The sequence below is a fragment of the Electrona antarctica genome (genome assembly GCF_951216825.1).
Source record: "Electrona antarctica genome assembly, chromosome: 3".
Classification (NCBI taxonomy): Eukaryota; Metazoa; Chordata; class Actinopteri; order Myctophiformes; family Myctophidae; genus Electrona; species Electrona antarctica.
In genome coordinates, this window is record NC_136808.1 from 30,155,180 (window position 1) to 30,443,537 (window position 288,358).

Sequence of the window (288,358 nt, forward strand, 5' to 3'; positions counted from 1 at the left end):
TGTTTCATGGGTTCAGTGCCCTTTCCCTGGCTCACAGTGTGTACTGTTACCCTGCTGGGGCTTATATAAGACACTAATAAATAAAATAGAAACATAATACTCTGGACTCACCACAGGGTATGCGCACGCACGCACGCACGCACGCACACACGCACGCACGCACGCACGCACACACACACACACACACACACACACACACACACACACACACACACACACACACACACACACACACACACACTTTTATCGAAAGTCCATGATGAAGATGTTTACAACATTGTTTTCCTTGCTGTATGCATCCATGTGTGCATGTAAAGACATAGGGCAGTATTATGTGTGTCTTAAGTACCAGGTCTTATTACTTAACTTAAGACCTGGAGGCGTGATCAATGCCATTTGGCTATTCTGAGTGGCCAAACAGCATTGACCACGCCTCCAGGTCTTAAGTTAAGTAATAAGACCTGGTACTTAAGACACGCATAATACTGCCCATACTCTTTTAAGAAAATGCACGCACGCACGCACGCACGCACGCACGCACGCACGCACGCACGCACGCACGCACGCACGCACGCACGCACGCACGCACAAACACACAAACACACACACACACACACACACACACACACACACACACACACACACACACACACACACTTAACTTTTGTTCACTTAGGAGGAGTGGGACATCAAAGGCCAGGGTAGGGATGTAGATGTTGAGTGGTGCAGCCACTCCAAGAAACAATGTCTGTCCCTATATGTCTGTATGTATGTCCCTATGTTTAGGATACCAACAGGTGCCAAAGTGGCGCTGTTGAGCTAGAATCAGAGATTGAGAGAGTGTTGCACTGTTGCCTGCTATTACAATGTGAGCGAGAGAGCAAGAGGGAGGGAGAGCGAACACAGTTCTTACAGTTGGGTGCCACCGATATTGTCCCTTATCATTTGACCCATTTAGGCCTGACCTCAACATTTTAAAAAATCCTTCTAAATCCTCCAGTTTTCTGAAATAAATATTTTCACGATTTAAAAAAAATAGCAGACCTACAAGCTCGTAGCGCGCCACTCGGTGGCGCGCTATGAGCTTGTAGATCTGCTATTTTTCAATAGCTAAATTATAACAATGTTTAAAACACCAAAAGGGGTTCCCGCCCAAAATGGGTTAACTGTCCTTTTGCGCAGATCACGCAAACCTCAGCAAAAAGAAAAGGACAATATCGATGGCCTCCAACTGTACTTGTGTGAGAGAGAGTGTTGTCTGCTAATTCCCCCACACGGTAAGTCATTTCTCAGTTCATGCAGTTTCCAGGGCAAAAGCACATTCACAATGCAGTATATGAGTAACATCACAATTTGCAAATGCAATTGAATTCATGCATATCATAGATTGTAATACGTACGTCAATGTGCAATAGCTATAGGGCCCCGGAGGTGATGGTTAAATTAAGGGCCATTTCACAGCTGGGAGAAACTGCAGTCACTCAATGTTAATAGTATTTGTAGTAGAAAAGTAGATAACAGTATAGCACAATTTGAAATTTGCACTCTATTGCCAGAAAAATGTTGTCTAATTTCAGTAGTTTGTCTAGGGTTTGACTGGATTGTTGAATTCCTATATGGCCATAATGCTTTGGTGCACTTGCGGTTTGGAGACATCTCATGTGGGCTGTCTTACTGAGGCAACATGTAGTCCAGGAAGGAAGTGAGACCACATTTTCATGACACATTTTGGTCATGAACATGGTATCATGACTAAAATATCTAAAAACACATTACGCACATATAAACCCCAGGAATCTTTTTCTTGTGTCCTAATCATCATTAAAATAAGATCTGGTTGCAAAAGGGGAGAAGTGGCCTTTTAACTTCGCTCATGTTATGCGCCTGCCTATCTGTCCATCACGCAACTGTCCTTCTGGATGCTTCATACAACTTTGATGCCACGTATGCTGTCCTGTCCTGTCCTGCAGGTATTTCCCTGCGTTGTTATCGGATCTGACATTGAAAACCTCCCAGAAGGAAGGGAAACAATGAATACACATTTCGGTCAAAATTCCTGGAACTTTGAAACATAGGTGCCACTCTTTAACTTCAGTTCCTGTTCCTGCAGTTCCTGTTAGTGTTAGTGTTTTTGACATGGGAAGACAGAAACTCTAAAATCCAGAATGTAACTCTCATAGTCTAAAGCACTGTTTCCCAAACAGTGGGTCACGGACTAATTTGTATGGGTCATGACTCAAGTAACTTTTCTTTTCCAACATTTAATTAAATAAATAAATAATTGTATACATTTTACGACAAAAAAGTTCCATTTATACAAATTATAATAATTAAGAAGTTCTGAAAATAGATGATCTACACGAAGCTTCAAGCAACACATGTGCGCTTGTAGATCTGCTATTTTCACTAGTTTGGGTCCCGGGCAAACGTCTAATCTCTCTTTTCGACCTGAAAGGTTTGGGAACCACTGAAGAAAGGTCCCAGATAAGATAAAAGGGTTGTCAGTTGTCGGAGATAAAGGGTATTTTACAAGTTATGTAAACGGACACTTCAGATGTTGTTGTGCAGGTAGCTGGGAAGTAGGGCAAAATGCCAAGGAGTGGAGAAGAGGGGCAGAGTATAGGGCCTGGCAGTGGGGGGAGAGGTGCTGGGGTCAGTGGGAACTCACCCAGTCTCCCTGGATTGTGGTATTTCAGAACCTGCTGTGAACATTTCAGGCCAGAAAGAGAGAACACACTGCGCAACGCCACTGACCTTCAGTTACCTAACTGCTCAGGCAGTGCCAAGCAAAACAAAACTCATCCATGCTCCTATCCTATCCATACCCCCCACTACTACTTGGAAGCTCGATAAGCGTTTCTCGGCCCACCCATCTGACTACTTAGAGATCTTAGTGTTTTGCCAATTATTTGGGGGCCCACAAGCAATATCCCCACGGCCCACCAGATGGGCCCTGGCCCATAGGTTGGAAATCGCTGGGTAGATCATTCAAAGCGAAATGAGCAGGGAAATACATTACTGCCGCCTTACCATTTACACAGATTTGGTTAAATGATTAGATCAGTTACAGACGGCCTGTTAACAAACAACAGTCTGGTGTCTTATTCACATAATGAGGTCTAAGTGTGTGACATTACTGCACTGTGCGGAGCTTCCTGACGTAACAGTTCTTTCACTTCTCTTTTTATAGATACTCTTTGGGGTGATGTAATAATAATAATAATAATAATAATACATCAGATTTAGCACTTTTCTTAGTACCCAAAGTCGCTTTATATTACAACAAAACAAAATAAACAATTTTATTAGGAGAGAAATAGTTAAAAGGCTAATGTTTTGACCAAAGTAAAAGATGTAATAGAACTGATCTAACTGGTAACTGCAACAGTGAAGCAAAGGCATCCGAAATAAACACACTTCCATACAAGGTTGGACATTACTGGGGAAACATAATGTAATGGGAAATTACATGCATAGCTTTGACACGACAAACAAATCTTGTGTAACACATTTGCAGCGACCGTCATCAATATCATTGCTCTGTCACTGGTGTATAAAATAATTCTAAATCTGCAAAGTAACAAAGTTTCACTAAGTTTGCCTATATTATGATATGGCCAGAATAGGGACGCTAGTTTTCATGTGGTTAAAGTAGCACTCAGGACTTTGCTACGTGTTCCTCGTCTCTGTGACGCACATGCATCTTTACTTGTCCCACCTTTCTCTCCCTCACGCTGTGGTGCTGTGACCTGTATTCAGCCTTCATAAAGAACCATGCCCAGCTGCTGCATGCAAACACAATCCCTTGTCTCAGGGCTGGGGTTGTTTGTTTTAATTCTGAGTGTGTGCAAATGATGTGTCCGGGTCCATTTGTTATGGTTGTACACATCAGTTATATTTATGTACTCTCAGAGGATCTTACAGTAGTAGTGTGATAGGCTGCTGGTAAAAGTAGACATGTCCTCAAGTCCCCAAGCCGTGTTCTATGCCTGCAACTCATTATCACCATGGATACATGCACAGATAGAGCATGCTGAATGATTGAGAACACCACTGCGATGTCTTACGCGCACAAACACACACACACACACACGCACGCACGCACGCACGCACGCACGCACGCACGCACGCACGCACGCACGCACACACACACACACATGCACGCACGCATGCACACTTGTTACATACTGTGCTTGAGGGGAGGGGATGGTTGGCCTAAACTGCTGGACAGCCTCTTTCCTTTCACATGCTGAATCTGACCTAGTTTGGCAGTTTCTTTCAAACTGTGACACAGCAGATGAGAGCAGAGTGGTGGAGGAAAATAACTTCTGAGAACACAAAGGGGAACATTTGCCTGCGGTTGCCATTACACAACAAGAGCAGGAGTCATATGTGACTAAATTTGACTGAGGGACTGCCATTGGATTTTTTTGAATTTTCGTTTTTTCATGTCATATGAAAGCAGGGAATCATAGCTTAAAATTGACATATTGGTTGTTCAGTTTGACCCACCAGTTTTGGAGATATGGCTTATAGAGTCATGTCTTGCAGAAAACAGCAAGTTGAGAAAACGGGCTTGAAAGGTTCACTTCTGTGGTCCCTAACATTAAACCTAGCTACATGTTTGGGCATTTATTTCATATTTACATGTCGATTTCAGCTCTGACACTTATTTCAGACATGCTCTAGTATGTGTAGAGTCTGCCTGTGCTATTAACTCATTACAAAAAAAAAAAAAAAAAAGTTTTTCTCCTCTGGTGAAAAGCTGTAATTTGCGCGATGGCAGTCTCTCAGTCAAATCTGGTCACATATGTGTGTCAAATTGTCAATATGCCATATATTCCAGTGTGTGTGACTTGTTTGTTGTCTTTTTTTCCCTAGAAAGGCAGCTGTCTATTAAGTCCTCCCCTCTAGGTCAACAGGCTGATCAACCCTAATAATTAAGGCCAGAGGGGGAAATGTGTTGCTGATAAGCTGGAGCATTTTTTTGGGGCCTGATGTTTGTGTAACATCATAATGGTGTTTCATAATCTCAGGCAGGCAACTGACCTGACCTGTGGGTGGATGGGGAGGCAGAGGGGGAGCCCTCTGTTTAAAGCCTTAATCAGGTAAGAGGATTGATCTGGAGGGGTCTGGAGGGGGTACATACCTCCACTGAGGGATTTGCTCTTTCAACATCACAATAACATCACAACTCAGCACTTTAACACACGCACGCACACACACACACACACGCACGCACACACACACACACACACACACACACACACACACACACACACACACACACACACACACACACACACACACACACACACACACACACACACACACACGTCACACGCATTCTTGGGTGACTATGCACATCTACAGCTCTCAGTCTGAAGTGACAGCTCCCCAGGATACAGATTCTCTTGAGGCCTCAAATTCCTCCTCCATGGCTGAAGACTCCACTGTCACCACATGCCTCTCTTCTTACATCTCTCTAATCTTTTTTTGGTAAGACGCGCACACACACACACACACACACACACACACACACACACACACACACACACACACACACACACACACACACACACACACACACACACACACACACACACACACGTAACAGTGATTACTGGCCGCTTAATTTCGCTGCTTTTTTCCCTTTTGTGGGGGGGGGGGGGGGGGGGGAGGGGGGGGGGAAACCTATACAAATTGTATACAACAAATCTCCAACAATGGTACACTAACAATGACTGGGTGCAAGAAATTGTGCACAGAGCAGTGAGAGCACATATACAATGTACATTTTAAAACAGAAAAAAATATATATATGGGCCTATGCAAAGGCACATCCGAACATGTGCAGGTGTTGGACTGTACATTTAAGATGATCCTTTTGAAACTTCAAAGGAACTCAAAGGAACTTTCAAGACCAATTTTAGTCTGAGCTGCAGGTCATTCCACGACCAGGGGCCAAAGAAAGCAAGACACTTTTTACCCCCCTCAGTTTTGAAGGCTGGCACTACACACCGTAGCCAGGCATTTGATCTGAGATTTAGACATTTCTTACCAAATTAAATTTGGAGGAAATGTAAGGGGGAAGATCACCAAGAATATGGCTTAAATGAAAATATACCAATGATGCAGCCTGCGAGATGTCAATGAGAACCAACCAACTGCAGCATACAACGAACAATGATGAGTTCTGAAAGGTGAGTTAATTATGAATATCAATGCAGCATGGCACAGGGGATCCAGTTTGGCCAAGGTGGAAGAGCATGCAAACCTAAATGGTATCCCCATAATCCAACTGGGACAGAAAGAGACCAGTGACCATTTTTTTGCGAGCTGAACTGGCAAAACAAGCCTTCAATCTGTAGAACAGTATGTTGGATTCAGTTAGAGCACTCCTGACTCAGCGCCTGTTACCAGATTAATCAGTTTGGCAACATTCTTGGTGGTCATGACACCATGACGATTATAAAATGATTACACATTCCTCATGCAATTCCCTGAAATCCTCTCATTAGTTTCATTGAGCCACTCTTTTCTGCTCTTTCTATTGCGTCAGTCTGTCGGATGGTCAGTCAATCACTCAAACTCGATTTCGCTGCAGTTCTTCAAATTCCTATTCCCAAGCTAGTCATGTAGGCTAAATGCAAATTAAACTTAATGCACTCACCAAGAGGAGCCCTATTGATTTTGGGACCTCCATAAGCCTTTCCTCTAGCGCCACCATTAGGCCAAACTGACAAAGTAATTCTTGATTCTGATTTTTGATTCTTGACCTTCCATATTCAGTTCAAGAGGGTTAGTTGAATTGCTCCACACAACTGCGCTGAATAGTTCAGGATTAAACACATGCACACGGGCACCAACACATAGCAGAGAGCCAGTTTGCCACATGATCCGAATGCCATTTTGTCTTCAGTGAACTGCTTGAATGAGAGGAGTGGTCTGGTGACTGGCAGTGAGGATCTGAATTTAGATCTGAGTTCAATTATTACTATTACTCAGTGGTGGAAAAAGTACTCATATTTAAGTAAACATATTAATACTTCAATGTAGAAATACTCTGTTACAAGTAAAAGTCTGGAATTCTACATTTACTTGAGTAAAATAGCCTACACAAGTATTCGTATCAAAATGTACTTAAAGTACCAAAAGTAGAAAGTACTCATTAGGCAGATGTCCCGTTTCACAAGGTATCGTATAAAATGTATTACTCTTTTGAAAATAGCTGATCTACAAGCTCTCTCTCTTGGTCGTCCTCAGACGAGCCCTCCATCGTCGCCTCCAGTCATCCCGGTTCTCCATACATCCGGCCAGCTCGACAAGCTGCGAAATTGTAGATCTGCTATTTGCAAATGGCCGAAATGTATGGCTGAAGTGGTTAATGTATGTTTTGTAATAACAATCAAAATCTACAAATTAACTAGTAACTAAAGTTTTCAAATATTGTATTGGAGTAAAAGTACAATATTTGCCTCTGATGTAGTGGAGTAGAAGTAAAACTACTGAAAATTGGGAATACTCACAGTAAAAACTGTGTGAACTCTTATCATTCATATCATCATTATTATCACTCTTATCATCATACATCATCACATTCCGGCCAATCACAATATTGGCGTCCTCACTTTTCTGTCTTCACTTTTTATCCTCAATACGTACATTGCTCAGCCAATCAAATCAATGCTATGGGGTGCTCAGCCAAATCAAATCATTGCTGGGGTACATGCAAACACACTAAGCTGGGCAAAAATAAAATACCTCAAATACCATTGTACTTAAGTACAGCACTTCCGACTTGGTTACTTACTTTACAACTCAAGCTTTTTTTTAGACAGCTCTTACCATGTAGAATCCTGAGGTAAGACAAGATAGAGTCAGGATGTTCTGTTACCATTTGGCTAGCACTACATACAGTACCAACCTTTTTGCTGAGACCTAACATTTGTAGTCAGATTCATGCATGCCCAACATAGGCCCAATATACAATCCCAGGCTGACATTCTTACAGTTTTTTATCATCCTTAAACATTCAGAGTGAGGATATGAAGTATCTACAGATTGTTGAAAATAAAATCACTGAAGAAGCTTTTGGTGTCTGTCTGAATGAATGAGAACAGATTTCTTTTTTCTTTTTGTCTTTTAATTTTATTTATTTTTTACAGATGCTTGTGCTTGTCCAGAATCCATTTCACATTTGTTTGGTAACAAAGTAACCAGCTCAGTGACCTTGTGGTTAGAGAGTTTGCCCTGAGACTGGAAAAGTCGGGGTTGGATCCCCGGCCGGGTCTTACCAAAGACTCTGAAAAATGGGACACAGTGCCTCCTTGCACTCAGCAGCAAAGGTTGGATTTGGGTAAGTACCCCCGACATACTAGTATCATGTCCAGGGGGTGTACTTTATCATGTCAAGGGGGTGTACTTGTACATCAAGCTGCCTCACGCTACACAGAAACAGGAGATATGCTCCTGCCCCTATGGGCCTCATAGCTCTGCAAGGCTTACCTTGGGAAGGAAAGGTGGTTTTGTTTCTCTTCTACTATACTAATATAGACACAAAATACCTCACAGTGATGTGGAGCCTAGCTCTACGTCAGCGTTTAACCCGGTGAGATGTTGACTTTGCTGATTTGGTTTCATTGCGTAATTGTTCATCACTTGGGGATTTGGCAAGGCAGCTTGTACTGTAGACATAATCTGGGTGTGTGTGTGTGTGTGTGTGTGTGTGTGTGTGTGTGTGTGTGTGTGTGTGTGTGTGTGTGTGTGTGTGTGTGTGTGTGTGTGTGTGTGCAGCATGAGCGCTATGCATGTTCCTCTCCTGTGTGTGTGTCTACCTGTAAAGCCCCCCCAACATGGGTCTCACAGCAGCAGGCTAATCAAACCACCTGGCGGCCCAGAGGAGCACGGTTTGTCTGAGCCAACACAGAACTAGAACGAGTAAACAGCAGCTGTCAGCAGCACTGCTCTAAACCCCGCAGTACCATGAGAGTCTCTGCTGAGAGACTGTTGTCTCCCCTCAGTTAGGATCCCACAAAGGATGGTGTTGTGTACACAACTACACACGCACACAGGCATGCACGCACATACACGCACGCAGGGTGCAGGAATATAATTACCGTGCTATAGTATAGATAGGGAATGTTTACAGTTGTTTCTCAAATGTTGTGACTAAGTTCTTTAAGTACATAATAATTGATAGAAATGAAAACAGATGGATCGCCACACTAGCCTGGCTAATAAACCAGACTAATATCACACAACACTGTCGCGGTATATTATCGCCACACAACCAGAAACAAAGCCCTTGTATTTTCTGTTGTAGGGATGTAAATATATTTTATGTTGCTAAAGTTACTGTACTGTAAAACACACCTGTATAGTTGTAGCACAGTGAATGTGCCAATTACATAATATAATGCCAAATTCCAGTTTTTTCTTTTGACTTATTTATTGCTGAGTGGCCTTTAGCACCATGCTCAACACACAATGTCCTTATGAACATGAACATCTAATCAAGATAATACACTTTTATTGATGGCAACATAGGAACTCATGAAAGAAATCACGATCAATCAGAAAGTTATGTGGAAACATTGCTCCATCATAGATTACTCTGGTATATTAATCATTATTCAACTTTGTTTATTTGTTATGAAGATTGATAAGGTAGCTGTTTTTTGGGGGGAGGGGGGCGAATTAGTCACTTAAATCCACAATGTTAGATGGTGAACAATATAGAAAAGGCTGATGCACACCTCAACGGGCTGGCGATGGTGAACAAAAGAAAAGTGGGTGCAGAATACAGAATAATCACAATTTGTATCTCTAGCATTACTTGTGTTTATCCTCCCTCCCTCTTTATTTTTTTGTCTCACTCTCATTCCTCCTTTGCCTGCATTGCTTTCCTTCTCTTTTCAAAATGTTTCTTTGTTAATTCTGTGCCTGGTTTCTCTTCACCTACTTGACAATGCCAGTCACCTGTCCCCAGGTCTCAGAGTGTGTCCTTTGTGATGATAGTGGTCGTCGTTATGTTGTGAGTGACGTCACGTAATGTTTGCTCGTGGGCGGTTTGTGTACAGGACAGTACATGGGAGCAGACGGACGTATTGACAAAGCCTGAGGCCAATTCACTGAGCGTGCTGAGGCAGGGGGGATTGGCGGGGGGGTGGGTGAGTGAGTGAGTGAGTGAGTGAGAGAGTGAGAGAGTGTGTGTGTGTGTGTGTGTGTGTGTGCACGTGTGTGTGTGTGTGTGTGTGTGTGTGTGTGTGTGTGTGTGTGTGTGTGTGTGTGTGTGTGTGTGTGGTGTGTGGTGTGTGTGTGTGTGTGTGTGTGTGTGTGTGTGTGTGTGTGTGTGTGTGTGTGTGTGTGTGTGTGTGTGTGTGTGTGTGTGTGTGTGTGTGTGTGTGTGTGTGTGTGAGTGTGTGTGTGTGTGTGTGTGTGTGTGTGCGTATGCGTGTGCGTGTGCGTGTGTGTAACGACCACCATTCATGAGTTGGTCTTTCCTCCTGTCTGAGCTTGCTGTACAGTAGAATTGCTTTTCTCTGCAGGGACGGTGCACGATGTTATATGACTATTATTGTGGCCATGTGTGTTTTATATATCAAATCTTTATATAATCATATATCAGAGATCAGATCATTCCAGCCAACATACATGTATGTTGGGTGGAATGTTGTACTTGAATAAGAATATATAAAATACATATCATAGTATATCAATAGTATAGACATTATTTCAATATAACATTTAATATACTATCGGTTCCTTTATTTTAGTGATACTGACATAAACAAATACCTCACATAGCTCAAATGCTACATACATACATGATACTGTAAATAGATGCAATTAAGATGACAATGTGTGGCATGAAATTTAAAATAGCTCGCCACCCTGCCCTCTTTTTGTTACTGGCTTCATCTGATGATCCAGGGTCAGCCATTCATTACTATGGTAGGTAAATAGAGCACACACATCCAATACACCTACCCACTGCCCAAATAAAGCATGTCCTCTTCATGTCCGCTTCATCTGATGATCCAGGGTCAGCCATTCATTACTATAGTAGGTAAATAGAGCACACACATCCAATACACCTTCATCTGATGATCCAGGGTCAGCCATTCATTACTATAGTAGGTAAATAGAGCACACACATCCAATACACCTACCCACTGCCCAAATAAAGCATGTCCTCTTCATTGATTTGCGTCATTATTACAGGAAGGATGTCTGTGACGTACATGGGGATAGAACAAGCTAATCTTATGCAATCACCAAGCATTGGTATGGTTGCTCTCCCCCACAAATGTGTCTCATTAGTGTGAATGTTCCACCGCTTCATTCATGGTCCGCATTAACACTCTAGACAGGCGTGCTTCTCCATAGCATAGTTAGGAAATCAGCATTTTGGCTCTGGAATGGAGACTAACAAAGATATGTCTGCATGAACTATATTGACCCAGACCTATCAACACACACTGAGGTGCACTGGAGTACAGCTGGGTAAACACACACACACACACACACACACACACACACACACACACACACACACACACACACACACACACACACACACACACACACACACACACAGTGTAGCAGAGTGTACACACCACCACTGTAGCATTCCAAACAGGAGTTCAGTGTCCTCTGATGGAAGCAGGAGGATGCAGTGAATCATGCAGCCAGGCTTTTTCCACTCAGCCTCCATTCACCCTGTCTGTCTCACAGTAGTAAATGATTGATAAAGTTAGTCTCACACTGACCAGTCATTCAATAGCTTATCATGGACCTTCCTGGAAAAATCCCATTCAAAGCTGCACTGTGTGTGTGGTGGGTAGAAAGGTAATTATATTGACTTTCTCAAATTGTGAACGGTTGGTTTGAGATATGCAAGATCCCCAACACAACCTCACAGCGGGTGGCTGGCTGGTTGAGCGACCCTCAGACGTCTGCAGCTATAACCAGCACCAGTCCTTTTATGCAATGATTTCTGTGCAAGAGTTAGAGGCGGTATATTTGATCAGAGTCACTATCAGACTGATACCGGTTAGACAGGCTCCCCATTAGGCCTTGCCACTCTCTGTGAACGGAGTTGAACACTGTGTGCTTTTCCTCTGTTCTAGTGCTGCATTGATCCGCAACGCCAGAGACACAAGGGGATGGGGAGGAAGGAGGGGAAGGGAGGGCAGGAGTGGCACTAGGAAGCTGCAGTGCTATATTTGCTGATTTCTGCCACATCTAAATGACAAGCTCCACAGTGGCAACCTGTCTCAATGCTTATTCAGAGTGGCTTTTGATGTCGAGGCATGAACAAAAGCATTAGACCTTACACAGCACTACACCAAGAAAGGCTTGCAACACTGAAAAAACATGACATGTTTTCAGCTGAGAATTTGTGAACGGTATAGCTGTTCCACCTAGCCTAGCCTATACAGAATGCATCTCAACCTAGCCTGTTCAACCTAGCCTATACAGAATGCATCTCAGCGAAACAACACCGCTGGTGTGAATTCAGCAACAGCCATGCGTGACATTGCGAGGCAGTCTGTGATTAATGAGGATCGAGTGCCGCTGCTCAGCCCATGACATGACTCCTCGGAGGAGGGGCCAATCAATCTCAGATGTGCCGATGTACATCGGCAAAGTATTAATAACACGATATAGAAGTACAAGTAGTCCTGTATTAAAAATGTACTTGAGTAAAAGTAAGTAGCCTACAAAAGTACTCATTATGCAGAATGTCGAATTTCACAGGTTTTCAAAAATATCAGATCTACAAGCTCACAACACGTCGCATTGCCAAAGTAAATATAGGGCTGAAGTGGTTAATGTATGTTTTTAATAATAATCAAAATCAAAAAGGTAACTAGTAACTACAATTTTCAATGTAGAGGAGAAAAGTACAAGATTTGCCTCTGAGACGTATAGTGGAGTAGAAGTATAAACTATTGGAAAGTAAATACCCTAAAAAGTACAGTACTTTATTATATATCTGATAGGAATGCATATACAGTGTAGCGCATCAACAACATTGCGCTAAACAAGCACAGCTGGTGCCAAAATAAAGTACTGATGAACTATTTTCAGACAACAAATCTGAGGCCTCGTGATCCCCTTACATAAAGATGTCCTTGATCTCACAGTATTTGAAACCCAAATATTATGATAAGTTTGCTGGAAATAACATAACTTGTAGATAGTCAAAAGAAGGTCAGCGGTCAATGATTGTTGTACGAGAGATCTAACTATTAGATATTGTGTATATATATATATATATATATGTAGCTCTCTCTCTCAATTCAATTCAATGGGGATTTGGTATCATAAAAACACATACATTTACGTTGCCAAAGAAAGTGTGAAATGAAACAAACTTAACTTAAGTATGTATACAGTAGGTGATATTGCCCTACTACAGTGGTTCCCAAACTGTGGTGCGTGCACCCCTTGTGGTGCGCGAGAACCTTCTAGGGGGTGCGTGACATGAAAGGCTAATGGTGGTGCTATGGTTTCATTTTAAATATATTAACATATTATATATAAGTATATGCAGAATATAGCCTATGCTGCATATATAAGCCATATTCAGGTTCATATATGTGCATATATGTGGATAAATAGGAAATGTATGTCCCTATATAGCTTATGCAATTTATATTTCCATGTGGGGGGGTGCGTCAGCTAGGTCAGGAGGTAACAGGGGGTGCATGGCCAAAAAGGTTTGGGAACCGCTGCCCTACTCACCCTGGGCAAGACCTAAACTGAAAAGACTATCAGCGGAAGTGGCGGAAGTGTTGCGTGTAAGATAACTACGTCACGCGGTGCGGCTGTGTTTACTAGTCCCCACCCAATGATCATTTCAGCGGGAATACATTTTCGGGAACACAACGCGGCGATTGGTCAAAAAACGTTAACTTCCGGGGGGGGGGGGGGGTTACACGGCGGAAGTCCTGCCTTAGATAGCTTATTTGTCCTAGGTTGTGACCAGGCTCTTCTTTTTCGCAGTTAAGTGAGCCTGGGACCGAGGCTATGCCCTACTAGAATAAGGAAATATCATGTAAACACAGAGTACAGAGGTGTAGCATTATAACTGTATTCCCTGATCCAGCAGGGTGCCTGTGTGTCTTTTAGGGCGTAAATGGTACATTTATATATAGCGCTTTTATCCAAAGCGCTTTACATAGATTGTGCATTGGGGGTGTGGGATCCCTGATCAAAGCTAAAGTGCAGTAACTGCGAAACATAAATGGGTGTAAAAGTGTTTTCAACTGGTCAGTCACCCGCTAGCCAAATGAGATATTGGCATATAAGTGATATTACACCAATTGTATATGTGTTCTTGAGATACTTGTTTTGGTTATCACCCAAAATCACAAAGGGGTACAGAAATAAGCCAGTTTGTCCAAAGTCACTGCACTTTTGCTGCATAGGGCAGTATAGTAGACTTAAATCATTTTAAAGCAGTAGAGGGTATCGTCCTAATTCTTCTCTGCATGCATTATTTGTTTTATGTTGCATGATCTCTCTCTCCCTCTCTCTCTCACACACACCCGCACACACCCGCACGCACGCACGCACGCACACACACACACACACACACACACACACACACACACACACACACACACACACACACACACACACACACACACACACACACACACACACACACACACACACACACACACACACACAATTTAAAGGGGCTTTATTGGCACGGGAAACATATGTTTACATGCAGTGCCATCTCTCTCTCAGCCCGCCAGCAGGCTGTGGACAGTGTGTTCTTGCTCTGGTTATCAGAGCTTTATTGGCCTGTTTACGTCTCTGACCCCATCACCATTCTGGGAGGAATCACAGGCCTCTAGCTAACCGCCTCTAACTTTGACCCTGTTTTATCTTTATGGTCCTCGTTGCTGCGGTGTGGCTGCCACAGTGCGATGCGTCATCCAGGTGTTGGGAAACAATTCCGGTCTCTAATGGCACAGAAAGTTGTGTTTTATTATTATTCTGACCTAGACATTCAAGGATACACCAACATGAGGTATTTTATTGATCCCTTCTATGTGGGGAAAATTCCACTCACCAACAAGTGGCCCATTGTAAATAGTATTCCCATACTGCTTGTGTGGCTTGTTTATCAAGTGTGTAATAATCAGTCACTAATAAGGGACACAGGCCATTCTCCAAGCAATTACATAATGAAAAGAATGGTGGGTTTTGTAAAACAGTGACATAAGTTTTCCAACCCCAATCTTCTAAATTGTAGTACATGCTGGCCTATTTGAGACAGATCTGGCCAAAGGTCTTAAATTAGAACAGATTAAGTCTGAGTTAAACCACCGAAAACAAATTTAGTGTGAATGAATCGTTTAGTTTTTTTAGTTTTTTTTATGTTTATCTCCAAACTGTCATTGAGATCCCTAACTTGACATTTACATTTTTTACCCAGGTTTACAACGCAATGGTACTATCGCACTATAAAACTATTGTGTTGTTCAGTATCAGGACCTACTCGAGGTGAATAGGATTACACATACAAATACTGTACACAAACAGCTAATGGATGAAAGGTTTTCCTGAACTCAAAGTGTGTGCTCTTACATCACTACAACGCAACCCTATCACTGACCCAAAACAAACACATTCAATCAAATCATACCGCACGCACGCAAGCGTGCACACGCGCACACACACACACACACACACACACACACACACACACACACACACGCACACACATGCACACATACACGCACACGCACACACACGACAGAGAAATACTGAAATAAGCCTCAAGGAGACAAGGAGCATGCAACACAGGTTACATCACAAGGGCTAGATACCCCCCAGACAAGCACACATGCAAAAGCGAACCTGTGTGTGTGTGTGCACGCGCAAACACACACACACACACACATACACACACACACACACGCGCACGCACACGCACATGCACGCATACACACACACACACACACACACACACATGCGCGCGCGCTTTTTATTTGCTAAATGGACAATAGTATGCAGCAACATCATTTTCTATAGGCCATTAACACGAGAAGTTGTGAGTCAACAGGAAAATATAATATTCGGAAGGGAATGAAACAGCAGGTCTTAATTTAATCAAAAGGTGAATGTGCTCTCTCGTGTTCCAAGAATACAAATTTAGATTATGTGATTTCACTTGGTGATTTATGTGTGCAGCCCTCAGTGCCCTGAAGAAGTGTCCAAGCTTGAATTGGAGAAGGTTGCAGTCGCTCTCACATCTGCTTAGTGCATTAGCATGTAGGAAATAGGAATGATGAGTCTGTTTATGCTCCTCCATGTCCACCCCTACAGGTATCCTGCAGGCGCTTCAAACACCGTCCCTTATCACAGATCAGAGACTAGCACTTGCTACATCATCCAGTGTCAGATAAAGGCCATGGTGGCGTTGATGAATGTTAATGCTGTCCCACAACACCTACTCCTGAGTCTGTCGGTATGGGGGGGGGGGGGGGCATCACATCTGTACTAGATACTGGGAAATTCTGGGAATTCTGTGTGTGTGTGTGTGTGTGTGTGTGTGTGTGTGTGTGTGTGTGTGCGTGTGCGTGTGCGTGTGCGTGCGTGCGCGCGTGCGCGCGTGCGTGCGTGCGTGCGTGCGTGCGTGCGTGCGTGCGTGCGTGCGTGTGTGCGTGCGTGCGTGCGTGCGTGCGTGCCATGCGAGAGCAAGGCCAGGGCACTGAACTGACGTTAAGGATAGAGGTTGTTTCTGCATTGAACGGAAACCAGTGAAATGAAACAGCAAACTCACACGCATGGCGGACTGTTAGTTCACATGCGTAGCACACATTCGTATAGTACTACTCTTGACTTGTATAAATAAAATAACTAAGGGTGACCGGGCCTTTGCGGTGGCTGCCCCCAGGCTCTGGAATAGTTTGCCCTTAAATATCAGAGCCGCCCAGTCGATACCTATTTTCAAATGGGGAGGCAGTTGCTCAGGAGGTAGAGCGGCTACATGGGAATCGGAAGGTTCCTGGTTCGATCCCTGGCACTGCAGGCCTGCGTTATTAGTGTCGAAGTGTCCTTATCCTTAAGCAGGACACTGAACAGGTTGGTGCCTTGCATGGTTTCCTCTGCTTTCGTTGTGTGAATCTGGAAATGTAATGCATATTATGTTTAAAGTGTTATATTATGTTAAAGTGCTTTGGATAAAGGGCGCTATGTAAATGCACCATACCATTTACAAGGAGGTTAAATATCTAGCACTTTCTATTATTACAGAAGACAATGTGCCACTGAGCACTTTCTCTCTACCCACATGACTGTGAAATACCAGAGTAGTGTGCCATCTCCAAGAAGGGCTGGCGTTTGGAAGCCATGGCTCGGGTGAAGTTCAAATGTGGCTCCCGAAACCAACACTGGTGCGATAATAGCCCATGCTCGTCTAGTCTTTACTCTTCATTTATTCTGCACAGCTTCCTCATGTCCAGTGGGACAGAATGTTACATAATGCCTCCATGTCATCTTCACAGAACTGCTTATGTTAACTTATGTTAGTTATTTGGATTCCCTACTGCTGCCCCCATTAAGGTTAGTGCCACACTCACTCATAGAAAGGGCAATAATCCGCGTCATCAGTGCCCATACCCGAGGTGGGGTTGGCGAAAGGGCCTTTCTGTGTGGAGTTTGCATGTTCTCCTATAGGGTAGGTACCCTCACAAAAAACATGCAGAAATCCTGGTCTCTAAACTGCCTCCCCCTGGCCAGCCGGGGCGCCTGATGGAGGGGAAAGGAACTGGTTGGAATAACGTGTTCCTTCCACGTGTTACGTCCAACCGGGGAAACTCCTCCCTGTCAGGTGTTATGGAGCGACTTGGACACTCATGCATGAAGGAAGCATGAGTTCAAGTCTGTTGCTCTCCCCAGGTTGGCGGAGGGTGTGTAGAGCCCAGGATCACATTAGATAATTGACACAGGGGTGAAAAATGGGTTACAAAATCGTGGGATAATTTATTTATTTTTTAAGAAAGGGCAATAATGTATAACTAAGGGCTGGGAGATATTAGCCTGGACACCAGACGAATCTGCTGCAGGAAATAAATCCCTGGGCAGATATTGGTCTGGTATTCCTCAGTTTGAATTAGAATTAGAATTGTTTTACTTGTAACAGAGTATTTCTAAATTGCAGTATTGCTGCTTTTAGCCTACTTAAGTAAAACATATGTGAGTACTTTTTCCACTACTGCTACTGCAGACAAATACAAACATATTTTGTAAACAAGCGGTTCAAAAGGCCAACACCATTATGGAATACCTTGACCACACCATTACACTGTCATGTCCATCTGGGTGTTTATTATAGAACCAGAAATTCCTCCATCCCCAGCACGTGTAAGGCCACAAGCAAACATATTTCTTTTGATTGTTATCTGATGATGTTCCGATGACTTTATCTCGTGTTTGTTATGGTTGTCATCTTAAGTGTTTTCTGTGCATGTTTACATTTAATGAACATAAACATATATATATCTACAAAGGGACAATAAGAGTATATCGAATTAAATTGAAAAGATCAAAAGCACACAATCTCATATAGCACACAAATGCACACTCACACTCTCACACAACTGGCCTCAGAACAATACATGATGTAAATTAAAAAAACAGCTAAAATGTCTGTCCATCCCGGAAGAGGGTGTCCTCTTTGGTGATCCTTGCTGAGGTTTCTTTTCTTTTCCGATCAAAGAAAGTTTTATCTTGTGTGTTTATAATTACTCAATTCAGGGCTACAAACACTAAACCTTCAATTGACTTAAAACACACAAGGGCACCATAAGTAGAGTTAAGAGAGGAACTGACTACCATGCATTGGGGCCCACAACACACTTATGTAACATTTTTTATTTTACATAAGTGAAAGTAAGTAAGCCCTACACAACCTACTTTGCATAAGAGAAGAACAAAAAAAAAATATGATAGCATTGGTGAATCCCGAAAATAAGTGGCCAATAATAAAATGAATCATGGATAATAACAAAAATAAGCGGAAATGTGTTCTTTCATCGCTTCATTGTTCCTGTATGAGGCCCAATAACATATGTGCAAGATATACTCAAGGCTGAGTATTGGCTACACTGCTGAAAACATCACATGCAGGAGCTCAAGTTTAGTGTACAAGCATGTAAGTTGAACTCGCAAAATCTCATACACAAAAGCATACATAATGGACCCATGAACAACATACACGCGCATATTTATCCAAGTCAGAGCTGACGCCATAATTGACCATAATATCATAAACTATCTCTGAGCAAACCAAAGTCACATGGATGCAGAATAATAACATTTTAAAGAGGGAGAGTGGGAGAATGAGGGGGGGGGGGGGGGGGGGGTGTGTGAACAGACATAGAGAAGGAGAGGTGTTGACAGTGGACTGCAATGGTCTGACACACTGCAGGCACAGGCAGGCCAGGCCATACACAGAACTGTCTCCTCCCATCTCTGACTGCGCCTATATCAACTCTCCATGGAGCTCCACCTCACAACCAGAGGCACGTGGAGTAGGATAACACATCACTAAGGCTCTGAGAATACACACACACACACTCAGTTTCACATAACACATATACATACTCTTCATGCACATAGAGTAGGATACTATTCTGTACAAGAATACGACTACCTCTCATACTGGACTGTACTGGTGAGCCACATTAAACCGCCTCTCTCCCCTGGTTGTGGGGTTAGCAGTTTTGGATGTATATTCATTCACTTTATGGACTAACAACTGCTGTACAATGTTGTTCTGCATGCATCTGGAGGATTCCAACCATGGTAAGAAATCCCAAGAAGTTAACTTTGCTGGCCTTACATAATTGCATAACTACATAATATAACTGCATTACTAATTTTCTGCAGAGTGAATAAGGGTTCTGACTGTGTATGGAAGTATCAAGAGGCAAAGATCTATTGAATTGAAAAGGAAACCACTTGCATCTCAGGATCAGAATCATCTTTACTGTCAAATCAAACAATTACAGGTGTAAGAGTGGATGGATTTGTTTTGTTGCGATACTTTAATAATGTAGCTCTGTGACAAGACATGTGTGTGTGTGTGTGTGTGTGTGTGTGTGTGTGTGTGTGTGTGTGTGTGTGTGTGTGTGTGTGTGTGTGTGTGTGTGTGTGTGCGTGCGTGTGCGTGTGCGTGTGCGTGTGTGTGCGCGTGCGTGTGTGTGTGTGCGCGCTCTTGGGTGATTGCATGTGTTGTATATGATTCATCAGCAGACAGACAGGTAAACATAGTACAGTACTCACCACACTTCAGGCTTTTAAGGAACATAGATGTCTCACTACATAAGACACTGATACACGAGTCATCTTATAGGTTTTCCAGTAAAAGCAGATACCGGTATTTGATTTCAGTTTAGTTATAGAGTCAAGAGTTATTTTGCTGCCTTAGAAAGTTCTCGCCTAAAGAAGACAGCAAAGTTGTTAACATGACATAATTATAACGTTTGAATCAGTAAGTGTAAAACTAGACTATTGAGTGTATTCCACGTAAATAATAGAATATTTTACCCTGTTAGAGGAGCAAAGTGCTTAATTAAGTCTACTGAGACCAAATTACTAATATTTATAGTGAACGGGATATACTGTAGATATGACCTTTCATCTTTCTTCTCCAATTTGTCAAAATGTCACACTCAGAAGATAAGATAGCCTAAATCAAGTATCATACTGTAAAGTAGACAACTTGATTAAATTGTTCTAAAGCCGATATAGTTCGGCAGCCGAGGTGGACGGGTGGGAAATTTGGTATATAGTCTTTTTTATTGGCCTAAAATATTGTCTATATACATACATTCATGAATCCACTTGCTGACCGGCTGAACGTATTGGGCAATTCTTTTATAGGGGTTTCTTGTGACCCTACCATTAACATCCTATGGCAGGCAAAAATATCAAACTTTCCTTTTGCTTTAAGTAGCATGTGACATGTCAAACTAGGGGGTTTTCATGATTCTGAATCCATTAGTTTTGCACAAAATACACTCCTTTGGCTAAAAACGGCCATAGACATCATGACAAATGTGATGAGGTCAGCGCATTTTGGGCACATTTGGGCAAGTGGCTATGGCTGCTTTTAGCCCAGGAGTGTATTTTGTGCAAAACTAATGCTTGGAATGGATTCAGAATCATGAAAAAACCCTAGTTTGACATTTTTGCCAGCCATAGGATGTTAATGGTATAGGGTCACAAGAAACCCCTATAAAAAAACGATTGCCCAATACTAACAGCCGGTCAGCAAGTGAATTTGTGAATGCATGTATATAGACAATATTTTAGGCCAATAAAAAAGACTATATACCAAATTTCACACTTTAAACAAAAGAAAGTCGGCTGCCGGACTAATATGACGAGAAGTATTAGCAAATTGTATAAACAACCTCTATTCTGTGATTATTTTTGTGACATGTACAACAAAGTTACAGTAGTACACTTCTGCCAACACTGGCATATCATTCTCTGACTGAAGCCACAACTACAACAGTGACACGCTGCACCTAGCCTGACACTTAGGTAAGCATGACAGCCAGACAGACACTATTTTGTCAGCAGTGGGCCATTCTCACACACAATATCTTTGTGAGATATATGGTTACCGCATTTGACCCATATACTTCCATGCACATAAGCTATAGGACAAAGAGTTGTTATGAGGTTAGGATGTCATCCAAACAAACATATTCAAATGCAAATGTAACCCTTTTTTAATAGGCCAAAAGTATCAGCTGACACTTTGTAGATTATGTTCCACGAGTCACCCTGTTGGATCTCAGCCAGCCAAATATAATAATCATAATAATCGATCAGGCCGCTTTAACAAGGACATTTAACCCGTTTTTATCAATGGGGTGATATTATAGGAAGAATAGACAAACTTGCATATGGTTTAATGAAGGCTGATTCACTGGCAATAGCACACATCTTTCTTTAGCTTAAAAGATTGGACCACTGAAGTAGCAGAGTCAGAGTAGCAATGTCAATGTCACTCTACCGAGTCGAGACAGTCAGTCGTGGAGGTGTAGCGTGCAGTGCAGTCCTCATCCTATCAGAGGACCCGGCCAGTACCAATCATGTACTACTGCATTCTCGGGCACATGGGCGCTCACATGGTCTGCGGATGCTGATGTGAGACTAGGGCTACTGCGTGCCTACTGCGGCTGCTTCTAAAAACACCATTCATTCACAGCATCATCCATCCACTGGGAGGACGGTAAACAGAGCAAGGCAGAGCCTTTGATCGAGATAGATGATAAACGCTGTTTTGCAGGATTATAGCTATTTAATTGAGGGAAAACGTCCAGTCGTGCACCATTTAATGATAAATAAAATAAATGAAAGAGGAAAAACTGCGCATCTCGACTCGAATCCACAGATGATCTTTCCAAAATCCGCAAACGCACGAAGGACCTATCAGAGGGATTTTTTCCTCAAACGATATAGGCTAGGCTACAACAAAACATGCTAAATTGAGAAATGCGAGTCTTAACTGTGAAGAGATTAAAAATTGCCGTTTGATGTTCTAAAATTGACTAGACACCTTGTGTGTGTGCCGTCATGGGGCTATATCAGCCAGTGGAACAGTTTATTCAAACACTGACTGCGACATTTAGAATGTTTAGGTTGTCTATGAAACGGTAAACATCCGAAAATAGGGAAGAAGCAAAAAAAAAAACCGATATCATATATCTATCCATCATGAAGGTAAGACCAATTTATAATAGCAACACCTGCAGAAGAAAATATATATTTTGCTCTTTGCATGCATGCCTTCCAAATTCCTAGAAAAGGCCTATTTCTAGTTATTATTCAGCCTAATTTCGTATCTATTTTTTAATGCGTGCGGCGGGGGGGGGGGGACTTGGGTGTTGGGTCCACATTTATTTCTGGTAGGCCTACTACTGTAGTTTCGTTGTAGCTGCGTTGTTATTATTAGAGTATTTTTCATAAGAGGGCGTATAACTATTTTTGAATCGCCTCCCGCCTGTCTCCTTTTTGAATCGATTTGACCGTCTTCTTGCGTAAAGAAACTGCAGATCAACCGATCTGCAAGCTCACAACGCATCGCAGATGCGACGCGTTGTGAACTTGTAGATCTTGTAGATCTGGGGCTTCTTGGCGTTGACGCAAACACTGCAAGTGCCCCCTCCCCTCCTATCGCGTTCTGTCGCGAGAGTTGCTCAGATGCAGTGTTGCCATGTCCGCTTATTATAAGAGAAGTTGCTTCATGTCAAGGAGGATGTTTACAAAACAAGGCGTTAAGATAATTCCACTCCCTACCAACAGCTGTTAAGAAATGTGAATCCCTCGACTCCTTCAAAACCGTTCTCAAAAAGTGCAGTTATGGGCGGCTCAGCGGCTGCAATTCGAAACTGGCCCCTGTAAAAAAAAAGTACTGTAGGCTACACATTCTCCTTTTTTCTAATTATTATGATTATTTTCTCTTGCACAGAAGTGTAGGCTATATTTGTATGTCTTGAAATGTTTTAATGAATTGAAAATGGAGGACCCATATGTTAGTGCTTTTCCTGGTTTTATCCATGGTTTTTACTTTCCTTGAACTGTAACCATTCTGCAAACTGTTAATACAATTTTCAATCAATCAATCAATCAGTCAATCAATAATTATTATTTGAATACTTTTTCACAATGTGGTTTATTTTTTGTATTTGTATTTTATTTTTTAGCTGATGAATATTGGATTTAAATTGTAGTGGCTTCATTGGAGCTTGTTTCCATATACCTAGTTACTTGTTTCTCTCGCAAAACCTGGCAACGCTGTCTGAGACTCAGATGTAGACACTGAGAGCTCCCTGCCCCGAATGGCGACCGCACACATCTCCTGGGCAGACGGAGCGAGGCGCACTGTGAAAACCGCATTCTTTGGTTCGATGAAACCGTTTTGATGCGTAGGGCAAGAACCGTGAGTTGTCCCTTTATCCCTTTGATTCGACAAGGTATTAATTGCGCTATGGCTGTATTATTTTAATGTAATGTGTGGTTTTGGTTTGGACTGGATTTGGAAGAAGCGGTAGGCTTTGTGCTCGGCACGGCAGAACGACCACGTAGTCACCGCGCTGGTCCGTTAGCACAACGGCTCCTTTGTTCCTGATCTCACGGGGTTTCCTTATGCTCGTTCTCTGGATGTTCTTCTGATAATCTCTCTCTATATATGTACTAATATATATATATATATACAAACGCTAGTTTATTGCGAGTTACATACATATTACATACATACCTTAATGTGTCCATATTTATATGGCTGGATGTTAAAGCTATTGGGGGTTGTAGACGGGTTGTGTGTGCCTCCATTTCAAGGCAAACGAGCCCTCTTCACCAACAAGAGAGGGAGGATTGCAAATCCCCTTTCATTAGGTTTGTAAACGTTGTTGTTGTTACTACTACATACAGACGGTATAAGGAATTGATAATCATAGACATAACAATACAGTTGATGGAGGGATTCAAGGTAATCTACCAGCACTGTAGTGCAAGAAACGAGAAGCCTGGTTAGACGCCAAATGGCGTTTAGATAAATCGTATGTTACAGAGTCACCGATAAATGTTTGCGGGAAAATAATGGTAACATGTTTTCCCCTAATTTCTTATGTGACCAGGGTGTACTGTAATATGCGACTATCAACGCGGTGTAGGCGACACTTCCATTTACGATAATGATGACGAAACGATTCACCTTTCATTACGTTGCAGCCAACTTGTGTTGTAACCAGTCTTTGGAAAACCGAGTCAATATGCATTGCTCATCATGTGTGTGATGACTAGAGAGTGAGTAATGTCTTGAATGAGAGTCTCAGTCTCTCAGAGAGACTTTTGGTTACACTTCACTACCCTAGCTCGATTGAAACCGTTTTTTCCCTTTTGATTGATTGTTTTGCAACAGTTTGCAAACATGGTACAGCGGTAGGATTTGATAATGATGCTAAAAGGAAAACACACACACAGCCGGGGCTTGTGTCCATTGTTGTTCTGTGTATTCGTTGAAAAGAGTATGAAATCGCGTCAGAAACCTAATTTGTCATTGTCTTTGTGTCTTCCAGGTTATGCCCAATTAAAATGGAGGATAGTTTTGATTGCGACTGTGGCGAGCTTGAGCCACCTGATCATTGAGGGAGAGGAAACTAATTGATGACTCAAGGCCAGACTCATTTCAGATCTTAAGATAAGGTGGATAGAAAAATAAGATATATAAAATAAGGAGGAAGAATCAATTGGAACAGGAATATGAAGTTACTCAGGACCAGTCATACACTGAATGTATCTGCACTGTAAGGATGCAACTAGATGCTTTTTATAGTAAGACAAATTCAGTGCATTTTAATTGGCCACAAAGTCCATTCCATTGCTGTCTATTTTAAACACTAATCACATAAGGACGTAAAATTATTAAATAAGTCCACATCAAGGATTTGAGAAGTAATTTAACTTTAAAAACTGTATTCCCTTAAAATGGCAAGGCACATTGACTCCAAATTACTTTACTGCATTTGACAGTGAGGGCTAGACAAGGGGAAATCAGTAGTCTTCAGTGCAGGGGTTGGTTAAGTTAGGCTTTCAAAAAAATAACGTGGGAGAATCACATCAGTGTTAAATATTGGATTTGACCACAGGCCCGAGCCAACATAAGAGAAAACAGCCTGGAAACATTTGGACCACAGGAGCTCAGTATAAAAGACTCAACATGGCAGAAAAGTTTGAGTCATTGATGAACATCCATGGCTTTGACCTGGGCCCTCGCTACATGGACATGAAACCTCTGGGATACGGAGGGAATGGAATGGTGTTCTCGGCAGTTGACACGGACTGTGACAAGCATGTTGCCGTGAAGAAGATTGTCCTAACAGACCCCCAGAGTGTCAAACATGCCCTCCGAGAAATCAAGATCATCAGGCGCCTTGACAACGACAACATTGTCAGGGTAAGATATACATCTCACAGCCTGGTCTCACGTTCAGTTGTAACTGTAATTACTGGGCGATACACATGTGTTCTAAATTCTAATTTACCCCACGTTTCTTGTTTACATGTGTTACTATGGTGTGTATTGACCTGGATATGTATTAATGCGAAATAATATAACTTTAGTAGTATCTGAAGAGACATGGCGGAGCACTCAGAGTTGGGGATGTGGTTCTGTCATTGGGTGGTTTTCTGTGAATGTAAAGCTGTATGCGTGTGGCCGAGGAACAAAAGATGCCATTGCCTGGCCCTGTATCGTCAATGGTTAATGGTATATCAGAAAAATGTAGATTTTTATGTTGGACTTTGAGGGAAATTAAGATTTGTTTTTTACAAAAACACAGCTTATCAACTAACCGGTTAATCGATCGTTCAGCTTGTCAAAACATCAATTAATGCATTCATCGATAATTCCCATTAAAGGAAAAAAAGTATATGTGTAACGCATGTCATGTTTTTGCTTGTTATGTAGTAAACTGCAACAGGTCTTTTGATGCTGTGGGCTATGTGTCTTGTCCTCCAGGTGTTTGAGACATTGGGCCCCAGCGGCCGCAGGCTAATGGAGGACATGGTGTCCCTGACAGAGGTCAACTCGGTCTACATTGTGCAGGAATACATGGACACAGATCTCTGCCGGCTGCTAGAGAGAAGCCTCTTGTCCGATGGCCATGCAAGGCTCTTTATGTATCAGCTTCTCAGAGGCCTCAAGTACATCCACTCTGCAAACGTGCTGCACCGTGACCTCAAGCCTGCCAACCTGTTTGTCAACACAGAGGACCTGGTGCTGAAGATCGGGGACTTTGGGCTGGCTCGCATTATGGACCCACACTATTCTCACAAGGTAAGAACAATGTTCCGTCAAGTCAACTACTCCAGCACCACATGGTGCATTTATTTGCACTTAAAATTATAACTTCTATTTATTAGATGTTATTTGCTGTTGGTGATATATACGGTTATTGCCCAATGCCCAGTAACGGGGTCCTCCCCTGAGTGATGCCATTTCATAGCAGGAAGTAAACAAGGGGGAAGTGGTTCCTCGAAGTCATGCCTCGGTTTCCTTTCCCAGCAGAAAAATAACTGTTAAGTCAACCATGTTTCCATTTACAGGAGGATACCTTCATCCTGTTAAGTACTTGGGGCCCTTATGTCTAGACCTTCTAGGCATTGCTTTTTATTTAAAAAAACATTTTAAAATCGTGAAAATAGCTGATCTACAGGCCAACGTGTCGATGTAGAATATTGTTTTTTTTCCACTATTTTAAAATGTTTTTCAAAATGGTAAAAAATACTTAAAGTGTAGGCATAAGGTGCTGTGCAAGTTAGGCCCTTACTTCATGCTTCAGATAATGGAGTTTTTTATTTGAGAAGCTTTGGCTGCTTGTAGGCTTGGCCTGGTCAAACCCAGATGTCATGACATAGACCTAAATTTGAACCAAATATAGACTTCAATCTAGGTCGAATCTGTTTAATTTGTACCCAATTCAGCCAATTGTTCCCCTTTTTATGGCCTTATATCTACCCCTTTACAAGATGGGTATGCTAAAGGGATATGATGATTCCATTCAAAGGCCATATGGTGTGATGTCTGTGAATCGTCACTGGAAAGGCTTTTTTTCCTCTCCAGCTGCTTGTACTGAAGCAGTCACCCAGTCAGATGCCTTCACGTGTCTCAGATTAGTCATCGCTAGTTCGGCTGTGAGCTCACGTGATGGAGTCATCCAGACTGGCACAGCCTCATGCATTGCAGCTAGAGTCTGTCACAAGTTCACAACTCCCTATTCACACACTTGAGTTCACTGGAATTCTTATTTTATAGCAGCTCAGCCTACCACAAATACTTTTCAAATCTGGTCACATTTCAAGTACTGACTTGATGTTCCAGTGACTCATAGCCTAGGCCTAGAAAAACATACTGACTTCTATATGAAGAGCAACAGTTGAGCTTTGTTGAGAAATAAATGGCTGTACTGTACAGTAAAGTGTTTAACTCTGAAAGTGTAAAACTGTCAAGTACTCTGTTGCTGTACTCATCCCTATTGGGATGACACTGTGCAACTCCTGTACCCTATTGCGAGTCTTGACATGTGTAGGTCTTCACTTTTTCCTGTTATATAAGCAGTTTTTGAGAAGCGATAGCCCCCCCCCCCCCCCCCCCCCCCTGTGTGTGTGTGTGTGGCTGGCTGGCTGGCTGGCTGGCTGGCTGAGCACGGTATGTGAAGATGTATCACATTAGAGCGCCTCTCACTTCACACAAGTGTGATTTTTGTAATGATAAGTGGGTAATGAAAATGGGGGGGGGGGGGGGGGGGGGGGGGGGGGGGGTCTGTTTCCCTGGATGTGCAGGGTGGAATGTGGTGCCAAATGGGGCTGCTGCTGAGTGACCTGTGCACACAATCACTTAAAAATCACACCTGTGTGAACGGAGTGGTGCAACTCTCTTCTCCCCCTGCCTCTCGCTCTCTGTGTAATTAGCAGGCAACAGTGCAACACTATCTCGCTCTCTCTGTTTCTGGCACAACAGCGCCACTTTTGCCCCTACTGCTACTCATAGTCACATAGGTGAGGACGGATGGACATTGCTGTTCCTTGGAGTGGTTGCACCACTCAAAAAAAAACACACATTCATAGAGTACAATGTCCACTCGATTCTTGTGCTGGCTCGGCACATGAGTAACTGGGGACAGGACACCTTTCACAAACGGTCTCCTCCAGTTCTTGAAGAGTGTGAGAGCAGCTGGGTGCGTGGTATTTGAAAAGCATAGTGTCTATATAAAGAAGGACCCTTTGCCAACTAGCCTTGGCATTGGTTCAGTAACGTGTGCTGCAACTACTGGTATACGGATCATGAAGCATGTGCATGACTGTGTTCCTTTTTTATGTTGTCTGGGTCATTGTAAATATAGTTGCGGACAAGTCACCTTTTTAGGCTATACAGTAATATCCTGACTGAGTGTTAATTTAACTCGGGAGTGTATACTCTCAGAGTTGCAAATGAATAAATGAGCACTGCTGAGGATATAACTGTACTTCTTCCTGCTTGGCTTCATCCTGTGTTTATGAAGGTCGATGTGATTCTGAGCTGTTTTCTGTGGGTTAACTCTCACGGCAGGTTTTTTCTTTGTGGCACAGGGTCAAGAACGACAGGAATTCACATGCAGTGGTCCAGCTTTTTTCTTCCTTCTGTCTTTTCCCAGACAGCTTTTTGTACTGCCGTGGGAGCCTTCCTTTAGTGCTTGTTGGAGAATGATGGAAAGCCTTGAATTACTTACTGTAGGATTAGCTGCACTTGGAAACATATTAGGGTGAAACTGAAAAGTATGCTAGCTTTAGCAATAGCTATGTAGGCTAGAGCAGGGGTGGGCAACTTTGATGATTCAGAGGGCCACTATATTTCCACACTCAAGATGGCACGTGCACATTGCATATACTGTCAGGCAGAAACCTCTTATCTCTCTATTTGAACTTTCTTTCCCTTTAATTTATGCCCTACTTTGTCATTCTATGACACGAAAGTAGCAGCCCATGCATGGGTTAGCGGGTAGCTTTGCATGAGCATTTCTTCTGGTTTTAATGAGGCCTGACCAAATCTCTATTTTGAATGAAAAATGTATTGTAGTTTTCACTAGTTGGATTAATTTCCGTGTTGGAAGGAATCAAACTAATGTACTGGATTAGAGCCTTCTTTGAAGTAACAGGTTGTATGTACAGTTGTACACGGTGGAATGCATTTGAGCACCATTCAGAGAATCGCCCCATTTGGAAGTTACAGTGAATTTAAGCAGATTAAATGTAAACATGGCAAAGATGTTTGGTTTGGGATATTGGTCCTGCTTTTTGCTAAGTATAATAAACAGTGGCTCGGGTAGAAATGGCAGCCTGTGGAAATTTAATGGAATGTTAAGGAGGTGGGGGTAGGGTTGGCGAACCGAGTCACCTCAGTCACCACACGTGCATTCTGCTCACACAATACCACCCTCCAAATGACATATGCTCGCATGACACAATTATCCATACCACTGGCCTGGCTGACATTCAAGTTCAAAAGACCTTCAAGAAAAAAAAAGGATTAAAGCTTCATCCGTGTCAGACAGAAGCTTGTATTCCTTACTAGTACTACTTTCCATTCCTGGCATCAGGGTCAGCATTCTCTGGAACTGGCATTTGTTTTATTTTTATCTCTCCCTATATAGTGTCATGCCTGGTGCGTGTAGGTGGATTAAAGCTTTTTATAAATAAGCCCACTTGGTTTCTGTGGGGAAATTAAGCATCTAGTAGCTAGCTAGACCCAACTATTTGACCAGTTTACTAGGTGATTTAGCTTGGATGATTAAAGTGACTGTTGCTGATATCTTTATGTGGGGATCTTGTCTCAGCGTGGAGAGAATGGGATCCACTTGTAAGTGGAAGCCTTGCTAGAGTTTTCACTTGATGAAAATGAATCCCTCAGTAGTTACTAGGTGGTCTTAATCTCTTTAAAGTCTCATTCTCACAGCAAGAGTCAGACGTGGTATTCCGGGAAGTTGTATAAAAAAATCACACCCGTGTGAACTGAGTGGTGCAAGGTCTTATATAGCCTGATCAGCTGTGGTCTGACGTGATGTCAGTGACGTCACACACTAACCATAGCAACCATGCTCCTTTTTTGAGTGGACAGGTACACGAACATACAGACAAAGCTGGTTATTGGAGTGGTTTGCACCACTCAATAACCCAATTGCTACATTTCTGTGCAATGCTGCACTTCGCTGCTTCCTTTTATTTCTTCATAGGCCATATAATGTAACTGCATTGAATGACTTATGTCTTACTATTCGCTGACTGTTACTTAGAAGGGTTGTGCAGAGCCTGTCTAAGCAGCTTCAGTCAGCATGTTTAAACTGCTTACGTATGTTGCTTAGAATACATTTTATGTTATTGCTCTGGGTTCTTTTTCTCTGCTTCTTGGTGCGGCCTACCAAACTGGCTATACTGTATATGTCATGTCCTCTAGTCTAGGGTTAAGGAACACAACATCAAATGGCAAAGGACAACTGAATCTAAAATGGAACATACGTATATACATACATATGGCCAGTGGTATGGATAATTGTGTCATGCGAGCATATGTCATTTGGAGGGTGGTATTGTGTGAGCAGAATGCACGTGTGGTGAGGTGACTCGGTTCGCCAACCCTACCCCCACCTCCTTAACATTCCATACATACATACATATATATTTATTACAGACAAAATACAAAGGACCTAATTTATGGAACATAGTCTCTCAAAGACAAACAAAAGTTTTGAATGTTGAAACGATTTTGATACTTGATAATGGATCAACCATTTACAGGGTTCGCCCCAGAAGTGCAACGTGGAGCAAACGGTGACGCATTCAATTGATTTGAGAACCGGTATAGACTGACATCAAAGTATTGCTGACTAAATTAGGGCTGAAACTGGAGCTGTCTGTGACCAAAATGGTTGCCTTTACAGCTCTTAAAACTCCACTGTGGACGAGCAGCAGGAGAGTGAGGCCAAAGTGTCATTTGACAATCCCCCCCCCCCCCCCCCCCCCCCCACACACACAGGTCATTCTTCTTTGTGTTGTGTGTCGCTGTAGTCCCTGAAAGTAGTCAGACAGGCTACGTATTGTTGCTGACTGTGGAGTGGCCTAGAAGTGCAGATTGGTGTCACTGATTCGTGTGTATGTATGTGTGAGAGAGGGGGATTATCCTGCCCTCTCAGTCTGCTGACGGGGCCTGCACGTGTCTGATCTCTCTCTTTCATATCACTCACCCACTGTTTCGATCTCTCTCTCTCTGGGCTTTTGTCTCTTGGTTGGTCTGTGTACGTGACCATGACCAACACAGACAAATCAATGCTGTCGAAGGAGATGGCCTGGGTTTTTAGAGTTGAACACTTGGCAGGGACCGAAACGGGAAGATCCATATAACAATGTGACTGAACTGATACTGACCCATGGATATTGACCCATCATTGAGCAAGGCGTAGCTTTTGAGGTTTTACGGTTTAATATGGTTTTATGAAATCTTGATGGTCTCGTCGACCAACCCGTGTCACGGGTGCGCTGGGTGCACTATATTATTGTTTACGGAAGCAGTAGACAGAATGGCTGGAGACTGGTCTAAAACCAAGTAATGCGACACCCCAAATATATGGGAGCACTTTGGATTTCTACTAAGGTTGGGTGATATGCCAAAATATTCCTATCAGCCACTGTCAACCGCAAACTCGGCGATCACGCTAGAAAATGAAATAATGTGAGAACAGCTTCGCTCCCCAACTGGACTTATACCTCGCCGTACACGGAACGTGTGTAGAAAATAGCAGATCTACAAGCTTCCATGCTTCGTGCCCGTGACATGTTGTAAGCTTGTAGATTTGCTATTTTCAGCGCACGGCCCGTCCTACATCAACGTATACGTTTGCCTGTAACACACGTGTAGTGCCAGGTTGACTGTGACTGCCCCGGGGCGAGTCATAAAATGAACAGAGATGAGATGACTCGAGTCGTTCTGCTGCCATGCTCTTGTCTCACGTGTTGTCTCACGGGGGACATAAACCGTGGTCTAAAAATTTGGAAACTGCCCAACTTTGAGCTTCAAGCTTCTTTTCTCATTTAGCAAGTACGTCTACTGATAGAACCAGTCTCTATGAAGGATATGCACGAACTGGCTTTGTAATAAAAGTATTATATGTAAACACTTATGGGGGTTTAGTAAGTCCTATGTTTTTTTTCTTTTGGAAGTAAAGATCTTCCTTGAATGTCTTGGGTCACATTGTGAACAACTCGGGTCTGTATTGTGTATTCACAGGGCCACCTCTCCGAGGGTTTGGTTACCAAATGGTACAGATCTCCTCGCTTGCTGCTGTCTCCCAACAACTACACCAAAGCCATCGACATGTGGGCGGCTGGATGCATCTTTTCTGAGATGCTCACGGGGAAGACCCTTTTTGCAGGTTGGTAGTTTGTACTAGCTCAACTCTGCCACTCACTCACTCAGACAGACACACAGACACACAGACAGACCCACAGACACAACAAGAGAAAATAAGTGCATCGGGTGACTTAACAACACAGGTGACTGAATATAGGGCTGTGATGAGGGTGATGCATCACCCTTTCCGTCCTAAGAACAACTTGTTAGCAAAGGCATAGGCGTTAACAAAAGCAGCCCATCTGGTCTTGTTTTGAAACGGCCTAGAGGTGCACACAAGGCAAAGAGCAGACTCGCTACTTTATCCTCCCATGATCTACACTCATGTTTATTCAAATGAAAGTATCAGTTAGAAATGTATTTTGTTTTCTTGCAGGGGCACATGAGTTGGAGCAGATGGGGATGATATTGGAGTCCATTCCTGTGCTGCGAGAGGAGGACAGACAGGAGTTGCACAATGTCATACCAGTGTTCATTCGCAACGACATGAGCCAGCCGCACACACCTCTGGCCAAGCTGCTACCTGACATTAGTCCCCAGGGTAGGTGGCTACATCACACACTCAAGTCTGAGTTATACGTATTTGCATGTGGGTGTATAAATGTATCGGGCATAAAACATAAGGGGAATTGCAGCCTCATTAAAACTGCAAATGCATTACCAATTATAATTGCTGAAGTATTCCCACATGAAGTTGCATTTCCATGTCCTCTCCTGTCTCCTCTCACCGAAAGACTAATTTATAATTTGTCACATGGCGATGTTGCACGATTTTCGAGCTATGTGCCGCTTTCTTGTGACCAAGTATAAGTTAGGCTTCAGGCATACCCGCAGTCATTGACATTGTTCCCTCTCTGCTTTTTCTTTCCAGCCCTGGATTTCTTGGAGAAGATCCTGACTTTTAACCCCATGGACCGTCTGACTGCAGAAGAGGCCCTTGCACACCCCTACATGGCTGACTACTCGTTCCCCCTGGATGAGCCCATCGCTCTGCACCCTTTCCACATTGAGGATGAGGTGGATGACATCCTGCTCATGGACAACGGCCACAGCCACAACTGTGACAGGTAAGCATGTGTGCACACTCGCTGACACACATTATATAATATATCAGAATCTACCTTTGCACTGGGAGTGAGCCAAACAACAGTAGAACCAGTTCCTGCGTTTTGAGTTTTATGGTTTGTTAGCATAGTTGAGATCATGTACTGGAGGAAAGGTTTGTGGAGTAAATATAAATGTCCTTCTGTTTCAGGTATCATGATAGCCAGCTGTCAGAGGCTGACTGGAACCTGCACAGCTTTCACGATCCAGAGGAGGGCCAGGTCGACCCGCGGGCTCTCTCAGATGTTACAGATGAAGAGGAGGTCCAGGTATGTGTTTTAACCACCCAGAAGCTACGTTTGGCACAAGCCTGTATATTAGCTTGGACGGAGAGGATTCTCTTGTCGTGTATACGATATCTCATTATTTTTAAAGGCTAAAGGTTGTTGCATCTCCCTACAGGTGGATCCCCGCAAGTACGCTGACGGCGAGCGGGAAAAGTTCTTGGACGAGCCATCCTTTGAGTATTCCCATCGCTTCCCGCTGGAGCAGTCCTGGCAGGAGGACCACCACGAGAACAAGTATTGTGATCTGGAGTGCAGCCACACGTGCAACTACAAGGCAGTGTCACCCTCCTACCTGGACAACCTCATCTGGGGAGACAGCGAGGTCAACCACTACTACGAACCCAAGCTCATCATCGACCTCTCCAACTGGAAAGAGCAACAGAGCAAAGAGAAGGCTGACCGCAAGGCGAAGAGCAAGTGTGAGAAGAACGGCCTGGTGAAGGCTCAGATTGCCTTGCAGGAAGCTGAGAAGACTCAGGGGCTAATGGTGAAGGACATGGAACAGGAGAAACATCTGACGCAGCCCCAGAGCCAACAGACGCACGCTTTTGACTTTGATTCTTTCATCGCCGGCACCATCAAACTCAGCCTGCAAACTGAGCACTGCCCGGAGGTGGGCCTCCTGGGTGAGGTGGGCATCCTTGGTGAGGTGGGCCTCCTGGGTGAGGTGGGCCTCCTCAATGAGCTCAACTCCTCCGTGTCCCATCTGGAGGCCCCTCGCTCAAGCTCAAAGTCTATAAGTCAGGAGAAGGAGACGAAATGCCTGGTGAACCTGGCCCAGCTGGGCGGAGGGGTGGTAGGAAGTGACGGGGTCCAGCCCACTCACCTGTGGGAGAGCTTCTGCGGCGGGGAGAGAGTCACAGAGAGTGTCGGCGAGAGCGACTGCTTGATAGATGAAGTGTGCTGGGACACCGGCAAAGAGGACCAGCTCCTGAAAGAGAGCAATTACACCAGCTACCTGGACCGTCTGTTCAGCCGGCAGGAGGAAGTCGTGTCTGAGACGGCGGCCACGCCAGAAGCAGAGCCCTCGGAAGGGGGGAGAGAGAGAGAGGTGGACGAGGGCTTCCTCAGCAGGGACGGAGAGATCATGTTCAACATGCAGCTGGACTCTCTGGCCCTGCCTGGCTTCGACAGTCCGGAGGATTTACCCTTGAAATCCTTCCAGGCGTCCCTCAACCCCTCCGCTGTCAAATGTTCCCCGCAGATCCCCCACAAAACGTACAGCAGCATCTTCAAGCATCTGAATTAAAACAAAAACAACTCGCAGTGCAAGATACAGGCTGTTCAGTTTTTACTTTTTTGTTTTTATAATGGTATATTGTTTTACTTGAATCATTTCATACCTTTTTATTTACATTACCTTTTAATGATTTATTATTTGTATTGTTTTTGTATACCAACTTAAAGGGGTGATGACAGTGTTTGGTCATCATCACTTTGAGCCTTGTTCACCGGGCCGTTATGAGTTTGTGTCTGCACCCCACATCGCTAAACTGACATGTCATTCACACAATTATGTACTGTAGACAAATTGAGAAGGAGGCAGTAGAAAGGTAGCTATAAAGATGGTTTGATCGATGGACGGATGGACAGATGGGACAGGTGGCTTGGCTTTACTGGATAGGGTGAAGACACCGAGCTGTGATCTAGGAGTGATTTAGGAGGCATTGTCACTGATATCATTGCTGTAGGCTGTGTAATTGCTTTGAAACCGGCAGCCTTTCCTGGGATGGGACACACAGGCAAACCTTTTTTTTTATATATATATATATATATATTATATAAAAAGTCTGTCTTATTTATGTTAGTTCCATCAAAGAAGGCTTCCTAAATTACCCTTTTCATACTGTACATTTATTTGACACATGATGCCAGCAACCATTTATTGTAGACCTTTGTAAATGTGTTATCTACCTCAAGGTAACAGCCGCGAGAGACACTCAAAGCCGCACTAGTGCTTTACACGCACACACACACACACACACACACACACACACATGCACGCATGCACACAACCATCCTCATATCATGAAGTGACATGGTCACATAATTTAATCTGTCTGACTTTGGAATTTAACATAGTGAGGTGTTTCAATAATCATTATTTATTTCCAGAACATGAGATATTTATTTTAACAAGATGTGTTATTTCAATGTGATTATTGGAAATAGGGGTTGGACAGATTTCCATTTTCATTTTGGCACTATGTTGGGAGTGTCGGGAGTGTGTAAGTGTTAATTTGTTTATGGTAGGGTGCAAAATTAATTGTTTTAACGGTCTAGAAGAAGTTGAAGCTTTCTATTTTCCATAAATGTCCGAACGGTCATCATTCTTTTTTTATTTTTTTATTTATAGGTGCATTTTCTTTTCTTTTAAGTGGAAAAACTGCTTTATGGTTATAAGAAGCACCTGAAAGTCTTAATTATAAAATCACATGCATGGAGGCAAGAGAAGGTACAGTTAAAACAAAGTTAATGGTGAAGTATATTGTATGTCATTAATTTTATTTTAATTGTATGTTTTTATTAAATTCATATATACTTTTTTTTTTTTTTTCAAGCAAGCATGATACATTAGGTTAAGGTATAGCATGTAGAACATTTATGGACATTTGTTTTTGCCTTGAATTTGGCTCTCCATTTTTATTTTTTGGGTAATCATTTTCTTCCCCTGTTCTACAGAATATCTCAAATAAAATTACAGGCAAAGGGTTAAGTATGCTCGGCTCCTTTCTTGGATCATTGTGCACTTCATGACCCAGACACATTCAAATGGCCTTTGGATAAACCTGCTGCCTCACCCCAGGAGGTGTTCTGTTTGTTTAGTTTAGTGCGTATGGGGAGGTCATTTTAGTATTGCACAGTGACAGCCATAATATCCCTCTCCTTAGGTGGAATGTGATGACTGCAGTCCTGTAACCTCCAGCCCAGTTTTAATGTCTAACTGGACAGGCTAAATTACATGTGCGTGCTGAGGAACAGGGACACAATCCCTGAATCACCAGCTAAATGTAGCTCTCTTCATCTGGCCACAGTATATCAGGCCTGTCTACTTGCAACACCCAAGTAGCTGCTGCGCAAGTGCTGTATAGACCACAGTATATACACTGCTGCAATAGGATTGATTTTTATGTCATGCTTCTAAAGAAGCCCAGCCCATATGTACTTACAGGACATTTTACATAATGACAATAATCCATCACAGTTGGCAAACAATGATCAATTGAATGAATAACCAACTAAAAACACCCAAGCTTCCTACGTGGCAGATTACATCATTATAATTATACAACATATACATTACGTATATATACGGTGTATATACACCATTGGGCCTGTAACAGGAGACCTGACATGGACCTACTTGAAGAGCTGAAATTGTCTTCTGTGTCTGCAATAATGCAGACACTGCTACATTGACCACCTAATGGAGAAGATGTAAAGATGACTGCATCTTCATTTTGACCAACTTCGTTGCCCAGAACCCCTCCAGCATTTCTCAATGTCCTCTAAATTTGTGTTGCAGATATTTTGATGTTTTTTTTAGGAAATCCTAAAAAGCCATGTGTTCATTTTATATAAATGACACATTTTCATCTCAAGATTAGGATTTTTGTCCACAAATGTATTTGCAAAAACAGTACTTTAGAGCAGGTCAGCTCACATTATTGGGTAACACTTTACAATAATGACCTGTTATAAAGCATTTATAAACATTTATAAGCAGTTTGTAGATGAGTAATAATAATCATAATAATCATGAACAGACATCCGTTAATGTTTACCTAAACATTTATAACTATGTGAATAGTTTACTACTTACTAATACCTTACTAATAACGTATAAATGATGTTTAAACATAGTTATAAATGTTTAGGTAAACATTTACGGATGTCAACCATGATTGTTCATGATTATTACTCATCTACAAACTGCTTATAAATGTCTATAAATGCTTTATAACAGGTCGTTATTGTAAAGTGTTACCCACATTGCTTTCACAGGATGCATTAATGGTCTAATAAATAATTGCATGGTGCCAGACGCGTGCCAATGGGCAAAGATGTTTGAAAACAAATTTATTGCCAGCCTGTTGGTGCATTGAATGGCTTATCCTACTACTACAATAGACAGCCCACTCCATGGAGCTTTGAAACACTTTGAAGGTCATATTCTCAATATCATTTAATTTACTACTATTCAGCCTTCCTTACATTTCTTTACAGATTGCTACAAACACTCCGATTACAATGAGACAGCCTTTTAATGTCTTGACAGGATAAGTATCATTTTGTAATGCATTTATTTTGGGATCAAAAGTTCATACAAACACCCGTCTGCATGTACACCCTACTCTCCATGTGCATCAACCACACAGTCCACACTCATTACCAACACCTTCCTTATTCACTACAATTAGCAGTGCAACATCGCACAGGTGACAACGTTGCAAGGGAGCCAATGACACGTGGAACTACAGTAGAATCGAGACCGGCCGAAGGCCGAAGTCTATTCAATGCGTCTCATCCTCACAGCTTAGGGGAAGTGTCAAGTTGTAGAACAGAGGTCAGACTTGATTAGCTATGTCACATAATAAACAATAGTTTTTGGTTCCCACTGCTCAGAGAAATAAGGTCAGCTATTATGTGCTGTTGTCTGTTGATAAATTCCTGATTAAGCCCTGCATGCTGGCATGTTCAGCTGGAAGCAACAAAAGCTGTGTACTGTAAACATTTACAAGTGCTATGATAGGCTGAGAGAACTGGCTGGACTAAATATAGGCCAAACTGTCACTTTATCAGGGTCTGAATATCATGCACACCTTTCACTGGGTCATGCCTACACTATGAGTGGCTTGTCGCCTTACCACTATCTAATCCCATTGCGTACCTCTTCATCTGCTCTTCCTGGACTACCTCACATATTACTTGCCTTCACTTTCCTCTGTTCTTTCTGTGACAGGGACGGACAGGGGGGGCTTTAGCCCCCTCTGGTGGAGGCTTAGCCTCTAAGCCCCCCTCTCCCCACAAACCCAATTGTGGGGAATTATGTAAACCAAAATTCATTAGCCCCCCTCTCTAAATAGCCCATATACCCCCCCCAGTCACAAGCCCATAGTCCCCCCCAATCACTGCTTTTCAGCTAAGCAGCTTAACAGTAAATACAAACAGTGAGTGACTAACTAATCTGTCATTTAGGTTTTAAAATGTTAAAGCCACATACAGTACACAGTTCTTCAGCATTCCGCTCCCCAAAACATACGCATGCCATGCACACATAACACCTCTCTGTCCCAGTTCTGCTTCCACTTTCCCATAGCTCAAAATCACATTGGCAAACTGATCATTAAACTGCAATCTGAATCACAGCAACCCCTCCCGTATGTCTTCCATTCTCTCCACCTCATTCCGGCACACATGTCCATTATTGTCTCCACCTGGCCGTAGGCCGGACTCCGCCAGAGACTATGTTTTCGCCCCTGTCCATCTGTCTGTGCTAAAAGTTGGACCGATTGGTGTGAGACTTTGTTTGCATGCATACTCCCTGGTGAAAAAGGAAGAACCTTTGACCCCAAATGTTCACATTGGCCTATTATAGCATCACCAGGAGTTGTTTTGTATAAAATAAATTCAGGAATGTACAGTAATTATACAGCATCAACTGAAGATCCAGAATAAACTAAAGCTGTATCAAAGACAAAGCAAATTAGGTTATGAAGCTGTACGAAATTATGGCAAGCCTTGAAAGTCTCTGATAGTATTTAGTCCAGTAAATAAAGTAAAAAACTCCTCTCAGGTTGGACAAAATTTGATTATTTTGATTCTGATTCTGACAGGACATTCAGAGGGCTCCATCTTGCGCCACCCCATACACCTTATCCCTAAACATTTAAAAATAGTTCAACTAGCCAATCTACATCGACACGTTGTTAGCTTGTAGATCGGCTATTCGTACTATTTTAAAATGTTTTAAAATAGTAAAAAATGGCAAATAAGTTTAGGGATAAGGGCTAAGGGGTGGCGCAAGATCTAGGGCTAGGTCTACTAGCCAGGATAAAAGATCTACCCTAATCTGCTCACTGCTAATACCCTACATTTGCTTTAATCCAAGATGGCCCTATTGATAACCTATTATAAGGCAATATTTTCTAAATTTCATTATGCTTTAAGTATCATGTGACGTGTCAAACTAGGGGGTTTTCATGATTTTGAATCCATTCCAAGCATTAGTTTTGCATGAAAAACACTCCTTGGACTAAATGTGTCCATAGCCACTACCCAAATGTCCCCAAAATGTGCTGACCTCATCACATTTGTTTTGTTATGATTCAAATTGTTATTGCTTTTTCAGTTTAGTCACAAGGGAATAACTGGGAATGTACATAAAATAATCATACAAACAATTAAGACAACAAATGAAACAAAACTAGACAAGAAAAGAATAAATACATTACACTACGAAACCTTTACAGAAAAGATAATACAATACAGACAATACAATACAATACCATACAATAAAAATAAATTAAAAAAGGGGAAAAAAAACGGGGGAAAAAGGAAAAAGAAATTAAGACAATGCCATTGAACCTGGGTAATATTAATTGACACTGTATCCAAAGAAAAATAAAAGAGAAAGGGATGTTGCGCTCACACCACAATGGGATCTCTGACAGCAATATGCATTATGTATCCTCCCCATTTCCGGATATATTTATCCAGTCTGTCGGACCTCCTATGCCATTTCTTCGTATGCTGCAACCTTGCCTATCTCCACAAACCAGTCATGAAACGAGGGACTCCCTGATGCTTTCCAAACCTCATCACATTTGTGATGACGGCTATGGCCGTTTTTAGCCCAAGGAGTGTTTTTTGTGCAAAACTAATGCTTGGAATGGATTCAGAATCATGAAAAAACCCTAGTTTGACATGTCACATGATACTTAAAGCATAGTGAAATTTAGAAAATATTGCCTTATAATAGGTTATCAATAGGGCCATCTAGGATTAAGGCAAATTTTGGGTTTTATAAGCAGTGAGCAGATTAGGGTAAATTTTTTATCAGGTGAGAAACAAAATAATCCAATTTTGTACAACCTCTGCCATTTAATTATTGGACTAATTGGCCAAGCTATTGGAGAGTTTGCAAACAAAAATCTAACTGGTTATGACTCAACAACTGTGGTATTTACAATTCAACTTCTTGGTAAATTGGGTAATTTTTATGATCCGATTGAGTCAGTCGTTGAGGGGGGGAGTGAATGAAGAGTGCCTTTCACTCTACACTCTACATTAATTAATTCACGCTGAGGAAGGCCTGTGGGCCGAAACGCCCATCATATGATCTGCTGTTGGGGTTGAAATGAAATAAACAAGAAATCTTAAATGGATCAAAGTGAGTGCTGGTATTCCTTTCTAAGAGACTATTTTTGCCAGAACCGTGCACCCGATACACACTGTGAACTACTCGTCTAATGAGTGCTCGCTGTTCCAGTGCACTGATGTGGCAAGTGGGACAGTCTTCCAGCAACTAGAGACAGCTACTCTCTGCCTTTGCTAAGCTAAGGACCAGGAACTATACTGGAACATTAACATTTACATTACGTTTTTACAGCTCTTATTACAACCTGCTGCTAGAGTACACCCTGGTCATCATTACAAACTCATGAATAGTAAGTGCCGACCAGTGCCCCAACAGTTCACACCTCATCGCTCTTGAGATGAGAGTAGCAGTGATGACCAGAGGAGTGAGTGTGGAGCAATAAAGGATTCATATGAGAAGTGGTGGTGCATTATTTAAATAGCTAATCGTAAGGTTCAAGGATGCACATTCATTTTGCAATAAACTCATTCATAAATCCATTCAGAAATGTGTTGGGTGTCCAGTAAATTGCGACCATGGAGAGTTTCCTTCTCATCAAAGACAAGTGTTGACCTTTTTGACCTGTGTGATTACCTCTGTGTACTTATTTGTAGTTTTACTGTGCAATGTGTGCATAGTAAATCACACTCATGTGAGACGCCAAAGGGGTTTAATAACAAAATGATAGGCAATATTAGGCCTATGGTCGAATATGACATCAAGGCATTTAATAGCAATTAAAGTAATATGTTGCTAACCCCGTCCCGTCCCACTTGTCCCACACAAGTGATACTTCTTTTTTTTAACTTGTTTATTGCCATTATAAAATCATTTACAGGCAATTTGTTTCATATTACAACACATTTCTCTCAGTTTTCTCTCTCTCAGTTCATTTTTCAAGTGTAAAAGCAAAACAAATGACATTACATTCTAAAGAAGCATACATGCACACACAAATACATACTGTACATTTGTATACATATACACAATTACACATACATCTTCAGAAATAACGAGGACAAGAAAATAAAATAAAAAATAAAAATAAATAGAAAAGTAATAATATTATTTGCCTTGCGAGTGAACTTGACCTTTTCACTGTCATATGGGAGATTTTAAGTTAGAGTATCTGAGTGGCAGCTCTACCCATTTGTAGATTCTGCTTCCAGATATTCCGCCACTGACGCCCATCTCTTTTTGAAATTAGGAAGCTTTATGTGTAGCTGGGCTGTCATATATTCCATCTTATACAGTATATCTGTTGAACTTTTTGTAGCCACTGATCAATAGTATAGGGGGGTTGGGTTTCATCCAATTAAGTGTCACAATCTTTCTTGCAACTGTCAACAGAATATGCATTATATAGCACTGGTCGGGACTTGGTCACCCCGGATGGGTCGTCTGAGTGAGGGATATGATGTTCGAGAGACCCGAAACCCCGATGACCTTGGGATACATCACTGAGGATACGTCCCAGGTGCATCCATGCGATGTTTTTTGTTATAGTTCTTCTATTTATAGTGACTCATAGGAATAGACTATGTGACAACCAGGTATAGTCTGGTGACCACTGGAGAGACGGGTGACAGCCGGAATGTAGACGGCACCCGGGTGAGCAGTATGGGTTAGCGCCCCAGCCTGTGTCCTCCGTGAGGAGGAAGCCCAACAAACCCTCGGTGAGGCCTTTAGGAGGGCTATTCAGGCAGCAAGCGGAGCCCGCAGCACCACCTTCTCTCTCGGGTGGAGTCTGCGGAACCATTGCCCATCACAACTGAATGAAGTGTCTGGTGCTGGGACTCTGGTGCAACGCACAGGTCCTGGGCCTGGTGAGAGCAGGAGTGGACCTGGTGAGACGTAGGAGAGGCCCGGACAGGAGTAAACCCACAGAGCCTAGTCCTTCCATGCACCAGAAGTGTACCTCCCAGCCCTGGCAGAGTAGTTCTGGAGTATAGTTCCAACGGATTGTGTGGCCCTGGTTGTTCCCTAATGGGACTGATTGAGGGTAGCTACTGGGACGTAAGTTGGGACTTGATCACCCCGGCTGGGTCGCCTGAGTGAGGGGTATGATGTTCGAGAGACCCGAAACCCTGATGACCTTGGGATACATCACTGAGGATACGTCCCAGGTGCATCCATGCAATGTTTTTTGTTATAGTCATTCATGAACACTTGTTCATATAATAAAGATGACCTTGAGTTCAGGGGAATATCTCTTCTAAAGATTTTGTCTAATTCTGTTTTTACATTTTTCCAATAGATCCATATTTTAGGGCAGTCCCAAAATATATGAGTATGGTCACCAATCATATCACAGTTTCTCCAACATTTATTAGTGGAGTTGGGCTTAAATGGACTGGCTTTCAAAGGGGTCCTAAATAACCTCATTTTAGCTTTCCAGTCAACTTCTTTCCTTCATCTGATATTCCTTGTATTAAAGGAAGAAGTGATACTTCTGTCCCCCAAATGAACGGTTTGGATCTGGTCACCCTAAACATGAATGCAGTCTGTTTTATTGTGTAAAACAAAACCAGTCACAAGATGTAATTTATATTGTTGGACCTTAATCAAACAATAAAAGTCCATAGATTTGGCTGCCACTCTGTTTGTTAAAAGTGTTCTAAACAAACATTAAAAGTCCATAGACTTGGCTGCCTTGTGACATAATTTGAAAAGCCATATGTTGGAGACCTGGAGACAACAGTGTTGGCTGACATGAAAGCACTCTGTATCGACCATGAGGTGGCCATGGACCGTTCCCGGGGGAAGAAAGCCATATCAAGAATTCAGTCCAAACCAGCGGTGCCTGGAAAGCAGACTTTAAACCCCTCAGAAATTGATTTCACATTTTACAATAGGTAAAATCAACAAAACAACATAAATGATGAATTTCTCTACCGAAAAAAGTCCCATAACATAGCCTACTGAGCAGCACGGTAGACCAAACCATTGAAAAGATCATTACCAACATAATTGACAGTAGCCGTATTGGATTCAGATCTCTCACAGATTTAGCCCACATTTTCACAAGGGACATGGTGGCTAAATTTGTTGTTTAACATTCATAGAAGACAAATTCACTGAGAAACGAACCTCCGTGCTGGAGATGACTCAAGTAGTAGCCTAGGCTAATATGGCTATATAAGGTCCTATACTAGTTCTTCCATTAGCACTGCAGTGCAGATAGTGAAATAAACTCTGCAAGTGTGATAATCTAAATCTGGTGCATACAGTCAGTGGGATTCTTTAATTTGGAAATAAAGCACAAACTTTCCATTCATATATGGATGCGGTACCCTGAGGATACTCATTACATACACTTCACTTCACTTCACTTTCACTTTCACTTTCAATGTTTTATTTTGGTCTTCAGTTCATGTACAGAATGAAACAGTATATAAATAAGATACATTGCTTTGACCAAAACATGTGTAGGCTGAAGCTAATTAGCTTATTTACCCTTACCAACTACAATTATACATGACAAACAGAGAAAACTAAAACAAAGTAATAAGTCTCTGTAGGTAAACAGGAAAAAAACAAAAAAACAAAGAGAAAAAAACAGAACCCTTTTTATTTTTTTCTTCATCTTAATATTGTGATAACAGTGGTTATCAGATCATAATACATGTTAATACATGTATTGTTGTACATGTATATAACATGATAATGATATATAGATGTATGTATATACATATCATAATATATTTATAATAGTAAAAATATCAAATACAAGATCATAAGACGTGTCTATACTTATTTATCATCTTGTTTTTAAACACATGGATTGAACTACTGTACATGTCCTCAGTTCCTTGTCACAGCATTTCCACAGACTTACCCCTTTCACAGATACACAGTGTTGCTTTGTATTTGTTCTTGCAAAAGTTGTATCAAACATGCCAGCATTTCTAAATTCATATTTGGTTTCTTTTGTCTTGAACAGCTTTTGAAGACTTAGTGCCAGCTAGAGTGCGTCATATAATCTGCTCGTGCCAGTGCTTTGGAGAATAGAAGCTATGGCACAAAGTTGCAACAACTAGTGCCTTAACATACAGAGTGTCCTGGGTGATAACATTAGACCAGTGTGGCATATGTCTACTATTTTGATTAATGAACAATGTCGTTTTTACTGTGATTGTTGCTCACTGACTGAGCTATAATGCATGTCTTGTCAACAGGTGCATGTAATGCACACACATCTTCTTATCTCATATCATAGAAAAAATGTTAATGTCAGTTTACAGCCTTTTACACCTACTGCATTTCCAGTAAAGTCAGACTTTTGTCTGTAGTGTAGTCTGTAATATCTTTATTACCGTTGCCAAGAATGTCATGTTTTCGTCCACATCTATCTGTCAGCAGGATATCACCAATTTGAACAAAACTCTTATGGAAGGTATAAAAGGTAAAGGTTGGTCATGGGCCAAAGGAGAAACTGGTTAACTTTACAAGCGGATTGGACAAAGAACATGTGAGTGGCCTCTCACAAAAATACACATAACTTATGAACAGATTAACACAACACCACAATACAAAAAGTATATCATCAGCCAACGAAGAACTGATACTAACTGGTGGTCACATGCATCATTCAATTATATTGACAAAGTCCCCAAAAATAACTGTTAAACGTGGTCACCTGCAACATAACGTTATAGCCTATTGGCAAAAAGGGGGATGTAGTGGCAGAAGCACAACAACACCTTATAGTATAGATAAACCGCCATCCTGGCTCGTTGCTCATGTGGCCTACTTACAGATGTAGAAACAAAATGGTGAACCTGTTTGGAAATTCCTTCTAAATGCATAGCATAATGGAAGCTATACTGGCACTGTGCTGTGTGCTGTTCTGAAACAGGTTTTATATATTTGTATACGTTTATTTCTAGTGTTTCAAAGCACTGTGCCTTTGATAAGGGTGTTAGTAAGTAGATCTGTGACTGACCTAACAGCATTCCCATTCCCATCCTATTCAAAAGCCACCCTGGTATCAATCTAAACCCTGATTTTAAAATGTGGTGTGAACATTTACATGACAATGTGTCTTTTCTGTTGGTAGCTAGAGGACACATGGAACTCGTGCAGTTCCAGGTGAGCTGGAGCTCTTACCCCCTATACACAGCCTACTTGTAGTTTATCCAACAGATCAGGTCATTGCAGATGGATGATAATTCATTAACATTGTCGTGTAGTCTAATCTAATGTATGCAGGCTCAGCTAAACCACACTTGAGATAGGGGGGGGGGGGAGATTAGACCTAGTAGCCTAGTTATTTTCCGCATTTTGGGTTGGGTTTCCGAGCACCGATAACATTAAGCCTGAATACTCTTCCACTGTAATAACAATTACTGTGTGTTGCAAACTCTTTTTCAGGCTGTGACATTTCCATTGTGCAGGTGGGTCCACACAAAGCCTGCACCAATGTCTAAAAATGAGTTTTATTATAGTTTTTTATTTTTGTCAGTGACAGACAAATATGGCTTCTGAAAATGCACACATGTATTGGAGAGTTGCTAACTACAAACTGCAACAAAAATGCAAACTATATAAAACTAATATATCAAACTACGGTATATAAAAAAAATAACACTTGCCGAAGCGGTTAAAAGAGTGGAGAGGAATAACAGCAATGGGAGGGAACTACAGCAAGAGACAGAGAGAAAAGGCAATGTAACTGATACAAACATTTGCATGGACAAGAAACAATTCTTGGCTTTCATTTGCAAAGGTAATTGTGCAGTGGATTACAAAAATCAGAAAGGATCAAGATGGTGCTGGAAGTGGCTAAGAGATTCATGGATGTATAGTCACTGGGGAAGATTTTGACAGTACTTTAAAGGACCACTTCACCACTTTTCAACTTCTCTTCCTATAATTGGTCCTCACTAATGTTCATGATAAAATGCCACCATTTTTTCCTACTCAGTCTGTGTCTCATAGGAAGGCTGTGGGCAGTTCAGAAACCTGTCCACCAGTGACATCATCGATGGTGAATCCAAGCTAATAGAAACGTCAGGCTTTCTTTTCCTGAAAAGTTGCAATGCAAAAGTTGAAGCCATCGTTCTCACGATAATAAAAATCTAAATATATTTTAAAACAAATCTTGTTTAAAAAAAATATGCCTAATGATGATGTCACTGGTGGACGGGTGTCCGAACTGCCCAAAGCCCTCCTATGAGACACAGACCGAGTAGGAAAAAATGGTGGTGTTTTATCATGAACATTAGTGAGGACCAATTATATGAAGAGATGTTGAAAAGTGGTGTAGTGGTCCTTTAAGGGCAATTCTATTCCTTCAGGCCTCAGGGTCTGAGATGGAATGGACAGAATGGAAGGGAATAGAATACTTCATACAGTAGGTGGCGGTATGCACTTGTATTGTTAGTAACCCGCCATTTAAGCCGAGAGAAGAAGAAGAAGGCAGGATGATGACATCATTGACCCGTCCTTGCCTTTTTTGTTCCAGGAAGTCTTGGAAGAATCAGAAGTCAGCTGTCCAAAAAAAGTAGGTAAACAAGTGTAAGGATGTAATCAGTTTAATTCAGGTTAACTAGCGAAACAGCTAGTCAATCTTGATTTTTATAAACTATTTGCGTTGTATGTGTTATTTGACATTGTGACAGAAGCTACATATGATGTAACAACAACAAAAAAAGCTAATTTAGCTTATAGCAGGATAGCAAAAGCATGGAGCCTAACTGACCGTAACCAACTAAACGCAGCGACTATTTGGTGGCTCATGCTGGCTAACGTTAAACTGATGTCTGGGTTGACGACAACAACGTGTGCATTGATCGTTATTGTGAGTCGACATTGCACGATAGTAGTAGCTACCGAGATTATGACAACAATGTTGACATAATCTCGGTAGCCTTCCTACTAGCCAGTGTTAGCAAAACGCGTTAGCATAGCATGCTAACGGCAATAATCCAGTTATTTACAATAACGAGAGGCGACAAGTTATGATTTCAAGTCAGTGTTAGAGTTGTCTAGGATAATATAGTCCGAAATTCAAATTAGATTTCTACGGAAACAAACGTCGCACGTTAGCTGTCTGTGTGTGTCCAGTTCGGGTTTTATTATGTACCATGTCTGAGTATAAACAAGATGACATGCATGTTTTCAACAGTCAGGGACTCAGGTTGGTTTATGTTTTGGTTTGATTGATTTAAGTATTTATTAACAGTTTGCAAAATCACAGTACATAATTTCAAGCACAACTCTATACAAAAAACTTAACTGTGAGTGGACGACCAATAAAACACTAGACTTGTTTACAAGAGGGTCCACCTTGTTACCACCATAACATTTAGAGACAAATATACACTTCTATATAGCGAAAAAACAGGAAATCATCATCATCATAAAGGAGGTTAAAAGGGAAAAGAACCTATACCGTGAGGGGGAAAAAGGGATGGGTGAGGGATTCAGATTTTACGGGGCCAGTTTCGAATTGCAGCCATCCGTAGGTGCCCTTTGACTCTTTGAGAGCGGGTTTGAAGGAGTCAAGGGATTTCAGAGATTAAAATATGGTGCATTTTGCATCACAAAATGCAGTTTATAGTTAAGGGACGCAATAAAACAACGACCTCTGCATCCACGGGATGTACTACTGTACTGTTTTTTATTCTAGTTTATTTTGCTAGCTTTAGTTATAATAATCAATTCTTCTGTTTTCTACATAACCACATTATAACCATATGAAATGGAAGTTAAATGCTGTCATTTGTAAAAATGGCAAAATATGACTCCTAACGTCGTTGGATCTAAATGACCATCCCAGGACTCATTACATTGAAAACCTATTTACATCACTGGGATTTGCATGTCTTAATGGTTACTGTGGTTTTCAGAGATGGTAAGAGCATGTGAACAGCATCAGAGTACCTCCTGCCTGTGAGCTTTGCCTGAACACAACTCGTGAAGATGCCTGCAGTATCGACTGGGGCCAAAGAGCTGTACTTGTCTAGTTCTCTGGGAGAACTCAACAAAAAGGCTGAAGTCAAGCCAGACAAGATCAATACCAGAAGGTATGATTATTCTTATGCAGGCTGTTTGCTTTACATACACAAAACTTGTGTTTCACTTGAGTGAAAAAATAATATGCCACCTAAATTAAATAATGTGTGATAATGGCCTCTTATTGTTTGCTATGTCACAGCTATGTCCAGAGTGCCTGCAAAATCTTTAAGGCGGCGGAGGAGTGTCGATTGGACAGAGACGAGGAGAGGGCGTATGTTCTGTACATGAAATATCTAACTGTATATGATCTCATCCATAAGAGACCAGATTTCAAGCAACAACAGGTATTGTGGTCATTCATAAACATGAAAATGTATCCCTTACTTAACAACATTATCAATTTAAATAAAACCTTTAATTAACTTATTCGCCATATTTATTTGTATTGTGTTTTATCTAAACGTGACGTCATGTAGCCTGTAGGAGTGTGTTTGGTATGCCATGTTTTAGTGATGAATATATTTCTGATTTATCTGTTTTTCAATGGAAAAGGAGTATTTCATGTCTATGCTGGGTCCAACCAGCTTTAAGAAAGCCATCGAGGAGGCTGAGAAACTCTCAGAAAGCCTTAAACTCAGGTTAGAAGCTCTGGTTTTACAACTATGAATATTATACACATTACAAATCCAGAACATACTGTAGGTCTGGTATATATACTGCATCCATAATTAATTGCTATATAGTCTGATAGTTTTAGGATTGACAACTGATCTGTCCTTTTCTACCCGATTGGGGAAAGGTATGAGGAGGTGGAGGTTAGAAAAAAGCTAGAGGAGAGGGAGAGACAGGAGGAAAGGAAGAAAAAGGAAGAAAAGACGGAGAAAGATCACGGGCGAGCATCTCCCAAAGCCTCACCAAACAAAAAGGACAACAAGGTACAGAGGCGCAATAATAAATCTCTTGATCGTGATTGTATCCGAGTATGAATTTATGAAGACATGATAGAATGCACTGGACGTTCTGCAGTGTATGTCTATGGAACAACATGTATGTAGGGCTTTTGGGCATAGCTGAATATTAACATGAAGTCTAAAGGTCATTACACACTGGCGAATTAGCGACGCGAATTATTCGTGCGAATAATTCGCCTTTTTTTAAAACCAATTGAAGTCAATGCAAGCTTCCACATCAGTGGCGAATGTGCGAATGTGCGAAAATGCGACCGTTTTCGCTCTTTATTTGTTCGCTCCGGTGTTCGCTCCGGTGTCGAATTTTTAATTCGCGTCGCTAATTCGCCAGTGTGTAATGACCTTTACCGATAAGTAAGATTAGATTTTTTTTATCAAACTCAGCAAAACATCTCTCCACTGATCTTTGTGATGTTAAATGTGTCCTGTCCACTTCCGGCTATTAAAATGTAATTGATGCTTAAGTTTTGCTTGCTTCTGACTGGTTAATTGTTGGCTTGGAATTAATCGTATGTCAAATTAAACTTGGAAAGTAAAGATCTTAAAACACCCAATTCTTTATGAAGAAGCAATGGTCATGGATTACGGTTTATTATACCATCCTGCAGTAATGGCGTGAAGAAGAGCCATCATTAAAGCTACCTCTGTGTTTGCTTTTTCATAGCATGCTGGCATTGCGGAATCAGAGGTGTGCACAACTGTCAGCGGCTAGTGTTACACTTGCACTATGCTATTTGATACTGTTTGACAGCTGCTGATGGTAGATTTTGTACATGTAACTATAGCCTATGCAAAATACAGATACAATATGGACTGACGACTTAGCAGACCTCAGTCACAGAAGCCATGTGACATAAAGGCTGTTTCTATAGAGCATGCTGTTTGAGTTGTATAAAGTTACACTGTCACTGCAGTACACCATCTTCCATCTCTACTATCTTTGACATATCACAACTCTTTTACTCTATGGCTCTGGATCGACGGTGGTATTATTATTATTCGCAAAAATGTTCGGGTGTTCTGATCTGATAGCCGCCTCCCCTCCCCTCACGTCAAAACAGTTCTCAATGTTTACATCTTACTTGATATGTGGACATATCCTTACGGAACCAGGGAGAGGGGGAAAAACACAACGAGAGTGACGAGTGACCAGTCAAACGTGTTCTCTCCGCAGTAAATAAATAATCTGTCTGTATGCGATCTGAGTCTGACCATGATTATTTTGATTACACTGTCATGCTCGTTTGAGGACAGGTAGAGAGCAGAGCATACATGTGTTTGGGAATGTTGCTGAAGGTTATGTTATTTTGTCAGCTGACACCCAAATCAAAGAAACCATACAGCGTGTATTTAATTATTTGATATCGCCGACAGTCAACACACTGCAAGGCTACAATGGAAGCATAATTCTGACGGCCAGCGGTGGAATGATAGATAGATAGATAGATAGAATACTTTATTGGCAGTTTAAGAAAATTACAGAAAAGGACATTTTAAAAAACGCCAAATGGACTTAAACACAAAAAAAGCCTTCGCTTGTTTCCATTGTGGTCCACTTTGTAACATGAAACTATGCACAAACATACTGTACAAACAAAACAACCATAAAACAAATGACAAATAATCCTTATATAAAAGGCTTAGGAGCTATATACATAGGACAAGAGGTACCCTGAGAGAACAGTCCAGAGCATGGGAGATGGGCTATCCAGGGTCGGAAGCTAACTATGACCAGTTAGTGTGCAGATGGAGCCATGCTTTGAGCTAACTATGACAAGTTGGAGTATAAAAACGGACAGGGCAGACCCATTACTGTTGTGGATCAAGGTTATGTTATTTTGTCATCTGACACCCAAACCATAGTGTTTATTTAATTTTATATCTACATACAATGGTTAATGTCTCCACAGTGAGGCTGGAAAATATAGCCTAGCACTGCAGCCTACTACTATAGCCTACTGGTAGGCAGAAAAATGGCAACCAGAATAACCCGTTCTGAGTGAAACTCCTCCCTATGCACTGGCCCTATACATTTATTTAACAAAATTCAGACTCCAAGGATTTATGTTTATTTTAACTAGGCCTATTAATTTAGGCCTAGTTAAAGGCCTAAATTAATTTCAAAATGGATTTATATCTACTCTTTTTACCACTGTAAGGCCAGAGCGCACCAATACAACTACTTTACTTGCAACCATAATCCCCAACTCTTTTGTTGCCACTCGAATAGTTGCTTTGGTGCGGTCTGCTGGCCTTATCCCTATACCTTGCTGGCTTTTGAACACTAACAGACATTTCCGACTGAAAGGTGTCATCATGAAAATGAATAGTGTGAATTTAAACTTCAATGTGAATGAAATCACAGATCTACAGTTGTAAAAAGTTGGTGAAATTATTTTTTGTACAAGCTCCCATCATTTGCAGTATTGTACAAAAGGGAAAAGGCATGATTTTAATTTCTCATTGAAAACTAATGCATTTTATATTAAATGTTTATGTAGGTAAAAGGAGAGCTGAAGGAGATGAAGATTGCACCTTCTAAAGGTAACCATTGCCATAGTAAAAAATACAAAGCCAATTGTTCTTAAGCATCCACTTTCAGCACATTAATGGTTACATACGATCCATACATAATACGTACAGTATCTGATATTATATATTGATGTGATCATTCCAATCCTCTATTGCCAGGGCCTGCAGGAGAGATTACAGCTGAAAACCTCTTCCACATGATGAAGGACCAGACTATTACAGTTATTGTCATGGATGCCCGTAGCATTAATGACTTTGAGGAATCCCACATTCAGATCCCAGCCCAGACCTGCATCAGCGTACCTGAAGAGGCCATCAGTCCAGGGTAAGAGTAGACTACTTTTCATAGAACAGTTCGTTGATTTGATTTTTGTAGCGTGAAATGTTTGGCCTCCTGTAGATGACGCCACTTCAATTTTGTTATTTTTAAATGAACTCTAAACTCATGCGATAACGATGTAAATATGTTGGAACACATTTGGATTACTTAACATTTACCACTATAGACATGAACTCCTCTGGTTTAAGTGCATGTTAAAATTGTATGGTAATTCATTTGTTTGTCAGAATTACTGTGAACCAGATTGAGGCCAAGCTTCCAGAAGTATCCAAAGAGACGTGGAGGAGACGAGGCTTTGTGGACTACATTGTCCTGCTGGACTGGTTCAGCTCTGTCTCTGATCTGAGACTTGGAACCACCTTACAGAGCCTCAAAGATGCCCTTTATAAGGTAACTTGCCAGGGAGAAACATAATAACTTTTGTGTTATAAGTGTTTGTGTCACTGTGACTGCCTGGCTTTTTACCTGCATGTGAATGTGTTAGTGCTTAAAGATCTAGATCAAAAAAGGGAACAGGATCTTTGAAGAAAATCAAGAAACCCCCTCTTGAATAGTTTTTCCTCTGAGCTAACTTGTTTGCCTACTCGCCTCAGTGGGACAGCATCACCATCATTCGCAGTGAGCCCATGGTACTTGAGGGAGGATATGAGAACTGGCTGCTGTTCTACCCTATGTACTCCACCAACTCTAAAGTCCGCCCTCCTAGACAGAGCGTGATCAGCACACTCCCTCAGTGTGAGTACCACAGCCATCATTGCAGCACGCAGCAGTAGCTTGTATTTACAGGTCTTTCTGACTTCTGCCTTAACGGCTGTCTATAGATTTAGCAGTGGTAGAGGTTTTGATGTTCGAGAAAGTTTCTGGTGTTCAGAAACTGACATGGCTTCGCTGTTCTTTTTAATACACTTGAAATAAGAAATTAAATGGGTTCATTTGTTGTTACACTGAAGTAAACTATGACAAGAATTTCAAAAGATAGAAATTGTCTTTCTGCGATGCAAATGATTAGACTGAGTGTTAACCACTATTTCCTCTTTTTATGGAGCAGTAAACTTCAGTTACCCATCCCTTGAGGAACCGAAGCCTCAGATCGTACTACAGCCAGAGCCTGAACCTGAGCCTCAGGCCCCTCCAGCTCCACTGCAGGTGAATGGAGTTGCTGCAACAGAACAGCCGTTCCTTGAAACAGCCACGGGAACAGACAGTCTACCAGACACCATTGATTCTCCCACAGCAATTGCTGCAAACTCCCGACCAGACCCGTCTGTCAAGGTTTCTGCAAATGGTACACCCAGCTTGTCAGTCATCACAGCCAAGGCCATCCCACAGGTAACTATGCCTGATGATCTGTACACCAGTTGACACACACTTTTAGTAGGAAGTTCTTGTAAGTCCGTTGCCGTTTCCTGCCCATGTCATCTTATTGGTATCCACTCCTCTTCTCAGATTGACCGTACAAAGAAGCCCTCAGTGCGGGTGTTGGATGACACTAAACCAAGCCAAAATGGCTCGGTCAAGGACCAACACCCAGCCATACCTGACCGTTCGGTCAAACCGCCGTTTAACTCCTCCCCCTCCCTGACCGAGGAGCAGCAGAGTCAGATCCATGCTGAGGCCGCTGGTGTGATGGAGAAGGCCAGGCAGGAGCAGGAGAAACGGACACAGGAGCACCATGCTGAAGAGGAGAGAAGAGAGAAGGAGAGCCAGGAGAAGGATGCAAAGGAACGGCTCCAGAAGGAGGAGTCGAAAAGCAATAAGGCAAAGAAGGAAGAGGAAGACCAGAAGCACCTCGAGAGGAAGAGGCTAGAGCGGCAGAAGGGCGAGGAGGAAGAGGAGAAGGAGAACCGGTTCGAAGAGAAGGAAAGAAGAGTGAAAGAGCAGAAATCGGATACACCTATCAAAAGTGCATCACTGGACTCGCCTACTCCCAACAACATTGTCAGTGAAATTAAGGTCAGTGGCACATCAGCTACTTATCACCGTTTCAATACAGGTTTCACTTCACCATTGCTTTCATTGACCATATTCAGTTGCTCACCCAGCGCATGAGGCGTTCTTCCGGGTTGGAACAGAGTGCATTCTGGGATTGGTATTGGGCCATATGTGAACGTGCTGGGCCGTTCATAGCATAGCGCGCATTCAAGTATGGAACATAGCGTTCACGTATGGAGCATAGCGCGTGTTCACGTATGCCATAGTCACCATAGTGCAATACCACTTTCGGCCACCATGTCCATTTCGCTTCAATGTTTCCTCTCGGTGGTCGAGTTGATTTTTTTCTCTTGTTATGTTATACTCGTCATAATGTAAAGGTAAAATGGCCGCCACGTGAATATGCTAAATTTGTAAGCTTGTGTGAATTTTCTGAGAGATGTGGTGTCTCAGTCACAGTACATAAGCATCTTATCCTAACTAAAGAAATTTGCATGAACCCACATCTGGGATCAGATATCTTCCTGTGTGAAATTGATGTGGCTTATGGAAAGTGAAATATGTAGTTCTAGATGTGGGGCATCAACTGGCCTATTGTGAAAATGTTCAACATTAATACAATTACAAGCCAAACAAAACCATGTCACACTGCGTTTTTCGTCCATTCCATGTCTGTGACGATTCATTTGACAAATCTTTTTAAAAATCGAAATGGTTTTAAGCTGTGTTTTGTCCCTGACCTCAGGCTCCCATGAAGCCTGATAGTGAAGTAAAGAGCGGAACCCAAAAGGCAAGGATTTTAAAAGATAGAGCACCAGATGGCTATGAGAGACCCAAGGTATATCAACACTCAACCGATAGTGTTGATGAAGGCATGCCGCCCAATGCTTTATAGGCATGCCCCCCAATGCTTTATATTAGCCAATTTCATATTCTCCTTGAGATAAAGCATGCTGATGAAGTGGAAATGATTGAGCCCAAAGTGGCAATGCCTAAGTTTAGCAAGGAACAAAGAAACAAGCCTATTGCCTTTTGCAGTGTTTGACCGAATGTCGGATGAGTGATATGGTTGCAATGCATATGAACCTAAAGTGCATGTATCTTGTATCATGTAATCATTGCTTTCATGCAATATAAATACCACATAGATTAAAGTATTCTCTGTTTTACAGTGAAGTAAGTATTGAGCTTGTATAAGTTTTTTATAAAGCTTGGCCCATATTATAGTTGACAATGTAACTTAAGTGTGTCCATGTGTGTTCTACAGAGAGAACCCTTAACCAGAGCCCGGAGTGAAGAAATGGGAAGAAGTGTTCCAGGTCTGCCTGATGGTTGGATGAAGGTATGAGATAAACCTGAAAAACATTTCATCATGTGTTGTAATCAACTCATGATCTCAAAACTTTTCAAGTCACTGACTTTTCTTTAATAGCAGATGTACAACCTTGTAGATCTGCCATTTTTTTAATAGCCAACATATAAATGGATAAAGTGGTTAAAATGATTGGACCGCCCCAAGGACCCCTGGGGGTCCCCGGACCTCACTTTGAGAACCAATGACATAATGTAATGTCGTATTATATGGTTTTAAAGGATTAAAAATGATACAAAAATGGAGACATTGAGAAACATTTAAGCATTTGATCGTTCTTAACCGACACTTTCCTTCCATCCGCTGTCGTCCTCCAACCTGCCGATGCCAGTTCTTGGACACGGTGACAGGGACATACCGCTACTACCACTCCCCCACCAACCGCGTCCATCTCTACCCTCCTGAGGTCAGTGTTCCCCAGACACCCCCCTCCACGCCACCCACAGCCAAGCAAAAGCAGCCACGGCCGACTGAGTTGGAGACCAACCACGAGCAGTCCAAACTGAAACGGTCCTACTCGTCCCCCGATATCAGCCAAGATCTGAGGGACGAGGCACTGAAGAAGGCAACAATCCCCACCACAGCTACCATACCTACCATCAACCGAGAAACCAAGTAAGGCAGTAAAGGCCTTGTTAACATGTTAGGGTTGGGCAATTAAACGAAAATCCATCCAAACAGACATTTTGGACCGATAAATGACTTAATTTGACTCATGTTAATTGATGAATCAAAAAGCAGTTTTTTTGTAATAATTGTTTTATATCTATTATATATATCAACACGAAACAATTCTAAAAGAGCGTTTAGAATTGATTAGTCTAATAATTAACCCAGGGCTTAAAGTTCTGTCCTGGGGACGGATTTCAGTCCTGAGGCTTTCATAGGGGTCATTAATGAGATCAGTACAGATTTTTTTGGCTTTAAGCCATGTTAACCACTTAAGTCCTGTATTATACAGTACTTTGTTGTACAATGGTGGTGTGCAAAACATGAGCTTGTAAGATCTGCCATTTTTACAATTTATTTTAAACCATATTAAAGGAAAAATCTTGAAACAATTGTGATATTGATTAAAGTCATATCGCCCAGCCCTATTATTTTGATTGTCGTTCAATTCCAGTACCTTGTATTTATGCAGAAAATGAATCGGTTATTTTTATATTTTTCCTCATATTTTATTACCAGACCTGCCATCGTTAAAGTACCCCCTAAATTGGAGATCGCCCGGCCATCGGCAGCCAAAATCCGCAACCTAAACCCTATATTTGGAGGTATGGGTGCATCAATGACAGGGCTACGGAATCTGGGCAACACATGCTACATGAACTCCATTCTGCAGTGTCTGTGCAGCACTGGTTCCATGGCTGACTATTTCAACCAGAACTTCTACCAGGAGGACATCAACAGGTCAGTGAGACGCATCACCACCAGTAGCAAGGACAAATGACAGTCGCACACTAAGGGCTCCAATGCGGTGGATGCTTTATTGCACCACAAAGAAGCTGTTGATGTTTCAAGCTCAAAGCTCTTCCTCAGACTGATCACCAGTAGACCTGTAACAATTATATTTCCACTATCCTTGTATGTTCCAAATAATGTTGAATGCCAAAAACACAATTAAATCGTTAATCGCAATAATTTGTGTGACAGTTAATCGTCAAGTAGACTTTTCTGACGTTGACAGCTGTTATCAACAGTGGCCTTGGTGGTCATATTTCAGGGCAGGGTGATGAGGCCACTGAATAACCAGTCACAACTCTTTCCCTCCGTTTGCCAGAGCCAATATCTTGGGCCATAAGGGGGAGGTGGCAGAAGAGTTTGGCGTGCTCATGAAGGCCCTGTGGTCGGGTCTATATAAGTGCATCAGCCCTCGGGACTTCAAGATCACCATAGGCAAGATAAACGACCAGTTCTCAGGCTACGAGCAGCAGGACTCGCAGGAGCTGCTGCTCTTCCTGATGGATGGCCTCCATGAAGACCTCAACAAGGTGAGGTGCCCACTAGGCTTTTTTCACACTGCACACAAATCTGATTTATTCCTCCGTCTGATCTTTAGGACTAACTGACTGTCCACACTGTTGTGTATTCAGTCAGCCTATTTGCTTTGGTTGCTGTGTGTATTTTTAAGTATAAATCATGCTTCAGTGTTAAGTGTCTTTCTTTAGAAATCACATTTGAATCACATTTCAAGCAAACTACAAATTGGTTCAAATCTGATTAGCAAAAGTCTGTCATGTTTTTATTTTTGCGTTTACGCAAATTTACATCCCTGAGCAGGAAGATGTTAAAGAATGAAATGCTGATAATACAAAAAACAATGCATAAAGTTAAAAACAATATAGTTGATTTACGATTTGTCTTGAGCCATGATTCAAGTGTTTTAAAATATTGAAACTTGTTTAAATGCTGCTCTGACTGACAATGCATGTCCAATAATCTGATCACATATTATAGGGTATAGTACAGGCTACTTTAGAAAGAACTGGGAGGATACTGATATCATACTGCGTTTGAAGGACTTCCTTAACTGTTAAGACTTGATAAAAGAAAACCAGTACACTTCAGTACAGTATAGTACATGGCTTCAAGTGGTTAAACTAACCTATTATATTGGATCTCAAATAGCATTAGATAACATTAGAGAGTAAGTAGATAGTTGTGTCGTGTGCCTCTTCCAGCATTGTGTATAGTATGTGGCGTGTTTTATTTTGTCTGTCCAGCCTGATGCTCTGTCTAAACCATTGTGCATGTTGACACAAAACATTTCTTTACTGATTTCTCTTCTCCTGTACTGGCTTCATGCTAATTTGGAAGTGGTTGATTTAAAATGGAACCAAATGTGGATGTCAAACTTATTCATACTTTTCTCTTTCTTTGTTGTTAATTACCAGCTATTACATGCCCTCCTTGGCAGCAAAAGCTCTGGTATTGCCTGATAAGTGACCGTTTTCATTCGTTATATTTTGTCATAACAGTAGTACTTTATACTCGCGTGAGAGGTGACTGTACACAAGACTAACTTTAATCCATCGAAAGAACCGAGGATAACGGAACTTTTTCTCATTATTCTTTGTCTCTCTCTCTCAATCAATCATTATCACACAGACACAGGGATGCAGGGGTTAACTGGTGGAGCTGTCAGATCTGTTTCTGGCCTAAAATCTCAAGACATCTGAATGTCAACTTAATCATAAATTTTTAAATGGCCTCTTATTGCCTGGCCTAGTTCCCTGTTCATCTGTTTTTTCCAAGTCTGGACTAATTAATAGGAAGTGAAATGGATGTGATTGAATTGCATGTGAACAAAGCTAAAAATAATAAATAAAAAGACTAAAGAAAAGCTGTCATATTAAGCACTGAACAAAGGAACATTTCTACTGCTCATAACAGCCCTGGCAGTTTCACCACCCAGACCGGAAATAATTAAACATAGATAACCTTTTCTATAGACATTGACTGAGTGGTTTTATTTTTATGAATTTAGCCTTGCATATTAACATTACATTGAGATCGTTTTGTGAATTAAATTATATAATAATAATGGAAAACGAGGCAGGCCTTGAGGCTTGTGAGGCGCGAGTGCGCGAGCAAAGCAGGTGATGGCCAACTCTGACAGGCCTGCTGTCAGAGTTGGGAAACCGTACACATTGAGTGTAACAAAACGAGCACACCCTCGGTCTGCTGGCTCATATTTTGTCAGCAGGGTAGTGAAACTGTCTGGGCTATAGATTTGCCTTTGCAGATGCCCCCTTCTCAACCAAATGTCTTTTTCCAAGAGATTTGCTAAGCTGCGGTGCGGTTTGTGTGTACCAATACTGATGATGTCCCTATCTGGTGTCAGGCTGACAACAGGAAACGGTACAAGGAGGAGGACAATGACCATCTGGATGACCAAAAGGCTGCAGACCTGGCCTGGAGCAAACACAAGCTGCTTAATGAGTCAATCATTGTAGCACTGTTCCAGGGTCAGTTTAAGTCCACTGTGCAGTGTCTGACCTGCCACCGCAAGTCCCGCACCTTTGAGACCTTCATGTACCTGTCACTGCCCCTGGCCTCCACCAGCAAGTGCACACTGCAGGTCTGTTTGATATGGCAGCCATATTATTTCTTTTACAAAGTGGCAGAAAAAGTTAAAGACCCACGATGACAGTAATAATGCATATACCGGTACTTTACTACAGGAGCATCTGGGTAGGTCCAAGTGATTTATGAAGCTCATACTGCATGCATGCTGCTGCTGTCATTTTGCAGGACTGTCTGAAACTTTTCTCCAAGGAAGAGAAGCTGACTGACAACAACAAAGTGTTCTGCAGACACTGCAAGGCCCACCGAGACTCTACCAAGAAACTGGAGATCTGGAAGGTCCCTCCTATTGTCCTGGTGCACCTGAAACGGTCCGTATTAGCCTCTATGTGCTTAAATAGGCCAGGGGTTCTCAACCCGTGGGTCGCGACCCCTCGAGGGGTCGCCAAATTATTTTGGGGGGTCCCCAAATTATTTTCACCCCCCCCCCCCCCCCCCTTTTTTTTTCTTTTTTTTTTGCAACTGAATGGCTGTGGAAGTGGAAATGAAGAGTTTACATATAGTACACATAGTACATGCATACACCTTCCCTAATGATTATGGTTTCAGTATTTATTTATGGTGTATTGTCTATTATTAAGGTTATTGTAGCAGTCAATTTATATTGGGGGGCGGGAGGGGGCGGGGGTCCCGAGACGTTGCCAAAGCATTTTCGGGGGTCCCCGGCCAAAAAGGTTGAGAACCCCTGAAATAGGCAGCAATGCCACATGACGTTTGTCAGTGGATAAGTAGGAATGTTGACAAGTCTCTTAAAGTTGTGTATGTGAGACTCAAAACGGGGACCCTCATAGGGTCCATTATTACTCTCGCAGAGAGTAAAGTAAAATGAACAGTGAGAATTTGTTTTGCTTGTGCAGCTTCTCCTACGAAGGCCGGTGGAAGCAGAAGCTGCAGACCTCAGTTGACTTCCCTCTGGACAGTCTGGACCTGTCTCAGTACGTCATTGGACCCAAGCAGATCCTCAAACGATACAGTCTATATGGAGTGTCTGTAAGTAACACATTTGTTGCCATTAGTCGAGGAAAACAAATCTCGACACGTACAATATTTTTTATTTTGTAGTATTAAATCCTACGTATACTACTTCTTTAAATTTAGAAAGAAATTTGATTAAATCAGTTAAAATCATTTCAACTGGAATAGGTGTGTATATGATAGAAAACGTATTCATGAGTGGTCCATATTACTGTGTCGTGTGAGGCTGACGACTGCAGTAAGACAGTAAGTACATACCCTCCTCTCTCCACCACCAGAACCATTACGGGGGATTGGACGGCGGCCACTACACTGCATACTGTAAGAACGGTATCACAAAGCGCTGGTTCAAGTTTGACGACCACGAGGTTTCAGACATTTCCACCTCCACCGTCAAGTCCTCGGCTGCCTACATTTTGTTCTACAGCGCTCTCTGATGGATGGAGGACACACCAGCTACACCAGTGCAGCCGTGCTGAAGGCTATAGGCTGTTTTTAGCAGAGTTCTGGCTACCTGTTACAAATGATTACAGGGGCAGACAAAGTTTGTATGCGTGCACAGGCGTGTGTGCGAGTGGCTGTGAGATCCAGTGCGTGTCGCGGGAGAATGGTGCAAGCACTGTGCAATGCTTCAGCTACTAGAGGACTCCATAGCTGTTAAAAACATGCCATCTATTCCTATTACTGCCCATGTAGAAACCTGCTACTGAGACTAACAGATCCTCCTATTTCTCTTAGATACCTTGATGGTTGTGTTGTAGGACTGAACAATTTGACCAGATGCTCTTTACTATGTTTGTTTCACTCTGTGTGGATGGCCTTCTTTTGCAGAATCTGCCCTGAACTGTGACTACACCAGGGTTTAAAGGTTAAATGGTATGTATGTACGTACATACATACCAATAACTGATAATGCACATTCAAAAATGTACATATTGGAGGGCAAGGTGTTTTATTTGTAAAGTGACCAAATTCTTATTTCTTTTTTCTTCTTAATTTGTTTGTGTAGCATTCATCATGGATTTATGATGGGGAAGCATCTGATTTATGAGTAATCCTTTTCGCCGCCTTCTCACATTGTTTTAACGTGCTCTTACAGAGAGATGAGGCTACTTGGGGTTTGAGCAGGTTTGTACGTTCTCACTAGTGGAGGGTAACATTTTAGCTCTTACACACAAATATCCAACAGAATGGTTGGCGTTAACATTGATGTTGTTAGCGAGAACTTTTAAATTCTGCTTAATCTATGCTGCAATTGAACTTGCTTGTGCTAAGTTTTGACAACACTACCACCCTGCTCCTTAAATATCGGTAGTTCAGTTTTATCTGTGCTAAATACAATTTGAGTAAGTGCATTATATACAGTATATCCAATGATGATGTCAGAGAAAAGAGAAATTTAACAAACATTAGCCAAATTCAGATTGAAAAGAGATTGTTCCTATTATCAATGTTGCTGCAGGATTTTCCATGCCACTAGTTTGACACTTTCTACAGTATATAATATTGATTTTTAATCTGCTGTTAAATGACACTTAACCATCAGTATTGACCTGAGAGAAAGGGATGCCACCAGAAATAGACTGTATTCACTAATGTGACTTGTTACAACTATACCTTTTGAGACTGTACTGACTGGTTGTTCCTGATGAGAGATGAGAGCAAGCACAAAACTTACAGATATCATACCCTGATGAACATGAGGATATAAACCCTCTTGAATGTTGAGGGATGAGATATGACTGTCTTGAGTACAATATTTCTTTATCTAGCATGGATCATAATGCATTTATTTTCTTGCATATGTTGATTTTATTCCTTAAAGCGCTAAAGATTTTGTTTCATATATATAACAACTATATTAATCTGAAACAACTCTGACTACACCTATTTATTAAAACTGCTTAAAATTAAACCCACGTCTTATTTTGCACATTGTTTGCACAAACATTGAGACATTCTCTGAATGATGATGAGGTTGTTGTAATTTCCAAACCTTGCATTTTCTAAGACAGTATGAATCAGGCTTAATACTACATCAAGGTTGGTGCTGCTAGTACACATCAAGTTTATTTACAGAGGACGGAAATACCATTACATCATGTCCCATTTGTTTTGGATGTCTTGTCTCACGATTGCAGAGTGAATGACGTCATATGCTCTCCGGCAACAATATTCCCAAAAATGTTAACTTTCAAAAAGATTGAAAACTAGACAAAGTGCCCTTCTGGGCACAGGTCTCCACCAGGAGGATAGGACTGTGTGAGATGTTTGGCAAAATGTTTAGGAGTAATATAAATAAGTAATATTTTTGCCTTTGATGGCAATTGGATGATTTGAGGCATTTTGTTCCAAAAATGTGTTGTGCAAAAATCAAGCTGTTGGTGGCGCTATCACAGGCCAATGTGAAAAGGGTGGGATATATTCCTCAGCCTAGTAAGAAAATGTGTGAAAGATTTGACGTAAATTGCATGCTGCGTTCATGATTTGAGGCTTTTGTTCAAAACGGGGCAATCTTGCAAACTGTGAAAGCCAATTATAGCCAATTAGGATGGAATATGAAATATCGGACAGATACGACTTGAGCACATGACCATAGAGATACTGTGGAACGATTTTTGAGATTTTTGGACAGAATCTGGAGGAGTAATATCCAAAAATGTGTTTTACAAAAGTCGGCCTCCTGGTGGCGCTATAAAAGGCAGATGCGGAAAATGCAGGTCAAAGGTTTGTCCTTGGCCTCTAGGGAGTCTGCATGCAACGTTTCACGCAGATCGGTGCAGTTTTAGGTAAACAATGTGAAAAGCTGCCTCATGGTGGCGCTATAACAGGCCCTTCTGGAAAATGTGGGGCAGAGGTTCATCGTTGGCATCCAGGGAGTGTGTGTGCAAAGTTTGGCATCGACCGGGTTAACGGTGCCGGAGATTAGCTGGTAACGGACGGACGGACGGAAGGAAGGACGGACGGACGGACACACACACACACACACGGAGTGCAAAACATACTCTCTCCCCATGCCTTCGGCCTGGTGGAGACAATAAACCGGCATTGCAAATAAAGCTCAGAATGCACTGCAACACATTTTGCACTTTTGAAGGAAGCATGACAGTTGTGCGACCAAGTATAAAATGGGACTTAGCTTGTTAAAGGATTCATTGATAAAAATAATCGATAGTTGCAGCCCTACATCAGAGTCGGAGAGATATTTACATTCACATTTACGTAAGTATGGCACTAGGCAGAAGTCGACACATATTCCTTCCCTTGCTTGAGGTATGGCTACTGAGTTCAGAGCCCACAAATCTTGGGCTTTTTGAAGGGTTTGCGACTATAGAGACACATGTAGGCATTCTGAGACTGAACAGGGTTGTCCTGGACCTCTGTTACTGTGGAGTCATCAAAGCAATGCCAGCTGTGTGTTAGAGGATTGTGACACAGAGCTGTGTAGTGGCCCATGTCCAGCTGTCCTGTGTGGTTCTGGGGACAGAAGATTTGAATTAGGACAATAGCCAGAAAGCTTTAGGCTTGACAAAGATGATGCCTATTACTGTATGTAACACCTGAGTTGCAACTGAACATAAAACTACTCATCTTTTAGTTCTACTGGATCTCTTCTCCACTACTCCCTCCTTAATATTTTAGTCTAGTTTTTATTTGTTGACAAAATTGTCAATATTGTATATTTAGTCTTAGTTTTAGTCATAACTTAGTTTTTATTATTTTATTTATTTAGTTAGTTTTTGTCAGTGAAAAAGAGGTAGTATTTTCTGCATTACATATTTTCTGTTTTTTGTTTTAGTCGGCCAAATCAACACTGGTTGGCAGTTGTAATAAGTTACACTAGTTACTAGACAGTGGGGAAAGTAAAAATATTACAGTAATTAGTTACTTAGTAACTAATTATTTCCCAACACTGGTGTCTGTCTCAAATCTTTACAGTAGACTATTCCTTTTTTTTTTTTTTACTTAATTTTGATCCCACAATTTTGTAACCCATTTTTCACCCGTGTCAATTTTCTAATGTAATCCTGGGCTCTACACTCCCTCCACCAACCTGGGGAGAGCAACGGACTGAATTCATGCTTACTTCTATGCATGAGCGTTCAAGCCGCTTCTTTTCACCTGACAGGGAGGAGTTTCCCTGGTTGGACGTGGAAGGAACACGTTATTCCAACCAGTTCCTTTCCCGTCCATCAGGTGCCCTGGCCTCTACTTGATCCCCTGCCTTTCACAAGGTAATGAAAACTGTCATTCAAATGGAAGTTTTCCTCAGAGAAACAACCTACTGACGTTTCTTTCACAATGAAGTGACCCTCAAGTAAGCTTTATTCTATGCTATAGATTATTGCCAAACAAGTATTCCTCGACATGTTTGTACATGTGCAATGCTGGTGGTAATGCATTATGTCACACATTACATAAAATATTAAATGAGTAACTTGGGTGATGTTATTAGATAATACGTCATAATATGATAATATTAAGACGTATTATCTAATAACATGATAATATGTAAAGTAATGCATTACTTTCAGTGTTTGCCAATGCCCCCATATACACTTTTATTAGATTTGACAAAATATATACTCTAGTCTGCACAGATAGATCATGCTGCAGTTTTATGTTTCATTGTGGCACTAAAATGCAGTATGCTAAAATAGCATTTTAATAACCAATAGCATTTCACTGATTAATAAGTCCTTATGCCTAGTCCCTTTGCAGCCGTTTTGCAGGTGTTTTGTGAACGCAATGCAAAAGTAGGCTACAGAAAGTAGTATTGTCACATACATTTTTACTTTTAATTTAAAGTAGTAATTAGTAATATATAAACTATTACATTTCGTGCGTGCGCCTATCCTTACCACTACAGCATAGAGAGAGTAGGTGGTGTGCTGTTCTGAGGGTCTGGATAGGAATGGTCTCAGGTCAAGTGTCTCCACTGAGAACAAAACATTTCTCACCTTCACCTTCTTCTTCCCCCGGTAAGAAGAACTGCTTGAGACATTGAGTTGATTAGTTGAATCAATTGTTTAGTAATCCTTTTAAAAGCGGCATGTGATATTCTGCTAATACCAAGGCTAGTGAATAATGTGCTCTGTGTTTTCAGTGAGACTGTAACTGTTTTGCAGACTTTAATCTTTCTAGCATGTCGTCAAAAGGCTAATTCTAAAAAGCATACAAGGGTGTCGCTTGCCAATCAGAACTGAGCTATTAACGCACCATGTCAGCAGTTATTTTAGGCAAGGTTTGAGCACCACTAGAACTAAAAAAACATTGCATGGATGCACCTGGAACGTATCCTCAGTGATGTATCCCAAGGTCATCTGGGTTTCGGGTCTGTCGAACATCATACCCCTCACTCAGGCGACCCAGCCGGGATTGATCAAGTCCCGACTTGCGTCCCAGTATAGCTACCCTTGATCAGTCCCATTACGGCAAGACCAGGGCCACAAAATCCGTTGGAACTACTCCAGAACTACTCCGCCGGGACTGGGAGGTGCGTTTCTGGTGCGTGGAAGGACTAGGCTCTGTGGTTTTACTCCTGTCCAGGCCCCTCCTACGTCTCACCTGATATAGCAACATGTTTTTCAAAATGTAGTCTTGTAAGGGAATTTTGATTTACAGCCTGCATTTAAAGCATAATAATATTAGTCCAGGCAAACTAGCGTTTCACAAAAAAGTAATTGTAACAACAAGTAACAACAACAAGTAATATATAGGTAGAACTAAGTACAACAAATCACAACATAGACCACATGATATTGACTCGTGTGACAAATAAGACTCAATCAAACAAGCCCAAACAATAAGCCCATTTTATGTCAGTAGGAATTTTAGTGCCACAAAGGCATTATAGTGGTGCCAAAGGCTTCATAACTCCTCAGGTATTCATTCTTCAGCTTAATTTCTTATTGGGATAAATTAGTCCCCTGCTGTCTTGGCTGTGAATTGTGGCACATTGTATTGATGCTGGTTCAAAGTTCCTAGGGGTGTGTGCAGGGCAATATTGTGAATTGCATGGGTATGAATCCATCCATCCATACCCATGCTAATTGATACGTTGTAGTTAGGTTTGGGAGAACTTGATTGTATGATAGATTCCTGCGTATCGCACAATGGGGCTTTTCAAAAGATTTTTGAATTGCTACCCACCGCTTGAGGTGCAGTATGAGGATTTCTGGAGGTGTGTCCAAAGATGCAAGGACAGATGTGTCTCTCTTGACGCCACACTCCGAACACAACTTCTGGTCTGCCTTAGTTAGGGTACTCTGCTGAAAGAAGAGAGACAGGCAGTCCTGCACAAGGACAGATGGTAAGAGGGGTCCATAGACAAATGTTTGGATCGCTGTATCTAAAATAGGTGTATGCACACGTACATGGACACACACACACACACACACACACACACACACACACACACACACACACACACACACACACACACACACACACACACACACACACACACACAGGCTTCCTTCAATGTCATGTCAAGTACCTGAAGGGAGCACTTGGTGATGTCTGTTGGAATGGGCAGGGATAGCATATTGAAGACCTGCTTGCTGTGTGCCTGATGACCACATCGCATACATAGCGTCACATAGCTCAGCTGGCCCTCAAAGAGATGAGAGATTATAGTGGACCCACCCACTGCACTGGAAGGACTTCTATTTTGATTCTCTCTGGTTGAGAAGTTCATCTGACCTCTTTCACCCTTCTACGCACGCACGCACACGCACACACAGTCAAAGGTCAAATTCAAAATCACACATAACGTGGCCCCTCCCTTCACATGCATGTCTATAATAAGCACACACGTGAGCTACTGTATTGGACCATGCAGACACAGTACCTTTTTGAGGTCGTCGTGTATTGTGTTGAAGAGGAAGAGCAGGAGTTCCTGGGCGTCCTGCTGTGAGCAGTTGTTGAACTGCTGGTGAAGGGAGGCCACCGTGGATCTCACCTCCACCGGGGCGCAAATGGACCTGCTGCCGAGCCACATGTCCTCCAGCAGATGAACCAAGACCTCAGCCATCCTGCACCCATACCTGGGGAAAGGAATATGGAAGTGAAGATGATGCTAACTTTAAAATACAGTGGGATCTTTTGAATAACTTCTTCTGGCTTGTTTGTGTGCTTGTATTCCCAAAATGAGTACAACATAGATTATGACCTTAAACCTAATTTATACTTTGTTGATTAAGTTAAAAATCACACCCGTGTGAAGAACTCCGTGTGGGGGTCCCTGGGGGGTCCCCGGAAGTTCCAGACCTACAGGACCACGGCCAGGGTGCCGGTCCGGTTCCGGCAAGCCGCCCCACGTCCGAAACGGTAGAGAAATGAGAGTTACCATGTGGGGGTCCCCGGGGAATCCTCAGGGGGGTCCCCGGAACATCCAGACCCCCCCAGGAACACGCCCAGGGGGCCAGGCCGAATCTAACGAGCCGCCCCACGTCCGAAACGGTTGAGAAATGACAGAGTTACTGTGTGGGGGTCCCTGTACTGTACTGTACTGTACTGTACTGTGCTGTACTGGCACACCCAAAATCATCATATACTGTATACAGATAATATGTGTGTGTGTGTGTTAGGTTGCGTTAGGTGGTGAAAAACAGCCATGCTGTTTTCGTGCTCATACCTACCCAGCCACCCAGCCAGCCACCCACATAGCTCCGTAAGTAAGGGAGTGGTTGCACCACTCAAAAAAATAAGTGTTCATTTGAAATCAGCTTTTTGTCGAGCAACAAAGTACAAGTCAGCCTGAATTTCAACTAGGCTGGATCTCTGCCATTCACCTTCCATTGCCCCTGCTTTACTGCTCTGGCAAATTAAGAAAATAACAAATGTAGCTACACACACACACACACAAACACAGAGTATATATTTAAGTGACATGGTGGACATACGTTACTAACTCTTTACGTGTGCTCTCACTAAGGAGATATTCCACAAGCGGTACAGTGCAGCAGAGACACTGCAGCACAGCGTTTAAGTAGCAAGAATTGCCAGAGTTGACCAGACCGCACACTCCTGGTTGCCTGCTTCGCTTCAGCCTTGGGCCACAGCTACTGCTTATCCTGCAGACAAATAGATAGCATTGATAACACTTTTTTTTTTACAACCAACTCGAACTATGCAACCCTTTAAACACAATGTTATATAATCATGTTACTAATATTAAATCAAATGCCAAGCAAATAACGATTGTGCTCCTGTGACACTTTATCAAAGCAAGAAAACCTTGATCTAAAATTGGTACGTAATAAACGCTGGTATAAACCTTTGATCTGAAATATCTGTTACATAAGTCTCTTGATATGGCATTACAGGCACAGACGCACAGTAGTCCATTGCTAGCAGAGAGGCGAGAGATCTGGTGAAGTCATTCAGACTAATCTGTTTGCCTGAGCCCAGGCTCTGCAGAGAGTGGAGAACAAATGTGTTAATGCAGGCTATGTGTAGTGTTGCCCAGAGCCCAGGCTGAAACACATCCACCATTGGGCGTCTCAGCTCTGACTGAAGAACCGGAGCAGGCCCCGTCCATCCCTGGAGATGGGCCACTAGCTGCGGGGATGGGGCCTCCTGTATGCCCGGCGCCCATTGGTGCTGGCGTGATACGGGTGGTGGGGACAAAAGAGATGCCTCCTGCATGGCTGGCCCCTCAACAGAGGGAATGAAATGGATATTGAACCCCAAGTTGGAGAAGACGTCTGTGAGCCTGCCCTCCATCCAAGCTGAGTTGTCCAATTGGACCAGGTGTCCACGGCTGTAATAGGGTCTCAGGAGCTGGCAAACTACTTGCTCAACTACAGGTGTCCTGCTGTGCCTCTGGAGCTGTCCTGGGCAGTATGGGTACACATTGCAGATATAGCCTGAACTGACGTCACAGAGCAGGGCCAGGTGGAGAGCGCAGGGAGTGTGCTGATATGAAAGGGAACATTTCTTCACAGCGAGATGTTGACCAGGTGTGTATAAGGTCTGACAGCGCCTGGTTAGGTGGCTGTAGAAAGCAGAAAGAGCCTCCATCTTGTCATCATCCTGCAGTCTGGACAAAGACAGAAGGCTGCTCTGGAAGCTGCTTCTCTTTAAGATTCCCTGCCATCTGTCCAGCATTGGGGCCAGGTCTCTCCCCGAGCCACAGTCCTCCCGTGAAGACAGACCACATTGTAGAACGATGGAAAACCATGTTAAGGCCTCAGTGTACTGCTCCTCTGAGAGATCTGTGGCCTGCGCTCTGCCATGGCAGGAACGGTTAGCTCTTGCTTTCATAGCACCAGCCCTTTTGGTTAGCTCCTGGACAGCTTCTCTGTTCAGCAGCTCCAGTAAAAGTGCCTGGGCTGTGTAGTGCTCCTTGTAAGTGGGCCCTGTCCGCGTCCTGGTGAAAGGCCTCACTCTTTTGGATCTGAATAGGTTTGGCAGACATAGGCTATCCACCTGCGAGGCAGTGTTTGTGCTATCATCCACTACATGGCACTCCTCTGAAGTCCAGGCACACTCCTTCACTGACAAAACTTGGGCTTTCATTTCAGCCCCTCGCCTCAGCAAAGACTACGTCAAGTCAGGATCGTCTCTCCTCACAAGAAGGTTTCCGCTGTTGTGAAACCTCGTCCAAGTTGGCAACAGATATGTCCTGATACTTGTCCTGAATTTCTTCTGATACCTTATTTGCTTTAACTAAGTGGAGAGGGCACAGTGAAGAGCTATATGTATGTGCTCTATGTTGTGCTCTAACTACAGAAGTGCAGGGTTTATGAACTTCCCTCAGGTGAAATACATTCTCTGACACCCACATGGGTATAGCTACAGTGGCAGCTGATCACTTGGGATTGACTGAAAGAATGGTGCAAGACAACCGTGTCTTAGCAACCTGTAAACAACTTTATCATCCACAGTGTAGCTCTCTGGTGTCATGTATTTGTCTGCATTGTGTGACTTAGGGCTTTGGTTTGGTCTTATCTACCCATAGTAAAACACCACTCACTCAAAGACACTTTGTGCTCATGGTTTGTCATGCGGTAGCCTATACTAGTCTTGTGGTTGTCAGTATTTGTGAAAGTGTTTGTCTCCTGGATCATAATTGTCCACAACAAAGAAACTCTAAGAAAATCTAAGAGAATAAGAGTAAAACATATTTTTGTTTGGTTTTCTTCAGACAATGCAGCAGAATAATAACAGAAACTATATAAATGATTAAACCGTGAAAACATTAAAAAAGAAAAAGAATCACACCCGTGTGAAGTGAGTGGTGCAACTCCATGTAGGGGTCCCCGGGAGGTCCCCGGAAGTTCCAGACCTACAGGAACGCACCCAGGGGCCGAGCCGATTCCGGCGAACCGCCCCACGTCCAAAACGGTTGAGAAATGACAGTTACCGTGTGGGGGTCCCTGTACTGTACTGTACTGTACTGTACTGTACTGTACTGGCACACCCGAAATCATCATATATACAGTTAATATGTGTGTTAGGTTGTGCACAGGTGGTGAAAAACAACCATGCTATTTTCGTGCTCAGACCCAGGCACCCAGGCACCCAGGCACCCAGGCAGCCAGCCACACACAGCTCCGTAAGGGAGTGGTTGCACCACTCAAAAATAAGAGAGAGAGAGAGTGTGCAAAAAAAGAAGAGATAATCAGCGTATGTGCATATAATCTTGATATATTCCACTGTGCCCTGACCGTCTGGTGCGTTGTCCTAGAAACTTTCTACATTAAAGAATTGTGCAGGTTAAGGTAAACCCATATTTGTGTCAAACTGCCAAGCCTATTCCCACAGCAGTTACTGCCTGGATAAACATTGATGATGGTCCCTCATTTTCAGCTGGTGAAACAAGGTCATGTGAATGACTTTGATGGAAAACATACACAACAGAGACTGGTAGCAGTAACACTGTATATACCGTAACCTTACCAACAACCACTTTATTTCTTTGTATACACAAATAATTTATATTTTCTCTAAACACTTTTACATTCTGCATGTCATCATACAGTATCATGTCTATGACACACTGCCTTCAGCACACTTTCTTTCATCAAGGAAGAAAATGTATAGTCCTTTTAGAATGAGGATGTTTATACTAACTAATTAACTAGAAAAGGGCGCTTCCTAGGGCACAGTTCTTCGCCAGGCTGGGTGGCCTACTCAGATCTGTCAGTCCCGGCCACAGACTGTAACTTTAAAGCCAATCATAGGCAAACAGTAATATCAAAACTCTGTCATTGTCACATGACTCACAAGACCATTTGTACAACAAACTGTAACATTATTATTTTTATTATTTTCATCTCATGGGTAATTTAGGGAAGAGAGCAGTGGAGACTTTAAAAAACTGGAGAGACGAATAAGAACCCCTTGTTGGGCAAATAGTCTTAAAATAATGGTTACTTGAACGGTTCCCATGTCTTGTGGGGGAAATAATATCTCTAATAAGTCTCTTGTGAATTCAGTGGAAAAACACATTATGTTCATCTTATGTCATAATACAACTAGAAGTGGCAGTGCCTGCAAAAACGGCATGGTCTAGACTCTAGCTGAAAACACATGTAAAGAATCCATCCATCCATCCATCTTCAACCGCTTATCCGTAGTCGGGTCGCGGGGGCAACAGCTCCACCAGAGTGCTCCAGACTTCCCTCTCCAGAGCAACATTAGTGACTTCCTCCTGGGGGATTCCGAGACGTTCCAAGGCCAGTGAGTCGATGTGTTTCCTCCAACTGCGCCTTGGTCTGCCCCGGGGTCTCCTCCCAGTGGGACGTGCTATTCAATAGAAAAAGTATTTAAATCCATAATTTGTAACTTTTCAAGTGACTTAGGGACTTAATTGTTTTAGTTTTACATTAACCACTTGAACACTATAGCATCCCTATTCTGGGGGCTTCATTAGCCAAACAATCCAGATCTACAAGCTCACAACGCGCTCACAAAGCACCTGCAACGCATTGTGAGCTGGTAGATCGGATATTTTCGGTACTAGAGTAGTATTAGAGCAGACCAAGTGTACTAGAGCAGACCAAGTGTACTAGAGCAGTACTAGAGCAGACCAAGTGTACTAGAGCAGTACTAGAGCAGACCAAGTGTACTAGAGCAGACCAAGTGTACTAGAGCAGTACTAGAGCAGACCAAGTGTACTAGAGCAGACCAAGTGCCGAGCCAAAGGTCAAGTTTCGCAAATAGTATGTTGTTTTTCATGGTTTTGGACGATAAAAAAATCATGCTTATATTCAGGTAGTTGCACTAAAATAATGAAGTCATAAGTTGTGTGGAGGTAGTGATCGGAACTTCCTATCACTACCTCCACACAACTTATGACTGAATATAGTACCATATATGTCATTAGGAACCACATGCAGCTGCTGTTTGGTCCCCATCTAGTGTCCATCAGCAGACACTACATGTGTCTGAAGATATGATGGATTCTATTAATAATAACAACAGTTCATATTGGTTTTCATTGATTGATTGAAAACTTTAGAGCTAGATTACTGATATTATAGATGAGAATTTATTTTGTAAAAGTTTGGCCCTTCCCACACATTTTGGAAGCAACTTAAGCCCAGTTTCCACTACCATGGCCTCACACCACTTCACCCCTACTTGTACCTCCATTTCCACTACAAGGAATTGTGCCACTGGCCTACTTGGAACGATGCAAGTTGGAAATGCATGCCCCACCCAGATATTATGTCTGTGTCCCTTTTATGCCCATATATGGAGTTCTTTGTCAGGCATGCCCAAATATGGAGTCTATGCATACGTCAGAACAGAATAGTGATGTCATAACAGACCAGCTCTATATATGGCGATCTAGGGGTGAACAGGTGTGATCAATTGGCTAATTTGGGCCCTGTCCAGAGCCTGGGCAGGGGCCCTGTCCAGAGCCTCTAGAGCGGTGCCCGTTGGGCACTGGCCTACTTGGAACGATGCAAGTTGGAAATGAATGCCCCACCCAGTTATTACTTGCGCGAGCAGAGCGGTGCAAGTACTGTTTTCGGCTGCGTATGTCGGTGACACCCTTGGCCAATCAGGGATTGTGCGTTTTTGGTCACACCCTCGGCCAATCAGGAACCACCGTTTTTACATAAACAATTAAACATACTAATACATAGTTACGTCATCAGCCAATCCCTGATTGGCCGAGGGGCATATGTCGGTGTTGTCCCTCGGCCAATCAGGAACCACCCTTTTTACATAAACATACATAGTTACGTCATCAGCCAATCCCTGATTGGCAGAGGGGGCCACCAAAAATACACAATATGTATGGATGACGTAACCAATTTGAGACACTTAAAACATTTAGAACCCGTTGTAGTGGATATCTGGAACGGGATTTATATAGACATATAACTCAGATGTGTGCGAAGCGTAAGTTGGCAGCTCGTCAGAGTGCATTTCTAGATATATATATATTTTTAAGTCAAATTTTATTCTCTTTGGTGGAAAAAACAACAAATATTGTACGGATACTTGTAAAATCACTATTAATGATACTGACATATCTCAAGTTTCCTCTATAAACTTCTTAGGAGTTTTAGTAGATGAGAAACTCAGCAAGAACACATCAATCTAGTTTCCAACAAAGTTTCTAGATCACTTGGTGTCATCAGAAAAATTTACTTAAGAGTGATCAAGTCTTTATCAAAAAGACTCGATCACTCTTATCAAATTTGAATTTTTATTTACAAGCTTAAACATACCCCCAATCCCATCCCTGCGGGCCTTTTAGTAATTACTTTCAAACTCTCAAGTCCACAAATATAACACTAGACAGGCTATACTCATCTCCACCCCCCCCTTTATCGTACTAGTGGTCAGTTGGTCAGTTTTCTATTAGATACAGAGGTAGCCTACTACACAAATATTCTACTGGTTTACAACTTTCTTCTCTGAACTTGTTTAAGAACAAACTGAAAGTTGTTCTGATTGACCAAATCACTTAATTTCCACAGTTTTGTATTCTCTTCTCGTCTCTAATCATGTCTTAGATTATCAAGTATGTTTGATTATAGTTATAAGGGTCCATTTGGTTCTTGCCAATAGCTAGCTCCTCTCCTGTGCACTCATCTTACATTGTTAGGCAAGAATTCTGACCCCAAGAAGGGGAGGGGAGAGGGGTACTGCGGGGGGGCACTTTATTTGAATGGAAACGGTAGATATTTTGATGCGGTGTGGTGTGTGGTGCTAAAGCTGTAGTCAAAATCGTGCTTTATATTCTTATAAAAATCCCACCCGTGTGAAGTGAGGGGTGCTCATCATCATCATACATCATTGTACATCATCATCAAGAATCGTGGTCCCTTATTGGCCAAGCGTTCCCACCGACATCTGATTGGTTAGCCGATTTGCTCGTCTACATATATGACGTATATGTCAATGGCGTTACATGTTTTGATGTTTAATTAATGTCATATTTGGCGGAAATCTGACCTAATTTCCCCTTTCATTGTCAATGGCAAATATTGAGACATGTGAGGACAAAAGCTGTATATAGGAGGGGCTAGCGCCCCTCAAAAATCACACCCATGTGAAGTGAGGGGCGCTCTTATGATGTACGGGCGCCGTACATCATCATGTCTATGATGAATACATGTCTATTTGCTCAGACACTATGATGTAAAATTGTCTTTGTGACTGAAGTTCCTGCCATCTGTGCCCCAATAATAATGGAATGAATCAATGGCATTCATAGTGTATGCGGTAAGAGCAATGTTACATCAATGAGACAAAGCACAATGTGGCTATTGTACTCCTATGTCCCTGTTTTGGTAGGAAACAATATCTGATGAAAGCAGTTTTTAAGGTAATTGTGAAATTACCTCTCTAATGGAAGCTCAAGCATAGGTTTGTGATATCAAAGCCTATCTATTTCATTGCTGATCCAGAACCGCTTGTATATTCAAATAAGATTGCTTCACCCGTCAGAATTGAATGTTGTACCTCACATATCTGACTCCAATGAAAGTGTTAATTAGCTCTTGACATTGATTAAGTCTATATTATCTTAGAATTTTAGGTTAGGTTTAACCGTTTAAGCATTATTTACTTAGGTTACTTTAGGAATACCAGGCCACACAGTTCCGCCGGCTGTACGCCAGGGGCGAGTTGGTAAAGGGGCGACTCGTCTGGTATTCAATATACAGTAGGCTACAGTGTAGTAGACTATTGTTAACTTTTCATGTAGCAGCCGCTAAATTTTCAATAATCAATCAAATAATATATGCTTCATTATGGTCACTAGCAAAGCAGCTATTTAGTGGTTAAGAAGAGACTGAAGAGTAATGTCTGGTGACCAGGCTAGTATAAAGTATAGGACATAGGTGCGTTCAGAATGAACGTGACAAACTTAATGTGTTGTTTACTTGCAGGAACCGTATCAACCACCAAAGTTATTAGACTAGTGTTTATTGACAAAACAGGCAAGAGTGGTGAAAAAAGCCTTCTAGGTGTTTAAATAAGGTAAAATGGCAGCTCTGGATTTCGCTCTGATATTCGGGTCTGAAAACGCAGCAGTGTGCAGGGACCTTTACACCCCGCCCATCCCTATATGCAAACTGAAACGGTAATTTCCGATTCCCAAAAATAAATATTGACAATATCCAAGACAATACAAAAACACATTGAGTCATTGAGTAGATGTAGCTAACTGTGGGTAGAACCCTAGTGGAGGACTGGAATTGGAAAATGAGAGGCTGTAGTTGTCATGCATTTATAGAATCAACAGAGCATGAGAGACTTTATACAGCGTTGCCTCAGTGTGTCATCGACACTATACAGGTTGAAAGAGCCTAGTCGGCTATATGGGGAATGACGCGTATTGGGAAATGGTGTTACCAGACCACAGGCCTTTGAAAGGCTCAATAAGAGTCATTCTGTCATTTTCTACCCGTTGGACAGAGGTAGAGTCTTCTCCACTGTTAAGGTGTATATGGCGGCTATCTCAGCCTGCTACATATGTGTGGGGAGCAACCCTGTTTGGCCAGCACCCGTTGGTGCGCCGGTTCTTGGAAGTCTTTGTCCCTTTGTGGGACCTGGATGGTGTCGGACTCCCTATCTCGAGCACCGTTTGAGCAACTGAGGGTGGTTGTTGTAAAGCTTCTATGGCTTAAAACAGCACGGTTGCTGGCTTTGGTGACCGCTAATTGTGTCACAGTGTCAGTGATTTCCATGCACTTTCAGTAGGCGTCGACTTGACGCTGAGGGCGATACGAGGGTGGTTATCAAGACCAATCCGGCGTATGTGCCCAAGAATCACCTTGCCACGTGTGAGCGAGTGGCATTCTGTCCGCCCCTTTGCTTTTAGTAGGACAGGAGGAGGCACAACCTTTGCCCAGTGAGGGCCCTGAGGGTGTATGGACAGGACTGTGGCAACAAGGGAGACGAACCAATTGTTTCTCTTGGGATCCACAGTCCGTGGGTAAACGTAAACCAATATTGAAGGAGAGGTAAAGCGGTAAAGAGGTAAAGCGGCCTCTACTAGGCGGATGTCATCATCCTGGGCCCTCTGCAAGGGGGCCTCAATCCAGGATGTGTATATCGAGGCGAGCTGGTCGTCTTATTCGACGTTTGCCAACTTCTACGGACTGTTGCACCCTACGACCCCGTAGGCTTTAACACACTTGGGCCATAAGGCAGATTCCCTTGTCTGTCAGACTTCTTGGCTTTGGTCAGACCCAGGTCTGTCAGGTCACTACACAGGATACAATTGTTTCAAGGGGCAGCGTGCAGTCCTTAAACTTACAGGCAGAGGTTTGGACCCTTTTGGGTCCGGACTTCGTAATAATAATAATGATGTCTCCCATAGCGAGCTGGCTAAATGGATTAATTATTTCTGTGCCGCTAGCTGTTAGCATAAATGTAGTTAACCTGTGCCACCATCAGTGTTTACTTTAAGAGCAGTTGTTTCCACCTCCCGCCAGCCCCATACACACACTTTGCTATCCTTAGCATTAGCGCACATTGTTTACTAGGGCTTTAAGCAACTAGTCGACTATTCAACTAGTCGATTAGTAAATCCACTAGTTGAGTCCACTAGGATAGAGACACGGGGTTTCCCGGTCATGAATCCACGGGTCCGCCTGTAGTCCCTCCTCTTACCACAAGTAAGACGCGCAAACACGGGAGGCGAACGCAGCTCGTAAATTGCAATAACAACAATTAGAATAAATTACGTATTTTTTTAAGGTTTTTTTTAAGTTCTCTTTTTTTATTATTATTTTATTTTTTAAGTGTTTTTTTAAGATTTTTTTTTAAGTTAAGTTTTTTTTTAAAGATTTTTTTGTGTGTGTATGTGTGGTGTGGTTTATGTGTACTGCGTGTGTGTGTGTTTTTTTAAAGTTTTTTTTGTAAGTTTTTTCTTTTTAAGTTTAAGTTTTTTAAGTTAAGTTAAGTTTTGTGTGTGTGTGTGTGTGTGTGTGTGTGTGTGTGTGTGTTGTGTGTGATACAGCTGCGCCCTCTGGTGGCAGGCGGGTGGTGTTACAGCGTGACACACAGACAGACACACACACACACACACACACAGACAGACATGTTCTGCTAGGTCTCATAGTTAGTGCTCACTGCGTTCGCAACTAGGGCCCAGTTCTTCAACGTTGGCGGGCCTCACTGGCCCCTTGGTCGTGCCCGAACCTTCAGTCTGGAACTTCCTTTCCCTCAAACCGATTTTTCGCAATAAAAGCCACAGGCTACAAGAAAACGAGTCACGCTTTTATTGTTATTCTTCCGGTTTGAGGGAAAGGAAGTTCCAGATTGATGGTTCTGGCCTGATGAGTCTGACTACAAAACACTGACTACAACATGATATCATTTTTCGACAATTTTGTAACACAGACAGAGGTGGGCCAGTAGTGGTCACTTTGAGTGGCAGCATGCCGTGCCTCCACCATATTGAGCTACGATACACATGCCCCAGAGCCGGAGGAGGTATCTACCTTTTTATGTCTATGATACCTAACACCATACCAAAAATCATAAACTTGTCACCTAAAGCCAAATCTTTACAAGTTCCTCCCCAGCTATAAGTGATCCACATTGGAGCCACGCTGTCTATTCTGAGATCCACTTGAGTTTATCAGATAGTAATATGGATACCTAGGGTTTTAATATGACATGTGACACTATTCCAATTAATTCTATGAATATTGGCATTATTGGAATATTGGCACACAAACATTATGCAAAACATAATTCAGATGTTATAATCATTTGAAATAATTGTCTTTCAAACTGACTACTAGTACCTACTACTACCTATATAGCCTCTTTGGTATGACATTGCTGTGTGCTTAGTGCGTTTGTATTATCACTGGATTTACATTCGACCAAAGGGTTTCCCATAGAGAACAAGACGAGAAGCAGGACAATACACAGTAAATACCAAAGAGTGTGAACAGTCCAGGTGCTACCTGAGCTTTTGTTGGAGGTTAAAAGGCACCGATAAGCAATGACATAGATGGCCTTGCCCACATCATCATATTACCTTTTATTCATCATTCATTTTATAATATTCCCTTTCATAGCCTACCATTTATTTGTTTAGAACTAACATCCAATGCAAACATAAAGGATAGCCTATAGCAAAGCCATGCTGTGTAAAACATTCAGCCAACTTGATTATGGGAAAACCAGTGACTGTTAAATCAATGCATTGAATTATGTGGACAGTGTCATTGCTTTGTCTGCAAGCTCATATTGCAGAGGTTTTTTTAAAGGTTTATTTCTCTGGGTATCAAAATGTAAAGGAGTCTGACAGAAGCCTAAAAATAACCATAGATTAAAGCAAAGAGTTGTATCTTTAAAGATGGCAAGATACAAGGGAATGCAGAACCAGCTCACAATGCAGTTGCAGAAAGAATGCCGTCCGAAACCTAAAACCTCCCATCTTTACACCCCTATGGTTTTCAGATCTCCTTCCTCCCATGTCATCCTAATTATCAAATAAGCCGAAAAGTTCAGACAGCTTCCCTGTTTGTGTGCCTTCCAGGTTTGTGTGCCATTATTCCAATAATGGCAATATTCATAAAATTAATTGGAATAGTGTCACATGTCATATTAAACAAACAAACAAATCAAATTTGACCTGGGGACCCCCGAAAATAATCATATTTGACCTCCACAGATAAACAGGCGTTGTGAGCTTGCAGATGGGCTATTTTTTTTTGTGCATCTTTCTTATATTATTTGACAATTTGGCCAATGTTTGACCAGTTATTATGGTATAGTTTGTTGATTACTTTTGATGCAGTAATGTTAATTTCATTTCACTTCACTGTCATCTGGGGACCCCCAACAATCATGTGGAGGACCCCCCTGGCTGTGGGTCCCGACCCACATGTTGAGAACTACTGTGCTATAGGTGACTAGGTCCTGTCCTCTTTTCACTCTAAACAAATATCTTTGCTGATAATATCAGATCAACAGCTTGTAGGTCTGCTATTTTTGCCGAATGTTCGCCCCCAAGAATATGGATGGAGGCTATGGATTCGTTAACTTGTCACCACCAGTGCTCCAGGAGAGTAAATATTTAGCAAACATTTAATGTGGCTTGGTTTGGCCCATGGCACTGGACAGATGGAAGGACCACATGGATGTACTGTATTTGTTCAGTGGTCCATATGCGTCACTGGTTTAGGGCGTGTTCATCATAGTAGGGTGATAGGTCTATATAGCTCTGTGATCTCTCCCATGCACCAAACACAACAGCACTCTAGCCACTTGTCACGCAGCCACTTGTCAGCACCTCTCTGTGGACAGTGCTTCCTTGCCTTAACAATGCAAGCTGAGGAATACAATCGAAGAGGTGAAATTGGGTTATATTTCATATATTTTGATACCTTTATATTGAATCGGTCATGAATTTAAAGTTCAAATGAAGTTTATACTGTGTCTGTGTCGTCGTTACTGCAGCCAAAGAATTGGTGGACTACATCACAGAGTACCTCAGCTCCATTAGAGAGAGGAGGGTGATTCCAGATGTGAAGCCGGGTTACATGAGGGAGCTGATCCCTGACTGCGCCCCAACAGAACCGGAGGAGTGGGAAAAGGTTTTCCAGGACATTGAGAAAGTCATCATGCCTGGGGTAAGTTTCTGACTGTGTCAACTCTAAATGCAGCAGAGCTTTGATTCGATCGACAAAAAGTATTTTCAGTTGTCAGTGTCACTCCCTCACTCACTCAGTTGGTTTCTGTTACTGGTAGCTTTATTAATGATATGGGCATAACGCCATATGGGAAATGCACATCCGGAAAACAAACCTTTACCAAAATAAGATTACTGAACATGGAAAATAAATATAACAAAATATAATGACAATTACGGCAGCCAAATCAGTAGTTCACCCAAGTGATTGTAAAAAAAACAACTTTTTACTACAGTGGGAGAGAATTTTGTAATCCGTTGTTTCTCAAAGTAGGGTCTGGGGACTCCCAGGGGTCCTTGAGGGGGTTCATCTTGGTCTTAATCAATATGCTTTTGGCTATTCAGCAATTAAAAATCACACCCATGTGAAGTGAGGGGCGCTAATATATTAAAGTCTAACTCATGTTGATTAGGTGATGTAATGGTGATTACATCACCTAAACAAATGTAATGTTTAATGGCCATTCATTTTCAATGGCATTCAATGTTTGTGTTGGGACAAACACTCAAAACTGGCCATTATTCATTGTCAATGGCATTCGATGTTTGTGTTAGGACAATGTTTGTGTTTGCACACACCCTCAAAGCTGGACATATAGGAGGGGCTTGCGCCCCTAAAGAAAATCACACTTGTGTGAAATGAGGGCCGCATCACTTTGTTCACTCTGTTTGTAACAAACATTAAAAATCCATAGACATGGCTGTACTCTGTTTGTTTAGAGTGCTCTATAGCACCCCTCAAAAATAAATAAAATACAAATTGTGTGTTTGTGTGTGTGTCTATTGACCATGCTGAATAATGATGACAGGGCTGTTAGGGAGCTGGCTATAGATCTTCCCTGTTCCTTAATTTGATGAGACGCAAGGTCCTTTTAGCCAGGGAGTCAGAGCCCCACTTCCTTGGGTTCAGAAGGAAACCCAGTGGGAAACTGGACACTTAATTTCTCCCCGGGCTTTGCTGTTTCATCGGATTGGCCGGACTTGAACAATCTCTGTGTCCAGGCTGGTGTGTCCCTGGAGTGGGTGTGGTCTGACTCTGAGACTGTGAAGGTCTCTGAGGACATAATAACTGACCCCCTCACCTGTTAGAGCAGCAGTGACCTACAGTGGACACTCATCTTGACACCTTCAGGTGCCCGGGGGACCCTGTTGGATCTGTTTCAACATCAGCAACAACAACAACACTGGACTGGACTTAAACTCCAGAGGAAACGTGCTTGTCTCCCCTCTGCTGATCACTCTGTTTCCAATTTATTTCTAAGGAACACTGCTCTCAATGAGGACATTATCACTTTTACAGTAAAAGTCAGGTTACAGATCCTTCCCACCAGACTCAACCTTTCCCTCCACCCATGTACCTCATTGTTTGCATCACACCACAGGGCTTGCTTGTTACAGAAACCATGTCACACATTCTGAATCGATGCTATGCCTATAAAGGGCTTTACACACCACAACAGAATAGTTAATCTCATAACAAAGGACATACAGTATCTAAACATTTTACACTGGCTGTGAGAATGTACAAACCTTCCTTCATCACTTCACATGCACATATCTCTGCTACACTAGATGTTGAAACAGATCAGTTTCCATTCTTGAAGTGGCCTACACCTTTGATTCTAGCTTAGAAGAAGCCTTTATGACCAAAGTAAATACCAGATGCTCCTCCAGACCATCACAGAGCTAGGTTATAGGAGCCTTTGGTTTAGTGGTTAAGATGTTGGCTTTCACACAGTACGCACACACGCACGCACGCACGCACACACGCGCACACACACACACACACACACACACACACACACACACACACACACACACACACACACACACACACACACACACACACACACACACACACACACACACACACACACACACACACACACACACACACACACACATCCATTCCATATCCGTAGACAAACTGTTCTAATGCTGCTCTGCAGGTGGTTCACTGGCAGAGTCCTCACATGCATGCCTTTTACCCCGCCCTGACGTCGTGGCCCTCCATGCTGGGAGACATGCTGGCAGATGCTATCAACTGCATTGGATTCACCTGGGTAAGGGGAGAACCATTTGTGATAGTAATATTAACACTGTGTACCCAATGTGGTGCATAAAACCAAATGCTGTTGTTAAAATATCAGTTTACATACACTGTATAAGTGACGAAGACAAATGAATGATGGTTTTGGTCAGGCTTCCAGTCCAGCATGCACAGAGTTGGAGATGAATGTGATGGACTGGCTGTGTAAAGCACTGGGCCTTCCTTCTTTCTTCCTGCATCACCACCCTGGCGGCACAGGAGGAGGCATACTGCAGGTACAGACGGTGGTGGGAAAAGTACTAATTTATATAGTAGCATCAATACCACAATGTAGAAATACTCCATTACAAGTAAAAGCCTGGAATTCAAAATTTAAAGTACAAATAACATGCATTTTAAATCTGTTTTTAATATTTATTATCATATTGTCTATGTCCCTCAAAGTTATTTCTAATGGTTTGAGCCTCAATCACCACTCTGATATAACCAGTCCTTGTCATTTCTTTCTGGACTTTGAAAGCAGTTTTAGCTGCAGTACCACAATGTCCTGAGGTGGTGGTGGTGCTGATATGCGGATTATTTAATATTTGAGTCATTATAATACTGATGCTAGATAAAACCAGGCTTGTTTCCATTCCATGCCAGCTTGGAAAATCAACAATGGTGGACAATGTAAACAAAGTGGAAATGCAAATGTGGAACTGAAGACTGAAGAAGAGGAGGAATTATACAAAGTAGGGGGACGTTGATGACATCACGATGAGAATCAGTTGAGCTGTTCCTGAGAGCAATTTCCATTAAAGCACCAATATGATATTATATAGCCTGATTGTTCAAAATTGGTTGGTGATAGAAAACACAGGAACATAGGAACCCCAAAAACACAAAAGAAAGTTGAATTTTATGTTATAGGTCCTTTAAAGCAGGGGTTCTCAACGTTTTTGGCCGGGGACCCCCGGAAATGCTTTGGCAATGTCTCGGGACCCCCGCCCCGCCCCCTCCTGACCCCCAATATAAATTGACTGCTACAATAACCTTAAACCATTTTGGGCGGGAACCTCTTTTGGTGTTTTAAGCATTGTTATAATTTAGCTATTGAAAAATAGCAGATCTACAAGCTCATAGCGCGCCACCAAGTGGCGCGCTACGAGCTTGTAGGTCTGCTATTTTTGAAAAATCGTGAAAATAAAATTTAATTCTTTTTTTTTTTTTTTTTAAATAATTTGGGGACCCCCTAAAATAATTTGGCGACCCCCCGAGGGGTCGCGACCCACGGGTTGAGAACCCCTGCTTTAAAGGACCTATAACATAAAATTCAACTTTTTCAATTTCTTTTGTGTTTTTGGGGCTCCCATATGTGTTTTCTATCCCCACAAATAACCAATTTTGAACAATCAGGCTTTCATATCATATTGGTGTTTTAATGGAAATTGCTCTCAAGAACAGCTCAACTGATTTTGGCCTCATCGTGATGTCATCAATGTCACCCTACTTTGTATAATTCCTCCTCTTCTTCAGTCTTCAGTTCCAAATTTGCATTTCCACTTTGTTTACAATGTCCACCATTGTTGATTTTACAAGCTGGCATGGAATGGAAACAAGCCTGGTTTTATCTAGCATCAGTATTATAATGACTCAAATATTAAATAATCTGCACATCAGCACCCCCACCAACTCAGGACATTGTGGTACTGCAGCTAAAACTGCTTTGAAAGTCCAGAAAGAAATGACAAGGCCTGGTTATATCAGAGTGGTGATTGAGGCTCAAACCATTAGAAATAACTTTGAGGGACATAGACAATATGATATTAAATATTAAAAGCAGTTTTAAAATGCATGTTATTTGCGCTTTAAGTAGTAAAAGTAAGTAAAATAGTAAAAGTAGTAAAAGGTATTAGTATCAGACAAATGTCTACATAAAATGCTATTTACACAAGTTACATTTAGTCACCAATGCAGTGACAGCAGTCATACAAAAGTTAAAAAAGGACAAATAATGAGAAAACTGCAACAATAATGCACTTCAAAGATAAAAATCTATACTTTAGGGCAGATTAATTTTCTTTCTTTTACTACATTGCTTCTAATGCTTTTAGGCATCATCTACCCCAAAACAGGTTTGCAGGTTGCAGGTTTTTTTTTAAATAATAAGTGTTATTTCCAATAATCTGATGATTTTTTAACAAAAAAGTAGTTATTCGAGGATCATTTTTAGTTGCGTTCTCTCTCCTGGTAGAGCACGGTGAGTGAGAGCACCCTGGTAGCGCTGCTGGCAGCCAGGAAGGACATGATCCTTCAGCTGAAGAAAGAACTCAACCAGGACGTCGATGACGGCATCCTCAACTCCAGACTGGTGGCCTACGCTTCAGACCAGGTCAGGGAGGGTCACTCATTCTGACGCATGCTTAAAGAGCTCCATTCTCATTAAGAAAGTACACTTGGTACTATATGCTTTCGCTTTCACTTACGTATGGTAAGTTATTACAGTGTGGTTATAAGTAGTGCATGCGTTACGTATTCAAAACGTGTAAATGTTTGATATACATTCTCATTTGTTAGTGTTACTCATTTTATAGCTATACCACTGCAATCTCAGGATTAAACGTTGAGTTGTAGTTTTAATATGAATAACAAATCAGATTCAGAACATTTTGTGATTGACATTGTTCGACTACGTAATATATGTACTAATTAGTGTAATGTAAAAGTAACTACGTTTGAACTGGGGACCTACAACCCTGACAAGTACTTGTATTGGTTGAGGCCTTACATTTAGTTTGACTCGGTTCCACACATACTGTGAAAATAATACTCACTTGTAGATCTGCCAATGTTTGATCGGTTTTCATAGTTTGTTGATTACTTTGACCACCCAGGCCCACTCCTCTGTGGAGAAAGCAGGACTGATCTCACTGGTGAAGATCAGGTTTCTGCCTACTGACGAACACTGTTCCCTGAGAGGGGAAACTCTGAAACAAGCCATTGAGGAGGACAGGAGCAAGGGCCTGGTTCCTTTTATGGTAGGCACATGTTGCTAGAAGTAGAACAGGAACTCAGACATGCCTTTTGTTGATTTACATTTAAATACTCGGGACAGTACAAGATTCTGATCGGATTTAAGTGTTGTTGGAAGTGTTGTTTTTGTGTATCTGTTGTACAGCTGTGTGCCACTTTGGGAACTACAGGAGTATGTGCCTTTGATAAGCTACCTGAACTGGGGCCAGTGTGTAAGTCAATTTGTGAACTCGTTTATATATTTACCAGTTAACCATCTTCATTAACATTGCTACAAATATTTCAATGTCAACTCAATTTAACTTAATTTGTGTATTGATCATTTTAGAGTTTTAATTCTTTGTGTATTGTATTTGACAGGTGCACAGGAGGGGCTGTGGCTCCATGTTGATGCTGCGTATGCTGGCTCCGCATACTTCTGCCCCGAGCTGCGCTGGTCGCTGGAAGGCATCGAATTTGCACATTCCTTCGTCTTCAATCCGTCCAAGTGGATGATGGTCCACTTCGACTGCACTGCCTTCTGGTGAGCATTACCTCTTACTTATGTAGGCCTACTTAAAACTAAATATGCGTAGTAATGGTAAAATCCTGACATTTAACACGCAGTAATCCTGGTCTCTATAATGCCTCCCACTGGTCAGCAGGTGCGCCTGATGGAGGGGAAAGGAACCGGTTGGAATAACATGTTCTTTCTGTACGTTACGTCCAACCGGGGAAAATTCCCCCTGTCAGGGGATAAGAAGCAACCTGCTCACTCCTCATGCATTGAAGGAAGCATGAGCTTAGTTCGGGGCTCTCCCCAGCTTAGCAGAGGGAGAGTAGCCTATTATTTATTTAATTATTACATTTCCTGTGTAGTGGACACAATCTTAAAGAACCAAGTCCTAAAAGTATAGTCTTTATTCAATTATGGCTTAGTTTGAAAAGCCATTATTGATGATTAGAAGACATGTATTTTTCTTGTTGCTACAGGGTCAAGGACAAATATAAACTCCAGCAGACCTTTAGTGTTGACCCCGTCTACCTCAGACATGACAACTCACAGGCAGCCACTGACTTCATGGTACCCTTTTAACTTGTTTTTCCTAATACAATGTTTTTATTTTTTTGTCCTGTAAAGCGACTTTGAATACCTAGAAAAGCGCTACAGTAGCCTATATAAATCGGATGCATACATAAATCATGTGTTTATGTGTATGTATGTATATATTATGGTATACGACAGTACATCCATTTGAGGATTCAGCCATCTCAGTGTGTCAGTTTTTGTAATGTAATCATCTGACACCTTATTGTTCTTTTGTCCAGCACTGGCAGATTCCCCTTAGTCGCCGTTTCCGTTCTCTCAAGCTGTGGTTTATGATGCGCTCCTTTGGTCTGACAAACATCCAGGGTCACATCAGACATGCAAGTGGCATTCCATTCTTTGTACATTTTCTGTTGGGTCTGGTGCAAATAAATATATATAGAAATATATAGAAATTACTGCAGGGCTGTGTTTATGGTATAGAGTCTATAGACCATAATGTTATGACTGTGTATCCAAAGATAACCAAACAACATACAGTTGTTTTGTTTTTCATTAATATTTTAAAACATTTTCTCCATCCAATTAGGGAATTGAGATGGCAAAGCTCCTAGAATCCCACATTAGGAAAGATCCTAATTTTGAGATTCCTGCAGAAAGACACCTGGGCCTTGTGGTCTTTTGCCTTAAGGTATTTACTATTTAGCACTCACCCTGCAGACTGCATGCATCTTTTCCTTATAACTCCCCAAATTTATATTTGGTTGTAAAATAATGCCATGTTTGGGTCAATTATTATCTTTGTAAAGATAAGGTTTTATTATGTGCCAATAATAGCTAATGATTGTTGAAGTAAGTTGTTACCTAACCTACACCTAATGGTTCAAAGGTGAGAAGCTAGAGTTTTTTTTTTGCTAGGTTAAATAGAGAAAAAAGATCAGAGAACTGATGATAGACTTAAATGACAACTTAAGTATTTTTGACTTGGCATGCAACTTGGCACATTAATATATAAAGTAATAATTCTCTGCAGGGGGGAAATGACTTGACCCAAGAGTTATTGAGGAGACTGACACGGTCTGGCACCATGTACCTCATCCCTGCAGAACTTCGCACTAAACGCATCATTCGATTTACGGTGACATCACAGTTCACCACAAGTGATGACATCCTCAGGGACTGGGACATCATCTCCAAAACAGCTACCAATCTTCTGGCAGAGATGGAACCTCTCCCTGACGCAGAGCAACCAACGATAGGGGAAAGTGAGGGAACAAGAGAGCTTTCAAGATCTGACACTGACAACACAGCCAAAGATAGCCCAAAATCAGAGAGAGAGTGTCCTGGCTCCAAGCTCGACAAGGTCGAAGTGGAGCTGTGGATTGACAAGGCTTGGTCGAAGAGACCGAGCTCGAGGAGACCGATGCGTTCACTTAGCTGCAACAGTGAACCTTTGGCTTACAACAATATCGGGCCCCTGTCTGGCTATGATTTTGATCCTGCACTTATCCAATCTTTGGGGAATGCCAAGGCAAGGCCTTTACATTCACTTGCAGGGGCAGGCCCCCTATTTAAGATTCCAGAGGTGCCCTCAAATGTTCTGGGTAAGCAGGTCCGAAAAAAGCTTACAAAGTTCCACAGTGCACCCCTGTTCTGCAACCAGTTGGTGCAGTGTGGTAGATGCCAGCTGTGTTGTCCAGTGAGGGCTTCACAGATAGCTACAAAACACTCCTCCAGCAACAGAAGGCTTAGCTTTATGTCTTCTACAGTGGAGGCTCCACTGGAAGCCTCCACTGTACCAGAGTTTCTGGAGTGATTTCTTTCACAATTATACCTAAAGCAATGCTGTAGTTTAGTTTTTTTCAGAGGGTATACCATAATTATTCCCTCGTGCATTGGAACATGCACGCGCTGCATGCGCACTTGCGCTTTTAGCCTTAGAGTGTTGGCACAGTGGTGGTTGAGACAGTGGTGTCTCAATCGGTGAAGAGGCTGAAGACAGCGGCCGTCTAGGAGACAGATCAGACGGCGTAGTCGGCAGCTTACAATTCACCCTTTGTCAAGTCCCGCCCATGGTTGTGCCCCTCTTCGCACCTATTGGTTGCCGTTTCGTGGTTGGACAAAAAAACCTCTCTCTCACCTTTCGCACAAATAAGGTGGTTTTCAGTTTCTTCGTATGGATACAGTAAAGCACATTGGTCTAAAAGGATAGCACCGAAAAAAGACCTTACGGTCTTGTTTCCATGGGACCCGAATGGAGGTCTTTTTTGGTGCTATTCTTTTAGGCCAATGTGCTTTAACTGTACCCTGTACTGTTTGCATTTTCTATTGTCTAATAAAAAAATCAAATAATAATTCTGTGCATTCAATTCATTTTTATTTTTTTTATTTCTTCAAAGACGTCCACAGACGTCTTGGGCTCTGCCTGTGCGGTAATACCAAAGACGTCCACAGACGTCTTGGGCAATTGATATGAAGGGCAGAAGAATTTACACTGGGAGAGGAAGTACGCCAGAAGTCGTCACACTGCCACTCAAGTGATTACTGACCAATCACATCTTTTCCGGGATTTTTTAGACCCGAACATGCGCTCTGTGACGCACGCTCATGCTTCCTCGGTGCTTCGAAAGGAAGCATGAGAAACAGAAATTATCTTGTTTTCTTTCAGTAGACACCCCCTATTTTGTCATTTTTTTCATGTCCCCAATGGCCTTCGATGAAAGTGGACTTGAGATATCACTATAAAAAATGTACAAAAATCCAAAAATGATGCCATTCACATAAAAATCTATCGGTGCTTTATTGCTGGTCATGTTTAGTTTTTGAATAAATAGATGATTAATCATTAAAATAGCATTATATAGCTCTGTCCCCCAATCGCACTCAACCCCGTTACACAAGCCATTCTCCCCTCCATAACAATAATTAACTGGCCCTTTAGTGACACCACGAACAGGAAGTGGCATTCTAAGTCTTCTGAATAACATGCTACAGAAAGAGGCAATCGCACACCTTATTTTACAATGTTTTAGAGTAATTTATACTCTCACATGTGGTCGTAAAGCATAACAGCTCAATGATTGAGCCATTGCAACATCAGGGGAAACGGTATTTCATGTTCTTTATGTATGCAAGTACATGGGAAAACGACAAATAAAGTGATTCTGATTCTGGTGTGTTGCGGTTAGGCGCAAACTTGGCTCAGGGAGGACGCCCCTACCATGCAGAGTCTAAGGCACTTTGGATAATAGCATCATATCCTGTGTTTGTAAAACCTAGAAATAAAGGGATAAATATGCCTATCACCAGCATGTTATGCTTCAAAAATTGTTATTGTTTATTAGACTAAAGATTATCTACAAGGGCTCCATTTTGAACAGACTTGTGGTTGTGGAATAAACTTCCACTGGAAATTAGACACGCTACTTCAGTAGCCTTATTATTATACAACCTTTTACCTAGAAAGAATGGACAGCTAGTTTTTGCTAGCACAATATAACACAAATAATGTTTTACTCAACCATGACAACCATGTGATTATGAAAGTTACATTGCTCAACAAAACTTAACCACATGGGACCGTTTTTTATAACTCTAATAAATAACTATAAATCTAAAAGAATTTATTTGATACCTAATACCCATCTATGGCAAATATATGGTACATCATACATCATACATTTCATATAGCTTGAAATACAGCATGCCTTGCGAGCAAAAAGTATTATAATTATGATTAAAAATCTATGGAAATCAGAAGTGCAGCAAGATGTCACAGGAGCATAGCTGGCTTACCAATGGTGCCTGAAGTGTAGATATACAGTGCAGCACTCTTCACACCAACATTTAACCTGAGCTGAGGGGATATTTCTATGCCCTCCGTATCACAATCCTCAGTGAGAATAAAGACACAGACACCCTGCTCCTGTAAGGTGGGCAACACCTCCTCCACAGCACCCCACAACTCTGAAAGTTTATAAAGAGGGGGAAGTTTAGATTTGGGTAGCCCTAGCCTCGGTCCCAGGCTTACTCATCTGCAAAGAGAAAAGACTGGTCACAACCAGCCTTATATCCGGGGGGTCGCATGCAACTCCGTGCAACTGCAACATGCAACTACTTGCAACTACTTGTACTTGAATTCACAGAAGTACAATTTGCATTCATAAAATTGCTGTCTCTAAATGTCGATTTCCTCAAAAGTATACTTTGTGTGTGTCCATCCTGACCATGACGTTAAACTGCTCCGTTGTAACTACCACCGTTAATGTAGTGGGTGCAGATTTAAGATGCATTTGCAATCTCTGTGGACGGTATGCTTCAACACGATCGCAAGCTTGCATACTACAAGACACTGCTCACCGATGGAGTATACAGACAGTCAGTGCTGCTTGGTGGCTCTTCCCATTAGCAGCTACCGGGAAGAGAGGTGTTGGACCTGGCCTCCGACAGTGGGTGGATTTTGGGCCCATGGGGGTCAGCCACACTATGAAGAACGACATGACACCGGGTGGCAATGCAGGAGTGGACTGGGAAATTGTTTCCTCTGGTGGTCCAGCCTGGGACATACCCACGGACTGGTTGTTGGAGCGGGTTTCGAACTTAGGATGCCTATACACTACTTGTGCCCATGCAATGCTAGGTGACATGACATGCTTGTTGTATTGTGACTGACATTATGCCTTGATTACCGGTATGTTGATGTAACTTTGCTGCACCTGAACTATTTATGTCCTTGTATGCAATTTCCTGTGTGGACAGAAATAAATTGTTAAAATGTGTGTGTCAATGTAAAGACTGTGCTTCTAAGCCAGCTATATTTGACGTTCTTTCTGAAATAGCCACATACATGTTGCTGTCATACTCCTTGCCACATAGGCTACAACATACCATATACTGATAGTAAAATACTGTACCTTCAACACACTGTTGCTTAGGCAAAACAAGTTTATTCGTATGGAACATTTAACCAACAAGGCAATTCAAATTACTTTTCACATCCAAAAGAAACACATTATAAAGTAAGAGGACATTTGAATACAATTTTTTTTTAAAAATGTAATGAACTGAAATGAAACAAAGTTACATTGCAGCACTAGATGCAATGCAATGTGATGTGATGATGCGGACTAGCCGACACACACTCAGGACTTCTGGATCGCTGCCCTAGCTCCACTCCTTCCTATCCAGCGTCAGGGTCTGATTCTAGCTGCAGTGTTTCTAGCTCTGTTGTCACGCTGCAGTGATTCTACGTAGGTACTTCCCCTTAGCTGTGCCTTTCGTTGGCCTCTAGAGTGTCAGTTTGTTCGGGTACAGGCTTTAGTTCCGACACCATTATTGGTCCGACAGTCATTAGACCGACAACCTACCTCAAACCCTAACCTAACCATAAACGCAAGCAAATTTCTTATGCGGTCCTCCCATGTTACATCAAGGCCATTTGTAGCATTCTACTGGGGCAACTACTTGGGCATCAGCTTGAGCTCACTGGTCGCCAAGATTGGCTAAGCTAAGCGTCGGCAAAGTGTTTCCGGTTTTCTGGCCGACACGGCAAGTTGCAGCCGCTCGCAAGCTTAATTTTCCATCCACCAGCTGTTTAAAAACTCAGAAGTGACTCTGCAATCTGCATCTTGCATCTTTGTGACTCGACTGTCTGGCAGTAGCCATTAATTGCTAACCAGATGATTCTCAACTACCCCACATGCGTTTTAGACCCTGCACTGACAACCTCGCCAAATGGCTTCTGCCCTGAGTGTACAATAGTTGGGTAGATAGATAGTGGCTCTGAGGATGATACTGGAAAGCGTCAGGGAGCAGAACCTTTATTGTCTTAAAATGGTCACAGTACACAGGTCTATAGACGGAATATTAATTATTCCACTACAAGATGAAAAATAAATCCCAATTATACAATAATCATGTGATTTGTGCAATTCATTTTGTATTTCACTCTTTAATTTCAGTTTGAACTGTAATTAAACTATGAACCAAAACTGTGCCACTAGAGACATTTACAGCCGGATCTTTCCCTCTGTGATAGAGTTGAATATCTCTTCAGTCATAGGGACATAACCCTTATTGTCTTCTAAGTAGAACAACAGATCCTTAACAACAGTTGGGTTGAAGCCCTCTTCACTTAGCTTTACTTTCATGTGTTTATACGTCCCAGTCACTTCCACTGAATCCTGAAACAAAACAAAAAAAACAATGTATGATCTTTGACTGAAATGCATGATATAAGAATAATATGATACTTTTGAACCTAGTTTCTGCAGTACTAACCTGTATGCGAATAAAGAAGGGCCTTGCATAACTGGGAAGGTAAGTTTTGACATAGTGGTACGTAGCTGTGCTGTCAAACTCCATGCCCTCTTTCATCTTGAGTGCTGCCATTCCTATTCTGCCCTCATGTCCTAACAGTTTGAAGTTAAAGCACAGAGAGCATAGAACACAGGTTGTAAAGATATCCAGCTTTTTTGATCCATTCAAACTTGTAATTACCGGTAATCAAATAATAAATGTACTACCTGGCACCATCACACCATAGACGTTGGCCTCATCAATGCAATCCACCGCGATCAGGTGATCAGCGACCTCTGTTGTTGCCACATTCTCCCCTTTCCACCTGCGCTAACAGTAGACAGAGGATATATCTGTGCTTATAAGTTTATCATTTAACAATGAGAACATTGTGCAATCAGGAATAAAAATGTTGGGCCGTCCACACCAAGCATTGTAACTATATGTATTATGTAACGATAACTGTATAAAGATGTAGTTTTAAAAATCATTCTAACTCTAGTGCAAGGGTTTTCAACTGATTTCAACCTGGGGACCACTGTTGTTGGGTAGGGATATGGGCTAAGATTAGTGCTTTTGTAACACTCGCTATGCCTCCCATGTGTATATACAGTACATCCCACGGTTTCTTGACCTCCAACTTGTCAGTAAATTGCTACATGGACAGTCATCATAGGTCACCAGGTCATTCAGTTCACGGTTTCTCAACTAATGGAAAGAAAAATTAAAAAAATCACACCGTGTGAAGTGAGGGGTGCTCTTATCATCATACATCATCTCATACTCAACCAATGGCGCATCTCCCACCCAATCATGCCGGCCAATCACAATTAGTGTCCTCACTTTTGTCTTCAATGTTTGTGTTACGCAAACACTCAAAGCTGGGCATAGGACGGGCTAGCGCGCCTCAAAAATCAACAAATCCTACATTACTAAATCAATGGTCAGTGGTCGACGGACCACCTATTGAAAACCCCTCCTCTATAGTGCATGGCAGAGTTCACACTATAACTATAAATAATGATATATTTATCGTTATAGTGCTTGCCCGGTGTGGATAGCCCATTACCCAGAATTCAAACCTGGGTCCCTAGAGGGCTGCCTAGATCAGATCTTTAAGAAACAGGTGCTTAACAAAGCCCTGTGTATCCGATCTGATGCTGCTCACCCTCTACATGGAGAGCACATCCTTCTCCCATCTGGCCTTCGCTTGCGAGCCCCTTGTGCCACAAAAAATCACACCTGTGTGAACTGAGTGGTGTAAGGTTTTATATAGCATGATCAGCTGTGGTCTGACGTAATGTCTGACGTAATGAAATCACACCCGGATGTGATTTCACAACTGGCTTTTTTTGTGCAGAAAAAATGAGCATGGTTGCTACAGTCATCCAGTTCACCCGGGTGTGATTTAATTACGTCAGAAATTATTTTGAACATAGCAACCATGCTCATTTTTTTTCTGCACACAAAAGCCAGTTGTAGGAGTGGTTTACACCACTCAAAAACAGGCACAAACATTCCTTTGTCCCTGTCTCTATCTGCACACTAAATGCTGCTGTGGGTAGATCTAGGAGATAACTTATGATAAGCACTTTTACGTACTTACCTTCATACTTTTTACTTACTTTATTTGTCTCGTGCCTAATACCTATGCACTCACACTTTTATGACTATGGCATAGCACTTTAACGCCTGCACTTTATTGGTTATGTGCACCTTTGTACTTTGGTATGATCTGCTATGTGAACTGTTGTTTATGTGTACTTGTCTCATTGTTTAATGAACGTCTATGCTGCAACCCAATTTGCCCTTCGGGGACACTAAATAAACTTGAACCTTGAACCTTGGTAGAAGTTGTAACTGTTGCGCTATAATGAAAAGACTATTAAGGAAGGAGAGTTGTTTGTTTCCATTTGACTTTCATGCAATAAGTCTTGTCAACCAGTAGTGGATCTAAATGTCTCAATGGAAGAGCAGAGAGACCAACTACAACCACTGCATTCATCCTTGATGAATTGAGTACAAGTGTTATAATATAATTTGTGACGCAAAGTGATAGTAGTACCATACAACCATACATTGAAGTATAATTTTGCCTATAATCCACTGACCGGAAGGTGTCTCCAATGCGGTCTTGGAAGTAGACAAATCCCTCATGGTCTATCTTCAAGAGGTCTCCACTGTTAAAGTAGAGGTCTCCTTTGGTGAAGACATCCTTTAGCTTCTTCTTCTCTGTCTGGTTCTTGTTTTTAGCATAACCGCTGAAGGGTGAGCTTCTTCCAATCTTACAAACCATTAAACCAGTATCTCCTTTGAATAAGAAAAAATATATACGGTAATAATCAAAACAAGCTGCAAACATATTGCACCAATCTTGAAACATAATTTACACAGTAAAATCCTCAGTGTTCATTTATAAATTTGGGAGAGTGTACAAATTAACCATTTGGTTATGTGTACACTCTCAGAGTTAAATTAATACATAGGATTTTACAGTGTAGGAAGTTATCTCACCTCTGGGGACTTTTATACAGAAACCTCTGGAGTCCCTGACGGGTTCCTCTCTCTCTGTGTCATACCTTATAAGGGCATATGGAACCGCAGCCTGAAACATAAATAACTAATTACATGGACAACGCCCTTCCGGCCCATTCGGTTCCGGGCCTTCCGGCCTATTAGGGACCATGCATGTAGTGAATATTGGTCATCATACATGTTATGATGACCAGTCCTCTGTTACTTCCCATACTGTACCTTCTGTTCTCACCCACTTTTTTTTATTTTGATAAAGATGCTTTCCTTCTCATCCTCCATCCCAACATTACTGCCATTCTTCTATCACATTCTATCACGGGACCTTCTAGCCGTGCCCCTGCTTTTGCCCACTTTCGGTTGCAGTCCATACACTGTCACTTACACTGGCTAACGCGCAGCTCGGCCAATCAGTTAAGCCGACAGTTCGGGTTGGGCAATCAGGGAAGCCGATGCATACAATCTCCCAAACACAAGGAAGAGGAAGATGTCTGTATTCTCAGAGTTAATTAACACTGAGGACTTTACTGTATATTTGAAGTTGAACAAAATAATTGACAACAGATGAATATGTGATTCTTCTCACTTACTTTGTGGAGGAAATGCTCCTTGCCAATAGCACCGACTTTTCCAATGTAGTTGACAAAGCCGGCGTTTCCTTCCGTCGCTCCATAACATTCACAGACACGAATGTTCCCAAAACGCTGCAGAAACTCTTCCCAGGTATCAGCTCTTAGCCCATTACCTAAAGCCAGCCTCACTTTATGATCTCTGTCATTATCTTTCTGAACACAGTCCAACAGGAAGCATAGAGAACAAAAGAAGAAAATCAACTTTAACTGTAAAACATTTCTATAATATCCACTACAGATACTACATATACTCTAGTATAGTACTATATAGTACAGTACTATATGGTGCTGTCTCTCCATAGCATTTTTATATACATAAAATGTTTTAGAACACATTATGGCTAACTAAACACTATTCATGAATATGTGTCAGTTTATTGAAGGCAAAGAAGTAGTTTACCGTTGGTGTATTGCAGAGGTAGCGCATAATCTCTCCTATGTACTGGATCACAGTCACATTGTACTTCCTACAGTCATCCCAGAATTGGGAGGCAGAGAATTTACGTCTCAAAACAATAGTGGTTCCTAGAAATAAAGGGATAAATGAGCCTATTTCACCAGTATATTATGCTTTAAAACTGTAGGTAAATACTGCCTGCACTCATTTCACTAATAACAGTAAGAGTTTAGAATAAGTTTTTAACTTTTTAATTAAAAGAAAAACACGCCCTTTAATTAAAAGAAAAAAACGCCCTTTATTGAACCCAAAATGATGTACTCAATCTCAACAATGGCATGTGATTGCGAAACCATCAAAACTTTACCATGTGGGTAGAATGAATGGATTCATAAATGTGAGATACATTCTACATTTTATATATTATGGGCTCCATCTTGCGACAGGGGCCCTTTTTCCTTAATTTGGGGATTTAGTATTGTGTGAGAGGTGTGGCCCCGTAAAATGTGTTATCTTGTGCCACAGCCTAAGTCCCTAAAACACCTCTATTACCCATTACATTATGCATAGGTGTGGTTTGGGCGTTACAATGATTAAACCAATCACCGTGCCACCTGCCATTGCCTTTAAGAGATCCATTATCCATTTAACATTATGCCCAGTGATTTACACTATGGCCCATGGCCATGGAAGAGTGACACACGTTGCTGCCTTGAAATATAGCTTATTTATATTTGATACAGAGGCCGGGTTGTTGTGTGTCCAGTAGCTCCAACACAGCCTCACTCGTCTAAATCTAATAACTTCTTTGACTAGACAATTAAGACACTGTTGATTATAGTAATTTGTGGATTTGTGGAGAATTAAGACAGAACGAGACCTCTGAGCTGTGAATGTTGTGCAACATGACTCAAGCCGAGGCAGCTCCAACTCAGGTCTCACCGTCTCAGAGTCAGGAGCGCATTATTTTATCAAACAGAATTCGCATTATGGGTGGTTTGAAGAGGCACTTTCCATTGTCCTAAACCTGTGTGCATAAGATAGCAAATATAGGGAAAGCGCATCAACACGCCTACAGACACACCTCCACCCGCAACTATAGGAGTCGGCAAAATGAATAGTGGGTTGTGTGGCCGTAAGATAACGTTTACGCATAGTGGAAGCTCCTAAATGCGTAATTCACGGAAAATGTTTATTACTTATGGACCTATGGATGCCATCCACTGTATGTGTTCTAGATGCTGTACCTTGTTGTATGGCTCCGCAGAGCCCCATGAGAAAGCCAGAGCTGTGGTAGAGGGGCAGATACACATATATGGTATCATCTGAACGGACTCCAGCAATCTCTTGGAGAAAGGTTGCCAACCATATCCTCTCATAGTTAATTACGGCAGCCTTGGGGAGACCTACAAGACAGATAAAACATTATTGAACCTGAGGGCACCACAGTAAAGGTGAAGCATATACAGGTATGGGTGAAGGTATAAGTACGGCAGAATACAGTTAACGCTAATGAGTTGTCACCGATACAGGTATACTGTACAAAAGCTCATTACCATTCAAATCTATGGAAATCAGAAGTGCAGCAAGATGTCACAGGAGGAGCATGGCTGGCTTACCAGTGGTGCCTGAAGTGTAGATATACAGTGCAGCACTTTTCATGCCAACATTTGACCTGAGCTGAGGGGATAAAGGCTGGTCAGAGGCCTGCTGGATCTTGTCAGACAGACTCTCTATGCCCTCCGTATCACAATCCTCAGTGAGAATAAAGACACAGACACCCTGCTCCTGTAAGGTGGGCAACACCTCCTCCACTGCACCCCGCAGCTCTGAAAGTTAAAGAGAGGGGGAACGTTTAGGTTTGGGTAGCCCAGGTCATATATGTTGATATGTTGTTTTATATGTTTCTTTGTTTTGACATGTTCTATTGCTATTCCTTCCTTTTTGCTTTTCTATGTCTTCTTATCCTCTTCTCTTTTTTGCCTCTATGTATATTTTGCTCTGTGATATGAAGCACTTTGGTTCGACCTTGGTCGTTAGAAATGTACAAATAAAGTTTGATTTGATTAGACTATCTAGATTACCTTTTTATGAGATTGAGGTAGGGTTGCACCAACATTGATTCAATGAATCCTGGTTAAGGTTTGTAAACTTTGTAAATAATAAGTTGAACTGGTTTATAATTAATGTGATGTGTTGCACAACTTAATTTGAACCCTGGATTCTTTTTTCATCTAGTTTAAACTGTGAGAAGAAAAATGTTTTTCTTTTGTTTGAAAGTTTCAGTCTGCCTTGATGAATTCATTGTAATTGTAAAATAGGCTACTTTAAAATATATATCTCATGAACAAAATAAAAGCCAACACTGCTGTTAGTATTCTGTAATACCTTGAGACCAACTATAACACCACTATTGCCACCAGACGGGCAACACAAGGTCGGTTTCACTTACCAAGGCAAAGCCAAATTATTTGAAGAGCACAGTAGAATACAGATCAATTCATACATGGAATTCTTTGCCACTGACAATAAAAAAAAACAAGTGTGATGTGACTGTATAGTTGTTTAAACCAGGCTTTATTTAGTCAAATGGGTATATGGCTATATTGACTACTTTTTTCTGAGGACCCCCTGGCCCCTAGCTGGAACCCTCTCAACAGGTTTAGAAAAACAAAAAGCAAGTGACCAGTCTCCTCTTGTTTTACACTGTGTGTGTAGCATAACATAATTAAAGTGTATATTTTCAGGTCCAACCATATTGACTGAATATTAATTGCTTACTGTTGTAGCTCTGGAGTCACACCTGCTAAATGCCTACATTGTAAATTGTAGGCCAGTTTTTCCTCTTTATTTTACTTTCATGATTATTATAACAGTTTTTCATAGAAGTGTATATATATTTGTAGTCTTTAATGTTCTGATGAATTGAAAATGGAGGTCTTAGTAGTACTTATTGTATTGGCTTGTGCTTTCGTTTGAAATGTACCCATTCTAAATTTCTACACTATATAGGCCTACAGTGAAATAACATTTTCAATCAATGGTTCTACAGATTTTGGAAAATATATTGACCATCATTATCAGCTTACCCGCACCAGTGACCAGCACCTTTGCATCACAGCAGGAAAAACAGTGCAACAACGATTTGGATCTGATGTTGTGGTTTAGGAGAGCCGCTGTGCATCCCAACTTGGCCAGGGCAAGCCAGATCCATACATACATCGGTTCATTGCCCAGGAAGAGAGCGACAGTGTCACCTTGCTTCACGTTGGCGTGCTCGGACAGAGCCCTGGCAACTTTGTTGCTTTGTTGGTCAGCTTCTCTGTACGTATAGCTACTCTTCTCAAAAACAATGAAAGGTTTAGCGGGATGCCTCGCCACTTCATCAAGGAAACAATCCAAAATGCTGTAGAATGGCTTGCTTCTCGCGTAGCGGGCCACTCGTATAGCGATGTGAAGTGCAGTCACAGCGTAGCGCAGGTCTTTAAAAAAATAAGGATTCCTTATGTAAAAAAATAATGGCAAAATTGCCAAACCGGCAAGTATGGTATATAGAATAAACATGCTGGTGGTATTCCAACATGAACGTGGACAGCAGATCGAACCTTAACCGGAGCACTCAGTCACAGTGCACGGTAGTTACTAACTAACTAGTAGTACCTGTCCAAACGCTGTGCGACCTTTGTGCATGCTACGCAAGAACAATAACAGGCTCAGCCAATGCCTGGTCCGTTCGGAAGACCCACCACAACACAGACGAGGCACATAGGTAATGATTAAAGTTTGGATTTCATTAAAAACAGTTCTATTCACCAAGTGAAGTAGGTAGCAGTGTTCCATCAGCAGAGAATTATCCATCAAGTGGTGTCGACAGTCGAATAACTTCCCGTTTGGTGGATTTCAAAATAAGGTCGACGAAGAGTGAAATAAATACAAAATAATTATAGCAGTGTTGTGTTGATCCCACAAGGAACGTGTATATTTTTGTAGCTGGCATACTCCTTGCCACATTTCCATAGGCTACAAACATACCACACTAGGAAAATACCTTGGCTTCAAAACACTAAAGTTTATTGTCAAAGCAAGTTTATTCGGCAACTCAAATGACTTTACCCAAAACATTAAGAGACATAAGACAACATGCATGTCAGGATGCCTTTTTGACAAATCCAGCAAAGTGTAATAGGGCTTTCTATTCTACAATATACCAATATACAGAAGTGGTGTCATCTTATAAGCATTAGTGGACCAATTAGGCTACCATATACTGTATGAAGATCAGTTGAAAATGGTGGTCCTTTACATTGTCAAAACATGTTTTGTTAAATGTTTTGCAGTTTTGTTTTGTTGCCAGTCCCCCCCTAACCTGACTCCGCCAGATGGGGCAGCACTAGAGTACACTGGGTTCCCCCCTCGTACTCTCTGCTGCCCCATCTGGCGGAGTCAGGTTAGTCCCGTCCCGTCCCCCTCTCCCAAATGAAACCAATTCCATGATTTCCCCACACACTCTTGTCACTGCTGACCCCTATTGGCTGGGAATGGGAATGTATCAAATCATTGAAACACACATGGACTCGCTGCAGTGAGGAGCTTCACCATATACAAGCTCAGACACTATTTTGGAAAAATCCTAAAAGGACCACTTCACCACTTTTCAAACTATCTTCATATAATAGGTCCTCACCTCACTAATAATAAAATGGCACAATTGTCTTCTACTCAGTCTGTCTCATAGGAGGGCTGTGGGCAGTTCAGAAACCCGTCCACCATCATAGTTAGGCAGATTTTTTTTTACAAAAAACGTTTGATTTTTATTATTATGAGAACGATGGCTTCCATTTTCACATTGCAACTTTTCAGGACTAGAAACTAAGCCTGCAGTTTCTATGGCCGGGTTTCTGAACTACCCACAGCCCTCCTATGAGACACGGACAGAGTAGAAACAAATGGTGCCATTTTATCATGATTATTAGTGAGGACCTAGTATATGAAGATGGGTTGAAAAGTGGTGCTTTAAGTTTGAAAAATGTAGAATAATTTAGCATTTTTTTAAACATTTTCAGATGGGGAGGTACGCAGCCATATGTATCATTGGAGGCCAAAAGTTAGACTGATTTAGAAGGCATTTTTAGAATCGGCCTCAGGTCTTAATGGGTTTCTACAGAATTCCCCAGGCTTTTAAACAATGCTCGGTCTTGTCATAAATCAACAAAAGTAGATGTTATAATTAACAGAAGACTGAGACAGTGTTGACTGCTACTCCTGGTGGTCCTTTACATTGTCAAAACATGTTTTGTTAAATGTTTTGCAGTTTTGTTTTGTTGCCAGTCCCCCCCCTAACCTGACTCCGCCAGATGGGGCAGCACTAGAGTACACTGGGTTCCCCCCTCGTACTCTCTGCTGCCCCATCTGGCGGAGTCAGGTTAGTCCCCCTCTCCCAAATGAAACCAATTCCATGATTTCCCCACACACTCTTGTCACTGCTGACCCCTATTGGCTGGTGTTGACTGCTACTCCTCAGTGTTAATTTCATTGTGTTATGAATTACAAAAGTAAGGGTCCATTTTGCTACATTTGTACAGTTAATTTATACAGTCACAGGGTTCATATCTAACATTGTGTATTGCATGTGCAGTATCAACAGAATACAATAATGTAACATGACTGCGTATTAACATGATTGTTTTCTATTACAAAAAAATGCACGTCAGGATTACCATGAAAAATAAATTCAATCCCTGAGTTGGATGTCCTACATGTATCTGTACACTATTTGACGAGTGTCAATTGCAAGCATTCGTCTTGTCAGTTTACTCATAATTTCATGCCACCTGATATGATGGAACTGTAGACCTGGTCTGTCATTGGCACGTATCTCTTCTCCAGATAATCAATAATGTACAGACGGTCTTGAATGCAGTCCGGGTTAAACCCCTCCTCCACTAACTTGACTTTCAATTGTTTGAATGTTCCCGTCACTTCCACTGCATTCTAAGAGGGAAGGAAGGAAAACATTCGGGTAAAGTCTAATGGTTATGCACAGAAAACATGCAGAGGAAGGTATGTTATTGAATATATATATTTTTTTTTGTTTACCTGTATTCTTATGAAACGAGGCTGGGCATATGAAGGTAGGTAGCTGGCCACATGACTGTATACTTTGACTCCGTCAAACTGGACATCTTCTTTCATCATGACAGCAGCCATTCCTATCCTCCCTTCATGGCCTGGACAGATAAAGACATGATAAAACCCAAGGCAAAACAAACCTTCAAGACATAATTTAAATCAAAAGTACCTCTATATACAAACATAGTCTATTACCTGGTACTTGTACACCATAGACATTGGCCTCTTTGACACCATCAGCAATGGTAAGGATGTCAGCCACTTCAGTCGTGGCAACATTCTCACCTTTCCACCTATGGGATTAAAATATTGACTAACTCACGGTATTATTCATTCAATCACATGCACGTTACTCATTAATTAGCTCACTCACCCATCAAGTCAAAGGTCAGAATCAAGGCCAACGTATGTCTGTTAGCCAAATTACTTGAGAATAAATTGGCAGGGAATGATCGAGCGAATGGCCAGTAGGCTACCCAAAAGAGGTTTTGGTTGGAAAAAGCCTTAGGGGTTATGTATTTCACAATTAAATGATAATCTGTGGTGGGAATGGCACATCTTGACAATTGCATAGTGATGGTTGGGGGTTATGCACTCAACTAAGTGCAATCTTTCTAGTTCTAGAACTGCATGCAGCTAAGTACAGTATAGACCTATACCATATTTTATGACTGTATAGCTATAGCACAATGGGATTTAGCTGCAAACAAGGGTTATGTACCTAAAGGTGTCCCCTACACGGTCCTGGAAGTAAAGAAAGCCTTCTTTGTCAATCCTCAGCAAGTCTCCACTGTTGAAGTACACATCTCCTTTCTTGAGTACATTTTGCAGTCTTTTCTTCTCCGTTTGCTTTTCGTTGTTAGCATAGCCAACAAAAGGAGCGATGTGTGTGATCTTCACCACAAACAGGCCTGTCTCACCTTCAGGAAAAAGCCCAATAGAGATGTTTGATAAATTAACTTATTTCTATACATATTCGAGAGGATTATGAGAAGATCACAGAAGAGGAAGTTTCTCTCACCTTTTGGTGACTCTATACAAAGACCATTTACGTCTCTAATCGGTTCATCTCTTTCGGTGTCATATTCAATCAGAGTGTAGGGAAACAGCCTCTATGTAAGATAAAATAGGATATCATCAATACATCTTTATGTATTCAATACCACTTTACCTGAACAAGAGAATGAAGCCCGTTTTTCACATTTTGTTCATAGGCTACAGTTCAATTTGTCTGATTTATACAAAATTGTCCAGTTAAATAAACAAAATATCTGTCAATGCTGCAAATAGGTATTTCTATTAAATGGTCATGTTTGGTTTGAATTAACGCATCCTGTAAGGAAAAAAAAGAAAACAGAAAAAAAGCTTTGAACTGCTATTATAGCAAATCACGTTTCAACTTTTTAAAGTTCATAATAAACGCATAAACGTTTGGCAAGATTAATCTTACCTTGAATATAAAGTTGTCACGTCCAATAGCTCCAATTTTCCCTGTGTAATTGACAAATGCCAGGTTTCCCTCGGTGGACCCATAAAACTCTCGGATCTCAATTTTTCCAAAGCGTCTGAGAAACTCTCTCCATATCTCTGCTCTCAGACCATTGCCAACAGCAAGTCTTACTTTATGGTCCTTGTCATTTTCTCTCTGTATTGACATGTTCCGTTTAAAAAAAAAAGGAAAATATTCAGTTAAAAAAATATTAAGTGAATTATTATTATCATTGCATTTCTGAGTAATTTAAATATAATGTTAACGTTACATTACACATTACATTAACTGTATTACATCAAAGTATTACATTAACTGTACATCAAAGAAGTGGAGAATTGAAATATAGAATGTTAAAAGCAAGGACAGGGTAACCCTAACCCTTTTATTGTCATGGGGCTAAAAGAAAATCTGTAATAGCTTTCAAGTGGCTGGCTGGAAAGTGTGATGAAAAGAGTGCAGTAGTAGGCTAGTACTTTGAACACACACGGTTCTGTACAAGATTATTGGCATCACTGTACTGTATATAAAATATAAGATCGCAGGAGTTGCCTGTAAATAATCACACCGGTGACTATCCAGTGGTACTACTGGTACATGCACTTCACAAGTCACTTCTTATGTCAGATGCCATGTAAAGGCCAGAATCTATTCCTAGAGAATACAAACTGCCTCCGACTGGTAAGAGTCATGCGGTGTGCCAAGACGTAACTCCGCCTGATGGAGTCAGATAGTGTTTCAATGGCCATAGACAGAATATTTACACTACTGTTAACCACGCCTTGGCTGTCACAGCCTGTCAGTCATCATGATGCAAAAGTCAAATCTTTAACGATTTCCATTTCTGTCACACAACTACGATATGCTGAGGAGATGTACACAGTAAAATTATCTGTGCCAACGCAGATAGCGTACAAATGGACCCCCTCTGGTCCATTTCCTTAGACTCATGGAGTTACCGGTAATTAGCACTGAGGTTTGTGCAGTGCACTCGCTCACTACTGCTGTACTGTACTTGTGCTTCAGTAACTGTCATGTAACTCAAGATGACACCATCTTTGGTAAGCGCGCAGTGGCCATGTTTCTGTGCAGTGGCTATGTTTCTGCTTAGATAAAGGTTTACAAATCAAAGCATATCCATACAGATATCCATCATTTTGACTGTCACATAAAAGCAGGGAAATGAGGGAATGCTCTGTGCAGCTTTGTATGCCTAAGGCTGGCTAATTGCAGGTTATAATCATTGGAATAAAAGGGGAAAGTCAACGCTTTAAGGCAGGAGAGGTGGTCCGTGGACCACTGGTGGTCCGTGAAGGTATTGTATGTAGTAATGTAGGATTTGTCGTTTAATTTTCTTTCCACTAGTTGAGAAACTGAAGTGAATGACCTGGTGACCTATGTTGACCATCCATGTGGTCATTTACAAGTCAAGAGGTAAAAGAAAAAACAGAAAAAGGGAGTTAGAAACTCAAGAGGGGGAAAGTGCACCAGATTGTCTGGTTGAGTCATTATTATTTGGACATTATTAGTAGTCATATGGACCATTTGTTGAGAAACAGTGTGATGCATACACATGGGATGCATAGCAAGTGTTACAAAAGCACTAATCTTAGCCCATATCCCCAACCCAACAGTGGTCCCCAGGTTGATTCTAAGTTAGGGTGGTGGTCCCTCGTTCACAATCCGTTAAACCCTGCTTTAAGGACTGTGGCTGTTTCCTTCTTTAGAAACAGCCACTTACTCTAGACTAGACTTTAGAGTAAGTGGATAACTGCACACTGAAACTTCAACAGGAAAAAGTCTTTGCCAGAGTTTTGCAAAGATATAGTTTGATTAGTTTTGAACTAGAGTTGTTCCGATACTGGTATCGGTTACTCGGGCCGATACCACCCTCAAGTACTCTTACTCGGAACCAGCCCCGATACTTTGACCCGAGTACCAAAACATCTTTATTCTGATAAAATGATGGTGAGAAGCCTACTTGTTGTATTTCACACAACAGTAGGCTACTCAAGTAGGCTTAATAAATCCAATTTTGGCGAACTGAAAGAGCTCTAGCACTGTGCACTAAACACTCAAACACCAACTTTATACACATCTAATATGTAGGGCTTGTAGGCCATCACAATGGCGCCGGTAGGCGTGACAGCCTACCATGACGTCAGCCTTGCATTCCCTATTGACACTAGGCTGAACGAATGCAACAGGAGCAAGTCTGACCCATCACTGCAGCAAATCGCTAAAAACAGCCGATCTACAAGCATAAATGACAACTGACAAATGTAGATCGGAGATCCATCTGAATCTATGAGAAAAAGGGGGTAAAATAAGTTTATAACAAAGATAAAGTACTCATATGTACTTGGTATCGGCAAGTACTAAAGATTAAGTACTAAAAATGTGCAATAAGAGTGCACATTGCTATTGTCACTGAAGACACTGCCAGATGTTTTGCAAAACTGTATTGTGTCAAAGTGTTTATGTTGAAGTTGCAACAGGAAAAATGTAACTTTGATCTTGATAGTTTCTATGCACCTGGCGCTGTAAGGCACAACAGCTGTCTGAATTGTATTGTAGGTAATTAACGTGACAAATATACACAATCCAGCCTGTTTGCTACAAGTTGGTTTTCCTGGCTTACTAAAAGAAAAACTGTCGTTTACCTTAGTTGTATTGCACAAGTAACGTAGCACCTCTCCAATATATTGAATAACAGTCACATTGTGTTTCCTGCAGTCATCCCAAAATTGTGAGGCAGAGAACTTCCTCTTCAGAAGGATAGTTGAGCCTTTATTGTTGGAGAGAAACAAATGAAGAAATGTGGCTGTATTATTGTACCAATATACATTATGTAATTTCTCTTTTATAAATTATTAATGCCAAGCTATTTAGAAAAGATTGTAGCTAAAAGGAAGATAAGCCTATTTACATGGTTTTCTTTTGTTAAAATAAGTGTCTATTTTCTGATAGCAATCAATGCTATAGTATTTGTTCAATAACAGGGGTCTCCCTGTCTCTCTAGCTCTTCAGTAAACAGAACATCTTCAATTCAGGAACATTTTCAAGTCAGGATACCAATCTTATCCTATCGGGATATAAGTGAAATTGGAAGTGATGACACAAAAACAAAATAGCAGACAACATTGAAACTGGAACACTGGAGAGACATAGATACCCCCAGGTATTGAACAAACACTTTTTACTAGTTGACTAGTTGTTTAACTACCCATTATCTAAAAAAAAAAACCATAGCAACCATAGCAACCATGCTCACCATGCGTGGGGCCACACATACATAGATACTTACATACAGACAAAGCTGGTTGTTGGAGTGGTTTGCACCACTCAAAAATATATATGGCGATCCCTTACGTCATTAGCATATGAGCACCGCATACCCTATTTTTTTCCTTCAGCTTCAATACATTTTCTACTAAACATCATATATATTAGAGACCAGCGGGTCACGGATTTAGCCGCGGTTGCCGTGGGTAACCGCAGTTCATTAAAATATATTATAAATTAATATTGGATAAACCACGGGTGAAATAAAGCTGGAAATAAGTTAATAAGCTTATTGTAGCTTTTAAAACGGAAATAAAAATAGCAATCTATAGGCTTATTATAGTTTTTAAAACACACAAAATCTCGGCGTGCGTGCGTTAGTAGTATTTTAATATTTTCCATCAGGCACAAATTAGACACCTATATTGGCTAAGGAAGGACCACAACAACAGCAGTCTGCTAGCTGCTAGGCTAACAGGCAGCTGAGAGTATGAAAGAAAATTAAAACTAACTAAAATAGTCGGGACTTGATCGCCCCGGCTGGGTCACCCGAGTGAGGGGTATGATGTTCGCGAGACCCGAAACCCTGATGACCTTGGGATACATCACTGAGGATACGTCCCAGTTGCATCCATGCGATGTATTTTCGTTCTGAGGTATTCTATTTATAGTGACTCATAGGAATAGACTATGTGACAACCAGGTATAGTCTGGTGACCACCGGAGAGACGGGTGACAGCCGGAATGTAGACGGCAGTATGGGTTAGCACCCCAGCCTGTATCCTTCGTGAGGAGGAAGCCCAAAAACCTTCGGTGAGGCCTTTAGGAGGGCCATTCGAGCCGCAAGTGGAGCCTGCAGTGCTACCGTTGCCCAGCGGTGGAGCCTGCAGAACCATCGCGGCTCAAGAATCCACCACTCCTGAATGAAGTGTCTGGTACAACGCACAGGTCCTAGCTGTACTCCTGGTGAGAGCAGGAGTGGACCTGGTGAGACGTAGGAGGCGCCCGGACAGGAGTCAACCCACAGAGCCTAGTCCCACCACATGCCAGAATAGTACCTCTCAGTCCCGGTATAGTAGTTCCGGAGTGGTTCCAACGGATTGTGTGGCCCTGGTCTTTCCCTAGTGGGTCTGATCGAGGGTAGCTACTGGGACGTAAGTCGGGACTTGATCACCCCGGCTGGGTCACCCGAATGAGGGGTATGATGTTCGCGAGACCCAAAACCCTGATGACCTTGGCATACATCACTGAGGATACGTCCCAGTTGCATCCATGCAATGTATTTTCGTTCTGAAGGGAGGAATAAGAGTTTGGCATGGGAGTCGGTGGGACTGCATGGGAGTGAGGGCTGGATATGCCACATGAAAAGACGTTCATGGGGCACGGTGGCACAGTTGGTGAGTGAGTGCTGTCGCCTCACAGCTAGAAGGTCCTGGGTTCGATTCCCGCTCGGGACGCTGTGGGTGCTGGCGTGTCTCCTCCTCCGCGTCATCAGTGCCCATACCCGAGGCGGGGTTGGCGAAAGGGCCTTTCTGTGTGGAGTTTGCATGTTCTCCCCGTGTCCCCTAGGGTAGGTACTCTCACAAAAAACATGCAGTAATCCTGGTCTCTAAACTACGTCCCCCTGGCCAGCCGGGGCGCCTGACTGAGGGGAAAGGAACTGGTTGGAATAACGTGTTCCTTCCACGCGCTACGTCCAACCAGGGAAACTCCCGTCAGGTGTAAAGGAGCAACTTGGACACTCAGGCATGAAGGAAGCATGAGTTCAAGTCCGTTGCTCTCCCCATGTCCCCCATATATGGGGACTAGGTTGGCGGAGGGTGTGTAGATAATTGACACGTGAAAAATGGGTTACAAAATCATGGGATAAAAATTAAATAAAGAAAAGACGTTCGTTGTGATGTGAGAACGTGTCGGCAGTGGTGAGTGACACAACTTATAAATAGCCGATCTACAAGCTCACGACGCGTCGCAGCGAGCCAGCGACACGTTGTGAGCTTGTAGATTGGCTATACACTGTGCTTCCCTGCAGTGGATTGCGGGTGGTTGCGGATATATAAATTGGATTAATTAATGCGGTCGGATAATAAATATGCACACTCTGATTCGTTTTTTTTAAAATATATATATATATATATTTTTTTTAAGTTATCATTTGTCACTTATTTTATTTACTCTCGTACAAAAACAATCAAAATATAGGGTTAGTGATCCTGCCGTACGTGTGTTAATCCTTACTAGCAAATAACCATACCAGCCATATCAAACTTGTGAAGTGATCAAAATTATGAGCCTGCTATAGCCAAAGATTACTTGGAAAAGGCGAGCAAGGCTGTTATAGAATAAAGCAGTGGTTCACATAAAAAAGTCAAATGGTGTTTCCCTGGGACCGAAATGGCCAAAACGTATGAATTCATCACTGAAGCGCCATTTAATAGTGACATTAGCAGTTGACAAGTTCACAATGAGTCGCATCGTGATTTTCTCTTGTGGGAAGGGTCTGTCTGTAGAATGCTTTGATTTACCAGTTAGAATTGAGTATTCAACAAATCTGTATATTAATCAATAAGTGAGAAGAGAGCTTGCTTATGCAACACAGCCACAGACTCAAGTGGTGTGAACTTTAGCCCACTTACGTCAGACTTTGTAAAGTAGTGTTGTTTGGTCTTGGTAGCCTGGCTCTGCTCAGATTACTGGTCAAAAGTGACAAAGGGTTCTTTCATTTGGCTTTCCATGGGAACATGGAGGGCATCACTTTTGTGTGATGTACGTACACAAAATGGGTTCAAGTCTGTTTATAAGTTTGCACCAATCCCTCCTCACGGAGAGAGTAGTGTGGGAGAACAAGGTTATAAACCTGTAACATTTTTGACATGGCTTTGTGTGTCTATGCCCCGATCCCCCCATGACGTCATGTGGGTCAATACATCATCATCATGATAAAAGGCAAGGCACCACTCGAATTTCAATTAATTTGAGATGTGATTTTTAATAAATCTAGACATTCCACAACAAAGTCTGTGATGCATTAATTAACCTGACAACTCATCCCTAACTAGAAAAGCAATTCCTGCAGAAACTGCGTGGGCTCACTAAAAACCCACAATGTATATGATGTTTAGTAGAAAATGTATTAAAGCTGGAGGAAAAAAAAGGGGTATGCGCATACTAATGACATAAGGGATCTCCATATATGGGCACAAAAGGGACACAGACAGGTATTTAGGTGTTAGGACAAACACACTAACTCAGACATATTGGTCGGATAGGTGGAGCAAGGTGTGAAAAATACAAGCATAAATAAAGCTGAACATGTTGAAGTTTGAACTAGATTTCTAGCACAGTGTATGGAAGTAGTTATATGCAGAAAAAAAGTGGCAGAATTTAGAGAAGAATAAAGAAATAAAAATCACACCTGTGTGAAGTGAGGGGCGCCAATATATTAAAGTCTAACTCATATTGCTATGATTAGGTGATGTAAAACAAACGGTGACAAAACAAACATTAAATTATCTTTATTGTTAATGGCATTTAATGTTGGTGTTAGGGACAAGATGACGTACATTTTCCCTTCATTGTCAATGGCGTTTTTAAAACGATCATTGAACCAAAAACAAACATTAAACCTGTATATAGGAGCACCCCTCAATAAACTGTAGAGAACTAGTGTGTGCTCGCTGGAGCGAGCCCACAATTAATCTGACAACCCTTTTGTTCCAGACACACCTAATGTTGAAACACTATTTTGCTGTAACTACCTCAACTATAGTTTTCTTGGGTTATATTACCTGTATCAATGGAGCCAATAAAGCCTACGAAGAACCCAGCTGTGTGGTAGAGAGGCAGGTTGAGGTAGATGACATCATCACGGGTGACACCAGTAGAAGACAGGACCACCAGAGATGTGGTTAGACGGCTTTGGTTGATTACAGCCGCCTTAGGAAGACCTGTAGGACAATGAGAACACAAACACTTGAAATGAGAAGGCATGGGCCTATATTCCTTTAAGAAAGCCACACAAAAAGCTGTTGGTTATTAAATAAAATATTTCTCTTCACTTTCAGTGTATCTCCTTCTGTAATTTCATAATCATAACCCCATACTCTTGCTGTATTAATAGGATCCGCTTAACCCATGGGGCTATCTTGTGCCCTCATCTTAGCTTCATCTGTGCTAGCTCCGATCGGAACCTCTCCCTCCACCATCAACTCGGCGCTATCGTGGAGGATGAGGTTCCAAACGGGGCTACATCTGTGAATAAAAAGGTAAATGGGCAGGAATGCAGTTCAGCCTACGTAAAGGTATAATTCCAGAGCAATGTCACAAGAATGTCGAATTTCACAAGAATAAATGTCTTAAAAAAAAAGCTTTAAGGGGGGGGGGGGGGGGGGGGTTCAGTGTTTCAACCTTTAGGGGCACTATTTCTAAGGATTGACCTCATTTAGCCATATTAAAATAGGCCTACCTGTAGTTCCAGAGGTGTAAATGTAGGCAGCAGGGCTTTTAGGTGTGATATGTGACAAGAGAGCTCTTGAGGGTTGGGAATCTGAGGCCTGTTCAACTTGGTCACAGAGGCTCTCCATTCCAGGTGTGTTGCAGTTCTTATCCATCAAAAAGATGTGCACACCCTGCTCTCTCAAGGATGGAAGCACATCTTCTACAGCTTCCTTGAGCTCTGCAAACACACAGACAGTGGTAGTCAACAGAGACAATAGGTAAATTCTCACAAGTGAACTGGTGCACCCGGTAAACTTATCGGCCATAAATAGGCCTACAAACATGATACATCTAAATATCACAATTTTACCAGCCTCATGAGCATCATTGTTAAAGTAGAACAGAACATTATGTCAAAACAAAGGAAACAAGGAGGAGCTTCCTGCATTTAAACATTCAATGGCTAAATTAAATGGCTAAATGAAATGTCTATAGTACACTTCACCTTGAGAGATTACTTCTTAAAAAACAAAGAGACAATTTGATGCGGTTTGGCTTGTCCGTTACTTGAGTAAAAGCACCTATAATGGACAGGATACCACTGATGTGGTTGAGTGTCTATCATCATTTCAAGTGTTTTTGAGGGGCTATATACAGGTCTAATGTTTGTTTTTAGTTCAATGTTTGTTTTAAAAACGCAATTGACACTGAAGGGAACATTTTATTTTACATCATCTTGTCCCCAACAAACATTAAAATAATGCCATTAACAATAAAGAGAATTTAATGTTTGTGCAGTGTTTTACACCTTTACATCACCTAATCAACAACATGAGTTTGACATATATGCGCCCCTCACTTAACACCGGGTGTGATTTTTATTTCTATGGGTGGGAGGGATTGAGTTGTTTTTTATTACAGAAAAAAGATATACTGACATACTGTACCAATTGTAGGCCTATAAAAAAACGACATTTGACAAAAAGAAAAAGAAAAGAGAGAAATTATATATCCCCACCTTGAGCTGCAATCAGCACTTTGGCGTTCGAGCAGTTGATACAGTGCAGGAGTGATTTTGATCGGTTGTTGTAGTTGAGAAATGCCACGGGGGATCCTAACTTTGCCAAGGCCAGCCAGGTAAACAAAAACGCGGGTTCGTTCCCCATAAAAAGTGCAACTGTATCCCCTGCTTTAAACAGTGGATGAGACTCTAAAGCATTGGCTATTTTATTGCTCCTTCTGTCGGTGTCCCGGTAGGAAAAGAGTTCATTTTCAAAAACAATGAAAGTCCTATCTGGTTGTGCAGCTGTCTGTTCCAAGAAACGATCCAGAACCAAAAATGTACGTTTCCCCCGACACCGAACTGCAACGGGCACAAAATATCTGAATAGGGTTACTATATAGAGTATATCCGGCCAAAAATAAGGGAAAAATACGCGTAGTACAAGTAACGCGCCGACCAAAGTTGCCAAAAAGACAGAGATGACATTGTACATATTTTATCTCACTCTACTCGTCTTGCTCATGCAGAAGAGGAAAGGCTTTGAAGAATGTGAAATGCTTAAATCGATCAAAATAAAATACAGCCTTCCTTCCTTAGCTACTCCCGAGGACCGCCGAACAGGGACATGTCATGAAGGCAAAGACGCATTGCTTCTTAAAAATGGGGGAAAAAAGAAAAAAGGGGGTTGATTGCTTATTGAGGTCTGCCCTCATCCCAAAAGTAGCCTGCCCGCTGCCCTACACTGCAGCAGAGGGAGTAGCCTAGAAATGTTGCTGGTGGCAATTTAAAGGCCTATAAAATTAAAATGTTCTTGGTCTGAAGATCAGGAATTTAGCCCAAACAAATCCTGGCTTTAGTGGCTTAGTTTAGGCTACATGGCTTAAAAGAAGCTATAGGCCTACCGGTAGACTTTTTCTTCTTTTTTTTTCTTAAAAGGAATAGGCCTACTTCTAGTTTCAACCTTCATATAATTTCTCTTCCTGGAAAGTTAGCACACTGAAATAGAAGCCACTGTTTGAAAACGTTTGGAAACTGATTACATCAGTGTGGTTGCAACCATACTATTGTAATTGTAACACTTGTAACACATTTTACTGCCATTAGGACACTCCCATTAGGCCAAGGAAGAACCACCACCCCAAATTCTTCAAATCGGCCTCATGGTGGCACTATAACAGTACAATAGTACATTATTACCCTGATTCTTTGGACCATGACACACCCATTTACATCTGACATTTCTTCAAAATAATAATTGCTACTATTTGCTATAGGCTATTTGTCCAAAACTCTCACAAATCTGTACACATTATGTCGGGACTCGGTAGTCATGTGATCAAGATGTATCAGTTAGACTTTTCAGATTTCATACCTTTTTGTTTTTGATTCTTTGTTTTATTGTGCTCCCCGGCCCTGCCGACCCCCTCAGCTCTCTCTCTTATCATTGTCTTTCTGGAAACAACAAAAGATGATGGAACTTGCACAAAAAATTATTTCAACCACTATTTTATACCTGTAAACCTGTGATGTGACAAAAAAGATGATTATGATTATCCTTCTCAGCAGGTGATTCTCAGCAAGTGACTGCCTCTGACCAAAAATAATCACTCTTGAGACATAATCTTTATTTCAGACAGGAGTCCATATAACATGACATCAACGTACAAAAAAACCAAAAAGACAAACAACATGGGAAAAGGAAAAAAGCGAGCAATTAATACAAATTGCTTGCGCAGCCTGGACGTGACCCGGTAACAACATAGGCTTTGTTAGTGCCACTATGATACTGTTACTAGACACCTCCAGGCGTTGCATAAAGTTATACATCAGTTGTCTTAACAAAGCATCACATGTGGGCACACCAACAAAGGTAAACAACTGACTGGCACTGTACCACCTAGGAACACGGAGAAGTAACCTCATGGCATCGTTATATGCCACTCTGAGCCGTTGCATGCTTTTTACTCTGTATACATGGGTGGCATAAGATCTGAACAGTGCACATTTTACATCTACTGAGCACATAGAACATTTTCTTAAAAGCATATTGGCCTGAGCATATATTTTGCGACACTGTCACTGGATGTCACTGTCACAGACATCAAGCTTGAGACAGACTTTGTGATCCACTTCTTTCCTATGGTCAATATTTACAAAACAACTGGCAACATACCAGTGCCACGTATCAGTGTCATGAGAGCAACATGTCTTGTATGCCAAAAATTCCATGTATGGTGTTGGTGATTCTACATGTAGATTTGTGAAACAGTAGGCCATCCGTCACACAGCCAGAAGCCACCTATAGTACTGCCACTATTGCCACACTATTGATATGGATACAGGATGCCGTGCAGAATGATCAAACAAACATGTCACAGAGTTGAGATTGATTGCTGTACTTCCTCTTCCCTGTTTTACACGGAAGCAGTGTTGCTAGGAAATGTTAATGTTATACTTTTGGAGCTTAACTAACTAACTGAGTAAAATTGTAGAGTAACTGACTACAATTTGAAATGAAACTATGCTATACTATTAATGTAAAGGATCCTTAAGTTGAAAGTGGTGCATGCCCACCACAATTGCCCTGTGAGAGAAATTACAGAGAAACATGAAAAGTTCTAAGCAAACTAAAATAATGTGATATCATTGCATATAGTCTCAACTGGATGTTTCAGATTTCTTAAGAGAACCCAATGAACAGGCTGTGACAACTTTGTCCATGGGAATTAAATGCTGTGATGCAAAACAACTATTGGAGATGTATTTCATATAAATATATAGCCTGCCCTATATGGCGTCTCTTATCAGTTATCAGCAGGCTGATGAGCATCATCATTTTCAAAACATGTATATGTCTGGCTGGCATGGCTGCCTGAGTTGTCCTCTTAAAGCTATTTTCATTCTATTCATGAAGTCTATTCTTTGAACTCTGATCATTGGACAGGAGATATCACGGCCGGGTCAATGGGGTTTTTCTCTTGTGAAACTGTGAGCACACAGTCCAGTGAAGCAATGTGATGAATGATACAGCTAACTTGGTGATTTTGTCAAGTCTTTTTTGTCATGATCCATATATACCTGTATATAATAAATAAATATAATAATATAATAAATATCTACAACTGTTTATCCAATGTTATAGTTCACACATCAAGTTCTCTCAGACAGAGGCACCCACATCAAGCTTAAAACAATGCTTGCATGGCTTAAAATAATTCCTCATTATAGCTTACACTGTAGTTAAGCAGTGGCATAGGCTATTGAGTTTTTACGAAATGTAAAGTATGCAAAATAGCTTGAGTTGAATAATGAATTGCCTAGCACTAATCCGTTCTAAAGTATGTTAGTTCAAGAATATCAGCTGTCCATAAAGACATTTGAAGGGGAAAAAAATATAGGTATAGAATATTTAAGGCAGCAGCTAAGATAAGAATTTGCTGCGTAAGGGATAGTGTTTCATGGAAGGTCACGTTGCCCAACAAGTAACAACTTAAGGTGACCAATGGTATTAAAGGAAAGGTTCTGGCATCTGCTCCTAGGTTATAAAGTTGAGTGAACCCAGGCGTCTTCATTCATTCTCAAAGAGATAGGTGGATAGGATTCTGTGCTGCCACGAAGCTGCCGCTTGACTTCATTGCATAATCTTTCCCAAATTATTATTGGACAATGCTGCGTGTCAGATGTCTCAGAGGAGGTAGCAGAGGGGCTGAAGCGGCTCACCTGATCGGAGCCATGGTAATGCTTTTTCCAAATTTCAAAATGCAAAGACAAATTCTGATGGAAAAAAACTCAATGCGTTTGAAGCAGCCTACATCTGAGGTGCAGAAATAGAATAAAATTGAGATGGTTAGCTGATGTAGGCCAGGAACTACCATTCTTTTCATTTTTGAAAAATAAAAATAAATAACAAAAAAGAAGGAAAAACTAACTGTATGCTAGGTTAAGCATCTTGAATAGAAACAGTAACTTTGATATAGACATTGCATGGCTAGACTATGATCGATTTAGCCCACAGTATTTCTGAAATAGTTTCACTTGGTTCACTGTATTTTTTTCCTGTGGATGACTGACTGAACTGAACAGCTGCTTGGCGCAGCTGCGCTCCTAAAGTCACTGACCACAGAGATGATCTTGTACCAGTGCCAGCCAGCCTATCTCAGTAGCAGCTCATCAGAAGTTGGCTCCAAAACAATAAACCTGTTGACCTGTATATTTCTAATCAGTAATCACAATCGTGTTACTTTTACTGTACTGTATTTACTTATATGATCATTTGATTGGCTCCATAGGCTAGCTTTATTTCACGAATTCCGCAGCCAAGCCAATCAAAACATAAACATAGTCTACAAAAAGCGGGGAAAAAATAAGTAAAAGTAGCACAGCTTAGTTTAAATGAATGATAGAGGAATGGAAATATCTTTCAGGGGTTTTATTGGCATATGTGGAAATTTACTTTTTTGTTAACAAAACGTAAATGCCCAAAACGTTGTGGAATAGAGACATATGGATAGGTTTGAAATCTAACATGTTAATAATGTCTGCTAAGTTGTGCTAACAATGTCAAGAATAAAGAAAAACAGAAAATCTATACTGAAAATGTAAACTTTTCATTGTTTAGTTTGGGTGCTTCTGTCAAGTCCAATGTGCCACCATTCTATACAGATCCAATGTGGTGACCCAGGATTTGAAGAAGGGCCATGCAATTCTTTTTTTAAACACGGTTTTTAGTAGGAATGTATACATCTCAGTTCAACATGAAGAAGAGGGGGTCTGTTGACAACAAAAATCAAAGTCACATGCAGCATTTCTCTTTCCTCCTAGTTTGGACGGGCTGTGACTGGCTGGGTGCAGCATGCATTCCAGAGCACCTCCAGTGCTGCAGCAGCTGCACAGGCCTGTCCCGCCATCAGCGAGGAGGAACACGTTACAGAGCCTGCACAGCAGGAGTGTCCTGTCTGTGCTTACAACGAATGGGACCCACTAGAGGAGGTGATCGTTGGCCGTGCGGAAAATGCCCGCGTGCCTCCTTTCACCGTGGAGGTCAAAGTAAGAAATGACAACAGAACTTGTTTGAAACATGCATTGATTATATTTCTATGCAAGTCAGATCACTCTCTACAAAGTAAAATCCTTAGTTTGACTTCTTATGGTACCATGTGCAGCGACTTCTCACAAAAGCTTAAAATAAATGTACATGATTACCATTGCCCTATTTGTGAGATTCTTGTTTTACTGTTGAATTATTGACAGGCTAACACATATGAAAAGTGGTGGCCCTTCTATCAGAAGTATGGGGGCCAATGTTTTCCTGCGGACCACTTAAAGAAGGCTGTTGCTGAGATTGAGGAAATGTGCAATATTCTACGTCTGGAGGGGGTTACGGTTCAAAGGCCAGAGCCCATTGACTGGTCATTTGAATACAAAACTCCAGACTTCACGTCACCAGGTACAGATAGGATTAGAATCATTAGATCATCAGCTGATGGATGCAAGAACTTGTAAAGCACTTAGGTGTTGTTGTCAATCATTATACTGACTGGCATTTCAAACCTTTGTTTTTATGCTTTCAGTGTCTATTGTCTATACTGTATATGAAGCCAAATGGCTAAACTATTATGAGCAAATTGTTTGTGTAGACTTGTGTATGATTCCATTATCTCTTTACCACTACACTACCACTTACTAAGCAATCAATCGATCCAAGATTGACAAATTCTGAGCATTATTTAACTGAGAATGTATAAATCAACCCATATGTTTTTTTCTGTATAAGGTGTTTTAGATAGACTTGACATGATGTGTATCTTTGACCATACCCAGGCATGTATGCTGCCATGCCCAGAGACATCCTCATGGTTGTGGGCAATGAGATTATCGAAGCTCCCATGGCTTGGAGGGCTCGTTTCTTTGAATACCGTGCATACAGGCCTCTGATCAAAGAATACTTCAGAAGAGGTGCTAAATGGACCACTGCTCCCAAACCTACTATGGCTGATGAGCTATATGATCAGGTGAGGCCTTTTAGTAAAATATTTTGTCACTATCGGGCAGAAACCGGCTTGAAAACACAGATAACATTGTGCAAATGTAGCAAAATTAGCGCACAATGCGTCTCAACGCAACCCGTTTCTGTGTCCTGGAAAGTTTTGGACATACAAGGTTTCCACCTGACAGCGCCAATTAATTCCTGGTTTGTGGTAGGCTACCTTCATTGCCTCCTCTGTGTAAATGAACGGTGACGCAGTCGGTAGCGCTGTCCCCTCACAGCTAGAAGGGTTCGATTCTCACGCTGAGGGCTTGTTTTGTTCTCTCATCCGCGTCATCAGTGCCCATACTCTAGGGTGGGGTTGGGCGAAAGGGCCTTTCTGTGTCCCCTTGTTCCCTAGAGCAGTGGTTCCCAAAGTGGGGTCCTTGAGGGAGTTCCAGGGGGTCCCCAGCTAAATGATAGTTTGGAACCAAATGGACCCTTATGGGTCTGTAACTCTGAAAGTGTACAAATGGAACCAAATGGACCCTGACGGGTGCATTTGGTTCCATTTGTAGACTCAGAGTTAAATTAACATTGATTTTACAATATAAATAGGGGTCCCACTCCCAGAGATAGAAATGCCATTAAATGGGGGTCGGTAGACTAATATGCATGTCAAACTGGGGGTCCTTGAAATTAAACGGGTTGAGAATCACTGCTAGAGCCGTAAAAATCTTCTCTTATGGTGGTCCCTGGCATATCTTTAAAAAAAATGGGGGTCCACAGGCTAATTCGTGTCAATTTGGGGGTCCTTGACATGAAACAGTTTGGGAACCACTGCCCTATACTGGGTACCCTCGCAAAAACATGCAGTAATCCTGGTCTCTATACTGCCTCTCCTTGGTCGGCAATTGGAATTACGTGTTCCTTCCATTCCATGCTATGTCCTACCGGGTAAACTCCCCCTGTCAGGTGATAAGAAGCGGCCTGCTCACTCCAAGGAAGCTTAATGAAGGAAAGGAAATGGTCACGTGACTCGGCTGCGCCATGACACTTTCATAGACACTTTCATGGGAGCTATGTCCTTTCCTTCTCAAAGCTTCCTTGGCTTCCTTGGCTCACTCATGCATTGAAGGAAGCATGAGGTCAATTTGGGGCTCTCCTCAGCCCTTTTTGAAACTAGCTCCTCGCCACTCGCCCTACACACTTCCACTCGGTTTGAGCATAGATATATAAATAATAGAGACGGCACCGGGATTCCCCTCCCATCCAGTGCCGTCTCTATTATTTATATATCTATGCTCAAACCAAGTAGAAGTGTGTAGGGCGAGTGGCGAGGAGCTTGTTTCAAAAAGCGGGATAAGGTTGGCAGAGGGAGAGTAGTGCCCAGGATTACAACCTAGGCAATTGGCACTGGGTGAAAAATGGGTTACAAAAAGATTCAATATTTTCCACAGCAGGAGTAGTTTGAGAAATCAAAGGTGCTGTGTTGGATGTCGCCTTAACATTATAGGGACCGCTGTAAATTGGCAAGAGAGAAGAGTCTACACTACAGTAACGTAACCGCCCTGGAGATAATCGTCTTGACGTCTTCACAATGTCTCCTGCAGGACTACCCCATCCGCTCAGTGGAGGACAGACACAAGCTGGCTGCCCAGGGGAAGTTTGTCACCACAGAGCATGAGCCCTGCTTTGATGCTGCCGATTTCATCAGAGCTGGAAGGGATCTGTTCGTCCAAAGGAGTCAGGTATAAAAGTCTTGATAGGGAGAACATTTTCCATGATGTCATACTATCTCAATAGAAAAGATTAACACACGTCACGTACACACAAAACTCACCTATTTACAATAAAACCACTTGTATGCCAAATCCGTATGAAGTTGACCTACGCGTCTCCAAACATCAAAATTTGTATTTAATAATTTGTTTATTAGTGTGATATATTTTAAAATCATGAGGAAAAAAGGACTAAAATCAGAGCAGTTCCCCCCCCAACCCACCTGTAAAATCACCACTGCCAATAACTACAGGGCAAATTCCTCAATGTTATCAGACAGATACTATGGGCTGGGGCTCAAATGACAGTGGCAACAGTTAACCACAATCTGAGGGAGGGAAAAAAGATTAGATAAAGTACAATTAGCTAATGAATGAAGAAGAGGTAGATTATCTAACAGGTCACAGACCTGATATTTCTCTTAGTGTCCTGTACAATTGTCCCACTGTTCTCTTTGTGTGCTCCATGGCCCCTCATATTGCAAATATTATTTTGAAAGGATAGTAGAAAGACAGTAAACTGAGGTCAGGCATGGGTATTATACACAGGTCTCCAGACGGAATTGATTTGGGGAAGTTGCGAATATATACTATACGGTCAGACAGGAGCATTGCATCCACCTGTATGCTTTGACACATATTCCATTGCTTCCTCTGCAGGTTACAAACTACATGGGAATTGAGTGGATGCGTCGTCATCTTGCCCCAGATTACAACGTCCACATAATCTCCTTCAAGGATCCCAACCCTATGCACATCGATGCCACTTTTAACATTATTGGGCCGGGACTGGTGTTGTCCAACCCTGATCGCCCTTGTCGTCAGGTAAGATCAGAGGGGCTGAGAGAGAGAGAGAGAGAGAGAGAGAGAGAGAGAGAGAGAGAGACTGAGAAACACCACGAGAGAGAGTATGTTAGAGATGGATATTTCTCTTAGTGTCCAGAGCTAACCTCTTGTGAGATAATAGGTTTTCATTTTGTCATCTCCATTGTGTCTTGGGTTTTCATTTTGTCATCTCCATTGTGTCTTGGGTTTTCATTTTGTCATCTCCATTGTGTCTTGGGTTTTCATTTTGTCATCTCCATTGTGTCTTGTGTTTCTCAGATTGACATGTTTAAGAAAGCTGGCTGGACAGTCATCAAACCCCCAGTGCCCTTGATTCCTGATGGTGAGTTTTGAAACTACTGACTGAAGTGCTTTACATAAATCATTAAGCATTAAGAGTAAGACATTAATACACAAAGCACTAATAAGAGAAAACCCATGTCAACATCCTATTTGCTGTTTAAACCACTAGAAATTTTAAAAGAATAATATAACATTGTGAATACAACATGTTATGGAGATCCTTTGCTGGCTAGCAATTTAGCAACTTAACAGCTGTTTCTTTGATAGTTTGTCATTTCTCAGGATAGGAGTTACTGCATACAGCCTTAAATGAGCCATGAGCTTAATATTTGGAGTTTGTGAAAGTGCCTCCATCTTATCTCCTGTTTAGACCATCCACTGTGGATGTCCTCCAAGTGGCTGTCCATGAATGTATTAATGTTGGATGAGAAGCGTGTAATGGTTGATGCCAATGAAACCACCATACAGAAAATGTTTGAGAACCTTGGTGAGTTGACATAATGCTTTTTTAATCCGTTCATTTAACTGATTTGTTCTGTTAGTCTATTCATGACACGAACGGTATGTTTTTCATGTCATGTGTAAAGTGAAGCCTGATTTATGCTTAGTCTTGCAAGTTAACAGAGTCTCACACTGAAAATAGCAGATTGAGTCCATAATGTGTGTGTCGTGGTGCAACACATTGTGAGCTTGTAGATCAGCATTTTTGGGTGCCACACACCATTGTATGGTAGAGTTTAAATTACAGTAGGTAGGTATAAGGATAACTTATAAGTGAAATCTTTTTTCCCCAGGTATCAAGTCCATAAAGGTGAACATTCGCCATGCCAACTCCCTCGGTGGTGGTTTCCACTGCTGGACAACTGATGTCCGCCGCCGTGGTACCCTGCAGTCCTACTTCCACTAGCCTCGCCAGACAGGCAGTTTTTATTGAGAGCTTGTAAGATTATATGCTTTCCAATCCTATACCATGACTCCAAATTCAGCCGAATTTCACTCCAATAACTGCAATTAATGCAAAAATAAACGTATTATTACTATTCATTACATACATTACAATGTAATCTCGTGTTTAGCTGCCGCTGTTTCCTCATTTTAAGATCACAGGGAAATATAGTTGAGAGTGAAATAAATAAATATTTGACTCCAATTCTGGATGGGGCATTAAGTCTTCAAGTTTTTAATTAATGTATGATTTGTGTTAATTGGAGAGTGTTGTGCATGTTGTTGCCTTTGCAAACAGCTTAGTTCAGAATTTTCTTCACAGCAACAAATTAAGAAATAAGAATTAAGACCTTAAAAATCTCAATAATAACTGCATTTCTGGCCTGGCTATTGGAAAAATAAACATCAATGGCTTGTAGTCATTGATTATGAGGACAGGGTACAATTTGGTATGCCACCGTTATCAGACTTGGGCACAGGGGGTAAGGATCTACCTCCTTGAATAGTCCAATCCTCACCATTGAGTTGCTATGCGGTGAGTTGCAACTTGCAAAGTAACCAAGTTGCAACAGAATTCCAAAACTGCACTGACCTGCAATGGGGCAATTCAGGCCGCTGCGATTTATCTCTGCAATGTATTGCAATGGTTTTGTTGCATTGCAAATGATTGGTGTGGGCTGGGCTCAAAAGCTCAACACACAACAATTCTATTCTCTAGTATAGAATTCTTTCCTACGTTTTCTTTTTTCTACTAAAAGAATGTATAAACGTTATGTAGGTCATTAAACAATAATTTCATATTTCAGGTATGTTATTTTGTAAAGAATGGTACTGATTTAATACATTTATATTTATATTTATATTTTTCCCCAACAATTAGTGTTTTTATATTTTTCTTAAAAAATGTACAAGGTCCATATCAGATATTGTATACCTTGCCTCTGCTATTTTCTATTATTGCAAATCTGGGCCAGTCGCTTATGCTACAAATACTTTTCACTGAATTGCTTGGCTGCTGTTGTTTCATGCTGGAAAATGTGACGATGACGTTTTTTTTGTTCAGATATGTTGCATGAATTCCTTGGTGCACATACAGCAATGTAATGTAATGTTGGAGGTTTATAAGCCTTGAATGCTGTCATGATATACATCATTATATTCAAAGTTTAAGGATGGTTGATGGTTTGTATCGTGCAACAATATTAAATGTTGAAATTAAAGTGTCTCACTGTCATTATTGTGCAGAAGTCAGCATCATTTATTTTATTTATTCTGTTAGTGCTATATGAAGCAACATTATCTCATATAAACCATCTCATCTTCTGGTACAGTACATCACACAATAATGTAAATTACAGTTTCATGATATTATGAAAAGATTTGTAAAAACATGTATTTTTTATTTGTATTGAATGGGGGGGGGGGGGTTCTTGCAGTAGGCTTCTATAGTGGCAACCTGAGTTAGTGTCATTAAGTAAGTAAGTAAGCCTTGCCGAGCCATGAGGCCGAATACTGGACAACTCACCCCGGTGCTTGCCCGTTTTTCCTGCCAGAATTATCCCCAGTGAGGGGGATAACTTTGTAATATGCTATTGGCTGTTTGTATTATTTTTGGAAAATATATAAAAAGATACTCCTATGGAAAGGCTATATTATTTTACTTATATTGATCCTATAAACAATTTAGTATAATTTAGTATATGTAAGGTTTTGCCCACTCAAATGGTACCTCGTCAGATAATCTCAACATAGCCTACAACAACTTCTGTGAACTGACTTCACTGTAGTAGCTTTTCATAAATTATATTTGTACTTGGGCTGTCATGCTGTCATAAAAGTTTATAGTTAGAGAAATCCAAAGTCCAGCCGTCTACTGTCCAGCCTCTCCCACCCCACTGGGGAAAATTCCGGGAGGAAACGGAAAAGGGGTGAGTTGTCCTGTTACCATGAGGCCCAAAGGGCAGGAGCCTATCTCCTGTTTCTGTAGCGTGTACACGATGTACACCCCCTGGACATGATGTACAACTACAAGTACACCCCTGGACATTCTACTATGTCGCAGGGACTTATCCCAATCCAAACCATGATGCTGAGTGCCAAGCAGGGTGGCATTGGGTCACATTTTTCAGCCTTTGGTCGAGGATCAAAGTCCCAGCCTCAGTGCAGACACTCAAACCACAAGGCCACTGAGCTGGTGTGTCATTAAATGCAACTGATCAAGACACTGAACCCCCAACTGCTCCGTCCTGATGAGCAGGTTGGTGCCTTCACTGCCTTGCATGATTTCCTCTGCCTTGTTGGTGAATGTGATAGTGGGGCCTGGGGGGATATGGTCCCGGATGCACACTCGGGACCGCTTGCGTTTATGGTAGTGTGAATGCTGCGTACCGTTCCAGATTGAAGTGTACTCGGATATGGATCGCTGCAATGTGAAAGCATTGAATACAGTTGAATGAACTGTACTCGGTTGCGGAAGAATCAAGGCCAATGTGAATCATGGCCAGCGGGGACCAGGCAACCGTATTCGGGAACAGTTCAAATCAATCAGACTCAGTGTGAATCCCCTAGCTGCTCAATCATTGTAAAGCACTATGGACACTCATGCTATAAAAGACAGCCAGGACTCTGCACCATATGCAGCATGGCCGGCAGTGGTAAACCATCTCCACTGACAATGTTGCAGCTGCACGCATTGTTATTCTAATATATTATATCCCTCTGGACTATGTCAACCAGGGAATATAATCCAGGTATAGTCTGGTGATCACCGGAGAGACGGGTGACAGCCGTAATGTAAACGGAACCCGGGAGCAGTAGGCGCCCCAAAAAACAATCGGTGAGGCCTTTAGGAGGGCCATTCAAGCCGCAAGCGGAGCCTGCAGCACCACCGTTGCCCAGGTGGAGCCTGCAGAACCATTGCGGCTCAAGAATCCTCACCTGAGTGAGGGGTATGATTAGCCTGGCGTGACCAGACTCATAGCGAGGATTCACTGACGTTTCCTCCTGCGGGGAGGAACGTATGATGTTCGCAAGACCCGAAAGCCGAAACCCTGATGACCTTGGGATACATCACTGAGGATACGTCCCAGGTGCATCCATGCGATGTATTTTCATTCTAACTGAATGGTATCTGCAGGTTGTAGTTAATTAATGTGCCAACATAATTTAACACATAATATATGTCTGTGAAATATTAACATGACTGATGTGTTATGTAATGGGAAACATATTGTGTCATGTGATGTCCTACTGCACTCCACCAAGCAAGAGTTTTCAAAAACATCTCATTTATGATTTTAAAAAGATAAATGTATGGTTTTGTTAACATTTATATAGTTTTGATTATTTCAAAAATATACTTTATGGCTCAAAAGAACATTGAAGATGTGAAGAAAAATGAAAAAAATGGAAATGTATAAATGATCCTTTATATGTTATAATAACTAGGTCATGTTGTCATTACAAAGATGAACTTACAGTTAATTGTCCTAAACTGAAAAGAAGTGGCACAGACTGCTGCTACAAGTTACAGTGAGCTCTGCTGCCATCCACTGGCAGAGAAAACCAATAACACTGAAGTATATTTTATGACGGAAACTACTACACTTTCTAACCACTTGCTCAGTGCGGCAGACGGCAGTGCCCATTACCAAGACATCAGAGACACATACTTCCCTAGTCAGAATACACACGTGACACACCCAAAGTGAGTTTGAGAACATGACCTACAACAAAAAACTTCCATACCTTGGGAGAAATACAACAAAGTTCAAACACAGCAGCAGGATTTGTGAACTGTTGTTTAAAAGAAGGTTAGGCAATGGAACACAACCACCCTAAGGACTACTAAAAAACAAGGCTCCAGACATCCCAAAAGAAACTGGTCGGGCTATTGTTTGGCCTTACATCTACAAATCATTTAACCCCAGCTCACTTTGCTAGGGTGGGATGTCTCAGGGTAGAGGACAGAGTACAGCAACTTGCAATGGGCCTGTTTTACACCACAGAGTGGAATGACAGAGTTGCAAATAACATAGGCCATAGTTTAACCTGCCGGAATCACTGCCGGGAAAAAATGTTATGGCATACCACACCATAGACAACCTAAAGACAACATTTTCCAAATTTCATTATGCTTTAAGTAGCACTAGCATGTGACATGTCAAACTAGGGGGTTTTCATGATTCTGAATCCATTCCAAGCATTAGTTTTACACGAAAAACACTTCTTGGCCAGCCTAAATTCGGCCATAGCCACTTGCCCAAAAAGTGCCCAAATGTGCTGACCTCGTCACATTTGTGATTGATTGATGTTGATTGAAGTATTTATTAACAGTTTGCAGAATTACAGACAAAAAACTGTTAACTGTGAGTGGACGACCAATAAAACACTATAGTTTACAAGAGGGGCCGTTTTAGCCCAAGGAGTGTTTTTCATGCAAAACTAATGCATGGAATGGATTCAGAATCATGAAAAACCCCTAGTTTGACATGTCACGTGAATGTTGCCTTATATGTGTGGTATACAAAAATGGCCATGACTTTTTTTTCGCTATGTTTCCGGCAAAGCAGGCCTCTTATTCTGTGGACCCTAATGACCAAATTAATAGAAAAAACACAAATAAAAAGTACGGCATGACATCACAGTTCCTCTCAAATGCATGCACTTGGGGTAGGCCAGTGCCCAACAGGCACCACTGTAGTAGGCCCCACGGGCACCGCAGGGGGTGCAGTGACCGGTGTCGAGACTATCGGACCAAGTAGGCCTTCCCCACGGGCACCGCTCTAGTATACTTAATATTTTAAACCATGCATCCCTTCTGTGACTCTACCTCAAGCAACACAGTAGGCCTACTATACACAGTATACTTAAGCACTATTGGCATTAATGTTACTGACCAGTTGTAGTGTAATTACACCGTCCTGTTATAGGCTACTAAATGTGAGTCCTAATCTGACTGTGCGAGTACATAAGAATGTTGCTTATGTACGTACGTCTTTGCACTTGTCATGTTATCAAAGCAAATTCCTGTACAGTGACTTGGCAAATAAAGCAGGTGAACAGAAAGTATGAGGTCAGACCGTCAGATTAAAATAATCATGTGCCCCGGCTGGAAGCACTTGGCGCAGTAGCGTTGGGAAACTTGGGACGTCTAGCTGTTAGACTCTGTCTGTCTGTCTGTCTGTCTGTCTGTCTGTCTGTCTGTCTGTCTGTTCGTTCCAAACTCTGTAAAAATAAATGGTTATTTATTCCTCTCCTCCCCTCCCTGTCTCACTGGCCACCTTCAAACTCTTCTAAAGATTCACTTCTAAGAATGGCTTTTGAGGACTCTGTTTTGTTATTTTTCCTTTTTTTTGTGCCTATTATTATTATTATTATTATTATTATCCATATTTGACTACTCTGATAAATAAACAAACAAACAAACAAACAAACAACATGGGAACCAGACCCTCTAGTGGACATTGTATGTTCTTCATTTAGAGTATAGATCATGAACCTGGGAGAGAACATCCAAATATGTAGGCTATCTAACATAAAATCTAACATATACTGGTAATCTAACATATAATTAGTAATTAAAGAAATTCTGAATGTCTGTCTTTCTGAACGAATGAATAAATGTCTGAAACATTGTCGTTGCTTCTCACTCGCTGCACCAAACGCTCTGAAGCCTCTGACAAACTGACACCAGACTGATTACACCTCAAAATACATACATACATACATACATACACACACACACACACACACACACACACACACACACACACACACACACACACACACACACACACACACACACACACACACACACACACACACACACACACACACACACACACACACACACACACACACACACACACACTTAATTCAAAATATTAATTTAGTTATATCAGTTCCTGCCAGAAACGCACAGAATGTGAAAGCCACAATGAAGATTATGGTTGTTATCGTTATACAATATAACCTACGGCTAAATCCTGGAATTTAACCTTTTGAAATAGCCTAATTCTAAGTGATGACAGGCCTAAATGTAGCCTATACTTGCCAACTTTTTTCTCAGTTTAGAAGAACAATTTATATAGTCTAATGTAAATCGCCATCAAATAATCAAGGTTATAGGTTAGGGGTAGGCCTAGATTGCTTGTTTTTTGACAGACCCTCAACCTCACCAGTTTATTTCCTCGGTCTGCATCAGGGGTCATCAATTTGTCTACTCTATACACAGACAAATGTGTCTGTGGCAAAGTTGGTCATCATGCCATTAATGTTCTCAATTAATATTTTGATCATAAGCCCTATAATTACTGAATGAGTCTATAGGTTTTCAGATTATTTATGACACTTATTACTGTAACTAGGGCGGCTACTAGTGGTTCTCACATGTTTTATTTGCAAGGACCCCCATAACTCTGAGAGTGTACAAAACTACAAATGTAACCAAATGGACCTGTATTCCTGTAAGGGTCCATTTGGTTCTATTTGTACACTCAGAGTTAGGCTACAGACCTGTAACGGTCTGATCTAATCAGGCCAGGGCTAGCTCTTTATAGCCTGGCTAATAAGCCAGACCGAATCAGCCGTTGGCAAAAAGTCTGGCTTATTAGCCAGGCTAAGCTCTTTATGTGTTTCTGGTAATATTATTATGCACTCATTTTGTATGTCCGTTGCAAAAATGTCCACCACAAGCCAGCATGGAGATGACCCCTGAGCGGCATTCGCACAAAGTCCAAGACCCGAGCAGCTTTCCATCCGCCTTGAATCCTTTCAAAGTTCCCACGGAAAGCGGGGACCACCCAGCTGCGCCAGGGACGGCGCTGATTAGCTGAACGGAGCTCATTTGCATTAACGTCAGTAAAGGCTGTAGGTCAATCCTTGCGGGTGCTTTTATTGGATGTGCTGCTGTCAAGCAGTGCTGAAGAACTGGAAGGGCAAACGCTACAAAGACAAGAGAAAAGACAAACAGAATTCATCATTATGTAGCGAATTTCTGCCGTTGCGCGTATATACAGTCAGCATTTGCCTTCCGTTTTGCATTGTCTATCCGAAACTTGGAGACGCGGAGCGGTCTTGGAATCTTTTTTCCCTTTTTTTCTCTCAAGCGATTACATTCTCCAGAGGTGGTACCTCCACACGTTACAATCTGACAGCCTCTACATCTTTTCTTTTCCACAATGAGAGCAAATCGTGGGCCTGATACATTGTAGCCAATTGCACACCGGGGTTTCGTATCTCCCCCGGTGGATCATCTTCAACACGGGCAGCGGATGTCTGAATGGAAGCTATCCCAAGATTTCTGCGATTCTTAATTGGTAAATTCGGGCTGATAAATGGAGCGTTTAGCCGGACTACATGGCACAATGTTTCATAGGGGAGTCTTGACATCGGACCGACTGACAAGAATACTCTGCAGTGTGAATATGTTAGCCTGTTGATGATGAACGGTTCAGAACTGGCACAAACTGTCGTGAGAACCGGTTTGTGGCCGATGCCTTGAATTGAAGTGGGCAACCCAGATTGTTAAACGGACTCCCCAATACAACTGGATGGTTTGGGCGGGGAGGACGCACGGCATCACTATAGAATTATTGGACAAAATGGATAAAACTGTTGTATGACTGAGCCAAGGAGGATCTGGCGTCTAGGCCTACTTGATAACAGTAAAGTTGAAATGAGAAAATGATGATGTGGTACGAAGGGCGAGCACAGGAGCCAGAGTGAGGGATACGTCGCTCATGGAAATTAAACAGCCCAAGTGAAGAATAACGGGACTCGTGTTTTGGAGGATAACTCAGTGCTTTTGATAAAATAAAATAAAACCCCTCTTCAATTAACTTCATGTGAAAAACGGAGAGAGGAAATAGGCTTCCTGGTCGGGTGGTGGGATAGGGAGGGGGAAAGAGATTATTCATGCTCTGTGTTAAGGAAATAAGACAAACTACTGTAGAAAACTACTGTAGAAAATAATTAATTCAGGGGACCTCAACATATAAGGGGAGGGCACGAATGACAGTAGGGCAGCCTAAGTAAAGCACTTGCGCAAAAGAAAAAGGCTGAAGTGGGTTGAAGCATGGGCTGTGCTTCAAGTATTCATATCTCTGATAGGGTGGTCTACCACAGTGGAAAAGAGTCGGAGGATTCCCACTCACCCCAGCAGACAAATACCACTCAGCATCAAGGAAATCCTGCCTCGGGACTACCGATTAAACCCGCGAGTTGCAAGGTGAGGGAGCTACATTCTCCATATTCAGAGTGTGTGTGTGTGTGTGTGTGTGTGTGTGTGTGTGTGTGTGAATACCATTGCATTCAGGCAGTTGCAAGAAGAGGCCTGTGATTTTTCACTCAAATCAAATTATGAAAATTCCATACTTTACTCAAAACATTACTGCTTTGTTTGCTATTGCAGGCCATGGTCTCACAATGCTATAGTATAGGCTATGATATAGGCTCCTTACACACCCAGTGGTCTGGCTATTCCAGGCTAACCCAGTGGTAGGTCGCAGGTTCAACATCTGTAGCCTACACATAATAACCTCAGGTGAATTCTCTCCACAGGGTTTTTTAGGCAGTGTGAATGGACGTACATTAAGATATTATTCATACATGTAACTTAAATGAAGAAGCACAGCATGAAGTCTTCATTTATTTCTACTGAGTACTAATGCATATTATCAGTTAAACTATGGGGACTAACTCATTTCTTAAATTAAAATGGCAACAAGGCTGCACATTTACTTTTTCCATAGATCTAGTTGAGCCCACACCAGTCAAACTCAAGTTCAATCCACCACTCTCCCAATTTAGCCCAACTTGTTTTTGATAGGATGCCCTGGCTTTCATGCAGTAGGACGTAGGTCCTCCTATCGTTTCGGCTTTGATTCAAAAGTTAGGCATTGTAGTCTAGTGACTAGACACATGGTGCATCATCAAACATGAATAGTTGAAAAGGACTATGGCATGCTTATTATGGGTAAATGGTGCGTTCATATAGCGCTGTTATCCAAAGCGCTTTACATTGTTACATAAACCCATTCACACACACATTCATGCACCGAAGGTGGAGGAAACCATGCAAGGCACCAACCTGCACTTCGGGAGCAATTTACCTTATGCAGACCGCGGCCATCTTGCCAGCAAGGTGCTAACTAGATGCAATTTCCCATTGACAGCCCATTCATCCAAACAGAAAGGTCCTATCACCAACATTGCAGCTGTACGAAAAGCTTGAATTATCCTCTTTCTATCTGCAGTTTGTTTGTTTCATAAAAAATCCCAACTGTAGATTTATGAGCTACTTCCTGTCAAGAAAGTATTGGAGTTTGGAAGCACTCGTTTTTAGTAAGTAGTTTAGTCCTGCTGCGTCATGCATTATGTGCAAATTCAAAACAGGTGGTATGCAGGGCTGTTGAGTGATATCCAACAAGCACTCCCAAACTCTGACAGACTGACACTTAGAAAAAAAAGAACCTGCACAGAATTCCTTGACAGGAAGTAGCTCATGTCTACGGTAGATTTCTATGAAACAAATACTTTACAGATTGAAAGGATTGAGGATAATTCAAGCTTTCCTTACAGCTGCAATGTTGGTGAGTTTGACATTGTTTAAAGGTATATTCAGTGATTTCACTTAATTCAAATATCACTTACTTTTTCTTATTTTTTGGATAATCCTCCCTACTATAAAGTGTGCTGACCATATAAGGAGTTCCTCCCTGTCCCCAGTGAGCCCCTGGGGTCAAAAAACCCTAGTTTCGGTTTGGGCTTTGGGTGGCAAAGCCTTCATCCAATCAGGATGTGAGGGACCTTCCTCCAATCATTATCGAGTGGGGCGGGCCTTGGTGCATGTGCGGTTGGTCTGTTGTACTTCCCCCACTGTAGAGCGTGTGCATGTGCACAACTTGTTACCGGGGCGGACCAGGGTTTTTTCCAAATCACCCAAATCACTGAATGCTCCTTTAATACGATTAGATAGGATTTTTCTGTTTGGATGAATGGGCTGTCAATGGGAAGTTGCACCGAGTTAGCACCTTGCTGGCAAGATGGCAGCGGTGTGCATAAGGTCAATGAGGGGTTCAGTGCAAGCCCCCAGTAAGGCTATCCAACGTTGAAGCTGCCACTACCTACTGGCAAAAAGTGGAACTGCAGCACATTCATGGAGGTGGGCGGACGTTCATGACGTCATGTGCATCATCCCAGGACCGGTTCGGTCTCTATCCTTTTGTTTTACTCTATGGCTCAGTGTCTTACTCAAGGACACTTTGACACTAACTCTGGGAGCCCAGGATCGAATTGGGAACCTCACGTTTCACCATTCGGCCACAATACCCCTGAGCCCTACCCCTGCTTCTCACTGCCGCATAGTTTCTTACTAGCTTATTTAGTCAAAGCTCAAACCCTTTATACTTTGTGAATTAAAAAATAATCATAAACCATAACCAAAAGAAAAGTGTCTAAAAAAAAGAATATTTTCTGGCATTATTGACATATTAAAATTATTCTACCACATAATTGCACTAGATGACTAGATAGACAACCACAGACATTTCTTGGTAAAGCTGGATTTTATCATAGCATTTGAGACTTATTTTATAACCTACTGGTGCACCTTGACTACATTTATATTAGTCAATAATACTGTTAATTTACTGTTTGATATACTGTTAATGCGCTTTGAAATGTATATCTATGTGTGCTAGCTGGCTGAGCTATCATAGATTCTAAAGTTCTGTATAAACCCCTGGTTTGAGGTACTTTGAACTAATTTCCTCCATGGGATCAATTAAGGCCCGTCTACCCATCTACGTCTTGCATGGAACTACCAAGTCAAGCTAATGCATGTTCTCTGAAATCAGCATCGTGCACAAGTGATATTTTATTTAAATGGAAGTTGACCAGGAGAATCGGTGCTCATACAGCAGCACACCAGAAGAGATCAATATTGGCATTTGATTGCTTTGGAAAGGATCCACTGTCCATGTCATTGTCTTATTAGTAAGCAGTAGATTGCTTCACCATGTGCTGACTGCACAGTTGAACCACTATAGAGAAGATACAAAAAGTAAAATCATCAGTGTCAATTTAACTCTAAGAGTATACAAATGTAACCATTCGGCCATTTTGTACACTGAAAGAGTTACAACTGCATTTTCCCACTGAAACAAAATGTGAAAGCAGGGATACATCATGACTGCATGGAGTGGTTTTTGACAAGATGGAGGAGTTTTCTATGTTAATATAATTTATATTTAATATTGCTGTCTCACAAACCACCTCATTTTTGAAGAGTTGGTCTTCAAATCCATGTATTTTCAGATTATCTCCGGAGGTTTAACCCATTTTGACCTAAGGCCAATTCTCTCTCTGTGTGTGTGTGTGTGTGTGTGTGTGTGTGTGTGTGTGTGTGTGTGTGTGTGTGTGTGTGTGTGTGTGTGTGTGTGTGTGTGTGTGTGTGTGTGTGTGTGTGTGTGTGTGTGTGTGTGTGTGTGTGTGTGTGTGTGTGTGTGTGTGTGTGTGTGTGTGTGTGTGTGTGTGTGTGTGTGTGTGTGTGTGTGTGTGTGTGTGTGTGACACAATGCAATTCCATTATTGCAGTGGGTTTGAGAAGTGGCCTTTACTTTTGTGTGTGTGTGTTCGTTTATTTGACACACCGCAGGCTATTTGAGGACCTCTGTCGATCAAAAGTTTGTGGCCAAATGTCACCACAGGATCCAGTGAGAGGGCGATGTGACAAATGCCCCCACCTAAACACGCCCACTGTGCTTCTGATTGAATGAGTGCCCTGATTGAGTTAGACTAATGGCATGTAAATCTCCTTCAACTGGAGATGGTTAAACCCTGTTGTGTAAGGTGTCAGCATCAACATTTTCTTTGTCATTCCAAATGGACAGCTATGCTCAGCCATGCCTATTACACGTCACTCTCCACATTAGCAGAATTAGATTTCGCCACTTACTGATCACCCCCATTGAATCTTGCATTTTGCCAACATCCTTCACTGTGGTCCCACCTCTTTCTGGTGTGCGTTTTCACAGTAATATACAGTTACTGCTTATATGAGATTAGTATTGATTGTTTAGGCTTCCTTCATTTTTTTTTTACCCCTTTTGTCGTCATCCCCATGTCCTCACACACATCATCCCCAGTCCTCACACACAGTTCTGTATATTATCACTGCTGTTATATACGACTGACTCACGTGCTGGTGATGAGCCCCCACCGGGAGGACGTAGTAGAGCCTTCGGCCAACTCCTCCTGCCCAACAATCCCTGCCGTCCCAGCCCGTAGGATGACGTGCAGTGACAAATCCCTCCCTCCCCGCCCGGCTTCTGACGTCCAAACACAGGCCAATTGTGTTCGTATAGTCGCTCAACACTGCACTGCGGTGGATTCGAACCCCGTAGACTCCTACTTTAGCAGTACGCCACCTGAGTGCCAATTTATTTTCAAAAAGTATAATTTTTTCATTGCATCTCAATAATTAGGCATTGATTCAGGGCTGGGCAATATATCAATACTATAATAATATATCAAAATTGTGATATGAGGATAGACAATTGTTTGGGATTTTGGAAATTGTGTTATGGTGTAAGCACTAAGCACTGAACTTTCCAGGATTTAAAGTTACACTTCAGTGAAGACATGTCATTTTCTGACCTTACCTGACCTTACAATTACCCACTAACTTACACTGCCATTGCTATTTTCTATATAGCAACCATTGTAACCTCAAGACGGGAACAGATTGGCCTTCCGACGCACCGCCATTTCGAGTATGTGGCTTACGTGTGTGGTTAGGGACAGGGTTCGAGTAATGAGTGCGTCAGAATATTGGGCTTCGGAATGCCGGTGTGTAACCTCAAGTTAGATAGTTCACAACACATTTTAAATGAACTATCTAACTTGATAATCCTGCTTTGTGAAATACTTCAAAGACGGTGATTAAATGGTTGTGCAGTTGACAGGTGTTTCAGTTCAATCTGTCATCAGGCTTTAACGTAAAATACTGTCCCTTCCCAGCTCAGCCGCAAAATACTTGAGCATAGCGGCCCCCTCAACTCATCCCTCTCCTCCTGGCGATAATTATTTATAAAAAGAAATGTCTCATTGTATGAATATTTTGTGAAAGCGCCAATGGTCATCCCCACAACATTGCCACAATATCAATATTGAGGTATTTGGTCAAAAATATGATAATTAATTGTGACCTCAGCCCTGCATTTAATGCTTTGATAGAGTTCATATTCAGACTTTTGTGCAGTGAGGACAATCATAGAGTGGTACCACCTGGAAAAACTGTCACTACAAAGTAAGCAAAACCCGGATCTCTATCTAGTACTATGTGTTTATTTGTGTCGCTGTGAATACAAACATCCAGCCTGTGTTCCTAAGCTTGTGTCAGGAGGTTTTGTCAACACACATGGGGGATACACACACGGGCGACACTAAAAGTTGAGCAAACCACTACTAAGTTTACTCTACCAAGAAATGCCTGTATTGCTTTTTAAATGTGAAATAGTTAATGTGTCTTATAGTTTTTACATCTATACAGATGTTTTTGTGTGCTTGTGAAACCAGCATGTGCCTTGGAGTGTCGGTGGGAGAGTTTGGGAGTGTGATGTTAGCCTTTGTCAAGGGTATGTTACCATCTGGGCCGCTCTAGCTATGATTAGGCTCAAGGACAAGGTCTTATGACAGCTGTGTACAGCCCAATGTATACTCTGTTGTACGGGGGTGTCGTCCACCAAAAATAACCAAGTTTTCAAGCAAAAATCCATATAATTCCTTAAAATTCCTTAGAACTCCTTAGAACTTAGAATTCTGTTGGAATTGGAGTTTGGAGTTTTGTCTCTTTGTGTGTTGAGATGTGGGGTAAAATCATCTCTCAGCCTGAGACTTTTCCCATTAAACTTCTCCACGCCAAAGGTGAGAAGGTTGACAAGATGTCTTGGTGTGAACTAATGCTCTGTCTGGGAAACACTTAGCTACATGTGGTTGCCAGCATGAAAGTTGATAGAGGTCTTTGAACAAATGACAAACATAACATTTGTATATTTACAAATTATCCATTGTATTTTTATGATGGGAGAAGATATAATCTGATTGGGACCTGGTCAAGTTCTGTCCTGTTGTCAGTTTTCTATACCTCTCCTTTTGGTGTGTGCTCCTTTGAGCCTTCTCTGGTCACTAGAGTAGAGATTGTGTGTGTTTAGTCTAAGTTGAGAGCCATTGGGTAATTTATTCCAGAGGAAGGCAAAGGCTTCGTGTGGTGATGAATTAATCTACTGTGCTTTTTTCTGTTGGCTGAGAGGAGGGGGACTGATATTGGCGCTCTTTCTCTCTCCTCTCTCTCTATCTCTCTTTAGCGTTTGCTCTCATCACACTTTTCCTCTGTTCCCTCCACTCCTCTGGTACCCCTTGTGTTGTTTTTGTTTCATAACAAGGGGCTTTTCCCCTAAGCTATTACCAATTCACTGTACAACGTGAATGCTTTCCCCCCTCTCTCATTGGTACAGTCTCCACTATCTCCTGTACAATTAATTGTATAACAATCTCATTCAGTACAACCATTGAAAGGATAACTTTCAATTGACCTCAATGGCCCTGTATTGTCTTTGTGGTAACAGCTGGGGGCAGGATCTACTGTATTGATGAACTGTGCTTGGTGTCTATTAGTATGTTGTATTTTTGTACCATGTACAAATTATATTAGTGGCTATTATATATTGCTTATCGAAGGCAAAAGAAAGTGTATTGTCACATTACTAATGATCACCTAATTCATACTGCATCGTGTTGAAAATCAGTTACTTTTTCCAAGCAACTTGGTCGTTTTGACATGGTATAACTTAACCCTGAGGTCAACATGGCCCTGATTTTGATTTGATAGTTTTGGTTATACATACAGTCATACACAGATAAATGACTAGAACCCATATGGACATTGGACAAATATCTGTTCCAACGTTGCAGTACATTCTGTGTTTAATTTCAACAAAGTGTCAGCAGACATGTGACCATGTGCGTCCCTTCCTGTCAGGGTTATCTCTAGTAGCACTGACAGGGTACTTTTTTGCCATTTCACAATTAGCTCTTCATCTGTGCTGGCAAATGAGATAAAGGCTGGGAGGAGAGGAAGCACAATGTGTACCCTAGGGCAGTCGGGACGCAGACTTGGGTTGTGGGACATATCTATTGAGTCACATAATTAGAATGGCAACCTCTGCATTAGCCAAGTAATGAAAAACATATTTTCTTTAGGTAAATGTTCACTTTTAAACATTACAGCATTGAATAATTTAAACTCTATTTGCTGATCAATCATAATGATTACTGTTATAAAAAATGTGTGCTTTGCCTCTTAAATTTGGCTTTTATGAGTGCACAAATGCTTTGTTCTTAATTTCTTTCTGCTCTTGTGTAAGACTAGCAGTCAAACAATTAGTTTGAGCCACATGAACCCTAGTGTCCATATTCTGTGGGGGGGGGAAGGGGGCATTCAGCTAAAATAACGCAATATGACACCTAGTATAGGCTCTTGGGCAACTCCAATCAACGGCGTACATATGGTTTAATATCACAACTAATTATTACATTGGTAACTCCAGCATGAATTCATATTTCTGGGTCTTCGCTGAAAAGCAAAGACTGTTAATTGCCATTGTTAGAGCTACTTAATCTTTTATTTTTCACAGACCTTTGTAAATACAGTAGCCAAGATTTGGTATGTGATATACAGTATACACTATACAGTCACTGTGTTAGAATAGTATGTGAATGCTCAAGGGTAATAGTATGTGAATGTTCAAGGAAAACGATAACGAATACAAGACCGCTCGCCCCAGGTCAAATCCGGCGACCTCAGAACGGTTGGCACAGGTATTCCTAAACATAACTTCAGTAAAACTATGCCTAAACCTAATCTTATTCCTAAACTTAACCCCAGTAAAACTATCCCTAAACGTATTACTGTACCTTAACCTCAGTAAAATAAATACATAAATACGAGCAGCCCGTGGAAAAAATTGGAGCTAGTGGGTTTTTGGGCGAGCATTCCGGTTACCACTTACCACAATAACTACTACATATTCAAATAGTCTGTGCCATGATTATATAGTTGGTAATTACACATACTTGAGTACCAAGTATTGATTCTAACATTTGTAATGATGAAAACCTGTTATTTCATTCTACTATTCTATATTATTCTATAGCAAATGTTTTGTGTTGCATATTGTGCTGTTGGAAGACACATTTTGGACATCAAACAATAAATCAATAAATAATTTATCCAATCATGGATAAATCATCCATCAATGAATAAAAAAAGTGAAACATTGTTACATCTCTGTGTAAAATCTTTTGCTTTCACTTGATTTTCAGTTGGTGGACATTTTATTTGTTCATTTATTTTTGCTGCCGTCCTTGAGAGCAATGAAATGAATTCACTATTGGATGGAACATTATGTTAGTGAAAGTAAAGTATTTTTAATTGTAGTCTGGTCTATTGACCAATGGAGATACAATTTAGAAATGGAAAATTGTGCATCATGTCTGAATGCTCAGAGGGCCCTTCTACTATGTTCACGTATTAGGTGTCAGATAAGGTTAATGCACTTTTAGAACAGAACCACTCATTGTTTTTGAAGTACAGTAGTCTTAACAAATATGGCTACATTGAAAGCTTGTTCTATTCCCCCTAAAGGTGAAGAACTTGGTATCATAATGTCAGCATGTGATAGCCAGCCTCACAAGATTGTGGAAATGGTATTCTTCTTACAAAACAAGACACCGCAAGTGTTTACTTTATAGCCATTCTCTCTGTTCAGTTTCAGAAGCTTGCAGGAATGTGAATAAGCCCAGGTCTACTGATGGCCTTAAGCTCGTCCACAGTTGCATAATTTCCATTTGCTGGGCTCGTGTCTGGGTGTCTTTTCTGGATGTGACAGTTTGCTACCAGTGGATGCGTTCTGAATGGGGCTTCAAGCTCTGTGCATCTAGATTTGTTGAGCCCAGAATAGAGCAGTGGTTCTCAAATGGCGTGCATGGCACGAGACCGGTCCAGGTGTGCCATGGGATTTTGTGACATCGACACACAACTTTTTAGATTTATGAATTATGAACTTTTAATTTACTGTTTAGTACATTGTGTGCACTTGTTCCCAATGCAGAGGAAAATCTTATACCTATTTTAAATGTTTACATTTGTATGTTTTCACAAATTGGCAAAAATAGATTTGCAATGCATGGCGAACAATGCAGTGCATTGTGGGTTTTCATTGGCTATTTTCACATAACACAAAAGCTTTGCAAACCACTGGAATATAATTGACCATGATATGAGAATGTGGTTGAGTTGCATACTGCGTATTGTTATATATATATTTTTTTATCTGACTGATGAATTATACCTTCTTCACAATACTAAACTTCAGAGGGCCACATTTCACAACTTAAATAGTATACACTTCATTAACCAGGAACTCCTGGGGGATCCTGGTCAATGAAGTGTACACTATTTAAGTATACTATGGTCCCCTCCCTTTTCCCTCTACACCAAATCTCTTGGTCGAAAATAGCAGATCTACAAGCTCACAAAGTGTGTCAAAGGGATGCATTGTGATCTTGTAGATCTATTTTCACTGAATGTTCATCTATTTTGGTCCAATGTTCGCCTATCATGCCCCAGAACAAGGATGGTAGGGATCATGTGGTTAAAGTGGGTTTGAAGCTTACACCATGTTCAGACCACATCATCAAAACTGAGTTCATTTGAAATTCACCCTCCTCTTGCATAATATCATACTGTTGAAGTATCCATAGGCATATTTTATTCTCCCCTGTGAGAGAGAGCCTAATGTGGTGATTGAGGCCTGCTGTAACTATGCGTGACGCACCATTTTAACCCTTTGCAACAGCCTCTGGTTACTGGAGAACTTTGGCCGGTGTCATGCTTCGTGACACTGTTCAGCACGCAATGGGATAATTGATGTGTGTATACAGTATGCACTACTTGCAAGATTTGGGAGCAAGACTTGGGAGCAAGAGGAAAAGTCAGAATAGTTTGACTTAAAGTCAATTCTGAAACAAAAGGCTCTTTTTCACTTCTAATTTTAAATAAATGGATTACGGGGGATTTTGGCAATACATGTGCTCCTGAGATCTTGGACTAAAATTTGACCTGCCGCCCGTCGTGTTCATTTCACTGAAGTGAGTTGACCTGTAGGGCTGTTGAACATAAAAATAACATTTATGTTTGGCTTTTAGGCTTCATAAACAAATATTGCACAGGACAGATATGACAAATAACTTGACTACAAAATAAGATATATTTAATAACTATGGTCTTGTACATCTGCTATTTCTGCTATTATTCTTATTCTTAATGTTTTAGCAATTCTGATGATTCAGACCTATAATTGACATTCATCTTAATGATGGTAGTAGGCAGAAGATGGGCTCACTGGTCTGCTGTAGGGCTAGCAAATTTTGATTTAGTTTGTCAGTCTTTAGAATAAAATTACTACTAAAGCTGCAGTTGATTAGTCGACTAAAATGTATCTTGGCGGGCCTTAATGGACGTCAAAATGCCTGAGTCTTTTTATGCATTCCTGCAATATGGTTTGATTAAGAAAAGTGTGTGTGTGTGTGTGTGTGTGTGTGTGTGTGTGTGTGTGTGTGTGTGTGTGTGTGTGTGTGTGTGTGTGTGTGTGTGTGTGTGTGTGTGTGTGTGTGTGTGTGTGTGTGTGTGTGTGTGTGTGTGTGTGTGTGTGTGTGTGTGTGTGTGTGTGTGTGTGTGTGTGTGTGTGTGTGTGTGTGTGTGTGTGTGTGTGTGTGTGTGTCCCAGCGATGTCGCTACATATACGCACTGTGAGTAGGGCAACACACCAAGGGGGGGGCAACAAAAAGTGCCAAGCCGACCCTCATAATAACAATTTTCTCTGCGGCTCTGCCGTGAAATAACGCATGCCCATGTGTGTGTCCTCACAAACGCCGAAAGTAGCCAATCTGCATGATATAACGCAGTGCTGTCGTTGGGAGGGGGGCAGTGCTGTCGTTGGGAGGGGGGCAGCACACATAATATGCGAGCAGGGCAAGCAAATCGTCAGCGACGTCCCTGCCCTGCCCTTATTTGAGTTAATGGCTATTTTAAGGTGAGATCGTTGTGGTGTGTGTGTGACTGAAGGCCTTACTGTGTACTATAGAACAAGAATACAGTGAATCTGATTTACAACAACATGTAGTGTTATATATTTGATTACACAATATATATATATCTCTGCAGCTTCTGTATGTGTGCCATTTGTGTCAAACTCTATTGGAGTGCTTGGGCTCGTGTCACTCACTGATCCGTCATGCGATGGTGACATCAGAGCTCCACTTTTAGCAGGTGAAGAAGAGGGGAAGTCCAGGGATTATTTAATGCTTCACCTCACAGCCAGGAGCACACCGGATAGTGTAAATATATACAGCATGTAATTATAATATAATCACGTGTGTGTGTCTTATATCAGTTATATGTGTGTGTGTGTGTGTGTATGTGTATGTATGTACACACACACACACACACACATACTGTATGTATATATATAATTATATATATATATTATTTATATATATATATATATTATATATATATTATATTATATTTGTATATATTATATATATATTATATTATATTTGTATATATTATATTATATATATATATATATATATATATATATATATATATATATATATAAAATAATGTACTGTATGTGTGTTCCTTTTATAAGCTATTCAGGTCAGGACAGGTTGGTGCCACCTAGGTGGAGCCACGCTGGAGATGGGGCTGGCTGGGTTAACAATTGCTAATACTAATCCCCTATCTAGGCTAGAAGGCTGGTGCATGTTATTGCAACTGTCCACACTTGGGCCTGGGTCTAGTACTTGATGTACACAAAGGCAACAAAGGACTAGTATACTGAGGACAGGACAGCCTTCATGTGTAGTTACTCGTCCTTCCTTGTCGCGATGAATACTTTGGCAGAGATGGAGGAGGGGCCGGTCGCCATGGAAGGTATTCCGGTAAGCTCATTCTGTGGTGTCACTGGACCAGGTGCAGTAGCGTCTCAGTTTGACGTAGCTAATTCCCTTTGCGTGTCTTCCTTGCCTCTGACCTTACCTAGAAGGAACCAGGACAGCAAGGGGAGACTGCTTCGTGGTTTATGACCGATGAACTGCAGGGTGTTTGAAGTAAAAGTTACGAGTGACTCAGTGACGGGGGACCAGATGGAGACGGGCAAAGTGGAGGGTTTTAGTGGAATAGAATAGTGAATAGAATGAGGAAGGCACCTTGTAAAGGAGTGTTCATTTATGCTCATCATTCAACTTTTTCATAATTTCAAATTGTATTTCAATTATAGTTTGATTCTCCGTGTTTTTATTTCACAGTATTAATTTTATACGTCATGTTCTTTTTCTATTGTTTATATTTCAGCATTGTAACATAGTTGCTGATTTGAGGAATTCCTAGATGTACGTACTGTGTGTGTATGCAAGGATGTAATGGAGATTTGGTTGTCAGCTGCGAATGTCAGTGACTGAAGGAGTCCAGCACATGGGACTGAACACACGGTACAAATCATCAGTGTTTAATTACCAATTTCTAACTCTTGAGTGCGTACAAATGTGGTCCATTTGGTTTTGGCATGCTCTCAGAGTTAAATGAACAGGATTTGACTGACTGTGGCTGTGCAGGCTGTAGATGACTGGAGAGACTGAGAGAAATGCTTTAGATGGGAGTAGACCAGTGGTTCTCAACCTTTTCAGGCTGTGACCCCCCCAAAATAAGAGAGCTGAGCATTACATTTTGTTTGACTCGGTTCCACAGATTAAAGAATATATGAAAATAGCAGATCAACACCTCGCTTTGGAAGGTGTTGTGAGCTTGTAGATCCGCTATTTTCACAAAGTTTTCACAATATTATTTTATAATTTGGCCAATGTCTGACCAGTTTTTTAAATTATAGTTTGTTGACTACTTTTGATGCAGTAATGGTCTCTTTTTATTTATATACACTGTATATATTTTTTTCAAGGTCTTAAGAGTCCCTAAATTGCCACTTCACTGTCACCCCCCCCCCCCCCCCCCCAAAAAAAAACAAACAAACAGAAGACAAATCATGTTTGGACCCCCCTGGGGACTAGTAGAGAGGACTTGAGTGGAGAGACTGAGAGAAAGCGCTGCCCCCCAGAGTCCTGGATGGCTTATGCTTATACTTCATAATTCATGGCACGATGGTGTCGCCCACTGAAAATTGCCGATCTGCAAGCTCACAACAACGCGTCTCATCGCAATGTGTTGTGAGCTTGTAGATCGGCTATTTTCAGTGCGCAACGCTGGTGTTGGATGAAGTGCAAATCAGGATTTAGGATTGTCATGGTATTAGGGGGATTTACGGGTAATCTGGATGAGTACAGAAATACCTTGAAGGTGAACAGTGAAGAAAGTGGCCACACTCCTCGCAGATCTGTTTAATCATCATTCATCTATTTAATGTATTATTCGTTCCATTTCATGTAGGCGAAACCACGGAGAAACGATCTCCATCTGTACCTAAATGTGATACATTTTGGCCTTTAGGGTGTTCTATAAATGTTGCTTTGTTGCCATTGAGGGTTTTTGCATGTGTTGCAGGAAGAGATTGTAAATGCATTGCTATTAATAACATCAGAGTTGGACAGATGTATCTGGAATATGGTGGCTTGTGTTGTATGCCTCTGTTGGCTCAGTGGGCTGTGAGTTTCATGTGTGCATATCTCTCTCTCTCTCTCTCTCTCTCTCTCTCTCTCGCCTCAGTTACTCTCCTTGGCTCAGTGATGCACACACACACACACACACACACACACACACACACACACACACACACACACACACACACACACACACACACATTATGCACACAAATATATGATCAGTACAGACAACGGCGAATGCAGGCACGTCTAGGCAATGTTGCTAGCTTGCGCTCTTGTATCTCTCTCATACACATACATAAAAATTTTGTAAAGTGAAAGCGCATTGTCCCTAATTCTTCCATTCAAAATACACAAGGCATTATTCTGAAACTGAGTAGTATAGCAGCACAATGCAATGGTTCTCATGGGTCATTGAATGAGTTCCAGTGGGTCCCCAGCTAAATTAGCTAATCTAGCATCTCAATCAGTTTAATCCCTTTAATTTTATACTTAGGCTATTTTTGAATAGCTCATAACATGTGGAGGTGTCCCAAAAATCTGGAAAGTGTGACAAATTTGGAACATTTTACAACTGTTTTGAACCGAAATCTTCTCATAAAGGGGGTCCATGGCACAACAGCTTTTCAGGTGGGGTTCCGTGGCCAAATGCATATCAATTTAGCCTAGATGTTTGAGAACCAAACCTAATGAAGTAGCATGCTTCCGTTCTATCATCTTGGCTGTGGTATACGGCTGTGGCATTATTATTTATATATATCCTATTTTTAGGTGCATGTCTGTATGTTCACATGCTTGTGAACTGATGGCATGCGATCATCATACATCCCTTACATCAGCTTTCAGTACACTTGCAAATGATAGTTGCTACTGCAGTAGGCTAGTTGCTAATGCTATTTAGGCCTGTCACAATTATTACATAATGATCTTTATTGTTTCCATGTTTAAAAATGGCCATTATACAAAAAGGCTCACAGCACATTTCAATGTGACCCATGTGTCTACTACTCTACTTCCTTTTTTTTTATTTTTATTTTTTACTATTTTTAAAGTGTAATGTGTATCAGTCATTGCATTACTTTGTATAGTAAGTTATTTGTCATATCTGCCCTGTTACTGTTACAGTATGTGCAAGTTTTGTTTATGAAGCCTAAATGTAATATTATATATACAGAAATGTTCAATGCCAAAAACACAACCAAATAATGAAAACACAGTTTATTTTGTGTGACAATCGTCAAGTGAAATGTCATGATCACGACAGCCCTAAATATAATTTGCAGGTTTTCTGTCAGTCATTCTTCAAGAATCATTTCTGGTACGCCAGTAACAAATGGGACAGGTCACCAAGGATGAAGTAGCTACCATAGTCGTTTTGTGTTAACTCTGTATTTTTAAACCTCTTGACGTCATCCATGGGCATTAGGGACTAATTTCCAGGACAAGGATGAATTGTCTCTCCTGTGTAAGCTGGTGTCTTCTGCCACCATGTGTATGTGCACATGCCAGAAGTCTTGTGCTATTTGGGTGAGGCAAAAGTGTGTGTGTGCGTGCGTGCGTGCGTGCGTGCGTGCGTGCGTGCGTGCGTGCGTGCGTGCGTGCGCCGGCCGAAATGGGGCATTCTGCACAATGAGTACTTTTGGTACATTTTGATGATACTACCGAGTCCTGACTTTTGTACCTTTCCGCAAGTAAATTTTGAATACCGGACTTTTACTCGTGTAACAATGTGTTTCTATATTGCAGTATTGATACTTTTACTTACTTTACTAAACATTTGAGTGCTTTTTCCACCATTGTTCATAATTAATACTAATCCTAGTCACCGTGCAGTCTTCTGTGAGCTCCAGTGTCACTGGGAGAGGATCATCACAGCGAGGCTGCATGGCACACACGCATTGTGTTGTGTGTCTGACTGTCTCTGGTGGATAGTTCTGAAGTTTCTGACAGTTTTCCTCTGTTGTGCCAGTGACTCACCTACAGTCATCTGCTATGCTAATTGTGGGCATGGTTACTGTGAATAAGAAATGTGGATATAGGGGCCGTAGGGCTGTCACGATTACAAATTTAAATTGACGATTTTATTGTCACACACAATCGTGATTAACGATTTAATTGTGTTTTTGCATTGAACATTGGAAAGTTACAATTTGTATTTCTGTTTGCCTTTTAGGCTTTGTAATCACAAATAGCACAGGGTAGATATGACAAATAAAAATAACGTAAATATACAAAGAAATCACTGACACATTTTTCTTTCCAAAAAAATGTACGGGTTGTAAGCTTGTAGATCCGCTATTTCTGCTATTTTTGAAAAATGTTTGAAAATGTATGGACATTTTTCAACATGGAAATGATTGACGATTATGCAAAGATAATTGCGATATCTGAAATAATTCCGATTAGACGATTATGTAATAATTGTGACAGAACTAAATGTGGATGGAGCCAGAATACGTACGCACGCGCACACACGTGCACGGTCTCTCTCTCTCACACACACACACACACACACACACACACACACACACACACACACACACACACACACACACACACCCCCCAAACTACACTAATGACATTAGCCTTAAGCCTTCTTCTACACAATTGACTTGCTGTTATATTGGGGTGGGGTAACTGAAACACTGCTTGTGGACGATAATAAATTAAATATGAAAATTAATAACAGATGGGTTTTTGTGGTACGATTTAGCTGCCAAAACATCTTGTCATCATAATAACATGTGCATTAGAATGTGTGTAACTGAGGCTATCCGTAACAACAGTGAAGTGACGGGGGCCATTGATCAGTGAGTGACCTGGTTGATCGATTCAGCACATGTCTAAGTGGCTGCACATCAAAATGAAGTGTGTGTGTGTGTGTGTGTGTGTGTGTGTGTGTGTGTGTGTGTGTGTGTGTGTGTGTGTGTGTGTGTGTGTGTGTGTGTGTGTGTGTGTGTGTGTGTGTGTGTGTGTGTGTGTGTGTGTGTGTGTGTGTGTGTGTGTGTGTGTGTGTGTGTGTGTGTGTGTGTGTGTGTGTGTGTGTGTGTGTGTGTGTGTGTGTGTGTGTGTATATATCTCCATCTGTCTGGTACATAGTGTGCGTTCCCCACCTGTGGCTGAGACTGATCACTCTAATCAGCCCTAATGAAGAACATTGATTCATCTCTATTTGCACCACACTGTTTGAAGACAGTTCTACAGCAGCATACAGACAAGCATTGGAACACACACACACACACACACACACACACACCATGAAGTCATACAGTAGATGAAATACCGGTTGTTTTACTTCACGTTTGCTCTGCATTTGAAATGTCTATATTTAAAATAAGTAATGGAAGGAAGAACAAAGACTACAGAGGGAATTGAACCGGGGGACGGGGCTCTGTCAAAGGAGGGACCCTGTGGGTTGTTGCTTGCTAACAGGGCGGCCACGTGCACTTTCCTAAGAAGCACTAGCAAGGGCAGACATCCCAAGATTCCCTGCATCCTGGTCCCAGCTCTGGGGTGGAGGAAGCTGTTTACTCTTTCTATCTCTCACTGCTGACGTCTGCGCACCGAACAATGTCATCCAATTTCCTGTTTTTCACTTTAGTGGAAAGTGTGTGTGTGTGTGTGTGTGTGAGTGTGAGTGTGTGTGCGGCAAGAGAGAGAGTGTGTGTGTGTGTATGTGTGTGTGTGCGGCAAGAGAGAGAGTGTGTGTGTGTGTGTGTGTGTGTGTGTGCGCGCGCTTGCTCGCTCGCTCGTCAAGAGAGTGTGTGCGCGTCAAGAGAGAGTGTGTGTGTGTGCGCGCGGCAAGAGTGTGTGTGTGTGTGTGTGTGTGTGTGTGTGTGTGTGTGTGTGTGTGTGTGTGTGTGTGTGTGTGTGTGTGTGTGTGTGTGTGTGTGTGTGTGTGTGTGTGTGTGTGTGTGTGTGTGTGTGTGTGTGTGTGTGTGTGTGTGTGTGTGTGTGTGTGTGTGTGTGTGTGTGTGTGTGTGTGTGTGTGTGTGTGTGTGTGTGTGTGTGTGTGTGTGCGTGGCAAGAGAGAGAGAGTGTGTGTGTGTGTGTGTGCGCGGCAAGAGAGAGAGACTGGAGGAGATCCATAGGGCCGGATGCACAGAGAGCAGGATATGGGGTTAGAAGCAGCTCTGCTATGTAAATACATTAGGTGTATAGAGTGGGAACAGCGGCCTGTACACTGGCCTGATTGCAGGCTGGGAGGACTGTAGATGCAGTGACTGATCCACACCACACTGCAAGGAAGAATTCTGTGCTGTCATAGCAGGCCATGCACGATCATCTGGAACGCTGAGGTTTAAAGCTGTCAGTTTGTCGGAAAACGTGAGGCTAATGTGCTGAAAGAGCATTAACCATTTTGCCTTTTATTCCGCTCATGCATTTCTGCACAGCGGCACATTTTTCTACTTAGTCGGTGCGTGTTCACGTCACGAGCACAATTGCAATGGCCAAAAATCTATTGCATTAATAATCCGGGAAGATGTCCATGCAGTGTGGCACGACAGAACAAAAATACATCTGCAATGAGCCCAATTCAACAGAACTGTCAACTGTAATCACTTGCAAACGTGCGAGCGTATGGCAGAGGGAGGGAGGGACATGGATTACGTAGGCACACACGCACCATGTCCATACTGGCTGCCCGCCTGTCCTGCATGCTCACCATGTCCATACTGGCTGCCCGCCTGTCCTGCATGCTCACCATGTCCATACTGGCTGCCCGCCTGTCCTGCATGCTCACCATGTCCATACTGGCTGCCCGCCTGTCCTGCATGCTCACTACGCACCATGTCCATACTGGCTGCCCGCCTGTCCTGCATGCTCACCATGTCCATACTGGCTGCCCGCCTGTCCTGCATGCTCACTACGTACCATGTCCACTCCATACTGGCTGCCCGCCTGTCCTGCATGCTCACCATGTCCATACTGGCTGCCCGCCTGTCCTGCATGCTCACCATGTCCATACTGGCTGCCCGCCTGTCCTGCATGCTCACCATGTCCATACTGGCTGCCCGCCTGTCCTGCATGCTCACCATGTCCATACTGGCTGCCCGCCTGTCCTGCATGCTCACTCACTTCCCCCGCTTTGTTTGCCCGTGGTTAGGTGCCAGCATGATGTTTGCGGGATGCAAATGCCTGGGTGAGTGATTCATTGGTGTGTGTGTGTGTGTGTGTGTGTGTGTGTGTGTGTGTGTGTGTGTGTGTGTGTGTGTGTGTGTGTGTGTGTGTGTGTGTGTGTCAAGAGACTGTTTGTGCGCGTCAACACACAGTGTGTGTGTGTGTGTGTGTGTGTGTGGTGCACGCACACTGTACTAGAGGAGTATGCTTGGCCGAGGAGACTGGCAGACTGGCTTGGCTCTGTGTGTGGGGCAGGCAGGCTATTCCAGTTACACAACCTCAGCTGCATTTGCATTGGTTGTGTCAGTGTCAATTAGAGGGGACTGAAGCCTGATTTCAACTTCATGGCCAAAAAATAGCCGCGCAGTACACCGCAGTACGACGGAATATAAATGAAGTACAGGTCTCCCTGGGCTGAGACGGAGCACTGTGTTCGGCTCTGCTAGGCCTCAGCTAGCTACACTCCATAGTACACCAAAGCCATGACCTCTACCACTTCTAGCAAATGGTGTGTGTGCGTGTGCGCGCGCCAGTGCCAGTGCCAGCTGGGTGTTTGGCGGTATTCTATAGGAGAAAGAACATTTTGATTTAGTTTCATCACACACACAATTAAGTAATATTACACGAGAGGGTGTTCTTTAATGTGTTCATTAATGCTCTTCTGCGATACCTTTCGGAACGCGTCCTGTGGGCGAGTTCCTACGGCACCGCAGGCGTGCATTAATGACGGTAAAGAACACCCTCTCGTGTAATATTGCAATTATACATCAATTACCCTTAACACTAAGAGAATCGCTGGAAATGTATTATTTTTCAATGACAGATGTAGTCACTACGACCACAAGTGTCCCAAGAAACTAGCTAGCCTAGCCACCGAGTCTGCTGCGCTCTGAGAGAAAAGCACGGCTGAATTGTTTGTTTTTGATTAGCCGTTTCATTTTACACATACATTTTGACATTTTACATTTTGACATTTTACATCTGTTGTATAATTACACAATATTTTGTTAAATCAATCAATGAAAGTTGATCGAGGCACATTTTATGTTCAGACACACATAGTTGAAGTAATTAAAATCATTTCTAACTACACTGGATCTTGTCACGCATCGGAATATCTGGTTTGTTACATTTTAAAATGCAGTTTTTTTTTTCATGGCCACACACACGCACATACACACGCACACGCACACACACGCACACATAGACAGAGCGCACATACATACCAACTCTGAGCTCTTATCATGCGACCATGTCCTCGTGTCTGTGAAAGATTTAATTATCACATAGCCCATCAGAAGTTAGCTATCCTGATGTCATGCACATTGTTAGGGGACGTTGCAACAAACGGAGCGCAATGTCCCAGTGACGTCAATTGGGTCACTACTGGGAACTAATCAGCTTTTTCTTTGTTGCTCATGTTACTTGCAAAAGGCTTACAATTTTGCGAGAAGCCATTTAATGCCGGCCCAGCGTGTTTCTGAAATTCCTCTGTGTGTGTTCCTCCTCACGTGTGTAGATTGTTTACGCAGAAGAGGAATTCTAGAGGGATGGAAGTCCGCAAGGGGCTTGGTTTCTATGGTTACTAACCCCTGCGCTGGGTTCCATTTAGCAGGAAGGAAGCTAAATTATTTGCAGACAGAAAAGAGAACTTGCATGTAGGGAAAGTGTAAAAGTCTAATTTATGCTCTGTCGGCTCTGCGGTGTCGTGCTGCAGACGTCCTAGCACACAAGGAGCATCTTAACCACTCTGTTGTTTATGTGTATACATGTGTGTTTATATATACAATATGTGTAGTAGTCATACAGTATTTATATTTATGGATAATTCCAATACTATGCTGTGTACTGCGACACAGGACACTATCTTTCAGGGAGGTCATGAAGGCCATGGCCGTCGTTGCCCCTCAGTGTGGCCTTGTGCCCCTCAACAAATGGCATGCCCTGAGGCCACAGTGGCCTTAATGCCCAAGCTGACTGTACCACTTTCTCTTTCTTTTCAATATGTAGACACCAGTGTCTCTTTCTTGTCATGTAGACACCAGTGTCTTTTGTTGAGATTCTGAATTGTTAACTCACTTGGATAAACCTTGCCAGATGGTGCATTTATATAGCGCTTTTATCGAATGTGCTTTACAGTGTGCATTATATTCACACACATATTCACACACCGACAGTAGAGGCAACGATGCAAGGCACCAGCCTGCTCTTCAGTAGCAGTTAGGGCTTCAGCAGGGGGAGCCAGGGATCGAACGGTCACGGTCCAATTCCCATGCTGCCACTGGGTGCATATCTTTAGTCCGACGTCCTAACAGTCCGACACTGTTGGACTATTGGTACGTCGGACTAACATATCGTTGCTGTCGGGAGGAAGCCACCTAACTCCATTTTTGAGGGGGGTTTTTTGTGCATAAATCAGTGCTATTGACCTTTTGCAGACCGCGGCCATCTTGCCAACAGAGTTTGGAAGCGCTCGTTTTCACTGAAGCAACGTCCTTCTGCCTCCTGCATTTGATTATGTGCAAATTCAAAAACGGTAGTACGCATGGGCCGTTGAGTGATATCCAACGAGCACTTCCAAATTCCCTACGGAGTAGTACAGTACAGTACGGAGTAGTACAGTACGGAGTAGTACATTATGGAGTAGTACAGTACAGTACAGTACGGAGTAGTACAGTACAGTATGGAGTAGTACAGTACGGTGTAGTACAGTACAGTACGGTACAGTACGGTGTAGTACAGTACAGTACGGAACAGTACAGTACGGAGTAGTACAGTCACACTCATTGCATGGCACGTTTCAAAATCACACTTTCAGCACAACAAAGCACATCTTGTCAATATACGGTATAAATAAAATATATCTTATTTTTATTTTGTGTGTGTGTGTGTGTGTGTGTGTGTGTGTGTGTGTGTGTGTGTGTGTGTGTGTGTGTGTGTGTGTGTGTGTGTGTGTGTGTGTGTGTGTGTGTGTGTGTGTGTGTGTGTGTGTGTGTGTGTGTGTGTGTGTGTGTGTGTGTGTGTGTGTGTGTGTGTGTGTGTGTGTGTGTGTGTGTGTGTGTGTGTGTGTGTGTGTGTGTGTGGGGCTAATCTCACAAACCACTGGACCGATCAGTACTAAGTTTTTTGTTCAAGTTGCCAGTAGGCCAACGAAGTAACTCCCCACATTGTGTGTGTGTGTGTGAACTTGCCCAAATATGGAGTCATACGTCATAGAAACATCATGACTGATGTCATCAGCACGCCGTGTGTGTGAATTTGCCCAAATATGGAGTCATACAGTAAGTCATAGAAACATCATGACTGATGTCATCAGCAGGCCGCATGAGAGTACATGCCATTCTTGTTACACTGACGTTGGTGATTGGATTTTTGACTGTGGCGCTAGATATCTCCTTTCAACTTCAAAGGGAAATATAGCATGAATACAACAACCATGGACAGATTATGGACCATGTCTGGGGACCCTTGACCTTGATCACCAGGGTCAAATATGTGGGCCTCTGGTTCCACAGTACAAGTCTCCTCCTATAACTATAGCAGAGCTGACAAGTATTACCATTTTTTCATTTTTATTGTTGGCCTGGAGTAATTGTTTCTGTCTGTGAGTCCGTCTGTCTGTCTGTGAGAAGCTAATCTCCGGCACCGTTGGACCGATTGATATGAAACTGCGTATGCATACACCTTAGATGCATTGGAGGTCAAGTAAAAGCCTAAAATGTCGCATCACTCTTCCATGGGCTATACCGTAAGGCTATGAAGCAATATAGAACTGGGCATAACGGGCAACGGATAAGGGATCTCTTAAAGGTAATGGCATGTGGCACGGTGATTGGTTTCATTATTGTAACGCCCAAACCACACCTATGCATAATGTAACGGGTAGCGGAGGTGTTTTAGGGATTTAGACAGGTAACCAAAATAGCCTCTTTAGTGCGGGAACGCCCCTTCCCCACTGCTAAATCCTCAAATAGTGTATTTAGAATGCTCAAACGAAAATAGAGCCCATTATCTCTATAATGTGTTCAGAGGAAATGTATTCATGAAAGGAAATAAGTTTTGTTTGTTTCTAATATTTGTAACCCTCTTGTTTTTCAGAACACATTAACAGAGGTGCAATTTGGACCAATGAAGTTATATAAAGACCAGCTTCAGGTACTGTATCACACTACCCTGGAAAAGATTGCTTCAACAATTCTCTGTTGATATCCATATTGCTTGCATTTGGGGTTCAGTATTCAATAGTTCAATAGTTCAGTAGCCTAGATTGTCAACATTTGTTTTCATTCTAGCAGTGTTTCTATTATAAACATGTCCCTAGTATGTTAACAGTTTACAACTAATCACGAGTCGGAAAAAGACACCACACTAATAAACAACTTCCCATTCAAACATTCAAAGAAAAGGGGGGAAATGTTAATGGATGCATTGTATGAAATGTGCTTGGGTTGTCATGGCAACGAGGCCAAACATCGATTACCATGGATGGACATACCATAATGAACAATGCATGTTATGGGAGAGCTGCACAGAAGGGCCATGGAGCGGTTTTGTCCCTGCAAATGGACATTTTCTGGTGTTCAGCAGTTTATTAATAGTGTGTTTATTCATTCGGTTTATGTGTCATTGAAGATGGATGAAAATGCAGCATATTTTGGTGCACAACTGTCCTGGAAGTTAACAAAAATTGTTTTCATGAGACGATGTTGTAAATATTTATATACAGTATTTAAAAAAAGATGGGTCTGGAAAGTTGCACAAGCACAACAACCTGCCTTTCAAGCAAAAACACATATTACTGGATAAGTGCACTCCTCTGAGCGCAGGGCTCCGCCAGGCCCGGTTGCCTACCCAGGCCCTGTTGCCTACCCAGGCCCTGTTGCCTACCCAGGCCCTGTTGCCTACCCAGGCCCTGTTGCCTACCCAGGCCCTGTTGCCTACCCAGGCCCTGTTGCCTACCCAGGCCCTGTTGCCTACCCAGGCCCTGTTTCCTACCCAGGCCCTGTTGCCTACCCAGGCCCTATTGCCTACCCAGGGGCTGTATTTGTAAATGTGGAAGTCAGGCATAGCCAATCGGCATGGAATATATATTTATATACACTGACACATCGTGATCACATTACTAGAGATAAAGTGTACTGATCTGTGTACATTTTGGATAACATTTCTAAGCAAAAAGTGATCCAAGGAATCCAGGAGAGAATAAATTGGATGGTGCGACCGGCGGCTCAAAAGTTAAAGGCTAAAGCTTGAAGTGGCCGGTTATAGGGCCACCATGAGGCCGATTTTGGCTTTATGTTTTTCCTCTGCCTAATGGGAATTAGTTAGGGAAAATCTAAGTTGTGACAAATCTGGAAAAAAATGCTTACCACTAGCTTTCTTCACAGATGTGTTCATAAAGGTGTCTACTATCACAGAAAGATTTGTTCCAAGCCAACTCCCTTGGGAAACTGTGTGTGTGTGTGTGTGTGTGTGTGTGTGTGTGTGTGTGTGTGTGTGTGTGTGTGTGTGTGTGTGTGTGTGTGTGTGTGTGTGTGTGTGTGTGTGTGTGTGTGTGTGTGTGTGTGTGTGTGTGTGTGTGTGTGTGACATATTAAAAGATAATTAATATATCACAATTTCACAAATACATCTTAATTGAAAAGAGAAGTAGATGGACAAAAGAACAATCTTTAGCTGATTTATTTTTTTCAGAATAAGAAGTAATTTATTGTCACACATTAAAAATAAGGGTGAAACAGTAAAATAAGGGTGAAATTAATTTGCCAGGGCTCCTCAGACTTTCAGTTAATTAATGAATAAATAAACAAAATATGACTCTATATCACTAGCCTATATAAAAAGATCAACACATAATAAAAAACTACGGTTCTAAAAATAAAGTATGCTTTTTAAACAATAAATACAAATATGAATAACCATACAACTATCTATACTCTTCCAACTTCCTGGTATTGCCCTCACTGCTCTTGTCATCTGGCTTGTTGTTCTTGCAAAATTTGCCATGTCAGTTACCACAAGCAGAAATGCACTTCACTCCTTGCTTTTTACAGCAGCACCTGAGTACCGGTATGTACAATACAATCCCCCTCACAGTTGCAACTGACAGACTTCAGAAGATAGTCTGCATGGTGTGATGGCAGTACAGACTCATAGCCTTTGTCACCAAGCTTCCTTCCATTCTCCAGTATGTACAGGAGTATGAATGGAAGCTGCCAATCTCTGGTCTGGATATAAGCTTGGAGAGAGTGCTGTGCTGCGGCTCCTGTTGTCGGGGGCAGTTCTTCTGGTTTGATACTCCCAGTAGCGGCCTGCTTGCTGAAGATGTCAAATCTCCAGTCCCCAAAACCTTCGTGCGATTTCCCATGGAACATGAACTTGAATAGTTCACAGCTGGCTGTGATGATGTCCTCCTTGTTGGCTTGGATGTCCAAAACTTCCATAGCCCTCTCCACTTTGTCAGTCTTGCAGAACTACTACCGCTATCAAACCAGAAAAACTGCTCCCGACAACAGGAGCCGCAGCACAGCACTCTCTCCAAGCTTATATCCAGACCAGAGATTGGCTGCTGCTGCTGCAAAGTCCATCACTGGATGTACAGTACATCCAGTGTACCACCACCAAGCTTCCATCCATGATCTCATGTACTGGAGTATGGATGGAAGCTTGGTGACAAAGGCTATGAGTCTGTACCGTCAATGAACAGACCCCATCACACCAGACTATCTTCTGAAGTTAGTCAGTTGCAACTATGAGGGGGAATGTACAAACTGCATTTCAGTGGACAGTGCAAATTTTGCAAGAACAACAAGCCAGATGACAAGAGCAGTGAGGGAGATGCCAGGGAGTTGGAAGAGTAGAGATAGTTGTATGTTTATTCATATTTGTATTTATTGTTTACAAAAGCATACTTAAATTTTAGCACCTTAGTTTTGTATTATGTGTTGATCTTTTTTATATTGTGATATCATAGAGCCATATTCTGTTTATTTATTTGTATTAATTAACTAAAATTTGGCACATTAATTTCCCCCTTATTTTACCGTTAATTATTTGTAAGGTGTGACAATAAAGTCTTTCTGATTCTGAAAAGAATAAGTCAGTTAAATCCATTAAAGATTGTCCATCTACTTCTGTTTCAACAGTTGGTTTCAATTAAGATGCTGATATATTAATAAAATGCTTTTTATATTTTAATATGCCCCAAGAAAACAAGAAAACACCATACAACAGGACATCCATTGAGATATGCATAAAATGGATTATTAGTTATTACACTAGTGTGTCTGGGACATACAAAAGCAGGCATGGCCAATTTTATGGCCAGAAGTCATTTTTACTGAAAATGAATGGTTGGAACGGATTCAGCACCCCAAAAAAAACCTATTTACACACCTCACAAGCTCATATTGGCCAATTTTTAAATATCCTGCTTTTATCCTATAGGCCCTCCGGGTACCCCAACTTTGATTGGCTCCCACAAAGTTTCCCAAGGGAGTTGGCTTGGAACATTTTTTTCTGTGATAGGTGTTTTTGGCATTTTTGTCTCCACCAGGCCGAAGGCATGGGGAGAGAGTATGTTTTGCACTCCGTCCGTGTGTGTGTGTGTGTGTGTGTGTGTGTGTGTCCGTCCGTCCGTCCGTCCGTCCTTCCGTCCGTCCGTTACCAGCTAATCTCCGGCACCGTTAACCCGGTCGATGCCAAACTTTGCACACACACTCCCTGGATGCCAACGATGAACCTCTGCCCCACATTTTCCAGAACGGCCTGTTATAGCGCCACCATGAGGCAGCTTTTCACATTTTGTACCTAAAACTGCACCGATCTGCGTGAAACGTTGCATGCACACTCCCTAGAGGCCAAGGACAAACCGTTGACCTGCATCTTCCGCATCTGCCTTTTATAGCGCCACCAGGAGGCCGACTTTTGTAAAACACATTTTTTGATATTACTCCTCCAGATTCTGTCCAAAAATCTCACAAATCGTTACACAGTATCTCTATGGTCATGTGCTCAAGTCGGATCTGTCCGATATTTCATATTCCATCCTAATTGGCTATAATTGGCTTTCACAGTTTGCAAGATTGCCCCGTTTTGAACAAAAGCCTCAAATCATGAACGCAGCATGCAATTTACGTGAAATCTTTCACACATTTTCTTACTAGGCTGAGGAATATATCCCACCCTTTTCACATTGGCCTGTTATAGCGCCACCAACAGGTTGATTTTTGCAAAACACATTTTTGGAACAAAATGCCTCAAAAACATGTTTATATTAATCCTAAACATTTTGCCAAACATCTCACAGTCCTATCCTCCTGGTGGAGACCTGTGCCCAGAAGGGCACTTTTTCTAGTTTGTACTTTGATTGTGCCTTGATTGTTGTGATGTTTGATATTTTTAGTTTTATATACTTTGTACTTTATTTGTCTTGTAAAGCACTTTGCGCTGCACTCGTGTCATGAAAGGTGCTCTATAAATAAAGTGTATTATTAGTAGACACCTTTATGAACACATCTGTGAAGAAAGCTAGTGGTAAGCATTTCTTTTCCAGATTTGCTACAACTTAAGCTAATTTTCCCTTATTAAATGTGCATGCAAAGTTTCATGCTGCTTGGTCCAACGGTGCCAGAGATTAGCTGCTCACACACGCACGCACGCACGCACGTGCGTGCGCATGCACACACATGCGTTGTGAGCTTGTTGATTGTTTTTTTTCCAAATTCTCTTAAAAGTATAATATTTGGCTTAAAGCTGCAATCCATAACTTTTAGTTAACAAAATGTAATTTTAAGAAGTAGGAACACTGCTGGTTGACGAGAGGCATTGCATGAAACTCAATGGAAATATCTCTGAGGGTTTGTTTTCCCGGGCTAGGACATACAGGTTGCACTTTTAAGTGGTTAAACTGTTTGGAGGTACAGCAACGTATCAATGCAATACAGTCAGCTTGGTTGCAGTTCCAAGCTTGATGCGCTCTACTGTGACCACCACAGTAGGAAAGCCTGTCGGTGAGATATCCCCTTCCTGTTTTTGTCACTCACACAGCTGATCCTGTCATGCCCTCCTCGTCACTTCTCTCCTCCTCTTTTCTCTGCTCTCTCAGTCTGGCCAGTCAGACCCTTCCAACCCTCTGAGAACCATGCCAACCTCTTGTCTCTGCTCTCTCAGTCTGGCCAGTCAGACCCTTCCAACCCTCTGAGAACCGCATGCCAACCTCTTGTCTCTGCAGTTCACTTGCCCATTTTCACGTTTAGATTATGTTGATTTTATAATTATTTTAATCTAAACATTTTCCCTAACAGCAACATTAATGTGTTAGCAGTAAAAGCTCATTTACACTTTCATCACATGATCCTTTCAACATAGGTTGTCAGAGGAAAATGCCATATTTTTGAAAATATGACATTTTTGTTGAGTGTAAGGGCCATGCAACAAAACAGAACTCAAACTTGTATGATGGAAAAAGCCTGTCTTGGCCTTTAATTTTCCAACTCTGTCGGTATGTTGACTTTTGTACCAACATACCAATGAGGAATTCTGATCTAATTCCCTGTGCGTACCAACCATAGCTGCAGGACTCGGTGATGATGTATTTACGACCTGGACACTCTTCGCTGTTTGAGATGAAAATGGTCCAGCGGATTAAGTCAATATTTCAGAAGAATAGTTCACTTTGTGATACAAGCACCAAATTTGGCAAGAATAACGCATAGGACCTGCTTTTTGAGAAAAGCCTGTTAGCCACCTGAAAATCCAAGATGGTGGTCACTTCAAGTGTAGCACTTTCAACAAGTGTAGCACTTTAATGTCTGGACATCAGCTTTCTCAGCTTCTAACAGCTTTGCTGTCTGACAGAGACAACACTTTCTCCAGTCAGTTTGGGATGCGCAACTCTGTGGATTAAAAGGATTTTTTTGTGAGACGGTTTAGGCTGAGGTGCTATCCTTTTACCATCTACTGTATCTGTACAGAATGTCTACTGTAATATTCAGGTATGGGATACAACTAGGTTCAAAGAAAGAGCTCTACACATAGCCCGATCTATCACTACAATTGTACAACTAAGTAAAATACTAGTAGTTGCCGCACACACACACGTGCACGCACACACACAGTTGATTTGTCTGTTTTGGTTTGGTGTTTTTAGGGTCAAATCTTTAGGGGTGCTTAGTGTAATGCCTAATTCATGCTGCACTGTACCGTGAGCTGTTTACGGTGTCATATGTCTAATGCATAACATTATACTAATTTATTTAATAATATTGATAATATTGGCAACGCACTCAGCGACTGTCCAGTGGTGGACAGTAGTAATGTACATACTTTAATACTGTACTTAAAGCAGCACTATGTAACTTTCCTCTTTCCTACCCCAGATTTGAAGTGCTGGCATTTTTACCATTGAGCTAATAGAGTCTTGCTCAGGGCCAGATAAATTTAATCTTGACCATCAGGTCAATATCCGTGTCAGATCCTGTGTCTGGGTGACACATGACCTTTGACACATGACCTTTGACACAATCTAAATCTAATATAGAAGGGCAGGGAGACTAAATATAACCACCCCAATTGTATAAAGTACAGTATATATTGTACCAGTAAGATGCCCTGAGGGCGAGAAGCGCTGAAATAACGGAGCTTCTTAATACGACACAGTTGAGAAGCAGGAGTTAAACTATTAATCTGGTGTCAGTGAGGTCTGATGTAGAGTTGCTGGTCGGCTCCATATACAGTATGCAAATCTAGTATGTCAAATCATGTATGGCTATCCAGGGTTTGATGAGGTCAGTCTTGTGATCTCTTGAGGTCAGATTAGCTGCACGCACGCACGCACGCACGCACGCACGCACGCACGCACGCACGCACGCACGCACGCACGCACGCACGCATGACATGACATGACATGACATGACATGACATGCGTTGAGCTTGTTGATTGGTTGCTGGACGGGTCCATATATGCAAATCTAGTATGTCAAATCATGTATGGCTATCCAGGGTTTGATGAGGTCAGTCTCGTGATCTTCATATATGGAGATCCAGGTGATGTACCAACCTGGTTCATTTGCAAGTGTGACTTGCGTCGTGGCAATCACACTGGTTATCATGAGACTGTCACAATATGGCCATATATTGACATTCCCATATATGGGCTTAATATTGATGACGTCAGGGATCTCCAGGGATTGTATAATTAGGGCATCGTAACAAAGAGTATTTTGTGTTACTCGCCAGTACAGCTGCAAAGAAAATCATTTTGGTTAATTGGAAATCTGAAAACTCACCTTCACAGAGACACTGGCTGAATGAGCTTTCATCATACTGTACTCCAGAAAAGATACTGTACAATGTAAAGAGAAAGCCTGCTACTTATGCAAAGATCTAGGGTAGGTTCTTTGAGGTTCCTTTGGGTTGATTTTTCTATTCGAGTTGTTGTTGTCAAGGTGTTATGGACAATACAGAGTAATGAGAGCTGTGTAGTTTACCTTTCTGGGGCTGGGCTGGGGGGTGGGGCGGGTTCTGTTTTTCCAGTTTAGTTGTTTGCTGTTTATGCTGTTTTTGAGGGGCGCTAGCCCCTCCATATATACACAGGTTTAATGTTTGTCATTAATGTGCCTCATTACGTCATATTGTCTCTTTATTGTTAATGGCGTTTAATGTTTGTTTGCACCGTTTGTTTTACAAGGCCATGGTTCATGGCCATATATAGCGTGTCTTGAGTGTAGAGGGTTTGATGATGTCAGATCGACATATATGGAGCGTGTCATAAGGCGTGACGGCAGGCGTGTCACGAGGCGTCGTGTTCTTCATATACGGAGACAGCCGTCACGAGACGTGATGTCATGAGGCGTGATGTTCTGACAACCGTAGGCGGGACCGACCGACTGACGGGGTTTTGCAGGTTTTCATAGTAATCTGCGACCTACTGTCGCAATTAACATACTCCATACATTACCATAAAGATTGGTTATAGTGAGGCTTTAAATGCATCTGTTGAATATTTGCCATTACTTTTAAGTATAGTATCAGCTGTTAATGCTAATTATAATTTTCTTTTAATTTAAATGTAAAACTCAATTAATTTGAGATACCTGTCACGAAGGGTTCAGGCTCTTGTGAACATTGAGGTAGAACATAGGATCACACTTTTTGATTGCCTGCAAGTTTGGCCTTTCTTCCTGCTCCTGCAGAAACCATAGAGTATGTCAGATGAAACATGGCTGCTCCTCTTCTTGACCACATCATCAGAGTGTGATGCCCAATTTCCTACATCACCTTAACCCTGCTTGGGATAGTTCCCATTGTCTAGTGCCGGGAAGGTGTAAGTAAAGGCATCTTCATAGGACATTACTAACGCTGATCTGCCATCACCAGAGATGACTGAACAGTTCATGTGAAGAAAAAAAGCTTTCTCAAGATGTTTGATCTTGGTCCCATTTAGTCTGAGCAATTTCTGTGACTATGACAGCTGACCTGGCCCCCTAGTGGTTGTGACCCTAACCCATAGACTGCTTATGCCAGTGGCCGGCCCAGAGTTGGCGTATAATAATATATATATAGTGTCCCAAATACTTTTTATTACTGTATATATTATATACAGTAATAAAAAGTATTTGGGACACTACATTTTACTATAGAGGGTATGTGTGTGACACCATCATACCCGGAAGTTATGCAGGAACGCCTACTGTACTGAGTGGCAAAAAACTAGAAGCCATCTTGAATTTGTATTGGCATCATGTCAAAATACATACATTTTGATTACTATAAAAATATCATAAAAATATGTTCATACATTCAAGTTCTACATTGAAAAAAACATGTTTTACATTTGATGCGACAGCCATCTTGAAAAATGGCCACCATCTTGGATTTTTAGGTGGCTAATGGGCTTTTCTGATAAAGTAGCATTATTCATGCCAAATTTGATGCTTGTATCACAAAGTGATATGAATGATTGTGTTACTTTGAATCACTTTGAAACACTTTAAGTCCTTTGAATAAAACCTGATAAAGTATCAGAATGAATGAATGGACAATGGATGGAGAGCTCTCTTACCTCTGTGAAACAGAGGAGTGCCTTTCTTTACCAGGTGTGATGCAGGCTGACAGCAGAACAAACTTTCTCTTCTTTACATTCACTCCACTTCCTGCCAACACTTGATGACGTCTGTTTGGGCAAGTGACTCATGAATCTGCTCTCAGTGTGGCACTGCTCTTGGAGGTGGGCCTAGATCTCAGGTCCTGTATTTACGCAAGCAAGAGGTTATATGAAAGTATGCTGGTAGGGAGAGTGTGCACGCACAAGGCTGGTGGGACGACAGCAGGGGTGCCCTCTGCCACAGCCTCGCCAGCCCAATAGGAAGGGGCATTGACCAGTCAAGGCCGGCCTGGTCAATATCATTGCAAGCGAAGGTAGATGACAATAGACCCTCTGCAGTGGTGGAAAAAGTACTCTATTTTAAGTAAAAGTATCAATGCTGCAATGTCGAAATACTCGGTTACTCAAGTACATTACTCAAAATGTACTTGAGTGAAAGTATTGGTATCAAAATGTACTTAAAGTACCAGAAGTATGAACTTCTCATTATAGAGAATGTCCCATTTAAAGTTTTCAAATGTATGCACATCTTTTGAAAATAGCTGATCTACAAGTTTGTAGAATAGATGGTCGAAATGTATGGTTAATATACGTTTTGTAACAATAATCTAAATCTACAAAGTACTTGTAACGAAACTTAAGTAAAGAGAAGGCCAGCAGGGCTTTAATGGGAAGTGCCTTATATGGCACTGGGCTGCAGGTAAATTGGAAGTGCCTTATATGGCACTGGGCTGCAGGTGAATGGGAAGTGCCTTATATGGCAATGGGCTGCAGGTAAATTGGAAGTGCCTTATATGGCACTGGGCTGCAGGTGAATGGGAAGTGCCTTATATGGCACTGGGCTGCAGGTGAATGGGAAGTGCGTTGTATGGCACTGGGCTGCAGGTGAATGGGAAGTGCCTTATATGGCACTGGGCTGCAGGTGAATGGGAAGTGCCTTATATGGCACTGGGCTGCAGGTGAATGGGAAGTGCCTTATATGGCACTGGGCTGCAGGTGAATGGGAAGTGCCTTATATGGCACTGGGCTGCAGGTGAATGGGAAGTGCCTTATATGGCACTGGGCTGCAGGTGAATGGAAACTGGCACTGTGTGTATCCTGTATTCTTGCATTATCAGGATTGATTCCATAGTGCGGGCGGGGGGGTCAAGTCTGCTGCAGTTCTGCTGCAGTTCTGCTGCAGTTCTACTGCAGTTCTTGTCAGTTTCACTATTCAGATCAGGGCCACATATCAATTATTGCACACTGAGTACACAATAGTGTATGATTCTTATGTTTGTCTAGTTATTAATTTACTTCAGTGGTTTGTGCCCAACTCGAGGCACATCTGTATTCACACAGTCGGAGACAATTGCCAATAAGCTCACAACATGTTCACACACACACACACACACACACACACACACACACACACACACACACACACACACACACACACACACACACACACACACACACACACACACACACACACACACACACACACTTTGTATAGTTGTTGTTGCAATAATGTGTGGTTGCCACAAATTGGGAACCACTGAACTTAAAGCTGTGGCTAATGATGCTCTTTCTCTTCCCTGCAGGTACTTTTAGTATTTGCCAAAGAAGACAGTCAGAGTAGTGGCTTCTGCTGGGCATGTGAGAAGGCTAACTTCCGGTGCAGTGTGGCGCGCACACCCGAATTAGCTCTCGAATGCTTTGTGGAGAAGCATCACGACCTCGTCATCATTGACCACAGACATTCCAGACACTTTGATGCTGAAGCACTATGCCGGTAGGCTAATTAACCTTTCTAGACCCTCAACCACTAAAAGTGTACATTATTTTGAAAATAGCAGGTCTGCAAGTGCACAACACGTGACACATTGTGAGCTTGTAGGTCTGCTATTTTCCAAAACATTTTGTAGTTTGTTTGTTGTTTTTCTATATGCCAGTGGTTAATAATGTTGCAGAGACATTGTGGATGCAGATGTAATTAATATAAAACCCACTCAGTGGTTCTCAAAGTGGGTTCCGGGGGACCCCTAAGGGTCATTGAGGTGGTTCCAGTTTAACCACTATAACCTTATTTTTTTATACATTGGATATTCAAAAATAGCAGAGCTACAAGCGCACAACGTGTCGTATTGTGACGCCTTCCCCCAACGCGTTTCATTTATTGAATAATCTTGAAAAATGTTAAAACTATATCTTAAGGGGGTCCCTGGCACACAATCTTTTCAGACGGGGAGGGGGCTAGTCCACGGCCAAAAACATGTTGGTGTCTTTGACATGAAACAGTTTGAGAAAAACTGACTTAACATCAGCGACACCAGACTGGTTCTGTAATGTTGAAGGGCTTCGGTGCATGTCTGGGTTTCCCTGCTGTGGCTGAGATGGTACAGTAGGACGGGGGGGTTCTCCGTCCCGGTCCGGCGCCGGTCCGGCTTCATTCATAATGGTGCCTGGTGAAGCCACGCCCCCTGAGGAATGAGCAGCGCCTGCCTGCATCGTCCTCTATCTTTAGCCTGCGCCTAAACCAAAAACACGTTTACAAACATTCATGTACCCTGCCCAGCGCATATGTTCATTCATGTACCCTGCCCAGCGCATATGTTAACCCTATTCATTTTAAGCCAGTCCATACGTTCAGTGTGCGCGCACAGCCGCCATGGCTGGAGAACTAAAGGTCCTTTATGACCGCTGGCTGAGGAAAACCACAGGCGGATGAGCGTCCCTATACACTGCATTCTTTCAGAGGCCCAGGGCCTGCTTACAGGGTTGCACCACTGGGCTCTGCCTGCCTGGGAGAATCGGAGCGTGAAAAACTGAAAACTACATTGATTTGATGCCACAGGCTTTTCCACAGGGCCTGCTGGCTAAATGGCTCCCTCTGTTTACATTCAGGTCAATTAGAGCGGTCAACTCCTCAGAAAACACTGTGATAGTCGCTGTCGTGAAAAGGTACGTACTGCCGATGTCCTTCCTCTACCGTCGTCCTCTTTCTTGTCACTTGTGTGTTGGCTAATGATTAAGATTAACTGCACCTAAAAATGCCAGAGTCAGCATATGCCTTAGAGGCTTGGTGCCTCGTCATATGGTGCATCTGCATCACCCCTATGAGCATATGTTCTCATTGGAACCATTTTGAGTGCTAACATGCGTTTGTCCTTCTGAAGGCCGGACAGGGAGGAAGCCTCCGTGATGCCTCTGATCAATGCAGGCTTTAATAGGGTGAGTAAATGATCAATGCAGGCTTTAATTGTGTGTGTGTGTGTGTGTGTGTGTGTGTGTGTGTGTGTGTGTGTGTGTGTGTGTGTGTGTGTGTGTGTGTGTGTGTGTGTGTGTGTGTGTGTGTGTGTGTGTGTGTGTGTGTGTGTGTGTGTGTGTGTGTGTGTGTGTGTGTGTGTGTGTGTGTGTGTGTGTGTGTGTGTGTGTGTGTGTGTGTGTGTGTGTGTGTTACTTTAATAGGGTGAGTAAATGATCAATGCAGGCTTTAATTGTGTGTGATTAAAAAACAAACCATTCTATTAGGGAGTTTGGGGGGGAAAAATGCTGTCTTATGAAACATAGTTAACATTCACTGCCTGCTACATGCTGCCTTCCTTCCAAGGCCTTAGAGGTAGACTGGTTGTTCTAAAGTTGCTCACAGAGATGTTTTTTGTCAAGGATATCCAATTGATTATATGTATTTGGCCACGGACCCCCACTTGAAAGGATTTTGTGTCGGGGACCCCATACCCCATACAAGATTTGTATTGTTAAAATGTTTAAAAAAAACATTCAAAAATTCCCATTCGTTACGGATTTCTTGAAGATCGTCAAGCTCACATTGCAAAGCGTTGTGAGCTTGTAGATCTGCTAATTTCAAATAGCTGATGTAACATCTATCTATAAATGCACCAAGTCTCTGTACGTGTGTGAACTCCATATATGGGCATAAAAGGGACACAGACATAGTAACTGGGTGGCGCATGCATTTCCAACTTCGTTCCAACTGTAGGCCAGTGCCCAACGGGCACCACTCTAGTGTTTTAAAGTGGTTAAGGTAATATATTGACTCATCTTTCACTAAAACTAAATATATTGACAATTTCGTCAACAAATACAAATTAGACTAAAATGTTAGGGAGAGAATTGATCTATTAGAACTAAAAGACGCAACCAAGTGTAAAATCATCAAGCATTAATTTACGACGTCATCAAGGCCCGCCAAAATATATATATTTTTTAAATCTTATGATATTTAGTCGACTAAAACAAGACTAAAACTAAAACATTTCAGATGACTATATAGGACTAAAACTAAATTAATTCAAAAGACAGACTACTGTACAACTAAATAAAAAAATGCTGTCAAAATCAACACTGGTGTGTATATGTACATTTCACACTATTCCCACACCTTTGCTCATGCATTTCCGTGTAAATTATTGTTCCTTGTGTCAACACTCCATACAGTTATTTCCAAAGGCAGGAATCAAGATTAGAAAGTACACTCTTTGTTTTGGCAGCATCCTAGCCCTCACTGGCGACATTTACAGTGACCATATTATTGACATGATCTTAAAAAAAAAAAAAAGCACTGACGTGAATTATTGAATATAGATTATTAATGAATGAAAGATTTATGAGTATTAATGATTATCTGTTTATCCATGTTGCTTTGTATTGTCTTCAGAGATATGTGGAAAATGCCAATATGATGGCTTGCTACAATGAGCTGCTACAGCTGGAACATGGAGAGGTGCTGGCACAGTTCAAGCTGAGGTAAGTAGGCTGCTCAATAGACATTTCCCATAGCGAAATAGTTAGCCTAAAGTATAATGATGTGTGTGGTTCAATGGTGCGCTGCACCATTGTCTTTTTAAGAACAATTGTGCCGAGGTCAAAATGTCATGAAGTGGATTTATTATCTCCTTCAAATATTGTCTTGTGTAATTTGCAGGGTCAACATTGTTCTCTGATACATGTACTTTTACTGTCTTTTTGAGCGGCACTCCTATGCACAGCTTTGTGTGTCTGTATGAGCACGGAATGTGCTCAGCTGATTGGCTGAGCACGGAATGTGATGTATGATAAGAACGCCGCTCACTTCACACAAGTGCTTACAAAAGTAGTGAAAATAGCCAATTTATGTTCTTGTGACTCGAACACGTGACACACTGTCAGGCCAGAGCCTATATGTGGCATGCGCCTGGACCACTAGGCCAGCGGGCACCCCTTTAAATGTTTTTTTTTAAATGATAATAAAATTGGATATAAGTTTCCACCCAACAGTGACGTGACATATGTCATGTATACAATTTTTAAACCTGATTTATAGTTCAACCGATGACTCTATGACTGAACCTCATGTCTTCCCCTTTCCAAGGGCTAGAAATGCTATCTTCACTGCTCTGGAACAAAGCCAAGAGGCCATAGAGATCAGTTCTGAAGATCAAATTATTCAGGTGAGTTTTGAATACACTTTGTTTTCATATTTAGTTATTGCCATATTGTAAATCCCATTCTCTCTTGCACTCGCTCTCTCTCTCAGGAGGGTGGACATGTTCTTAACTGTTGACCTCTTTCGTTGTATGACAAATAGTGAGAATAGACAATCTACGAGCTTGTGATGCAACGGGTTTGTAGATGGGCAATTTGTCTATTTTTGAATATTTATTTTTATTAAAAAATAAATAAAGTTGAAAGTTGATGTGCTGTACATAATTGTTAAACAAACATAACGTAACATATATTCAGTCTACATCGAAAAAAAGGAAATGCATTCTCTGGTGCAGTGGATCCCAAACCTTTTCTCTCAAGACCCAAAAGAGAAATTACCGTAGATGTTTTCCCCAGAACCAGAGGTATGGATCCCCCCCCATGCCCCCCAGCAAGTCCAACTCTGCTCATCCCTTCTCTTGACGTTTCTCTCTCTTGACGTTTCTCGCCTGCTGATGTCTTGTGATCCCTGATCTCAGTTATGATATTTGTATTCTGTCTCTCTCTTCTTGCACACTCTCTGAATGGATTCTTTTGTATGGCCCAGACCACAAAGCATTTAAGGCTGTGTTATTAGTGTGACTGACCGAAAGGCAACACGTCACTGTAGTACTTTGGCAACTTTATTTATTTATCCTTTAATATTTATTTTTATAGATAGACTAAAGTCTGTCCCGCCAGTCCTGACACAGTTTTGGCGCACACGCATCATGTCAAATCGACCAGATGCATCGGGAATCGTGTGCTTCCATTTTGCTAAGCGATTTATACGAGTTGTATAGTTTAATTTATATGAATTTATTAGTGAGTTGAATATGGAAACTAAGTCTTTTTCACTCAGAAACTGTAAGGGTTACAGTTACCACACTTGGGATAGAGTCCAATGGCATACGCAGGAAAACATAATTACACCAGTCAGCTTCATGGTGGCGCTATAGGACATAGTTTGGTTCCACTTGAAAAAAGCCAATGCATTTTTCCCATAGAGATTTCCAAACATATTGATATCAATTATTTTAAGCCTAGAATCAAGCCATCCAGAGTCCAGGGGAATTTAAAAAAGGTTTTCAATATTTAATTACAGGTATATGATGTTTTGCAGTTTTCAAAAGAAATCCACCGACTTGCGTCGGGACAACCACACTTGCAATTTCCCAAATTGCACCTTTCTAGTTACCTTCTGTTTTCATATGGTAAAAATGAACATTTGTAAGTTCTACCAAAGCCCCACAGGTTGAGCGATGAATATGCTAATGCCACGAACAGATTAAAGCCTGTGTTATACTATACAAAAAAGAACAGATCTCCAAGCTCACAACGTGTTAACTTGCAGCACAATGCTATTTTCGATGAGCGACGCATGCATACAACCAAGTATAAATCAGGCGTAATGTATTTTGTTTTCTAGGAACATCATCATGTAGCCACCAATGCCACCCTGGTAAACTGAACTAGTACATCTGACTCCAGCGCAGCGTGCTCTGTATGAATCCTCTGATATGGGGCAAATGAATGGCAAACTCTCATCACAATTCTCTTTCTCTTCTCATTCACAGTATGTGAACCCTGCCTATGAGTCTATCATGGGTTATCAACAGGGTGAGCTAATAGGGAAGGAAATTATAGAAGTGCCTAGAAGTGAAAAGAATAAACCTGATCTCCTTGAGACGATAAACTCCTGCATACGGAAAGGAAAGGTAATTGATGTTCATTTTACGAAATCCTGTTAAGCAGTGCTTTTGTGTACTGATCTTTTCACTGTGGTTAATTTACACCTGCCATACTGTCACTAAATCTGCACACTCTTTACAGTACAATTCTGTCATGGTGTTTAGTCATACATGTGCTCACATATCGCTTTAAAGACTACTATTGTTGAGCTACTGAAGTGCCTAAAAACTTCTAGGTACACAGTAAAAATCCTCAGTGTAACGTAAACCCTGAAACTATAAAAATGGACCTGCAAGGATCCATGTGAGTGCCCATTTGCATGCATGCGAGCGCCCAAGTGCATCTGCGTGCATGCATGCGTGTGCATGCATCCGCGTGCGTGTGTGAACTCTGCAGTTGGCAGAGGGCAGCTCCATTTCATGTGCAGAAGATCAGTGGCTGCTGGCTGTGCTGTGATGTTACTACAGAGGGTGCAAAGGTTACCTCCAGACAGCCCAACAGCAGGAAAGATCTTTTACAGTCCATGGGTGGGATGGACATGAAACAAGCGCACTGGGCGCCAAGAGTGTCCCCCCCCCCCCCCCCCCCCCCCCTTTAAAGCGATTCTGTGGTCTCTGAAACACACAGTTACAGTTCCAACCCTCACCATCACTAACCCTCACATATAACAAATGATCTGTTTGATATGTCATTTCTTTCGAATGGTTTTCTTTTCAATATAAAATATTTATCCTCAACTACAGCATGTCTCATCTCATGTAAGCTCTTTAGATGGCTTTAAAGCAGCTTAAGACTTATTTCTTCACTCTTACGTTTAGTTGATTTTTAAATCTCTGTGTTGTTATTCATCTCCTCACTGTTTTGCCTGATTCACTGCATTTCTTTGCTATTATTTTAATGTTTTATGTTTTCGCTTTTCGTTTTTATTTTATTATCTGTACTTTTTCTTGCTCTTAAAGCACCTTGCATTTCATGTCATGAAAGGTGCTCATAGAGAAATGAACTTCATTATTATTACACTGACGTCTTGGTGTGTTGCAGGAGTGGCAGGGGATTTATTATGCCAAAAAGAAGAATGGAGACAGCGTTCAACAAAATGTGAAGATCACTCCTGTGTTTGGACAGGGAGGGTAAGTCCCCATGTGTTTAAGCACATGCCATGTTCAACCACCCAGTATCAGTCATCCTTGCAGTAACTGACTTGACTATGTTTATTTTGTCGTTCACAGAAAAATCAGACACTATGTGTCTATCAACAGGCCTTTAAATGATAATAATAAGGTAACTGGGGTGAACATCTTTACTGTTTTTACAAATCGGATGCATTGATTAATTACATTTTCTGACCCAAATATGTGTTTTTCCCACGATCTGTACAGACTGATAAGTCCAGTGAACGTGTGCATTCTGTGCAAGCAGAGTCTCAGACAGGTAGGATCTGTACTCCTTCCTTCATCTGAATGTTTTCTGCATGAACTTTAAAGGAATCTATATTACACAAGAGGGTGTGCTTTCCGCAAGCATCGCTGAAGTGAAATAATCACTGTGTGCGTGTGCGCGTGCGTGTGTGCTCCTTTCCACAGACATCCAATCCAGTAGACACAAGGATAGAAGGAAAGGATCCCTTGACGTCAGATCTACAACGTCCCGAGGGAGCGATGGTGAGAGAGAGAGAGGGGGAAATTGATGGAAACTTTCGGTCTCCACTGACAGCTTGTGAAACCTTTCACATCCCCTGTGATACCAAGAGTGTTGATTGATTGTGTACAGTGCACACCCTCCTGATTATGTTGTTGAACATCCAGACTGTCATCATAGTAGTCCTACAGGTGATTTATTTGTTTGTCCCTCATGCCAGGGAGCTCTCAGCGAAGGCACTCCTCCATGGCCAGAATCCACTCTATGACCATAGAAGCCCCCATCACCAAGGTTTGGTTCCTCTCGCTCTCTCTCTCTCGTGCTCTCTCTCACGCTCTCTCTCGCTCGCTCGCTCGCTCGCTCTCTCGCTCTCTCTCTCTCTCTCTCTCTCTCCTAGCCTCTGTCATATGATTATTAGTTTGCATTGGCACTTCCATCCCATGACCTGGCTCATAAAACTCAATGAATGATTATTGTATATAAGTCTTGGGGCAACGTATATAATGTACAGATAAAAGGCCAAATTATATAGATGGGATGGGAAACTTTGCGGGAGCAGAATGGTCTGCTGTTCAGGAGAGTTCTTTAGGCTGTGGCCCAGCTTGTCAGACATGGAGAAAGTCCCCAGGGATGGTCACACTGCAGTTCCTATGCTGTATCATTTGACTGTGCTGTCGCTCCCTGTAGACATATCCCTCTCCAGAATAAAGCTATTAATGGAACGCCTGGTCGCGTGTGTGTGTCTTTCTGGGTCTGCATGTGTGCATCGCGTGTGTGCGAAGTGGGAGAGTTCTCATTAGGGGGTGCATAACTGCACAGTAAACGTAATTCTGCCCAGGGTCAATCAGTCATCAGTGGGCATCCATGGATAGATCCTATAACTTGGGTCATTGCATTGGGTAGTTGTTCCCCGTCTGAACAGAATCTCTCCCTCTGCTATTCCAGGTGATTAACATCATCAACGCAGCTCAGGAAAGCAGTCCCATGCCTGTGGCAGAGGCCTTGGATCGGGTGCTGGAGATCCTGAGGACCACTGAGCTATACTCCCCACAGCTTGGCACCAAGGATGAGGACCCCCACACGAATGATCTCGTAGGGGGGTTGATGATGGTAAGACTCCGATAAGGCAGGCCAGAGTTTCTGCATAGCCTACTGCAGCCCTTGCCAGCGTTTTTGAGCATTTTACTAATCCCACGGAATATTTTGTTCTGTGATGATGTAAACACCAAATATCTCAAAAGAAAGTCTCTACTTTTCATCAAAAACACTGTCTGGGAACAGAAAGCAGAGGAAAATATTTTTTTCTTTTTTTTTTACAAATCCTATAACATTATACTAGACCGGCTGGATTGTTGTGGAAGAGCACCCTCTATCATCAACACTGAAAACACAAAATGACGAACTGCATACGTCAATGACGGTCTGCACCTTGGATTGAAATGACGAATATATCCGTTCACGCACGCACACACACACACACACACACACACACACACACACACACACACACACATTGAGTCAGGATTTATACACAAAGTAAGACCAAAACCAGACAATGAATTAATAGGCTTGATTATTACACACACACACACACGCACACGTCGCACACGCATCACCACACACGCTTGCTGCGGGAGTTGCGAGACCGACACAAACAATCACGCACACACAAAAGTTTTGCCACGCCAGGGGAGGAGGTGGACTGCCGTTGGATGTGTCTGGGTCTGCACACAACTTTTGAAAGAATATATCCATTTGGAGAAACAGGATGTGGGCTCCGCCACCCCAATGACAGTCTTGTTAGCAAACACAAACACACCCACAGCGCGTGCAGCATCTCCACAGCGTGTGCAGCGTCTCTACAGCGTGTGCAGCGTCTCTACAGCGCGTGCAGCGTCTCCACAGCGCGTGCAGCGTCTCCACAGCGCATGCAGCGTCTCCACAGCGCATGCAGCGTCTCCACAGCGCATGCAGCGTCTCCACAGCGCGTGCAGCGTCTCCACAGCGCGTGCATCGTCTCCGCCGCACGCCACCATGCACACTCAGTCTCTCCCTCGGTCCTTCCTCCTCCCTCTTCTTCCATTTCTCCTCCCTCTCTCCCAGAAGTCTGTCTCTCTCTAGCCGAGACTACATGAAAAATAACAAACTAACGGAGTAACACACCATATAGTAACGGTGACTGAGTTACTGAATTAAAAGATAATGTGTTACAGTGCGAGTTACCGCCGAACATTATGGTGTTACAGTAACACGTTACTTGTACTGCCTTACTTCCCAACACTGCCAGTGAGTGCTTGGTAGTGTCTCAGCAGTAAGATCAGATTACTAAAAAGGGGAGGGGCTGGTAGAAGCATGCATGAGGAAAAAACATATATGATATGTTGACTTGTAGATCTGTCCTGGCAAAATTGTTACATATATTGAGTCAGACCTCTTCCGGCGCTAGTCTGCAAATCAGTATATGTGCAAAGTGTAGTTATTTGGAGCATGCGTCCGCTGTGAGACCCTAGCCAACACTGCCTCTGAACTCCATGGATAGAGTGAGACAGTGAGAAAGGGGAAGATGTAATGAGCTCATTGATTTATTTTAAGATATATTTATTTATTATTTATGTATTCCCACAAAGTTCTAATATTTAAATTCATTCAATTACCACATTTGATTCTCCTGTGTTTATTCACTATGCCCCATGTTTCTTTAAATGCAGAATACATTGAGCATAGCAAACTGTTATAAAAGCATAAAATGAGTTTATTGTTCATTTCAACACATCTATATTGTTAAGCACAAAAACAAATTCGCACAGTATAGCACAATTAAACCACCTGTTGATAAATTGATAAATGAGACTGTGTTCTTGATAAGCATTGGGATCAGAGGGGATGTGCCGAAAATGGCCATGTACAGGGAAAAGGTTGAAGACCCCTGGCCTAGGGCCCTATTTAGACAATCTATGTCACAGATCGCATGTCAAAGGTCGCAAATTGTGATGTTCCAGCTCCGATTATGTTAGTTAAATTGCGTTTTTCGGGACACAATGCAAGGTGCTCTTTGAATTGGTCATGGTGTGTTTTCTCCAAGTTGGAGTAGATTCTGCTCAGGCTGGTGGCAAAGAAAACTAATGCAATGTATATTATGTCAAGTTGACTGAGTCTCTCAGAAATGTCATCTATCATGTTGAACGTAAGTGTTCAATTTGGGTGAGCCAAGTACATTTGGTAAATTATACAAAGTGACAATGACAATTGTGTCAGTTGTATACTGGCAATGGTACTTACTACTAGTACTGTTCAGTGTAGGTATAAGATAGGACCCCAAGTCTCTGCAGTGGGGGGCAGGACCTTTTCCCCTGCGCCACGCAGAAGCCTATGAAGCAGTGAAGATGAGCGGGTCGACCGTGAGAAAATCGTCCAGAAGGTGGACTAGGTGGGGGATATGGTCGTTGTTAAGGAGAATCCAATCCAACAGAGTATTTCTGACAGGTTGTCGAATAATTTGGGGCTGCTTTTGCACCCGAAGGTTAATCTGACGGCAAAATAGTATTTGTCGTTCCAGTGCACGCCGAAAAGGTGCCAAGAGTCTGGGTGGAGTGGGAGGACGTGGGGCTGACGTGATGTCGGCTTTGACAGCCAGGCACCGCGCCCGGCGAGTCGGATCAGGGAGATGGCATGGTTTACGGTTGAGTAGTGGAGTGAATAGTCGGCGCTGGGGATGAGATTGTTAATGCTGGGGATGGATGAACCGTGTGGGGCGGATAGGTCAATGATTATTTCCTGGTCGCCACTCCTATTGGGCTTATGCGGCATGAGGGAAATGGGGTGGGGGGGGATCGAATGGCCCTATCATGAAGCGTTGCTTAACCTCTTCCTCGAGTAGAGTAGTGACAATGTCGGTTTTCTGCTAGAGCGGACTGGAGGTTATTGCAGGAATGAGATTGATCGGGGAGTGAGAAAAGGACTGGTGAAAAACCGTTGTTGAGACCGTTGGCTGGTTTGGTGGGGTTGTGAGGGCAGCTAGACCGGTTGTGCCCTCCGCCGCAGCTCCAGCAAACGTGGAGCATTTTACATGAATTGGAATAGGCACCCTTTGTCATTTATGTCAGTTATTACAGAGCATGCGGGAACCTATAAGCATTATTTTCCTGCCTTGCTTGTCCAGGGCCTGGGAGGTAGAGGGGTAAATGGTTGGACCGGTGGGACGGTTATTTTTTGACTGCCTGTTTGGGGCTGGCTGGGAGTGAGGCATGTTCATGAGAGCGGGGGCTGAGGCGGATGCGGCGGGTTTGGGTGTCGGTTTTGCGGCTGAGAGAACACACTCGGTGGTGGGGTGTGAGGGGCAGCCGCAGATGATGCAAGCGAGAGCAGTCCTGCCGGCGAAGAGCCAGCAGTACAGCTCGACATCCAGGGCGCCCCAGTAGGTGGAAACGTTCCTCTCTCCTGGCTGCCGCGGGAAGGACCCCGAGTGACGTCATCCATCCGCAACGTTGTTGTTGTCGCCGGTGGTGCTGCTGGTGAGGAGCATTGGACCAACAGCGCATACAATTGGCCCTTGTTTAGGGTTCTACCGAACGGAGCAATGGTGGAAACCCGGTGGAAACCCGGTTCCTGCCAGGTTTCCACCGTTGTCCTGAGGAAACTTGAGGCGGAGCGAGGCACAACGCCTGATGCCCTTAGCCTTTGAGCTAAAGGCGAGGGTGGAGCTGAGATCAGTTACCATGGCAGGTAAATGGTGGAGTTAACTGTAACTGTGGTGAAGTTGATTGAGCTCTATACCTATGGAATAGGTGGCGGAAGTAACCAACGATCTTATCTTGAAAGCGTAGTCTTCCTCCTGAACATATGTTGTACCAACTCCATTTGAAAGCCTGCAGTTTCTATTAGCTTGGTTTCCCCATCGATGATGTCACTGGTGGAGAGGTTTCTGAACTGCCCACAGCCCTCTTATGAGACACAGACAGAGTAGAAAAACAATTGTGGCATTTTATCATGAACATCAGTGAGGACCAATTAGGTATATGAAGGTAGGTTGAAAAGTGGTGAAGTGGTCCTTTAATACTACTGCGGCCCTGTGGGCTATATAATGTCGACCTACAAATCTCCCTTTGTGGTCAAGCAGATAAGACTGACGCATTTACTCAATGGCGAAAAGCTCTCAAGTCCTGGTGTTCAGAAAGGCTGCATGTCCCTTGGCAACCACACCACCGTCTACTAAGATGCATGCTATCATAAACATGAACAGCCACCAGCTACATCTGTCCCATTATCCAGCAGTCCATATCAAAGCCTGCGAGGTCATGTGATTGTGTCATGTGAGATGAAGGCAGCAGGGTCAGGAATGTTTGCCCGTACGCATGCAGACTTCAATATTTGGGTGTGTGGACTTTGTTTGCAGAATGAAACGGAGAGCGGGAGACACACAGAGAAGTAGAGGGAGAGACAGAGACTGATTAACCATGGTGAGGTAGAGAACTAGAAAGACTGCCAAGTTGGCAGTCTTGGCAAGAACCCCAGAGGAAGTGTTAGATTGTCCTTTGTGCTCCTGTAGGCTGGAGAGGAAAGCAGTTCCCCCCAAAACCCCTTCTCTCTCTCTCTCTCTCTCTATCTCTCTCTCTCTCTCTCTGAAGCAGAACTTGAGAGCCATACAATGTTGTCTTGGTGCAGGTTATTTTTCTTGCTCCATACTGTGCAATTATTCTCAGAGAAACATATCCATGTGCTCGGTTAATCGTTTATTCTCTAGGTCTCTAGTTTCTATTTGACTCTGCTGTGGTAGACAGTAACACTCAATATTTGACTGAGGGGTGTGGGGGCGTTGAATGTTCGAACACAGAGCTTTTTTTCTCCTTTTTTTGAGTGGAGCTGTCATCTTTCTAGGGGAGAACGTCTTAAAATAGCCAGTGTGTACAGAGGCAGCGCCACCGTGAGACAATGCTTGGGTCAAAGATGAGCCAGTCTCCTCTTCCTTTCTCACTCGTCAAGGAAACACTTCACTCTGTAAGACTACTGCTCAAACTACACCCTTATGTAGCTTTAGTATGGTTATTGGCTGACATTGGCCTTTTTTATATAGATTTACACATATATTTTCTTTTGGGGAGGAAGAGAAGGCCAAATACTAAAACAAAAAATAATATTAGCCCATTAAGATTGGAGGCCGATTCTACAAATGCCTTCTAAATCAGTAGTTCTCACACTTTCAAGATTTTTCAATTATGTTCAAAAATAGCAGATGTACAAGCTCTCAGTGAGTGAGCTTGTATATCTGCTATTTTTGAAAATAAAAAAATCACACCCGTGTGAAGTGAGGGGCGCTGTTATGATCGTACATCATCATGCATCATCTCATACTGGCCAATTTAACATTTACGTCATATTTGGCGGACATTTGACCTAATTTCTCCTTTCATTGTCAATGGCAAATATGAGACGTGTGGGGACAAGGTCACGTAAATGTCCCCTTCATTGTCAATGGCATTTAATGTTTGTGTTGCGGATATTTTGTGGGGACAAAAGCTTTATCCAGGGCTGCACTGCTTTGCTGTAGTTTGAACATGTGGAAATCAAAGAGTCTTCTAGGCTGCAAGACTTATTGTTAATGTGGGCGTGGTATCAGAGCAACAGAAAATAATGGCATATAAATCCCTGCCATATATTTCAGAAAATCAGTGGAAACAAATGTCCTCCCTGTAATTTCGCCAAGCTAGAGCAGGTTATAAATTAGATGTTAATTAAAAATGAGGTTGACACAGTAATAAAAGCCATAGTGTTTATTTTACTGCAGGAGTACACACTGAGTTAAGTTAAGACTGGTGTTTTCTACTGTGTTGCAATAGTTGGAAATTTGTGGGTCATGGGCCTCAGGCCGAGAAGTAGTCCGATCAGTTTGTTTTGTCTGAAGCGTAGTCTTTAGTGACATTGGGATGTTGGAGAACCAAGAGGTGCAAGCATAGTCAAAGTGGCATTGAATAAGGGCCCCGGCAAGAATCCTGAGAGAACCTTTGTTGACAAAAGAGGAAATTCTCCCCAAAAATCTTGTTCTTTGATTTACTTTTTTGATCACCTTTGATGTCATACTTTCATCTGTCGTTTGTTGTCAAGAATATAGCCCAAATGCGTAACCTCTTCTTTGCTTGAGATTACTTTATCATCAGCAATGGATTCTGTTTTACCAAATTGTAATGGCAGTTTATCGGAAAATCAAGTACAGATTTTACTGAGTTCAGAACTTTTGCATGCATGGATGTCCGTGAATTAAAGGGACACTTCACCCTTTTTGCAAAAACATATATGTTAATGACATTTAGAAGATTTAGAACACTTTCCTGGGGGTCTTTATGTGTGTAATATGTGGTTTTAGATACAGTATTTTAGATTTTAACAGTAAACCCAGTGTCTCTGATGTCATCGACACTGGGCTCACTGCCTTCCTGACCTGGACTACAATTCCCATAATGCTTTGGTGCACTGCTCCTCCTTGTGGATAGGGGGAGGGCTGTCTTACTGAGACAACATGTAGTCCAGGAAGTAAGTGAACCCAGTGTCCATGACGCATCCCCGTTTTTACTACCCAGTTTCGCAACAGTGAGGGGAGGGCGGGGCTAGCCCACACCGTGCCCGCCGCAGTCAGCGCACACAGAAGTCAAGGCAGACGGCTGTGGAAACAACACAAATAAAAACTTTGGCGAAAACAGAAGCCCAACATGAGGATGAAGGAAACATTCAGTCCAAATGTCCAGTTTGCTAATTCACAACAACTACTACTACTACTTTGTTGTTGAAACCTCGAATTTCTCTAACTATTAATTAATATAGCCATTCCATAGGAGTATCTTTTTATATTTGTCCAAGAAGAATACACACAGAAAGACCCCCAGGAAAGTGCTAAATCTTCTAAACGTCATAAACATATTTGTTTGCAAAAAGGGTGAAGTTTCCCTTTAAGGTCTTGTAAAGGTGCTGCCTAGTTCATGTATCCGTAAAGGCAGACACTTGTTATAATCATAATATGATGGATAGCAGGCATGTGCATGACGTATATTATACGTCATGCACATGCCTGCTATCCACCCTCTGTCCACTTAACGTCAAATATGTATTCGAGTAAAATTTCAATCCCACAGTTGAAAGCATAATTATGTGTGGCTTATAGTCATTTTGTTTTCTGAGTTCCTGGAAGTTGATTGACAGCAGTGTTTCTATTGCTAATCCTGTTGCCAGAGCCGAGTGGTAACCTTTGCATCCACTTCCTTTTGTCACACTCTTTCATTTGCTTTCTTGTTGCAGGATGGCCTACGCAGATTGTCAGGAAATGAGTACATCTTTGCCACAAAGCGTAAGTATACAAAAGAACTCTGCTGGTGATGGTCTGCAGATGGTCTTCCTTGAGTAATTCCATTACACACACACACACACACACACACACACACACACACACACACACACACACACACACACACACACACACACACACACACACACACACACACACACACACTCAAACACACACACACACAGTAACCGGAATGCTCGCCTTAAAACAAGCTCACCCTCATTTCTTTCCGCCGAACTGACGCAGGCTGCTCGTTGGGGCGGTTCTTGTATTCTTTTACAATGACATATTGACATTGTATTTGTTTTGCTGAGAATAAGGTTAGAAATAACTTAGGCATAGTTTTACTGGGGTTAAAGGGGAAGAACACTTTGGTTGTGTAGTTTATTTGCCATGATGTAACTCCAAATGTGGACAATAAATAAATAATTTCTCCAGTGATTAGAAAATGGGTAATTCAAAATATGCTCCTCATTGACTTACATTGTACGTAACTTTATTTACGGGAGCCTGTTTCGAATTGCACACATCAACTTTGTTTGTATACTAAAAGAATGACTTTGAGAGCTGTTTCAGCGTACAATTTAAGTCAATGAGGAGCATATTTTTAATGATCAATTTCTAATCACTGGAGCGATTATTTTTTATTTCTTGTCCACATTTGGAGTTACATCATGGCAAGGTAACTACACAACCCAAACTTCTATCAAAGTGGTCTTGCACTTTAAGTCTAGGACTAGGGTTAGGTGTTTACTGTTGGCACTGTTTTACTGAGGTTAAGGTTAGGAATAAAGTTAGGGTTGACCATTTTGGCATAGTTTACTGACGTTACGTTTAGGAATATCAGGCAGAACAGTTACGTCGGCTGTACACCCGAGGCGACTGTGTTTTGAGGCGACTGTTTTGGTACACACACACACACACACACACACACACACACACACACACACACACACACACACACACACACACACACACACACACTCACTCTCATTCTTCTTTTTCTGCCTATGTTCCCCACAGAGCCGCACCACGCCGCCAGTCACCTGGCCACTCCGCTGTCTCTAATTGACATCCCGCCTCGTATAGCCCAGGCCATGGAGAATGAGGAGTCTTGGGACTTTGACATCTTCAACTTGGAGGGTGCTACCATGAAAAGGTGAGGTGACAATCTCACCTCATCTACGATCTGTAGTTATATCACGTTTTTAATAAAGAGCTGGAGAGACATCCTGTTGCTGAACAAACGCTCAACAAGTCTATAGCAATGAGTACTTACTATAATTTATTTTAACCAAAGAAAATCACCTTCCCTACCTTTTAGTTTTTAATAAGATTTAGTTGATTATAAAAAAATCTATTTATTTATTTTCATGTTGATTCATTAAAACATAAATAAAACCTGCTTCTTAATTATTTACTACTACTATTACATGAGCAAAAGCCTGTTATTGATTCTAAATATGGTTTTTTTATATATTTCCGATGAATGGCACATCCCTGGGTTATAATCAACTCCCATGACCTTTGACCCCTCAGGCCTTTGACCTTCTTGGGTCTGACGATCTTCTCTCGCTTTGGGGTGTGTGAGTTCCTGAACTGTCCTGAGGGCACGTTGCGCGCCTGGCTACAAGTGGTTGAAGCCAACTACCACTCCGGTAACTCCTACCACAACTCTTCTCATGCAGCCGATGTCCTGCATGCCACTGCATACTTCCTTGGCAAGGAAAGGGTGAAGGTAAAAAAAATGTGCACCAATTTGAAAACGACAAAAAAATTAATGGAAATAATAAAACAAATACTGATAGGGGACTAGTCTAAATTTACAGAAGGGGGTCCCTGGAGGAAAATAGGGGATGCCTATCTAATCTCAGTCCAATGGAAGGTCAGCTAATTTTACTTTGAGTCCAATGGAGGGTCATACAAATTTAAATTCTTAAAATAGTCAATCAGTGACGGTTGTTAATTAACAAGCCATCAAAACACTGCAAGTGTGAACGACCCAGTAAAATAGATGGTGGTAGAAATAGAGATGGTGGTTAAACAATAAACACCCACCCCTTTGGGTCTTGGAATTTTATACATACATGTTCTACAGGGGTACCCTTTTTAAAAATCGACCTGTTCATGGTTGGGAAAAAAAAGAAAGAAAAACAAAAAAAAGGTTTGGGGCTGTTTTCTGTCTCAACCTTCAACCTTAAAAAAATAAAATAAAGTTTTTTTCCGTTTTTGCTGATTTATTTGAATGGGACAGTGGACGGAGACGGGAAGTTAGAGGAGGGGATAACATGCCAAGAATGGAAGCAGGCATGTTGCCGTGATGTGGTCAGTGTTCTTATACAGGCTGAGCCACCAAGGTGCCCCAATCAGCTCTGGGATTAACCATTACTGGCCTGGGTATAGTTTAGGTGTGCTTACAGTCCAAGATCAGCCTTACAGTACGTAAGGCTTGTGAAGCCAGTACCTATTAGGCTCCATGCTACTTCTGGGCCTCTTCCAACTTCCTTCACGGGTGTTACCCATGATACTAATTAAGGCTCTATTCCATTTAGTGTACAGTGGTTCTCAAAACGTTTTAATTCCAAGGACCCCTGTAACTCTGAGTATGTTACACACCTGTGTTTCCAGTGAGCCAACATGCACAATAGCAGCACTGACTCTGTTTGACCAGAATGGAACAGAGCCTTAACAGCGGTAACACCTGTGAAGGAAGTCTGAAGAGGCCCAGAAGTAGGAAGGGTTATTTTGAAAACGGCGTATGTGCATAGAGCCTATTGACACAATGAATGAGTTTCTGTAGGTTTGCAGTTTGCACACATTTTAGGGATGCATTATTTTGCAGCCATATCACTCACCGCTACGAGTTGTGCGATTTGTTTGATTTTGTCACTGTGGTTTGGTCGGCACCTCTGCAACACTGGTGTACGCTTCTTCCTTTTTCTGACAACCATATCATTGACACAGAATCTTGTCAAAACGCTCACATCACTTTATTTTGTCCCGGTCATTGCAGCGGCCACTAATGGTCGATGATGCAGTAATGGATTATTAACTCAATTACACAGTCCAATAATTTTCCATACATGTTGGATTTGTGGAAGAGCAATAGAAATAGGGAGAGTGCTAGAAATTCATGATTAGATGTGAATCTACACAGCTTTATCATGTCTGTGTGTAAACACCGCCCAGGAATCTGGCAGTGATATTCAAGTGTTAATTCAACTCTGTGAGAGTGTAATGAATTGTCCTGTAAGAGGCCTTAAAGCAGGGGTGCCCCCACTTTTTGAGTGGTGTAAACCACTCCTACAACTGGCTTTGTTAGTTTGTCTGTCTGTCTGTTCGTACCAAAAAATTAGCATGGTTGCTATGGTCACCCAGTTCACACGGGTGTGATTTCATTACGTCAGACATTACGTCAGACCACAGCTGATCAGTCTATATAAGACACTTACACCACTCAGTTCACACGGGTGTGATTTTTAGACTTGAGAGCTACTTTCAAAATGACCAGCTCAACCAGATCTACCCACCAAAAATATGGTGGGTAGACGCTGGTCTACCTGCACAGCGTGATCTACTGGTACTGTAGATCACGATCTATCTTTTGGGCACCCCTGCCTTAAAGGATAAGACCACTTTTGGCTTGTTTTCTTACCTTGTTATGAGCAAACTAGTCCATTCCATGAATTATTTCGCTCCGTTGTGCAGTTTTATAGTAAATTAAGAAATATAAATAATGTCTCATTGACTTCCATTGTAACAGGGAAACAGCTCTCAAAGTCTATTTTAGCACATAAACGAACGCAACAAAAGCTGATTCTGACAGGTTATCACATCAGGAAAACTCATTGAGGTTTATGCTGTGTTGAATTGCTATTAAGAACTGAGGCTGATTTAAAAATGTATTTTAAATCCCAACAGTTTTCTGAAAAACTTGCCTTTCTATGCCAGTGGTTCTCAAACTTTTTCATGTCAAGGAACGACAAAATTATATGTATTTGGCCGCAGACCAACATCTCAAATTATTTTGTTCTAGGGACCCCCAGAACAATGATTTGAGTTAAAATCACACCCGTGTGAACTGAGTGGTGCAACTCCGTGTGGGGGTCCCGGGAACTTCCAGTCCCAGACCCACAGGAATGCGGCCAGGGTGCCGGCCCGGTTCCGGCGAGCCACCCCGCGTTCCGAAACGGTCGAGAAATGACAGAGTTAAGGTGGTTGCACACTGGACGAGTTTTTCGGAAAACCGATGGAGAAACGCTGCTAAAAATCAGAAGAACGCGCTCTGTGTGCAGGGACCTTAATTGTGTGGGGGAATTAGCAGACAACACTCTCTCTCTCTCTCTCTCTCTCCATCTCTCATGCACACTCCACATTAGAATTAGCAGGCAACAGTGCAACACTATGGGCTCCATTTTCGTCACCGCTCTATATATATATATATATATATATATATATATATATATATATTCAAAGATATCTTACTATAAATACGCCACGTCTCTGTGGCTTCACAGAGACATGTTTAATCATTCTTTTGTAAAAGAACCTCCTCCAGCACCACTCACAAAATCAAAAAGAATTATTAAAAATAAAGGAAAATAGTAAATGAAAAAGCACGGCCCCCCACATTATTAGAAGGACATTATCAGTCAACAGAAAAAAGGTCGGGTGTTTTTGATGAATCTATCATGGTTAAAAATGGAGTTTGAAGTTATAATGGGTTTGTATAGGAAGGGGGCGGGGTAGCTAAAATGAATATCCAATATCTAAATACTGAATGGAGCAACTTAAAAACGTCTGTGGTGTTCACATAAGCCTGAGTAGACGATAAAATGACCAATTTTTTTTTAAAGTAAAATATCCCTTTAAATATAAAATGATGGTTAAAATCTAAAATGTCACAGATTCTTTCCCAATTTTAATGGGTTAAGGAGTCAGATTTTGTCACTAAGACGTTCTGCTAAAATGTTGTGGTTAGAGGTTGTTTTTCCTTCATACTGCTTTAGTCCTGATTACCAACACTCGTGCCTACTTATCGACAGTATGCATGTTGGGATGTGCTGCTGTCAAAGCATGGCCATGTTATCACTATGGTACCAGGAGTCCCGTCCGACCATATGTCGTGTTGTTAGAGAGTGGTGCTTTGGCCCAAGGGTGTCAGTGGCTCGGTGACTGATTCAGTCTGTGCACTGGCTAAGCTGATTACAAAATTAGCTATTTCTGACCTTAGAGACATGATCTTTCATTGGCTTAGCCAGCGGACAGTGAGTTTAGGTCATCTAAGGCTTAGGCACAAAAAAGAGCCTGGGACTCTTTTCCTTAACAGGCCAGATTAAAAGGGTAACATTTTGCTGATGAGGCAAATTTTCACCACACACAGGCAATTACATATCTACACAGAAGGCAATAAAGTTGCACCAGAACAAATGGCTCTACCGGTACCTGAGTGATAGTACAACAGTATTTAAATTGCCATACAGCCATACAGACTCAAGTACAATTCTCAGTGTTGATGTAGTTCAGAGACTGTACAAGTAAGAGCAATGCAACCAAGGTTTTTTTTACATTTGTAAACTCTCTTAAATTAACCTGATGATTTTTTCTGTGTAGTTCACAGCGAATGTGCTCATTTGACCTCCTTTGCTCTCTCCCGCAACTAGTGTTTTTCATTGTCCCATTCAAATATATGATTTCCTCTTAACAGCAAAGTCTGGACCCTATTGATGAGGTGGCTGCCTTGATTGCTGCTACTGTCCACGATGTGGACCATCCAGGCCGCACCAACAGCTTCCTGTGCAACGCAGGCAGTGAGCTGGCTGTTCTGTACAATGACACGGCCGTGTTAGAGAGCCATCATGCAGCGCTGGCCTTCCAGATCACCACGCGAGATGATAAGTGCAACATCTTCAAGAACATGGAACGGTATGAACTTCATCTGGAAAGGTGTCTTCATTTAATGATAATTATCAGGATTGTATTCAGCTCCCTGGGCGTAAACCTGTCACCCCAATACATTAAATAAATTACACATCTAATTTTGCTATGCATTTGAAGTTATTTCTGGTTGTAATACAGTGTAATTACAACAATTGTAATAAAAGTGTCATGGCATTGGTTCCCAAACTTTTCAATTTCAAGGACCCATAACTCTTGTATACTCTGAGTTATAGACCTGTGAGGGTCCATTTGGAACCCCCTCAAAGAACCATGACCCCACTTTGAGAACCATGCACTGTCCTATGGAATAAGATGGTTATACTTGGATGGGCGGGGGGGAGGGATTGTTTGTACGTTGACAGTGACAGGGTAGTAATTTGATTTACACCCGAAGCAGAATGCTGGTCCCCTTCGAAGGGAGAGTGTGAACAATGTATCCATTCATCGCCACTGTCACTGCAGTCCGAAGACGGAAACCGTTCACGCGGGCTTCCATACCATTTACTACACTCACACTTTTCTCCTTTCTCTTCTCCCTCTTTTCACCATGTCCTCCGTCTCAACCCAATGTTTGTCCATCTCTCTAGGAATGAATATCGTACCCTGCGCCAGGCCATCATTGACATGGTGCTAGCAACTGAGATGACCAAACACTTTGAACATGTCAACAAATTTGTCAACAGCATCAACAAGCCACTGGCTGCTCTGGAGGAGAATGGGGTGAGATGGGAATAAAATATGTGCTTTCCATTATTATGTCTTGCATCACTGTATATTTCTGACAATTTGGAGCACCTTAATATCTAAATGTAATATATATCAACTTTGAGAGTAGTGGTTATCCTCTACGACCTCTAGGAATCATATGTTCTTTGTACCTTAGAGAAATTCAGCATTCAGTTACACACTATGCATTCCCAAAATAATATCCTCCTGCAATACACAGACATCCTTGATCCAGTATTTAGTAAGCAATAATAGTATTGGTCTGAAGGATTTAACTGGATTGGTGGACCTGTCATAGCCTGAGCATGGACATCTGTGTGGGGAGAGAATTCTACATGTTGGTACAATCTTTCTCATCTCAGTGTGGAATGCTCGGCACAGCCATTTAAAAGATGTCTGGCTTTTTTAACCACTTAAGTCCTCTAGTGCTCTGGCTCTGTGCTTGGACCGCTCTTTTCCGTCTACTCTACACCAAAAATACCCAATCTACAAGCTCGCGATCGACACATTGTGAGATTGTGTATTGGGCGGCTATGTTTGGCTAATGTTCTACCCAGAATGTGGATTTTGGTGTTCAGTTAGGGCCTGGATATTAGGATTAAATGCTAGAAACACTTAATTAGTTAATAAATGAATAACTTTTTGATACTATGAGAGTGGGCCTTTGACCCTACCTACACTAAACTGCAGGGTTTCTATTCCTGGAAAGTTAGCATGCTATAATAAAAAAATATCTATCTATCTATCTATCTATCATAGCGAAAAACTAATGAGACACAGAGGTAGCTCCCGGAAGTATAACGACGTATAGGTTGCACGGTTGCACCAGGTCTAAATGGATTAAACATTTTAGCAACACAAATTTTGTATGGAGGTCCTCATCACAACATATTTTCAGATGGGGAGTTTGTGGCCAAATCCATATTAATCTGGCGGTTCTTATTTGAGAACCACAGAATGCAGGTTTACATTATAAATTATTCAATGCTGCTGATGGTTTACCTTCAGCAGGCGGTGGTTCAGGGGTAGAGTGCCTGGATCGTAACCGCAAGGTTGCCAGTTCAAACCCGGGTTCCCCCAGAGTTACTGTCGAAGTGTCCTTGAGCAAGACACTGAACCCCTAATTGCTCCCGATGTGCTAGTTGGTGCCTTGCATGGTTTCCGTTGCCATCGGTGTATGAATGTGTGTGTGAATGGGTGAATGTAATGCACAATCTCTGTAAAGCGCCTTGGATAAAGGCGCTATATAAATGCACCATTTACCATTTATTTTACCATTTACCTTTGATTTCAGGGAAACGATGATGAGGAATCCGTCAAAGGTGTCCTGAAAACCCCCGAGAACAGGATACTTGTCAAGCGGATGTTGATAAAGTGTGCGGACATCTCCAATCCATGCAGGCAGCTGGAGATCTGTATAGATTGGGCTGGACGCATCTCAGAAGAATACTTTGCACAGGTAAATGGGGCGGGGATAAATACATTCAAAATCCACATTAAAAGATGGAAATAATGTGTTTCACACTCCAACTCCATAATGTATCTTTTCCTTATTGATGACATTTCAGCAATCCAGCGTTGAAGATATCGCATATAAATATCAAATATAAAATAAATATGCACTGCAGAAGTTTGTTCCTCGTTCACAGTTCTCTGTGATTAAAACCTCATCAATATTCCTGGAGTGCATTACTTTCTTGTTGAAAATATGTACAGTATGCACAGTACTATGCAGTATACTGTATACCTGTGTGTGTGTGTGTGTGTGTGTGTGTGTGTGTGTGTGTGTGTGTGTGTGTGTGTGTGTGTGTGTGTGTGTGTGTGTGTGTGTGTGTGTGTGTGTGTGTGTGTGTGTGTGTGTGTGTGTGTGTGTGTGTGTGTGTGTGTGTGTGTGTGTGTGTGTGTGTGTATAAAAAAGAAAAACATGATGCTGCTGGAATATTTTTGATTGATTGTTTATTTATTTTCGTGTCCTGCACACAATGTGCCCAACCCTCATGGGTTTATAAGACACCATTTCACAATTGCATTTACAGCATGTTTACATTACATAATTAATTACATTACAACAACAACTCAGTACTCTGTCTTCTTTCCCAAGCTTGACAAATAAAATTGGCCACAACAAATGTCCCTTTGGCAAAACATTTTTACCTAGTCATTTAAATCTAGGAAATCCCCACAGATATAAGACATCTTATTAACCAAAATATCCCTTATGTCATCATATTTAGAACAGTAAAACAAAAAGTGAACTTCGTTTTCAATTTCATCAAGATCACAGAACAAGCAATATCTCTCTTCTTCAGGAGTGGCATTAAACCTACCCGAATATACTGCAAATGGAATTAGCAACCATTTTTCTTTTCGTGGTCATTTAATGCACTGTCCACACCAAGCACTATAACTATACAGATATTGTTTAAAAAATGGTTCTAACTCAAGTGAATGGCATACTAACTCAAGTGGAGTCCATACAACAACAATAACGACAGTGGTTAAGTATATAGACATCGATCGTTGGTTCTCAAAGTGGGGTCCAGGAACCCTCTGGTTTCCTTGATGGGGTCTAAAATGGACGCTTACAGGTCTGTAACTCTGACCTGAGTGTATGGACCCATAAGGGGTCCATTTGGTTCCATTCGTACACTCTCAGAGTTATGGGGGTCCTTGCAATTAAAAGGTCAGAGAGCCACTGATATAGATAGTTATAGATAGTGCTTGACGTGGAGACTGTTGGCGGCCCTTTATAGAGTTCAATTAATGCGAAAGATTTGACTGTGTGTTCTCTGTCTTCTGTGCAGACGGATGAGGAGAAGCGTCAGGGTCTACCGGTGGTCATGCCTGTGTTTGAGAGAAACACCTGTAGCATTCCCAAGTCCCAGATCTCCTTCATAGACTACTTCATCACAGACATGTTTGATGCGTGGGATGGTAAGACTGGATGCTGCAGCTACAACATCTGATCACTGGTGGAAGAAGTAGTCTACTCTTAATTTTTTGTCTTTAAATAAAAGTAGCAATTCCACAATAGAATAATGCTTTGTACAAGTAGATGGTCAAAGTGTTGCTCGACTAAAAGTACAAAAGTGTTGGCATCGAAATATATTTAAAGTACCAAAGTAAATGTAATCAAATCTTTCCAATTTTGTAAAATGTTTTTCAAGCTCAGAACTCTTTTCAGGCTCTTTTCAATTTGCCAAAGTATAAAATAATAATAATATAAATATGTTTTGTAATAGTAATGTAAATGTGAAAAGGTAACTATTAAATAAAACTGTTGTAATGGAGTAAAAAGTACAATATTTGCCTCTGGGATGTTGTGGAGTACAAGAATAAAATATCCCAAAATTGAAATCAAACTAACTCAAAACTGTACTTAAGTACAATACTTGAGTAAATGTACTTAGTTACTTGCCACCACTGCATGTAACACACATTGTAATTATGTTGGTTTCCCACCTAACGCTGAGCCTCCCCTCTCCTGTGTGTTGCGTCTAGCTTTTGCTGACCTGCCCAACCTCATGCAGCATCTGGACAATAACTTTAAGTACTGGAAAGGCCTGGATGAGAGGAAACTCACCAGCCTGCGACCTCCTCCAGAGTAGATGCGACGTGTGTGGGTTCAGCCCTGGATCCTGGGCTCCTGGCGTCCGGAGTGGCCCTCCTCTCTTCTCCCCGCTGGGGTCGTCTCGCTCTTCCCTGCCAGTCCAGCCAAAAAGGGTCCACGCTCCTGTTTTCTGTAGCATGCCCAAGCGTCCACATGCCCGTCCATAATGATCCACAGAAGGACATGCTGACAAAGAGCGACAGCTGTGCTGACTCCATTGGCTTCTAGTTCTAGCCCTGTCTAGGGGAACTGAGACAAACAAAAATGGATGGCAAATGGACACACAGTATCCTTATGAACTTCTAGTGCATGTGGTACAGTGGCATAACTGAGAGACGGTCATCAGAGCCCCCCCCTGCAGAGGGGTGAACATTGACCGGGAAACACAAAGCTGTCCAGACAGAAGTCTTTGATTGAATCGAGGCATTGGTCCGATGAGCCAGATGTCCAACGTGCATAAAAAAAAGAAAAGAAAAAAAAAACAATCTTGGATCGCCATCCCATCCTTCTATCCACTACAAAACCTGACTATACTCCCTTGTGCCCCCTAAGGCCGCACCGCAGAACCACAGAACTACACTCCACCGCTTTGTTTTTTAAATCTATATATTTTTTGTATGTCCTTCAGAAACACGTCCACTAATCCTGGCTAGGAATATATGTAGTAACACGAGGCTGTCATAAGAGACGAGGGGGTCAAGAAGTTTTCTTGGTGTGTGTGTGTGTGTGTGTGTGTGGGGGGGGGGGGGGGGGGGGGGGGTGGAATTGTACTTAGGCCACTGGTGAGAGACTGAAAACATCATGATCATTAGGTAACTAATTACAGATTATTTGGTAAATATACATTTTGTCTTAGATGTTCAATATTTTCTATACTACAAATGCATACCATTAGCCTCATAGCATAATTGCATAAGTAATTCTTACTTAGTAATAGTTCTTTGGCCAAATTGATATTTCTTCCTAACTCCATATCTTAAAACTGCTGCTTCGGTGTGCCTTATTGCCTATGTCCTCAGCCAGAATGCTTGCTGCATTCCAAAATGACTATGGCAGATTGGCAGAAAGTGATTTTAAGTCAGCTTTTTTACTTTAATAGGCAGAAATGTTTTTAAATGTAACAAGCATTCTTTCTTTTCAAAATCTTTTTATTGAACATTTTCAATGACAGAAGTCTCTGGGCAGGCAAATAATGAAAAGACTATGTTGCTGAGCACCCCACGCCCCTCCCAGACCAAAATAAAAAAAACATTTTCTCCCCATTCATATCCCAATTTGATAATTATTAAGCCAATTCCCAGTTCCCCAGCCTGTAACAAGCATTCTGATAGGCAGAGAACATAAGCAAGGCAGGATGAATCAGCAGAGAGAGAGTGGAGTAAGCAGATATAAATAAAGGCAGATAAACATGACTTAGGCTAAATTAGTTTTTACTTACCCAAGTCAAAAGATTTCTTCAAGTCAATTTTTCATTTTTTTCTTGACTGAAAACCTTAAAAATATGACTTAGGCAATTATGCTATGAGGCTAACGATACATAGATTAGTTGATGAATACATGAGAACAAAATAAATGAGAGAGATTAAAGCCAAAACTGATTAAAGATGAATAGTACTATAACTCTCAAAGTCTTGTCCACACATATTATTATTCATATGAAACATTAACATTATAAACATTTTATTTTCTTATCAAATACTACAGTACCAGTTTGAATGAACACCTATGTATTGCACTGTATACCATATTTGAAATGTGTGAAGCTTCATTTATACTCCATTGTGTGAGGATGCCGCAAGCCAAAAAGAGCTGATCTACAAGCTAACAACGTGGTGCAACTTGTAGATCACTTATTTTTGGCATGCGACACCGTCATACTATGGAGTATAAATTAGGCTTAAATCTCAGTGATTTGTCCAGGGATGGGATGTTGCATTGGAGAATAAGCTGATTTTTGTTGATCATCAGAGGTGTGTGTGCGTGTGTGTGTGTGTGTGTGTGTGCGCGTGCGTGCGTGTGTGTGCGCGTGCGTGCGTGCGTGCGTGCGTGCGTAACATTGCGGCAATCCCTTATTCTTGGTTTAATGCTGTAAACTGCTTGATGATTGACAATAGCAGAAATATGTGAAAACATTTTGGACTTGAAAGATGTTTTTCTCCCAGAAATGTTTGTATCTGGTTTATCCTACTGAAAAGACTGCCTTATTTTATACAATATTTATACAGTACATCCCACTGTGCAACTGCAACGGACACCTGGCGTTTTTATTATTACATAGTGAAGAAAAAAAAGTTATGTTCAAGTAAATCTCAATATTTTTATAGACAATGAATTTTACACTGGATTTACAGCAATTTACCATTATAGCTATCTGAATACCTGTGAAGTGGATAGTCATGAAGTGGCATTTTAGTCATGTATACAGAGAACTAAATGGTTTAGAAAGATGTGGATTACAGAATTGTCTATCACTGTCTTTAACCAGTCTAGAGGCCAATTTGTTTTGATTTTGACAAACATCATTCTGTTTTGGCACTTGTCCAAGATCCTTATGCACAGAACACCTTTTACCCAAGGTTGATTTCAGATTAGGATACTAATATATGGTAAAGAATGTTGCTTATTAAGAATATTTCCTATTTAAACAGTATATAAATTGCCATAAAAAGTAAGCAACTGGTGGTTAAGATGTATTGTACCATGGGGGTCTTTGTTTCTCTCTTATGACAGAATTGTCCACTCAATCAGGGGATTTGCTCCTTCTGATTCACTTCTTGGACTGAAGGCACAGAAAAGAAAAAAAAAAGAAAAATTAGAACTTATTCAATGGAAAATAAAATAAAGTCAATTACATGTTTGTAATTTGCAGTCATGATCCAGTCTCACTCACCTCTGATCTTTGCTCTTTCATTATTCTGACTGTCTTGTCCATCAGTGCCACTAAGTAGGCTAGTGCAGTGGTTCTCAAACCTTTTTAATTAAAAACACCCTGTTTGGACCCCTATAAGTCTGATAGTGTACGAATGTATTTATACACTCTAGAGTTACAGACCTGTAAGGATCCATTTGGTTCCTAACTATCAATGATTTAACTGGGGACACATGGAACCCCCTCAATGACCCCTGGGGTCCCTGTACCCCACTTTGAGAACCACTAGAGACCACTTAAGAAATTGGGCCTCTTCCTTACTTGCTTCACAGCTTCACAAGAACCCCATAACTCGGAGAGTGTACAAATGGAAGCAAATGGACCCTTAAGTTGCATTTGTACACTATCAGAGTAACACACCAATAAGAGGAACCCTTCAACCCCCTCAAGAGACCCACTGGTGTAGCAGAGTGTTTCAGTGAGCCAATACACAATATCAACACTCTGATTAGAATGGCTGTAAAGGAAGTAAGGCCATTTTCTTTCCGATATGGCTGCTGTACATAGCCTATTGTCACCCTGGGCCCAATCTGGGAACCCATTGGCAAAACAAAAGGAAAGACAATGCCCTCGAGTCAACAGTCTATCTCGAGAGACTACCATGGGCCTACAATGATGTAGGGCCTACATCATCATGTACAGTAGATGTGATATGTTTATTTGTAAAACGCCGCTTGTGGATTCCGGCACATGTGGAGGGACCAAGGTTTAATAGCTATAATTATAGTAAGTTAATAAGACTAATGTTATAACTAAAACTAGATTTTAGTTAAAGGACCACTTCATCCATTATCAACCTTATCTATCTTCAAATCAAATCAAGTTTATTTATAAAGCACATAAAAACAGCTTTCGTTTCAAATTGCTATGCAGAACATCTCATCAGAAAACAAACAATAGTAAACAACACACAGAGGCACAATAACAGTTTTTGATTGATTGATTATTTATTTATTTCCGTGCCCTGCACACAAAGTGTCCAACCCTCATGGGTTTATAAGACACCATTTCACATTTACAGCATGTTTACATTATATTCATAATACATTAAATTACAGCTCAGAGTGGTCTGTCTTCTCTCCCAAGCTTGACATATAAGGCCATTCAGCCACAACAAAAACTCCTTTACCAAAACATATCTATTTTTTTCATAGTCATATAACTCAAGGAAATCCCTACAAATAGAAGACATCTTGTTAACAAATACTTCTCTTATGTCATCATATTTAGAGAAGTAAAACAGAAAGTGGATCTCATTTTCAATTTCACCAAGATCACAGAACAAGCAGTAGGCCTATATCTCTCTTCCTCTGGAGTGGCATTAAACCTGCCAGTCTCCAGTGCTAATGGCAATGTTCCTGACCGTATTTGAGCACAGAGGGATCGTTGTCTTTTGTTTAAATTATACTTCACATAAGATTCTGCAGTGTAGCTGCCCTTTATGAGACAATGGGCAGTATTATGCGTGTCTTAAGTACCAGGTCTTATTACTTAACTTAAGACCTGGAGGCGTGATCAATGCCATTTGGCTATTCTGAGTGGCCAAACAGCATTGACCACGCCTCCAGGTCTTAAGTGAAGTCATTAGACCTGGTACTTAAGACACGCATAATACTGCCCAACATGTTCACAACTTAGGTTTATGCCATATGTCATTACACCATTTGTCTTTGTACTTAGAAAACATTGTACATCACAATGTAACTTATTTTGGAAAATATAAAACAAATCATCCATCCATCCGTCCATCTTCAACCGCTTATCCGTAGTCGGGTCGCAGGGGCAACAGCTCCACCAGAGAGCTCCAGACTTCCCTCTCCAGAGCAACATTAGTGACTTCCTTCTGGGGGATCCCGAGACGTTCCAAGGCCAGTGAGTCGATGTAATCCCTCCATCTGCGCCTTGGTCTCCTCCTAGTTGAACGTGCATCGAGGACCTCCCTAGGGAGACGGCCGAGAGGCATCCTAACCAGATGCCCGAACCACCTAAGCTGGCTCCTTTCCAGGCGAAGGAGCAGCGGCTCTACTCTGAGTCTCTCCCGCGTGACTGAACTTCTCACCCTATCTCTAAGGGAGATGCCAGCCACCCGTCGGAGAAAACTAATTTCGTCCGCTTGTATTCGCGGCGCGCCCTTATTCTTTCGGTCATGACCCACACTTCATGACCATAGGTGAGAGTAGGAACGAAGATTGCTCGGTAGATAGAGTTTTTGATTGATTGATTGAAGAATTTATTAACAGTTTGCAGAATTACAGTACATTTCAAGCACAAACTCAATACAAAGGCTGTTAACTGTGAGTGGACGACCCAATTAAGCATTACACTTGTTTCCAACAGGGTCCACCATGTTCAAATCATCAAAACATTTAGAGACGTACAAATAGACACTTCTATAGACAGAACAGGAATTCATCAAAAAGGAGGTAAAAAGGGAAAAGAAATATATACAGTGAGGGGAAAGAAGGGGGGGGCGGGGGGGGGGATTCAGATTTTACGGGGGCCAGTTTCGAATTGCAGCCATCCGTAGGTGCCCTTTGAGAGCGGTTTTGAAGGAGTCAAGGGATTCGCATGTCTTAATGACAGTTGGTAGGGCGTTCCACATTTTGGTGGCATAGGAGCGAAAAGAATTTAGTCCCTTGTTTGTGCCGAATCTGGGTTGTACATGGTTCGTTGCACTCCCTCTGGTGTTGTGGGTGTGGACTTCGTTAACATTAAGGAAGTATCTAGACAGGTACATGGGTATCTTGGTGGTGTATCGAATCTTGTGGACCAGACCCATTGCAAGATGCTGTACTCTGTCGTCGACCCTAAGCCATTCCAGCCTGTCGAAGTGGGCAGGGGTGAGGTGGGTTCGGGGGGCTAGATCAAGTAGGAGCCTGACCAGTTTGTTTTGGGAAGTCTGGAGCCTGGTTTTAAGGGCCTTTGAGGTGCTGTGGTACCAGGAGGTGCATGCATAGTCAAAGAAACCCTGTACAAGGGCTCCTGTTAAGGTCTTCAAGGTGTTTTTGTTGACCAGTGAGGAGATCCTGTAGAGGAATCTTGTTCTATGGTTGACTTTTTTGATTACGTTGGTGGCCATTTTATCACCGGAAAGATTAGCCTCCAGGATGGAACCTAGGTAGGTAATTTCATCTTTACGTGTGATAACATTGTCACCCACTTTAACCAAGAAGCCATTTGCCTTGCTGAGATTACTAATAGAGCCAAAGAGAATGGATTCAGTTTTTCCCAGGTGTAAAGATAGTTTGTTATCAGCGAGCCAGGTGCAGATTCTACCGAGTTCAGAGCTGAGGGCGTTTTCAACCTGCAGTTTGTCCTTGTCCGAGACCAGCAGTGCCGAGTCATCTGCGAACAGGAACAAGTTGCAGTCACAGGCTGAAGTCATGTCGTTTACATATATTAGGAACAGTAGAGGCCCTAGTATGCTTCCTTGTGGAACGCCACAGCTCACTGGGAGGGGGGGGGACAGTGTTCCGTTCACTTCCACCATCTGTTCTCTCCCCTCCAGGTAGGATTGCATCCAGCTCACTGATGTGCTATCGAAACCAATTGCTTTTAGCTTGTTAACCAGTATGGAGTGGTTCACGGTGTCAAAAGCCTTTTGGAGGTCCAGCATGACCATGCCGCAGTATTTGCCAGCGTCCACCTCTTGTTTGATGTGGTCGCTCAAATAGAGAAGACATGTGTCAGTGGAGTGGGATGTTCTGAAGCCAGATTGGAACTCGTACAATAATTTATTAGTGGCAAGATACTTTTCAACCTGTTCATAGACTATTTTTTCCATCACTTTCGAGATGGAACTAAGAATAGAAATAGGGCGGTAGTTGCCGGGGTCTAATTTACTCCCTTTCTTGTGCAAGGGGGTTACTTTGGCCAGTTTGAAATCTTGGGGGACCTGTCCCTGTTTGATGGAGAGGTTTACTATGTGGGTGATGATTGGAGCTATAGAGATGGCTGAGTCTCTGAGAAATTTGGAGGGAATGTTGTCATGGCCTGTGGCCTTGTGGGGTTGGAGGGCACTCAGTTTCTTAATTACCTCATCAGTTGTTACCATAACTAGTTTAAAATCGTCTTTACAAACACCTAGGTTTTTGTAGAAGGTTGTAATGTGCTCTACACCAAAGAGCCCAGAGTGGGAGGGCAGTTTGTTAACCAGAGTTGTTGCTATGTTTGTAAAGAAGATATTCAAGTAGTTGGCCACATCAAGGTTGTCAGTGATGAGAGTGTTGTCAGATTTGATGTTTATGTTCGAAAATCTGGTTTTTAGTTTCTGACCATAGCTTAGTTGATTGTTTAGTAGCTTCCAGAGCTCATGAGGATTGTTTTTGTTTTCCTGAGCTTTATCATTAATGAAGTTACTTTTAGCTGATTTGGTCATGGCAGTTACACTGTTTCGTAGTTTGATTCGTTGTGTATTTAGGTTGTTCAAACGAGCTTGGCGAACACTGTCGAAGCGCTTGGCTAGCTTTGACTTGCATTTTAGAACTTCAGAGCATTTTTTGTCTCTGGCTTTCATTGCAGCCAGTATGTCCGAATTCATCCATGGTTCCGAGCGGGTTTTGCCCCTGGTGGTTCTCAAAGGAGCCATGTAGTTCAGTACTGATGTAAATTTGGTTTAGAAGCCAAGCCAAGCTTCTTCGACAAGTGTGCTTTTAAGCTCATCGGACCAATCCAGACTCTCCAATACTTGGTTAAAGACCTCACTAGAGTAGGTTTTGAGGTCCCTTGATATGACTGTTTTGTGGCAGCCGGTCTTAAGTTTTTGTATTTTGCGGGTACAGAATATCATAAAATGATCACTAAGCCCACATACAATAACCCCTTTCTTGGAGATTCTGGATTTGTCCGAGGACAGAATGAGATCAATGACAGTTTGAGTAGAATCACACACTCTAGTGGGTTGGGTAATTAGCTGACTGACACTATGTAGATCACAGAACTTACTGAATGACTTAAACACAGGTGCTTCCTTACGTTGCATGTCTGTATTGTAGTCGCCAATCAGGATTTTCTCTACACATTCCTCCTCAGCTAAGCACCCCTCAAGTATATCATAGAACCCATGTTGGTCAGGCGGTCTGTAGACGGTGCCCACTAATACTGATTTAGCCTTTTTGAAAATTAATTCAACCCACACAGTTTCAATTTCATCATGCTGTAAGTCAGTACGAGTAACATATTCAGTGTCTTTGTGAATATACATACACACGCCACCACCATGCCTGTTTCTGTCGTTTCTGATTAAGAGAGCTTTGCCTTCTGGCTCAACTCTCTTTTCGTCACAACAGTGCGGTACAGCGACTGCAATACTGCCCCTGCCGCTCCGATTCTCCGGCTGATCTCCTTCTCCGTCCTCCCGTCACTCGTGAACAAGACCCCGATATACTTAAACTCCTTCACCTGGGGTAATGCCTCATTCCCTACTTGGACTGCACAATCCACCGGTTTCCTGCTGAGAACCATGGCCTCAGATTTGGAGACGCTGGTCCTCATCCCAGCCGCCGTACACTCGGCTGCGAACCGGTCCAGTGAGAGCTGGACTGATGGTGCCATCAGGACCACATCATCTGCAAAAAGCAGTGATGCAACCCTTATCTCACCAAGTCGAATACCCTCTCCGCCACGACTTTGCCTCAAGATCCTGTCCATGAAAATCACAAACAGGATAGGTGACAATGCGCAGCCCTGGCGGAATCCAACCCCCACCGGAAACAAATCCGACTTACTCCCGAGCACACGGACACAGCTCTCGCTTTGGGTGTACAGAGATTGGATGGCCCTCAACAAGGTCCCCCTTACTCCCGCAGCACCTCCCACAGAACCACCCGGGGGACCCGGTCATATGCCTTCTCCAAATCCACAAAAAACATGTAGACCGGATATGCATACTCCCAGGCCTTCTCCAGGATCCCTGCAAGAGTATAGATCTGGTCAGTTGTTCCACGGCCAGAACGGAATCCACATTGTTCCTCCTGAATCTGAGGTTCGACTATCGGCCGGACCCTCCTTTCCAGTACCGTGGCGTAAACTTTCCCAGGGAGGCTGAGTAATGTGATACCTCTGTAATTTGCACACACCCTCTGATCCCCCTTTTTAAACAGTGGGACCACCACCCCGGTCTGCCACTCCCTCGGCACTACCCCAGACTTCCACGCAATGTTGAAAAACTAATCATTAGAGTAAAATAAACTTCTCAATTCATTAGTCCAGGGGTGACCACCTCTAAAGTCCCAATTAAAACATATTTTTTGTGAGTCTCTGGTCAGACATCTTCACATGGCCGAACGGATAGCAGAGCGGTCTTGATACCGGAAGGTCGCCAGTTCGAATCAGCGGTCCGACACGTTAAAATTACCACCGCTGAAGTGCCCTTGAACAAGGCATTGAACCACTATGATGAAATGTTCTATGAGCAGGGCCTGGTTGGAAACAAGTTCTTGAGCTTAGCCCAGATACCCTGGGTAAATATAGTAATCATTTCATTTCATTTCATTTCACAAACATATTCCATATTCTTATCATTTGACATTTGTGTCGGATGCTTGGAGGCTCCCATCCAATATCCACGTTGATTGCCAACGATGGACCCCCAAAAAGGATCTAATAGCTCTATGATGCACATTGTTACAACTAGTATATTCCCGGAAACCCCAAACACCAGAAGCATAGTCAGACACTGGACATACGCCTGATTCGTAGAGTTGTGTATAGCCATAGGTATTGAATCCTATATTTAAATCCTAAATTATCATCAACATATCGGACAGAAACAAGAATGAAAGCCAAGACAACATATCAAAGGGATTCAAAAACTGAAGTTAATAATAATAATAATAACAATAATAACAATATTAATAAACTTTATTTGTATAGCATATTTCATGACATGAAATGCAGCTCAAAGTGCTTTACAGAGAAATGGAGAAAAGAATGAGTAGAACAGAGTCTTATAATTGGAACTCACTCCTCACTAATGCTCATTAGCCCAATTCGGTCTGTGTCTCAGAGGAGGGCAGTGGACAGTTCCGAAACACACCTACCAGTGACATCATATCAGTAGGCAGGTTTGGTCATTTCAAACAAGATTGTATTTAATATTAATATATATTTTTGAGTGGTGTAAACCACTCCTACAACTGGCTTTGTTAGTCTGTGCAGAAAAAATGAGCATGGTTGCTATGTTCACCCTGTTCACCCCGATGGGTGGTTAAAACGCCCTACCAACGGTCATTAAGACATGCAAATCCCTTGACTCCTTCAAAACCGCTCTCAAAGGGCACCTACAGACGGTTGCAATTCGAAACTGGCCCCCGTAAAATCTGAATCCCCCACCCACCCCTTTTTCCCCTCACTGTATGTTTTCTTTTCCCTTTTTACCTCCTTTATGATGATGATGTCCTGTTTTTTGGCTATATAGAAGTGTATATTTGTCTCTAAATGTTATGATGAATTGAAAATGGTGGCCCCTCTTTAAAGCGTAGTGCTTTATTGGTTGTCCACTCACAGTTAACAGTTTTTGTATTGAGTTGTGCTTGAAATGTACTGTAATTCTGCAAACTGTTAATAAATACTTCAATCAATCAATCAATGGTGTCAATCAATGGTCAAAAATGACAGATCTACAAGCTACCAACCCGTCGGACTTGTAGATCTAACTTTTTTGGTCTCGCGCGATGCTTTGACTTCCGGTTGGCTTTTTTTGCGACAGGTCGTCAAAAGAAACGGTCCAGACGTCGAAGATGTGCTAGTGCTAGATGGCTAACGCTGTGCAAAGCAACATATTTTAATTATCTGTTTTTCTTTTCTTTTTATTCTCCCGGACCATAGTAGTGCTATGTCTTCGGGGATGACTGGACAAACACCGTGAGTTTACACCTTATTTGTCTTCCACCGATTGTGACGTGCTGTTTGGGAAAGCAGCAATGCAGTGAACTAACGTTAGCTTCGCTAACGTGGATATCAAAATGTTGGCCTCGCTCGCACGCAGTCGTGAGCGTAAATAAATAGGCACTCTGTTGTGTTTTCGTCGCGCGACCCTTTCTTTCGACGAGTGTCGCCTGGACAGAAACTACGGGAAAACTGCGACGACGACGTGTAAATAAAACGAGTGGTCCGTTAGAGTAGACTACGTTAGCTTGTCCAAACACAACACCACACACCGGCCGGTCCGCTAGCTATCTAAGTAGCTCTTGGTCCATAGCGGAAGGCTGTGGACCAGTCTACTCACATAAACCCTGTCATACTTCAGTTAAATAGCCGTTCTACAACATTAAGCTTGTGAGACTATATTCGCTGAAAGCTCGGCTAGTATTTACATGCCGAGAAGAACTGTGGTTAAGAGGAGATAACATATTACCAAAAATAATGTAATTGATCACTGCGGTAGACGGTGATCTAAGTTTGTGTGTTCGCTTTTGACGGTCGTTTTTATCTACATTAACAAGTCAATCACAGCACTAAATGACAGTGCAGTTTGTGACTTGTGAACGATTTACATTATTTTGGTAATGATTTGGGGGTACACTAGCTCTGGTCCATAACGCATTGGAGCTATGGACCAGAGCTAGGGGTACACATACATCGGCTGTCTTTGCGTTACTCACGAACGCCAACACAGTTTGCTAGCTTCAACGGCTGTCATTAGGGTTAGAACAGAGGGGGCCTCACCTTATGTTTGTGGTAGGAATGAAGGACATTGATGAGACAATCGGCTTAACATTGTGTGCGTTGGATTTGAAAAAGCCTCTTATCAACTTCAAGTTGCATGGGTGGCTTTATCAAAAACATTTACGCAACACATTTTATACAATAATGTAGGGAAGTCCCTGCTTCATCTCTCCTTGATTAGATATGGTAGCCAACCCTTCATCTCGCCTAGCCCCTTTCGGGACCCTCGGTTACCGTTTCTGAAGTCTGGTCGACGACTCGACGGTACCCCAGGGTCCCTGATCGGTTATTAAGCCCTCCGTGGGATGCAGATGTACATACCCTCCGTTCACGGAGAGCGGCGCGCCGCTTGAGTGTTGGTGAGATGTTTCAAAGATGCATAACACGGCTATAGGAGACAACGGAAACGTGGGAGGAATCACATTAACCGCTATTAGTGCTTTTGAAAAGTTGATGCCTCGATACTTAATTTGTATTACTTGATCAATAATTCTCTATTCGTAGGTGCTTAAGCAGCCGGTGGGATAAACCTGCCCCACCCAATCAGACTGTGGACGGTAGGCAGCAGCGTGGTGTTGGGACAACAGTAGCACCCAACAACTTGGAGTCTGATTCTTTCATGTCTGATGGGGAAAGGTCAGCACCTGAGGCTCAGGGAGGGGCTGCAATGGCCGCTGCAATGGCTGCCAAAATCAATGCCATGCTTATGGCTAAAGGAAAACTATTGACTCCCCCGCCATTACTTGCAAAGGTACATACTTAATCTCTTAAGCCCAGACCAGAGTTGTACTTACTTTGTATACTTTTTTTCCCTCCACTCCACACCAAATTACTCTTTGGCAAAAAATAGAAGATCTACAAGCCGTTTTGTCAGCTTGTAGATATGCTATTTTTGATGAATGCCCCCAACCCCGCCCCAGAATATGGATGCTGGGGTTCAAGTGGTTACTTTGGGGTGTGTGTGTGTGTGATATATATATTTTTTTATATATGGTCAGGTGTCCAGTGTGATAATAGTATTTGGTGTTTAATGTGTGTCCTTTCAGGCCCCTCAAAGTGTGTCCATGTCCTCTGCTACAGAAGAAACTGTGGTCACAGAAGTAGACATCAATGATGTACCAATGAACAGTAGGGACCTGCTCACAAAAGGCAAAACACAGGAGGAGGTAAATGGAAGAAATGTTTAATATGTATTTATTGTAGTTCTACATTGAGAAGGGGAAATTAAATCTTAAGACACAAAGAATTTGGGTCCTTATGGTTCCATCTGTTATGCAAAATGACCAACGTTTCTTCCAGTTGCCCAAACTACAATAAAGCCCATATATTCTTAAATTAAACATGGTCTAGGTCAGTGGTTCCTAAAATTTTTCATGTCAAGGACCCCCAAATTGACACTAAATAGCCTGTGGACCCCCTTTTGAAAAGATATGCCAGGGACCCCCATAAGAGAAGGTTTTTATGGCTCTAGCAGGGATTTTCAACCTGTTTAATTTCAAGGACCAATTAGCAATCTCAGCACCTGAGCTGTATTGTTTTGGAGCTCTTTAAGAGCAAGTCCTGTGTCTGTGAAAATCATATAGCACTGAGACCGAAACGTTTGCTTTTTAATTGCACTTTGAGCACGAGCACTTTGAGCATGTTAAAATAAAGAAGAAATATTTTTCTCGTCTCAGTTTAAGGAGTTTTACTTCTATTTTCTATACGGTGAGTGAGTCTTTTCCTGTCAAAGTTTCCCTTATGTTTTTGAGACCACCGCTACCGTAGACGACGAAAGGCGCAACAGTTTTCTCAGTGCTTCAGTAATTTCAAGGACCCCCAGTTTGACATGCATTAGGCTACGGACCCCCATTTAATAGCATTTCTATCTCTGGGACCCACAATTTATATTGTAAAATCAATGCTAAATCTCCTTTAATCATCTTGGTGAAGCCCTTGACGTGTGTGTACATCATTTTGACACTTATACCTTCTTTCCAGATCCGTCAATTCAGTGGCGCAGTAGTCTCAACAAAAGGACATTACATGTCTGATACAGAGAAGGGGAAAGGAGGGTATGTATTCACTGTACACTTGTCGCAAAACCTCTTTGCTAATTATTTTGAGTACTTGTAATTTTACACAGCCTGTATTTATTTACATACTGTGCCTTACAGACCCCAAAAGCTGGATATAGGAAGCTATATGATCCATCTTTTGGTGTCTGTCCACAAACTTTGTCCTACACAAACAATCAATGGAGAATTTTACGTCAATTTTAGGTTAGGATTATGTACAATGAGAAGCGCACCCCTCTCTTCACACGGGTGTGATTTTTATGATTATAAGTAATTTAAGTAAATTACATTAATTGTCTCAGAATAAAAATAAACAAAAGGTTGACAATCAACCATGTATTCATTGAATTCTGGGATGGTATGTTGTACTTGTGTTTATGTATTTATTTTGTCTTTAGAGAAAGGCCTTTATATTTACATGTCCAGGGAAAGAACCAGGAGCAGGTCAATAGTAAGTCTCTTCACTTCCCTTTATTTCTACATGTATGTTTTGACAGTATTGTCAACAGTGTTCTTATCATTTCAGTGCATTTATATCAAATTATTTGTGATAAAGCTTTTACTAGTTTCAAAATAATTTCATAGTTTAATTTACATTTAAACCGTTGAGTTATGTTGAAGGCCATTGTACTGTAGAAATATATACTTATTTAATCAATTCAATATTAGACCATGGTATACAATGTAACGGTAGTTTTTGGAAGAAAATTGGAAATTCTTATTTGTATCATGACCATAATGCAATAGAATATTGTAAAATATGAGGGACCGCATTTATTGTCATATATACGTACAGTACATATACATAAAAGGTAATGAGTGTTTTATTCTGCTGTTAATTCTTCAAAATATGGGGTTTGTAGTAGCCTAATGTATTAAAGCCATGTAGAGGTGTAGCAGACCTTTTGGGCATTCTAATGCCATACAGTTACCAAATTACTTTCACCTACCAACCCCACTACTATCAGAGTTGTTGCGGAGTCTGTGTAGCTGCGTGTATCCAAACAGTGTTTCTTGTTTGCAACATCAGAGGCTGTGCTGAGGATAAAGGAGATCATCTCAGAGGATGTGCTGAGGATGTCGGCTGCATCAGGAGGGCAGCAGGTCCCTGTGATTCCCCCTCTCACACTCTACCCTCAACCTCCTCGGCCCGCGCATCCAACACCGATGCCACGCATGCCCAGCCACAACTCAGCCCAGTGCCACCGACCTGCAGCTCCACATTCAGGGGTAGGCAGATGGCCACAGCATCCATGATCAACTTCACCCTGCAGCTAACAATTAGTTGCTCTTCAGCTGTGACTTCAAGGACAGTGACGTGTTTCTACAGAAAAGCAACAGTGGGATGTTTGTATTTAAACAACAATGTAGCAGATGAGCAAAATACGTGATTTTTAGAGATAGACACATTATTGATCCCACAGGGGAAATTAAGTTGCCAATGGCGGTACAGCATTAAGAAACATAGGCCAAGGTAGATGAGAAAAAAGGAGATGCAGCTAATTGTAGCAACAAGATACTAATAGTATAATACAAATTTACGGCTGTTATCAAACAAACCTGGGCTTCCATAACTACCTCAACAGTGCCACAGGCTGATCACCTCCATGCCACGCCCCATTGATAAAATAATTTGTTCAAAAGTAGCCCAGACCAAGTATATTGATTGCATACATTTTTCAGATGGTCGACATGTCTCGTTTAGAAAAATCATTTTTTTAGTGGTCTCGTAAAATATTCCAATTTGTTGAGATAGGATTTTTTGATATTCATGAGCTGTACGCCATAATCATCAAGATTACAACAAAAAAAGGTTTTAAATACTTTATGTAATGTAATATTGTATGTACAATGAATTGAGAATACATGATTGTTTCACTTTTTGAATTATATTACGGAAGAAAATTAACTTTTACACAATATTCTAATTCATTGAGATGTATGTATCATTATTAAATTCAAGAACCGCAGTCAGTCAGTCTGTCCCTTCCCTAGCATAGAGCAAGACAGCTGCTCGCCTACAGCGCCTCCTCACAACACCACAACGCACGGACAGCCTCACGGAACCTAGCGCTGTGCAGCCCTGTCCTCTAACCTCAATCTGCTCTGCATTACACACGCCAAACATTCTAACAATCATCTTAATTGCATTAATTTGCGTCAAAAACAACTCATCTACCCGCAAATCACGTGTCACCAGTGAAATGCATGTTGGGACGGACACTGATTAATACTGGGTTTTCCGCGCAACATTCCCCTTCTATTCTCCAACGCACCTCCCCTTTTCCACACCGCCCCCAGGCAGGCATCAGACCTATACATCAGACCCACACGGGGAAATTGGGAAAACAACTCTGACCCATAGTAGCCTACAGCTACTCTTGCGTCCGTCGACATAACTTCTTCTTTGGGGAAGCATCGCGGCCAACACGGGGGTTGCGTCGCGCGCACCCAGCGGGGCTGTGTGACACACTGAACAGCTCCATCATAACGGAATGCTTATCTGTCAAATGGAGACGTTTTCTTAACCGCCTACCGTTAGCACACAACAACAACAGGGTTTAACTCCACCTGGACGGGGCATTGCCTTGGCAACGGTTACAATACTGTGCACTTTTATATCTGTTGGATCATAACTTAGCCTACTTTTGTGCCCAACCCAACTTCCCAAGACCATCTGTAAACAATTCCCACACTGAACATCATTTGCTATTCATATATTCAGAACGGGTAAGGACTAGTGTGTGTGTATGTGTGTATATATATCGAATAATAGAGGAGAATGTTTTCCTTCATTTGTTTTATATTTTATATATATGTATAACACATTTTCGTTATCAAAATTGATTAGATATGGTAGCCAACCCTTCTTCACCAGCTTGTTCTATATTTTAGTGGATTTTATCTACCGACTGATTTCACGGACACTGCACTTTCCTCAGGCGAGGGAATGTTTTATGTCGATCGGTCAAAAGCGATTCTCGAGATACACGAAGAACAGAAATTTGCATAATTTATAGAACGATGTGAAACCTTTTCACAAAAGATGTGAAAAATATGAAGGGATTTGTTTCCTTCGCTTAAGATCTTGCACAATACATTTGGTTGTTTGGTTTGCAAGATGAAGGGGAAGACAGACTAGAGACTCTTCCAGATGGCTCACCCTCTAGTTGCCATGTCATAAGTGTTAATAGTATGCTCTCTACCAAGTGAGCCACTAACTAGCTTTTTTCCTTGTCTTTCAGAGTTTTGTGCACATAAAGATATTTGTCGGGTTGGACCAGGCATTGCCCACGTTCAATGTGAATGAGAAGGTTGAAGGTCCAGGCGGAACATACCTGGGTCACATCCAGACAGAGACGGGGGCTCGAGTCTTCCTCAGGGGAAAGACTTCCGGCTACATTGAACAAGCTTCAAGACGAGAGTCCTTTGAGCCACTTTATGTGTACATTAGGTAATGTGCATTTGAGATTGCTCAATGTTGGACTAGCTATTTCAAATATGTGTATATTTGTATTTAAAGCATTTTCTCTCCTTTTAATTCTCCTGTTAACCTTTTGAGGGGCGCTAGCCCCTCCTATAGACAGGTTTAATGTTTGTCTTTAGTTCAATGTTTGTTTTGTAAACGCATTGACAACGAAGGGAAAATCTACGGCATAATGTGTCTTTATTGTTAATGGCGTTTAATGTTTGTTTGCACCGTTTGTTGTACATCACCTAATCAACATGAGTTAGACTTTAATATATTAGCGCCCCTCACTTCACACGGGTGTGATTTTTAACCTCCAAGTCTAATTTATGGTCACTTGTTTGTTTACAGCCACCCAAATGCAGCTGGATTGGAGTCCGCAAAGAAACTCACCGAGAGTTTGCTGGAAACTGTAAGTTGATATTTTTGAGGGGCGCTAGCCCCTCCTATATACAGGTTTAATGTTTGTCTTTAGTTCAATGTTTGTTTAACCCATTTTGACCTGAGATCAGATTCTAAAAATGTCTTCTACATCCTGACAGTTTTCTGAAAAAGCTATGTTTCTACGTTCTTCGATTTAAAAAAAATAGCAGACCTACAAGCTCGTATCGCGCCACTCGGTGGCACGCTATGAGCTTGTAGATCTGCTATTTTTCAATAGCTAAAGCATAACATAATCACCATTACATCCCCTAATCAACATGCGTTAGACTTTAACCCATTTAGACCGTAGGATGTATGGAGCCATCCTAGCGAGGACGTGTACGTCCTAGCGAGGACGTGTACGTCCTAGCGCATTTTCATTGATATCAAACGAGAGAAAAATATTGTGATTTTCTTTTTTTTACTCCTTGCTGTCCGCGCATGCGCGCTGCCGTTCACTTCCCTGTTTACCGCTCGGAAAGAAAGGCTCGTATCTCCTGATCTAGGGAGCTCTCTGGTTTATGCCTGTCGTTTAAAATATGAACGCGAGGGATTATCGAGCGACTTTATCGCAATCGTAGCGAGGTAAGCAAGCAACATTATTTCTCCCGGTTTTTGTACGGAACGGAAGGGGGGGTGGGGCTTTCTGAGTAAAAGATGCCATATCTGCGCGGCACCCCGAGCTGCTATTTTTAAAGAAATCCCGGCGCTGATTGTGTTAATATATTAGCGCCCCTCACTTCACACGGGTGTTTTTCTTTTTTGTGGAATGAATCTGAACTTTATTATAATCTGATAGGAGGTATAAGAAGGTGAAACCACTGAGTTGTGTAGTTGTCACCGATACCCACCTCCAAGAGCATAAATGGTAGTGTGAAATACTTTATCTCCAGAGATGTGTTTAGAGTAATCTGAGTAATCTGCCTACCGACAATGTTAACCGTTCAATGTACATCATATCCTTATGCATTTAGAGCATACATGGGCAACTGGCGGCCCGGGGGCCACATGTGGCCCCCACCATCACGTAATGCGGCCCTCAGGTTAATATCCGAACATTGATATATTATTGATTTCAGCTAATTGCTAGTATTACAATGTTATTGTCTTCTCTTTTTTTATGTCCAATGTATTTGTATTTAATTCATAAAGTTATAACATAACTATAACTAAATGCATTTGTAATTCAATAAAACGATCGGCTATTTTTGCTACGACAGTAATATGCAATGTGGCCCCTCTGGAGTGAGTGTGGAAATATTGTGGCCCTCTCTATCGTCAAAGTTGCCCACCCCTGGTTTAGAGTGATCTGCCTGGTCTCTAAAATTACCTCCCCCTGGCCAAACTGGTTGGAATAATGTGTTCCTTCCATGAGCTATGTCAAACCGGGAAAACTCCCCCCTGTCGGGTGAAAAGAAGTGGTTTGGACTCCTCATGCATAGAAGGAAGCATGAGGTCAGTCTGTTGCTCTCCCCAGGTTAGCCGAGGGAGTGGAGTGCCCAGGATTACATTAGATAGTTGACACTGGGTTAAAATCATGGGATAAAAAATAAAGATATTTAATCTTAAACGTCCCCCCCCCCCCTGTTTTCCAGGTAAGAGCCGAACACTCCCGTATGGTGTCCATCTACACAGCTACTGGCTCCACCCAATGTAAGTATCACCTTACACTAGTTAAACAGGCAAACTCAACAGGCTGACCCAATATCAGATACTAGCTCAACAGGCTGACCCAATATCGGATATTAGCTACGTAAATGCATTCTTCTTGTGGTAATTCATTCTCTCCTGACGTCTTTAGTCACTCAACAATAGGTTGGAATAGTAGGCCATGGGTTTTTCAAAAAACCCAGAGTATTGCCTCGTATCAGACGTGCTATTAACTCTGTGTTCTATACTTTCATTTCAGCATACGCAGCTGGATTTCAACCTAATAGCAATTACTCTAACCAGGGATCCTGGTATAACTACTCAGCAAATGGGTATGCTGGCAGCTATTCAGCGTACCCAGGAGCCGGTGGTTATTGGAGTAATGCAAATGGTCCCCCAAGTCATTCTAACCTGTCGACAAACCCTCAATCTTCTCAGGCAATGGTTCAGTATCCTGTGGTGTGTCCTCGGAAACCACACCCATATATGGTCCAGGTGAGAGTTTACATATTAAAGATATATACAATATGGCCAGAATTATGTGGACACCTGACCATCACACCTAATATGAGCTTCTTGGACATCCCGTTTCAAAACTACGGGCATTGATATGGAGTTCTGGGAAGGCTTTCCACAAGTTTTGGAGTACGTCTGGGAATGCATTATTTTTGCCCATTCGTGCTAAAGAGCTTTTTTTTTTTTTAAATCAAAGTTTCTTTATTAATTATTCAAGTCACATATGAGTCAAAAATTGCATACACAAATTATTGAGCATTTTATCCCTCCCTCCCCCCAGAGTTCCCACTCTGAAAGAGCCACAACCCTGGTATCTTGTACCATTAACAAAGATATGAAATACAAGGCACATAGATACATATTCAAAAATAGAAGGGATTAATACAATATTAAACACAATACACAAACAAAATTGCAAAGAGCATTGCAATTCACCCCAAAGGTTAAGTGGGGTTCTATGTGCAGTCCTCTTGGAGTTGCTTCACTCCAAACCACGTCTTGATGGACCTTGCTTTTATGTACAGATACAGTCGTGCTGCAACAGTAGAGAGCCTTCCCCAAACAAAGTTGGATGCAACAAATTGTCTAAAATATATTTTGTAAACTGTAGCATTTAAATTACGCTTCACTGGAACTAAGGGACCTAGGCCAAACCCTGAAAATCAGACTCAGAATATTATCCACCAACTCAGTAATTAGTAGGGGTGTCCACATATCTTTGGACATATGGCCATCATGTATCCTGTGACCTCACTTCATACTTTGAAGTTAATATATTTTCTTAATACTAGGGATGTTGCCTTTGCATTGGTAAAATCAAGTTTTGCCATAACGGGTAACGGCTATTGCACACAGCTGACATCCTTTCAATACACTTCCATGTTAATGAGTATACTATGAATGCTCATTGGAATACAGGCCCACAGAGAAGTCTCTTAGGATGACGTCACCCAGTTTCAACCTATCTTCATAGTTCATATATTTGGTCCTCACTAATGGTCACGATAATATGGTATCATTTCTTTCTACTCAGTCTGTGTCTCATAGGAGGTCTATGGACACTTTAGAAACCCAGCTACCTCATGACTAGGCAGGTTTATTTTTTTCTCGAGCAAAATGTCACATTCTTTATTTGTATAAATTTGTATTTTGTGAGAACAATAGCTTCTATTATAGCATGCTAACTTTCCAGGAATAGAAAGCCTATTGGCTTGGATTCTCCATCAATGATCACTGGTAGGCATGTTTCTGAACTGTCCACAGCCTCCCTCTGAAACACAGACGGGGTAGACAAAATGGTACCATAATGAAGGTGAAGTCGTCCTTTAAGTCTATTTTGTTTTACACAGCAAAACCACACCATTTTGTAGCACCATGCAACCAAAATGGCACATCCATACACAGTATATATCTGTTACTGTCATTGATCATACAGGTATGGTGTTGTATACACAAATGTATAAATTCTATCTGTCAGTTTTGAGTTTTAAATGTGTTGCGCTGAATGGAAATTGGTAATGCATTAAGGACCATTCCATCAATGCACATTATATATCATTGTTTATCTACAGCTTGTACATGAAGACAATTTTCCATTTTTAGATTAGGTTATTTTTAAGGGTGGGGGGAGGTGATATTATGTTCTATTATCTTTGCAGTCATTTGATTTTTGTTTTTAAACCAATCTGTTTTTCAGGGAGTATTTTCAGCTAGATCAATCCATACTTGCATTAGAATGCGATGATATACGTTTGACCAAAAACAAAGGCACCCTAAAATTCACTCTGTTGGATGGCCGATCTCAAGCAGGTTTCAAGTCTACACGTTGGTTTTCATACCGTACAGAAATGAATTTAATCCAATGCAGTGTTTCCTTTAGTACCTCTGTTTTTTCTTTAGGAAAAATAGTTGTACTACAGACTTTTAATATCTAGGTGAATTCACACCTGTGAGCATAGCATATAAAGGAGACACTTTGCATTTACCTGATGTCAGTACTTGGCACAACATCCACAAGCATCAGGTAGATGAAGCAATCAATGTTAGACTGATTCAGGATTAGTATTTGCAATGAAACTCCTGCAGCGTAGTCATTATTGAACGCTAATGTAGTGATTACACCTTTCCTGTGAAATATACAACATTAGAAGATTTGTCTTGATCCAAAGATAGTAGGTATCAATAAATTATTATTTATCAAGTTATTTTATCAATCCGCTAGAGCAGGATTGTTTGACCTTTATTTAACCAGTAATCACCACATTGAGCCTAACGTCTCTTTTACAAGTGTGAACTGGCCAAGCGAAGAGGCAAATAATGTTAGACAGGTTATGGTTTTTGCCCGTCTGTCTCTTTGTGTCTGCGCAGCTAATCATGCAAATTGCCTGATCTATAGTTGTCAAACTTTGCATGCACAACAATAACAGTAGGCCAATGAAGACACTCTTTCATATGGGCCTCATGGTGGCATTATACGGGGCCGGTTTATGTTTTGTTGAACCGTAGGTCGTAAAATTAAAAATGTATTCCACGTAGATTCCCTAGAATAGATCATGACCCAACTCCTGATATTAGACCACGCCCATTAGGTGGAAATTCCATTGAGCATTTTCTTAAACAGTAGTTTATACAGGTGATCTTGTGAGCTGTGTGATTATGATGTCAAACAGGGTATTGATATCCCATACTGCTTGCCTGTAATTTGCTTCAAACATTTGCAAAAGCACTTTCACTTTGTGAAAAGTTTCACCATATGTCATAGAAATGCTATTTCCACCCTCAGTTTCCTTGTGGCCTGACAAACCCACAACTTACACAGCCCTTGCTAGGCAACCCAGCCTGGACATGTGTGTGCCCTTTTCTAGTTAAAATGTTATTCAGTGATCATACTATCCAATGGTGTAAGTTCAACTCTGCCCTGCTCATTACTGTGTATTATGTACTTCTGGTGCTGGCACACTCTGAAACCTCTCCCGGCAGGGTATGCTTTGTGAAAACACCAGATTAGTTTTGCTGCTGAAAAGCCCAAAACAAAACCCATGCAACATCTTCTCTTCTCAAGGATCCTGGGAACAGCGGAACTGTGGCGCCTGAAGAACCCTCACCAAGCACCCCTGAGTCGGGAAGTCCCAAGCGTCATTTTCAAGAGGAGGCTGGGGAAGAGCAGGTGAGCAGAGTCTTGAACTTATGCAACGCACACAATTCGCTTTACTAATATGATTATGCACTCTGCAAAGTCGATGGTTAATGTTTTCTTCTCAATGTAGTTGACTAATATCCTGTCGGAACCCCCTGCTAAAGAGAAGTCCCCACCTCCAGCCACCAAAATTGCAGAGGAGAAGGGAACAGAAAGGTTGGTTTATACATTTCATCACCTTTTGAGTTCCCATCTTTGTGTTACCGATTCCTTTAATGCTACTTTACCCTCTTTTAGGGTGCTAATGCCTCCACCGCCGCGTCCCATAATGCCTCCGCCACCACCTCCACCTCCCACTGCTGCACGCAAAAGGCCGCGAGAGACCGCCCCGTTTACGGAATGTGTAGCCGCTCAGCCCAGCAGCGCCGCGCTGATGGGTATGTACCCATCTTGCACTTTCTAACCCTATGTTGAGTCATTCTTCTCAGTGCTGTTGTTTTTGTCTTGTGTGTTAAATGTCCTCTCTGCCTATGGAGGAGAATGGGAGGGTAATGGAGACCTGTTTGCATCCCCCAACTGGTAGACCCCTCTAACATGCTCTTCCTGTATATGTTCTTTGTCTTTCCCTTGTTTTCTCTCTCAACATGTGTCCCTGGACCTGCCTGTTATGGATGTGTGCTCTGCTGCCGTTTCATTTGATATCTCCCCCTGGCTGTGGATCCACTCAAAACCACCGCTAACATGGGGCTCCACAATGGGTTTCTTTTTTTTGTTTTTCCTCTTCCTCCCCACCCCTCTCTCTCTTTGTCCTCCTACCTTTCTCTTGAATCTCCCCTTCTTTCTGCTTTTCTCTCGTCGCCATTTGATTGTGCCCTCAGGTGTACTGGAAGAGGTACGTGAGAAGAAGTCTAAAGTTGTTGCAGACATGTCTGGTTTGGTGCCCTATGGAGGAGATTCCTCCGATGAAGAGGAGGAGAGAACACGCAGCAGTAAGAACAGCTAACTCCTAACCCCCCAACCTTCAACAACCCTATCCTACCCAACCAGTGATCACAGCCCCAGGTCTAAAGCTCTTCTGTGTACATCACAGTGCCCTAACCCAAACCCACAGGACCACAATACAATTGACACAGTTTTCAGCCAGGCAATTTTTTATTTTAATTTGCAAAGCATATTTTATCCATAAATGAGCCCAATTTCACTTGCTTTGTGCCAGTTGCTGATGATATAAATATATACATATTGTAAGTTTCAGTGGAAGTTTTTTCTTATCTTGGAAAATGGTGTATGCCTGTTCCCATGGAATACTCGACTGTAATAAAGACATTGGTAAAATTCTTTGTTGTGCTTAATCCTTCCATTTTAAAATGAACAGATATTACATGTTAAAGGACCATACAAGCATCTATGTCATTTGTTAACCATGGTTGTGCATTTAATAAGACTTTTCAAGTCAAGCCATACTTTAGCCTTACTCATTAATCCAATCGAACCACAGTATGCTTTGAAAAATGGTCATGTCGTAAGTATATGGTGAGTTGGAGACAATGGGCTAAACATGCCAAACCACCAGTATGGTCCTTTGTATTTTCATGCAAGCCATGCATGACTTTTTTTGTATTGTTTTAAAAGCTAGAATGGGTTTGTGTGTGTGAACATCAAAAATAAAAGATAATGAACAAATCCATGGTATTAGATATGTGTGTACTCAGGGGCTTCTATACCATTGTGTACAGTGAGGGCTCCTGGGTTGTCCATGGCAAAGCAGGGGTGAACATGCTGCTGGAAATGACCATGGAAGGTGTGGAGATGTTGCTTCAGATCCACATTGTAGAAGGCCAGTGTACCACTGTTGTAGTCCAGTGCCAGGCCTATGCGCACTGGGTTTACTGTGATCCTTAAGTCAGGGCTCCAACCATTGTGAAGGAACTCGTACTTGTGCCTGAAGAAAGTGAAGCAAGTATTAGTCAGACTCATAACCGAAGTAAATTCGGAGTCCTAAAGTTCCATAGATGAACTAGATAGCCCCTGACAGGATTTCATGTTACTGTGGATTTAGGAAAATAAGTGTATTGTCTGTTTCTGCTTAGGCACTATAGGCACTGACACTCATTTTAGGATATTACACTATTATATACATAGCCATAAGAATGTAAAGTGCATTCATGGCATGCGTTAATGAATGGTCTGCTTAAGTGACAGTCCAAATGTCCAACTGATCTGTGCCAAGAATAGAGTTGCTATGGAAACAGTGATGAAGTCATGGATGCACCACTATCAGCAACTGCTATGAATTCCGCCAACAGGCTTAGTTATGCACAAAGAAGTGGCACAACAATTCTTGCTTAGGAAAAGATTTTTCTTTTCTAAAAATACCCTCGGCCCATTTTTCAGATACTGTATGGGATAGTCCCTGTGAGACCATCAGTATACTAGTAACTCCTATCAGACTAACTAAATTACTAAATTCAATTAGTGTCTACTTGGGTTTGTCGGGTACTGTGAAAATGACGTAGTCTTCCTTTAGCCGGAGCATCAAGGCATGGCTATAAATAATAAAATTGCATTAAAAGCAAGCTGGTACCTGGATGGAGTGAGAATGTGCCTCATACACCAAGATGTGTTGTTTGCCCCTAGATATGAGTTCCGGTGGGTGTCTTCATATGCAACTCCAATCCTGTACTCCGTCTCATCGTCCACCTCTACCTCCCAGTAATGTCTGCCTCGTACTGGAATAAGATCCCCCAGCACAGCAACACACCTACGCACATGCATGTACAGTACACACGTCACATGCATGTTAATTTGATACTATGGACACTAAACAGTCATTGTTCACTGTATGCTTTCAGCAGACGTAGTGCGTCGATTAAAATCCAAGATCCTATGTATGTACATATTGACTGATTATTTCACCTGGCAAATGTGTTATCATCAAAGGCCATTGCACTTATTGGCAGCTCTTCATCTCCATAAAACATGGTGAAACCATCTTCAGAGATGGACAGGCAGGGGTGGGCCGTATCCTCCAGAAGATGGAAGAATGTACCTGCAGGAGGACCAGACAGACAGACACCCAATGGGCCTCATTCACCAACTGTTCTCAAGAGGAAATTTGTTTGTTGACCCACTTTTCAAGAAGATTTTGGCATACACCAATGTTCTGTGATTTGTTCTTGGGTAAGAGCAGAATCTACTCACACTAAGCAGCTGACATTTGAGTGCTGATATGTGATATGTTAACCCTTTTGTTTTTCTCAGTTCTACAATTGTATAATACAGGATTTAACTTACAATCATATTTTTGTCATATCTTTAGAGCAGTGGTTCTCAAAGTGTGGTCTGGGGATTCCCAGGCGTCCTTGAGGGAGTTCCTTGGGGTCCACAGCAAAACAAGGAACAGTTTACCATTTTAACCCTATTTTATACTTTGGGATAGCTGATCTACTATCAAATACATCAAATTACTGCCTGTTACTGAACTTGTAGATCAGCTACTCTCGAAACATTTTTATCTTGAACAATTGTGAAAAATGTACAAATGACAAATGTTTGAGAACCACTGCTTTAGAGTTTTAACAGTTCTGAAAGTGACAATCCAACCCAAACAGACCGGTTGAGTTGAAGCCTGAGCCCCATACCCACCCCACCCCATAATTCTACATCAGTACTTTCTACTTTTGGTACTTGGTAAGTACATTTTGATACGAATACTTATGTACTTTTACTCAAGTACATTTTGAATTCCAGACTTTTACTTGTAAAGCATTGCAGCATTGATATTGAAACATTTGAGTACTTTTTCCAACATAGGCTAATTTGTCTTGCTTCTCACCCGTTGTGGAGACAGTAAAAGCGTCGCTTCTGTCACTAGGCCCACCGATATTGACGGCTCTAACAGAGATGAGGTATCGTCTTCCTGTCTGCAGTTGGATCAGACATTGACAGGTAGGCACAGCCACTATTGACCTGAGAGATCAAACAATTCCAAAATAATGTTAACAGGGTACACTGGTACAGCTCACTTCTCCGTCAATGGACCAAGGCACAGTTCGTAATTTAACATTGTTATAATTACTTCCATGTTGTGGCTTGAAGGAGTGAATGTCATTAAAAAAGTTCCAATGCACCATTCATTCACCATTCAGTTTCTAGTTCTAGTTTTAAGTGATAAATAGATGATCTATGAAAAATATGAATGGCTTAGTTTATTTCGGTCCACATCAACGAAAATGAAAGCCTGGGTGCCGAAGCTAACACTGAAATGACCAATGAAAAATTACTGCAAAATGGTAGGACAATATTGCAGTGGCGATCAACACTGCTGTAGGAGGTGAGGCTAATAATAGCTTTTCTAGGACACACTGTCTTGAATCAGCAGCTCTACAACCATGGGACCTCAAAAGTCCCAGGCAAGCACTAACAGAGGCTTGTTTATGGATGTAACTATTGAAGCAAAAGTCTTCGTTACGGGTGGCACACAGAGCAGAAGTAGAGTATCATGGGATGCAGCCTCTACTGTAGCTTCAAGCATAGCAGATTAAATGGGTCATCTCGGATTAGGTTATGACGTGAAAGCATGTCATGGAAACTTGTAAAGAAAATCAGCATGACAAAGACAAATTTACATCGTTTCCGAGCAAGAAGTCGAGTCAGTTTTGTGATGGAATGCAATAAAAAAATGTACTATGTAATGTGTGTGTGTTGGAAGGGCATTCTTACTCTGTTATACCACTCTGCCCACCATCTGTACCCATCTCAATGAGTTCCACGGTGTAGGAGTCAACAGGGTTGGTATTTCCTGACTCCCAACGAATCAGAGCAGCCTCTGGGCAGGTGGTACACTGCCTTTGTTTGATCACCGGGGGAGAGGGCACTATAGTAAAAGCACAGGGAATTTTGGCAGGTCAATACTGACACACAGATTACATTTGAAGTTTATATTGGTTACATTTGTACAAGCAATTAGAGGGTGGAAATGTAAATATATTACCAGTCATGTATAGGGCCTTTTCACTAGCTGGACTGATGCCTGTAGTGTTGGTAGCTGTCACCCAGAGCTCATACTGAGCATTAGGGAGCAGGTCTGTCACAGTGCAGTGAGTCTCTTTCACCTTTATGTTGCACACTTAAAAAAGGGACAAAGACCAATTAGACCATAGTGTTAATGCAGTGGGTTTCAACCTTTACCACCATTTGATGAGATTTAGCCTCGCAGACCCAAAACTAAAGAATATTTTGTTATCGTTGGATAAGATTTTGTTCCATGCTGTATTGATGTGGTAGCATAGGAGAGATAACAGGCAAACAATACAATAACAATTATTCTACATTGTCTAATTGTGTAGACTTCTTGCAAATTAAGTAAGATATTTATCAAAAATGTAACTCTTGAGTTAAAGATCTAATAAGGGTCCATTTGGTTACCTAACATTCCATCATTTAGCAGGCGACCACCTGGAATCCTCTCAATGACCACTGGTGGTCCCCGGACCACTGGTTGAGAACCACTGTGTTAATGTATGATTTTCACTCTTGTGAATACAATTTCAACATTTAAGTATGACAGTGTCATGTTATCATTGCAACAGTTATGTTGTATTATTCCTGCCCGGTACTGTACCATCTGGTCCACAGATGATGTCTGCTGGCGAATCCTCCAATACGGGTCTGTAATACAGTTCATAGTACTCCACTGTATCATCGGAGAACAGGCTCCAGCACACACGCAAGGATGTCTGCGTGGCTGAGTTGGGAATCTGGGGATTGATCACTGGTGCGTTTGGGGCTAGAATCACATCCGAGGAAAAGAAGAAAAAACAACATTTCAATCCCTGATCAACTGCATAATTAACAGTCACACTACACCAGCAGCACAGTAACCAGTGTTTTGAAACAGCAGGGTGAGAAGCTACTATGTCAATTTGAGACAATTAATTAGACATTGATGTTTAATTTTTCTCATTTCTATGGAGATTCTTTATGGAATAATCTACACAATGCGTTCTCAAATTGTTATGCATTCTTGCAGAACATGGAACTTTCATGACTTTGAAAACATGCACGCATGCACGTGCGCACACACACACACACACACACACACACACACACACACACACACACAGGAACATAGGATAGTTGACAACAGTGACTCAAACATGAAAGTGTTAAGGGGCAGACGAGAGAAGGCAGTACGTGAGCATGAATGTCCCTGTGCTGACAGCCTCACTCATTCATTGACACAATAGAGATCAATAAATAATTAAAGACAAAGAAAAGTAAATTGCTAGTCATAGTTCTCCAGGCAACCACAGATTTCTCTCTAAAGTAAACTGTAATTATGTTCCCTCAGTCCTATGTTCCCTCAAACCTAACCACAACCCATAACCCCAAGCATAACCCTAAACTGAAGGAACATGTGGCTGACCACATTATATAAACATAATAGATGGAGTCTGGTGAATTAATTACCTTTTACCATCATGCTTGACACAGAAAGAATAGCCCAGTGTGCCCAGTTTATTAAAAGCTCAATCAAGAGTCAGAATCACATTCTTTGAAGGTGCACCAAGAAATAGTTCAATTTGTGGGTTGATGGTGTTTCTCTGCCGTTTAGTACTAGAATGTATCTTTTGTCTAGAATCTGGGAGAAACCACTGAACCTTCTGGGCATAAAGCTTAATATAGCGTGACGACAACTGGTTGAACTGAGAGGTTGTTATTGTCATGTTCAATATTATTGTTTGTCTATTGTTCAAAATCTTAGTCATCTGACTATTATTGTTGTTGAATGTATCCGTATGGACCAAATGCAAAATATTGTGCACATTGAGCAGTATGTGTAAATAAGAAGAAAAGAATACCTCAATCAAATCCACTGAAGTGCAATTGTTCTCTTTCTCCAGACTTTCCAAGTGTTTGTTAAAAATCACACCCGTGTGAAGTGAGGGGCGCTAATATATTAAAGTCTAACTCATGTTGATTAGGTGATGTAAAACAAACAGTGCCAACACAAACATTAAATGCCATTAACAAAGAGACAATATGATGTAAATGTTCCCTTCATTGTCAATGGCATTTTTAAAACAAACATTGAACTAAAAACAAACATTAAACCTATAGGAGGGGCTAGCGCCCATAAAAAATAATAATAATAAAAACAACATGAAATGGAGGATAATCATGGGCATCAGACCTGGTACAATGTTGATGGAGTCCATCATTGTTTTGACATCTGACAGGTCTGCCAGTGTAGTGGTAAACTCAGTTGATGTGTGCACTTTAAGTTCAGTCTCCTCTTTAGCAAACTCCTCAATTCTGATGACAGAAAACACATTGAATGAGATTTAACTGCACAATAGATGGATTACTCAAAGACAATGAATACAATGTTATTTTTGAGTGGTGTAAACCACTCCTACAACTGGCTTTTGTGTTCAGAAAAAAATGAGCATGGTTGCTATGTTCAAAATAATTTCTGACGTAATTAAATCACACCCGGGTGAACTGGATGACCGTAGCAACCATGGTCATTTTCTCTGCACAAAAAAAGCCAGTTGTGAAATCACATCCAGGTGTGATTTCATTACGTCAGACATTACGTCAGACCACAGCTGATCATGCTATATAAAACCTTACACCACTCAGTTCACACAGGTGTGATTTTTAAAACTATGTGCAGGAATTGTGTGGAACTGGAAACACTTGCAAAGAAAGACTTTGTTATTTTTTGTACAAGACGGCATCACATCATATCGCAGATTATGCATAACCTCTGCAAAACATGAAACCAAATTACCTGTTAACGGTGGGAGTAACTGCCTGTGAACAAAGTTCAAAACATAGCAATTTAAAAACACGTATACCAACCATATAGCATTAATCATGTAACTGTACTATTAACAATTGTTGTTCTGGACATTGCGAAGAGCTTTTATACAGAGCTGCCACAACAAGGGTGAGAGGGAGAAGCACCAACTGACCTTGAGAAAGAGTCTCTTGTCTTGGGTCCTGTAGATCTCCTGGGCAGCCTCGATTAGCTCCTTGGAAGCATCTAGTGCCCGGCCACAGTTCAGCAGTTGTTTGTACAGGGCTTCCAGCTTGCTCTTCTTTTCCCCCTCTAGCCCAGCTGCCCTCTCATCATAGCGTTGGGATAAAGTCTGTAGCACATCATTATAATGCTGTTCCAAGTGCTGCTCCTGACGGCCAAAGTTCTCCTGCACATAACATCAGGAAGGTATATGGGTTAAGTGTTTTGCCACGTTACTACTCTGCTGCAAGCAAAGAGAGAGTAATAGATGAAAGACACTGTGTGGGCTGTGGCAGCTCTAGGGCTCAGACCTACAGCGGGACACAGAGAAGGAACACTAGTCAACAACACTTGACTACTGATAGAATAAAACTGAGTTACCCCCAAAACATAACTTTGCCACATGGTACAAAGAAGCAATACATAGTTGATAACTGATAGGATAAATAGTAGACTATACCAGACCAAATCTTGCTTTATTCAAAATGTGATGTTGTGTAACTTGATGAGGCTTTAATTGAGGCCTAATCTCTACTAATTTAATGCTGCTTATTTTGGCTAGGCATTTCTTGCAAATTAGATTTTTAATCTCAATTACACTAACCTGGTTAAACAAAGGTTATAAAACTGTAGGCAACTGTGTATGCAGGTGTGTAAACAATGTAAGTCATTCATGGCTATTAGTACGCTGTAAGAGCAGGGAGTCACAGTTGGAAAGTGTGTGCATAATATGAACAAAATTATAGGATTTCTTAGTTTCAATGTCCAGCCGCAAACTGAAAGAAGCTCACTAACACACTAACAATGACTGTCTGTGTGTGTACCTCCACAGTGAGAAAGATCTCCTCCAGATGACCCGCAAAGCTCTCCATCTCAACAACCTTCTCCTGCAGCTTGCTTCTGGTAGTCTCAATCTGAAAGCAGAGACAATGACAGACTATTCAGGTCACATAATGTGGTGCTCTTGACTTGAATCGGACTACTTCAACAACATCTTCAACACAAAACATTAATTAAGCCTTTAAAATCTTTAGACATTTCTTTTTTTTTTTTGAATTATGAAATAGTGTGAGAACTAGGCTACTGATTTAGAAGGATTTTTTTAGAATCTGTAATTTGTAGAATCGGGCTCAGATCTTGGGTTGATAACTGTTTTAGTGGCCACAGGCTCAGCCCCAACGGACTGTCAACATCAACCGCTATACCACATACCATAAAATGTATTATTGCGACCACAGGTCGCATTTACTATGAAAACGTGCATTTCCCGTCAGTCAGTCCGTCCGTCCATCAGTCACCCACCCCACTCCTGCATATATGGTCATGCCTCGTGACATCACGTGACATCATCAGGGATGGAGATCCCTGATGTCATCAATATTTGCCAGAAACTCTACATCTGACCTCAAACCCTTAGATCTTCAAATATGGAGCTGACCTGTTCTGACATTCCATATGTTGATCCTTCCCCATCCATCCTTCCTCTTCGGTGTCTCCCTTTTGACTGATACCAAATTCAAACTCTAGAAGGCCCGCCCCAACAGGCCCGAAAATTAAGGCCTGGACCTACCTGAGCCCTCACCCCTAATCAAACCCTGTACACTCAATACACTGCCCCTGCTGCCACCCTTAGATCTCCATATATGGAGCTGACCTGTTCTGACATTCCATATGTTGATCTGACCTCATCCAACCCTGTACACTCAAGACACGCTCCATATATGGCCACTGGCCAGTACAGCATTCATTCCATATGTTGATCTGACCCCCCATTCCAAAACGCCAGCGCTCGCCCAGCAGTCTGCCGTCACCCAGGCGGATGTGTGCACGCGACCTCACCCTTTTTTTGGTCGCTTCTCGCCCTCAGGGCGTCTTACTGGTTATTATTACCTGATTTACCTCGGGTTCTTGATCGTCAAACACACTATTGTGTCCATCTTCAGCCCCAGTGGGGGATGGGGAGTCCTCGCAAGGCTCAAAATGCAAAGACTCATTGGTGTCAATGGAAAAATGCTGGTACTTGGACAAATTGGGTTGGTTCTGTTTCCTTTCACTGCCTTGCATCACAGCCTCCATGTGGATGTCTTCATGCTCCTCTCCATCCTCTGTGATCACATCCAGCCTGCCACCTCTAGGGTTATCAAACAGCTCCATCACAGCCTTGAGTCACTCCCTGTGGGACTACATGTTTTAAATTAATGACATAAAACAAACAAAACATGCAGTAGGCGACAAAGACACATCTGACATTCATGTATTAATAAATAGTCATAGTATTAATAAAAACAAAAGTACACCAAACAACTTGCACAGAATTATACACACAAGTTACACAAGCACGAGATGTCAACAGTCAACTCACTACTTTTCCCAGTAGGCTATTAATCTAATCAGCTACAGTTAAGCTTTTTCGTTTTCATTTAATTGTGCACTAAATAACATTATACAAATTTACCTGGACGATGAATCACGTATTCAATCTGTTCTAATATCCATTTCAAATGCACATTAAGAGCGGCGGTGGTCGTCAGCCCAAACTTTGTAAGTGGCAGAGCAAATAACTATGGCCCATGATGACATAAATAGACTGGCAGCTCAAATGACAATACCGGTATTCAGCACAGAGGGACGTCAGGTCTCAGTCAGACCTAGCTCTGGTCCATAGCTCTAATGCGTTGCAACGCATTAGAGCTATGGAGCAGAGCTAAGTCAGACCTGACTTAATAAATGCGAAATAATAGGCATTGCAATACATTTTTCTTTTATTTTCTATTTTTCATTTAGTTTGCTTTGGTTTTGACATTGTTGTCTTTGCTACAATTTGCAAAAGTGGTTAATATGTCTCTCGTCATGGCGGAACTATATGTTTTGCGCATCTTGCTACATTTACAACGTTAACGTCTACACAAGGTTCAGATTTCAAATATAAAGTGCTCACCCCGGCGCCACGGATGTTAGAATTTTGTACGGGCGGATATTAGCACCCGTGCCTTCCGTATTCTTCAATAAAAAGCATTTTAATCCGATCGGTTGGCATTTTCCCAAAAAGGTGTAATGTATCAGAGTGCAATACACCTTCAAACCGATAGGGGCGAGTATGGTGAAAACACCGGAGAAACTGGACGGCGGTCGATGAAGATTATTTTTTTATTGAACAATACGGAATGCACGGGTGCTAACCCACCCGAGCAAAATTCTAACATCCGAGCCCCGTGGGTGAGCACTTTATATTTGAAATCTGAACGTTTATGTAACTTAAACGTTGTAAATGTAGCAAGGTGCGCAAAACAGGGCGAACCGGTGAAGTTGCGACATGACAGTCAGTCATGTTTCAGGGCTAGGAAATCCCATGGGGGAGGGGAAATCCCCGGCCGACCACGTGACTCAAAGGTCAAAGTTGAACCTAAACACAGGAGTCCTACGTCATTGCAAATGGCGGACGGTGTAAACAACACAGAACATTAAAGTGTGTGGATAATATATTTACGCACATGATGAACAACGAGTTTGAGCGTTTAGACAGCCTGGACGGCTGGGTCGCCATCAAAAGCAACATATTTGTTGAGAACGAGACCTTCAAGTTGGGATTCATCGTTCAGTGGAATGTGATCGAGTGTAAATTTGCTGTCACCTGTCACAACAGAACGCTACAGCGGCTGAAGCGCAGGGAGCAGCTGGACACCGTGGACGGCGAGGGTGACACCAGCTGGGCCGGACTGTTCTCTGTCAACGACCTGGACAACATCCACCACCAGTTGTCGTGCATCGCGGACGTCTTGGGACCTTATTTCCCCGATCTGTCTGCGTTTGAAGAGGGCAACATTTGGGACTTGATATTTTTGAGTCGGAACAGGTCAGGTGGTGGTTCGGAGGAAGAGAGGGATTTTGACACACCGTGTCGACAGCTGGAAAAGTATTTCAGCACTGCCATTGATGTCTGCGGACGCAAGATCGTGCTCGATCTCTTGTTCACGCAGGATGAGCCTGACATCGAGGAGTATTTTGAGAATCTGCAAGAGTTCAGGAAGAAGACCATGCAAGATGAAGTGGCAAGGACCAAGGAGAGCCTGCGGAAGGTGAGGCGAGTAGCCTACACACTAGAGTAGACACTACACAGGTGTAGTGTGTAGGCTAGCCATGAGTCCAGCATCTCTACCAAGCTCACCAGCATCGCAATGTATCCCTTGAGCCCAGCATCCATAGCCATGTGCCCAGGCCAGAAAGCACACACAGCATCCATACACCAAGCCCACCAGCATCCCTATGTATCCCTAGCCATGAGCCCAGCCTCCCTACACCAAGCCCACCTGCATCCTTATGTATCCCTAGCCATGAGCCCAGCATCCCTACACCAAGCCCACCTGCATCCCTAATACCCTAGCCGCAACAGGCGTTGACACTAAGGGTTGCCCACCTGCCCCTGGCAGGTAAATAAAACTTTCGGGCAGGTGGAGTTTGCTTTTCAGTTTGCTTTCTACCGGCAAGTGCTCATTTGAGAGGGGACACAACCGTCTATAAACACAACACGAGATTTCTGTGTAAACACTTGAACATGGTCAGAGCTCTCTGTCTTCTGGTCTGTGGAATGTAAAATAAGAGCACTGTTTACCTATAATGTGCTGTTTTCACTGTTGCTACACTTAAAAATATAAAATAACCCATAGTCATATTCATAGCTACGTAGTATCTAGGGTTTTTGCATAATAAATTAGGTATGACATATTTGTATCGCATTTACCCATTATTTTATAATGGACAATTTACTTTTCGGGCAAGTTGGCATGATCTTTGGGCAAGTAGAACATGACCTGTACTTGCCTGTTCCTAATATACTGTATGTAAACGGCATGACATCAGCTTGTGACTGCAATTTGTTCCTGTTCGCAGATGACTCAGCACTGCTGGTCTCAGACAGGAACAAACTGCAGGTTGAAAAGGCCCTCAGCTCTGAACTTAATTGGTAGACTCTGCACCTGGCTCGCTGTTAACAAACTATCTTTACACCTATGAAAAACTGAATCTGTTCTATTTTGATCAAATAGTAATCTCAGCAAGGCAGATGGCTTCTTGGTTAGAGTGGGTGACAATATTATCACACGAAAAGATGATATTACCTACCTAGGTTGCATCCTGGAGGCAAATCTTTCCGGTGATAAAATGGCCACCTACGTAATCAAAAAATTCAACCAAAGAACAAGATTCCTATACAGGATCTCCTCACTGGTCAACAAAATCACCTTGAAGACCCTAACAGGAGCCCTCGTACAAGGTTTATTCGATTATGCATGCACCTCCACACCTACCACAGCACCTCTAAGGCCCTTAAAACAAGGCTCCAGACATCCCAAAACAAACTGGTCAGGCTACTACTTGGCCTCACTCCCCGAACCCACCTCACCCCTGCCCACTTTGACAGGATGGAATGGCTTAGGGTTGACAACAGAGTACAGCATCTTGCAATGGGTCTGGTCCACAAGATTCACTACACCACCAAGATACCCATGTACCTGTCTAAATACTTCCTTAATGTCAACGAAGTCCACACCCACAACACCAGAGGGAGTTCAACAAACCATGTGCAACCCAGATTCGGCACAAACAAGGGACTAAATTAATTTCGCTCCTATGCCACCAAAATGTGGAATGCCCTACCAACAGTCATTAAGACATGCGAATCCCTTGACTCCTTCAAAACTGCTCTCAAAGGGCACCTACGGACGTCTGCAATTCGAAACTGGCCCCCGTAAAATCTGAATCGCCCACCCACCCCTTTCCCCCCCTCACTGTATATGTTTCTTTTCCCTTTTTACCTCCTCTAGGATGATTTCCTGTTTAGAAGTGTATTTTCGTACATCTCCAAATGTTTTGATGAATTGAAAATGGTGGGCCCTATTGCAAACAAGTGAAATGCTCTATGGTGTCATCCACTCACAGTTAACAGTTTTTGTATTGAGTTGTACTTGAAATGTACTGTAATTCTGCAAACTGTTAATCAATCAATCAATCAAAAAGCCTGACGGGCAAGTGCTTCTGAGACCTTAGTCTCAGAAGGAAAATGTTTGAAAACATTATGTCTTGTCAACATGGAAACGATTATGCAAAATAATTGCGATTAGGTGATTATGTAATAATATATAAGTGTGACAGGTCACAGGCATATACTGGGGAAGACAGTTACTGTGTGAATATGAACACGGAGCCCTTTTAACTCTGAGCACAAATAACTTTACCACGTTAGAAACTGAATGTTATAAATACATGGTTATTAATGTTGCTATAGATATTATTGGTTCTGTTCTCAAAACAACAGTGTTGATGTCTTTAGTGTCAAGAACAGAACAGGACACCTTTCCCAACTCGTGTGTGTGTGTGTGTGTGTGTGTGTGTGTGTGTGTGTGTGTGTGTGTGTGTGTGTGTGTGTGTGTGTGTGTGTGTGTGTGTGTGTGTGTGTGTGTGTGTGTGTGTGTGTGTGTGTGTGTGTGTGTGTGTGTGTGTGTGTGTGTGTGTGTGTGTGTGTGTGTGTGCGTGCGTGCGTGCGCAGTTTACACAGAGCCATGGCAGTGCTGACAGAATGGTTCTGCTACTCAGCATCTACCAGGAGGAGGACGAGGCTTATCAGGACCTGGTAACGACTGCTACAACCTTCTTCCATTATCTGCTTCAGCCATTCAGAGATATGAGAGAGCTGGCCTGCCTGTACAAGATGGAGATCCTGGTACATAATATACTTTATCCCCTAATACAGACCTGTCTCTGGCCTACTTGTGACAAGGTGTTATAGTGTGTTTATCAAAAAAGAGTGGGGAGAAAAGGCTTTAATCCCTTTAGTAGTTATGCAAACAAGCCAGTACCTGCCCCTACTGCCCACCCAGTAGGACTGACATTCCTGATTCCAACAGGATTGGGATGAGAGTGAAAGTCCACTCCCGTGCAATTACTTGCTTAATCTGTCAATATTCCTACATATACAGGCACTGTAACCACTATCATGTATTACTGTGTTGCAATATTTACTTTTTACTATTTACTTAAATAATAATATTTTGATAAGTGGTTCTCAACTTTGTCTGGAGCAAGGGCCACTTGAAAATCTTGAAAGTGGTCAGATGGGTGTGCTGCATGCATCTTCATTCTATTATTATACATTTATTTATATTACATTTTATTGTAATGATGACAAAATAAATATAATCGGTTGTGCGCCGGTTGTGGTTCAATGGAACCAACATAGTATACTGTAAGTACATAATACCTATTTGGTGACTCAGTTGTGCTCAAACCTTTTTATGACTCAAGGACCCCAAAAAATTACAGATGCTTTTTTATTAAGGCATTTTACTATTTTGAAAAACCTTACCTCAAATAGCCGATCTACAAGCTCCCAACGTGTCAATGTAGATCGGCTACTTGAACTATTTTAAAATGTTTTTCAAAATAGTAAAAAATGGCAAATATGTTTAGGGATATGTGGTAAGATGGGGCCCATAGAGTCTGAAACTACACAACCCAGTTACCGAAAGCCGAGAACGGAAGCTGTCGTCATTTCCGTTCACGACAACATATTTTAAAATAGCTTTACATTTTATTTTAGAATTTCCATTTGTGCAAAGTATCAAGCTATATATGCTTCTAATATTTAGATTAATATTAGGACAGTCTGGCTCACGAGACTATCCTCACGGGCCGAGGATAGGGAATCGCTGCTGTAGAAGTTCTGCAGTAAATCAGCAAAGTTGTCTGCTCTTTGCCTTACTGTCTGTGTTCTGTTGCAGAAATGTTTGGAATTTGAGGAGCTGGGTCCTAAAAGAATTGCAGAGCTGGAGAAGGAAGTGGAAGAGTGGAGCCAGAGAGCGGACGATGCTGTCTCCTCTATTCAGGACATCACCGTCAGCTACTTTGTATCGACTTCAAAGGCTCTGGCAGGTATAGACAGTCCTCTGTGAGTCTTTTAGTGCACTGTTTCTTTAAACAGCCCATTTGAGGGTCACAGAACAATTTTATTGGTCATGACTTTTGCTACATTTAAAAACATATTTATATTTCAAAATATATATTTTTTGTAAATAAAAACAAAATAATAATTGAATACATTTTAAAACAAACAAATTGAATAAATACCATGAATACAAAAATAATTATTAATAATGAAATAGCCATAGATCAGATATTTTCACTAGTTTGGGTCCTGAGCAAACGTCTAATCTCTCTTTTGGGTCTCGAACCAGTTTGGGAACCACTGTTTTAGTGTGTAGTTTATGTGAGAAGAGAGGTAGAGTAAGAGCAGGAGATATTTAACAAAAAGAAAAGAAAAACAGGAACATAAATAATCAAAGATATACAGTATGTACAGATGGCGTAGTAGCAGTCATAGTATTTATGTACATGATGTTGAGAACATAAGCATCATTATGCAGATGTGTACATGTTCTTGTAGAATCATTAGCATTATATGCAGCTGTTTACATAATATGCTGCCATATGGCGAGCAGGGGAGGTAAAAAAAGGAAATTGGCAGCAGGTACAGTGTTCAGTTACTGTATAATAGGTACAGTATAGGGCCTATAGGCTATACTTTTCAGACAAATTCTGGACATCAAGCCGGTAACGGTATGCATGTTTAATTTGGGACAAAATGGCTTTCCGTAGTTTTATTTGTATGTGGTATAGGGTCAGGTTGGTAAAGGTAAGGAATGAAATAAAAGGAAAAAGGGAGTCGTGTGTGTGTGTGTGTGTGTGTGTGTGTGTGTGTGTGTGTGTGTGTGTGTGTGTGTGTGTGTGTGTGTGTGTGTGTGTGTGTGTGTGTGTGTGTGTGTGTGTGTGTGTGTGTGTGTGTGTGTGTGTGTGTGTGTGTGTGTGTGTGTGTGTGTGCAAGCACTTCATTTTGTATATCGTCACTGTCGGATTGAAACCTCATAATGTCCAAAACTGTTACTTTTCAGGATTCAAAATCAATATGTGATTTAATATGTAAAAAAATTGATAAAAATAGATTTTCCAATGGATTCTATTAGTATTGGGTATGCTAAATAACATATAAACATTTTGGGTGAAAATAACTTCTGGAAAGGCATCATTTTCAAGATGGCGTCCACGGTGGCCTCGGTAAGCTTAAAATGCCTATAAACTGGGATTTAATACATACAAAATCATAACAATTATGCACTTGGTGACAAGTTTTAGATTTTTGGCATGGTGTTAGGTATGGGCATGAGGTTTTCAAAAGCCATCGCAAACGAGTTGGGCTCGCCCCCTAGTGGTCTGTTTGCAATGAATCCAATGTTAAATAGGCCAGCATTGGATTCATTGCAAACAGACCACTAGGGGGCGAGCCCAACTTGTTTGCGATGGTTTTTGAAAACATTATGCCCATACCTAACATCATGCCAAATATGTAAAACTTGTCACCAAGTGCATAATTGTTATGATTTTTTATGTATTAAATCCCAGTTTATAGGCATTTTAAGCTTACTGAGGCCACCGTGGACGCCATCTTGAAAATGATGCCTTTCCAGAAGTTATTTTCACCCAAAATTTCAACATGTTATTTAGCATACCCAATACTAATAGAATCCATTGGAAAATATATTTTATCAATTATTTTGGTTTTTAACCATATACTGGCCCATTTGATATTAGATTCATTGCAAACAGACCACTAGGGGGCGAGTCCGTCTTGTTTGCGATGGTTTTTGAAAACCTTATACCCATACCTAACATCATGCCAAAAATCAAAAACTTGTCACCAAGAGTATAATTGTTATGATTTTGTATGTATTAAATCCCAGTTTATAGGCATTTTAAGCTCCTGGCAGCCATCGTGGACGCCATCTTGAAAATGATGCCTTTCCAGAAGTTATTTTTTCCTAATTTTTTAGTATGTTATTTAGCACACCCAATACTAATAGAATCCATTGGAAAATCTCTTTTATCAATTATTTTGATTTTTAGCCATATACTGATCCATTTAATATTAGATTCATTGCAAACAGGCCACTAGGGGGCGCTCCCAACTCGTTTGCGATGGTTTTTGAAAACCTTATAACCATACCTACCATCATACCAAAAATCAAAAACTTGTCACCAAGTTCACGATCTTGTTTATTTTGGACGAATTCAGACCCAGCTAGTAGCAGAAACTGCATCACTTACAGTAGCACTGCGTCTCCAGCTTGTGGATCTGCTGCTTTTGATGCTTTTGTGTGACGCTGTAATGTGATCACATAGGGTGTTAACCCATTTTGACCTGAGATCAGATTCTAAAAATGTCTTCTACATCCTGACAGTTTTCTGAAAAAGCTATGTTTCTATGTCAGTCGTTCTTCGATTTAAAAAAAATAGCAGACTTACAAGCTTGTAGATCTGCTATATAAAAAAAAGCATAACATAATGCTAACACCAAAAGGGGTTCCCGCCCAAAATGGTTTAATTTAAGGAAAAATCACACCCTGTGTGAACTGAGTGGTGCAACTCCGTGTGGGGGTCCCCGGAACTTCCAGACCCACAGGAACGCGCCCAGGGTGCCGGCCCTGGTTCCGGCGAGCCGCCCCGCGTCCGAAACGGTCGAGAAATGACAGCGTGGTTGCACACTGGACGCTTTTTTGGAAAACCGATGGAAAAATGCAGCTAAAAATCCGAAAAAACACGTCCAGTGTGTAACCACCTTTACTGTGTGGGGAATTAGCAGACAACACTCAGTGTATTCTCTCTCTCTCTCTCTCTCTCTCTCTCTCTCTCGTATGCATGCACGCTCCACATTGTAATTTGCAGGCACTGTAGGCAACAGTGCAACACTATCTCTATCTCTCTCTCTCTGGTTCTAGCGCAACATCACTTTTGCTCCTATTGGTACCCTAAACATAGGGACATGGGTACGGACATAGGGAGGGACGGACATTGCTGTTCCTTGGAGTGGCTGCACCACTCAAAAATGAATATGGAGATGCAAGGTTTCTGCCTGACAGCGACGATATACATACATGACATAGTTGCGACCATAGGTCGCAGATTACTATGAAAGCCTGCACAACCTGTCAGTCCATCCGTTACACCTCCATATATGGTTGTCAGTCCGTCATGCCTCGTGACACGCTCTATACTGTATATGGCTGTCTCCATATATGAAGATCATGACACTGACCTCATGAAACCCTGGATAGCCATACATGGAGAAGACTGGATCATCACCTAGATCTGCATATATGGAGCCGGCCCGCCACTCTACATCTGACCTCAAACCCTTAGATCTCTATATATAGAGCTGACCTGTTCTGACATTCCTGATGTTGATCCTACCCCACCCGTCCTTCCTCTTCGATGTCTCCCCTTTTATTGACTGATACCTGTCCATTCAAACTCTAGCTGGGCCCGCCCCAAAGTTATTAGCGCAGCCGTGTCCGGCAGCCGGCAAAAACTATAGTTCCTGGCCTTACTAATTGGCACACATTTATCGCCCTACCCGGCCCGAAAACATCAATTAAAAAAACAAACAAAAAAGTTCCCTATATGGGCATTCACAGACCTGTAGTTTCACACTTCTCGCCCTCAGGGCGTCTTACTGGTATTACATACAGTATGTATTTGTAGTGTTTTAACAGAGCATCATTTACATGTCCAGGTATGGTGAAGCAGATGGAGGTTGATAAGAATCGCTTCGGACCGGCTGCTTGGGCCTCTGCCGCTCCGAGGCTGGAGAAACTGCGCTTCATGTTGGCCAAAGAAACACTGCAGCACATGAGAGCAATGGAGATGTGCCTCAGCCGTAACAAAGACAGCATCAGGGAGAAGGTGTGTGCCTCACTTAACCCATTTAATATGATCTCATTCCTTATTAAACAATGTATATAATTTTGTCCATTATGGAAAAAGGCTTATAAACACTGAATTTGAAAAACTAGAGATGCATCATTATTGAAATGTTGGCCCATATCCCAAGATAAACAGCTTGACTGTAATATTTTTATTTTAAAATGTTCCAACTTGTTAACCCTTTTGAAAGCTTCCCCAGAAAACACTGATAAGTTTTTACATTTTCCAACATAATTATTATGAAATAAAATGACTGAAACCAATATATTATTTTGATATCGGTTCAACACCACATTTTAAGGCCAGATGATGACCGATTAATTGCCCATCCATAGTATATCTCCATCTGACTGTAACCTCATTCCAAATGTGCATGTGCTCTCATGCGTCACCAGTGCTGTGCCAAATCATACTTGTGTACGCTCGCTCCTCTCCGGTCTGTCTGCATGTCTACAACAAGAAAGAATTAGAGAGCTGGCACAGTGCCAACGTGCTCTCCTGTACCGTTCTCTTCTCTCGGTGTGTTCCAGAGTGATGTGAATTTGGCAGCCACAGGGCTTTGATCTATTTATACACCTGACTAGAAGCCCCTGGAAGCCCCCAGATGCTGCTCCGCCATGGCCCCTTTTGTTTGTGTTTATGAGAGAATATGTGACGTGTGTACAAAGGTGTCAGCTGTGGTAGGTTTCTTTGTGATCATCAGAATGCATCTAGTTAGTATTCATTCTGATTCACGTACCACCTTATATAAAGACATATGTCTACAGTATCTGTCTGCCTGTCTGTCAATGTCTGGCTAGTATCAATGTGTTTTTGAGGGGCGCTAGCCCATCCTATGTCCAGCTTTTAGTGTGCACAAACTTTGTCCTACACAAACATTAAATTCTGTTGACAATGAATGGACAATTTGATGTCATAATGTAAACACAAACATTGCGTAACACAATGTTGTATATGCTTTCAACTCTCAACTGTCAGTAACAAGTCGGTGGTGAAATCACACCTGTGTGTGATTTCTATCACATACGTTTAGCTTTTATATTGTATTGCTATACTTAACACTTTCAGCGCCTCCTGCTGGACATTTGAAATGACCGCAGGGAGCCAGGTATATCCCCTATATAGGCACCATTCTATTACCTTCAATACAGCCCAAAACGAGGGACACAGCCAGGCAGAGACACATTGCTGGGCAACCATAGAGTGCTGCACTCTATGGTTGCACCACTCAAAAAGAACAATAGGGCCCTTTGCTGATCTTCACAATAGTGTTGGCTTGTACATCGCCATATGATTTGTGTGGATGCTGGTTGACAGAGGTGATAACGTGTGAATAAAGGTGTGCAATAACCCTGTCATGACAGCATAACAACAATGTGCATGTATATCAGGTGGTTGTGCATTTTAATGCAAATGACACACCATTCTCTGAACCAAACATCCAGGGAACTGATTTAGCACCAGTGGTGGGCAAAGGCCTAAGCCCAGTATTTGAGACCAGTGTTTTGACAGCAATTTTTCCTTGAAATTCCTGAAAAACTCGTAGAAATATAGTGGAGTCAAAGGTACAATATTTGTCTTTAAAGAAAGACTGCGGAACAATTATACTAGTACAATATTTGTCTTTGAACGGTTGTGGACTGAAAGGCGTAAGTATCTCAAAAGTAAAGTACAGATATGATAATCTTTTTTTAATTAATTTAATTACAATACTCAAGTAAATGTATTTTGTTACCGTCAGCCACTGATTTAGTACCCTACCTCCTCCCCTTTCTTGTATCATATAGATGGCTGCTCTGTCTGCCTGTGAGCCAGCCCAGTCTGCGTGTGGTGAGGGCCAGCAGCAGGAAACTGTAGACCAACTGGAGTTGAGGTTCTATGAGGCTCAGCTGGAGCTCTACGACACCAAGTTTGAGATCCTGAAGAATGAGGAGCAGCTACTGGTGGCTCAGATAGACACCCTACGAAGACAGATTAAAGGTACACTGTAGTCAACCTGTGGGTCGGGGTTCCCCCACATGATTTTGGAGGGGTCCCCAGATGACAGTGAAAGGACAATTTTGGACCTGTAGTTCAGTGGTGATAGAATGGACCTGTAGTTCAGTGGTGACAGAATGGACCTGTAGTTCAGTGGTGACAGAATGGACCTGTAGTTCAGTGGTGATAGAATGGACCTGTAGTTCAGTGGTGATAGGACAGAATGGACCTGTAGTTCAGTGGTGATAGAATGGACCGGTAGTTCAGTGGTGACAGAATGGACCTGTAGTTCAGTGGTGATAGACTGGACCTGTAGTTCAGTGGTGACAGAATGGACCTGTAGTTCAGTGGTGATAGAATGGACCTGTAGTTCAGTGGTGACAGAATGGACCTGTAGTTCAGTGGTGATAGAATGGACCTGTAGTTCAGTGGTGACAGAATGGACCTGTAGTTCAGTGGTGATAGAATGGACCTGTAGTTCAGTGGTGACACAATGGACCTGTAGTTCAGTGGTGATAGAATGGACCTGTAGTTCAGTGGTGATAGACTGGACCTGTAGTTCAGTGGTGATAGAATGGACCTGTAGTTCAGTGGTGACAGAATGGACCTGTAGTTCAGTGGTGACAGAATGGACCTGTAGTTCAGTGGTGACAGAATGGACCTGTAGTTCAGTGGTGACAGAATGGACCTGTAGTTCAGTGGTGACAGAATGGACCTGTAGTTCAGTGGTGACAGAATGGACCTGTAGTTCAGTGGTGATAGAATGGACCTGTAGTTCAGTGGTGATAGAATGGACCTGTAGTTCAGTGGTGACAGAATGGACCTGTAGTTCAGTGGTGACACAATGGACCTGTAGTTCAGTGGTGACACAATGGACCTGTAGTTCAGTGGTGACACAATGGGCCTGTAGTTCAGTGGTGATAGAATGGACCTGTAGTTCAGTGGTGACACAATGGGCCTGTAGTTCAGTGGTGATAGGACATAATGGCTGGTGTGTTTCAGGTACTGAGACTATAGAGCAGTGGTTCCCAAACAGTGGGTCTGGACCCACTGTTTGGTCGGTAGGTTCAGAGCCGTAGAAGAGTAATATAATAAAATAAAGCTTTATTTATATAGCACCTTTCAAGAACAAGGTCACAAAGTGCTTAACAACAAAGGGAACACAATAATAATAGCAAAACATTGGATAACAGAAAGTGAAAAATACATAAGAAAATACGTAACATTCACAACGATAAAGGATTAAAAGCAGCTTTATAAAAATGGGTCTTCAGGAGTGATTTAAAACAAGGAACCGAGTCGGCAATCCTGATTTCCAGGGGCAGGGCATTCCATAGTAAGGGTGCACGGACTGCAAAGAAGAGAGTTGCGACAAGCTTTGATCTCGCCGCTATGGGCTATAGTTCCAAACATAAATTTGGAACTATCCCATTGAGATAGAATGAGCACTTCCGCATTCCATTGTTACAATGGGAGTCAACGCTAGTGTCGTCACTCTCATACTAGATCACGCTGGGTTGTAGGTCGGTTGTAACACATCCTGTCTGAGCAATCGTCTGTTGTGATTAGGACTGTTTTTTCTTTTTGGTTTATGACAAATAACTTAAATGTACAAATAAATTGCTGACACATTCAAGAATTTTGTATAATTCTTTCTTTCCAAAAAATGTACAACATAGTGGAAATAGTTGATCTGATAGTAGATCTGGCATTTCTGGAATTTCATTTTTCAAAATGGAAACGATTGACAATTGTGCAAAAATAATTGCGATTAGGCGATTATGTAATAATTGTGACAGGCCTAGTTGTGATCAAACAGCAGTTCTACTACATGACCTTTACCGTCTACTTTAACACACTCGGGCGTTCCGTCATTCAAAGGTCTCTCTAGACTCTAGAAAGTAAAAAGTTCCAGCATGTGTCTCCACAGTAAGCTGAATTATAAAAAGTGTGAATGGAGTTTCTAGGTGAAAGTGCTATTTTGACGTGCCAATATCTGCCATTGAGCCCCATTGTGAATTTCTCAAATTTGAAAGCACTATATTTCTAAAACTATGAAACATTTCAAAGATTTGTCCACCGTAAGATGAGCCTAAATAGGTTTGAATGGGGTTTCTAGGTGTAAGTATGTAGGACTAGTAGCATGGCAAAGTTTGTGCTATTGCCATTGAGAATGCATTGGGCGTTTAAGTTAAATACGGGGGGGACATATTTTGACAGCAGAAACTGCCTGTCATAATTTCCCTATTCCAAAGCCCCCCCAGGTACATTATATATTTAAACTATTTTCAGCAATGGTACACTTATTTTTTCAGTGGGTAGATCTTGTTGAGCTGGTCATTTTGAAAGTAGATCTCACGTCATAAATGTGTGGGCACCCCTGCTCTAGAGTCTAGCCCAGCGTGTTAGATGTGACACATTACTTTCCTCAAGGATTCATTCATATAACCAGAACATTCAAAGTACACAACGGGGCAAGGTTAGAAAGCATGTCAGGTGAGGTGAGCGATAATAAAAGGGAAGGGGCGGGATCGAGGTTATCACAGACTGTGTGCAAATCATAGAGAGAACACAAGGTTCATTTTCAGTGCTATCTAGATTTAATGAATTGTAATATGGAAACACATATTGTCACTGTCCGGCAGAAACCAGCTAATCAGCTGACTTTGTAGGTAATCACGCTGCTTGAACAAAACAAATTTAGCACTGCTAGAAACCAGCTAACTTAATTTTATTTTATTTTATTTTTCATAAATCACATTTTTCACATTTTTCATTGAACACCCTTTACGTCTATGTGTTGGTTTAACAAAATGTAATCAATGAAAAGTATTAACACATTATGTGCCCTTTTAATCTTTCAAAATAGCGACCCAGGGTGCCCACCTTTTAGACCCACTTTTTGACATTAAAAAAAACAAGACGTCCACAGACGTCCTGGGCACTACATGCGGTAATTCATAGCCCAAGACTGGACGTTTTGGGCACAAAATGTGTTCAAAAGTGCTTCTGACAAAACCAGCTAACTCCATTGGACCCTCAAACTGTCTGCTAAAGCACCCCCCCTCGCAGGCAAGCATCTGACAACATATAAAGTCGAAATACGAAATTTGAGAGGCAATGTATTGCTTTGTTTTAAAAATATATGGTTTTCTTCATTTCCTGAACAATGAACATTTTGGAGTTAGCTGGTTTTCTGCCAGCAGAGATTTGCTGCACTCACACACTCATGGCCACTGCCTGCCTGTGGGTTTCACAGTGGTGTAATGTAACTAAGTACATTTACTTAAGTACTGTACTTAAGTACAATTGTGAGGTATTTGCAACTTTTCCAATTTCCACATCTCAGAGGCAAATATTGTACTTGTACTTGTAGATTAATTTATAGTATATTGTTACAAAACATACATTACCCATTTCAGCCCTATATACAGTATTACGGCAATTTGAAAATAGCTGATATACAAGCTCACAATTTGTCGCATTGTGAGCGTAAGTTTTTATTTACTCGAGTACTTCTACCTTGCAGTATTGATACTTTTACTTAAGTAAAACAAAAATGTGAGCACTTTTTCCACTGCCTCAGCCTGCCTGTGTTTGTTCCAGAGCTGCGTGAGGAGGTTGTGTACTACGATGTGTGTTTGTTCCAGAGCTGCGTGAGGAGGTTGTGTAAAACGATGTGTGTTTGTTCCAGAGCTGCGTGAGGAGGTTGTGTACTACGATGTGTGTTTGTTCCAGAGCTGCGTGAGGAGGTTGTGTACAACGATGTGTGTTTGTTCCAGAGCTGCGTGAGGAGGTTGTGTACTATGATGTGTGTTTGTTCCAGAGCTGCGTGAGGAGGTTGTGTACTATGATGTGTGTTTGTTCCAGAGCTGCGTGAGGAGGTTGTGTACTATGATGTGTGTTTGTTCCAGAGCTGCGTGAGGAGGTTGTGTACTATGATGTGTGTTTGTTCCAGAGCTGCGTGAGGAGGTTGTGTACTATGATGTGTGTTTGTTCCAGAGCTGCGTGAGGAGGTTGTGTACTATGATGTGTGTTTGTTCCAGAGCTGCGTGAGGAGGTGGTCTACTACGATGTGTGTTTGTTCCAGAGCTGCGTGAGGAGGTTGTGTACTACGATGTGTGTTTGTTCCAGAGCTGCGTGAGGAGGTTGTGTACAACAATGTGTGTTTGTTCCAGAGCTGAGTGAGGAGGTTGTGTACTATGATGTGTGTTTGTTCCAGAGCTGCGTGAGGAGGTGGTCTACTACGATGTGTGCGAGGACCCTGAGGAGCTACAGAGCCTGGCGTACACTGGCGTCCAGCAGGCGGACTCCTCTGGCCTCCGGCAGCTGAAGAGACGCCTGCAAACGCTGGAGACCAAGAGAGGCGGCATCTGTGCTCGGAGGGCGTACCTCCGCAACAAGAAGGTACCCCTGCAAACATCTTACAATGCCTTTGCTGGCCTGTTTGAATCCTTTATTTTTGCCAGGTGCTTGAAAAGCACTCATAAGCCAATGGGAGTCTTACCCATAAAACCCATAGTCTACTCTGAACCGCATAAAAACCATACTCTAAACGCCGCAACGCGGCGCTACAAGACCTTGTCACAGTTATCTTGTTGGCAGTTATGACTGACTGAGTCATTCTTTTTTCTAATATCTTGTTTGGGGGGGAGGGATAGTACGGTTAACTAACTTGACCCAGGATAATAATACACAAAGAGTGTACCTGGTCAAACTATTATTGGCATGTAGTAAAAAAAATCACACCCGTGTGAACTGAGTGGTGTAAGGTATTATATAGCCTGATCAGCTGTGTTCTGACGTAATGAAATCAGCATCAACCAATCAGCATCAACCATGCTCATTTTTTTTGCACAGACAGACAGACTAACAAAGCCAGTTGTAGGAGTGGTTTACACCACTCAAAAAAAAGAAATTGCAAGGCTATATGTGACCCTCCAGTTTGTGAGCAGTGGCTGGGAAGTGTGGAGGAGATATTTGTAATGTAGAAACTAACTCATCACTTGAGATTGTAAGAGGATCTATTCCTCAAAAAATGGGAGAAATGGACTGAATATTAGAACCCAACAAGACAACACCAATAATACTGATGGACATTGAACCTTTACATGAACCCTTACTGTTACTGTAACTGTATGACAATCTGCAAATAAAAATTAAGTTAAAGAAAAAAGGAGAGGGAGAGAGACTGGGAGTGACACGCTGCAAAGGTTATCGGGCTGGGGAGTCGAACCTGCGACTCGCTGTAACCGCGTGTGTGTGTGTGTGTGTGTGTGTGTGTGTGTAGGACCAGTGTGTGGATGCCCAGCAGCAGAAGGGCAGAGCAGAACAGCAGGGCTCCACCTCCTTCAGCCAGCACCACCACGTCCACCTGGTGAGTCGCTATGACAACAGGGGAAAACACACCCACCAGAGAGAGAGATGAATATTCTGTTAACCACTTGAACACCAACACCACTGATTCTTGGGGGGAGGGGGGGGGGGCAGAGTGGTGTAAACTAGGAGAGTAGCGTCATTGAGGGGGCAGAAAATAGCGGTCGAGCTCTGTTCATGCAGTCCTGGATTGTGACAAGCTGAAGTTTCAAATACATTGTTTTCAACAAGGGCGGCGCAGATATCAGCAATCTTAGGCATGTGTGCAACATGACAACTGTTTTAAAGTATTGTACAGTGACAACTAAAGTCTCTGTATGAAATCGTAAAAAAAATTCTCCGTCAGTGTATAACTGATGATCCCTGATGTCATAGTAAATGCGACATGCTGTCGCAATTAGGCCCATATATGGAGATCCTTGATGTCATCAATATTGGCCAGCAACTCTACATCTGACTCAAACCTCAAACCGTTAGATCTCCATATAAGGATATATGTCAGAACCTGTTCTGACATTCCATATGTTGATCCTTCCCCTTTCATCCTTCCTCTTCGATGTCTCCCTTTTGACTGTCCATTCAAACTCTAGACGGGCCTGCCGAATGGAGTTGTCACAACTCTCTCATCTAAATGGCGCTGGGGGGGAGACATTCACCAGAAATAGCTGATGTATAAGCTCTCAACGCGTCGCAACGTGTTGTGAGCTTGTACATCTGATATTTCTGGGCGAATAGATAGAAGGAAACGAGAACGGACTGGTGTTTCACTAAGGAGTCTTTGAGTGGTGAGACAACTGGCCATAGGCTTAAGAATAAAATTCCATTTAGTTTTAGTCATATTTTACTCATGTTTAGTTTAGTTTAGTTTTAGTCGACTAAATATCATAAGATTTTAGTCTACTAAATATACAGTTGGCGGTGCCTTTACACTTGGTTGCAGGCTGAAAATAGCCGATCTACAAGCTCACAGCATGAAGCGTTGTGAGCTTGTAGAGTAGCAGTGCGACACCCCAGCGCAACCAAACATAAAAGGACTTGTCTTTTAGTTCTACTGGATCTCTTCTCCAATAGTCCCTCCCTAACATTTTAGTCTAGTTTTTATTTGTTGCCAAAATTAGTCAGTATATTTAGTGTTAGTCAGCATAGCTTGGTTTTTATTTAGTTTTTATTTGGTTTTCGCCTGTGAAAAAAGTTAGTCAACGAACATCTTTCGTCATGGTTTTTAGTCGAAGAAAGATGAGAGTGAGACCACTGCGGTGGTCTCACTCTCTGTATACCCCCTCCTGTCCGCAGAAACGAGAGAAGAGGAAAGAGGAAGAGCAGAGGAGGAAGGAGTGGGTGGACCAGGAGCGAGAGAAGACCCTGAGCCGGTTACGATCCTTCAAAGAAGTCAGTCTCTCTTTCTCTCTCTCTCTCTCTCTCTCTCTCTCTCTCTCTCTCTCTTAGTTTTGTTTAACTGTTTTCAAATTTATAAAATAGGAAACAGGAAAAAAGTGTGTGTGACTGTGCTGTGCCCCCCCCCCCCCCCCCCTCTCTCGTCTCCCCAGAGGCGACCGGGCCACTATATAATGAAGACCCCTCGTTGCCGGACGTCCTCCTCCGAGCCCTCCCAGTCCCAGCCTCTGTCCATCGTGACCCTGGGCCCCTCCCCCTCTCCCTCGTCTGCAGGGTCCGGCGGGAAGAAGGCCCCCAAGAGACAACCACAGTCCTCCAAACCCAAAGACATCCCTGTCCAGATCTACGCACCTCCCCCTCCACCACCTCCCCCTCCACCACCTCCTCCCCCACCCCCGCTCCCTCCACCCAACCTGCCTCCGCCACCTCCACGTCCGCCCGCTCCTCCCGCTCACGAGGACGCGCCCAAGGAGCTCAGTGAGAAGGAGGCGGCCCCTTTCCCGGCCAGGAGCACCCTCAAGCAAAACATAGGTGAGCAATGACTCCATGCTCAGCCCTCTGTGTTAAGGCTGGGCTATTAACCCAAAATATATAAAAAAATCACACCCGTGTGAACTGAGTGGTTCTCTCTCTCTCATTAGCAGGCAACAGTGCAGCGCTATCTCTCTCTCTCTGTTTCTGGCACAACAGCGCCACTTTTGCCCCTACTGGTACTCATAGTCACATAGTCACACAGTCACATAGGTTAACACACAGTCACATAGGTTAACACGGACATTGCTGTTCCTTGGAGTGGTTGCACCACTCAAAAATGGACTTATTTAGAACCAGTAACCGACTTCTAGCCAAATGATCGAGAAGTAAGGTCTTGGTTTTTGATAGTCTTATATCAACAAATCAAAAAGCAAATGAAGAAATTGTAATAGATGTTTTTTGTAATCGACTGTCTGATTAACCACTATACTACAGAAATAGTGAAAAAAGCTGAGCTACAAGCTCACAATGCATCGCAACACGATGCACTGTGCTTGGATTGTGCTATGGATTTGTTCTTTATGTTTAATGAGTGGATCGTTCATTAAACATGATCAAGGCAAAAGTTTAAAATAATGCTTTTTAGCGCAAATCTAAAATGACACTTTTCCCATTTTAATGGGTTATTGAGTTTTTCTGGTTTTCCTAACGTAGCCAGTGCAAAATGGCAGTAAAGAAGTGCAGTCTTGGCTCAAACTCCCAGCAGAGTAAACCAAACCAAACTTGTGGCCGTCTCAGTGAGTGTGAGTTCAAGCTAGGATGTGTGAACTATTACTCCTGACCCCTCTGAAGGTTGTGTGTTAGTGCAAGAGTAGAGTAAGCTGCATTGTGTGCAGTGGTGGAATGTAACTAGTTAGTTAGTTACTTGTTACTTTGTAGATTTAGATCACAAAAACATTAACAACTTTAGTTGTACTATAGCCATTTGAAAATGGCAGATCTACAAGCTCACAAGCATGTAGATCTGCTATTTTCAAAAGATTTCTATACATATTGAACTAGTAAAATTTTAAATGACAGACTTTTACTTCTCTCTCTGTGTGTGTGTGTGTGTGTGTGTGTGTGTGTGTGTGTGTGTGTGTGTGTGTGTGTGTGTGTGTGTGTGTGTGTGTGTGTGTGTGTGTGTGTGTGTGTGTGTGTGTGTGTGTGTGTGTGTGTGTGTGTGTGTGTGTGTGATCCACACTGTCCTTTATCATCACTGTTGATGTTCACGTTTAGCCTTAGGAACAGTGTCTTATTTAGCTGAACCTTATTTGAGAGAATGTTATTTCTGGAACACTGAGTATGTATGACGTGTAGATCAATGTGCATGTGGGAAAGTGCTCTGTAAAGATTTGTTTTGTAGTCAAAGCAGTGATGAACTGCATATTATTATATAATATATATTATTTAAAATTGATGCATCTTTTTAAAATATTGCTGCAAGGTTAATAACGGGACCATACAAAGCATCATATTTGAAAACAAAGTTAACTAAGTAAGGAAGAACTGTGTACTTGAATCTGTAGCTATCAATCTGTCAATTATTGCCGTGTCCAGGCCGGGTGAGCTTCCCCGTGTTGAGTCAAATTAAGCTGCAGGCTCCAGTCCTGGTGGTGCCCTTCCGTCAATTCCTTTAAGTTTCAGCTTTGCAACCATACTCCCCCCGGAACCCAAAGACTTTGGTCTTATATTTGGGAAAAATAGTTTTCCAAAATATTGTGAAAGTAAAGATAAGCATAGAAAACATTATACAATATAGAGACATGGGGCTCTATTTTCGTCCATGCTAAACCCCTTATCCCTAAACTACTTTGCCTTTTTTCACTATTTTGAAAAACATTTTTGAATAGTTAAAATAGCCAATCTACATCAACATGTTGAGAGCTTGTACTGTAGATTGGCAATTTAACTACCGGTATTCAAAAATGTTTTTCAAAATAGTGAAAAAAGGCAAAGTAGTTTAGGGATAAGGGGTTTAGCATGGACGGAAATAGAGCCCATGGTGTATGGTGGTCTGTTCTGTGAATAATAATCAGCGTCTCTCCTCTCCGTATTAACTAGGAACTATGGATGAAGTGTTGGCCTCTTTACAGCGCGGTCAGATCCATCTTCGTAAGGTCCCAGCTCCCACAGCGCGCTCTGGAGGGGACATAAGGAACAGTCTGATGTCTGCCATTCGCGGAGGGGTCGCCCTGAAGAAGGTGAGACATGCGGCACTAGGGTTTGAAGTGAATACGATTGGCATGTGTTGTTGCGTTTACTAAACATGGTTTCAACTGGAGTGTTGAAGTGTTTTTGAGTTGAGTTTTTGGTCAAGGGCCACAAACTGAATCTATTAATGTACCATCTCTCTTGTCATTTCACTCATTTTTGTGAATGCTGTGACAGTCGTTTAGCTCCTTAAATGTGAAAATATTTCACATTGTACCATGAAATCCATTAAAAAAAAAAGGATAACAAAAAGCTAGTGGCGCCTGAACTGGCAGCATCGTACACGTGATACAGTGCAAAACAGCCCGACCGACTAGAGCCAACCTAATCTAAGGTAGAATGTTAATGTTAAATTCATGTGTTAAGCCATTCGGTTAGAGATGGTTAAGTATAGGAATGGTTCGGTGAGCTTAAGGTCGGGGTAATGATCTGAGAGGGCGTTTAACCCTAAATAAGATTGCGTGACCTCAAAGTACTTCAGGATTCAGAGCTTGAAGAAATTGGGTAGCGGTTCAGGAGCCGTGCCTGTGATAACATATCTGCAGGATACTGCTGGAGCTAGGACTGCAGTGAGTGGGAGAGAGTCTGAAGTGGCCAAACTAAAAGTGAAACTGTGGTGGTGCTGCAGGTGGTGGCTGGCCGTCCAGAAGTCCCGGACAGTGCAGATAATGAGCTGGAGCGCAGCATCAAGGCTGCCATGCAGAGGATGAAGAAGGTGGCGGCCGACTCCGATGAGGACAGAGACGACGAAGAGACACCCTCTGGAGAATGGGACAGCTGATTACACACACACACAGTTCATGTCTGATTTAGGTTATTTCCCCTGTAGTATCAAAATGTAGCACACATCTAGAACACAGAAATGCTGCACTATAGAAATCAGTGATTCCCAACATGTGGTGGGCTGTGAGGTTATTTCAAGTGGACAACACTAAAGGTGTGTTCAGAACTTTTTTTTCTTTCTAGTAACTTCAATCTCTTCACTTTGGTTGCACTGGTCAGCGCTGCTAAAAATGTGTCCCGTTGCTTTTTTGCGACCCGATCGTGGGAAAAAACATCCTTCTTGTTGTCAAAACGCACACACCAACCGACCCTATGTTTTCCTCCATCCCGGTCCGGCCCAGCAACTACTGACCTGACAGAGCGCAAGTACACGTGGACTTAATTGACTGTGTTATTTTAACTCTGTAAATGTACTATTATATACCCTCTCTGGGGTTACAAAAACACCCAAAACGAAAGAAAGATTGAGCAACTATTTTCTACTTCTTATTTTGACATATTGATAATAATATCTTGAATTTATATTGTGCCTTTCATGAACCCAAGGACGCTACAAAAATATATAGATCTCATCATCGTTTATAATCAAGATGTCAAAAACACATGCAGAGTCGGGCATGTGTTTCACCTCCTTCCCACTGCTCAGGGAGATTGAGCAGAACCGCTTGAGGAGATAAGATCAGTATACTTCGTTCACGACACCCATTCACCTCGTTTGCGCTGCTTGATGTAACATTGCACCCGTGACCGGTCGCACCATGTCACGTCTTTGCATTGACTTTGTGCGTAATCACACCCCTTGAACAAAACTAATATATTCAGGTCTGAATGCACCCTGAGTTTTTTAATGACAAAAAGTCATGGTATTTTTCTTTAAAAGCTTGAACAATTAGTTTGCATTATGATACCGATATATATGCACTGTAAGTATTCTATGTTCGTTACGTTGAACCAACACATTCGGCTGCTGTGTTAAGTGGTCAGATGGGTGGGCCGCGAACGCTTTCAAGATTTTCAAGTGGCTGCTGAAGCAGAAAATGTTGGGAATCGCTGATGTAAATTACTGTATTGATCAGAACTTTGTTTAGAGAAGCTTTGTAGGTCTAAGAAAAGAAGTGTGTGCTTCAAGCAGAGAAGAGAGGGACATCTCTTTTAACCGCTACAGCTCAACTATCAGCCAATATCAATATCAGAAACCTCTTATCCATATTCTAACTCTGTTATTTCTGTAAATTAACGCCCTACTTGATCACACTACACTAGAGCATCACACAAAAGCATCAAAAGTAGATCTGCAAGCTCAGACTGCTACCCATAAATGCTCCACAAACCATTAGGTTTGTCTATTGTTACTAATCCGTCGATATTAAAGGTATTATAGTGCATAATATTCATTACAATCTACATGTTTACGCTGTTTTAGTGTACGGTTATTTGTGTTTGAGTTAGAAATGTATAGTATATATATTATGATGCCATAAGAGACGAATCTTTAATACTGGATTCTTCCTGCCGTTCCTAAACCACTTTGGTAAACACTTGTTGCATCGCAATGGATTAATGTCATACCATTTTCGGTGCAACTTGAAATCTCCAACAAACATGTTAATGTTAAATGTTAATAACATTGTTATTTTGAACCTGCAACACAACACTTGGGACATTTGTAACAGATGGATGGTTAACAATTAAGATGACTATGATGCACTGATTGTTTTTATTTTTTTATCTTTTCCTGATATGATTACAGTGTGAAATCAGATAATGCTGAAGTGCCTTGACAATTCTGATTACTTTTCAGATGTCATCTACAATTAAAATGTTTGCAGATAATGTAACAATAGTTCTGTCGTATTTTATTTACAACTGCATTTTTTTTAATTCATTTAGGACCTAGTCTAAAATATCTGGTTTTATTCAATATTGAATGTTAAACGATGTAACCCAAAAACGTTGTACCAAATAATTCAACTTGCTTAAAAAAGATGAAATTATCAATAAAACTGATCAAGTAGTTGGGCAGGATCTTACATTTACAACTACCGTATTCAATAGTCATTGTAAGAAATGGATCACCAAAGCTCTGAATATATTAATTAATTTGGGTGAATAATGTCAATCAAGTCAACTAACTGAATTGTCAAGGTGGTGTAACTATAGAGGGTGTAACCTAGCCTGGTTAATAAGTGTGATATTAGTCTGGCTTATTAGCCAGGCTAGGTGTAACCACCATTCAAGGAGAGATTTTGTATATTGTGCAAGAAAACCATGGTCTGAAATCACATACTAACGTACTACTGTACATACTACCCAGTATGCTGTTTTCAGCCTACTATTTAGTATCTACTAAGCAGTAGGGTTTCAGTTCAGATATTGACCAGGATACAGCCCTATAGCTCTTTAACCGTAGGCCATACAATCGAAATTATTTCCCCTCAGATTCCATGGATTATTATGCAACTCCCCAAATGAGCCACTCCCATTTCCATTCCACCAGTTTTCTGCCAACGTTGCTGGACCACAATAATCTACCTGACATGGCAGAGACCTGTGCTCCAAGGAGCACATTTTTCCAATTCAGTGTTAAGCAGATTATAATGCATGCATTAAGTACGTTTATAATGCATTATAGACATGGGATGCGTGTTACCGCAGGGGTATTTAAGGAAATAAATTCTACTTGTGATATATGATGCACAGCCCACATGACTCATCATAATGCAATATAAAATGCTTTCTTATAATCCTCCATCATGCAGCAAGAGGTAAAGCATCCCCAGCCAGTTGTGATTATGTTTATGCAGCTCTAGTCTGTACCATAATGACTACTCATCAGTATCATCATGTTTCCAGAACGCCTGTCGTTTAATTGAAAATCTGTTAGCAGTCACATCCTGTTTCCAGCCCCCTTACGTGTGTGTGTGTGTGCTGCTTTGCGTGCACAGGAAAAAGTACTCATATCATTTACTTAAGTAAAAGTATGAATACTGCAATATAGAAATACTTTGTTACAAGTAAAAGTCCGGAATACAACAAGTAAAACTCTGGAATTCAACATGTACTTAAAAGTGCAAAATTATTAGCATCGAAAAGTAACAAAAGCAAAAGTACTCATTGTGCAAAATGTTCCATTTAAAGTTTTCAAATGTATAATCTCTTGGAAATAGCAGATCTACAAGCTCACGATTCTTCGCATCACGATTCGCGACGCATTTTGTAGATCGCCTATTTTCAAAAGGCCGAAATGTACAGTATATAGGGCTAAAGTTGTTAATGTATGTTTTGTAATAGTAATCAGAATCTACAAAGTAACTAGTAACAAGTTTTCAAATAAATGAAGTGGAGTAAAAGTATAATATTTTGATCTGAGATGTAGTGGAGTAGAAGTATTGGAAATTGAAATTACTCAAGTACAAATACCTCAATTGTGCTTTAGTACGGTACTTAAGTAAATGTACAACTAAGTGCATTTACTTTATTTGACTTAAGAACTTTTTCACTTAAGTTCATGACTTTCACTCCACTATATTCCAAAACAAATAGTGTGGCCTACTTTTGACTCCACTACATTCCAAATAGAAATATTGTACTTTTGACTCTACATTCCAAATAGAAATATTGTACTTTTGACTCCACTACATGTCTAGGAAGGGACTCTTGGGAAACAAACTTCCAATTTGGAATTTAAAATATACCATAGTATTATTGCAATTGTTAAAATATAAACAATCATTTAGTGTTCTAAATTTCAATACAGCAATGCATTGATATAAAAAAGTGGCAGCAGTATTCAGGTGAAAGCAGACCCTGCATGCACCTTAACGTAAGGCTATCCTATCAGCATGGGATTCCGGTAGCCACTGTTACTATGGTAACAGGAACGTCTCAGTGGTGGTGGCCCATAGTGTCATCTTCTGTGTGTGTGTGTGCGTGCGTGCGGCTGCGCGTGTCTAACACAAACAGCAGCATTCTCTTAATGTTTCACCATTTCGCCCACTCATCAGTCGTCACGCAACCAGCCTCTTTCCCATGGAGGTGGAGAGATGGGGACCATAATAAAAGGTTAATAGAGAAAGAGATGCCCCTCTGTTGTAACATGAGCACTTCACTCAGGGATAGTGTTATTGGGGAAGACCTATCTATAAATCAGATAAAATAAAGTATTTATTTACTCAATTTTTCAAGATTTTCCAAAAACAATAGCAGATCTAGATCTAACTCACAATGGCCTTGTGGAGCTCATAGATGAATGAATTGTGCAATTTTTTTGAATTAATTAATTCCCATTTTTATCATGCTGTGGATGCATTTTGGTGCACGCACACACAACTGAAGGTTGGAATATACAGTAGTTTAAACCACTGTAATCTAGATGACGGTTCAACTCAACACAGAGGTGTAAATGTTTGTCCAATGCTCCTTTAAGGTCATCAGGATGAATTCCACCCTGAAGCATTCTATAAAAACCCATCAGTCGATCTCTTAAAGTGGGAACGCAAAAAAACTAAATTTCAGAGAATACGTACATCTCCCAAGCCTGATTGACTTGGGGGGGGGATGACTGATTCTAGCTTTAATTAAATCTCTCTTATTAGAGAGGCAGGGTTAGACATGTGCATCCCACCGTCAATCACATTCACAATTTCCACACCGCTATTTACAACAAAAGGAGTTAGTGGGATTAAGTTGCCTAGGCAACAGCGATTTCCACTGCACGATGTGGAGATTGGTCTGCAGGCTTCTCGGCTCCTCAAACAGCATTATCACCCTCCCTTCAGAGGTAGCATTAGGATTAAACCCAGACAACTTTATAGGAGTTATTTATGCGCTTCTTCAGACTGGGTTTTTATTTGTTCCGTTCAGTGTGTCTTTTGGTGGCTTGTTTGGAGGCAGTTGTGGAGTTATGAGCGAGCAGTTCCGTCCGCCACACCTATGATCTTGGATTGCAAAGCCTCTGGTGTAGCAGCTACAGCTCAGTACAAGTTTAGAGCCTCTGGTGTAGCAGCTACAGCTCAGTACAAGTTTAAAGCCTCTGGTGTAGCAGCTACAGCTCAGTACAAGTTTAGAGCCTCTGGTGTAGCAGCTACAGCTCAGTACAAGTTTAGAACCATTGGTGGAAAAAGTACTCGAGTAAAGGCATCAATACCACCCTGTAGAGAAATACTGTTACAAGTAAAAGACGTTACAAGTTACACGTTCCATTCAGTGTTGTGTTTTTTTGTGCCTTGCAACCAACATTGCTGTAACTTTGGAACTGTGCAGCAAGGTAACCACTTGTATTCCATATTCAATTCCATGTCTTAACTACGTTGTCCCTCTATTCTTAGTCAAATATACCAGAGTTGCAACTTGGACCGATTCCGTCTACACTACACCACATTTTTGGGCCCTCCAGAATAGGGATGCTGGCCTTCCAATGGTTAAAGGTGATTGAAAGGAGGACACAAGACACTGCATTGTAATTAAACTATATTTTAACAATTCTGTTCTATAATACAGTATTGAACAGGATTCACACAAGTGGATAAGACATATGTTTGACAGGAACATTTGTACGTTATGTTTCTCAGTTCAGAGGACGTATTAGGAACGGTACAAAGGGCAATAATCACAAGTTCCATGGTAGACAACACTGTCTTGTGAAAACAAGATTCAGTGAAAGAAAATATACTCTTATAACATGATAGTGATTGACCACAAATATTCCACAACACATCCCTTTGATTTCTGTGAAAGTACTATACAGTTCTTCAGCACAGCATATTGCTGTATTCTAAACAGTAGACATCTCATATTTAAAAAAAAAAGAAGAAAAGAAATATGACAAGTCAAAATAATCCATTATTAAAACATCTAAAGCAAAGATTGGTATGTAGTATGTACAGTATTCTGTCTGTGCAATGCATTTGTTAAGAGTATTGTAGGCTGACATAATTGTTCTTCATGTACCGGGTAGAATCTGGAAACTAGGCACCAAAATAAGTAAATGTTTCAAATAAAAAAAAGAAAAATCGAGATCTCATAAGGTTTTATTCAAAGCCCATGCCTTCTGAACCAATGAAGTACACTTTCACATTATTCACCAATATAGCAGCAACAAGCTTCCCTCACCGAAAATAACCACCACCATAATAAAAACTAAAGTGTGAGAAAGCATGTCTGAAGGTGCGAAGACGTACTTCTTTATTCCACAAAAGGATGAAAACGCCACCGCACATGCACAAATCCTTTTGAACACTGCACTCCTTGTAAATATCTTCATTTAACCTTGTTAAGCCTCCTTTTTCTCCTCCATTTAAATACAATCTTGAGGACTGCATATTCAAAACACCGGACGCTTTTGCTCCAATCTTCAGTAGCACAGTATAGTTTTTTAGCACAGCACAGTATAGTTTTGGAGCAAACGCCCTGTTCTGTCCTTCATGTTTCTTGCCCTCTTCTCAAAAGGAGCATCGATCCTAAAAGGTGGCCTCAGGTGGTTTCTTTTCACCTTAATTTATTTTTTAAATACTGAAATCACATTCTCACAAAAATATAAAAGTAATCATCATGGTGATGGTCATCACTTGGCCAGCTCTCCTAGCCAGGTGCGAGTGAACCCACCTGTAGGCACTTTGTGTCACGGCCATTTGTCGTTTATGTGCATATTATTTCATGAATACAAACCGTCTTCAAACACACCTGAGATTGACATGTGGCAAAGGAATGGGCGTGCTTCAAAAAGACTATCATCTTTAAATGTCTGAGTTGGACAGAAGAGTTAAAATCAGTTATTACTTTAGTGTTGAACTGCATTTTCTTTGTAAGTTCTTTGTGTTAGCCCTTTGTTTTTAAGCCCACTTCTTCATGCTGCAATGTCAGATTGTCACTGTAGAACTGCTGCAGCCATTGGAAAAAGACAGAATCTATTAACCCCCCACCACCAGTGTTTAACGCTCTCCCCCTTCCACAGAAACATAACAAATAACCTGCGAGTGCTCCAGAATGACGACAACACAGAATGGAGTCATTGAGTGGAGCATTCTGGTATTCCCTTCAGACTCATCCCCCCTTTTGTTGCTCTCACTCTCAAAAATAGTAAGTACAGTGTCTGTAACCAATTGTTTATGGGTGAACTGCACCTTTGTGGGGGAGCGGGTGCCTCATAGTACTCCCCTGAGGTCACAAAGTAATACCATCACATCTGTCTCTCTCAGTTATCCATACCTAGCTTGGAGAGCCCCTGCCTGAACTCATGCAGCTCATCTATCTTCCCATCCAGAATATCCATGAACTTCTTCAGCTCTCCCTTCATGTTACCCTGCTTCTGCTGATTGTCGGCTATGTCCGTTTGAAGACCCCCTATCCTCTCCTCCAAGTCCTTGTTCTTCAACTCTGCAGCCTACGGAAGAGGAGGAGAAAGCAATTCAAGGTGATCCCTTCATGTCTCAATTAAAGCAGAACTGCAATGGGCATAAAGAAAGCAGGGCCGGTCAGACAGAACGTAACACCAAGTGCACATTTACTTTACAAAAGATGTCTGCCCAAATAACATTCAATCCAAGAGTTGGAATGATAATGACTAGAAACACAAGCATATAAAATCACACACACACACACACACACACACACACACACACACACACACACACACACACACACACACACACACACACACACACACACACACACACACACACACACACACACACACACACACACACACACACACACACACACACACACACACACACACACACACACACACACACACACACACACACACACACACACACACACACACACACACACTTTTAACCCTTCTGGACGGGGTTCTGTACAGTATTCAAAAATGCCAAAAACAAATTGAGTTTTTCAGAAAACTTGGGTCAGGATTTAGAAGGCGTTTCTAGAATCGACCTCAGTCCTAAATGGGTTAACCTCAACTTTGATCAAGATAGTAAGAAAGATTATGAAAAATGGCTCATTACTGGATGGACGGCAGGAGCTTCAGTCAGTGACTAACATTGCAATTCGATCGAAGGGAAAGACATCAGTAAATGGAAACTGTGGTCGAAAACTCACATTCGATGCCCGCGATGCTCGTGGATTACTGCTATACAGGATGTATGAATCTGACAGGCAATGTCTTCCTAAGGTGAGTGAGGCAGCCCCTCAACAACTGCAGTACAGTGTAGATTTAGTAGACTACAATCTAGACTAAAAGTAAAACATTTCAGGAGACTAAAATATGACTAAAACATAACCGAATGTAAAAAGAGTCATAAAGACATAAAGACTGACTAAAACTAAATCAAAATTTGCTGGCTAAATCAACACTGCAGCACACATGCACCCATCGTGTGCTGCACACCAAGAGAATGACCCAGGCTTGACCCCTATAATGAGGGGGTCCAGTGGCTCCGTTATGCTGTGGGGGCATTAGGGAAGGGTCACTGCAGATCATTGTATTCTAAGTGATCACCTTCATATCCTATGATGAAACATTTCTATTCCGATGGGAGCCATCTCTTCCAGGATGACAATGCCCCCACCCCCAGGGCATGAGGAGGGCTCACTGAATGCTTTGATGAATATTACAATGATGTGAATCACACTCACCAGATCCAAACCCAATTGGACACCTATGGGAGATTTTGACCGTATTTCCTTGCTATTGCCACCAAGGCACTTGCGATGTGCGTTTTAGAGTTTATAGACCATGGATAATAGATTGTCTAAATAGAGCCCTTCATGCATTTCTTTTAATTTGTTACCCGTTTGTATAGTACTACACGTGCACGCACACACACAGTCACACGCATGCATGCACGCGCACGCACGCACGCACGCGTACACAGTGTGGGCCAGCAGAAGTCCTTCAGACTGCCTGGCAACTCCACTGACACATTAATTCCAAAGATACCACTGGAGGGAGGGGTTAAAATAGGACCTCCAAATGGGTGTTGTGCCAATGTGATGGCACTCTCCAGCTGACTCCTGAAACCTGATCTCTCTGTGGGGTGTCTTCTTTAAATAGAAGCTAGCCAGGACTCCAAGCACAGAGCTACAACACACAGTTTAAATAGAAGCTAGCCAGAACTCTGAGCACAGAGCTACAACACATAGACCTGAAAGAAATCCTTTGCAAAGAGGAGTACTCTGTGCATGCTTTTGATATTTATATATGTGATACCAAATTAATCTCAGTAACTGCTTGTTGACAGGTGAATATTTAAGGGTGTATTTTCTGTCGACAGAAAGAGGCATTTGAGCTATGCCATTGTTGGATCTATTCCACTCCTCGGCATAGCCCGTTTGCCAGATAAGTTTCTGCTTCAGCCATTTCTGTTGTGATTGTCCTTTATGTGGTTGGCCGATGCAGAAGCAAACCTGGCAACGGGGCTTAGTTAGGCACAAGAGCTTCAGGCATTCTGATGTTGGTTTTAGCCTCACACATACAGCTTGCATGATGAAATTCAGTCGGTCAGAAACAAAGGCACCACAATTAATCATGTCAGAGTCATCACTAGCCAGACAGATGGTCATACGCCAAGCCTGGCACTTCAGATTTCACAAAGAGTCACAAAATGTTGTAACTGGGTGGGAGGTAAGGAACGTGAACATGAACATAATGTGCGAGGGGGTTTTGTCAATATTTAATCCTACACTGGACAAGCACATCGGCATGCACATGGATCTGAAGCATGAAATCTCAAGTCTGTGTCTTTCAAGCAAGCTGCCCTCATTAATTTACCCCTGCAAAACCCACAAATCGCATCCACTTTTCTGTAATCAGGCAAGTTCTTGCTAAACAAAAATAATAAGTAGTTTCAAGTGCAAGGAGAAAATAATGGCTCGCTTGCGGTTACTCATATACAGTAATGGGTACAACAAACAATATGGCTCACACGCGTGCGTGCCCGCAGTATGCCATATTGTTTGTCATAAAATGTATGCATGTGCGTGCGTGCATGTGTGTATGTCTGTGTGAGTGAGTGAGAGACATGTGACAGGAATATACTGTCCTCAGGCTTGGGACTGAATGAAGGATGCAGCTCTTTCTGAAAGCATAGTTTGTGCCTCAGAGCTTGAGTGGGCGTTAGGCAGTGTCATCTAGGGTGCTTTATCCTCTGCTATATAAGTCAGTGGGGCTTACAGCATGTGTCTGTGGGTTTTTAGCAGTGCTTTGACAGTACCTGCAGCTTCTCAGTGATGCTCTCACACTCGCTCACGAGCTGAGGAATTATCTCTGCTTGCTTCCTCAGGTTCTCCAGTTCCTGGTGGAGACAAAATCAACAATCTGTTCAACTAAAATGCAGAATGATGCTGCAGGCATTTAGCAGACGCTCTTAACCAGAGCGACTTACAATAAACAAGGTAATTAACGACACAATTAAAATGCAGAGAGAACAGTGTAGTCACTAGTCACTGTAGTGCCTCTGGAACCTAGGATACCAGGTAAACAATGAACCTACTGTAGCTAGCATCAATATGCTATCTAAATAACATTCTGTAAATGGTAAATGGTAAATGATGCATTTATAAGCTTTACATAGATTGTGCATCAATTCACCCATTCACACACACATTCATACACCGATGGCGGCAGAAACCATGCAAGGCACTAGCCAGCACATCGGGAGCAATTTGGGGTTTAGTGTCTTGCTCAAGGACACTTCGACACTAACTCTGGGGGAGCCCGGGTTTGAACAGGCAACCTTGCGGTTACCATCCAGCCACTCTACCCCTGAGCCACCGCCGCCCTGTACGTTGAAATGTTCAGCTACCAGCTAAACAACCAGCCTAGTATCTGTCTAAGTAACATGCCATCTCTTAACCACATTCTTAAGATGCCATCAAAATCACATTCTTGACATTTGTGGTTGAGAAAAACAATTCTAAGAAACTAGAAAAAGTGCCACTCGGGGCACAGGTCTCCACCAGGCCAGGTCAGGTTGTGGCCTCCTGGTGGCGCTATAATAGGCATATGTGAAAAGGGGGCCATTTGTTCTTACACCATTGATGGCAATTGGATGATTTGAGGCATTTTGTTCCAAAAATGTGTTTTGCTAAAATCCACCTGTTGGTGGCGCTATAACAGGCCATTGTGAAAAGGGTGGGATATATTCCTCAGCCTAGTAGGAAAGTCTGTGAAAGATTTCACGTAAATTGCACGCTGCGTTCATGATTTGAGGCTTTTTGTTTCAAAAGGGCCAATCCTGCAAACTTTGAAAGGCAATGTTAGCCAATTAGGATGGAATATGAAATATCGGACAGATCCATCTTGAACACATGACTATAGAGATATTGTGTAACGATTAAAAAAATGTCTTTTTTAAAAGTCGGCCTCCTGGTGGCGCTATAACAGGCCGTTCTGGAGATTTTGGGGCAGAGGTTCATTGTTGGCATCCAGGGAGTGTGTGTGCAAAATCTGGCATCGATCGGGTTAACGGTGCCGGAGATTAGCTGTTCACAGACGGACGGACGGAGTGCAAAACATACTCTCTCCCCATGCCTTCGGCCTGGGGAGACAATAAGGTATGAGAATGAGCGACCAAGGTATATTCTGCATAGCAGCCTTAAGGTCCTTGCAAACGTGAAGCGAGGAACGCAGGCGTTGTTGCCTGGATCAACACAGGTCTCCTCCAGGTCTGTTGAAGAGGGGCGCAACAACGCAAGCGTAAAAGAAAAGCTAAACAGAATCCAGGTCTGGTTAGGGTTAGGGTTAGCCTAGTCATATTATTAAATTAAATACAAGAAATAAAATGCATTTGATTCTCAAATAAAAATCTAAAATTTTGTGCAAAAATGTGGCCTATGTCAGAAACGTAGCACATCCCCATGCGGGCGGGCGGACGGATGGACGGACGCACAAAGTTCTGTACCATGGAAGTTACTTCAGAGAAAGAAAAATGACAGCCAATATAAATTCTAGGGTTTAGCTGAGTAAGTGAAGACGCGCAGAAACCAAATCCATAAAGAGATACCACAATAATACCATCACTTTCTATTGGGGTCTAATCACCTCCTGAGGGAGAGGAAAGGAGTATGAGACAGGTACACTGCTGCAGTGAACACTTGTAATACGTACGATAAAGCAATGCCTCTATTACAACTCACGTAAATACGCTTGCGTTGTCGCACCGAGTCTTCTCCGAGAAAAAACGCAGATCTCATTGAAAATGAACTATAGGCGCGTTTTATCGCTCCCCGTTTGCAAGGCCCTTTATCCTGGTCAGTCACTAGCATCGATCAAATTCCACCTCACCCCCTAGCATGTACTCCATTTTGCCACATTATTCGAAGAGGTGAGTCTTCAGATTACAGCTGAGCGGATTACATATACATGCAATACAAATAAACAAATTAAAGTGGTTTGAATTCATTTGACTTTTTCTTTTTATTAAAGAATTAAAGATATGCATTATGGCTCAACCTTGCATGTCTTCAGAAAAGCACAGTCCAGTTTCATAGCTCCTCTTAGCTACATAATAATTGGTTGTCAACTCTTTGGGCTTGCCTGAAGCAGCTTGATTCCACGAGCACAGCGATGGTCAGAGCTGAGGTCGAGACCATGGCGGTGAATGCTTAATAATTCATCATGACGTTACATAGATGAATTTGGCGTGTGTGCTTTTCGAGACTGTGTTGAGTCACTTTCCTCTCTGCCTCCAGCCTCTGTAGGCTGCAGCATTGTGTTTCCTCTCTGCCTCCAGCCTCTGTAGGCTGCAGCATTGTGTTTCCTCTCTGCCTCCAGCCTCTGTAGGCTGCAGCATTGTGTTTCCTCTCTGCCTCCAGCCTCTGTAGGCTGCAGCATTGTGTTTCCTCTCTGCCTCCAGCCTCTGTAGGCTGCAGCATTGTGTTTCCTCTCTGCCTCCAGCCTCTGTAGGCTGCAGCATTGTGTTTCCTCTCTGCCTCCAGCCTCTGTAGGCTGCAGCATTGTGTGGCTAACAGCGAGAGCACACTCTGTACAACCCTGGGTGAGTATTACGAGTATCACTGCTGATGGGTAGTAATGTGAAAGTACTGCCAAATATAAAACTGGTGTGTTGCAATCTTTCACACTGGCCCCTAGCCTTATTCACTCAGCTAATTCCTGTTCTGCAAGAAATGTAAGCGCAAATATGGCAAGTTTCCAGGTGTCACTCGTTCAACTACGATGATTTTAATTGCCATCAAACTGAAGAACAGCATGACAGACAAACTGTCACCCTTCTCGGGAATGTGTAAAGGTTTCAATTCAGTCAAGTTCAAGTTGTGTTGTGTTAGTGTAGGCGGCTGCGTTACTACTTGCCTATCGGGCCATGGCTCTTTAGCCGATTGGTAACATACGCGCCTTACTGATATGAGGTTCCAGGTTCGCCTCCCGGCCGGTGCTACATTGGTGGCAGTGGTGTGTATGGGTTCTGTATCCCGTGCGACAGCACGTACCTGCCTGGGGTGGAGGTCCCCCAGTCAGTCGAGCCTAGCTCCTGGTTGGCACGCGTGGATGCGCTTCCAGGTGGGGACGACGACTGTAGACTATATGTGGCTGCATTACTAATTGCTTATCGGGCCATGGCTCTTTAGCCGATTGGTAACGTACGTGGCTTACTGATACGAGGTTCCGGGTTCGCCTCCCGCCTCTGTGGTCCAGATATACCGTTTGTCCTCTCTGCTTTGTTACATTGGTAGATAGACTGTAATGACCTTAGCAATGGCAGAACTGTATGCAAAAAGCCCACTTTGAGGGGAAAGACGTACAGTACCAACCCCCAAGGTGTACTGGCAAAAATAAAAATGGAGAACGAAATAATGTGGCATTTTATGTAAATGCATTGAACAGTCTACTGATTTACAAGCACTATTATAGCTGTGTCAGATGACAGACTGCCTGCCTGCCCTGAATATGCCATCTGCTGTCCCTAGTTGCACTGTGGAAAGAAATCAACACAGGTATCTGTACTAGCTGGGCATGGCATCATTTTATCTACGCTTGGGTGCATAAAATGGCCTAGTCATATTATTAAATTAAATACAAGAAATAAAATGCATTTGATTCTCAAATAAAAATCTAAAATTTTGTGCAAAAATGTGGCCTATGTCAGAAACGTAGCACATCCCCATGCGGGCGGGCGGACGGACGCACAAAGTTCTGTACCATGGAAGTTACTTCAGAGAAAGAAAAATGACAGCCAATATAAATTCTAGGGTTTAGCTGAGTAAGTGAAGACGCGCAGAAACCAAATCCATAAAGAGATACCACAATAATACCATCACTTTCTATTGGGGTCTAATCACCTCTTGAGGGAGAGGAAAGGAGTATGAGACAGGTACACTGCTGCAGTGAACACTTGTAATACGTACGATAAAGCAATGCCTCTCTATTACAATTGAGGATAAGGTGCTGAGGGGTGGACAGAAGTGAAATCCTGGCACAGTAAACAAAACAAAAAACACACACACACACACACACACACACACACATACAAATCAATCTAGACTAGAGAGACAGAGAGTGAACTCAGAAAATACAAGCCAGATCTACCACTGGCAAGAAACACTAGTAGATAGTGACGGCACACAGTTATTAATTGGTACATAATGTGTAAAGGGACATAGCAGCAATGCCCACACATTCAACCTCATTCATGAAACGTGCATGTGATTAGATTTGATCGTGAAGTTAAAGAATGTTTTCAAGAATATAGTGGGATTCATCATTTGTTTCTTAAAGGACCACTTCACCCCATTTTCAACCTATTTTCATATAATGGGTCCTCTGTGTCTCAGAGGAGGGCTGTGGACAGTTAAGAAACCGAGACTACCTGTGACATCATCAGTAGACAGGTTTGGTCATTTCAAAAGGATTTATTTATTACTTATTTTTGTATTCTCTTACTGCCCGATCAATGGCTTTTTCAGGAAGAGAAAGGCTCTAGTCTAGTCTTTTAGCTTGGAATCCCCGATTCCGCCCATCAATGATGTCATTGGTAAGCAGGTTTATAATTATGAAGATATGGTTAAAAGCTCCTTTAACCGAATTAGTTTTTGGTCCAATAAAAAAGGTGCATGTGCTGACGTGACTTCTACTTGTCTTATTCTTTGTGTAAGTTATACAGAATAGTGCTAAACCTCATATTAACATGTTTCAGTATATTTATTATAGACCAGTAGGCTTATGATCATAACCATACTGCATGCACACACATCACAGCCCAACCATGTCCGAGTGATCATTTCTTTGCTCAGAACCTGCCCAATTTGGGCGTTTGGATGTGCATGTCCTTTTATTTGAGCCGATTGATGAAATAGGTTCAATGTGAGGGGGGGGAGAATATCCTCTACTTCGAAAGCCCGTTAGTCTAGCATGGCTTTTTAAAACTTTTTAACAGTAGATTTAATTGCCCATGTTCTGGTGAATTTGGGGAGTTGGATAGTTGTATCAGGCTTGCTTTACTAGCATTGGAAAATGTGTACAGTTTCAGCCATTAAAACGCAAACAGTAGGCCTACAGAAATTGATTTGATGACTGAAGCAATGTAAGCCCATCTTTAATAATAAACCATTCATTATTAAAGCAGGGGGTCTGGGCAGAAACCTTTTAACATAGTAGATTCCTGTTCCTGTGTTCTGGTGAATTTGGGGAGTTATATACCAAATCCAGGAGAAATACCAGAGAATTGAGAAATGACAATGGAGGAGACACCTGCAGGATTCAGGAGTGTTGGCAGTCCTGGTTAAGACTCGCCCTTGGCTTCCGCGTGTGGTTAGGGTTAGTATGGGGCTCTATATGGTCGGAATATTGGGTAGTCGGATAATTTATGGGTGTCGGATTATTGGGACATCGGACTAACGCTACACACCTGTTGGTATGCTACTGTACCGATGGCCCCCCTCCCAAATCCCCCACTCTTAGTCTTCAAATGGGATGAAATTGGATTCTATTTGCATATGCCTCATTGCATTCCTGAGGCGCTGAAGCAGGTAAATAGATTACACACAATGGATCACTTCAGGTCTGTGGGTAGCAACGTACCTGCTCTTTGTCCTGTAACTCTGTCTCCAGCTCCTGCACTCGTATGGTCAATTGAGCATTTCTCTCTTTTTCCTGACTGGCTTCATTACACTGAGCTTCTAGCTCTGCTATCTAGAGAGAGAAGAGGCAAGGCAAGTGTATTTGTATAGCACAGTTCAACAACAAGGCAATTCAATGTGCTTTACATAAACCCTCAAGCAAAAGAAACCTCACAAAAGGACATTTAGAATTCAGCAAAGAAAGAAGTTAAACACCTACTGTATATCCTTATTTGGAAATACATTATCAGGACACAGTCAGAGTAAAAACAAAACTATATAAAAGACATTTGAACAAAATATGCTAAATTGAAATAGAAAAATCACACCTGTGTGAAGTGAGAAATTACAGTGCAGATGGAAATCAGTCTCAATAAAAGGGCAGTGGCATGAATGAAGATACAATTTTAATTCTCATGCAATTTGATCAAATTAGGTGGATATTCCCTCTGTGAGGGATCTGTAGGATGATAAAAAAGAAAGAAATGAGCTGTATTGTTTCACCACCAGGCCAGTATCTGCATCAGCCCACATTGATTATGAAACTCAGATGATACAGGAGATGTTAACTAAAGTACCCTGATGTTCTGAGGAGAGGCACAGACATTAGAGATCAATGTACATGTTAGTGAGGTCTTCAAAAGAGCACTATAAAAATAAATAATTATTAGTTATCATTAGTCATCCATCCCACTGTGAATATTTCAAAGCAGGAGATTTAATTAAATTATAGTTGTAAACAACACCCGTGGCCGAGGCCTCTACAAGTTCTACAACAGTGGTTGTCAAAGGTTCCAGGGGTCCGCCGCAAATTGAGTTAATATAGCATCAAGATTGTTTTGTTACTTAACACTATATACATAACTATTTGAAAAATATCTACAAGCACACATGCATCGCAAGTTTGCAACGTTTTGTGAGCTTGTTGATTTGCTATTTCCAAAAACATATTGGAATCCTTAAAGATTTTAATATATTAGAAACATACACAACACAAATCTGGTATGGCAAAAAATATTTTCCATATTGGGGTCCATGACATGAAAACGTTTGAGAATCACTATTCTCCAGTACATGTGTTCCTTTTTGCAGATCTGACAATGGGGTTTGTGAGACATCTTTTAGCAGGTGAGGGCAATGGGCCTGTGAGTGTGCGTTCATTCATTTCCCTGTGAGTGCGGAGGACTCTTTAACTCTTACCTTTTCCCTGAGCGTGTCACTCTCCTCCTTGCAGGCGCAGAGTTGTTTCTTCCAGCTTTCTACGTTGGCGGAGGACTCCTGCAGTGCATCCACCAGCCTGGCATTATTCTCTCTTAAGGTCTGTAGTTCTGTCTCCCACTTCTTTGCATTGGTGTTGCTGCCATAATCGATTGATCAAAAGGGAGGCGGTGGGTCCAGCATAGGAGAAGGAACATTTTATTCTACAGAATACTGTTACACCTGGCTTAGGCTGACATTTGAAATGTTTTCTTTTTACTGTGGAAAATAAATGAGCGTGAAACTAATGCATGGCAAACTTGGCATGCATGCAACACTGTAGAACACGGTGTCACAGCAAAACAATTTGTAGAGGTTGGGATGTTTATTTAGTTTGCCTTACTGTTCCTTCCGATACATGAATCTAAATGAATGTGCTCTTTGCTGTCAAATGTAGACAGACTTGTACTACAACATTATAGTGCTGCGTTGGTACACTTCCACGAAAACTAAATTCCAAAGCACTGGAAGCTCTTACAAGTCCACAAAACACAATCAGCTGCTGGACTTGGCCCATGTTACATTAAACTGGAGGGACAGGCCAGTGTACTGACATTTAATTAAATCACTGTAATACACTCTGAGCATCCCCAGGCACACCTGAGTGCCTTCCAGCATCCACCATTGCCAAGCAAATTATTTAATAATTATAATTATTATGGAGCAACGAATACACTGTCCTGTTCAGTGTACTGGCAGAAGAGGTAAATACTCTAGTATAATAACCAGTAAGACGCCTTAAAGGCGATAGCGACTGCAGGGCTGAGACACTCTACCGGAATAATAACACTTCATTATGTTTACTTAATATCCAAATCCAACAAGTGCAGCAAGTGAAGTGTCTTCAGTGTCTATATCAATACTCAAATGTGCTTTACATGAGGGGCATGAGAAAACAAATAAAACAACTTTATTAGGGGGGAAAACAGTAAGACAAAGAAATAAAATCAAAAACTGTGGAATGAACTAGCTGGGGAGTGCATTTCACATGGGGTTGGGGCAGACCATTGTCTGACCACGGACTTCCACGCTTGCTGCTTCGCATCGAGGACAGCTTGACAGCTACGTGCTGTGGTGAAATCACCGCGAGCCTCCGGTGTCCTCTGCGAGACATGTTAAGCTGAAGCAGCTAGCATGGAAGCTAACGTTGGTCATATGGATTATGGAACCTTTCCCTCCGATATTGCACACAACCATGCTGTTATCCACACGTCCATCCGATAGCTTTTAAATGTAAATGGCTGGGTTTCTCAAAGAAATGTTGTGTTGCACGTAGCTTGAACACACCCCTCTAGGCCGCACACAGAAGCCTGTGTGCGGCCTAATTGGCTGAAATAGACAACCTAGACTAGAGCACAGCCATACCTGTCCTCATTGCACACGTAAGGCCTCCTGCATGAATACATTTAGAAGCAAACCTTTTTCCCTAAAGCCTACACACACCTGTCGACATTCGCAGAGAAATGTGTGATGCGAGTGGTGAGTTTCTTCATCTCAAATAAATATAAAAACTTTGAAATTAAACAAACATGTTTAGGCCTACTTCAACATCAAATAAATTAAATTGCTATCTATATATATATATTTTTTTTTTAAAGAGTGAATAGAGCCTACTGTCAGCTGTCCAAATATTATTCAATTAAATTTCAGAGGTGAAGTGATGTAGGCAAGGTAAATGTAGGCCTATATGAAAACACTACTGTACCAGTGCAAGTGAATTAAATGGAATAACATTCGATTGTGTGTTAATAAATATAGGCCTATACAAGGTGGTTAAATGGGAGGCTATTGTGCAGTCAAAGTTACCAATACAAGCTAGTTCATTCAGAATTATTTTATTGACCGGTCAGGCCGGTATGGTAGGCCTCAGGCCTACCAATATAGGCCTCAGGCCTACCATAGGCCTCAGGCCTACCATACCAGTGCGTGGCACATCTATGCATGGTATATCTATGTTCACAGTGAAAGGGGGTGTTGTTGAGAAGAACCACACGCCCACTCACTATGCATAGTTCCTTTGGGAAACCCAGCCAATGTCTCATCCAGGGAATAATAATATTAGAAGTGGTCTTGTGTAATATTAGAGCCCATGTAATCATTCAGCTAATTATTTTTTAAATGAAACCATACCTCTGTTCCACAGCAGTCTTGAGACGATCATTCTCGCTCTGCAGCAGGGCAGCTTCCGGACCATGGAAGATTTTCTCATCATCTGTGCCGTTGATACTGGATGCCTGATTGGATGAAGGGGTTTCGCGGCCGGACTCCTCAAATGGAGAACAGAGGGAAAAGATGTTTCACGTTAGTCTGTAAGAGTTCAAGCCAATTGTTTATTAGTTTGCCCAAACAAAAAAAACTGTCATGTGGTGTGAGTCTGTAATCCATTGCCCGGAGGACTACTGGTTTTGGGGAGAGGACTAACAAACCAACTCCACCCACCTCACAAAGGCCAGTAATGGCACAAGGGTTGTGCGACAGGGCCAGCGACCTTGCCATGTAAAAAGATCTTGCTACAGAAATCTAACTGATATAAAGCTATTAAGTGTGGGCCTGAACCCCTGGTCAAGACATTACACAGAGCTATGAGTGGGCCTGAACCCCTGGTCAAGACATTACACAGAGCTATGAGTGGGCCTGAACCCCTGGTCAAGACATTACACAGAGCTATGAGTGGGCCTGCCCAGTGGCAGTGTCTACAGCAGTGGTTCCCAAAGTGGGGTCCTTGAGGGAGTTCCAGGGGGTCACCAGCTAAATGACAGTTTGGAACCAAAGGGACCCTTATGGGTCTGTAACTAGAGACCCATAAGAGTGTACACTCTAAGAGTTAAATTAACATAGATTTTACAATATTGGGTGTCCCAGGGATAGAAATCCCATTAAATGGGGGTCCGTAGCCTAATGCATGTCAAAATGGGGGTCCTTGAAATTAACCGGGTTGAGAATCACTGCTAGAGCCGTAAAAATCTTCTCTCATGGGGGTCCTTGGCACATATTTTCAAATGGGGGTCCGTGGGCTAATTAGTGTCAATTTGGGGGTCCTTGACATGAAAAAGTTTGGGAACCACTGGTCTACAGCAACCAAGACATTACATGGAGCTACAGTATGAGTGGGCCTTGTAACCTGAAACTGGGCAGTGTCTACAGCACAGGTGAGCAACCGTGAATTTACGATCCACCGCTCAATCTTCACAAGCTTTTGCTAGATTGGCGATCAACCTGAAAGCCCAGACAAAACAACCATTCATATGGTACCGCTTCAGCAGCCTTCAGCTGTCTAGAACAAGGACACACAGAGATGTGAGGGGATTTCAGAGGACTTGGAGGCTCAACTGAAAAAGTATATCAAAACCTGTGTGCCTTTCTGCCTCCAGTTGGATGAGTCAACAAACATTACTGATGTTGCCCACCTGCGCTTTCCAAGATAGTCATTTCATGCCATCTGTCTGTAGGACTAGCCAAACATGTGATTTACATATGAAAAAGGGTCATCTTTCCATTATCAGTATTTTAAAGTTTCCATATTTATTATTATTTTTCATTAATGTGCATAACATCCCCAGAGTAGTCAGAATAAGTCCATTGTATATGAATAATGAAGGCAAGAGACATTCAATCCTATGTTTATATTATTCTAATGAGCAACCTGGTAATTGTGGCTGGTGAATTAGGCTGCAGAATGTGATTATTCATGTCTGCAGTGCATACTTTGTGCCGAGTAGCTTTGGAATCACCTTTAACCTAATTTATACAAGGCAATCTACAAGTTCACAGCACGTTGCAAGGTGACACCGACACGGTACATCAGCCTTTTCAGTTTTGACCCAAATCAGTCATTACCGATAAATCATGATAAATCATAAAACACAACATGCATACCCTGATTCACTGTGTTATGTGCCTGTTGTCAGTTAAAATGCACATTTATAGCATTTTAACTGATTTTAACTTTGGTTGGTTGGCTCCACATCCGTCCCCTTTTTGTGACCAGTTTTTATATTCATTGAATAATACTAACACTAAGTGTAGGTTCAACACAAGAGGCACAAGCTTATTTGAGTGGAAAAGGGGACACATTTATAATATGGTGTAAATCTTTTGGTTTATCTGTGGTGACAACTTTTCATTACTGTCCACAGTAATGAAAACAAAGCAGTGTTTCATCACTGCTTTGTTAACCACTTAAAAAAAAGATTTTATTTTAAATTTACATCATTGCACAATGCATCACAATGCGATGCATCGTGAACATTGCTCTCTCTATATATATATAGTGACAAGCTTTCACCTATTATGAATTATGGTATGCTCAAAATAGGGACAACAGGTTTAAACACCTGGCAGTTGCTCAGAGAATTCCAGAGTGGCATAAGATGGAATTTACCTGGGAGTGGTTACTTGACGTCTCCATCTTCTCCTGAGATTTGTCCCTTGCTAGCTTGGCAGCTTCTTTCACTTCCTGGAACTTCTCAGCAAACTGAAAATAAACAAGATATATGATGAATGTTTTTTGATTAGTACCAATAGCCTAAATTTCACTATGTTGGAAAGGTTATGATAGATTTCTAGACGGGTTCAGATATGATAAACTGAGAGACAAGAAATAGAGGCATGTTGTTGCGATGGGGCAGAAACTTGGTCGCAGTGAAAATAGCAGATTTCCGAGGCTTGTAGATCTGCTACAAGCTCACAATCAGAGATTAAAATAGGGTGCATTTTGCATCCCAAAACGCAGTTTGTAGTTAAGGGACGCAATAAAACAACGACCTCTGCATCCACGGGGTGCACTACTGCACTGTTTTTTATTCTAGTTTATTTTGCTAGCTTTAGTTAAAATAATAATAATATAATGAAAATGAAATGGGAGTTAAATGCTGCTATTTGTAAAAATGGCAAAATATGACTCCTAACGTTGTTGAAGTGGGACTCATAAAATGTCCCTGGGACTCATCTAAAAGACCATCCCTTACATTGTGTGAGAACCACTAGTAGTGGACTAGTAGGAGTAGTGGACTCCTAATGTTCCATACATATTGGGCGCATTCGGAAATAGCGCACTGTGCAATGCAAACTAATAGGCGAGTGCGCTCCCGGTGCGTATTTCCGAACGCACCCATTGTGTCATAGTAAATCAGTGTCATATATATTCTGAAGATATTCCGTGAAAATGCCACGGAGAAGGACTAGTCTAGACTCTAGAGAAGAAGGAGAAGTCTTGCCACGGTCACATTTGTCCATGTATGGTCATATTGTTGACCCGTGGTTTACTGACCTTGGCCAGCTGCTGCTCTGACGCAAAGCCCAGGCCAAAGACGGTGTTTGCTCTGCTGTCCGCCCATTGGCCAAACTTCTGCGATGTCTTGGTGAACGTCATGTTGGGTGTAATGGTGCTGTTGATGATCACCTGTTGCAGAAAACACAGCATTATGGCATGCTGATTCACATCACAATGCACTCCATTAAGCTCGATTGGAAGTCACAATTCTTTTAAAGAATAATTATGCCTATGACATGAATGGCAAATGTGATGTCACTGGCGCATGCACGTCTTCACGTGTTGTTTTTGACGCTCTGCGTATTGTCAAAACCAGATTAATTCAAGAGGATGATTCACAGCGGCGGTTCAGTGGTGAATAGTCCTATTGTTCCACCAAAGGACAAACCCAGATCGTAGTTCCATTCATATCATTAGAGTGAATCTGCTGTGCTCTGCGCCTGCCCTAGATTGAAGGCCACTCTGCTACCTTATCCTCTGACTGATACAAATTACAAAGCTGCTCATTTTACACTTGGACTGATAGGTTTGCCTAGAATTAACTGCAACAAATGCGTAGAATAGATGGTCTTGTGTCTGTATTGCAATAGATAGCTCTGTAATATTATTACTTTGTTGGTCTTACTGTGTTTTAACAAATGCAAATGCAATTTAACAAATGCCCTCTTCAAAAGATGCACAAATTCAAACATATTTGCAAAATGATCAACCACTAGCAAGTTAGCAACTCACCAGTGACATTACATTTCTTTGAACTTTGTATAAAAAGGAATCACAAATTCCTTTAGAACAGTTTGCTGATAAAAAATAAAAATAAATCTTAAAGAGGCCAGTAATCAATATACCTTTATATTATGTGTCTGCAAGCACTGACAAGTCTCTCACGCCCTAACAGTATCAAAGAGCATCTACTATTTTTAAAATAGAACTGTATGGGCAGTCTCCCAGTGACACACAGACACACATGCTATGCATACATATAGCCCACACCGGTGATCCACTAACCTCATAAGCTGCCGTGCAATTCCATCCATTGCTGATACACTAAACACTACCCGCTCAGCTGTTGGACCACTGCAGTATACTGTAGTATACTGTATCTATCAGCAGCCAGGACACATTTGCTGCTGTATAAAATTATCAAGTCACCTCTAGTGTATTTGACAGACAGCAGTGTTAATGGGATGTTAATAGTGGATGCTTAATTGAGAGACAGTAACAGCTGCTCCAAATGACACAGGCAAAGTTGTGCTTGTGTATCCTTATTGTAAAGTACTCCAAATCTATGTAAATGATGCATTTCTATAGTGTCTTTTTCAAAGGCACTTTACAATGCGCGTTACATTGACACACCGGTGGGCTGCAGAGGCAACCATGCAAGGCACGAAACCTGCTCATTGGGAGCAGTTAAGGTTCAGTGTCTTGATCAAGGACTCCCTTGACACAAAGACAAGCGGAGCATAGGGATCGAACTCCTAGATGTCCACATTACTTCCACCGCTGCCCATTCCAAATTGTGAACACAGGAAAAACAGGCAAACCACAGCCAAAGCCGTTCACTTCACTTCCAACGGTTCAACCCCTTGCATGCATAAGGGGTACACAACAGAGGTCAGACGCATGGCACATGCAAATTATCCCAACAATTACATAGCACCACGGGGGCTGCCCTAAGGTTCGACCTCCCGTTAGTTCAACCGGATTAAGGTTGGTGAGGGATGCGTTAAAACGACCGGATTAAGGTTGGTGAGGGATGCGTTAAAACGACAGGATTAAGGTTGGTGAGGGATGCGTTAAAACGACAGGATTAAGGTTGGTGAGGGATGCGTTAAAACGACAGGATTAAGGTTGGTGAGGGATGCGTTAAAACGACAGGATTAAGGTTGGTGAGGGATGCGTTAAAACGACAGGATTAAGGTTGGTGAGGGATGCGTTAAAACGACCGGATTAAGGTTGGTGAGGGATGCGTTAAAACGACAGGATTAAGGTTGGTGAGGGATGCATTGCTCCCGTGCTCGAGAACCAATGACATGTTACCAACACCACAAGACAGTTTAATCACAATGTACCCGTTGTCTCATAGCAACCTGGTTTCAGAACACAAGAGTTTAAATTGCCGACGGTCTATAATGTCCTCTCTCACAGCCTGCCTCCGTTTTTCTCCTCATTCTCGCTGTCTTAACCCTTTTCATATCAAGGTCCATTATTTATTCTGCATTTGATCCACAGACCACCTTTTAATGACATTTAGCCTCTCAGACCCAAGACTAGACAATATTTTGTTATTGTTTTGGATAGGATTTTGGCCACAATTCCATGCTGTATTGATGTGGTATACCATAGGAGAGATGAGGCAAATGAAGTAAATAACAATACTTCTACATTCTCTAATTGTATAGACTTCTTGTAAATGAAGTAATGCAGAAGTTTAACAATAATGTAACTCTTGTGTAAAATGGGTTACACACCGGCATTCCGAAGCCCGCCATTCCGACGCACTCATGACTCTAACCCTGTCCCTGAGACTAACCCTAAACGCACGCGGAAGCCACATAGTGGAATGCCACTCTGTTCCCCGTACATTTTACGGTCTCAGGAGTTACAGAATAGAGATAGAAGGGTGAAGGGTCCATTTGGTTACCAACTCTCCATCATTTAGCTGTGACCACCTGGAATCCCCTCAGGGACCACAGGTGGTCCCTGCCTCCCGGGCCACTAGTTGAGAACCACTGCTTTACACAGCCCCATTCGAGAGCACAGAGCCTCGGAATGTGTGGAGCTTAGCCAAACAACAAACAATACAATACAAACAGCTTGTTGATTGGTTGGTTCAAATCAATCAATACAATCACCTTGTTGGTTGGTTCAAATCAATCAATACAAATTCCAATGGGTTATACTAGTCTAAGACTCATCTAGGCACATCAGTCACAGCAGTAGCAGTGTCATGACAGTATCACTTGTCAGAAATAACAAAAAAGGCACAAGAATACAATCAATGTGATTTGTACTCATTTGAGGTCATTGCAGTTGCGACTACGGATGAAAATGTGCATCGTTGCGATGTATTTCCATTACATCATGTACGTAGGCATTGTTCATATTAATGGACGGTGCATATTAATGCATTGTCCCATCTAAAAATAAATTAAAGATCACATTTACCCAAAGCTTACCACCCTCACTAGAGTGGGGCATTTATTCAGTGAAGGATTTTATTACATTATTTATCAGCACTGGAGGTTTAAGGAATCACCATACTGATTTGGAGGCTTGATGGAAACAAGAGCAGCTAATGTGTCTTATGTGTGTGCCAGGTGCAGCTTAGATTGTCACTAAATGATAACTGCTGTTCCACCTTACGTCAGTCCACCTTAAGGCAAGGTTAGCTCTGCGACATCGTCTCTGTGGGAATATTTTTGTTTTAACCAGATACAAACAGAGCCCATGTATATATCACACAGGCGTCAGGGACACTTTGCACACACACACACACACACGCACACGCACGTGTGTGTGTAGTGAAGTGTAAGTGAAATGCAAGTAGTAATGAGCTTTATAAAACTGAGAGAAACCAATATGGAGCCAATGTCTTTTCCCCCCAGACAGACAGAGTCTGAAACAGAGAGTGTATATCTATAGGAGGACTGATAGTTATTTCGCCTACTCTGTAATGTGGTGTGTAATTGGATAAAGACCCGGGTGGAACATAATCCACTTTACACCAATGAAGCCACCCGACACCAGTGCACAGTGACAGCAGTGTCCTGCTCTGACCAACACCCAGCTCACTAGCAGCTATCTGTCTGGCCCCGGAGGAACTCTCAGGAGAGCTTATTAATCAGTACAGCACCGTACGAGTACACAGAGCATTCACCACAATGCAGCTAGTGCAGTGCTTCTCAAACATTTTCATATCAAGGACCCCCCATATTGATATCTGGCTATAGACCTCCATCTGAAAATATGTAGTGCCGGCGTAGACCCCCATAAGAGAAGATTTGAGTTTATTTAAAAAAAAATAAGTAAATGGCAGATCTACAAGCTTGTAGATTGTCTCTTTTCAAATAGCCGACATATATGGGGTGCATACCTTGGTTAGACTGTAGACATACTAACAGTCCGACTGGCATTAGTCAAACAACACCGTTGCTCCCGACATGCGTGGCCGGTTACAACTAACCCGTGGCAGGTTAAAACAAACCTGTGGCTTCCAGTGAGGTTAGGTTTAGGGTTGGGTTTTGGGTAGGGTGTCGGACTAATGCCTGTCGGATTGTTAGTACGTCAGACCAAACACATGCACCAGACATAATATGGGCCATTCTACCTGAGTTGGAAATTGTGTGAAATTTGTATGCTATTTTGGAAAAACTTTTACCATATTCATGTTGCACCAGATCTAAGGGACACATATTTAGTAAAGGCACACTCAATTATCATATTGTATTTTAATAATTTATTGGAATATCTTTCCTCTCCCAAAATTTGTCACTAACGAAACATAGACTTTTACCTTCGAATAAAGATACTTATTTATTTTTATTTATTTTCCTGTACAGACCATTTTTAAGAATGTATGTAGGTGGTTCCACAATTAAATACATTTAAATTGATATGTTAAAAAAAAATGTATGTTGAATTATTGAGAGTAATCAAAATCTAAACGCAATATTCTTTGTAAAATGTAGTTGATTATATTGATTTCAGCATTATTTGTAGTTGACAGTGACTGCACTGTTTCAGTAGTGACCACAGCATTGTCTTTACAATGCGGTGCCATAGTCACTTAACTATTTTGCTAAATATTAACTCATAAGATGCTTTACATTTGCTCAAGCTACTACTAAACTACTAGAATTACTAGAATTAAGTACATTAAAAACTATAAACATCCAATTTTGTCACTACCGAAACAATCATGTCACTATTTATTTTTTTTGCTAAATATTAAGATGCTTTACATTTGCTCAAGCTACTACTAAACTACTAGAATTACTAGAATTAAGTACATTAAAAAGCATAAACATCCAATTTTGTCACTACCGAAACAATCATGTCACTAATTAGTGACAAATTGTTTCGGTAGCGACTGTTTCGGTAGTGACAATTTTATCTAGTTTTTAGCTTAACTCTACAATGCTAGGTAAAACATGGCTAAATGAAACAGCTTTGAACTGATGTACATGGATAGAAACATCACATTTAGCAGAAAAAACAAAATAGTTTATAATTTATGAGAAATGATGTGTTTCGGTAGTGACACTCCTTGGCTTAAAACCACACACTGATTTTCAGACTTTGGAAGACATTAATGAAGTAAACTAGCTACTCATTGGCCATGATGAACATGAAGTCTATGTCACTTCTTGGTGAAGAGTGTGGGGGTGTGGCTTAAACCAGGCTCCATCTATAAAGCGATTTCAAATATTAACTCATTTTGCAAGGGACCACCTGGAACCCCCTCAAGGACCCCTGTGGGTCACTGGACCACACTTTGAGAACCACTGGCTTAGCGGCCAACTGCCCAGAAGAACTCTGGTGGGATCCATAATAACTCGCAGAAAGTGGCCACAAACTCCTTTAATTACATGCAGTGTCTGGCACCATCATTATATTATGGATCTTATTGTACCCCCCCCCCCCCCCCCTCCACAAACACACTTTCTAAGTGACGTTTAAGAGCTGGGTAGGCCGTAAAATGTGTGCTACTTAGTAAGGCCAGGCAGGGCCTCGGGCTTGTTGAGAACTCTAGTTTTCGCCGGCTGCCGGCCACGCTAATGACTTTGGGGCGGGCCCGTCTAGAGTTTGAATGGTCAGGTATCAGTCAAAGAGAGAGACATCGAAGAGGAAGGACGGATGGGGAAGGATCAACATATGGAATGTCAGAACAGGTCAGCTCCAACTTTGTCTACTTGCCAGGCAATAGAGCCTCATTGTAAACCCGGACATTTTGAGTACCCTAAAGTTTTATGTTAGAAATGTCAAGTATGGATCCCCAGCATTTAGAAACAGCCGGATGCCAACTTGCATATGTGGGCAATTTTCATAATTGGGGGTTATAACTTACATGTGACCATATCTATATAAAGGCAAATTTTTTAAAATGTCATCATGCTTTAAGTAGCATGTGACGTGTCAAACTAGGCATGATTCTGAATCCATTCCAAGCATTATTGGAATTAGTTCTTGCTCGTTGGGCTAAAAACGTCCATAGCCACTTGCCCAAATGTGCCAAAATGTGATGACGGCTATGGCTGTTTTTAGCCCAAATTGTGTTTTTTGTGCAAAACTAATACTTGGAATGGATTCAGAATCATGAAAACCCCCTATAGAGCGTCGCAGTCCTGCCCCCTACCATGGACCAGGAAATGATTCTCCGTTCATTTTCCTCATAGACATTTCAGAAAGTATTTATTTAAAGACGTTTACGCCGCGGATAAAGCCAACTCGAGTCGTGACAAATCATGACAACAAACACATTTTTTTGGGCCGAACAAATAATTAGAAAGAAGAAAAGAACGGGAGGTTCTTTTTTTTTGTTGTTTTTCTTCTTTGTAATTATTTGTTTGGTCCAAAATATTGTTTGTGTCTGCGGCGTAACCGTCTTTAAATAAATACTTTTTGAAATGTCTATGGGAAAAATGCATTGGGATTCATTTCCTGGTCTATGGTAGGGGGCGGGACTGTGACGCTTTGACATGCTACTTAAAGCATGATGACATTTTGAAATGTTTGCCTTATGTGAGTAATAAATAAATTTGACTTGAGTGTACAGTAAATGATCACAAGATAAAGAATATTTTTTGTCCCCTCTTTAAACCATTATCATTTTTTGTAACGTGACCTTAATGTAATATTAGGAGCAGGAACCTGCTATGGACTCTACAGCCGCTAGATGTTATGGTCTGTAATAACATTGAATATCTGTAGAAAGGTGAGTAGACAGACAGTGCAGCATGACAGGATTCGAACGTGGTCCCAAGTCGTACGTGTCGATTATGTTATTAATAGCGCTGTTCGGCATGTGTATATTACTATGGGAGGGGGAGAGAGAAAGAGAAGAAGATAGTGACAGGGGCAGGTGTAAAGGCTTTATACTTGGTTACGAGGAGCTAGTGTCGCATACCAAAAATAGCTATGAGTGCGCGACACCCGTGCATAACCAAGTATAACTCAGGCTCAACAGCGGTATCAACTGGCACGGGAGGTGCAGAGCGAGGCTTGGCTGCAGGGAACTAGCTGGAGGGTCAGTTGAGCAGTTATACCACAGTATTTATGCGACACCTCTGCTCTTACTTGGGATTATTGTGTGTCTGCAGAGAGAATCTGCATAGTCAGAGCAAAGCTAAAACCAATACCGATGAGGTAAAACATGGTAGATACAAATAAATAAGAGTCTGCACACTGTAGAATAACTTCCTCCCAGTCAAAGGTTTATTACTGTTACGTTTCAACCAACAAGGTCTTCTAGAGTTACATAAACACACAAGTTACTTAATAAACTCTCACAAAGAACATTCCGCAGTTCTTCTGTGATATTTGGTCGGGGTTATATAGGCATATAATCCATGCAGTGCAGCAAGCAAAAGTCAACCTAGAAATGCTGCAGTGGCATGACCTTATATCAGATTCAGGAGCACTGGGCTTCAAGTTGAGTTAGACTGAGATGGGCATTTGCTGATACTTGCCATATCATGTAAGTTGCCCGAGCCAGACAGGCAAATATAAGGCGACAGTCTGTCACAATGGATGTAGCACAAGGCTATTCTACTAGACAGAGATCTTTTCCTATATCTATTATTATTTTAACATTGTATTTTTGTTCCGTTCAACTGAGCATTGGCACCCACAGTCCACACTAAACAAACACTTCCTGTGGGCTAGAGAGGATCAGGAGCACATTCAGCTAAAGACTCATCCCTCCTCTGCACAGCACAAAGCCACTTGACCAGTAGCCACAAGCAAGCATGACCCCCATATGAGCTCCCCCCCCTTTCCCCTCACTGTATATGTTTCTTTTCCCTTTTTACCTCCATTATGATGAATTCCTGTTCTGTTCTCCGTCTATATAGAAGTGTCTATTTGTACGTCTCTAAATGTTTTGATGAATTGAACATGGTGGACCCTGTTGTAAACAAGTGTAATGCTTAATTGGGTCGTCCACTCACAGTTAACAGCCTTTGTATTGAGTTTGTGCTTGAAATGTACTGTAATTCTGCAAACTGTTAATACAATTTTCAATCAATCAATCAATCAATGAGAACGTTGCAACTGACCTGCACTGTCTGACACCTTACTCCTTAATGGACTGCATTGTCACTGTGGGCATAAACCTGGTTTTCTCCATATTACAACTTTGAGGTCTGGCTTTGCAGCAATTATGTCATATTACGTCTATGGACTTTTTAAATGTCTGTTTAGAGCACTAAACAAACGCAGAGCCATGTCAAGAGCCAAGTCTATGGACTTGTAATGTTTGTTTAGAGCAGGAGTTCTCAAAGTTTTGGGCTGGGACCCCCAGAAATGCTTTGGTCATGTCTCGTGACCCCCACCCCCCTCCCCACCCCCAATACAAATTGACCGCTACAATAAGCTTAATAGAGAAAATACATCATAAATAAATACTGAAACCAGATATAATCATTAAGGAAAGTTTATTGCGACAGTAGGTCGCATTTACTATGAAAACCTGCATCTCCTGTCCGTCCGTTAGTCACCCATGCCTCCATATATGGTCACACCTCGTGACATCACGCCTCCATGGTCATGCCTCGTGACATCGTGACATCATGGAGACCCTTAGATCTCCATATCTGCATATATGGAGCCGGCCAGCAACTCATCAAACTCTGTACACTCAATTCACGCTCCATATATATATGGCCAGTACAGTATTCATTCCATATGTTCTGACCCCCCCATGCCAAAGCGCCACCACTCGCCCAGCAGTCTGCTGTCACCCAGGCGGATGCATGCAGCCCTCAGGGTGTCTTACTGGTACAATGGTACATGTACTATGTGTACTATATGTAAACTCTTAATTTCCATTTTCCAGCCATTCAGTTGCAAAAACACCCCCAAAAAAACCCCAATTTATCATTCCAGCATGAACTTGAACTTTGGCGTGTGCCCGACCAAATATCACGTCAGGTCGGGAGCTGTCGTAGGCTTTGTCCTCGCCTGTTTTTCTGTCCTAGAAAAGCGGAGCAGCATATTCTCTGACCAGCTGACAGGCTGTCACAGGCATCTAAACACATGTATACAAATGATATAAATCACACCCGTGTAAAGTGAGGGGCGCTCTTATCATCTTACTACATAATGTTTGTTTAATATGTATATTGTCCTTTTTTTCTCTCTCTGTCCCTGTATTATATCTGTATTCTAATGTTTTTCTACCTCGCATTGCCAGTAGTGGTAACAGGAGTTGGTTGGGCATGACACGCCGGTGTAGCTTGTACACAACCCACAACCATTGCCTGGAGGACTATAGGTTTTGGGGATTGAACTAACAAACCAACTCCACCCACCTCCCAAAGGCCAGCAATGGCACAAGGGTTGTGCACAGGTCCAGCGATCCTGCCATGTAAAAAGATCTTGCTACAGAAATCCAAACCAATGAACCAGATGCTGGGAGGAGGATAGATGCACATCAGGAAACTGAAATGATGACAGATGACAGCCAAACCCAACTGGAAGCTGGCATCCCGAGGGCGGATATTCTCAGACCAAAAATAACACGTACTGTTGGTTGCTGGAATGTGCGAACACTCTACCAGACAGGGAAGTTAGCTCAGGTCACAAAGGAGATGGAAAGCTATAACATCGAGCTATTAGGAGTGAGTGAAACAAGATGGACTGGTAGTGGCACAAGACAGCTAGCAACAGGACACCAGATTTTGTTTTCTGGAAGAACAGATGACCATCATAGAGGAGTAGCCATCATTACAACAAAACAGGTTCACAGATGCTTGCTGGAATGGAAGCCAGTTAATGAGAGGCTAATCACAACCAGATTTAACTCGGCTTTTGCAAAGTTGACAGATATAGTCTGTTATGCACCAACAGAGGATTCTCTGGAGGTAGAAAAAGACTCCTATGACCAACTGCAAAAACTGGTAGATGAAACACCTTCGCACGATGTGCTTCTCATCATGGATGATCTAAACGCCAAGGTTGGATCAAACAACACTGGAAAATAAAACGTCATGGGGTTAGAGACCAAAGAGATCAAAGGGAACCACCACTAAATGTAGCAAAGTTAACAGATCCAGCAGTAAGGACAATCTTCCACTTAGAATTGAGGAACAGGTTCACAGCACTGCAAAACCAGCAAGAAATAGACCGACAACTTCAATGAAGTTTTGCGCGAAGCCGGAAAGAAAATGCTAGGCCCAAGAAGGAAACGAAACGAGGCCTGGATATCAGAAGAGACATGGAAGAAAATAGGAGAGAAAAGAGGAGAAAAGGAAGATTTTGACAACCAAATCAAGAATGAAGGCTAAGCTACAAAAGTCATACAGTTCACTAGACAAAGAGATAAAAAAAAGGGCAAGACAGGAAAACATATATAGTAAATATTGCACAAGAAGCTGAAACCGCAGCCTCAAAACAGGATATGGGCACACTCTATAAGCTTACAAAGGCATTAACCAATGGATTCCGATCAACCGATACACCAACCCGAGATCAAAATGGAGAAGTGGTGACGAAAGAAGAGGAAAAACTACAGTGCTGGAAAGAACACTTTCAGAGGGTACTTAATGGAGATGACCCACAAACTGAGGCAAACATTACACCAGCGGTAGAAATGTCGAGGAGGTAAGGAGTGCTATAAAGGCACTGAAGAGCGGAAACGCACCAGGCATAGATCAGGTCCATCCGGAAATGCTGAAAGTAGAGGAACACCTTACACCAACTGTCCTTACTTGAGTTCTTGGAGACATCTGGACTTCAGGATTAACACCACTCTCCTGGAAAACAGGCCTCATCGTTAAATTACCAAAGAAGGGATATCTGTCTAATTGCAGCAACTGGAGGGGAATTATGTTGTTACCAATCACCAGTAAAATTCTCAGTCGAATTATTTTAAATAGAATAAGTGATGCAGTTGATCACCTTCTTCAAAAAGAACAGGCAGGGTTTCGAAAAGGAAGATCCTGTATGGACCATAATATTCACACTGCGGCAGATAATGGAGCAGAGCAATGAATGGAACGCTACCATCTATGCCAACTTTATTGACTTTGCTAAAGCCTTCAACAGTGTTAATCGACCAGCACTATGGAGAATGCTCAGCTATTATGGGATTCCTGATAAGATCATCTCTATAATTAAGATGCTATATAGAGACTTTAGTGCTAGAGTTATACGTCGTGGTTCCAGCCTCACAGAGGAATTCATTATTAAAACCGGAGTCAAACAAGGCTGCTTGCTATCCCCCATACTGTGGAGGAGGTTCAGGAATTCACCTATCTGGGTAGTAAGCTAACAACAGACAGAGACTCCAGGGCAGATGTCCAGAGCAGGATCTCCAAGGCAAGGGGAGCCTTTGCCATATTGAAGACCATATGGAGATCATCAAAGATCAGCACAAAAACCAAGCTGAGGATTTTCACAAGTAACGTCCTTGAGGTCCTACTGTATGGGGCAGAGTCATGGAAAGTGACACAGGCCATTTGTCACAAGCTGGACATGTTTCAGACAAGATGCCTTAGACAAATACTAAGAACATTCTGGCCCATGACAGTCTCGAATGAAGACCTTTACCGGAGCACAGGCTTGACCCCACCGCCAAGTGTCATCAAGCTCAAAAGATGGATGTGGATAGGTGTGGATAGGTGTGCAGAATGGACCCAAGTGCCATCCCAAGGGTAGCCATGAGATGGACACAACCAGGGAAGAGAAAAAGAGGCCGACCCAAAGAGACCCGGAGAAGATCTGTGGAGAAAGATGAAATAACTCGGATGGACCTGGGGCCAAGTGCAGCACTGGGCAGTAGACAGACAGCATTGGTGAATACCTTATGTGCTATCCAGCACGAAGAGGATTAAGTAAGTATAGGTGAGTCAATTTAGGGTTTAACCCTAAATTGAAAAAAGGTTTTTCAATGGACTTCGGTAGTATTGGGCATGCTAAATAACATACTAAAAGTCTACCAAAATCTACCTCCCAAAAAGCCGCCATTTTCAAGATGGCGTCCAAAATGGCTGCGTGGAGCTTAAAATGGCTATATCTCAACTGGAGAAAATGTTGACAAAGGATTTGTCAACTGATTCTGGTACCTCGGGACATGCTTAAAGGAGCATTCAATGATTTGGGTGATTTGGAAAAAAACCCGGTCCACCCGGTAACAAGATGTGCACATGCACACGCTCTACAGTGGGGGAAGTACAACTGACCAACAGCACGTGCACCAATGCCCGCCCCACTCGATCATGATTGGAGGAAGGCCCCTCTCATCCTGATTGGATGAAGGCTTTGCCACCCAAAGCCCAAACCGAAACTAGGGTTTTTTTGACCCCAGGGGCTCAGGGGAAAAGGGGGGGGGGATGGGAGTGAAATTGGTAGATTTTGGTAGACTTTTAGTATGTTATTTAGCATGCCCAATATTACCGAAATCCATTGAAAAACCCTTTGTATAAATTTTTTGGGGGTTAAGTGCTTTTTTCCACTAAATTGACTCACCTAGTAAGTAATTGTTATGTTTTAAATCTGCATGTTCAATGTGATGAAGTTTTTTTTTTAAACTATGAATGTATAAACATGCCTGGAGAATGCCACTTGCAAGCCCCTGGAGGGTTTTTAGGCTTTCTCCTTCACATTTTTATTGATCTTGTGTATCATTTTCTAAATATCTTTGTATGTGAAAATAAACAAACCAAACCAAAATTGCACAATTCAAAACAATATAACATGTTTACAATGTTACAAGTTTATACTTAATCAAACAATGTTTTACTGGCCTTGTTAAATATATAATATATGCGAGCAATTTGTGAGATGATTCGGGAGCGCAGCGTGACATCAGATGCCTATAATCCCTGTGATATTATAACATTTTTATCTAGGCATAAATGGACTGCACGCCTTTATTTCCAAGTGACAATGACAATTAGCGTGGGTGCAGGCATCACCCACGCCTTCGCCTACCTACATGACTGCTTTAACGTGCACGAATGGGTAAAATTAATATAGTAGCCTCCATTCATGGCGATGCAACTGTGATGCGTCATGTAGCCTTGAGGTGCGTGCGTGCGTGTGAGCCATGCAAGCGAGGCGAGAGGGAAACAGACAACGTGTAGGGTAGGCCTAGTCTCTCTCTCTCTCTCTCTCTCTCTCTCTCTCCTAAGATCAATCTAAGTCGATTCTATTTTTATTTATCTTTGGTCTGGTTCTTGACCTTTTCTTGATCTTCTCTTACCCGGTTCTACTCCGGGGTCCGGCGGACATATGTTGCATGTCACTCCCTGACTCTCTCACAGTCCTGACTATCAATAAAAGGCAGAAGAAAAATATGTATATAATATATAGAAAATTGTGTGCAGACTGTATTCACACACACCAGAGTACAGCACAGTATGAATAGTACAGTACAGTATGATACAGCACAGCACAAGTACAGTACAGGTAGTACAGTACAGTAAAAGTAGTACAGTACAGCACATATGACGTAAATTCTCCATTTATTGTCAATGGGAATTTAATGTTTGTGTAAGACGACAATCTACACTAATGAATATCAAAAACAAAGAGTCTCCTTTGTGTCTCCATAGGGAACAACTGCTGGTCATCACATTATTGACGTGTAGGAATGCGACAAAAACAAAACAAATATCCATGAATTCAAGTCTCCATGTAATCGATCGAAAAAAACCTCCTGGGAGTGAACCATCGCTTTAAACGGGTTAAAGCGTGAGTTGCACTTGTTTCTGATCAATTCTGCCCACCCAATTCCCCCCCCCCCCATCACACACTGACGTCAAGTGACGGCACTAAGTAGATCAGCCATCGTAACCTTGGACCTCAGAACTGTGAGGTCTGTGTGGGTCTAATGGAATATCACCCAGTGAATACTGACTGATGTTACATTACCATGCTTCACTGCAAATGCACTCATTACTTCTACTGACAGGCCCTCTTTAATTCCATTCTATAGCTTTCTTGCACGCACACGTACCTTGGATCCGTCGACGCTGATGATGCGGTAGCTGTTGCGTGTGCTGTCGTAAAAATAGGAGACTGTGACAGCCTGTTTGCTGGCAGGAACCCAGTTCTTCTTGGTGGTCGGGTCGATCTGGAAGACATGGGCCCTGGTGGTGAAAATCGGCTGCTCCCTAGAGACCAGAAAAGAGAGGGTTAATTATAGTTAAAAAGAAAAAGAAAAAAGAAAATGAGGCTTTGCGAGCTACAAGCGTTGTGACTCGTGAGCTTGTAGATCGGGTATTTGAAGCATTCTTCTGGCCCCCGACTACCCCACATTACAACAAAGCACTAAAACACTAAAGCTAAACTAAAACTAAGCATTTTCACAAAATAAAACTAAACTGAAATTGAAAACATGAAGCCAAAAACGAAATGATCAATCAGTCCAGGGAATGAGACGACAGCAGAGTTGAACAGATGAATACGATGAGTCAACAGAACAATCTGTTGATCAACAAACTACATTGCACTGTAAAATCCTGTGTACGTACAAATATACAAAAACACCATTTTTGGCGACCCGTCCACATGAGCGCAATGCTTTGACTAAATAGTCCCTGGATCGACTCCCGGCCTGCCAGACCATTTGCTGTATGTCATCCCCCTATCTCTCTGTCTGTATTCTGTCTCTCTCCACTGTCAATAAAATACCCCAAAAATGCCCCCTAAACACCACAAATATATAATCGATCGAAGTTAATAAAATAATCGTTTGGTAATCAATCCCTATTTAGGGTATGTCATAGACAAAGTATAAAACAGGGCCTTTTTTACATATTTTTAATCGCACCTTGATTAATCGATAGTAGCCACGGCGATAGTAGCCACGGCCCACGGGCACACACACACTTTTTGTCTCCATCCTATTATGGCTACACTACAGTAGCATTGTGCTGCTGTCCCTTGGGGCGCCAGGTGTTAATGTAACACAAACTCTGATCCGTCATGGCAACACACACCCATTAACACATCAGCACCTCAGATTGCCGTTTCCTCTGAGCACAGGCCAGGCCTACATTGAAACCGCTATGCATTTCTGTGTATATATATATAGAGAGAGGGAGATTATATATATATATATATATATATATATATATATATATTTCCTTTACACCTCTTTTTCCCTCTCTACACAATGTGTCAAAATGGCTTTACCAGAAATAATAGAAACTGAAAGTGTTTTGATAGACGATTCATTTTTTAATAGAGCAGTCCTCTTGAATGTCCTCTTGAATTGAATAACATCATGTTTTATAATTAACTTGAATTTCTTTTTGGATTTTTGTTGAATTTTCTCATATTATACCATGCGAAGAATAGGGATGCTACAGATCACGTTGCAAATACATTAGGCACAATTATCTCGGTCACGTACCTAAATGGTCTGCATTTCTATAGCACCTTTTATCCAAATGGCTTTACAACATACATTTAAATTCACCTCTCACACATACACAGCCAGGAGGATCAAACCGGGAACCTTCAGGCTCCCAGACGGCCACTCTAGATCCTAGTCCTAAGCAACTGCCGCCCTCATCTACCAGCAATGTAGTTCCACAATGGCGAACAATATAGCTATACTGCTCAGTGTGAATAGCACTTACGGGTCCATTTCTAGAATGTGTGTTAAATTAACACTGACAATTTTACTGTGTGATACTATGTTCCCTGTTGAAAGCATAACATCCTACACGACATACTCATGCATAATACATTATTATTAATACTACATAGATATTATTTATGAATATAGCACATTCTCATTCTAGTACAATGAATTTCATTACCACTTTCCATTTTGCATGCCATACTCGGGGGATGAACTTATATATTTGACATAGGAACAAAATGGCCACCATGTGAATGTGAACTAACCCAGAACACACTTAGGGATTAGAGTAGAGCCATTATTATATACATCTGGGCATTACAATGTGAATGGAGGCCAAATGTGTTATTGACACAGCAAAAAAAAAGTGTGGTGGGGGTGGCGTACAAAAGTGTTTTTTTTTTAAATAATTGTTTATTAATCGTAAACGGCAAAAGTTTGAAATAATGGTGATATTGATTTGAAGTCCTATTGCCCAATCCTACTCAGGACTGTGCAGTGTAGGAGTTGCACCAATAGAGTGTCAGACTACAGGCAGCAAAAAGCTAATGAAAGCTTTTGCTTTCATTGGGATTATAATCCTCATAGAAATGTAAGCCAAATAAATTAACTTGTCCCGTTTAATCCTAATCTCTTTTAAAGGACAACAAAACCCATTATTCATAAATGGTAAATTTATATAGCGCCTTTATCCAAGGCGCATTACATTCACACACCGATGGCGACAGAAACCATGCAAGGCACCAGCCAGCAATTTGGGGTTCAGTGTCTTGCTCAAGGACACTTCGACACCAACTCTGGGGGAGCCCGGGTTCGAACAGGCAACCTTGCGTTGCGACACCCACACCCACACCCACACCCACACCCACACCACACACACACACACACACACACACACACACACACACACACACACACACACACACACACACACACACACACGGTTTCCTGGAAAGGTTTGCTATCATCCCCCCGAACCCTCCACACTGGGGTCCCACAGGGATCTGTACTTGTTCCCCTCCTTTTCTCACTGTACACCAAATCCCTTGGCACTATCATCTCTGCTCACAATATATCCTATCACTGCTATGCCGATGACACACAACTGTTTCTATCCTTCCCCCCCTCCGCCACTCAGGTGGAAAAGCGCATCACTGCATGCATGGCTGACATCTCACAGTGATGTCCTCCAACCACCTCAAGCTGAACCCAGACAAGACTGAGCTTCTCTTCTTCCCAGCTAAGTCCTGCCCTATGCGGGAGCTAACTATTTCCGTAGACAACGCCCTGGTAACGTCTGTCCCAACAGCCAGGAACCTTGGTGTTGTCCTGGACAGTCAGCTCTCGTTTAAAACTCACATCACAGCTGTCACTCGATCCTGTAGGTTCACACTCTATAACATACGACGAATTAGACCGTTCCTCACCCAGGAATCAGCCCAGCCAATATAGTCAAAACTTGACTATTGTAATTCGCTCCTTACTTGCCTACCGGCATGTGCACTTAAGCCTCTCCAACTGATCCAAAATGCCGCAGCTCGTTTGGTCTTCAACCAGCCAAAATTCTCACATGTCTCCCACCCTGCTCCGCTCCCTGCACTGGCTCCCGGTCACTGCCCGCACAGAATACAAAACTCTGATGCTGGTATTCAAAGCAACCAAAGGTATGGCTCCCCCATATCTTGCAAGCATGATTGAACCCTACAAACCCTCCCGCGCACTCAGATCAGCCAACGCAGGAAAGCTGGAAGTACCCTCACTAAAAACGCCGGGACAACGCTCCACACGTCCCAAACTCTTCTCCCTTCTGGCCCAAAAACTGTGGAATGCACTCCCCGTTGCAATCAGAACTGCAGCATCACTCCCAATCTTCCGCCGTAGTCTGAAGACCCACCTTTTCAGACTCCATCATGGCCCATAGCACTTATCCTACCCCCTTAGATACCACTTTTAGACTTAGATAGCATTTGAAACAGACTTATAGCATGTCATGTAGACAGCACAATAATTGCATTGTATGTAGTCATAGCACATCATAGTACATATGTATAGCATAGTATAGTATATATGTATAGTTTATATGTATAGTGTCATTATATATATATATGTTCTAGTTACGTTCTTAGCTTACGCATGTTTCATGATAAATGCATTTTATATATGTGATGTATTCCCATGCTTTTGTTCTTGCCTAATGTAAATCGCTCTGGATTAAGAGCGTCTGCTAAATGCCTAAATTGCACGCGCGCGCACACACACGCACACGCGCACACGCACACACGTGTAACCCCTAACTGCCCCCCTCTATGCTCACTTGAGAATCACTGAGTAGGGTGAAGCTGAAGACTTTATTTCCCCTGTGGGATGAAGAAGTTCTAGTTATTATTATATTATAATAATTTATTATCACACATACTGAATGCACACGTTGACCTTTGCAGTGGCAGGAAAAAGAAGAAAAGCTGAAATGGATAGACTAATATCACTGCGTAGGGCTATTTTCTTTCCCGCACTGGCAGATTCGTCTTTCCAGGCTAGTGACTGACACCCCCCCCCCCCCCCCCCCCCCAAACACACACACACTTTTGCGTTTGTGTGGCAGAAACTATAGAGGACTTTTTTGAAGAACACTGAATAATTCCTCCCGTCTCTGCACCCCTCCACCCATCTGGTGCTCTGAATAATTTACAGGTGCATGTGTGTTTGCTCCTCACAAGGGAAGGAGGTCTGAGTCAGTCCACTCTCCCACGCTGATTATACATAAGTTGTTTCGTTAGAAACGCAGGGGATGGTGAGACACCCAACCAGTTAGCTCTGTAAAGCCAAACATGTGCGCCATCACATGACAGTGTCGTGCGTCATAAATATCATACCTACAAGCTCACAATGCATAGCAGATGCAACATGTTGGGAGCATCGACTTAACGGTGTGGCATGCTCCCTCAACATAATGACTTATGATTGGAAAGTCTGCCTATAGTACACACACACACACACACACACACACACACACACACACACACACACACACACACACACACACACACACACACACACACACACACACACACACACACACACACACACACACACACACACACACACACACACACACACACACACACACACACACACACACACACACACACACACACACACACACACACACACACACACACACTCTGTGTGCAGTATTAACATGATTACTCAGGTTCACTGAACTGTTCTGGGAAAACAGGAAAAGCAGGTCTGCATTTACAAAATGGACTACAATTTTAAGGTCTTCCTCTCTAAAACGGTCTATATTCTAGTTAGGAAATATACATGTACATACCCGATAAGCAAAAAGATATGTTTGGTACTTATGGAGACAGTTTGAGTAATTCTGCTGACATTGGACTAACTAAGCACAAGTGTGAGAGTGAGTCCCAGCATTTCGCGTTAAGTCTGGATGGACCTTTTATGTGAAGTGTTGCAGTCACATTATATTTGCTTCACGCAGTACCTGTATTTGCATGTAGAAACACAAGTGAAATC

General features: G+C 41.9%; 11 protein-coding genes across 21 annotated transcripts in view; 7 read left to right on the forward strand and 4 right to left on the reverse strand.

Annotated features, from left to right (window-relative positions):
• Window positions 1-19,658: 19,658 nt before the first annotated feature.
• mapk6 (mitogen-activated protein kinase 6) lies at window positions 19,659-37,095 on the forward strand. 2 transcript variants are annotated; one of them, XM_079498030.1, is made up of 8 exons: window positions 19,659-19,839; window positions 25,131-26,008; window positions 26,573-26,890; window positions 32,870-33,014; window positions 33,369-33,533; window positions 33,864-34,059; window positions 34,248-34,365; window positions 34,499-37,095. In XM_079498030.1, exons 2-8 carry the CDS (start codon window positions 25,772-25,774, stop codon window positions 35,630-35,632), a joined length of 2,313 nt encoding a protein of 770 aa, XP_079354156.1. In that variant the 5' UTR covers window positions 19,659-19,839; window positions 25,131-25,771; the 3' UTR covers window positions 35,633-37,095. The 2 variants fall into 2 exon arrangements, with proteins under 2 accessions (XP_079354156.1, XP_079354155.1); XM_079498029.1 differs by lacking the exon at window positions 19,659-19,839 and adding an exon at window positions 23,834-23,992.
• An 11,037-nt stretch (window positions 37,096-48,132) lies between these two features.
• Window positions 48,133-63,825, forward strand: usp8 (ubiquitin specific peptidase 8). Of its 3 annotated transcripts, none has more exons than XM_079498020.1 (20): window positions 48,133-48,248; window positions 49,597-49,773; window positions 49,905-50,049; window positions 50,258-50,343; window positions 50,505-50,640; window positions 53,175-53,217; window positions 53,365-53,530; window positions 53,773-53,935; window positions 54,139-54,280; window positions 54,594-54,874; window positions 54,992-55,498; window positions 56,223-56,315; window positions 56,745-56,819; window positions 57,181-57,464; window positions 58,038-58,259; window positions 58,630-58,840; window positions 60,694-60,930; window positions 61,104-61,246; window positions 61,793-61,925; window positions 62,189-63,825. In XM_079498020.1, exons 2-20 carry the CDS (start codon window positions 49,670-49,672, stop codon window positions 62,345-62,347), a joined length of 3,330 nt encoding a protein of 1,109 aa, XP_079354146.1. In that variant the 5' UTR covers window positions 48,133-48,248; window positions 49,597-49,669; the 3' UTR covers window positions 62,348-63,825. The 3 variants fall into 3 exon arrangements, with proteins under 3 accessions (XP_079354146.1, XP_079354148.1, XP_079354147.1); XM_079498021.1 differs by lacking the exon at window positions 48,133-48,248 and adding an exon at window positions 48,528-48,545; XM_079498022.1 differs by lacking the exon at window positions 56,223-56,315.
• Window positions 63,826-81,677: 17,852 nt separating this feature from the next.
• Window positions 81,678-89,952, forward strand: hdc (histidine decarboxylase; the record flags this gene model as incomplete). The annotated part of the gene is made up of 12 exons (XM_079496285.1): window positions 81,678-81,705; window positions 81,813-81,985; window positions 83,994-84,107; window positions 84,247-84,369; window positions 86,331-86,468; window positions 86,971-87,114; window positions 87,255-87,321; window positions 87,470-87,632; window positions 88,082-88,172; window positions 88,418-88,516; window positions 88,726-88,827; window positions 89,170-89,952. The coding sequence occupies 12 exons, from the start codon at window positions 81,678-81,680 to the stop codon at window positions 89,950-89,952; spliced, it is 2,025 nt and encodes a 674-aa protein (XP_079352411.1).
• Window positions 89,953-94,066: 4,114 nt separating this feature from the next.
• LOC306921000 (long-chain fatty acid transport protein 2-like) lies at window positions 94,067-101,865 on the reverse strand. Its single transcript, XM_079498036.1, has 10 exons — window positions 101,084-101,865; window positions 99,614-99,823; window positions 99,242-99,400; window positions 97,998-98,122; window positions 97,556-97,750; window positions 96,948-97,038; window positions 96,545-96,743; window positions 94,661-94,758; window positions 94,416-94,546; window positions 94,067-94,318 (listed from the first exon to the last, which is right to left on the reverse strand). Exons 1-10 carry the CDS (start codon window positions 101,556-101,558, stop codon window positions 94,145-94,147), a joined length of 1,857 nt encoding a protein of 618 aa, XP_079354162.1. The 5' UTR covers window positions 101,559-101,865; the 3' UTR covers window positions 94,067-94,144.
• A 571-nt stretch (window positions 101,866-102,436) lies between these two features.
• Window positions 102,437-114,989, reverse strand: LOC306920999 (long-chain fatty acid transport protein 2-like). 2 transcript variants are annotated; one of them, XR_013789720.1, is made up of 11 exons: window positions 114,353-114,989; window positions 113,363-113,572; window positions 112,686-112,844; window positions 108,276-108,400; window positions 105,574-105,768; window positions 105,145-105,235; window positions 104,845-105,043; window positions 104,319-104,416; window positions 104,091-104,221; window positions 103,503-103,985; window positions 102,437-103,250 (listed from the first exon to the last, which is right to left on the reverse strand). XR_013789720.1 is itself a non-coding variant. In XM_079498035.1 (10 exons), the coding sequence occupies exons 1-10, from the start codon at window positions 114,828-114,830 to the stop codon at window positions 103,809-103,811; spliced, it is 1,863 nt and encodes a 620-aa protein (XP_079354161.1). In that variant the 5' UTR covers window positions 114,831-114,989; the 3' UTR covers window positions 103,495-103,808. The 2 variants fall into 2 exon arrangements, 1 of the variants encoding a protein (XP_079354161.1); XM_079498035.1 differs by lacking the exon at window positions 102,437-103,250 and having other exon boundaries at window positions 103,495-103,985.
• Window positions 114,990-117,895: 2,906 nt separating this feature from the next.
• gatm (glycine amidinotransferase (L-arginine:glycine amidinotransferase)) lies at window positions 117,896-124,222 on the forward strand. Its single transcript, XM_079498038.1, has 9 exons — window positions 117,896-118,072; window positions 119,159-119,383; window positions 119,588-119,783; window positions 120,158-120,348; window positions 121,916-122,053; window positions 122,744-122,908; window positions 123,188-123,251; window positions 123,582-123,698; window positions 124,006-124,222. The coding sequence occupies exons 1-9, from the start codon at window positions 118,004-118,006 to the stop codon at window positions 124,116-124,118; spliced, it is 1,278 nt and encodes a 425-aa protein (XP_079354164.1). The 5' UTR covers window positions 117,896-118,003; the 3' UTR covers window positions 124,119-124,222.
• Window positions 124,223-131,004: 6,782 nt separating this feature from the next.
• pde8a (phosphodiesterase 8A) lies at window positions 131,005-192,004 on the forward strand. 2 transcript variants are annotated; one of them, XM_079498024.1, is made up of 22 exons: window positions 131,005-132,386; window positions 155,116-155,172; window positions 165,705-165,895; window positions 167,008-167,064; window positions 167,280-167,334; window positions 168,782-168,870; window positions 169,475-169,553; window positions 171,144-171,284; window positions 172,300-172,388; window positions 172,488-172,539; window positions 172,638-172,689; window positions 172,842-172,919; window positions 173,117-173,187; window positions 173,842-174,006; window positions 181,180-181,228; window positions 182,249-182,384; window positions 182,765-182,963; window positions 186,933-187,150; window positions 187,753-187,885; window positions 189,186-189,350; window positions 190,696-190,825; window positions 191,393-192,004. In XM_079498024.1, exons 1-22 carry the CDS (start codon window positions 132,234-132,236, stop codon window positions 191,497-191,499), a joined length of 2,466 nt encoding a protein of 821 aa, XP_079354150.1. In that variant the 5' UTR covers window positions 131,005-132,233; the 3' UTR covers window positions 191,500-192,004. The 2 variants fall into 2 exon arrangements, with proteins under 2 accessions (XP_079354150.1, XP_079354151.1); XM_079498025.1 differs by lacking the exons at window positions 131,005-132,386; window positions 155,116-155,172 and having other exon boundaries at window positions 165,773-165,895; window positions 166,970-167,064.
• Window positions 192,005-202,105: 10,101 nt separating this feature from the next.
• Window positions 202,106-215,686, forward strand: LOC306921001 (KH homology domain-containing protein 4-like). The gene is made up of 14 exons (XM_079498037.1): window positions 202,106-202,293; window positions 203,602-203,848; window positions 204,144-204,263; window positions 205,078-205,151; window positions 205,553-205,605; window positions 206,185-206,384; window positions 208,400-208,608; window positions 208,975-209,035; window positions 210,642-210,699; window positions 210,956-211,191; window positions 214,274-214,378; window positions 214,479-214,564; window positions 214,646-214,785; window positions 215,227-215,686. The coding sequence occupies exons 1-14, from the start codon at window positions 202,265-202,267 to the stop codon at window positions 215,349-215,351; spliced, it is 1,743 nt and encodes a 580-aa protein (XP_079354163.1). The 5' UTR covers window positions 202,106-202,264; the 3' UTR covers window positions 215,352-215,686.
• A 113-nt stretch (window positions 215,687-215,799) lies between these two features.
• fsd2 (fibronectin type III and SPRY domain containing 2) lies at window positions 215,800-224,941 on the reverse strand. 3 transcript variants are annotated; one of them, XM_079498033.1, is made up of 13 exons: window positions 224,833-224,941; window positions 224,277-224,558; window positions 223,202-223,291; window positions 222,331-222,564; window positions 222,147-222,169; window positions 221,544-221,665; window positions 219,972-220,136; window positions 219,342-219,476; window positions 219,071-219,224; window positions 218,184-218,317; window positions 217,265-217,397; window positions 216,933-217,109; window positions 215,800-216,290 (listed from the first exon to the last, which is right to left on the reverse strand). In XM_079498033.1, exons 2-13 carry the CDS (start codon window positions 224,529-224,531, stop codon window positions 216,041-216,043), a joined length of 1,872 nt encoding a protein of 623 aa, XP_079354159.1. In that variant the 5' UTR covers window positions 224,532-224,558; window positions 224,833-224,941; the 3' UTR covers window positions 215,800-216,040. The 3 variants fall into 3 exon arrangements, with proteins under 3 accessions (XP_079354159.1, XP_079354158.1, XP_079354160.1); XM_079498032.1 differs by having other exon boundaries at window positions 224,268-224,558; XM_079498034.1 differs by having other exon boundaries at window positions 224,268-224,508; window positions 224,833-224,939.
• An 864-nt stretch (window positions 224,942-225,805) lies between these two features.
• whamm (WASP homolog associated with actin, golgi membranes and microtubules) lies at window positions 225,806-248,339 on the forward strand. Its single transcript, XM_079498031.1, has 11 exons — window positions 225,806-226,453; window positions 228,919-229,092; window positions 230,150-230,300; window positions 233,992-234,161; window positions 235,970-236,162; window positions 240,382-240,566; window positions 241,450-241,536; window positions 242,829-242,924; window positions 243,083-243,461; window positions 245,508-245,647; window positions 246,286-248,339. The coding sequence occupies exons 1-11, from the start codon at window positions 225,869-225,871 to the stop codon at window positions 246,436-246,438; spliced, it is 2,313 nt and encodes a 770-aa protein (XP_079354157.1). The 5' UTR covers window positions 225,806-225,868; the 3' UTR covers window positions 246,439-248,339.
• Window positions 248,340-251,892: 3,553 nt separating this feature from the next.
• The window catches only part of homer2 (homer scaffold protein 2), a 48,045-nt gene continuing 11,579 nt past the window's right edge, over window positions 251,893-288,358 (reverse strand). For 3 of the 4 annotated variants that reach the window (XM_079498043.1, XM_079498041.1, XM_079498040.1), the window contains exons 2-9: window positions 283,187-283,343; window positions 269,005-269,136; window positions 268,117-268,209; window positions 265,866-266,002; window positions 263,679-263,835; window positions 262,441-262,551; window positions 256,619-256,699; window positions 251,893-253,821 (exon numbers count right to left, since the gene is read on the reverse strand). In XM_079498043.1, coding sequence (XP_079354169.1) covers window positions 253,633-253,821; window positions 256,619-256,699; window positions 262,441-262,551; window positions 263,679-263,835; window positions 265,866-266,002; window positions 268,117-268,209; window positions 269,005-269,106 — 870 coding nt within the window. In that variant the 5' untranslated portion in view covers window positions 269,107-269,136; window positions 283,187-283,343 and the 3' untranslated portion in view covers window positions 251,893-253,632. The remainder of the gene's footprint in view (window positions 253,822-256,618; window positions 256,700-262,440; window positions 262,552-263,678; window positions 263,836-265,865; window positions 266,003-268,116; window positions 268,210-269,004; window positions 269,137-283,186; window positions 283,344-288,358) is intronic. The other variant, XM_079498042.1, reaches the window with a different exon arrangement.

What these genes read in the sequence shown, in the direction of transcription:
- LOC306920999 (XM_079498035.1), bottom strand. Translation starts at nt 114,830, where the DNA reads ATGTACAATGTCATCTCTGTCTTTTTGGCAACTTTGGTCGGCGCGTTA. An exon ending in TTACACCTCTGGAACTACAG is followed by an intron (nt 112,845 to 113,362) that starts GTAGGCCTATTT and finishes ATTGTCCTACAG; the next exon opens with GTCTTCCTAAGGCGGCTGTA. An exon ending in CTATGGTGTACAAGTACCAG is followed by an intron (nt 104,222 to 104,318) that starts GTAATAGACTAT and finishes TTATCTGTCCAG; the next exon opens with GCCATGAAGGGAGGATAGGA.
- gatm (XM_079498038.1), top strand. Translation starts at nt 118,004, where the DNA reads ATGCTGCGTGTCAGATGTCTCAGAGGAGGTAGCAGAGGGGCTGAAGCG. An exon ending in CTCACCTGATCGGAGCCATG is followed by an intron (nt 118,073 to 119,158) that starts GTAATGCTTTTT and finishes CTTTCCTCCTAG; the next exon opens with TTTGGACGGGCTGTGACTGG. An exon ending in AGTGCCCTTGATTCCTGATG is followed by an intron (nt 123,252 to 123,581) that starts GTGAGTTTTGAA and finishes TCTCCTGTTTAG; the next exon opens with ACCATCCACTGTGGATGTCC.
- fsd2 (XM_079498032.1), bottom strand. Translation starts at nt 224,531, where the DNA reads ATGGAGCTGTTTGATAACCCTAGAGGTGGCAGGCTGGATGTGATCACA. An exon ending in CTCCATCAACATTGTACCAG is followed by an intron (nt 220,137 to 221,543) that starts GTCTGATGCCCA and finishes ATGTGATTCTAG; the next exon opens with CCCCAAACGCACCAGTGATC. An exon ending in GATGATAACACATTTGCCAG is followed by an intron (nt 217,110 to 217,264) that starts GTGAAATAATCA and finishes GCATGTGCGTAG; the next exon opens with GTGTGTTGCTGTGCTGGGGG.
- pde8a (XM_079498024.1), top strand. Translation starts at nt 132,234, where the DNA reads ATGGGCTGTGCTTCAAGTATTCATATCTCTGATAGGGTGGTCTACCAC. An exon ending in CCTGTGTTTGGACAGGGAGG is followed by an intron (nt 172,389 to 172,487) that starts GTAAGTCCCCAT and finishes TGTCGTTCACAG; the next exon opens with AAAAATCAGACACTATGTGT. An exon ending in TTGGCAAGGAAAGGGTGAAG is followed by an intron (nt 182,964 to 186,932) that starts GTAAAAAAAATG and finishes TCCTCTTAACAG; the next exon opens with CAAAGTCTGGACCCTATTGA.
- whamm (XM_079498031.1), top strand. Translation starts at nt 225,869, where the DNA reads ATGATGAACAACGAGTTTGAGCGTTTAGACAGCCTGGACGGCTGGGTC. An exon ending in CCTACGAAGACAGATTAAAG is followed by an intron (nt 236,163 to 240,381) that starts GTACACTGTAGT and finishes TGTTTGTTCCAG; the next exon opens with AGCTGCGTGAGGAGGTGGTC. An exon ending in CACCCTCAAGCAAAACATAG is followed by an intron (nt 243,462 to 245,507) that starts GTGAGCAATGAC and finishes CGTATTAACTAG; the next exon opens with GAACTATGGATGAAGTGTTG.
- LOC306921001 (XM_079498037.1), top strand. Translation starts at nt 202,265, where the DNA reads ATGTCTTCGGGGATGACTGGACAAACACC. An exon ending in CCACTTTATGTGTACATTAG is followed by an intron (nt 208,609 to 208,974) that starts GTAATGTGCATT and finishes GTTTGTTTACAG; the next exon opens with CCACCCAAATGCAGCTGGAT. An exon ending in GAGGAGAAGGGAACAGAAAG is followed by an intron (nt 214,565 to 214,645) that starts GTTGGTTTATAC and finishes ACCCTCTTTTAG; the next exon opens with GGTGCTAATGCCTCCACCGC.
- usp8 (XM_079498020.1), top strand. Translation starts at nt 49,670, where the DNA reads ATGCCTGCAGTATCGACTGGGGCCAAAGAGCTGTACTTGTCTAGTTCT. An exon ending in TCCATGAAGACCTCAACAAG is followed by an intron (nt 58,841 to 60,693) that starts GTGAGGTGCCCA and finishes ATCTGGTGTCAG; the next exon opens with GCTGACAACAGGAAACGGTA. An exon ending in ACAGTCTATATGGAGTGTCT is followed by an intron (nt 61,926 to 62,188) that starts GTAAGTAACACA and finishes CTCCACCACCAG; the next exon opens with AACCATTACGGGGGATTGGA.
- mapk6 (XM_079498030.1), top strand. Translation starts at nt 25,772, where the DNA reads ATGGCAGAAAAGTTTGAGTCATTGATGAACATCCATGGCTTTGACCTG. An exon ending in ACCCACACTATTCTCACAAG is followed by an intron (nt 26,891 to 32,869) that starts GTAAGAACAATG and finishes GTGTATTCACAG; the next exon opens with GGCCACCTCTCCGAGGGTTT. An exon ending in CACAGCCACAACTGTGACAG is followed by an intron (nt 34,060 to 34,247) that starts GTAAGCATGTGT and finishes CTTCTGTTTCAG; the next exon opens with GTATCATGATAGCCAGCTGT.
- LOC306921000 (XM_079498036.1), bottom strand. Translation starts at nt 101,558, where the DNA reads ATGTTTATTCTATATACCATACTTGCCGGTTTGGCAATTTTGCCATTA. An exon ending in AGGAGCATTTCCTCCACAAA is followed by an intron (nt 97,039 to 97,555) that starts GTAAGTGAGAAG and finishes TTTATGTTTCAG; the next exon opens with GCTGCGGTTCCATATGCCCT. An exon ending in CTATGGTGTGATGGTGCCAG is followed by an intron (nt 94,547 to 94,660) that starts GTAGTACATTTA and finishes TCAAACTGTTAG; the next exon opens with GACATGAGGGCAGAATAGGA.